The 274,784-nt window shown below is 41.1% G+C and overlaps 39 protein-coding genes, 1 long non-coding RNA gene and 1 other non-coding gene across 93 annotated transcripts in view; 17 read left to right on the plus strand and 24 right to left on the minus strand.

Annotated features, from left to right (window-relative positions):
* Positions 1-1,652: 1,652 nt before the first annotated feature.
* On the plus strand, positions 1,653-13,122 carry LOC132260837 (protein sickie). Of its 10 annotated transcripts, XM_059759196.1 has the most exons (10): positions 1,653-2,027; positions 2,372-2,522; positions 2,603-2,897; positions 3,380-3,782; positions 3,899-3,925; positions 5,621-5,850; positions 6,609-6,769; positions 9,744-10,085; positions 10,251-12,305; positions 12,442-13,122. In XM_059759196.1, exons 2-10 carry the CDS (start codon positions 2,424-2,426, stop codon positions 12,559-12,561), a joined length of 3,732 nt encoding a protein of 1,243 aa, XP_059615179.1. In that variant the 5' UTR covers positions 1,653-2,027; positions 2,372-2,423; the 3' UTR covers positions 12,562-13,122. The 10 variants fall into 10 exon arrangements, with proteins under 10 accessions (XP_059615179.1, XP_059615180.1, XP_059615182.1 ...); XM_059759197.1 differs by lacking the exons at positions 1,653-2,027; positions 2,372-2,522; positions 2,603-2,897; ... (2 more) ...; positions 5,621-5,850; positions 6,609-6,769 and adding exons at positions 7,108-8,064; positions 8,905-9,668; XM_059759199.1 differs by lacking the exons at positions 1,653-2,027; positions 2,372-2,522; positions 2,603-2,897; ... (2 more) ...; positions 5,621-5,850; positions 6,609-6,769 and adding exons at positions 7,108-8,060; positions 8,905-9,668.
* Positions 13,123-13,218: 96 nt separating this feature from the next.
* On the plus strand, positions 13,219-18,207 carry LOC132260838 (probable 2-oxoglutarate dehydrogenase E1 component DHKTD1 homolog, mitochondrial). The gene is made up of 11 exons (XM_059759207.1): positions 13,219-13,599; positions 14,307-14,526; positions 14,716-14,839; positions 15,179-15,347; positions 15,412-15,631; positions 15,690-15,851; positions 15,911-16,478; positions 16,536-16,803; positions 16,859-17,273; positions 17,331-17,843; positions 17,908-18,207. Exons 2-11 carry the CDS (start codon positions 14,397-14,399, stop codon positions 18,099-18,101), a joined length of 2,763 nt encoding a protein of 920 aa, XP_059615190.1. The 5' UTR covers positions 13,219-13,599; positions 14,307-14,396; the 3' UTR covers positions 18,102-18,207.
* Positions 18,208-18,247: 40 nt separating this feature from the next.
* LOC132260840 (uncharacterized) lies at positions 18,248-20,455 on the plus strand. The gene is made up of 6 exons (XM_059759209.1): positions 18,248-18,357; positions 18,818-19,085; positions 19,146-19,846; positions 19,905-20,052; positions 20,110-20,185; positions 20,326-20,455. Exons 2-6 carry the CDS (start codon positions 18,827-18,829, stop codon positions 20,372-20,374), a joined length of 1,233 nt encoding a protein of 410 aa, XP_059615192.1. The 5' UTR covers positions 18,248-18,357; positions 18,818-18,826; the 3' UTR covers positions 20,375-20,455.
* Positions 20,456-20,615: 160 nt separating this feature from the next.
* LOC132260839 (uncharacterized) lies at positions 20,616-22,855 on the plus strand. The gene is made up of 6 exons (XM_059759208.1): positions 20,616-20,748; positions 21,288-21,544; positions 21,605-22,332; positions 22,394-22,541; positions 22,601-22,676; positions 22,734-22,855. The coding sequence occupies exons 2-6, from the start codon at positions 21,295-21,297 to the stop codon at positions 22,771-22,773; spliced, it is 1,242 nt and encodes a 413-aa protein (XP_059615191.1). The 5' UTR covers positions 20,616-20,748; positions 21,288-21,294; the 3' UTR covers positions 22,774-22,855.
* Positions 22,853-24,344, minus strand: LOC132260842 (small ribosomal subunit protein mS29). Its single transcript, XM_059759210.1, has 2 exons — positions 24,073-24,344; positions 22,853-24,003 (listed from the first exon to the last, which is right to left on the minus strand). Exon 2 carries the CDS (start codon positions 23,999-24,001, stop codon positions 22,853-22,855), a length of 1,149 nt encoding a protein of 382 aa, XP_059615193.1. The 5' UTR covers positions 24,002-24,003; positions 24,073-24,344.
* A 903-nt stretch (positions 24,345-25,247) lies between these two features.
* Positions 25,248-42,804, plus strand: LOC132259431 (Ca(2+)/calmodulin-responsive adenylate cyclase). Of its 3 annotated transcripts, XM_059757065.1 has the most exons (11): positions 25,248-25,602; positions 32,218-32,454; positions 32,572-32,751; positions 33,591-34,450; positions 34,689-35,028; positions 35,476-35,553; positions 36,668-36,934; positions 37,008-37,205; positions 37,976-40,506; positions 40,584-40,831; positions 40,886-42,804. In XM_059757065.1, exons 2-11 carry the CDS (start codon positions 32,254-32,256, stop codon positions 41,170-41,172), a joined length of 5,190 nt encoding a protein of 1,729 aa, XP_059613048.1. In that variant the 5' UTR covers positions 25,248-25,602; positions 32,218-32,253; the 3' UTR covers positions 41,173-42,804. The 3 variants fall into 3 exon arrangements, with proteins under 3 accessions (XP_059613048.1, XP_059613049.1, XP_059613050.1); XM_059757066.1 differs by lacking the exon at positions 35,476-35,553 and having other exon boundaries at positions 25,249-25,602; XM_059757067.1 differs by lacking the exon at positions 35,476-35,553 and having other exon boundaries at positions 25,249-25,602; positions 36,764-36,934.
* A 2,974-nt stretch (positions 42,805-45,778) lies between these two features.
* LOC132259471 (nuclear envelope integral membrane protein-like) lies at positions 45,779-47,454 on the minus strand. The gene is made up of 3 exons (XM_059757115.1): positions 47,280-47,454; positions 46,629-47,221; positions 45,779-46,566 (listed from the first exon to the last, which is right to left on the minus strand). Exons 1-3 carry the CDS (start codon positions 47,347-47,349, stop codon positions 45,877-45,879), a joined length of 1,353 nt encoding a protein of 450 aa, XP_059613098.1. The 5' UTR covers positions 47,350-47,454; the 3' UTR covers positions 45,779-45,876.
* A 99-nt stretch (positions 47,455-47,553) lies between these two features.
* On the plus strand, positions 47,554-54,342 carry LOC132259470 (tyrosine-protein phosphatase non-receptor type 14). Its single transcript, XM_059757114.1, has 8 exons — positions 47,554-48,298; positions 50,174-51,513; positions 51,575-52,891; positions 52,963-53,181; positions 53,262-53,438; positions 53,509-53,668; positions 53,877-54,040; positions 54,097-54,342. The coding sequence occupies exons 1-8, from the start codon at positions 48,208-48,210 to the stop codon at positions 54,223-54,225; spliced, it is 3,597 nt and encodes a 1,198-aa protein (XP_059613097.1). The 5' UTR covers positions 47,554-48,207; the 3' UTR covers positions 54,226-54,342.
* Positions 54,343-54,378: 36 nt separating this feature from the next.
* LOC132259472 (cyclin-K) lies at positions 54,379-55,760 on the minus strand. The gene has a single exon (XM_059757116.1). The coding sequence runs from the start codon at positions 55,567-55,569 to the stop codon at positions 54,409-54,411; it is 1,161 nt and encodes a 386-aa protein (XP_059613099.1). The 5' UTR covers positions 55,570-55,760; the 3' UTR covers positions 54,379-54,408.
* Positions 55,761-56,032: 272 nt separating this feature from the next.
* Positions 56,033-61,395, plus strand: LOC132260912 (uncharacterized). Its single transcript, XM_059759307.1, has 6 exons — positions 56,033-56,235; positions 56,368-56,685; positions 58,155-58,746; positions 58,806-58,968; positions 59,044-59,325; positions 59,390-61,395. Exons 1-6 carry the CDS (start codon positions 56,209-56,211, stop codon positions 59,415-59,417), a joined length of 1,410 nt encoding a protein of 469 aa, XP_059615290.1. The 5' UTR covers positions 56,033-56,208; the 3' UTR covers positions 59,418-61,395.
* A 165-nt stretch (positions 61,396-61,560) lies between these two features.
* Positions 61,561-64,094, plus strand: LOC132259228 (uncharacterized). The gene is made up of 3 exons (XM_059756784.1): positions 61,561-61,675; positions 61,946-63,046; positions 63,455-64,094. The coding sequence occupies exons 2-3, from the start codon at positions 61,961-61,963 to the stop codon at positions 64,040-64,042; spliced, it is 1,674 nt and encodes a 557-aa protein (XP_059612767.1). The 5' UTR covers positions 61,561-61,675; positions 61,946-61,960; the 3' UTR covers positions 64,043-64,094.
* LOC132260916 (uncharacterized) lies at positions 64,089-66,092 on the minus strand. The gene is made up of 3 exons (XM_059759310.1): positions 65,850-66,092; positions 65,649-65,766; positions 64,089-65,588 (listed from the first exon to the last, which is right to left on the minus strand). Exons 1-3 carry the CDS (start codon positions 65,988-65,990, stop codon positions 64,933-64,935), a joined length of 915 nt encoding a protein of 304 aa, XP_059615293.1. The 5' UTR covers positions 65,991-66,092; the 3' UTR covers positions 64,089-64,932.
* Positions 66,093-66,107: 15 nt separating this feature from the next.
* Positions 66,108-67,523, minus strand: LOC132260915 (zinc finger protein 287-like). The gene is made up of 2 exons (XM_059759309.1): positions 67,291-67,523; positions 66,108-67,217 (listed from the first exon to the last, which is right to left on the minus strand). Exons 1-2 carry the CDS (start codon positions 67,423-67,425, stop codon positions 66,210-66,212), a joined length of 1,143 nt encoding a protein of 380 aa, XP_059615292.1. The 5' UTR covers positions 67,426-67,523; the 3' UTR covers positions 66,108-66,209.
* Positions 67,446-74,682, minus strand: LOC132259229 (zinc finger protein 729-like). The gene is made up of 10 exons (XM_059756785.1): positions 74,504-74,682; positions 73,493-74,440; positions 73,025-73,204; positions 71,433-72,925; positions 70,420-70,441; positions 70,274-70,345; positions 69,078-70,204; positions 68,736-68,931; positions 67,674-68,677; positions 67,446-67,572 (listed from the first exon to the last, which is right to left on the minus strand). The coding sequence occupies exons 1-10, from the start codon at positions 74,678-74,680 to the stop codon at positions 67,554-67,556; spliced, it is 5,238 nt and encodes a 1,745-aa protein (XP_059612768.1). The 5' UTR covers positions 74,681-74,682; the 3' UTR covers positions 67,446-67,553.
* Positions 68,982-70,489, minus strand: LOC132260914 (zinc finger protein OZF-like). The gene is made up of 2 exons (XM_059759308.1): positions 70,274-70,489; positions 68,982-70,204 (listed from the first exon to the last, which is right to left on the minus strand). Exons 1-2 carry the CDS (start codon positions 70,409-70,411, stop codon positions 69,074-69,076), a joined length of 1,269 nt encoding a protein of 422 aa, XP_059615291.1. The 5' UTR covers positions 70,412-70,489; the 3' UTR covers positions 68,982-69,073.
* A 327-nt stretch (positions 74,683-75,009) lies between the features above and the next one.
* LOC132260439 (TBC1 domain family member 25) lies at positions 75,010-78,651 on the minus strand. The gene is made up of 2 exons (XM_059758541.1): positions 78,456-78,651; positions 75,010-78,366 (listed from the first exon to the last, which is right to left on the minus strand). Exons 1-2 carry the CDS (start codon positions 78,504-78,506, stop codon positions 75,469-75,471), a joined length of 2,949 nt encoding a protein of 982 aa, XP_059614524.1. The 5' UTR covers positions 78,507-78,651; the 3' UTR covers positions 75,010-75,468.
* Positions 78,652-78,995: 344 nt separating this feature from the next.
* On the minus strand, positions 78,996-80,283 carry LOC132260696 (uncharacterized). Its single transcript, XR_009468374.1, has 4 exons — positions 79,977-80,283; positions 79,798-79,897; positions 79,661-79,728; positions 78,996-79,290 (listed from the first exon to the last, which is right to left on the minus strand). It is a non-coding gene; the product is annotated as an uncharacterized LOC132260696 (long non-coding RNA).
* Positions 80,284-80,294: 11 nt separating this feature from the next.
* Positions 80,295-95,644, plus strand: LOC132260693 (inositol hexakisphosphate and diphosphoinositol-pentakisphosphate kinase). Of its 20 annotated transcripts, none has more exons than XM_059758987.1 (16): positions 83,222-83,670; positions 85,094-85,507; positions 85,783-86,121; positions 86,202-86,292; positions 86,360-86,807; positions 86,882-87,438; positions 87,497-87,677; positions 87,731-87,937; positions 88,000-89,041; positions 89,287-89,560; positions 90,118-90,165; positions 91,752-92,864; positions 93,711-93,911; positions 94,417-94,558; positions 94,623-94,842; positions 94,903-95,644. In XM_059758987.1, exons 2-16 carry the CDS (start codon positions 85,364-85,366, stop codon positions 95,584-95,586), a joined length of 5,691 nt encoding a protein of 1,896 aa, XP_059614970.1. In that variant the 5' UTR covers positions 83,222-83,670; positions 85,094-85,363; the 3' UTR covers positions 95,587-95,644. The 20 variants fall into 20 exon arrangements, with proteins under 20 accessions (XP_059614974.1, XP_059614975.1, XP_059614970.1 ...); XM_059758980.1 differs by having other exon boundaries at positions 83,223-83,721; positions 93,702-93,911; XM_059758978.1 differs by having other exon boundaries at positions 83,223-83,670; positions 93,702-93,911.
* A 78-nt stretch (positions 95,645-95,722) lies between these two features.
* LOC132260695 (ras-related protein Rab-14) lies at positions 95,723-98,964 on the minus strand. Its single transcript, XM_059758999.1, has 4 exons — positions 98,819-98,964; positions 97,489-97,602; positions 97,061-97,424; positions 95,723-96,582 (listed from the first exon to the last, which is right to left on the minus strand). Exons 2-4 carry the CDS (start codon positions 97,592-97,594, stop codon positions 96,405-96,407), a joined length of 648 nt encoding a protein of 215 aa, XP_059614982.1. The 5' UTR covers positions 97,595-97,602; positions 98,819-98,964; the 3' UTR covers positions 95,723-96,404.
* Positions 98,965-99,035: 71 nt separating this feature from the next.
* LOC132260930 (growth hormone-inducible transmembrane protein-like) lies at positions 99,036-100,541 on the minus strand. Its single transcript, XM_059759335.1, has 5 exons — positions 100,422-100,541; positions 99,982-100,359; positions 99,780-99,921; positions 99,248-99,717; positions 99,036-99,186 (listed from the first exon to the last, which is right to left on the minus strand). Exons 2-5 carry the CDS (start codon positions 100,293-100,295, stop codon positions 99,102-99,104), a joined length of 1,011 nt encoding a protein of 336 aa, XP_059615318.1. The 5' UTR covers positions 100,296-100,359; positions 100,422-100,541; the 3' UTR covers positions 99,036-99,101.
* A 71-nt stretch (positions 100,542-100,612) lies between these two features.
* Positions 100,613-101,518, minus strand: LOC132260932 (protein TIPIN homolog). Its single transcript, XM_059759339.1, has one exon. It carries the CDS (start codon positions 101,397-101,399, stop codon positions 100,614-100,616), a length of 786 nt encoding a protein of 261 aa, XP_059615322.1. The 5' UTR covers positions 101,400-101,518; the 3' UTR covers position 100,613.
* Positions 101,519-101,677: 159 nt separating this feature from the next.
* LOC132260931 (protein Star) lies at positions 101,678-105,961 on the plus strand. 2 transcript variants are annotated; one of them, XM_059759338.1, is made up of 5 exons: positions 101,678-101,740; positions 102,244-102,471; positions 103,610-104,046; positions 104,765-104,938; positions 105,015-105,961. In XM_059759338.1, the coding sequence occupies exons 2-5, from the start codon at positions 102,267-102,269 to the stop codon at positions 105,201-105,203; spliced, it is 1,005 nt and encodes a 334-aa protein (XP_059615321.1). In that variant the 5' UTR covers positions 101,678-101,740; positions 102,244-102,266; the 3' UTR covers positions 105,204-105,961. The 2 variants fall into 2 exon arrangements, with proteins under 2 accessions (XP_059615321.1, XP_059615319.1); XM_059759336.1 differs by lacking the exon at positions 101,678-101,740 and adding an exon at positions 101,780-101,885.
* Positions 105,962-107,789: 1,828 nt separating this feature from the next.
* LOC132260929 (receptor-type tyrosine-protein phosphatase N2) lies at positions 107,790-118,250 on the plus strand. 2 transcript variants are annotated; one of them, XM_059759333.1, is made up of 9 exons: positions 107,790-108,061; positions 109,902-110,032; positions 112,445-112,498; positions 112,557-112,902; positions 113,239-113,449; positions 113,530-113,875; positions 113,944-114,884; positions 114,944-115,584; positions 115,788-118,250. In XM_059759333.1, exons 2-9 carry the CDS (start codon positions 109,927-109,929, stop codon positions 116,098-116,100), a joined length of 2,958 nt encoding a protein of 985 aa, XP_059615316.1. In that variant the 5' UTR covers positions 107,790-108,061; positions 109,902-109,926; the 3' UTR covers positions 116,101-118,250. The 2 variants fall into 2 exon arrangements, with proteins under 2 accessions (XP_059615316.1, XP_059615317.1); XM_059759334.1 differs by having other exon boundaries at positions 113,950-114,884.
* Positions 118,251-135,839: 17,589 nt separating this feature from the next.
* Positions 135,840-141,094, plus strand: LOC132259674 (TNF receptor-associated factor 4). Its single transcript, XM_059757405.1, has 4 exons — positions 135,840-136,238; positions 138,957-139,061; positions 139,128-139,289; positions 139,380-141,094. The coding sequence occupies exons 1-4, from the start codon at positions 136,023-136,025 to the stop codon at positions 140,307-140,309; spliced, it is 1,413 nt and encodes a 470-aa protein (XP_059613388.1). The 5' UTR covers positions 135,840-136,022; the 3' UTR covers positions 140,310-141,094.
* Positions 141,095-141,114: 20 nt separating this feature from the next.
* LOC132259675 (probable DNA replication complex GINS protein PSF2) lies at positions 141,115-141,953 on the minus strand. Its single transcript, XM_059757406.1, has 3 exons — positions 141,623-141,953; positions 141,289-141,559; positions 141,115-141,224 (listed from the first exon to the last, which is right to left on the minus strand). The coding sequence occupies exons 1-3, from the start codon at positions 141,865-141,867 to the stop codon at positions 141,141-141,143; spliced, it is 600 nt and encodes a 199-aa protein (XP_059613389.1). The 5' UTR covers positions 141,868-141,953; the 3' UTR covers positions 141,115-141,140.
* Positions 141,954-142,851: 898 nt separating this feature from the next.
* Positions 142,852-147,155, minus strand: LOC132259673 (peroxisomal acyl-coenzyme A oxidase 3). The gene is made up of 5 exons (XM_059757404.1): positions 146,628-147,155; positions 144,853-145,192; positions 144,027-144,788; positions 143,495-143,963; positions 142,852-143,399 (listed from the first exon to the last, which is right to left on the minus strand). The coding sequence occupies exons 2-5, from the start codon at positions 145,153-145,155 to the stop codon at positions 142,852-142,854; spliced, it is 2,082 nt and encodes a 693-aa protein (XP_059613387.1). The 5' UTR covers positions 145,156-145,192; positions 146,628-147,155.
* A 938-nt stretch (positions 147,156-148,093) lies between these two features.
* On the minus strand, positions 148,094-163,558 carry LOC132260935 (paxillin). Of its 15 annotated transcripts, none has more exons than XM_059759344.1 (9): positions 161,156-161,343; positions 159,824-160,167; positions 155,704-155,819; positions 154,632-154,927; positions 153,568-153,665; positions 153,380-153,504; positions 151,489-151,899; positions 151,184-151,414; positions 148,094-149,019 (listed from the first exon to the last, which is right to left on the minus strand). In XM_059759344.1, exons 2-9 carry the CDS (start codon positions 159,909-159,911, stop codon positions 148,753-148,755), a joined length of 1,632 nt encoding a protein of 543 aa, XP_059615327.1. In that variant the 5' UTR covers positions 159,912-160,167; positions 161,156-161,343; the 3' UTR covers positions 148,094-148,752. The 15 variants fall into 15 exon arrangements, with proteins under 15 accessions (XP_059615327.1, XP_059615326.1, XP_059615330.1 ...); XM_059759343.1 differs by having other exon boundaries at positions 161,152-161,343; XM_059759347.1 differs by having other exon boundaries at positions 161,269-161,282.
* On the minus strand, positions 155,514-155,585 carry Trnap-cgg (transfer RNA proline (anticodon CGG)). The gene has a single exon. It is a non-coding gene; the product is annotated as a tRNA-Pro (tRNA).
* Positions 163,559-163,584: 26 nt separating the features above from the next.
* LOC132260938 (adenylate kinase isoenzyme 6 homolog) lies at positions 163,585-164,298 on the plus strand. The gene is made up of 2 exons (XM_059759360.1): positions 163,585-163,857; positions 163,922-164,298. Exons 1-2 carry the CDS (start codon positions 163,609-163,611, stop codon positions 164,264-164,266), a joined length of 594 nt encoding a protein of 197 aa, XP_059615343.1. The 5' UTR covers positions 163,585-163,608; the 3' UTR covers positions 164,267-164,298.
* On the plus strand, positions 164,273-166,239 carry LOC132260934 (2',5'-phosphodiesterase 12). The gene is made up of 3 exons (XM_059759342.1): positions 164,273-164,649; positions 164,706-165,915; positions 165,975-166,239. The coding sequence occupies exons 1-3, from the start codon at positions 164,302-164,304 to the stop codon at positions 166,235-166,237; spliced, it is 1,821 nt and encodes a 606-aa protein (XP_059615325.1). The 5' UTR covers positions 164,273-164,301; the 3' UTR covers positions 166,238-166,239.
* Positions 166,240-167,043: 804 nt separating this feature from the next.
* LOC132260937 (carbohydrate sulfotransferase 5) lies at positions 167,044-173,531 on the minus strand. Its single transcript, XM_059759359.1, has 4 exons — positions 173,189-173,531; positions 171,284-172,053; positions 167,226-167,607; positions 167,044-167,163 (listed from the first exon to the last, which is right to left on the minus strand). Exons 2-4 carry the CDS (start codon positions 172,018-172,020, stop codon positions 167,044-167,046), a joined length of 1,239 nt encoding a protein of 412 aa, XP_059615342.1. The 5' UTR covers positions 172,021-172,053; positions 173,189-173,531.
* A 1,896-nt stretch (positions 173,532-175,427) lies between these two features.
* LOC132259355 (uncharacterized) lies at positions 175,428-200,954 on the plus strand. 3 transcript variants are annotated; one of them, XM_059756951.1, is made up of 6 exons: positions 175,428-175,735; positions 184,476-184,597; positions 187,054-187,314; positions 189,815-189,991; positions 198,131-198,565; positions 199,148-200,954. In XM_059756951.1, the coding sequence occupies exons 4-6, from the start codon at positions 189,815-189,817 to the stop codon at positions 199,676-199,678; spliced, it is 1,143 nt and encodes a 380-aa protein (XP_059612934.1). In that variant the 5' UTR covers positions 175,428-175,735; positions 184,476-184,597; positions 187,054-187,314; the 3' UTR covers positions 199,679-200,954. The 3 variants fall into 3 exon arrangements, with proteins under 3 accessions (XP_059612934.1, XP_059612932.1, XP_059612933.1); XM_059756950.1 differs by lacking the exon at positions 175,428-175,735 and adding an exon at positions 184,389-184,402; XM_059756949.1 differs by lacking the exons at positions 184,476-184,597; positions 187,054-187,314.
* Positions 200,955-203,628: 2,674 nt separating this feature from the next.
* Positions 203,629-217,155, minus strand: LOC132259460 (trissin receptor). 3 transcript variants are annotated; one of them, XM_059757102.1, is made up of 9 exons: positions 216,830-217,155; positions 211,664-211,965; positions 211,455-211,599; positions 210,376-210,535; positions 208,967-209,164; positions 206,574-206,774; positions 205,139-205,368; positions 204,435-204,636; positions 203,629-204,063 (listed from the first exon to the last, which is right to left on the minus strand). In XM_059757102.1, exons 2-9 carry the CDS (start codon positions 211,905-211,907, stop codon positions 204,007-204,009), a joined length of 1,437 nt encoding a protein of 478 aa, XP_059613085.1. In that variant the 5' UTR covers positions 211,908-211,965; positions 216,830-217,155; the 3' UTR covers positions 203,629-204,006. The 3 variants fall into 3 exon arrangements, with proteins under 3 accessions (XP_059613085.1, XP_059613087.1, XP_059613086.1); XM_059757104.1 differs by having other exon boundaries at positions 203,629-204,097; XM_059757103.1 differs by lacking the exon at positions 216,830-217,155 and having other exon boundaries at positions 211,664-212,989.
* Positions 217,156-227,233: 10,078 nt separating this feature from the next.
* Positions 227,234-232,514, minus strand: LOC132259434 (uncharacterized). Of its 2 annotated transcripts, none has more exons than XM_059757070.1 (5): positions 232,363-232,514; positions 229,851-230,763; positions 228,376-229,096; positions 228,140-228,312; positions 227,234-227,736 (listed from the first exon to the last, which is right to left on the minus strand). In XM_059757070.1, exons 2-5 carry the CDS (start codon positions 230,715-230,717, stop codon positions 227,299-227,301), a joined length of 2,199 nt encoding a protein of 732 aa, XP_059613053.1. In that variant the 5' UTR covers positions 230,718-230,763; positions 232,363-232,514; the 3' UTR covers positions 227,234-227,298. The 2 variants fall into 2 exon arrangements, with proteins under 2 accessions (XP_059613053.1, XP_059613054.1); XM_059757071.1 differs by lacking the exon at positions 232,363-232,514 and adding an exon at positions 230,868-231,054.
* A 1,418-nt stretch (positions 232,515-233,932) lies between these two features.
* Positions 233,933-235,626, minus strand: LOC132259230 (calcium and integrin-binding family member 2). Its single transcript, XM_059756787.1, has 3 exons — positions 235,576-235,626; positions 235,217-235,517; positions 233,933-235,156 (listed from the first exon to the last, which is right to left on the minus strand). Exons 1-3 carry the CDS (start codon positions 235,624-235,626, stop codon positions 234,939-234,941), a joined length of 570 nt encoding a protein of 189 aa, XP_059612770.1. The 3' UTR covers positions 233,933-234,938.
* A 235-nt stretch (positions 235,627-235,861) lies between these two features.
* Positions 235,862-251,598, minus strand: LOC132259774 (inositol-pentakisphosphate 2-kinase). 2 transcript variants are annotated; one of them, XM_059757533.1, is made up of 6 exons: positions 251,388-251,598; positions 237,730-238,200; positions 237,531-237,662; positions 237,388-237,446; positions 237,133-237,291; positions 235,862-236,426 (listed from the first exon to the last, which is right to left on the minus strand). In XM_059757533.1, exons 2-6 carry the CDS (start codon positions 238,180-238,182, stop codon positions 235,928-235,930), a joined length of 1,302 nt encoding a protein of 433 aa, XP_059613516.1. In that variant the 5' UTR covers positions 238,183-238,200; positions 251,388-251,598; the 3' UTR covers positions 235,862-235,927. The 2 variants fall into 2 exon arrangements, with proteins under 2 accessions (XP_059613516.1, XP_059613515.1); XM_059757532.1 differs by lacking the exon at positions 251,388-251,598 and adding an exon at positions 249,130-249,246.
* Positions 239,303-248,514, minus strand: LOC132259777 (protein BTG2-like). The gene is made up of 2 exons (XM_059757535.1): positions 246,790-248,514; positions 239,303-242,409 (listed from the first exon to the last, which is right to left on the minus strand). Exons 1-2 carry the CDS (start codon positions 247,462-247,464, stop codon positions 242,383-242,385), a joined length of 702 nt encoding a protein of 233 aa, XP_059613518.1. The 5' UTR covers positions 247,465-248,514; the 3' UTR covers positions 239,303-242,382.
* LOC132259780 (G-protein coupled receptor 143-like) lies at positions 249,423-251,396 on the minus strand. The gene is made up of 3 exons (XM_059757539.1): positions 250,581-251,396; positions 250,244-250,514; positions 249,423-249,978 (listed from the first exon to the last, which is right to left on the minus strand). Exons 1-3 carry the CDS (start codon positions 250,858-250,860, stop codon positions 249,423-249,425), a joined length of 1,107 nt encoding a protein of 368 aa, XP_059613522.1. The 5' UTR covers positions 250,861-251,396.
* Positions 251,599-251,609: 11 nt separating the features above from the next.
* Positions 251,610-254,024, plus strand: LOC132259778 (uncharacterized). Its single transcript, XM_059757536.1, has 2 exons — positions 251,610-252,123; positions 252,185-254,024. The coding sequence occupies exons 1-2, from the start codon at positions 251,961-251,963 to the stop codon at positions 252,658-252,660; spliced, it is 639 nt and encodes a 212-aa protein (XP_059613519.1). The 5' UTR covers positions 251,610-251,960; the 3' UTR covers positions 252,661-254,024.
* Positions 254,025-254,099: 75 nt separating this feature from the next.
* On the plus strand, positions 254,100-257,637 carry LOC132259779 (peptidyl-prolyl cis-trans isomerase). The gene is made up of 3 exons (XM_059757538.1): positions 254,100-254,243; positions 254,700-254,864; positions 256,602-257,637. The coding sequence occupies exons 2-3, from the start codon at positions 254,700-254,702 to the stop codon at positions 257,028-257,030; spliced, it is 594 nt and encodes a 197-aa protein (XP_059613521.1). The 5' UTR covers positions 254,100-254,243; the 3' UTR covers positions 257,031-257,637.
* Positions 257,192-274,784, minus strand: part of LOC132259776 (uncharacterized) — a 29,174-nt gene continuing 11,581 nt past the window's right edge. The window contains exons 3-6 of the mRNA XM_059757534.1: positions 272,543-272,615; positions 262,730-263,186; positions 261,138-261,741; positions 257,192-261,044 (exon numbers count right to left, since the gene is read on the minus strand). Of these exons, the coding sequence (XP_059613517.1) occupies positions 260,769-261,044; positions 261,138-261,741; positions 262,730-263,186; positions 272,543-272,546 (1,341 nt within the window). The 5' untranslated portion in view covers positions 272,547-272,615 and the 3' untranslated portion in view covers positions 257,192-260,768. The remainder of the gene's footprint in view (positions 261,045-261,137; positions 261,742-262,729; positions 263,187-272,542; positions 272,616-274,784) is intronic.

The following is a 274,784-nucleotide window of genomic DNA, read 5'->3' on the forward strand; positions in this document are numbered from 1 at the left end:
GTCCACGAATTCATTTATCTTCTTGTGCGCTCGGAGCATATCGTCGTCATAGTACGAAGTAATAAAAGTAAATGGATTTTCTCTGTATTATACTCCTCTTCTCTGCCGCACAATCATCTCGCAAGGATCGTTTAAGGACACACTCGGAGCCATGCAGCGGCACCCATTATTTCCGTCACACGACGAATGGGTTTTCTGGAAGAGGGATTGTCTCCTTTGCCCACTATTGCCATAGGGGGTTGGATTTTGGGGAGCGACCGATGTGCAGTGAGATGGGGAGAGATTTAAGTGAGGAAATGCTGAACACATACTTAAAGGGGTGCGCACGGATGTTTATGGAAGCAGAAACGGTCGCAAAATCATTCCTCTGCACTTTAGCCAGAGAATATTGTCCAGCAGATTGTTCAGCAATCTCATGATCCTTCTCTGTGTGGCACATCGTTCATTTTCTCTAATAAAGAGTCACACTGAAGCTGCATGAAAGTATCAATCAAAATATGCAATATATTTTACCGCTACCAGTCATTTATCACACGCTCTACTCGACGAGATTGATTTCGAAAGCATAACGAGAAGAATTACCAACAAGGAAATGAGTAACGCTCTTGATAATGGCCAATAATTTTTCACGCTGCACAAATGAAGCACTATGCAGCAAGTTTTGTGATAACTCTCCACTCAGCATAATATTGATGATATTGTGTCATAATGAATGGCAATTATTTATCTGAAGAGTGTTTTTAAAGTGATTAATCTACTCAATGGAATAAAATTACACAATTTTTTTCGTCTGGTCAAACAGGAATCAATCTCCGAAAACACAATCTATGATTTCGCTCTAATCTGTATTGTTCGAATACAATTACATTGAGCTTGTTAGAAAGATAATCAAAATACTTGATTGACTATATTGTGTGGTTTGGGAAAAGGTGTATTAAATTGCATTTACACTGCGGTCAAAATCAAAATTATTGATCATTTTGCAGACACTTTGAGTTTGAATTCCAGCAAAAAGCCGAAAATTCGTGCCCCTTCTTCGAATTGTATTCTCCAAGAAGCAAAAGGGAGCAATATGTTTAACTTTTCCCTTCGATATTGAGAAAGCGTATAGCGAGCAAACAAGGAATTGATAGCTTATATGAGGGTGTGCAGGGCGAGATGGTAAATTCAATTTAATCAATGTCTTTTAAGTTAAAATTTCATTAAATCACACCACCATGAAAACTGGCTGAGGTGTGAGAAAATTTGTCTTCTCTCCCGGCGTACGGAAAAAAATTTATTCATGGGCACGAATCCGACTCACGAGAAGACCATTGCTGTGTGTAAATGCACATTAGAACGATTGTGGGGGGATGCAGGGTGAGTCGCCCTTCGGCGCGAAGACTGCGCGAGGGTTGCCGAGAGGGGGCGCGCTTAGACTGGGTGTTGCTACCCCAAAGACCGCAGAGACGGGGCTGTCTCGCTCGCGCCTTGGGGTTGACATCGGGCGGGCTCGTGTGCCTAACTGCCATGGAGGGGAGATACGGTGGTCCCTGTCTGGCCCGGTGGCGGCGATGGCCTTCTCGCGGAGTGACTCACTCGACGAAGTCGCTCTGTCAGCCGAGAGGAACACAACCCCTCAGCCAAGCGAGTATTGAATTTCCTCTGTGCTTCTCTGTCGAAAATCAAAAGTGTTTTGTCCACAAGGATGTCGTGAAGGAAAAGTGTCCAATTTGTTGTTAAATCCACCATATATTCCTTATTTTAGCATTATTCAATTGTTACGCCAGTCGCGTATCTGCGGGAGAGGTGTTTTTTCGGGGTGGATAGACGATATTGTAGTTATTTGATAGAATATTGAAAATATACACCCTAATTTATATATAGATATACACCGCTATATAAATATACCAAAAGTGTAATTTTCTCATTGTTGTGTCGCTTTTTGAGTAAGAAAAAAGAGTAAAACGGAGTGAAAAACTTATAAATCTGGGATTATAAATCAAAAGGCAGAGTTGCAGTTTGAGCAGAGCCGAAAAAATCCAAGTGTGAGTCAATATTGGAAAGGGTATTTTTGCTGAGTTGAGTGAAAAGCATTGGAAAAGTCTCTTTTTTTCTCTGTCTGACAGTCCTCACTGTATTTCCACTCCCATGCTTTGTATTAATTTTCTCTCTCTCCTATTTTTTTTCAACACCGTGTCAGTAGGAATAAATGTGCAATTTTTCACAAAACGCGAATACTGGATGGAAAAGTGGGTGGGAGAGACAGACACCTTTTTTCCCATTCGCATTTCGATAAGAGTGCATTTTTCAGTGGGACAATGTTGATAGTAATCACACTCGTTTGCCCATTTTCTCCAAATTTTCATGAATTCCCATTTAACTTTCACAGATCTCGATGTGGTAGACACGAAAATGCTGAAAATATAGAGACAGGCGCGGAAATGGAAATGAACGGTACGAGTGCCGGAAGTAAGGGACTGAGAAATGGAAGAGAGCACTGGAATAAAATTCCGGAACCGAATAATGGAATCTGCAGTGAGGTAAGTGACACACCTGAAAACTTTTATGCCAAAACCGCCCTTCGTGCTCTATTGCGATTTGTTCACAACCCCCAAAATAGGTTCCACTGAGTCCAACTGCATCGCGAAAGGAGAAGTGCTCGCCGAGCCACTCTCGGCGGAGCCACTCGTCGTCCAAGGGTGGCTCCAGTCGCACGAAGGTGCCGCAGAGCTTTGGCTACATCAAGCGCACCAACGGAACGGTGATGGCCAATAATATCGGGCCGGAAGCTCACCAGCAGTTGCTGATGGGGGCGCAGAACGTCAACAGAACGGCCCACGTCTCTGCAGTGCCCCGCAGTGGCAAGATGAAGGTGTCCGGAGGCACTCAGACCTGCTCCACGGATCTCCAATCAAGTGAGCTGACTTATACACTTAATACTGGGCGGGGATCACTAGAATCACGGTATACGTTTGTCGTTCCTAAGATAAATCTCCACCAAAATTGGCAAAGGATCAATAAGTCCGGATAAAAAGCGTAAAGTATAATAACAAAATGTGATATTGAGTACAGGAAAATCTGCCATGGCCGTAATCATATTTTTTACGGATGTGGTTCATTTTCTAGGCACACATTACGCCCGCTCAATCACAGGTCTGATGAGAAGTTACTCTACGTGGAAATTGTGCCGTAATAAAGACAAACACACGGCCTTTCCTTGTCCTTGTTTATGAGCATACAGAAGAGCGCCTGTGTCCTCATTCAAGTCTGATTGGTTTTGTAAGACAGCAGGGGGACGTCTCTATCAATTATTGAATTTAAAGTTGAAAGCCAAACTCTTGGGGGTGTTTATCGATAAACTTCTGAGTAACTCGTGCCCTCTTCTATCCTTCCGCAGAGGCTCATCAAAATTCTCAACACCGGAGTTTCTCTCTCACCGGTCCGGGGGCGGCTCAATTGAGTCAATCGATTCGGGAGCGATTATCGACTGGATCGCACAGCTTGCCGAAGCCTGGAACAGATCTGCACATCTTCCATCACCGCATGTCCAATCGCGCGTCGGGAAAGCTGAACGACGGGAGCCTCTCGGACACACAGACCTACGCTGAGGTGAAGCCTGATTATGGAACCTACGCCATGTGGCTGAAGCACAGCAGCACGGCCGCGAGTAGGCTGTCCGAGGGAGACTCACTGGAGAGTCTCCAAATCGCACAGGCGGTGGGAGTAAGGAACCACAAGCTCCAGCTGCAGAGGGACCCGTTCGGCAACAGTCCCAGACTGAACCGTAGCAATAGTATAAGGTGAGTGATTTCTCGTGGGATTTGCCACGCCATCAAATGGCTACTGGGCGAAGTTAGGGTGGTTGCGTCATCAAGGAGAAAGAGAGTAAAAGAACATAAATTGTATCTCCTTAAAGCTATCTTAGGGAGAGGACATATCCGAGGTACATTTTCCCATCCAAGCACATGCATTTTAACAAGAAGCTTATATGCTTTTTCTTGCAAAAAGTGTCATAATGTGAAGCACACTGACTCCTCAGCCATTACACTATAGAAATTCATATGTCACGGCATAACATTGCAGGGGTGATTCATTATGTAGTGTAATTTGCAATTCCTTAGCACTTTCTTCTTATTCCTTTTGGTTACTTGTTTTATATCAATGATGAACCCCTTGCGAGCATTACACTCCTCATTGATGTATATTTTTTACACAAAGCTCATCTTTCTTTATTGTATTTGTGCTGCTATAAATTTCCTCTACTCTACAGCGGTGTTACCGACTTTTTCCATGCAAAATCGCGACGCGAAAGACACTCGCGGTGTTTGCAATTTTTCATGTTACATCGATTAATGACATTTTTTTTATATTTGAACACACGAGTCATTTCAGTGTAAGAACTAATGCCTTCACCTGAGCTAAATATAGCACCTTTTTGAGTTTGTATGACAAACTATTGATTTCCAATGTCAGTGTAATCGACAAAATGTATCTTGACATATTTAACAAAGTTCTCAAACAGCTTCACAAGTGAGAAATGAAAATCTCGTGCTGAAGTTTCCGCTGACAGGGAGGGTAAATATAATTTCTTCATCAATATTCTGGAAAAGTTTCAAAGTGTATTTGAAAAGCCGCGCGCATTCGCCAAGTGTGTGCTGAAGGCTTTCACCAAACGCGCATTGTGCCAAAGTCGAAGGTGCTCTAATGAAATTTCCACATTGTCCCTCATATATTTTGGCCCCAGACGAGAAAATACCACAAGCGAGCAGTGACTGTTTAATTTGCACTGTCAACTATTAATCTCCGTTGTCATGAATTTTTAAGAAAACACCCCATGAGCAAACCACAAGAGGAAACTTTAAGTGCACCTGCAAGTTGTTGACTGCCATTCTTATGCAACCCCGTGATATCACTTTAAAAGAATTTCTAATTAGGTTTTTCAACAACCTCAAGTTTTCCCTTGTTTCTCGGTCGGAATGACTTGCTCAACATACTGAAGATTCTGGAGATATTGCACAAGTTTCACAATAAATCAGTCCTTCTCTCCGTGCTGGGATTGCTATAAATGCAAATGATGGTGTGGAGACTATCGATTATATTTTTCAGCTGTCATTTCGAATTTGCTATAGCCGATATCTCTTTTGATTGAACTTAATACTTCGGTTTCTGACAGGCACAGCGATAATCCTAAATGCTGAATAATTAGTCATTTAAGCATAAAACTTTTTGCTCGAATCATATTGCGTTCTTTTTGCCCGGGAAATATATACTATTAGCCAAGTTTGCACTTGAAAACTTTAGTCAGCTTGTCAATGGCTCTTTTCTTATTGCTCTCCCACCACAAAATCTACACACATTATGGACTTGTGAAAATAATATATTGGCGTGTTCTTATGCTGAAATGCTGATGGCAAGACAGAGAGCAAGCGATTGTGAAGATAATGGCGATGGAACTGGCTGGCAAACACCCTGTAATGTGCACATGTGGAGGATTTCCTTTATGTTTAGCGAGAATAGCAAATATCAATTCTAGAGCGAAGACAGTGGAGCAAGAAACACAATAGGAAATTGAATTCTCACCGATGAATCGTGAAGCGGAGGGAATAATTGATCAACTATGTGCCTCTCCGTTCTGTAGGTCAACCAAATCGGAGAAGATGTACCCGTCTCTGCTGAGCCGCGGCGTCGATATGGAAATTGAGCCGTACTATTGCCTGCCCGTTGGGACCCAGATGCAACTGGCATCTGGGAGTGTTCCGTGGAGCCAGCCGACGTCACCCACGCCGCCGAATCGCAGCTTCACGGGTCCACTGTCACCCACCCACAACATTGGGCAACGATTGCCGTATCAGAAGAAAAATGACGAAGGTACAGTGCCTTGATAATGTCTTCTATCTGCCATACTTAATAATTTATGAGGGCTTCGACGGGCTCAAGTGGTGTGTGTGGGATTGGGCTGAGATTGTGCTTTCGATGCACGGTGAAAGACTGGCCGGAGAATGCGCACCGAGATGGAACATGATGGAAAAATGTGCCTTGTGTGGAGATCAAAGAGGAAAAAGTTGTCTTCTTAGAATGGCATGGCATTATGGTTGGAATGCTCACTGGAAACTTTCAGAGGAGTCTTGAAATTTACGGAGAAGACAGTTCTGTTTGGGTTCAGTACTCAGAGAAAAGAGATTCTTATGTGATATTAATTCATTATTATGAAGAATATTCCTGAAATTCCTGAGTGTATTCTTATTAAAAGCACCATTAAGCAAGTAAAAGCGAGAATGGAATATGACGCACGTCTGAATAGCATCAATTAGCGCGTAAAATAATTCAATTAGCCTGCTGATATAAGCAAACAGCACGAATTTAAGCATGTTTGTTGTTTCTTCAAGTCAGCTTTATCAAGTTGCGCCTAGAATTGCCTTTCTCTTCCAGCCTTTTAAATTCACACTGCCCTTATCTCCACTCTGAGGGACACATTTTCCAATGGCCATATTTTCCACGCCGCGCGGCGCAGCCCGTGGGAATGCCGTTGAGCCTATAAATGGGTGGAGTGGTTGGGAAAGTCTCTCTCTCTATTCAGTTAAAGTTCTCTAATCATGTGTCTTCTCTTCTTCACGCACACCACGCAGTTCATGGGAGTGCAGCGTCCCTTCTATCTGGAGGCTCTTCGCTGTACGGCACAGGATCGGAGGAGAGGCAGGGCCAGGTTCATGAAGTGCGTCGCCTGAAGCGGGAACTTATTGAGGCGCGCGAGCAAGTTATGAGTCTCTCCAGTCAACTGTCCACAAATGTAAGTGCAGTGATTGTCTTGTGCATGTTCCCAACTCGTGTGCTGTGTCATACGAAATGCAATTGCGAGGCGGGCAGTCTCTTGCTCAATAGCATTTCTTTTGGGATTTTATGCTGGCGGCTCGGAGGCAAAGTCAAAGTCGTCATGCCAACATCGCTGTGGAGTATAAGAGTATGCGAGACTGCCCCGAATGGAGTTGAGTTGGTTGGCGCTGGCCTCCGGGTCTCTCCCATATGTTTGCTTACAAATTGTACAGCCTTTACGTCACCATCGCCAAGAGAGTCGTTAGTATTTGTTACACGACAACCAATTTTTTCTTCTGCCTTCCAACTCCATATTCACATTATATCCACTACTTTATACCATTTCTTTCTCTCCACCACACATCTCCATTTGCTACTTGGGCTCGCTGGCGCGCGTATAGTATTTTAATTCAATTGAGACGAGTTGATCTGTGTCTGTCTCAGCGGAGAATATCAGTTGAGAACAACAGTCCGTGATTAGTGGGCTGCATCTCCAGCAGTGCGCAACTACTCCGTGGCATTTCCCACAGTTTTCTCGCAGTATTGCTGTGCTGTATTCGCCACTTGTGAGGAGAGGCAGTGAAAAATCACAAATGAGGACACCAGAGTGATTAGAAGCGCGCAGCCACTTGTGATTAGTCTTTCTGGGATCTAGAGTTTCAGTGGATGCCTTTCTGGCATCATGTGCAACATCTGTAACCAGAGACATTGGACAGAATGAGAAGTGTTATGTAAATTCGTGTGTAAATGTTAATCATATGCTCAAGTTGACTTTGGCTGTTTTTCTCTGTGTGTTTTTTCGCTTGTGACATCGAAGAAAAAACAGTCAAAAATTGTACACAACAAGGCGAAAGAAGTTTTTCGATTTGGATGTTTCTTCTTCCGTCATGGAAAATAGATCGAGTTGAGATGAGGAGGCAAAAAAGTGCCTGAATTAAAGTGAATTGAAGGCGCAAGGCATTCACTCGTCAGAAAGAGCACACAGACTATAAATACGAAATTGAAGACGTTAATTAAGATCAAGTGCTTAGGATATCTTCGTCTTTTTTCCCCTCCTCCAATGCGGATACACATTAAAAACCTATTTAGAAAAATGTTGGAATATAGAAAAAGAATAAGACGGTTTATTTGTGGAATGATGATGAATGCATTAATTGCTCCATCGAGTGTGTAGCACTCAGATTGAGTGTATGTGAGAAAAGGAGTTATTATTCTGACTATTATTAATGCCCATTCTGGAGAAAAGTTGCAACAAAATCGCTCTCTGTGTCTGTTAGTGGAATATTTCTTTATTTATCGCCCTAAGAAGTCAATCATGAAACCCCGAATGGCCCCTCTAATGTACTTTCTATTCCTAATTCTCATTTATGACATTCACTCTCTGTTCAATATTAAATTACATTGCCCGAAGAGATGCCTCATGTTGGCGGAAGAGAGTTTAGTGATAGTGAAAAGAGGCAAAATCGAGGGATTTGTGTCATTCTGTCCATCACTTTTGCGCTAAATTGAAAACAAACAGTCAAATGATAATGACTGTTCTCGAATAAAAAAGTTCCATTACGACTCTAAAGAGAAATCTACGATGCTCAAGGGGAATAGGAAATGTTTTTTGCCACAGTAACAAGTGATTGCACATCGTCACGGCGTTCAGCAATTGTTCTATCGAAAAATGAGAGGGAAAATGTATTTTAGATAACAGGGAAGTACTGTGCAATAGAGGAAATGATGAATTTGACAGGAATGCTGAAAAAATTCACTTAAACATTCCGCAAAGTCTCCTCTCTCTTTTTCCGAGTGCAATTCACATGCGTTTCAATATGCTCTCATACACTTAAATTTTAATAACTGTCATTATTTTAACGGCTGACGATTGTGAAATAAAATAGGGTAATTTTACCTAAATTATTTATTCAGTTTTAAAATTCAACAACAACGCTGCGTAATAAATATACACCCATTTGAATTAATTGATTTTATAAATCTTGCAATGAGCACTGAGTGAAGACGTACACTTTGCAGAATCGGGGGAATTAAGGGAATAGCTAAAACGTGTGTCACTGTCGGATACAGAGAGCGATATGGCATTTAGTGAGGAATTTCTGATTATGGCAGTTACTGAATGGGAGGAGGAGCAAGAGTGGTGAGGCACGATGTCTCGGGACAGTGTACATCACCGGCATCAAGTGCACAGCAACGGCCTGGCCACAATTCGTCCGCGAGGCCACTATCGCAGTTCGGCCTATATTCGCGCCGAGGATAGCACTGCTGGTGGTGAGGATGACATTTTTTTCTCACTGCGTCACGCCAGCAGCGATTCGCGCTTCTACTGGCCAAATGATGTCAATGACAACGTGCAGAAGTCAGCACACAATGGAGCCATTTACGATACTCCCTGCCTCAGTGAGGGCAAGCGCGCAAAGAGATCCAACACTCTGCGCTCCTTCCGGAAGCCCAAGTCCGTGCAGGCACTTCACTCCATTCACGTCACCGTGCCGGACTGCGGGAGCATTCTGGAGCTGGACGAGAGTGGGAACGCCTCTCTTCCGCCAAATGGTCGGCTGAAGGATGGCGGAAGCTCCGCTCCGCGATATGGCACAATCAGGATGAGGACGAAGAGTGAGAGTCAGGAGAATGGCAGCGGATCTGTGGATTGGGAGCGAAAGTACTCAACGTTGGGAAACGTGCGAAGAACTCGCGGCACCACCCATGAAGTCAATAGCAGTTGCCACAGTTTGAACTACTTCGATCCGCTGGATTGCAAGATTGGCTGCCAAACCACCCTGAGAAGTAAACCCCAAATCCCTTGGTATGAGCTGGCCATCCGGCAGAACAATCGTCGTCTAAGCTGCCCGCCTCTCGACGAATTAAACGAGAAGGTTTCCAAATAGCCCCTGAATAGACCCTCTAATGCAACATTCACCCACTTAACGGCCACTATCTCTCCATTTCAGGCTCATGTGGTGTCGGCCTTTGAGCAGAGTCTCTCGAATATGACTCAACGCTTCAATCAACTGAGTGCCAGCGCGGAGAGGAAGGACAGTGAGTTGACGGATCTTCGGCAGACAATTGAACTGCTGCGGAAGCAATCGATCCAGGCGGGTCTCACGTCCGCCCACATGCAGAGTATGGGGGTGCAGGCGAGCTGCCAGCCAGCGAAATCCGAGCACAAGTCCGCAAACAGCACCTCCACCGGCACAGATATGCAGAGGCACCACAGCTCGGATTCCATGTGCTCTCTGAATTCCATCAGCTCGGGCTGCTCCACACAGGACAAAAAGAAGAAGAAGGGATGGGTAAGATGCACTTTCCATTGTCCTTTAGAGCTCAATATAAATTCCTACAAAAGTTCCACTCATTGCCATGAGATTGAAATTCCTTGAAACCCCGGTTTTCAATAGTAATTCAGATGGTAAGTTCACAGTGCCAATTTTAATGCCTACTTCCTGTGTCTTCCACAGCTGAGGAGCTCCTTTACCAAAGCATTTTCACGCAACGCCAAAATCTCGAAGACGAATCGTCAGGTGAATAACAATGTTCCTTCGGTGGCGGAAATGGGCTTGCCACCACCCTCGCCCAACACGAGTGTCCAGGAGAAGGTCGTCACTCCGGCGTCGCCCACGAAGAGCCCCGTGAAGCAACCAGTGACTGTGATTGAGAACGCCAAGCCCATCGATGCGATTGTGGAGCTCGAGGGCAATCTGATTGTGGAGGACCTGAAGAAGCAGCTGCGTGAGAAGGATCTCGTGCTGACGGACATTCGATTGGAGGCGCTCAGCTCAGCTTCCCAACTTGAGAGCCTGAAGGACACTGTGATGAAAATGCGCGCAGAAATGATAAACTTGAAGCAGAATAATGAGAGACTCCAGAAACTCGTAACCAGTCGCTCTCTAGCTGGAAGCTCGGGGAGTTTGGGCGCTCCGCTGAGCCCTAATGGCAGTCTGAATGAACCGAGACGATACAGCTTGGTGGACACCTCCTCGAGACCACCGATGGAATTACCAAACACCTTTGAGGAAACGGAGGAGGAGAACATCCCACCGGCGCCAGCTCCGGATCCGCCACAAAGCATCAGTCCAACATCACACATTGACCTCACGCCTCCGCCCCAAGTTGAATCCGTTCCTCCAGAGTCCATGAACACTGCTGTTGTGGATGACATTGACCACCTCGATGGGAAGAAGATCTCCATCGCGGTGTATCTCGGCCAACCGGACTCATTCCAGAAGTATTCGGAAGAGATCATGGATTGCGACTACTATTACGCCAATGTGGCTCCAACAGACAGCCTCAGCCCAAATGGAGAGAATGGAGACAATGCTAATTTCAATGAATTCACGATTGCCTTCACGTACATCTCTGGCAAAACCACCTGGCAGAATTTGGACTACATCGTGCGGAAGACCTTCAAAGACTATCTCTCCAAAATCGATCCAGGGACAAGCTTAGGCCTCAACACCGACTCTATCACGTCCTATCATTTGGGGGAGGCCAAGAGGGGTCCGGAGATGGGCTTTCCAGAACTTCTCCCCTGTGGCTACATCATCGGCAATGTGAAGACCCTCTACATCTGCCTTCAGGGAGTGGGAAGTCTCGCCTTCGACAGTCTCATCCCGCGCAGCATCGTCCACCGCTATATCAGCCTCTTGACCGAACATCGGCGGCTGATCTTGTGTGGCCCCAGCGGGACCGGCAAGTCCTACTTGGCACGCAAACTGGCGGAATTCCTCGTCGCACGCTCAGGCAGAGGAAATCCCACAGAGGCCATTGCCACATTCAACGTGGACCACAAGTCGTCTAAGGAGCTGCAGCAGTATTTGGTTCACGTGGCAGAACAGGCCTCGATGGTGAACTGCGTCTCTGAACTGCCGTCAGTGATCATCCTGGACAACTTGCACCACGCATCCGCACTGGGTGATGTGTTCTCGTGCCTTCTGAGTGCGGGACCGGCGTCGAAGCTGCCCTGCATCATTGGGACCATGTCGCAAGCCACGTGCAACACGACAAACCTCCAGCTACATCACAACTTCCGATGGGTGCTAACGGCCAATCACATGGAGCCCGTGAAGGGCTTCCTGGCCCGCTTCCTGCGACGGAAGCTCTTCGTGCTGGAACTCATGGCGCACACGCCTCAGCCTCAGCTGTCCAGCGTGCTGGCCTGGCTGCCCACCGTGTGGCAGCACATCAATCGCTTCCTCGAGACCCACAACTCCAGCGACGTGACCATCGGGCCGCGCCTCTTCCTCTCGTGTCCGCTGGACATGAACGACTCGCAAGTGTGGTTCACGGATGTGTGGAACTACCACCTGGCGCCATATCTAGTCAATGCCGTGCGCGAGGGCGTGCAGCTGTACGGGCGCCGCGGCGGAATCTGGGTCGACCCGTCCACTTACATCCGTGACACGTATCCCTGGCCAGTGGGTCCCACCACAGTGCCATCCCTGCGGCAGATCAACGCCGAGGACGTGGGCCTCGAGGCGGGACCGACGGGCAGCAGTGAGCAACAAGATCCACTGGTGAGTTCCCTGTCTTCCTCTCATCGTCTCCGAACTTGGGATTTCATATCGCATCTTAACGATATTATTAATCAATGAAGCGCTTTTTAACGGTGAGAGGCAATTAATTTCTAACCCCAAATCATCATCTTTCCAGCTGAACATGCTAATGAGGCTTCAAGAGGCTGCCAACTACACCAATAACCAGGATCAAGAATCGGATTGCGCCAGTCTCGACTCGAATATCACGCAAGACAGCTTTGCAGGAGGCGATTAAGTCACTGAGTTTAGGATTACTAAAAGTCTAATTTAAGGAGAGCGTCGATATTTTTCACATATTGCATTGACTTTTAAATTTATTTGTGTTGTTATTTGGGATTTTGATCGATTTCACTGGAGACCCTAAGCTAGACAATTCTCATAGTTGAATTTTTGAGAAGAATCAAATTTCGTGTTTAATACGATAAATCTCATTTCCTTTGTGTTCATATATCACTAAAAAGAAAACTACATACACACAATACCATTTCGACTCATCATTGTACTTCCATTAAAATTAAAAGGCAACTTACCACTAAATAATAGTATTTACATCAAATCTAAAACATAACGTGAGAATCATTCTTAAGATTTACACTCACTGCATAACTACAATATATAGAAACAATAATACCTTTAAAAAAAACCACATGGTAAACATAAAAGATGGAAACGAATTCGCATAAATTTTATACTTTCATAAAACAAAAAAAAGCTTGAAAAAGAACAAGATGGTAAAATAAATTGAATAACTTATACTCTTCATCAACATGAATAAACGTGTATATAATGAAAACTACATATTTGGTTTTATTGAAAAATTAATTGTGTTTTCATGGTGTTCCTTTTCGTGCGCGTTGGGCAATTAATGTTCAAGGAATTCCACTCTTTCTCACCGAATTTGCCAGCAATTTTGGGCTCTGTTAGCGAATTCCTCAGATCCGCAGTAATTAATTCCAACTTGCCCGATGAGACTTCCGCGTACAGAGACTATTATGGTTCAATTAGAGATCAAGTATCATTTTCAGTGATTTATCTCACGCTTTTTGCCTCACTCCAATTTCCCATTTGGATCTTCGGCCCACGCTGAAAAATACTTGCGACAGACTCAGTGGGAAGATTTTTGAACAAATTGCCTCAATGAGACTGTCGACAAGAAATTATCGTTCAATCTTCCACAACTGTGTTCTGCCGCAGTTGTGTGCGTTTAGTTTAGTCAGCTGTTTTGTGTGCGTTCAGCTCTAAACATATTTTCAACCCATTTTTGCCACTAAAGGTATTTTCTCATCAAAACTGAGAGTGAAAAATGTCACTGAAAGAGTGTAGGTGTGCACAAAGTGTGAAAAATACCGATAGAATGAATAGGAATTAGCGAATTTTAATTCAAGTGTTTTCCACATCGTTCAACTCACTCGACGACATTTTTCACCGAATAAGATTTTTCACTCACACAAGCGAAAGAACATGTTCCCGTAGAGTTAGAATCAAGGGTGAAGATTAATCGCATAATGCTCGAACTCTCCTTCTCGCTCTCTCTCTCTCTCTTTCTCTATAATTTCTCTGATGCCACAAAAGTCTGGTGGAAGACCTCAAATCAATAGTATTTTGAGGCAATTTTCTGCTAAGCGCCAAGTTTAGGAATCATCAAACCAGTTTCAAAATGTATAATTTATCGGTTTCGACATTCCTCCCACTGAACTAATGGCAATGGCGAGATTGCTTCGATAAGCCGTTGATTGTGTACAGAACACAAACATCAGCCACTCTAAAGTGGTTTGATAGTCACAAATTCAACGTCTTCTGTATGAGTTTATCTATATTCACACACAATCTCCTGACTTGAGATTTGAAATCATGCCTCGAAATCACTTTCAATTTCGCACGCGATTCTCAATCCAACAACTGAAAGTCGACAGATTCACTGAGCAATTAAATTTGCAATCGCACACTTGTGCATTTATGCCTCCACATGCTCCCTGATAGCACTATCAGCGGCTCCCCGGGCGAGATAAGGGAGCCAGTCGGTGGTTGGCAGTCCGCTTGGCAGGGAGCTTTTCCAGATCAACGCAGAGGATGCAGAGAGGAATTACGGTGGCGTGGAAGGGGCGACCCCAGGGCGGAATCTCCCGCCTCTGTCGCAGATGGTATCAGAGCGAGGGGGGCGTGCACGGCTACAGGAGAAAGGAGAGGAAATCCTTCTCGGGTAAGTGCCATTATGCAACTCCCAATGTAGTGCCACTGGAGCCCCTTATCACCGCTCATTCTCGTGGTGATGAATTATTTCAATTGGAGCTGTGCGTCAGATAAGCCCCCTCCTCGAGTGATAATGTGGCTTCGGGCGAATACTCCTCGTATCAGAAGCTCATTAATGGATGATGATGTTTGTCTCCAGTTCCCGATGAGGTGCTCCACGCGAGGAACCGCCACAGCAATGTTTACCGATGGGTTGAGGCGTATCGCAGTCACGGTCACAATGTGGCCCAAGTTAATCCTGTGGATTTCTCCAATCGACTTCAGTAAGTCACATCATTTGTTTGCTCATCAAGAAGAAACTTTTGACGAGGGTTTATTCAAATTTCTCGCCATCGCGGCAAACGCAGTTGAGAAGACTCAAATCTAGGGCACAATTTATTAACTGGTTTTCATAAAATTTGCATAACGAGATGCGTTTATGCGCGTGCACAACTTAGTGCGACACCGCGAAAAACACTTTCAATTGTAATTAAAAAATTATATCATGCTAATGCACATCAATTTGTCACTTTAATATTCTCGTTTATGTTGCTTTTGCACCGCAATGCTAAATTTAACACATGAATTATCGGTGATTAACGCACACAATTTCCATTGCAAAGAACAATTCCAGAATTAGAATTCAGCCGATATGGTCTGAGTGAGGCGCAAAAGGTTGAAACTCAGGGCATCATCAGCGGTCTCAATGGATCAGCGACTGTGAAAGAGCTGGAAAATGCACTGAAGAAGATTTACTGCGGCACAGTCAGTGCGGAAATAAATCACATTGGGGTAAGAACGAATGGCAGCTTGGGAAAGTGTAGGGAAATTCAGTGGCAATAATACATATTTACAGTGCGAGCAGAAGAAAGAATGGCTTAAGGAGAATTTTGAGCGGATTCGCTGCAAAAGTCTGCCCAATAGTGAAAAGAGGGAAATCGCTGAACTCATGATTAAGTCTCAAGCCTGGGATAATTTCCTCGCCACCAAGTTTCCCACGGTGAAGAGATACGGAGGAGAGGGAGCAGAAACAATGATGGCCTTCTTCCGGCAGATACTCAAGTTATCCGCTCAAGGTAGGATTCAAGAGTCATCAATCCATTCTTCGAAATTCATATCTTTGTCTTTTCCCAGAGGATATTAAGACAATTGTACTCGGGATGCCACATCGAGGAAGACTGAATCTCCTCACTACTATGCTCAAGACGCGGCCAGCCAAGGTATTCCGGAAGTTCAAGGGGCAGCCAGAGTTTCCTGCGGAAGCCAAAGCAATGTGTGATATCGCTAGTCACTTCCGTAAATTGACATGCTCTTTCTGAGGTGAACCCTCGTCTTTATCGTCTCTTCATCTGCAGATGTTACTGAGGACCTCAGTGTGGACGGGAAGACGATCCACTTCTGCATGCTGCACAATCCCTCTCACTTGGAAGCTGTGAATCCCGTGTCGATGGGAAAAACCAGATCCCAGCAACAGTCACTCAAGGATGGAGCCTTTGGAGAGGATGAGGCCAAGGATTTCTCCTCAGCTGCACTCAACATTCAGCTGCACGGCGATGCAGCTTTTCCCGGTCAGGGTGTCAATCAGGAGTGCCTCTTCATGACAGGAACTCCGCACTTTGATATCGGCGGAACCATTCACATGGTCGTGAACAACCAGGTGGGATTTACAACACCTGGCGACCGAGGGCGATCAAGTAACTACTGCACAGACCTGGCCAAGTCCATCGACGCCCCGGTTTTTCACGTGAATGTGGACGATCCCGAAGCCCTTGCCTTGATCACTGAATTGGCCTTCGAGTACCAGCGTGAATTCCGATCTGATGTGTTCATCGATCTCAACTGCTTCCGACGATGGGGTCACAACGAAGTGGACGATCCCACCTTCACCAATCCAGCATTGTACCAAATCATCCACAACAGAAAGTGAGAAAGCCCTTTAATTAATTCTCAATCTTTTGTTCATCAATGTTCTGTTTTCAGGTCTGTTCCAGATAAGTACACAGATTTCCTGGTCTCGGAGAATGAAATGACTCAGGAGGAGGTGAACAAGATTGCAAAGGACCACACAAATTTCCTCGCTAGTGAACTCAGCAATCTAGATTCTTATGAGCCTGAGAAGTGGTACTTCAGGAAGCAATGGTCAGGAATGAAACAAGCTGGCAGTGAAGTCACCGTTTGGGACACTGGACTGGATTACTCTCTTCTTGGATTCATCGGTGTGAAAAGCGTGACATATCCTGAGAATTTCGTGAGTTTTCTTCACTCAAGTGTTTGCAAGCAATCTATTCCCTACTCTTTTCCAGGCAATTCATCAACACCTGGAGAAAACTCATGTGGCAGGCAGGATTAAGAAGATCAAAGAGGGTCGCATCGACTGGGCAACCGCTGAGGCGATGGCACTGGGAAGCCTCATGTACCAGGGTCACAATATCCGTCTCAGTGGCGAAGATGTTGGCCGAGGAACCTTCTCTCATCGCCATGCAATGCTCGTAGATCAGAAAACGAACGAGATTCACATTCCTCTGAACTCCATGGAAGGTGGATTGGGCGGGAAGCTTGAGATAGCCAACAGTATCCTGTCGGAAGAAGCTGTTCTCGGATTTGAATACGGAATGGCCATCGATAATCCCTACAACCTGATCATCTGGGAAGCTCAGTTCGGAGACTTCTTCAACGGTGCTCAAATACTCTTCGACACCTTCATCTGCAGTGGAGAAAGTGAGTATTTCATCTTCGTGTTTAGAAAACTGTTTCACTTCTATATTTCTTCATCAGCCAAATGGATGATCTCCAATGGCCTGGTTGTTCTCTTGCCGCATGGCTTTGATGGGGCAGCTTCTGAGCACAGCTCTTGCCGGCTGGAGAGATTCCTGCAGATGACTGACTCGAGTGAGTCGCAGCCTGATGGCGATGATGTCAACTTCCAGATCATCAATCCCACAACTCCCGCCCAGTATTTCCATGCGCTGCGGCGCCAGATTGTGCGGGACTTCCGGAAACCCCTGATAATGGTAGCACCAAAAGTTCTCCTGCGTCTCTCAGACGCCACTTCAGCTCCTGAAGACTTCAAGCCAGGCACACACTTCTTGCCTGTGATTGGAGACTCAACTGTAAACCCCTCAGACGTGAAGAAAGTCATCCTTTGCACGGGAAAACACTATTACAACCTCAAGGCAGAGCGCAAAAACCGAGGTTTGGGAGATGTGGCCATAGTTAGAGTGGAATCTCTCTGCCCTTTCCCAGTGCATGAACTCAACAACGAACTGGACAAGTACAAGAGTGCTAAAAGTGAGGATATTTTCGTTTCAGCTAAAAGAAATCTACTTCTAAACATCACATTTCTGTTCTTTAGCTTTCATCTGGTCCCAGGAGGAGCACAGGAACATGGGAGCGTGGACTTTCGTGAAGCCACGCTTTGAGAACTTGTTGGCGAGAAGGATAAAGTATTCTGGCAGATATGTTGGAGGAACAGTTGCAGTGGGTGTCAGTTCCTGGCATCAACAGGAAACTCAATTTATCCTTACTGATCCTTTTGACATGAAATGATGTAGCATTTTGCAAAGAAAAATTATTTTGAGGGTATTCGGTTATTTTACGTTGAAATTACCGCCAAGATTTGACTACTCTACCAGCAGCGCTAAAATTTCATCTGCGACAAAGATTGGCACTAATGTCTATGTTTTTCCCCTTCGCACGAACCTTCTCCTGACATTTCTGTTCCAATTCCACGAGACCTATCTTTGTATCCACAGCAGTTGTCAGTGGAAAATTCTTCCTCATATTTCAGGCAAATTTACTGAAGGTAAGCCATGATTTTGATATTAAAATAATCCTCGCGATGTGCATTTGCGTATAGTAGTGCATTTTTACGGAGAAGTCCCCGAAATATCCCCCAAATCACTGTTTCTCTGCGGCTTGGTTTCGGGACGCCATTGTGTTGTGACAGTTCCGTCGACAAATTTTGAGCGCACTTTTCCCAAAATGTTTATTCTTTATAAATTTGGGCATAATTTCCATTCATTTTCACTACAATATGACTTATAGATGTTTACTTTGGGAATTGCACTCAAAATTTCATTGCTGACTTGCTAAAAGCGAAGATTTTTTACATATTTCCTCTGAGGATTGTTTGTCACCTTCTCCCGGACGAGTCAGATAGAAAACTTCGCTTCTGTTCCGAAGATATTCAGTAGGAAGTCTCTTTGAGATTCCGGAGTGAAACTTTTTATGAATGCTGAGACAAATATGATTTCGTCTTACAGGTCGCAAGGATGTCTGGAATTTGCTGTGTGTCAACTTGCCGGAGGAGATTGGAGAGAAACCGGAAGAATGTTAAGTCATTTCCCTTCCCAAATGATTCGAAGCGAAGGAAGATATGGATTGCGGCGGTTCAGAACGTCCAGAAAAATTGGACTTTTTCAACATTCAACAGAATCTGCAATGAACACTTCAAGTCAAGTGATTTCTACGCAAACGAGAAAACCAAGGAAATCACTCTGAAGACGACAGCTGTTCCATCGATATTCCTCAGTAGGTTCTTTGATCTCGGAATAGTTCCGTAGAATTCATATAATTTCTTTCTTTCTTCAGAAGACGCATCCGTAGTCGTGAAATCCATAAGCACACGATTGAATCCATTCCCATCAATTCCTATCAAAAGCGAAAACGATGTGAATTACAATGATGATGATAATATGATTGAAAACCCGGAAGATGTGAATACGACTGTTATCGAAGAGTACCTAATCGAAGAAGATCCTTTGACCGGCAATGCAGAGTTTAAATACTCTGCGAGCACGAGCAAATTCTATGGACAGGAAGAAGCCAGCGATTCCGATGACGGGGAAGTCATAGAAATGCTCCAAAGCCCTGATGATTCTTTGACGTCGAAGCTCTCCAAGCTGATCTCCGAGGAGAACATGTCGAATGCATGTGCCGCGAAGTTGCTCAGAATTCTTAAGCAGCACGGACACGCTGAACTCCCAAAGAAGTCCGAGGAACTTGTGGAAGCTCAGGATCCGGAAAATGAAGAGATTGAACACATGAACAAAGTGTTGGATTACGTCACGGCGGAAGCCAGAGACATCGAGGCTAAGATGCAATTCAAGCTGAACTTCCTCTCCAAATGCCTGAACCGCATTGAGTGCAAGGTTCAAGCAATGACAAGTCAACCAATAGATTCTGGACCGTCCACTGATCTCTATGCAACTGCATACATGAATCTGTTTCCCATCGAGAATATCGATAAACTGATGCAGGTTGAAGAAAAAATCGGCGAGGATGAAGACTTGGTAAGCATTTCTACTTGTGATAAATCTGCATTTCGGTAATAATCTTGCATATTTACAGGAAGTGAAAATTAGATCCTTGATTCATTCACATCCGCGCAGTTGGCTTAAGCACATGTTCGCCGATGACCTGATGGATGAATTTACTCTAAATGGATCAGGGAACAAAGGCAACTTCATGGAACTTAAGATTATAAACTGTATTGAAAGTGAGTTTGACTGAATTAATGTTTCATGTCTATTTACTCATAATTTCCGACTTTCAGAGTATGTTTCTCGCGGCGACATTTTACATCAGAAGCGTCAGAGTAAAGATCGCTTTAATAAGACAAAATCACGACAGTAAGTAAATTCTGCAGTTGATTTAAATGAGAGTCGAATTTGATTATAATTTGCAACTGGGCAAAAACCGAAAAAGCTATAACTTTTAGTTTGATTTACACACAACCATGCTGAACAAGAACAATTCTTATTTATTGCAGGAAAAAGAAAGACAAAGACGCATTACAGACAGCAGAAGATGGGCAATGAGAGGATTGGTGGATTGGACGCATTCATAGCAAAGCAAAATATATAGGATTTTCACTGTACAATAAACTCAATGTAAATGAATGAATGGTTTTTATTGTGGTTCCGAATGAATTAATTCATTCGGATTAATTTGCACCGATATCGAATGTGATACGAATCATCCGCTAATCCTTTTCCCGCCAAAAAATTACAGCGCACGAGCGGCAGAGATTCACACTATAATATCTATGTTCTCGAAATTCTCTATGAATTTCATGTGACATTCTGTTCCGATTCCACGGCAAGCGTAGACTTCTCTTTAGCTTCGTCCGTTAATAAACACTAAGGTTGTCAGTGGAAAATTCTTCCTCATATTTCAGGCAAATTTACTGAAGGTAAGCCACGATTTTGATATTAAAATAATCTTCGCGATGTGCATTTGTGTATTGTAGTGCATTTTTATGGAGAAGTCCCCGGAATATCCCCCAAATCACTGTTTCTCTGCGGCTTGGTTTCGGGACGCCATTGTGTTGTGACAGTTCCGTCGACGAATTTTGAGCGCACTTTTCCCCAAATGTTTATTCTTCATAAATTTGGACTTAATTTTCATGCATTTTCACTGCAATATGATTTATAGATGTTTACTTTGGGAATTGCACTCAAATTTTCATCGCTGACTCGCTGAGAACCGTGAAAACGACGATTTTGGCACATCGCTAGCGAGGATTGTTTGTTTGTCTTTCCCGGACAATTAGACAGAAGAAATCTCCTTTTTTTCATTTCGTTCCAAAGATTTTCACACGACTGAAGTAAACGAAAGTTCGCTGACTTTTGAGAATTTTGGGAGACATTCATTTTTAAATCGTCCGACACGAAATGGAAATCTCGAAATTTGCCGTGCCATTGAAATGCTCTTCTCTTGGTTTTTCCACAGATTCGGAATGTCGGGTTTGTGCTGCGTTACATCCTGTCCGAAGCGATTGGATAAGAACCGGAAGACGTTCCCCTTCCCGAGCGAGACAAAGCGGAAGAAGCAGTGGGTTCAGGCTATTCAGCATGTGCACAAGAACTGGATTCCCTTGGCCTTTAACAGAATCTGCAGTGAACATTTCAAGCCAAATGATTTTTACTTGAACCAGAACGCAAAGGAGTATGTTTTGAAACAAACAGCTGTTCCTTCGATATTCCAAAGTACATTCTGCCGCCTTACAACAGTCTTGTGGAGATTCTAAATTTCGCTTTTGTTTCCAGAAGAAGCTCCTGCTCCCGCGCCGTCTATGAAAACCCGACAGGCGTCCTTTACAGCAATTCCCATAAAGAACGAGAATGATTTCAGCTATGAAGAGGAAGATATAGAGCAGGCGGACGATGCGAATACGACTGTAATCGAAGAGTATCTAATCGAAGAAGATCCTTTGACCGGCAATGCAGAAGAGTACAAATACTCTGCGAGCACGAGCAAATTCTACGGACAGGAAGAAGCCAGCGATTCCGATGACGGAGAAGTCATAGAAATGCTCCAAAGCCCTGAGGATTCTTCCCTGACATTGAAGCTTTCTAAGTTGATCTCGGAGGAGAACATATCGAGCTCATGTGCCGAGAAGCTGCTCAGCATACTCAAGCAGCACGGACACGCTGAACTCCCAAAGAAGTCTGAGGAACTTGTGGAAACCCTTGAGCCGGATATCGCGGACACCGCCGACATTGCGGACAACGAAGAGATTGATCATATGAACAAAGTATTGGATTACGTGACGGAGGAAGCCAAAAATATCGAGGCTAAGATGCAATTCAAGCTGAACTTCCTCTCCAAATGCCTGAACCGGATCGAGTGCAAACTGCAGGCAATCTCTGCAAGGAGGATGGATAGTAACTCATCAAGTGACTTGCTCGCAAGTACATTCATAAACTTGTTTCCGATCGAGAATATCGAGAAATTAATGCAGATCGAGGATAAAATAGGCGAAGATGATGAATTGGTAAACAGTGCTTAAGGAAAGGAGAAAATCGTCATTTTCTTATCACTCTTGTCTATCTTAGGAGGCGAACATCAGATCTATGATTAAATCTCATCCCCAAAATTGGCTGAAACACATGTTTGCCGATGACCTGATGGAGGAATTCACTCTAAATGGATCCAAGAATAAGGGCAATTTCCTTGAGCTGAAAATTATTCGATGCATTGAAAGTGAGTTTGAACGAATAGATTTAGCAGGTGATTTTGCTTATCATTTTTTCGTCCTTCAGAGTATGTTTCTCGCGGCGATATTTTGCACCAGAAGCGGCAATGCAAGGATCGCTACAATAAGACTGTGCAGAGAATGTAAGTCACTTCACAGACTAAAGTTGATTGTGCAATAAATCCTTGTATCTTTTGCAGGAAAAGGAAAACTCAGCAAGCTTCGGATGATGGGCAGTGAGATGTAATGATTGACGGATTCAAGACACACTGAATAAGAATTCTTTTCACTATTATATTCTAGTATTTAACTGTTGAACTCACAAAGATGAGCACAATTGCATTAAGTCGTAGGGATTTTTCGCGCTCAGGGCCTTTAACTCCTCGTCGAATCCCTGTTTTTGGTTCTGGATCCACCGTCTGTTGACATAGTACTCTATGCAGCTGTAGTACTCCTTCTCTGTGTAGTCGTTCACTCGAACGGGCACAAATGGATCGAGCATTTCGAATCCCGCTCTGCCCAGAAGATTGAGAGGCATCTCGTTGTTCGTGTGACCGCGCGCATAGGCTATTTGGTCAAGAATTAGGATGCACACGCCGTTCTGCCAATCGCAATTGACCATGTCTAGGAATGGCTTAACAATGGTGATCTTCTCAGGTGGGATTCTAACTTTGTATCGCGCCAATAGAGTAGTTTTCTCCACCAAAAATGCATTGAATCCATCAATGGCCACCATCGTCTTGCACTTTCCCTCAGTGGAGAGGATTTTCAGCTCACTCAGGAGTGCTGCGATTGTCCCCGAGGCGAATTTCATACGGTTTATTCCGTGCTCCACAAGTTCCAGCAGCGTGGCCCCCTTTGGTGTCGTTTCTCTCTGACTCCACACGTGATCCTTGCTGGTGACGAATTCCGGCCGTGAAAGTATAGGAAGATTCTGCGTCTTGAAGTGAATGAGCCAGGCCGCGGAGTCCAGGGGCAAGTCAAAAAAGCCCTCCGGTTCATTGAGAGTCACCAATTCGCGGGGCTTCTTCAACCAATTTGGCACCCACGGCACGTGAACGAGCACAAAATCATTCTCAATGCCAAAGTGCAGCAAATGCGCCAGTGTCAGTGACTTCCCCACACCATTCTTCCCGTACAGCACGTATCGATTGACTGGCTTGCTGAAGTTTGTTCTCTTGATGTAATCCATGATTTCCAGAGCAGGCTGACGCACCATCAGGGTGGTTTCTGCAAAGGTTTTCATTTGCTTTTCGTATGTTTTTGTGAGTCCTCCGAATGTGAACAATCGCTTCCTCACTTCCGGCGTTATGGTGTAGAATTTGCCCTCCTGCAAAGCAGACTGCCGTGATGGTTGTACCTCACTTGTGCGGAACTCCTCAAATGCGGCATTCTGTTCCGGTAAGGAAGAGAAACTCCTTCCCAAGTGCCGAAATCTCGCAATCGGAGAAACAGTGCCACGAAACATGTCTGAAAACACAGAATAAGTCTACACATTGCCACCATACATTGAAATACTGCGGTTTTGCGAGAATTTACCTGGGAATACGAGGAAAACACCCAAATAATCAAATATTCTCCACCTGGCCAGACGTCAACTAAATTAAGGTTATGTCACTAGCGACCGCCACAATTTTGTCGCCGCTTTTTACACACTAATATTTAACTTGATTTACAGAAATCCGCACGAATATTCGTCTGTCCTTAATTCGACACGCAAATATCAATCAATTGACCATCTGATTCCCTAAAGTTAACTATAATCAGTCCAATAACTCAACAGAATCATTTAAATTTAGGGAGGGAAGTCTTTTATAGACAATCTGGAAATTATTCTCGATTCCACCCGATTTACCAAATGTGTTTTCTAATTTACATATCAAGATAACAAATCCAATTGTCTTTTCCTAATTTCTTTGAAAATATACGATTATTTAAGAAGTTTTGCCCAAAAAACACTCGCCCAAACGCAAACCAAACATAAACAGACGGTTGTTTGTGATTCTGCCAAGCGCTCCCCTCAGTGTGGGGGCATTTCACTTTTCGTTGGGGAGCGCCCCTGGCGATAGGGGGCAGAATGTCAGGTTTCCCCACAGCCACGCGGAGCGCTGTCGACAGTGTGATGCTATTTCAGCGACGGCGGTTTTTAATAAAAAATCCCAGCTCTTGCGAATGATTGAGAGAAATAATATATAGTTCATGGCTCTTTGTTGTAGATGAGGTGAATTGTCATTCTCTATTGATAAGAAGGCGCAGAAAATATTAGCAAGAATAGTTTTTGGGTGCAGAGCGAGCATAAAACATCAAATGTAGTGTTAAATATTTCCAATTATTTCTATAGTGGTGACCGCAGAATCTGTGTAGCCGTAACGCAATCGGTGTTCCTCGTGGACTATCGCGGGCTCGCGAGAGTGGAAGGGCGTCTCTCTGCTCTATTTTATTCGCTCCCTCAGTGGAAAAGTTGCACTCAAAAACACCTCATCTCCGGTCAATCGCTGTGATTATCGTTCTGTAATCGCTTGAGAAGTTGTAATGGTCCTTGTCAAGATTGAATGGTGAGAATTTCCAGCAAATATGTGAACTGAAAGTGCTTCTGTGGGCCAGTCTTTGATATCCTCGTCACTCTGTCTCGCTCCCACTGTCGCCCTTTTAGTCGCTGCGCCTCCCGAAAACGACAACAAGAAGTGAAGTCGATCGGGTAACTTGGCGAGAAAGGAACTCTTCGTGGCCCTCCGGATGCCCAGAATGGCGAGAGGCGTCAAGTGAAATTGTGCTGGACAAGTGCAGCCATCCCAAAACTGACGTGAACTCACGGAAAACTTGTTTTTACGTGCTGAGAAAGACAGTTTTGTGGGCGAGACTGCGATTATTTCGCCTGCTTTTCCTCGCCCTCCGAGTTTCGCCCCTGCATTTCCGAGTGATTTGCCTGCTCGTCTGTGTGCTATGTGAAGTGGAAAATCCGGCAGTGGGGCAGCTTTTCCAGTGAAGTTTTGGGGTTCTGTTAGTGTTTTCGAGCCACACCATCAGCCATGATTCGCCTGTTCCAGCACTAATCATCCGGAATTCACGGTGAGTCCCCAAAACTAACACTCGCTGGGGAGGAGGAAATGTATTTACCCTCTCTGCCCACTATTGCTATCTTATCAACACATTCGGAGTGATTGTAAAACGCAATTTAATTGATGTTTCCCGATGCTCCTCCACACAATCTCAGAAATTATTGTCCCATCACTCAAGTCGCGGGCAAAAAAGTGAGTTTCCAGATTGCCGTGCGCTTTCCATGTCCGCCAATCAATTAGAATTCATACATTTTTTCCCCAAAGGCCGTAACTCTGTTTTTCCTGCTAGTTTTTGCTGTATTTTATTTGAGGAATGTTTTTTGGGGGTTTTCCGCTTCTTTAACTCCACTCAGAAACTGGAACGCAATAAATCAGGGAATTCTAGTTCACACTAGAATTAAACCTTAGTACGTGCGAAGCTCTTTTAAGTCAAACAACACTAACAGCTCTCAAGTGTTTTATGCATCTAAAATAGAGAATTTCTGTGAAATTATCACCTGAAAATCGCATTTGAGTTAGAGCAATGTCGATGAAAAGGATGTGAACATTCATCACGATTTATTTATTTACAGAATCGAAGTTTTTCTGGTTTTTCTCATTTTACTGTTACTACGACACAAAATCCCAAACTAAACGTGTCTTTAAGCGTATTGGCGTATCTTTTTACCAGAGGATATAATTTTGCGTAACAATTCTATGTGACTCAAAAAAGCGTTGTGAAAACCAGATTAGTTGATTTCCTTGAAATCCATAAATTTTAATCTATTTTTATTAATCCATTTGGTAAGGAATAATTGCCGTTTTAATAGATCTTAAACGTTTTGATTTATCCATAGGAATTCAATTGCAGGCTGATATATTTTTATTGGCCTCTCAATAGTCACTTTGATGGTTTATTCGTTTGTTGACACGTGCAATAACTCTAAGTTGAGTTTGTACAAGTTACAAAATCCCATAAAAGTTTTGCGGCATCTCTAAAAATGCGGATAAATTGTATTATGTGGCAGATTTATGAATGAGAGTGAAAAAAAATTATTCTTCAGATATAACATTTATGCTTATGTTTTGCGCTTTGCCAAAGCAATTAGGTTTTTGTGAGACTTTTCCTAACCAAACTGTGAAATGGTTCAGTGGCAAAAATTGAAAATTGGCTCTGCGACAAGTATGATAATGTTCTGCTGAGCAAACTACAAATCAAAGCGAATTCTATCGAATTTGGGGGGCACCAAATAAAAAAACAATCCGAATATTTTAACGCAAATTTATTATCATTTCCCAACGGACGACCAGTGAATTCTAAGAGAGTATTTTCTTCTGGAGAAAACATTTATTCACGAGTATGCAATGAAATATTAAACTCTTTTCATCTCGAATCCACAGTCGTACGCACAATTTGTTTGACTTCTTTCACAGTTCCATTCTTATTTCCGTCGTTCTTTCACGCTATTCTTTTCACTGCGTCTTGTTCAGTTGTAGGAGAAATTATGTAAACATTTAACACTTTGTTAATGAAGATTGTGTCTAATTTAGATTCTCCGTGTGCAATCGTACACGTTGTAAGTCGTCTTAAAAACATTCTTCATAATATTTTCATCATATTTCTTTTTCCTTTCGCCACCACGAGTCTCGGAAAGGAACAAATGTTTTCCACGTCGAAAATAATTAAATTTTATACTGTGGGTGGAAAAATGCTGAAGATTCGTACAAATGATAGGTGAAAGAGAGAGAAGTAGAGAAAATTACATTATAATTCCTGGTGTTGATGGGGAAGAAAGAAGGCAAAAAAGAATTTCTCATGTTTAATGCTAATAATTTGAGCAAATTCTCTGTCTCGTGCCTCTACACCATAATAACATATTTCTCATATACACAATTGACTTAAAATATGATTGTATATTCAATACATTTTCTGTACAACATTTTTTTTTGACACTGAGCAATTTGTATGCGTATAATAATTTTGAGGTCAACAAAGTGATGTAAAAGTGATTATTATAGGTGAAAAGAATGCTAAATGGGAATTGAGAAATCAATTTCAATTTCTTTCATCCCTAATGTGACACATACAGGCGATTTTACAAGCAATTTGTGGAATGTATTATGCAAAATAAGAAGGTTGTTGAAGGTGCTCAGGACACTTGTTCCACTGAAAAGGACCTTTTCTAGTATGGAATATCGATGTTAGACTTCAATTTAAATTATCTCCTTGTAAGATCTTTGGAATTTTACTTCATTTCTTCTCCATGGCCTGAAATATAAAAGAAGGCAAATAATGTGTATTCCATGAAAGAGAACTCAATAAGTTGTTTGCTCAACAAATACAATATTTCTTATTATATTTATCAGAAATTGATAGGAAAAAAATGAAAGACACAATATGGCAATCGTATTATTCAATAGAATGTTGTGACCTTAGACAAAAGTATTAAATTTCTTTCTGGAATGAATAAAAGAAAATCAATTAGAGGAAATTCTATTCGTCTGATTTATCACCCAACATCGAATTGATGTTTCTTGTACTCAAATGGTTGATTCAATCAATTGATCACGCTCAGTGTCTTCTTACTTCGCTTGGGATGAAATATGAAACTGTGCTGGGAAAAGTCAATGTGACAAAGGAAATTAATTGATGTGAAATCAATAGTTTTTAAAGAATCATCTGTGAGTTGTGACAAAGAATTCAATAGAAATAACTCCTCGAAGTTATTGGCATGAGATGTGAGCCAAGTGAACTCTCTGGAGAGGATTTTTTCTGGTCATTGAGATGGAACGAGATGAAAGAGAATAGTTATTACTTTTAAAATTGCATGGTGGAGAGAAAGAGTGCAAAAAGAGTCATGTTTTATGAATAAATTCATAAACTTCTTATACTCAGTGTTGTATCTCAGAAACTACAAGAGAGGCACTATTATATAGCGAAGTCTATCATATGCTGTGAGCAAAACCATTATTATTAGAGCGCAAAATTGATTGTCACACAGATTCCCTTTTTAAATCACTGGCGTACAGCCTGTCTATCGGTCGATATGTACATAAAGTGTGGCTGTATTTTGAGTGGCGATATATTATGTGCTCTGTGGGGAAAAAATATAGCACACTGATATAATTTCACTTGGTAAAGTCATCCAACATACCTTGTGTAGTCGTGTCACGTTTAGATTTACGTGTTAACCAAGTACATAATGCAGGATTACATTCAACACTTGTCTCAGGCAATCCGCATTCATTATCTCCATTCTTGTATGCAATCCATGGCTTTTTATGACCATTCCTTGAAAAGTAATTCACTTTTTCAACTCCTGCTGCATCGCAAATTGCACAGGAAGTGAAGTTAAGACTGTTACTGATGAGGGAGAAAAAAGCGAAAACAGTGATCGTCATGTGTGGTGTTGTTTGGGGTAATTTGTCAGTACAGTGACCTAGTTTGCGATGGAAGAGACATTAAGCAATATTTATTATAAATTCCAGGCTTGTGAATAATACAAGAATCCACCCTATCAATCAATCACACTCTCTTGAGTACATAAAATATCCACGCTGTAGGTTCAAGATTGATTAATAATAAATAGCCTCGGAAAGATAAATTTATAAGGCACAAACGCTGCTCTTCTCAATGTTTAACCATCAGTAAACTTCTGAGAAAAGTATCCCTGCGCCATGAATGATGGAGCATTGAAGAATTTTACAGCGATTTTATCAACACGTGTTTCTTTATATTCGCATCTTCAAATGCGGTTATTCACACAGTCTGGATCTAATATGTGAAAATTCGATTAAACAACAAGGCGATATATTTTGGGTCACACAATACGGTTTTGCTTATTTCACCAAGTGAATTAAAGAGGCGCGTGCAAATATTGTTGCTTTCTTTAGCGTGCAAAAAAATTGAGAGTGACAGGAAGAATGGTTAAGGATGTAGCTCTTGTTATCCCTCCTGAAAGGCATTTTCATTTTCATGCGAAGAAAACAGAGGAGACGCAGAAAAAACAGAGAACAGGGAGACTTTCTAATTCAATTTCAGATACACAGCCCGTGGAGTAGATAGCATTTCCAAGAATTAGGGCTACACTGAATTTTATGTGACTTGTTAATAAATAAAAAGCCATCTGAGGCTTCTGAGTGATGTGGGATTAATGAATATACCTTTTCGCTGCTCCAAAAGGTCAACACTGTCAGTGAAACCCATTTCTTTTGTGCCTCAAGTCATTTTTCATCCCCGAAAGTAGCTTCCACTTGACCAAATTAGATCAAGTTTAATTCCAAATTGATGCACACAATTTAACACAAATTGAATATAAACACACTAGATAAAGACAATTGAGCTTTTCCCACGAAACGTGCCGTTTCACCGGAATACCTGGATAAGAATTTTATAGCTGGAGAAATAAAATATCCGAGGGATTTGTTCACTCAATTGCACTTCCTATGTAACAATGAAGACAGCTGAAGTGCTTTTTGATTGCACTCTGGTGTGAAATGCCACATTATTATTGATGATGAGATTTTTGATGACCAGCGAGAGTGCTAATGTTATTGATTTAATTCAAATGTGAGCATGAAAGTGGCTCCATTGTTTACCTGGGTTTACCTTTACTAATTCCATAGTGTTTGCATTTAGAGAAATAAAATCCAACATAGGCACATGCTCAGAATTATAATTAGACGGTGCCGTAATGTATTGGTGTCGACGTTTCGACGGTGAAGATATACAACTGACTCATAAAAACAATGTGATTTTTTTACAGCACACATTGAATACATATTCCGGCAAAAAAAACGGGCAACATTTTACAAGTTGTGCCGTTTTTATCTCTGGGAATATTCCAAACTTTTCCGCTCTGGGCAAATCCTCGTTGTCTTTATCAAAGATAGACGATAAGCTAGTGATTTAATTGGAAGTCTCAATTATCATTAGTGATGATTTGCAAGAAAATCACTAGGAGCTCGTAGTTTGTAATCAATGATCTTAATTGATTTTAGATTCTGATAACTGAAGTCTGTTATTTCATAAGTGGGTTGGAACTTATTATGGTATATTTCATTAGACACTGCTTTGTCAAGTTTTAAGTGGCAGATGGTATATGCTATTATATCGATGAAACTTTGCTCCTTGCTCTGGTTTGTGGTTTCCCAGTGGGAAACTCTTGCGAGCTATTCGATGATTTATTCAACTCTAGATTGTCTCGAAGTGTAACGAAATTGAAACCACTTATTTCATTTCTGCAGTGAACTGTTTCTTTTTTGTCAAAGTGTAGCAAAAGCATCGATCATGAAAATGCTCTCCATTGAGTGATTTTCAATCAATACACAGGGCTGCGATGGTGTATTCTTGAACCAAGGTTGAGAGCAAAGTGAAACTCATGTCTGATATATTTTATGCCGTACTAATTGTGGTTAATAAGTGCCAAAAATAAATTTTCGAGCGATACATAGCATCTTTTGCACAGTCCATGTATGAAAGCGTGGGGAGGCTCAAACAGGGAATTTGTATCCGAAACGACAAGAGATGAATTGAGTTTTAAAAGCATCCATTTCGGGATATTTAATGATCAATAAAGAACGGGTGACTGTAGTGGCCGGATATTGTCGCTTGGGCAACATTTGTGGAGTGTAATTATTGAAAACATGTCTCACAATGCAAATAACGTGTTTAAAATATAATAAATAAAGAGTGTTCTATAGAGAGCTTCACAATCTTTTGGAATGTTAAGTATTTTTGTCCTTTTCAGAGGTCAGTAATTGGCAAAAGTAATATTTAAAGGTGTAATGCTTAAACAAATTCAATGTCACACAACAAAATGTGAGGTTTCTGGAAGAGAATAAGTGAAGTCAATCTGAATTTTGAGAATTCAGTGCCAGGAAATTAGTTAAAATTGAAAATTCATGAAGGCTAATAAAATGAACAAGCATTTAGTATTCTGAAAACGATGTGAACCAATATTTGGGTTGAAAAACATTCCGAGTTACACACACACACTGTAAAAAGGAGGGAGAAGTTGGAAAATAGGTACACTTTTACAGCTTTTTCCACTCTATGTAATCAAGATAAATTAATTGAAGTTTGCGTTTTGTCTATTTACAGTACAAGTTCTACAATCTAAACGTGAGGGATATAAAATTGAATGGGAACACTATATATGTGTTTTAATTATTCGGAAGAGTGAAAGATTTTCCTTCGACTGAGAAATAATTCCTATTATGCCGAAGAAAAAGTGTTAAAAAAAATTTTCGCTTTGATATCTTCCCTCTCATAATGTTAGGTTCAAGTTCGTATTTAATTGAAAGTCTACACATTCTGTAGATGTACACAAAGCATGGCTATCTATATGCATAATATGCCTCAATGATCGTCAATTTTCTCAGTTTACTTTTGTGATCCCCACAGTTGATTTGCGTTTGAACTCAGCTGTTGAGAGAGTGTGCCTGTGTTGATTGAGAGGCGATTTATTCACACTGTGATGTCTTCAGTCTCGCTGAGGATGTTGATTAGCTAATTCTCTGGTTTGTCTACCTCTCTCGATGGGGAGAATTATTTTTACGCCTCAGTTGAGAGTGATAGACTGTCTGTTGTTGAAATGGATGAAATTGCTCTTGAGATTCCCACTAATTGCAATCGCCTTTGCAGATCTTTGCTGACTGACTGACTGCAGAGGACCTGAAAATGGATCACGCGGTTAAGGCGGCCCGCGGGCGGCCGTGGAACAAGCTGCGCTTCGAGAATGACGAACTCGAATGCCTCTACCAGCGATACACTCTCAAATTGCAGAGATTCTCTGTGATGGGGGTGGTGGCCCTTGTGGTGATGCTGTGCGGTGTGATGGCAGCTCTGAGTCTGGGGTACACTCAAACGCCAACCGTTCATGTGAGTTTCATATAATGAGTTCTCATATTTGCAAGATGTATTGTGCGAGTTCAGTATTGATTTTATTGCAATTCCATTGAATATTTGATATGTCATATTTGATATTATATTTTGCAGAATGTTTTCAACTCGCTGCTATGCTTGGTGTTCTCTATTGTGCTAGCATTACTGCAATTTCGCATTATTCGCGACTCACATCTTCCATATCTCTGCTACTCTCTCCTGTTCTTCACGGCGGCGTTCTGCTTTATCTCCATGCCAACAGTGGGAAACATTTTTCCAGTGGACACAAAAGAGGTGAGTTAATGATGAAGTTGTACAAGTTTCCGTCAAATGATATTGAGCGAAGCAACAGAGATGATAGTTTCACAGTGACACTATTATGCTTAGAAGATATTGCCAATATGATTCATTAAAATACATCCGAAAATAAACACTGCACTAATCGTAATTCCATCATAAACACGGTCTTTCAACGTTTGGTAATAAAATAGAGCACTTGAGAAGTTATTTCCATTCCGGTATTTAAGAGTATAAAATAAAATTTGTTGATTGGATTTAATAATGCATTCTCTGTTTTCACGACTTCCACGAGTTCAATGAAAGGGCCTCTGTCTGTGCCGAAGCAGAGCGCCAACACATGGAATAATTGTTTAATAGATTTCAATTAGATTCTTGCTTCAACAACACAGAGTTGTAATAATTGTCCTCATTGTAAGCGATACATCATGTGGGAATGTGAATAAATATGCGGAGAATGCAATGAAAAAATAAGTAATATCGATTGATATTAAAAGTGTATTGTTTCTTGGGCAATTTGCGAGTTATTTTTGAATTTTCAACATGTGAAAAATATTCTATTGTGAAAACAAACCGTATATTGATGGAAAGCTCCCATAAATCGCTATCATTTTATCAGATTGATAACGATATTAGGGTGCTGCAGAATTGGATTGTACGAGGTTTTGGGCATATTAGCAGGAATTAATTGCATTGACATTTACAATCTTAAGTGGGATTTCATAGAAATTGCGTCTTACGAGGATAACTAGAGGGGTGGAATATTCATCTCTGGTGTGTTCAATTTGCTAGGGGATTAGAATGAAAATTAAATACGTGACTGTATGGCTTGGCAGGTAATGGCAGAGGGCGTGTGGCAAATAGTGTTTGTCACCTTCTTGGCGTACGCTATGATGCCCCTGCAGATTTGGGAAGCGGTGATATTTGGCATTATCCTGCCGACAATCCATGTCGGTTTGACGGGCTATAAAATCTACACGGGCACATTCCAATATATGGAATACAATCACCTGGCGGCCAATATTGTCATGTTTATTGGCGTGAATGTGACGGGCCTGGTGGTGAATGTGATGATGGAGAGAGCCCAGAGGAGGGCATTTCTCGACACGCGCAACTGCATTGCTGCCCGCCTCGAGATGGAGGATGAGAATGAAAAGCTGGAGCGCCTGTTGCTGTCTGTGCTGCCACAGCACGTGGCGATGGAGATGAAGAATGACATACTGTCGCCGGTGGAGGGACAATTCCACAAGATCTACATACAGAAGCACGAGAATGTGAGCATCCTGTTTGCCGATATCGTGGGCTTCACTGTGCTGGCGTCTCAGTGCAGCGCACAGGAGCTAGTGAGGCTGCTGAATGAGCTATTTGGGCGCTTTGATCAGCTGGCCAATGACAACCACTGTCTGAGGATTAAGATACTCGGTGATTGCTACTACTGCGTGTCTGGATTGCCCGAGCCAAGGACGGATCATGCGAGGTGCGCCGTGGAGATGGGACTGGACATGATTGATGCCATTGCGTCGGTCGTGGAGGCGACAGATGTGATTCTCAACATGCGTGTTGGAATACACTCTGGCCGGGTGCTTTGCGGCGTTCTGGGTTTGCGGAAGTGGCAATTCGATGTGTGGTCCAATGATGTCACCCTGGCCAATCACATGGAATCCGGTGGGGAGCCCGGACGCGTTCATGTCACACGGTAAAGTATCCCATTTATTTGCATTCGCACAACACTGTCCGCATCACTTGCAGGCTGCACTTGTGATGTAAGCGAGGAAAGAGAGTCTGATAGGAGTTCACAGGTGCTTCTGTAATTGTGGGACAGAGTTTACGTGTGTGTTTGGTGTGCATGGAGTGGGCGCATTCTAAAAATACTAATCACAGTATTAATTTGTCTTTTCCACACATTGTCCGGCGCGCACGTTGTGCAAAAATAGAGAGACACTGGATGCGCTCGGTGGTGAATACGAAGTGGAAGCGGGTCATGGAGGCACACGAGACTCGTATTTGCGTGACAACGCCGTCGATACGTACTTTATTGTGCCGCCACCGCATCGTCGGAAGCCGCTGATGCTGAATACGCTGGGCGTCCGATCGGCTCTTGGTGCAGCGAATCGACGAAAGTTGTCCTTCCGCAACGTATCAAATGTTGTCGTCCAATTGCTTCACACCATCAAGTATTCAGTTCCTGTTCCATTCTCACACATGGCCACGGGCGCCTATCCGGCCACCAGCGCCAATTCCACGGGAAATTTCAATGACAAGGGATCACGAAAGGTAATTCCAACTGACGCTCTAACAGTTCACTCAAAAGTTCAACACACATACATCTATTGCATTCTTTCACGGAATCTCGCGAGAGTTTTCTGAAACGAATTCTTTGATATATTTAATCATATGGTTTTATTGGTATGTTAGTTTGATGACTGGTGTTTTTATCGTTGATTTTTTATTTCTAGGATACGGTAAGAGAGACTTTGTTGTTAGAAAATTATTTTCCTCAAAATTGAGACGAAGAGAAAGAGATGAAATTGTGTAATTGAGAAAAAATCGTTGTGCTTTTCTGTGGTAAGGTGAAAGTGATTTTGCTTTTTGTGTCTCTTTTTTCTCCTAATTTTTATTTACGCTCTTCAGTGTCTCATTTTGGTCACTCAGAAACCGCAATAAGACACATAGTTTTTCTTGGAATTCACTTTTTCTTTCACTATTCAAAATTACAATCAGGTGTTACAGTTGCAGAGAGCGCTTCATGCGCCCTTGGATTCAGAGGGATCTGACCAGCTGAATGATTTGTTGAAAAAAGTGAGAATTGTTTTTGCTTTTCTTTTATTTCCACCTGACACACCACAAAAATGCTGAAAAAGGATGAGGACCGCTTTTATCCTGCGTGTTGTTTGTCTACCTCTCTATCGAGTGTGATGCACAATTTAAGCCTCTGTTTTCTATACAGTTTTCCGCCTTTGCTATAAACATTTTTGCACATGATTTTCACCTCTCAACTCAATTGCGAGTGCGACTCCAGCAGAAAAGCACCACAAATCATAATACCAGCACCTGTTACACTCCCAATCTCCACGCAGTATCCTAAAATAATAACTAGGGTGGTGATAAATTGAGTGGAAAAGGTTTCAGAGTCCAACTGTTTTTCAATATCCAAAATAAGAAGATGTTGAAGCTCTGAAAATAGTCTGACGATGGGATTAATAATGCGTCTTTGATTCTGATTTGATAAATAAAAATTATATTTCTTGCGCTGCGAATGAGACAGACTGTGCGAAGAATTTACAAAAGGGCAAAATTGCAATTGAAATAAAACAGGGAGCATTGTATTAATGACGGGGATGTGGAATTTAGAAGGTCTTAAGTATCGCAACACCTTATTAGTGTGCTCTCCTTCAAGATTGCAATCCCAGCTTGAAATTACACAGGAATGCTTAATGAAGGCGAGAGGGTAATGTTGTAAATTAAATTGGAGTACAAGAGAAGGACTTTCGCATGGAGAGAGAGAATAAATGAGCCATTTACCTTCTTTATTTTGCTCTCTATCATTCCACCGATGGCTGTGTTGCTGATACACGGCGCAGCAATGAAGAGGGTAAATGAGCCAAAGTAGATCTCCACACTATGAGAACTCTTCGCGCAGTGTGCAAAAAAGGGTCACAGTGGGATGAAGAATCACCTGCATTCGCCGGGCAGTGTTGAATTACATATTTATTTAAGTGAAAATGTCTTCAATTGCTTTTTTTCTTTGCCATTCTCTTTCTTTTGGGCATGTGCACTTTTTTCACATCGCGTATCATTTACCTTTTTATGCTTCTTCTCACAAGTTTTTTTTCAGTTGTGTGTGTGTGTCAGTGTTTTGTCTAATTATTTGTGTCTTTTTTTTCTTTTCTTTTCCCGTGGAATCCCGTTACAGAATAAAGTTACCGAGAAGTTTAAACGGCCCTTTAAAAAGCGCCACTCAAGTGTTTATCACCAGCCAACAAATCGTGTAAACAAATATTTATCACAGGCCATTGAGGCACGCAGCGTGGATCGAGACAAGTCGGTTCATGTGAAACGAATCACCTTGCAATTTCGCGACAAGGACAAAGAGCGCCAATATCGGCAGGATCTCGACTTGGGGTTCACCACAGCGATGGGCTGTAGTATTTTGCTATTGATTCTCAGCGCAGCACTTCAGGTAAGTCTGCACTATATATAGCGTTGCGGTTGTGATGTGAGAGAAATTCCTTGCCATTTATCCTCCAATACAGGTGTCAGCCCTTCCACGAACTCTCATCCTGCTGCTGCTCTTTCTCACCGCCTTCATCTGGATTAGTGCCATTCTCATGCTCCTGCTGGCCGTCAGACTGAAGTGGATTTACTGGGATTTGTCACAGAGTTTCGCTCTTCGATTGGCAATCACCGTCTTCACCATCATCCTCCTGTACTCCGTGGGTCAAGTCAATGTGGTAAGAGAGCATCTCAAGTTACCTCAAAGCCCGTAACTTCATTGGCCCTTCTCTTGGCAGACTATTAAATATTGAGTTGTTTCACTGTCTCAATATGCCAACAGGATTCCCGCAATTCTCGGCATTTCGAGGAAAATGAAACCACTTTACTTTATTCATCTTGTTTGAGTAAGATTTAATAAGCCATCAACGCAATTCTGGCCTATGCGAATGAAGACATTCAAGGGTGAGGGAAAGTGTTTAAAATTCCTCTCAAGAAACTTTAACAAACCACCAAAAGACGCACTGGAGAAAGTTTTCATCAAAATTACTCGTTCAGAATCTAATTAATTAACTCTGTTTGAGATTGGGAAGTTGAATTGCTTTCTGATAAATCAATAAGTTTCTGTCAACATGAAATTGGTAATTTGATTGGCGATTTGTGCTGATTTTCAGATGATTCAATTCATCAACTAGAGTGATGTTTATTTATTCCACATATCCGTTTCATTATTCCTGAATTTGTGTGTCACACACTTGCAATGTTGTCTGGGGAGTTTGGAGCTGTGCACTCCACTCATCGACCTTAGAAAGTGGTAAATTTGTATGATGAAAACATTTCTGGTTGTTGAGTAATGTCTCAGGGGAGCGAAAAGTGTGTGCGAGAACACATAATGCGATGTAGTGAGGAAGAGGAGATAAATTCAGAAGATGCATGATGAATGGACTGTAATGTAATGATGCTGTGAATTATGTACAAGATGGCAATCTATCATCTCTCTCTCTTTCAGTTCACCTGCGTCGATGAAACGCCGTGCCAGCCGAACGTGACAACGGCACGACCACATCACGCTTTCATGTCGGATGGTGGATCAATGGAGCTGGACAAAGTCATCCACAGTCACAGGAAGTGTGTGCTGCCGCAGTACATTTCGCTGTCGGCGGCATTTGCTTTCCTCTCTGTGTCTGTCTTTCTGCGATTGCCCATCCTGATAAAGAGCACCGTGGTGATTCTCATGACAATTGTCTACGCTCTGTTCATCGAAGTCTCGCATCCGCACGTTTTCGAATGCTACGATGATCGCTTGTTGACTGGCATTCCGCTACACACTATTTCACTGGCGCGAATAGTCATCTTCATGGTGACGATACTGGCTCACGGCAGGCAGGTGGAGTGGACGGCCAGGCTGGACTTTATCTGGCAGCTGCAGGCGTCGCAGGAGAAAAAGGAGATGGCAGTGCTGCAGCAGTCCAACAAGAGAATCCTCTACAACTTGCTGCCGGCTCATGTGGCGTCTCACTTCCTGGACAATCAGTTCAGGAACAACATGTCCACCATGGGTCAAGAGCTGTACCACCAGAGCTACGCCAAGGTTGGCGTGATATTCTGCAGCGTGCCCAATTTCCATGAGTTCTACACTGAGCTGGATGGTTCGAATCAGGGTGTGGAGTGCTTGCGGTTGCTGAATGAGATCATAGCGGACTTCGATGAGTTGCTGTGCCAGGAACGCTTCCATGCCATCGACAAGATCAAGACGGTGGGCAGCACTTACATGGCAGCTGTTGGCTTGATTCCCGACTACAAGATGGTCTCCACGGATCCCAATTCCACGAGGCGTCACATGACTGCTCTGCTGGAGTTCGTCAAGGCGATGCGAGTGACACTCCAGAATATCAATGAGAACTCCTATAACAACTTCATGCTGCGCGTGGGAGTGAATGTGGGACCTGTGGTGGCGGGTGTGATTGGCGCCAGGAAGCCGCAGTACGACATTTGGGGCAACACGGTGAATGTGTCGAGTCGGATGGACTCGACGGGCATACCAGGGTTTACACAGGTGACACAGGAGGTTGTCGACAGTCTACAGGGATCACATTTTGAGTTTAAGTGCCGTGGACAGATCAAGGTAAAGGGGAAGGGTGACATGATCACGTACTTCCTGTGCGAGCAATCTCACACGAATATGCTGAATGGTGAGCGGGAGTTCCGGAGCACAATGCCCGGCGCCCGATCGAATGTGCATCAGCAGCAGGTGAACGGAATGAGTCAAGGGAGTCACTCGAATGCAGGGAATCACCACGAATACTATCAGAAGCGGTCGGACTTGAATGTGGAGAAGAACTACCATCCGAATGTGATAAGTGAGAATTATGTGAAGAAGGAGGCGTATAATTTTGTAGAGAGTCCAAATTTGCTACAGCATTCGGAGTACAAGCAGAATTTCAATATGCACAACTATGAGAAGCCACGCGAACAGCCATATCATCACAATTTCAACATCACAGAGAATCCGAACATTAACAATTACGAGTATACAAATTGCGCCCGGGAGAACTTCACCATTCGCGATGGATTCAACAATCAGATTGGCAAGGAGAACTTCAACAATCATCACCACGGGTATCATCAGGTGGGACAGTATCAGAATGGCATGAGGAAGGATCATCTGAATGTGAAGAATCACCTCAACAACATGAACTACTCTTCGTCGCGTGAGAGTGATTTGTTGCTGCAACAGGCGCCGGTGGCGAAAGTGGTTCCGAGGCAGCATCAGGTGCACAGCACGCCAAAGTATGAGCCACCGCGGTACGCTAGTCCGGCAAATCTCATCAATCACCACCATCACATCCAGCAGATGCCGCCGCCGCAGCCTCACGTGGCTTCGCTGGGCTACATGAAACCCCTGCCCAAGTCACCGCCCGAAACGGAGGACAACCGTGAGATGTCGTCCACGGATGACTTGAGTTCGAGGCCGCACTCGCCGAGTGTATCGTCCTCGGATGAGAGCTACTCCAAGACGACGGAGAATGAGGGAGAGGAGGAGAACTCACCGCACCAGGCGCAATTCGCCAAGGCCCTGAACCCTCTGCAGTGGCTCTATCCCTGTGATATTCAGGCTGATCCCACGAGCAGCCCCAAACTCAGTCCCATCGACTTGAGCCAGCTCAAGGACTTCGAGGTGAGCTCCACCACGGAGAGTCAGGCGGCGTCCACGGCGCACAACAAGGGGGAGTCGTGCAACTCGTTTGAGTATCACGTGGACACATGGGGGAAGAACAAGAGCCCCTTCGAGCGTGAGATTCAGCGGCTGCTGCAGGAGTCGTCGGCGAAGGCGAACAATTTGAACAATGGGCGAAACGTGATGCCCATAAATTACTCGAGCAGTCGCCAAAATCACCAGCAATCCGACAAGTCCAAGTACGAACTCGAGGGAGTCGATCCCAAGTCTAATCACAGCTTATTGTTCAGCAAGCATCCAGTCGGACTGGAGGCCATCAAGGAGATTACCCGGAACAAGAATCCGTCGGAATCGAGCCAAATGTGAGTGCCAATATTTTTGTGCTATAAATTGAATTCCGACTGATTCTGTTTCTCTTTCTTCCTCTCTCTTTTGGCAGGCAAACATCCGACACGGAATCGTGTGAGATTTTGCACGACAACCCTCGCCAAAGCAAAGCTGCGATGAGTGCGGCCGAGAAGGAAAAGATGAATGGGTCAGAGGAGAATCTGGACGATGATGGGGAGATGATCTATCACGACGACGAGAACTATGGTGCAGCGAATCATCAGTCAATGGACTCTAATCACTGTGAAATGGAGAGTCAATCTGAGTGGAGCGACGAGGAGTGTCGAGAGGAAGCTACAGGTTTGTGCTTCATCTGCAATTGTGGGCCTTTTGAGTGAATTTAGTGGTTTTCAGGTGGAGCAGAGAGTGCTGGATACATCACAGATGAGCCGGGATTGGAGAACGTGTCCCTGCTCAACGAGGCTGGACTCACGGACGCCGAGGGCGCTCTGTCGGACGTGAACTCACTGTACAACGCTCCTGATGTGGATGACACATCCATCTCCAGTCGCGCCAGCTCTCGACTCTTGAGTCTGGACTCACTCAGTGGGCTGTACGACTGTGAGCTGGATGCCAAGCACGAAATGGCCATTGTGAGTGCATCACACAAGATTACAAGTAAGTTTGGACCGCAGGTTTGAATGTCACATCGCGCAATATATGGTGAGTTGGACTCCTTTTGAGTCCCGATCCTGAAATTGAAAATCACAATCTCGTAAAAAAAATGACTAATGAAATTTATAACTTATTCTAGTGTCTAAACAAAGTAATGAAACGTGACAAGTATTTATGAAAGAGAAAGAGTTTGTAGAATCGTGTATTGCTATTTTTTTTCTTTACATTTACAAATTATACACCCTTTTTTATTCTTGCGAGGAGTTCCTCTGAAGTGTATCTTTATTTTTTCGATTAGTTCTGACTGATAAGCGAGTAAATGCGTCTAATTGTAGCTCAGCAGGAGTGAAAATTATATCGGTAGCATGAGAGAATCTATTATTAGAGTGGTAATACCAGTATAAGAAGCAAGCAGAATTGTTAATATGGCTAAATTAATAAATTGAGAGTAATAGTGCGGTTCTGTTTATATTATATTCTCTGTTCGCTTTAAAAGCGACTTAAGTAGCATGTAATGGAGGAATATTTATAAACATTTGCTGGTTTTTGCATAGCGAGTGAGAAATGAAAGGGAAACCAAGCGATGGCATTAGGAGTAGAATTGGCGAAAGGTAGTGTTTTTTTTAATCTTCAATTTAGTGCTAACTTCTTTTAATCTGGTGCTATTTTTTACACCTCTTTTTACTTTGTTTTTTACACCCTAGAAAGATAGGGGCGTGCAATTTCTCCCCCTTCCTATTATGGAATGCGGAGGGATAAATTGAAAGCGTGACGGGCTGATGAAAAGGGGAGAAGAATTGAGTGGAAAGCAAGTTGAAATACGACACACAAGAGTATTTTCTTACTCAAGCAACAAAAAGCTCTGAATACTTGTTATAAATCTCAAAATGTCGACATTCTGTGTGGCGGGATATGAAAATATATACTGAAAAAGAGATATTTTATATGGTAAATATTGAATTTTGAAAATGTGACACTCCGCTAAGGAGAACCTTTTTCAGTGTTCTGTACATAAAAGATGAAAATTCCGACCGCAGGACGGAATGATGCTCAACAGGAGGAATACACTCACGTAGAAGTATATCAATTGTAGAGTCTATTGAGAATTCAATTCCCTCAAGGTGAGACAGTGTGTCCTGTTCCGCGTGTCCTTCTTACAAATTCAGCATTTCACCGGATGCGCGGTACAGGACAAACTGTAGCGCGAATTTTTGTGCTCTTCCCTTTTTTCCTTTGCTGTTGTGCAGAAAGAGAGAGAGAGAGAGAGAGAGGAAATCAATGTACTCGAGGCATTATGTGAAAACCACTGGAAAATTGCTTTAAACTCGAATTTTAGCCCCTTTGTATGGGACTCAGAGCACCATTATTTAGCTTTTCTTCGCTGACAAAATATTATATGAACTATCCTGTAAGATGGCTAAATCTTCCATTTGCACCAATGTTAGAAACTGTATTAATTTTAATCTCATTTGATATACAAGTGAAGTACCGAAGTAGAGTAATTTGTACTTATTTTTTTGTGTATTTGAGAGAATAATTTAAATTGGACAAAGAAGCGATGAACGAGAGAATGGTATAAAATAAGTGCATCTATAATCATTTTTTGTCAATTGTTACCTCATGAAGAAATATACAGAAATACATTAACACATCCAAGAGCCGCGCGCCTTCGTTCTCACACGCCCGACCCCCAAAACGCAGATGAGCAGCGCGGAAGTGGCGAAAATAGGCTCCTCATGACAAGAGTGGATATTTATAACTGAAGTAGTTTTGCTCCAAAGTTGATTGAGAGGTTCAAGATCGCTTCGAATTACACGTGTGAGTTGCTAGAATCCTTCACACCTTGTTTGTCGTATTTGCATGCAGCGTCTCTCGCCTGTCGGTTATTTATATCGCATCACACTCATTTGGACCTGTCTTTGATCTCTCACCGATTTGTCTTGCTCGCCATCTCAGGAGATTTTCGGTGAGTTGCCATCATATTATCCACCAGTCAATGCCAAAGGTGAGTGTTTATTGAAGCGCTAAAGCCAAAAGACTTGAAGTATTTGTCCTGAATAAACGCTGTTCAACAGGAAATTAACTTATTCTTGAGCTTATTAATAAAGTTTACAAAACATTTACCAGCTCGGCTTAGCCTGAAAGATTTCGTAAAATATATATATATATTTTTTTTTACAAAATTGTCCCTTTTGAATAAAAAACATTATCAAATAAGCTGAATTTGACTATTTCCAAAAATTTATTGTGCAATCTGGTTCTTTATCTGGTGATTGAGATAAATTTTTGCTCAAAAATGATTTTAACTCTCTGATTTGAAAGTGTTTTCTGCGAAAAGTGCAATCAGGAGCTTTACTTCGCCATTGCAAATTATTGTTCGCAAGGAGGGAAGGGATTTGAGAATTCGCAAGGGTCCGCCTCTTGATGTATACGAAAGAGTTGCGCGAATTCAAATCCAACCCCGAAATCTTTCATTTGACCAATAAATTCAGCTGCTGTGCATTTCAATTAGCACAACTGCGAGCCCCACTCGATTTCAGGGACTTGCCTCATTGGCCGATTGCGAATTCTGAGCGGACGAGAAGGATTTTGATTGAATGCTGCGGTGATTTTGGTGGTAATTTTTATTAGATCCATTTCTTTTTTATTCCACAAACTCCACAAACAACACGCACGACAGAGTTGAACAGATAATATTCTGATATTAGGAACAATACAAGACTGACGTCGCCGAGTTCACACAATATACACCAAATAGACCATGTATAAATATGTAGATCCATCTTTTATAGAAAAATTCGTACTTTAGTTACTTGCCGTTGAGCCCGTTGAACACAATGATTTCTTAGAAGGGTAAAGGACGGACGCCCGGGAATAGGTCGGCCAACAGGAGGTCCAAGTGGCTAAATCTGGACGAATATGTTGGCTCGTAGGAAAAAGGATTCGGTACTGGATACCAGGGATTGAAGTATGTCTTCATGTTTGGGTTGTTCCGCAGAACTTGCGGCGGAATCATCCCTATGGGATCTGGCATCAGCCAGTTGGGCGGCTGTCGTCTGCCCTTCTGCTTTTTCTGGACAGCACGGCTGTGCAGGAACGTGTTGTGTCGATCGTCGCAGACTCTGCAGCTGAAGTTGCTGAGGCAATTCCAGACGGGATGGCGCCCTCTGAGACAATTCTCGCACAGTCGGTTCTCCTTCGTCATCTGCCAGCGAGTGTCCACGGTGCTGTCCCGGAAAACGTCACATTTCACCATGCGATGGTCCATCTTGCAAACGTAGCACTCGGACCTGCGCTCGCCCTTGTGTAGGTATTTGTGATTGTCCGCGATTTGACAACGCCAGAAGAGGAACTTGATGACATCATTAATGTCCAAATTCTCGTTGTTACACAACTCCCTATGCCACAATGTCCTCGTGTTGTCATCCAGGAGTGGCATGAGCCACTCGATAACTTCAGAACTGTGCTTTTCATCGCTCAGAGTCTTGATATAGATAGCCACGGAGAAGGCTCGATAGATCCTCTTCTTAACTTCACTGAGAGGTTTCTTGTACACGACTTTAGTTCCCATCATATTGTTTATCATATCAATGACGTCGCTGCCCTGCAGATTTCCCATGTGCTTGTATTCTTCATCAGGATCCAAAGACGGCGAATAAGACGCTTCGCTGTTGGAGACACAAGCTTCCTCATTGTCTGGAAAAACATACTGTTTCTTCAAGTTGCTCAGGAGCTTCTTGAGCGTCAACATCGCTTCCTGTTGAGCCAACAGCGATGTCTTAGTAGGCTTGCTCTCCACCTGCAATTGTTCTACGATTCTCGATGGGCCCGCCTTAGGCTCAGGCTCCTTAGAACAAGTGGACTCTTGCAACTCGTCCGCTTCGCACTTCTGCCACGATTGAGAGGACTTCTCACTTTCGTCCTGAGATGAAAGCTGCAACACTTCAAAGTCCTTCGTCAGCTTGTCAGTGTCGTCAGAACTGGTGGAGTCGGATAAAGATTTTATGCACTCCACGGCATCTTCAAATGTCTCCTGAGGATCACTGTCATCCTTCTGCTTTGACGGTCCCGGATTCTGCAGCAATCCCGAGCTCGTCGATGGTGAACTCTTACTCTCGGGACTTTGGCGCTGAACCTCATCACTTGGGTGGCTTAAACCCAATCTGAAAATACAGTAAAGCAACAAAGATTATTCATAAGGCCATGAAAACAAAGGCTGCAGTATTTATTGTCGTCAAATTTCTCACCTTGTAGGCAATTTCTTGTCTGGTCCCATACATAATATCTGCTCCTTGAGCTTTTCTCGCTTTTCCACATTTTTCACCTTCTGCAACACTCGTTTCATAATTTTGTACTACTCAGGCAGTAGACGGGAAGTTTGTACACAAATTGCAGCTGCAGTGCTCTCCGAGGTACGCTTTTTCTTTGTGCAGTTTCTCACACAATGAACAGGGGATGAGAATGTGTGCTTTCCTTTGGTGCTTTTTGCAAAAATGGCTTCTCTTCGAGAGGGTGGCGCCCTCCGGAGAATTCTCCATCCCCTTTGGAACTTCTTCGAAGGCCTTTCAAATACTGTGGAATGCAACGGCCGAAGGCACGTGATTATTTTTTTTGCAAAATATTATTGTTCGCTTTAATAATTTATTTCACTGTTCAATTTATTACAAACATTATTATTCATGTAAAGTTTAACACTCTTTAATCTCTCATTTCCGTGCATTTTCACATGATCAATTATCATGAAAATGCCTATTGGCTCCTCTCGTTCGGAAGCTTCCATTATTACTTACTGCACTGGAATTAATTCCTCGAGACCTGTTCCATCGGTTCGTTCCATTCGGCACATTGGGAATCTCCTCACCCTCTGAGTCATCTTCGCTGATCTCATTGTTATCATTATCAGAATTCTCGTCCTCTGAAATGTCTGCCTGAGTTGTGTCGTATTCGAGTGTTTCACTGTCCAGGATATGCGAGGAGCCCTCCATGAAGGACGCGAAACGCGATGGATCCCTCAGGCGTAGCATCGTGTTCCACTGCTTGCACTCGGGACTGCTGCAGTATCGACGAAGCTCCTCAAGGGCCCGCGTGGTCTCACGGACGCCCTCCTCATTGTACTCCTCAGTCGTGAGCAGACGGCGCTTCTTCGGGAACTTGCGCTGGTAGTATGAGCGACTCCGATCCATCCAACTCTTGGGGAAATAGTAGATGAGAACAAGGAGCATGTTGATGGCCAGCACCAGCTCCGTGTAGTGACTGCATTGGTACACGATGCATATGGCGAGCATCTGGAGGCCCCACTTGATGAGGTCCTTGCTCCTCTGATCCTTCGGCGGACCGTAGCGATAGCAGATGACGAAGCTCAGGAAGCCCATAATCATCACGTACCACAAGGCGTATGTTTGGTAAGAAACGAGTATCATCTGCAATAGTAACACAGTATTAACCATCAGTTATCCACCAGTTTCAGCCCAAGCTCTCTCACCTGAATGTTATCCCAGAGAAGTTGTCCGAAATAGAGGCCCAGACCCCATCCGCCGATCATCATTCCGTACATTAGCGGCTTCCTGGGCAGGAGTTTGCTGACAAAGTACACCAGAAGCAGAAAGGACGCGCAGATGCCCAGTGAGACGCCACAGAGGTAGTAAAATAGAGAATTCTCACTCAGTCGAGAGGCTGAGAACAGCAGGAACGCTCCCAAGCACAGCAAAGAGACTTTGTAGAGATCAAATCGAATGAGATGCAGATGGACTTTGTACGATTCCGACGACTCCACGCCCACACACGTTTGATTGAAGGGATGAAGCTCGAGATTGCGCTTCCTAGAGAAGCCAAAGTTGAAGGAGAAGATAGACTTTTGACTCTCTCGATGACTCTGAACTTCTTCCGGCGTCGATCCAACATACTGAACGAAATCCTCTGTCGTAATATCTAGAAGGAAATTCACTGTGTGGAAAAGATGAGGAGCATACTTGGGTCGTCCTCTGTAGCAGAATATATTCATCCGGGGAGACGTAAATCCCAGACTATTGGGTGCCGAAGAAACCTCAAGCGCGCTTCCGGGTTCCAGGTAGTTCACTAAGCAAACAAATCATACTGTAATATCTCCCGTAGATGCCTAAGCGAATAGTATTACCATTGTGCGCATTTTTTCCGTCACAAAGGAGAAAAAAGGCTAGTAATTTTATCACTAAAAGAGCCCACATTGTTTATTTCGGGGGTGAAAAACTCAGGTATTTTTCTGGAACCATCAAAATTGTTTGGGTCGCGCTGACACTTTTATTGCATATCTCCTCTGCGATAGTGGCGCCACGGAATATGCGATGATTTGTTCCACACTGAAATGCTTTTACTCTCCCTGATATCGCTCAAAAATTCACTAATATATTGCCCTATTTGCATGTTTTCTGTGTAAACAATGATAAGAAATTGTTGGGGATCACACAAGAGTCTTACGGATTTGGTAAAGTTCATAAATCTTCTTGTTTGCTTTTCTTGTTTACGCTACTGAATTCCAATCTTTATTTGATTGTCATTCTGCACACACACAGAAATCTCACTCTTTGCTGTCTCCTTTATGTGGTTAATGTGGATTATGTGTAATTTCGTAATAAATAACAATAAATGATAAGAGAACATACCGATCGTTACTATTCAAATGACTCATAGAAAATCCCATAGTCATGATCTCTGCCACGCGAGGAATTCCTGGCGCTGCTGTCACAATGTCAGTGCGAGGAAAAACTTTCAGCAGTGCAGCTGAGTAATTCGAGAAATTTGCACAAACCCGAGAATATCCTCGGAAAATTGTTCAAAATTAGTGCACAAAGTGTAGTTTAGGGAAAATGCAAACGTAATTTGATTGTGTTCATTGGACTATGCGCGGGATATTAGTCTTTTGATGCGTGCATAAAAGTGGTTGTTTTATATTTGTGTTCTCTGTCAGAGGAATTTCTTTGACGCGGAAAAAAGTGCCCACTCGAGTGATAAAATTCACTCTCTCTAATCATAAGGAAAAACCTGAGCGGTATACAGTGTGCGAGAAAGTGCGTGGAGGCCCAAAGATGCCATTCAAGCTGAAGCTGAAGAAGCGCTCTCGCCAGTACAACGTCACATCAAAGAATCTATTTGTTATTTCTGTGGAACACTTGTTAGGTGAGTTGCGGAGTGTTTGGATGGGGCATATCGCCACTTCCGGACACACAGTTCGGCGTCTGGGAAGTGGAGTGGGGACTGTGAGGTGCTTCCAATCAAAATTGGGGCCCGCGAACAGAAAAAACAAACTCCACAATGAATTTGTTGAGTGAGATAAAAAGCGAAGGCGACTTTGTATTCACGTCATAGCCAACTGAGAGAAAAAGTCCACTGTAAACGCCGATCGTCGCTAAGTTTCTGTGATTCTTCACGAAACCACTGTAAAATCTGTGGCTCGTGGATGCCCTCTGAGAGCTGAGACAGCTAAAATCTTCGTGGAAAGGTGTTTTGAATTGATGCTCAATTTATATGGAAATCCGAAGAGCTTATGTCCATCAAGAACTTGATCTATGGGAAATACTCGTCGCAGAGACAATAGCTGTGATCACGGCGCAGAGGATCAGAGCCAGAAGAGCAATAAAGCGGCGGCCTGCACATTTTTCGTTCTGCGTGCTTGACTCTGTGTCTCAATGAATGATTTCATGCTGCAAATATTTTTTCACTTTTTAATAATATCGCTTATTTATTGAGGTATTGAAGCAATAGCGTAGTGAAAAATTCTTTCCGCCGCTGCGTCATCAACTATAGTGGCTTTAGTTTGGTGCACACATGGGAATTCGAGACATTCCGGCCGATTCATAATTCCCCCATTTACACAACTCACCTCAATCGCATCAGCGATTATTATTTCTACACACTGTTGTTGATTCGCAATGCGACAGATCTGAATAGTCACAATACATTTCCTACTATTCCTGCCGTATTTGCCAATGGGCGGGACATTCAACTGGGCGGAGTTTTAATTGGATATTTGTACCTCATGCACTTTTAGAATCCACAAAAAATTTTAACTCATAATTTCACATTATTTCCATAAAGACCTCGTTTCAAAGCACAGCCGAAAAAATTCATGTTTTGGGCAACAATACGAGAGTGAGAAGGTGAATTTCTGCAAGCAAGAAAATATCCAAAAGTATACAGTGCAATAATACAAGTTGACTTTCGCAAAGAGATAAATATTTTTGCTCAACATTCTTCCACGTACGAAACCTTTTCCATCTAATCTTACATCAAATCTCCATAATCACTTTCAACTCTATCAACAGCGCTATGTGAAACGGTGGAAATGTGATTTGGGTCTCGGAACAATTTGAGCAGGAGAGTTTATCAGTGGGTGAAGATAAATAGCACGAAGTGTGTGCAATAGCTCAAGAATTCCAGATATTTTGCCTCTCGTCTTATCATCTTATCAATGCTATCACACATTGAGAATTGTGTGATTCGTAGGAACGGCGCTGGAGGTGGGAAAAGTGTACTTCTTTTTGCCTTTTGGCAAATTAGGGTGAATGTGTGAGTGTTTTCTTGCTGTTCAATACGAAATTTGAGATCCAGAGCAAATTCTTAGTTCGAACAATAAACAGAGGAGAGAATAGAGGCACTCGATAAGACATTAAATCCATATCATTTGTCATAAAGTGCAAATTATTCTCTGTAAACAATATTAAATTGATGACACACATCACACGCTCTTTTTTTCATCACTTTTATTTCTTTTCTCTGTCCCCCAAACTTAAAAATTGCTATACAATTGTTTCACTGTTTTTCTAAATGGTTGAAAATGGAATTTGAGTTCACGATTGAAAGACTTGTAATAAGTTGCGGAGGGAATTGTCTCAGAAAACTTCCCATCAATATTCCCTGGTCGTGCGACAAGAGAGCGTTTGGCTTTTCATGTGCCCTCATGCCATGCCCGAAGCGTTGAATCAGAGAAATTTATATGCGGTGGAATTGAATTTCGAGTGTGAATGACCGGCTGACGCTGCTTGTCCTTTACAGACTCCTCGAGCTTGGTGGACTGCACGTTGGACTCGGAGAGCACGGGAAAGGAGTGCTTGGCGAATGTGTGCCAACGATTATCGATAAATCAGCCCGAATTCTTCGGGCTGAGGTACATCATGAAGGAAAATACAACGGAATCGCGGTGGATAGACATGGAGCGACCGCTGAATCGTCAACTGGAGAAGTATGCGGCGTCACAGAGACTTTCTCTGCGAGTCATGTACTACGTGGAGTGCGGAGTGTCGATGATCCGGGACGAGGTGACGCGATACTACTACTTTCTGCAAGTGAAGAGTGACGTGGTGGAGGGACGGATCCTGTGTGATCCTCAACAAGCGGTTATTCTGGCCATCTACGCGCGTCAGGCTGAATCGGACATCCACCAGAAGGATAAGCACACCATTGACTATCTGAAGACCATGTTGCCATTCCCGAAGCGCCTGATTGAGGAGGGATTATCTGAGAAGCTCACCGAAGAGGTGCTGCAGCAGAACTCAGAACTCAACAATCTCACACAGTCGGGCGCTGAGGAGCTCTACATCCTCACGTGCCAGCAGCTGGAGGGATATGGACAGGAGAGGTTTCCCGCCAAGGACGATGCCGGGAGTGAGGTGTTCCTCGTGTTATCTGTCTGGGGAATAACGGTGTGTGCTGCCAATCAAACAAAGGTTTATCGGTGGCGAGACATCACGAATGTGGTGAATCTCAAGAGAAATTTCAACATTGAGTGCACAGTGCCGGAGAACAGTGTAGGCTTCACGATGCCAGACGGTGAAATGGGACGATATTTTTGGCGCCTTTGCGTCCTTCAGCATCTCTTCTATGCGTCTAATGAGAAGAATATGGTGTCGAGTGGGCAAAGTGTCCCAACCGCGAGCAGTGTGAGTCTCTTTCAGTCGTCCAGGGCGGAGAGTGTGATGGACAGTAGGGAGAATTTGCTAATTGAGCAGGCGACCAATAACTGGCGTGCCTCGGATCAGCAACTGAGTGGCGGCAGCAAGTGGCAGTCGTCGGATTTTGTTGTGAACAATGTGCCACTGACAACGTCTCAGCAGACAATTGACTCCAGCTGGGCCACATCCACGCAGATGCCATCGACACAGAACAGCAACTGGGGCTTGGCACCATTCGCCGGCTCTAATGCCTCACTCAGCAATCGCGCGCACAGCTCATCGTGCCTCGATCTCACTAACAACAACACCAACGGACTCAGCGGGGCTCCGCCGGAGCGGCAGGATGACAAACTGGCGGCCTATAGGCAACTCCTGCCCACATATCGCCAAGCGCCGGACTACGAGACAGCTATTCAACAGAAGTATCGTCCCAGTTCCAGTGAGGTAAGATGTCAGCCTGATAAATTCACAAGAACTTGTAAAGCAGTGCTCATTTCCCTTCCAGGTGCGTCTCAACAGCAGTGTTATTCAAGTGCCTTCGGGACTTCTAGCTGACGGGCATGTGAGTGGTGCTGGACCACTGTACAGTGGCAGTCAGCCTGATGTTCATCGAGCCGCCCTTACAGCGGACATGATCTTTGGTGCTCAACTGCAGCAACACTATCCTGATGTAACACAAACCACAAATCCGATGTATGGCGGAGGAGCACACATGGTGGACTCGAGTGGCGTCTATGGGATGGACAGCATGACTCAGCGATTCCGCATGATGAAGTTGAACAAGCCACCACCGCCATATCCGGCCAATAGACTGAGCTCCACCTCCACACCCGATCTCGCTGTGGCATCGCATCGCGCCCTAATGGGCTATCGAGGGGCTTATGTATCAGGATCAAGTCCTGATCTTGTGTCATCGAGGACATTCCTAAGCAATCCTTATAACCAGGCCACGTACCTAAAGTCCAATGCGGCTGTAATCAATCCTGGATACTATCACATGACTGGTGGGGGAACAGTTCGATTGAGACACTCACAAAGTTACTTACCACACGGCACTTATGAGAATCTGAATTATCTGGAGGCCAATGGGGCGGCCAAACCTCCGCCTCCGCCTACAATTCAGTCCAACAATATCTTCTACTGTCTGCAGCAACACGAAATGGAGCAGTTGCTGAAGCAGCAGAACGGCACGAAGCAGATCCTGCACAATCCACCGACACTGGCGCATCAGATGAACGGCGGTGGATCCGTGGAGCCAATCTATGAGAATGTGCCGCTGCCGTGGCACAAAGAAGTGACTCCACAGCGCGAGAGAGCGTCCAGTGTGACATCTGGTGTGAAGCCAGTGGACAATCCGCCCCCAATTGACGCAATACTCAATAATGTGGTTGAATCTCACAAGATGCTCAGCAAAACAACGTCAAACCCCATCTCGAGTGCCTCGGTTTACACCAGCAATCCTCATCAGGATCACGTGCAGGAGAGCAACAAGAGGGAGAGTGTTGAATCATCTCCCAAGGCGTCACTCAATCGATCACACTCTACAAATCTTCTGGATTCGTCACAAAGTTCAAACTACACGGTGGCCACGACGGATTCGGGCATCAGTGCTGGGAGTAAGGAGAAGCGCAAGAAGCGATGGGGCATTCTCAGTCGCAGCAAGAACTCCCTGGACAAACAGAAGAGCGCCACACTGGGCAGAGAGAAGAGCAAGAGCAAGAACACTCTGTCGAAAGATGAGGAGGACAACATAAAGCATCGTTGGTCTACGGGATTGCCACGTCTTCAGCCGCTGTCGGCGAACATCAGCAAAGAGAAGTTGGTGAGTGGGAAGACGGGATTGGCTCGATCTTCATTTTCTCATCATTGTTTAACGTCTTTTTGCTGTTATAGTGCCAAATTCTTGAGGATAAACTGAATGACGAGGAGTTGTTCATTGAGTTTGAGCGTATCCCAAAGCGGAAGGACAATGCCAAGTATGATTGTGCGCTGCATGATGAGAACAAGATGAAGAATTTGGATCCCAATTTTTTGCCTCATGACGACAATAGGGTTCGTCTGGTGCCATCAATGAACAATCGAATGGGTTACGTGAACGCGTCTCACGTTACGGTGAGTTGGAAAGGGAGATTGAAGCATCCGAAGCGTGTGAATTTCACAAATATAATAATTGTATGACGATCTCTTTCAAGGCCACCGTGGGCTCGAAACAGCGCTTCTACATTGTGGCGCAGAGCCCCTTCGACAACACCACGGCGAACATCTTTTGGAAGTGCGTGTGGGAGGCCGATGTCTATCTGCTGGTTCAGCTTTCAGCAGAAATTCAATACGTGCCGTCGTGTTCGGAAAAATGCCTCGAATATGGACAGGTGAGAGTCGCGTTATTGCCATTTGTGGGTGATCAGAGTTGATGAGAGAGAGAGTCTTGTTGTTTTGCAGTACCAAGTGTGGCGAGAATTCTCACAAGAGACTGATCGGTGTATCACCAGCAAATTGAGAATATATCACACGCAGAACAAGAGATATCGCTCCGTGTGGCACATTTACTACTCAGATTGGAATGAACTCAATACGCCCAAGTCGGTGGGACACTTTTTAGGTAAGACCGGAGTTATTTACATTGCAAATTTGTTGGCCATTGAGTCAATAACAGGCCAATTATTGTTATTTCAAGAGATATTGGAGTTCATAAACCGTCTCGCTTATCTTTATGATCGTCTGTCTGGCATTTTTCTTGACAATAAACTAACAAATTAAGTGAGAGGTCAAGAAAACTCTTACTTACAAATTTTTGGGATGTTTTACAGATTTCCTGGAAGAACTGAACTCAGTTCGGATGGCATCCGTAAATGAGATTCCTCCTGGTCACAATACAAATCCACCAGTGCTGATTCACTGTTCAGAAGGCGGAGGACGTTCAGGTGTGACTTTAGCCGCAGATTTGCTCCTCTTCACTCTTGATCACAATCAAGTAAGCGTTTAAGCTTCCTCGAGAGATGCAATATCATTAACTGTTTGCCTCTGCAGGACCTCGATATTCCTCGCGTTGTTGGACAGATGCGACATCAGAGGGACAACATTGTGCCTTCACTCACACAATATAAATTCATCTACGCCGTCCTCATTCACTACCTGAAGCGGACACGACTCATATGATCTTCCAAAGGAGCCTCCGTGGCATCTACCGAATTTAGCACGTGGCTTGGAGATTTATTGGTATTTGTGATATCCGTGGATAGACTCCGGGCAGCTGTTTTCCGTGTGCCTTAAAAATATACAGAGCGAGCGATAAAATGAAATAAGCGAAAGTGCTTTTCCAGAAGGCCCTTTATTGATGTGCTACGTGGGTGGCGGGTAGTAGGACTGCCGGCCGTGCGCTCCCTGGTAGTAATTGGAGGCGTGCGCCGAGGGATGCACCAGTGGCGGGATTGAGGAGTAGTGCTGAGGCGCCGTTGACGACTGCGGATACAGCGAAGGCGGGTAAGTGGACGCGGCCGGGGGCAGAGCCCCGGGCAGCGCGGGTGCTGCTGTGCCGTAGGGCGGCGGATGGGAGTACATGGAGGAGTAACCGGTCGGGTAGTTGTAGTGCACATTGTCCGTAGAGATTATCTTGGGAATCGGTGCCCCGGCGTCCAGTTTGTCATCACCAGTCTTTCCCAGGCTGGAGTCTGCCTTAGTGGCCGGCGATGCGATGTGAGCTCGCTTCATAGGTGGACTGGCTTTGCTGGGTGGCAATTGGGGTGGACTGTCAGGTGTGGAGGCGCTGTTGGCCTGCTGATAGAGATCCAACACTTGATGGCATATATCCTCTAGGATCTCCATTGTGACGTCCGCCACGAACATGTCCCACCATCGCAGATGATTGGGTTGCTTTCCCGTCCAGTCGGTTACGGTGAACTTGCTAAGTTTGCTGGCCAGGTGAATCAGAGCCACGGCAATGATTTCGGGCTCCCACTGGAGGCACACAGTTGTACTGAGGGAGTCATTGACAAAGTTCCACGCCATCTGCACCATCTTCTGCAGCTTCGTACTGTCTCCCTTGAAGCACTTGGCGTACTTCACCAGAAACCCGTACGGATGGTCCACTTGCAGGTCGAACTTGATGGTCTGCAGCAGAATTCTCTCGAGTGTCATAACCTCCTCCTTGGGATCGTCACCGAAGGAGAGGAACTTCTGGTCCGACAGCAGCGTCTTGGCTGTCTTAATGATGTCCTTACACTTCTTGGGCGTCTCCTCCACCTTCCCGGCAAGCAGCAAGCAGCAACTCGCGGTGACGTAGCGCGGAAATGTCCGGAAGGAGTGAAACATGTAGAACCGGTGGAAATATACAATCCCTGTGGCCATGGTGTTGTGCCCCAGTCCCATAGCTGTGCCACACTCCATGATAAAACGCGCCCCCTCCTTCCGGTACCGTCGCTCCGTTTCGAAGTCGATCCCATCCTTCACTGAAGGCGTGCTCTTCAAGTCCTTCTTCTCGTAGTACCAGCACGGCATTTTCATGGCTTTCGCGCAACTGTGCCCACTTTATCACTACAAAACACTGTCTCTCAACACAATATATCTACAATTTTGAATGTTTTTCACGCATTGCTCACAATGTTTTCCTTTTCCAGAGCAGTCAAAAAACATGCATCATTTCCATTGTCATTCACAGTGTTTTCTGTGGCGCTGCAATCGCTAAGCTGTGTTTCAGGAGTTCAATGTGCTTGTGGCCAAAGCATTTTTATGAAATTCAAGATTATGAGATTTATTGAAGGAAACATTAAATAATTGAAATTGTAATTTATCTCAATAATTCTGAGAATCAGTACAATAAGTAAGATTAATTCTCCGTAATTTCCTAGCAATATATTTCAACTAAACATCAATGAAACATGAAACATGAAACATGAAACAAATCTCAGAGAGGGGAAATCATTATCCTCATCAAGATAATTCCCCCTCTCTGTCAGGATACATGTCAGGATAAGATTGTTGTGTGGTAGTTTGCCTAAAATCAGGGGATTTTTTCTAAGGTTTTTTTTCCTACGAAGCTCAGCTTTTTGTACCGGAAGTTTGAATATAAGATTTAGGGGGCATCAAGACAACACATTGAGCCCTCGAAAAACCAAGAACAAAATCGTCATTTATGGTGAATGAATGTGGACCAAATCGTTTAATTTCGAGGTAAGGTGCAAGAATTGCGCACAAAAATCAATAAATGGGGGAACAAAAATGGGTGAAGCGGCCTCACAGGGATTATTTATGGATGAGGCCAAATCACTCGGCTGGTGTGAGAAAATTTTCCGCTCTCCGCAGGTGATAGTGATATGCTTCCTGTCGCTCATCCCCTGGCCAGGGCCCAGTGTCTTCAAGATTCAATGTTCCCGCGAGAGCGCCCGTGTCGTCCGGAAGATCGTGCAGTCCAAGTGGCTGCCGATCCTGGACAAGTACCAGGTGAAGATGCCTCTGGAGTGTCCATTTCATCCACTACGAGACATCTTCGGGCCCCAGAATGCCGTCAAGAAGCAGAACCGACCGAGCCAGTGGACTTGCGGCTTCTGCGGTAAGAGCTTTTACGAGGAGAAATTCTTGGATCTGCACTTCGACAATCGCCACAAGAGCAACATAAATATGGTGAGCAGTTATTGCATTACGCATTGTATAGTGGGGGAGGGGAGTGGCGAGCTGATTCCCGGGACGTGACTACTCATCCCTCAGGCCCTTTGTCCCGGGTGATTTCCTTGACGACGCAAGTGATGTGAACCAATTCAATTTACAGCACCGGAAATTTGTGCAGTAAGAGTTAGAGGATGCCAGGGATGCGTTGATATTAAATTACACGGCACAATGATTGGCGGCTGGGAAGTAGAAATATATATGCAGTGTTTGAGGATATATGTGTTCAATCAGTACACTTTGGTATTTGTTTCATTGAACTCGTGAACTGTGAAATTTCGGGTGCTAATTTTAACTTGAGCCTTTACAACGGCAATCTACATATTGATTCAGGACTTCAAGACTCAATCATGTTCAATCAGTGACGACACGAGATCGATAGCACTCAATAGTTTTGTTTGGACATTCCTTCACAGCTTCGCCATAGATACATCGTTAGATGTTAATTGCTGTCCTATGTAAATAGTTACAAAACTCTCATCGATCTTATCAATGTTTTAGCTTGTACGGCTTGAACACATCACAAAATTCAACCATATGGCCATGAGTACATGTGAGACAATTTGTGATGATTGAGAGCACAAAGTTAAATACTTGAATATATTATTTTGACGAACACCATTAGCGCCGAGAAATCACGTAACTTTGGAAGAGTTGTAGTATTTTATTGCAATTTCCAAGAACCCGATATTATTGAAACCTTATTATTGAACAATCTGAAGATCAATATAATTAGGCCCTCAGCAAAAACATTCCTACGAGAAAATCCTCGGGGAAATCTCTTACAATCCTCTTGTTATTAACCAATGCAGCCATGCTCAACCAAAAAAGCGCAAACTCATATTCCATAACCAATTGTTCCTGAAATCCCTTGTGTAATAAATACCGGTGTAATTATTCATTCATGCAGGAATTCTATTTTTAATTTAAAGTTGATAGAGTCCTTGTGATCCTACGCAACAAATTTCACAACTTACCTGGGAATTCCGGGAAAGCCAGGAGCTCGAAGCATTGGTGCGCAATTTATGACTTGCATTTCGTCATTCGCAGTCCTTTCGTTGCAAGGAGTGGACGTGATATTCTGAAGCTTCTACTGTATCATAATTTTTTCATCATTGCCATTGCACATTAGCAGGATAATTGGCAGAGTTTTCAAGCTATTGTGCAAAATTTCCCTAATAATTTTAAAACTGCGAATCTTTATTTACTGTAATTTCTTAGCTTCCAGTATATTCTTTATTATCAATTAAAAAACCATCAGTGCTGTGATAGAGTTGCCCAGATTTTCTACCTCAATTTTTACACGAAGTGATAAGTTGTTTCTAAGGTCTCTTGGTGTGGGACAAAGGTGAAGTTCAAGATTAATCCCCTTAGCTGTCTACATAGCATATGAAAATTTAATTTGAACATTAATCTTGAACCTCCAGGCGGAAGACGCTGTCTGCTTGGCGGACTATTGCGACATTATGCGTTGTGAGGTGCTCCTCAGTCACGATTCAACGCTGTCGTTCGGGGACGCCGGCACCGTATCCACGGACATTGAAGTGTGGAACGAAGCGACAGCCTACAGGACTGCCATCACACCGTCCGGACCGAGAGATCTGGCCAGGGTGCCTCAGAGATCCAAATTTTTCCCACCCCTGTCAGTGTTCATCCCGGGAGTGAAGGAGTCCAGCGGCAGTGGAGCAGGAAGGGTGGTTAGACGGAAGAGAACTTGCAGAGAGCCGCAGGACAGGAGCGAAGACGATGGTGAATCCAGCGAGACTCTCGGTGCAGCTGATGAGGATGATGAGTCGGACGATGGGAACAACACTTCAGCTTGTGATAAGAATCTCGTGGATTCTGCTCTCCCGGCGATAGATAAGAAGCAGCAAAAGTTGTCCGAGTTGCAACGGCTGAAAGCCAATTGCAAGTCTGAGGATCTGGATCTGCTGAAGAAAAAGTGCGAGGTGCTGATTCGCGATTGTATCGCTGGTCTCCTGGTGAACTTGTCGCAGCAGGACTTTAAGGAGATGGAAGGTGAGTTGATTAAAGGAAAATCCAATGTATGCGAATTTAAGGATGTCTTTTCATTGCAGAGGAACTCAACCGCGCAGTTTGCTGGTACCTAACGTGTGAGAGATACTGGGAGGACAGTCCGACAGAACCTAAGCCCTTCCCTTGGGGTTTGGTGTTTGTCCTCGTGATGGTGCTCTCGTTGGGAGTGTGCTTCTGCTACTACATCATTTGGGTTCTTTTTGAGTTAGTCTAGCTGGACGCCTAGCACAGTGTTTCCATATTCATATGTTTATTCATTAATTTTTTTGACCTTAACAGCTCCGATGACCTGACCATGGCAAGTGCCCAGGCGACAGCGCGATCCAGTCCCCTGCATGCGCGACACCATCTGGCGTCTCAGCCTTCACAGCAAATCCTGTATTCTCATGCGGGCGGGCTTGTTGGCAACATGGCAGATGCGAGCTTGGCGGTTGGCACAAACAGTGGTGGCTTCTCAGAAGAGATCTATTCCGCTGCAACGGAGATAGGCGATCTGGGACAGAATGAGCACTACATCTACGTGACGTATCCGCCAGAGTTGAAGCGTCGACTGCTCGAAAGGTACAACTGATGTGTAGCTCTCTGCATGATCTCTCATATAGCTAATAGACTTGAACCATTCTAGCTGCTACAATCGAACAACACGCTTGTGAGAGTCGATAAGTGGTGGGAGTAGGTTTGTTTGTAGGGCGCCTAGGATAACAGTCAACACTTTCTTATTAACTTTGATAACAACAAATTATGTAGTCAATGATATAGCCAAAGTATTCATAACCATTTTACCTAAAACGTTTCTTACAAACAGTTAGTATATTCCAAAATTGTAGTTGGCATTAGTTTTGAAATCCTGATATAGTTATTAAAAAAAAATCTCTTTTATAGGAAACCAACAAAAATTTAAGCAATTAGACAAAAAGTGCAATTTTAGTAAATTGTAAATTTTGATTTCTTGCATTTTTTTAAACTCATACTTTTCATTATGGGCAAAAACTCAAATCTTTTTTTTTTATCTATGGCTCGAACTTAAGACCTTGGTTCTGACCTAGAAATACCATCAGACTTACCCAGTTATTTTACATGAAGTATTTCGACTTTAACTATGCTCTGAAAAGGTAATTTTGAAACATTTTATATGAGATACTTGGGTTACAGAGTGCAGACATGGCCTAGAATTCTGGTGATTTTTGCCAAACATATTTTTTGTTTTTGGTAAAAATCATCTGAGGTCAAGTTGCCACTCACCTCGTGAAAGAACCAATGTAACTGAATTCCAGTTTATAAATTGAATTCTTTTTTTTTTTGCTAAGAGGGCTCCTTGGGAGGATCTGGGAATTTCGATATGTACTTATGGCAAGCGGTACATCTTGAAGTCCTCAGATTCTTCTAGTGTAATTATCTGTATATAATTAACATGAGTAAGGACTATTAAATAATACAAAAGGTACAGCTGTTGTTCGTCTCGTTCGTCTCGTGCGTCTCGTTCGTCTCGTTCGTATCAGTGTTGTGAAATTTAGAGAATTACAGGCGTTGATTAATACCATCTGATAATGAGATCAACGTGTATTTTTGTATCAAAAGTACTTTCCGATACTTTATCAGAGAAATAATGTATACAAAGCGAGACTAGGAAAAAGAACTTGCGCTTTTTAATGTACATATTGTATATAAAAGGAACAGGCGCAAGTTCTCTATCAAATTTGCTCTGTGTACATTTCGTATTATTCAAAAATAATCAACAATTATGGTGTACTCCAAAAAACTTCTCAACCATTGATTTGTACATCAATAGACAGTTTCAGAAACTACAAAAGCACTTTCTTAAAATCTCAGTTTTGAAATGACATAAGAACCTTAAAATGGTTTTCAAAAAGATTTTAGAGTGCCTAAAGATCAAAACACTTGACCATGCGAAAATATTAAGAGTTAGTATTGGTTCTGAGTCACTGCGTTAATTAATCTTTGCGTTGTTGATGTATTACCTTTTCTAAACTATTTAAAGCAGTACAACAGCAAAACATTGTTTGATTAACACATTACCATACTAATCTCATGTAATCGGCAAAAGATTGACATTCACGGAGACACAAAAAACCTCCACAGCACTATTGTTGTGGCGGTTGAAATTATAGCCCGAATTGTGACAATTACATTCAAGATTACATTGGTTCATTACATTTTTTCGTCTATTTTCTTCATTAATTCTATTCTAAGTTTTTCGAATAGCCTGTGTATGCAAATTTTGCCTCTTTTTTATAATTTCTTATTAGTATTTTGCCGTTGAAAATATGTTATTTAGCGTTTATTTCTTAGGTGAATATTGTTGACAATTTTGCATTAGAATAATAAGATGATTTAGAAACTGTTTTCACGAACTATTTTAATATTAGAATATGTTCTTTTCTCCTGGACGTGACAATTGCAGGGAGTGAACACGTTTGGTTTTTTACAAAACCAAGAGATTGTCAAAGAATCAATTTTTAGGCCGGTTGATTAGTTGACACTTAAGGAATTGTGAAGAGACACACTTGTTCATACCTATGTAATAATGATAAAAACTACTATATTCTACTAAGAAATCAATTGAATCAAAGAGGCTTGGAATCCATAGGGAATACACATGAAAATAAAAACCCTAGAAGAAATCCACAAAAAATTGCGTTTCATTACATTTTGTCCTTATTAAAAAATATATTTACCCCTTGTGAGGAGCCAAGTCGTTAGCATTATGAAAATTCCGAAATCGTTTGCGAACTTTCACGACGCTACAATTCACGGCCCAATCACCAGAGGCGCTCTTGGCGGTTGCATGACATTTTTCAATATTTGGAAAGTGTACGGCAAATTTGTTTAGACTTACATTCTCTGTGAAATCCTACGATTGGACGTATTTTTACGTTCTGTTCTACTTTAGGTAAGCAGATGATGAAGTAATTCGTAGATTGGTGTTGTTGGGAGCGATGGCTTCTTCGAATTTATAGAGAAAATTTGGTTTCTCAAACACATGTCATGATTCAATCTTGGCTTCAAGAGTGTTTTGTTTTGATACAGAATTTATCAGATTTTTGTTGATTTCGGCTTTTCTGGGCTGGTGCAGGGTGTTACTAATATGGGAGAGATGTAGTGATGTATTTCCGGACAGGAGGTCATGTCCAGATAACTCATATTGAATAAATGTTTCCAGCTACATCTAATAGTAATGTCATCTAAGAGGAAGCAGATTCACGGCAGAAATCCCAGCCGAGGAGACAAGGATGGCAGCCAGCAGCCTGTACGCATTGGTGGAAGGATTAAGAAGGCCAAGACAATCTTTGACCCTTCAGACAGTCTATACCCGAGGAAGCGTCGCATGAATATTCTCCAGGCTGCCGGGCAGTCGAAAAAGCCTGGATTGACGCCGGGAAGGAAGAGGAAGGACTCACACAATAGCAGCAAGATGCTGATAAGTAATGGCGATGACTCTGGCACGCTGCCTGAACGAAAGCCGCTCTCCTTCTATCAAGGATGGTGTCTGATTTGCCTGAAGAATCACCCGAAGCTCATCACGTGCAAGACCTGTTCCTACAAAGCGCACTTTGAGTGCCTGGACAAGCGTCCGGGAATGACATTTGAGGACCTCGAGCACAATTGGCACTGTCCACAATGCAAGATGTGCGTTGTTTGCCAAAAGACCGCGGATTTCGGGGTGCTGACACAGTGCATGCTGTGCTTTGACTTCTACCACAATACATGCCATCGTCCCAGGATAATTACAAAGGGCAACCAGCGGAGGAAGTGGAACTGCCGCAATTGCGGTGGAGAAGCACTTTCTGAGTCTTCCGAGAGTGGTGTGGAGGAGTCCGTGTCATCTGGCGAGGCGTCTCCCGCCCAAAGTAACTCCCCGACGCAGGAAGAGGCAAAGTACACGCCAGAAGATGCGAAAACAGCCAATATATCGGATGGGCAAGAGAACACATCGAGCACATCGATTGACGAGGAGAAACCCGAAACGAAGGCTAAAAGTGAGAACCTGGAGAACGTTCCAAACATTGTCATACCATTTGCTGGCGAGCCTGTACCTGACGCGGCCACTTGGAGCGCCTCTGAGGTGTACGGCTACTTCTCGCACCACTTTCCCAACGAGGCTGAAGTGTTCCGTGAGCAGGAGATCGATGGCGCTTCCCTGGTGCTCATGAAGCGAGACGACGTGGTGTCTGGCCTAAAACTGAAGCTCGGCCCAGCCATCCGCATCTACCGGCACGTGCTGATGCTACAGAAGCGAAGCTCAGATCCGCGACTCTCCTGGTTTTAACTGATAGTGGTGTGTGAAGGAGGTCAGCTGCCTTGCAGAAACCACCGCTTTTCGTCGCTTTTATTTCAAAAATAATTGTATTTTTTCGTACTCTATTATTGTGTATGTTGGAAAATCAGACATGTTTTTTCTACAGAATTTCAAGTCTGCTGAATATAGACTTTATATTTCTCGGCAATTGATTTATTCTGAAATTATATGCAAAATAAAATATCTTTCTATTTTCATCTGTCCAATCTACCCTAAAAATTTAACACTCTCTTTTGATGCTCTTAGATTTAGGATTTAATAATTTCGCCCGCGTCATGAACGATCGGCCATGATGATCTTGGTGATACCTGCGCCCTCTACAAAATATCCCAGCTCCGTGTCGGAATCCGCAAGTCTATTCTTGATTTCTAGTCTTGTTACAAAATGTATTCGCGAAAGCGTCGTATGAGCTATTTTAGGACCTGCCAGCAGCTGAAGAAAATCATGCTTGAAGAGGAACTTTCAGAATCCTCCAACAGCAGTGCGGACGAAAGTTTGAACGAGTATTTCACGTGTGAGGAAACTAAGAATTCTTGTTCAGCGCAGGAAGAAGATAAGGAGGCGTCACCAGACGACGAGGAAGCAAGCAAGACCTTGGAAGCGCAGCAGAACGCAACGGACACGTCGATCGACGAGGATCATTCTGAGATGAATGAAGAAGACGAGAAACCGGATGTCTCGTGCATTGTTACGCCATTTGCCGATAAACCTGCTCCTGATGTGTCAACGTGGTCAATTTTTGAAGTGTACAACTACTTCTTGAATTACTTTCCCAACCAAGCAGCGGTGTTCTATGAGCAAGAGATCGATGGCGCTTCTCTGATGTTCTTGGAGCGCAGCGATGTGTTGACCAAAATGCAATTGAAGTTCGGTCCGGCCGTCAAGATCTGGGAACACGTGATAATACTACAGAAGACAAGTTCGAAGCCGTACAAGGATTCATACCTCTTCAAATCCTAGCCAACAATGGAGCCAGAGATTTGCAGAAACCATTTCTATACACATCATTGCTCCAAATCGCTTTTATTCTCACATTATTGTGTAATTCCGGAAATCACTTTTTCACAAAAATTTCAGCGCTACTTAGACGTTGAATGGAATTTTCATATATTTCCCATCATTTGGAATTTGGATTATTCTGAAATTAAACGTTGAAATAAATGGATATTCTAATAAGAAATCTGCCATTTTCAAGTACCTCCAATAAACTCTAGAGAAAAATAACAAAGGGAGAACTAAATCAATAATCTTCAACCTTATCATTATATCCTATACGACGTGTAGAGTATTTGTGAGGGGGAAATTATGAATAGCATTTGATTGGGACTTAACTAGATGACATGTCTTTGGTTGAAAAGCACAATTTCATCGCTTCTTGGGATCGAATTTTACATTTGAATTCACAAACTATTCACATCGACTATTAATTTTACCCAAATATATATCATATACCTATTTTATATGCTATTTAAGGATTAAAATGTGATTAAATACCTTTCAAGGGTTATTCTGATCCTTAAAAATCCTACGTCAATTCTCTTTGTGTTCTATCGCTAGCGTCTTTCGGTGTTTTATCAAATGATGTACACGCCAACGGAATATCTAACTTTCCTAATACTTGCAACAAATACATATAAATAATACTAGATGTAAGAGAGAAATCATAAAATTTCGCCGGTGGTTTTTGTACTGCAATTAGGAGAATGTTATGAAGTGTGTCCTTAACAACAAAAAAAAACGAAAGAAAATGCATTTTCTGATAAATTATCACAAACGAAATTCGTGGTGGAGATTTCCTATGCGTCATAGAAACTTAAGAGTAGCGCGTGGCAATGATATCGCATTCGAGATTAGGCTTTAGTGTTACTCTGTCGATTCGAGTTGTCTGCATTCTCGCGCAGGAGATTCTCCTCATCATCGCTGCTCATGAGGATGGACTCCTCCTTGGCCGAGTACTTTGGTGGCGGCGGGATGGCCGGACTGGGATAGAAGTAGGAGTCCAGCGCCACGATGAAGTCCTCCTCCAGCTTCTTCGTCACTCCCGGAGTGTCTTCCTCCGTGTCGTCGTCCTCCTCCTCGACATCCTCGTAGATGAATACGTTGCGGATGGTGTTGCCGTACTGGATCCACACAATGGCGAATACCAGCATGATAGGGATCATCCATAGCCACGTAGGGATGCAGAATTGTGTGGAGATGTGCTTCCGCACTGGGTAAATCGGCATTGTCTGGATGCGAGTCTCGGTAAGCTTGTACGGGTGGATGCCATCGTAGTCATGGGGACGGAGGGCGGAGTCGAACACCAGCCAGTCGTCGTCAGACGGAGGAATGTCGAGGTCTGGCTGCAGGAACATCAGGCCGCCGCTGTGATCCCGCTCCGACGGAGCGCCCATGTACACCAGCCATCCGTGGATGTACGGCGAGCGGGATTGCAGTTCGAACATTTTGGCGCAACCCATTTGGCACGCCTCCTTCTTCGTCTTCTCATAGTAGGCCTCCGTGCAAGCTGAAAGAGGCAAGTGATGTCGTCAGACCTCCAATCAGAATCCCTTCATTGATCACTCACATGACTTGCAGAGATCCTGCGTGGTGTTCAGATCAGTGACTTTATTGAGATTCCCGGCGCTGGATAGAAACTCAATGTTGAAGTAGCGACATCCCCGCTGGCAATCCAGCTTGAGATTCTGCAGGAAAACAGGTGAAATTGATAGAGTTGTTGCCGTGGAACCCAAAGTGTCCCTGAGATATCGATTTTTCCCCCAATTACCGTGGACAGTTTCAGTGTCGCCTCACCGCACAGTTCCTCACAGCGAATGTTTGTGTGCTGATTAGCATCACTTTTTGCCGAGAACACATGAGAAATTTGAAAGAAAAGCCAGAATTCCAGATAAAACAACAAGGACACCATTTTGCCACTGACAGATTCCACTTCTCACACTAGAGGCGCTGCCCACGCTATGATGATATTTCTGGACGCGCGGTGTTTAGAATTTTTATTCGTTATGCTTTTTCATCCTGAAGATCCTTTTTTATTATTTCTAAGTGTTTTCAATATTGTGTTTTGATAAAACACTTTGTGACATGAACCTTTGCATTTCGACCAACAATATTTAGAGTTTATTTCATTTCACAAGTCACAAGGATATGTTCTTTTGCTCCTGTGCACATTCCTGTGGGCGTTCAGGTGGTGTTCCCGCCGAAATTGCTTTGAGCAAACTTCGCATGCGAATGGCTTTTCGCCTGTGTGCACTCTCTCATGGACCTTCATTGAATGGTAGCTCTTAAACTCCAGATCACAGAATCCGCACTTCTTGTTCAATCCTTTCTTTTTCATCCTCACTTCTGGATGCAAATCCATGTGTTTGTGGTATTCAATCTTGTTTTTGAATGAAATGTTGCAAATTGTACACTTTCTCGCTAGCTTTCTCGTGCCGTTACTTCGCTTCCACAATTCTTTGTGCACTTCATTCACGTGCCTTCGCAAATTTGACACCGAGGTGAATGATCTGTCGCAAGTATTGCATGGGATTTTGGTTCTCTTTTCTGAATGAACTTCCAAATGTTGCTCCAACCTGTAGCGCGTGGCCAATTCTTTGCCGCAAAAAAGACACTCGTAGGGCTTGATTTTCAAATGAATTATGTTTATGTGCTGCATTAGATTGGCTTTGGACGTATAGGATTTCCCGCAAGTTGAGCATAGGAATCTTTCATTGCCCTCACTGATGGTTCCACTCTGCTCCTTTTTCCGAACTCTGACCACTTCTGCCTTATCAGAAAACACTTCTCCCGGCTCCAGGACAGCCTCAGAACTGCCCAAGAAGTCCACATAGTCTATAGGATCGCCATCGATGCCAACAGATTCGGGCTGAGTTCGTTTTTCTACAAGTATCTCAATCACCTCAATATTCTCCTTATCCTCTGGTTCTTCCTTACTAATTGTACTTTCCACCACTGCTCTTGCCAATATATCATTTTCGGCATCTTCCACATACTCAATCTCCTCGATTTCCTGACATTTGGCGATTTCCAAATCTTCCAAGTATTTTGCGTATGCATTCTTACAGGTGATTTTGAAGTGCCACAGATCATCCAGTCTCTCATTACAAGATTTACAAATTAAACTCAACCAGTCAACCTAATTGGAAGAAAAGCAGAGAGAATAAAAAAGTTTGATATCAAAACAATCGTCAAAACATTGTTCATCATACCACAGAATTGGTGACTTCTTCCATTCTCTGACGAACTTGAGTGAGTTTGATTTCATCCGCGCATGCATCTGAGAGGGATGTAATATTCTGGCATATCTGACACCGAACCTTAAAGCTAATTTCAACTGAAGACATTATTTCGCCAATCTTTATTTCACCTTTCCGAAAATGTGTGAGCCATGTTTGACGTTTCTTAGTTACTTCAGTTTACAATAGGGAGCGCAGCTGCAGCATAAGAGGAGAATCCGAAAACCGCGGGTTTTTCAATTCTTGAGACGATCTCTATTATAAGATAGAAATAGCATTTTCTTCTAAGAATTAAATTTACTTTCCATATTGTGTTTTCATGAGATCTTTTGAAAAGGGCAAATTGAATAACTCACGTCGTTGGTTGATTATGAGATGCCTCAGAACACTTAATATTGTGGTTTTTCCACATTTTCCTCTCGTAGAATCTCTTGGGGCAGTTGGAACACTGAAAAGGAGTTTCTCCTGTATGAATTCTCGTATGAATCTTGCGACTGCCTTCCTGTGTGAACACTTTTTCGCAATATTTGCACGGGTACTTCTTTTGCCCAGTGTGAACACGCTCGTGAGTCTTTAAATGTTGATCCTGCCTGAAGGTCTTTGAGCAAATTTCGCATTTATACGGTTTCTCGCCTGTGTGAATCCTTTCGTGGATCTTTAGCATTGCATAAGCTTTGAATTGCTTAGAGCAGAACTTGCACTTGAGATCCAATCCTGACCTACGAATTCTCACTCCAGGATGGCTGCTCATGTGTTCCTGATACTCCTCCTTGTTCTCGAAGGCGATGCAGCAATACTTGCATCGTGGCTTTGGCGGTTTCCTCTTCAGTGGATCGTTATGCACCTCAGTGATGTGGCGCTTTAGATTTGTGGGCTTAGAGAATGTTTTACTGCATAAATCGCACGGAAATCTGGGTCGATCCTTGACATGAACAGACTCATGTTGTTCCATTCGATAGCGCGTTGCGAATCTCTTTCCGCAAACATTGCACAAGTAAGGAGTGATTTTCAGATGAACCGTATTCATGTGCTGCTTCAAGTTGCTCTTCAGATAGGTTTTGTCGCATAGCGAACACGTGACATGCACTGGATTCCATTTGTTTTTTCTACGCTTCTCCTTCTCCATCAGAACTAATTGCTCTTCTTTCTCCTTGGAACTCTCTTCTATGTTCAATGTAGGAAGCGTTGTGACTTGGAATAAAGCGGGCACTTCACAATCCTCCTTGACTTCCTCAAATCCGTCCAAACTGTCCAAATATTTCCTGTACGCATTCTTGCAGAGAATCTTGAAGTCCCAGAGATCATCGAGTCTCTCTTTGCAATAAGTGCAGATGAATCTCAGCCAGTTGATGTTCTGATACTGAAATGTAATTAATTTGCTCATACTGAATTGTTTGACTACATCAATCATTTTTCACCTCCTTATTTGTGACTGATTGCAGTTTATCTCGGAGATATTTAAACTCCTCATTCGACAGGTCCAGCAGAGACTGTGCATTTTCACAAATTTGGCACATTTTACTAGCTATTGCACTCATTTTTCGCAGAAAACTAGAAATTCCAGGAAATTTACTCCACGCTATTTGTTTACCTTTGCAGTTATCAATAAATCCGCTACGCGTCGCTGATTGGAGCAAAGCGGCGGAACGGTAAAATGCGCCGGGTTGATGAATGAATTAATTGGCTTTTATTCAGAAGATTCAAAAAACCACACATCAAATAAATAATAGATATTGTCATAGAATCAATGTTGATCTTACGTCGATCCTGAGCATTTCACGCAGTGATTCTTGAACAGCTTCCTGTCGCTGAATCTCTTTCGGCAGTTTGAGCATTCGTAAGGCGTCTCTCCGGTGTGAAGTCTTATGTGTACCTTGCGATTGCTGGCCTGGGAGAATACCTTATCGCAGAAATTACATGGGAACTTCCTTGCTCTGGTGTGAATGTTCATGTGTCGCGTCAAATGGGCGTTCTGCTTGAAGGTTTTCGAGCAAATCTTACACGTAAATGGCCTCTCATCCACATGAATGCTCTCGTGCTGCGCCAGGATGTCAATGCTGCTGAACTCTCTTCTGCAATAGCGGCATCGGAACCTATCGAGATCCGTGTGAGTCTTGAGGTGCTCGTAGTACTCATATCTGCCCTCTGTGATTGTGCTGCACTGTTGACAGATCCAGAATCTCTCCTCCTGTTTTAGCTCTGCGTGCACCAACTTCAAGTGCTTGTTGAGGGTGTGCTTCGTGCTGAAGGTCTCTTTGCAGAATTCACAAGGCACTCGAGGTCTGTTCTCATTGTGCGTCTGCTCGTGAACAATCAAGCTCTGGCGATTCACGCATTTCCTGCCACAGAAGTTGCATAGGAAGTTTCGCGTCTTCTTGTGCACAACAACAACGTGCTGCCTTATGTTCTGCTTCGCGATGAACTGCTTGTCACAAATAGCACATGTGTACGGTCCGGGCAAACTTAGCTTCTGTCTGCTTTCCTTGTGTATCTTCCCCACCTTGTTCTCTGGCCTTTTCCTCTTCTTTTTGGGTCTTTCCGGTGCCTTTTCGCTGCTCTTCGGCTTCTTGCGCTTCCGCTGTAAATCCATATCGATGGTGGTCTCTTCTGCAAGCATGACCATTTCAAATGATTGGAAGTACTTCTTCTCTTCTTCCTCTTCGTCCATTTTCTCAGTGGGGAAGATCTTGCGATCTTTTTCGCTGTCTTCGTAATCATCCTTCACATCGTAAGAAGACATATCATAGTCATCCGGCATTTCCTGAGCCTCTTGGATATCCAGATACTTCCTGTACGCATTCTTGCAGAGGATTTTGAACTCCCACAAATCATCGAGTCTCTTCTTGCAATCCGTGCACAGTGATTGCAACCAATTGCTATGTTGATTCTAAATAAAGCACAATATTATACAACATACAAGCACACATTCTACAAATATGCTATTTCAAAAATTTACCCCAGAATTGGTCAATGATTCCAGCTTGTCTTGAAGATGTCTCAATTCTTCTTCATTGGGTTTCCAAAGTTTCTGTGATTTCTCACATATTTGGCACTTTTCCAACAAATCGGTTCCCTTAGAAGTCATATTAATCATAAATTCACCTTCTCAGACGGATATTTCAGGCTAAAAGAGGAGGTTTTGTGTTTTCCTAAAAAGCAACCCACTTTACAGATGACTTGTTTACTTTTCTAAGACCGGAGCAATCCGCAAGAGGCGCTTCGATCGAAATGGTGAAAGATTTAAATGAAACCATGAAACCGTTGATAGTGTTTAATTGTAGCATTTTATGAATTCCAAAGTTTATTTTTATTATACCATTCTTTAGAAATGTACGACATAAGATTGACAAATTCAGCTTTTATAAATGTTTATGCTCTAAACTAGGTCAAATTGTAAAATATAGGAAAGGAAATTCGATGAAAAAATGGAGCACTTTTATGCTTAAATAAAATTTTGACTAGCTTTGAGTTTGATTCTAAACCTAAACACAATACCTACTGTAGTTCTAACTCTCTAGGACTCTGTCTTGATAAGAGATACTTCCTTTAAGCTTAGCTCTTACCTAACATTTACTGATATTTCGACAAAAGTATAATATATACTGTCTTTTGCGAGATACATCTTATAAGACATTGTACTATCAATCTAATCTTATTCATATTTTGATTCTACATACATGAATGCAATACTCTCTTGATCATTTAAACAATTTTGTGATTCTAAAATTTGCAAAATAATCTGATTTATTCGATTTCTGAGCCTCTGTGTTTTGCATTGGCAATTTTCCTCTTGTGTGTGTAGAATAAAAGAGTCTCTATTGTGCGAACTAAATCATTGCACTTAGTTTTCATGATATATTTTTATAATTATTCTATTCTAGAATATGTAAGTTTTTCATACCGTACTTGAGATTAAAAAATCCATAAAAGAACTGTTTGAGTTTATATAAAATCTTGAGGCTCTGGTTTTCACTATAAAACCATTGAGTGAAAAGGATAAAAAGTAGCAACTCAAAAGGCAGGGATTCATCAGCGTGGCTGTCTATACTTTCAATCCCAGATTGACTAATTTGTCAATCGCAGCGGACGATAGAACCACTTACAGTCATGTGGACTCCCCAGTGTGGAGTCTCATGTGCACCTTGAGGCTCCGTCTCTCCGCGAAGGCCTTCTCGCAGACGACGCATTTGTAGGGCTTCTCGCCCGTGTGCACTCTCTTGTGCGTCTTGAGATGGGCACTCTGGCGGAAGGCCATTCCGCAGGTGTCACACTTATAGGGCTTCTCGCCCGTGTGCACCCTCATGTGTGTCTCCAGGACGAACTTGAAGGAGAAACACTTCTTGCAGATGTCGCACTCGAAGGGCTTCTCGCCCGTATGCGTGCGAAGGTGGTTTTGATGGATGGCCGCCGTGTTGGAGATCTTGCCGCAGAAGGAGCAGATGCAGATGACCTTCTTGGCCTTGGAGCCGTCACTCTTCAACCGCTTCTTGATCTTGTCCGTGCGCTCCTCGGGCGGGATATGGCGCAGCTTGTGCAGCTTCAGGTACATCTCCGTCTTGAAGCGCTTCCCGCACACGTCGCACTGGAACTTGATCTTCGAATGGACGTTGTAGTGGGACTTCAGAGTGGTGATCTGGGCGAATCCCTTGCCACAGATTGTGCACAGGTGATTGCGCAATTTCTCGTGGATGTCCTCAATGTGGCGCCGGAGGTTCTGCTTCGTGGAATACATCTGATTGCAGTGCGGACAGACGTTCTTCTTGGAGTTGGTGTGGATCATGCGATGCTTGGTGAGGAAGTAGTGATTCTTGAAGGATTTGTCGCACTGATTGCACTGGTATGAGTCTTTTCCCTTGGCTTTCTTGATCTTCTCATGGATGTCCTCAATGTGGCGCCGCAGGTTCTGCTTCGTTGAATACTCCTGGCCACATATGGGACAGATGTTCTTCTTCTGGGTCGTGTGCACGCCCTGGTGCTTTGTGAGATAGTAGTGATTCTTGAATGTCAACTCACACTGTGTGCACTGGTATTCTTTGTCGTCTCTCGGCTTCTCCACCTTCTCATGAATGTCCTCAATGTGGCGCTTTAGATTCTGTTTTGTCGAGAATTCATGGTTACAAATAGAGCAGATGGTGTCCTTAGCTTCTTGATGGGTGGCCTTATGCTTTGTGTAATAGTAGTGATTCTGGAAAGTCTCATCGCACTCACTGCACTGATAACTCCTGTCCACTGACTTTCTATTCTTCCTTCTTGTTCGCCTCTCCTCGCCATCCTCGTCCTTCACCTCGGGATTCCTGTCCTCCACCTTCACTTGCAGGAAATCCATGCAATTCTCGTCAAAATCATTATCAGACTCGTCATCAGTGTCGTCGCGACAGAAGATCTCATCCACTGGATATTCAGTCTTCACGAATACATCTTCAATGTGAAAAACATCGCTGCCCGGAGAGGATCTGTCCCCCTTTCTGTTCTCATCCGAGTCCTCAAGCAATTCCTTGCACAGTTTCTCATACGTGTCTTCACACTTGCGCTTGAACTCGTAGAATTCATCTACTTTATCTCTGCAGTCATAACACACATATTTGAAGGTATTGCTGCTGTCTTCCTCCTGAAAAACAGACACAAATCAGCAGTAGTATCCCTCCTGACTCGGCACACCCAGTCTATTTTCCCAGGAAACCCGTTTGTTTACACAGGAAGTGCATACCTTGAAGGTGGCAATCTTCTGGAGTTTCTCATAGATGTGAGTGTGTCTTTCGGTGAGAATATCCAGCAGATCATCTTGTGTCTCACATATTCGACAAATATGTAGTTCCGATGCTGGTTTGCCACGCTTTTCATCCACAGGAATACTGAGAGAGAAGTCTTTTTCACTCATTTTCCCAGACCATCAACAAAAATTTGTGACCAAGTTAAACGTCAAAAATAGCTTCTCATTTTTCCGGAAAACGCATTTGCGCAACCAATCGCAAGGAGCGCTGTACTCACTGTGCGGTTTTTCTCCCGCCAGAAAATTTTTGTATTCTCAATAAATCTTTTATTTCATTTCTTTTCCTTTTCGTTATTGAAAGTGGTTTCAGATGTTCCTCTCCTATGTGAAATCTCAAGAGTCCCTTCGTCTTGACAGACTGTTTGCACTGAGAGCGTGTGTAGGCGCCGTGAATGTTTATGTATCTAAATAGTTCGCCGCATTCTTCACATTTTTTTCACTTTTAAAGTTCTTGAGAAGAATTCGCTTTTTTCTCAGATGCAGGATCTTCATACAAGTTCGAGCTGTGGAGGTTGTGGGATTGCTTGGAGTTGTGGTGCCTTTGGTATTTTCGAGTCGCAGTGGCGGAACACATTGCACCAAAACGTTCGCTCTTTGAACCTTAAGCTGCTTTAGATGCTGTTCAGTATTGAAATCTCTCTCGCGATGGCCCATTTCATGGATTCTACAATTCAGCCTCGATTTGTATTCTTCAGCGCAGTACTTGCACTTGAAAAGGGAAGCATCGTGGAGTCTTAAATGTTCCAAATATGTGAACATGCGGTCAAATATTTGGCCACAAAAAGGACACTTCCTGTTCTTTTGTGTCTTTTGCACTGGCTTTTTTTGAGATTCAGGACGATGCGTTCTCATGAGATGGTTAGCCAGAGATCTTTGATCCTTGAACTTCTCTTTGCACTGTGAACACTTGATCTTGGTTTCTTCCACGGTCTTCAGAATCAATTTCTCGTTTTTGGGCTTTGGCGATGTCTTCGGTCGGTAAATTTCTTTCCAACTTGTGTCTTCAGGAACGTCAACTGCGGATTCTTCCATAAATTGTTCTATCTTAATTGCATCAATGTCAACCTCTATAAACTCTGGCTCAGCGATAACATTGGACTCCTCTCTTTGACCAGGATCTGGTTGAAGTACTTCTTCCAGATAGTCATCAATAGCCTTCTCGGGTTTCTTATCTGCATTTTTAGGCTCTCTGAGCCTTTCAACACTGATTCTCCCGGTGATCGCAAAGTTCATGAGTCTCAGGCGCATTATACGGATTTTACTCCTGAATGCATAGTATCCTTGTAGGGCATTCTCACACCTGTAGCAAATATACTTGAAGATCTCATCGAAGTTCTTAGCATCCGTACTTTGCTGGAATTGTGGAAAAATATTGTGAAAAGGTGAAAAAATGTACGTTATGAAACATGCCCATACTCTTGGACCCTCGATCTGCTGCAGTTTCACGAGTAGGTGATAATTTACGGTCTCCGTCAAGTCCACTAGCGCATCCTTTTCCTCACAGATTCGGCATATTTGTGGATTTATCTCTCTTTTCAGTATTACTTTCGGTGTTTTAGTTTTAGCAGGAGCAGCAGCCTTTTCCTTTGACATCTTGGTTGAGCAAACTGAAGTTGGCCGCATGAGGCGCTCCAGCGGGAGTTTTGAAATCACAAGTGATTTTGTAATCTTTTCCATGAAATTATTAATTTTGAAGATACATATGTAAATATTCGCTCAATTTGGAGCATTTCATGACTGCAATAATGAAATAATTCATTCACAGTTACCAAATTGTTCAGAATATTCAAGAAATCATTGTCGAAATTGCACTTGACTTGAACGCGAGAAACTTTCAAATTGCCTCAATTTCCAAATTTATATTGCAAAATTTCCTTCAAACATTCAAAAGACAACTATTTGGATCGAAAGACAAGCCATGTTTATTAATGAAAATTAATAAATTGCTTACAAGGTGCGAGTGCACTATTGCGTACGCATTACATCGGATGACCAACAATCTTCTTAGGAAGTAAAAGTCTTTGCATTCTCGCCAGATTTTATTCTCGCTCGCGATCAAGATCAGTTTATAATAAGATCAAAGCATGCGATCTGGGATATAATAGTTTGGGAATAAACCTATCTGAAATCACATCTACCGGAATGATCCTAAATCGCGGTGGAGATTTCGAAATGCTCTGCGTGAATCACACGGAAATATTACTTCACATTAAATAAATCTCTCAAATAGCCACATTTTCCTTTCATACTAATCAAAATGCTGCAATTAGGAACGATAAGTTATGTAAAAAAGCTCTGGATATCATATAAAAAATGCAAAATACTCTCTACTGTATGAATATCATTCGAAATCCCCATCGAGAACCTATCGCAGTGGCATCCTAAAGTCTATTGGAATGCTTCCTGGCCGTGCCGATGGGCCCCGCAGTCGTTCGGCTGGCCCCTGAGGAGCTCTGAGATCGCAGGTAGTCCGCGTACATCCGGCGCGCGTGATTCAGTGTTCGCGTGACGTTGTGCTTCCGGACCATCTTGTCGAAGTGCATGGCCATCTCATTGTAGTCCATTCCGCTCTTTATCACAAAATCTCTGCTCTGCAGGAGCAGCGACAGCGCCAGGAAGATGAGGAAGGGATTGCCGCCGCCAAACTCACTTGGCGGCGGCAGATCGCCAGGAATCTTTGGTGGTGGGGCTGAGTTACTCGCCTCAGACGCCTCTTCACACGAATTGGTCATCGTGACGGCGGCGGTGATTCTCTGATCCACATCTAGTGTACTTCTGGGTGGCTCCAGTAGCTTTCGCGACTCATTCCAGCTGTCCGATCGGTCAGAGTCTGACTCCTCGCCGTACACAACCGAATTCCTGCTGCTGGGCTTTGAGTCATTTCGCCGAATCAACAGGCGAATTGGAGTGATGGATTTACCGCCGTTCGTCTCATCGACAATTTCCCCATCATATTCTAGATCAGTCTGCTCATCGGGCGTGGTGAGATTCACTCCCGCCACTCGACGCTCCTCCTCTGTCCCAGAATTCAGCTGGTGTAGAGGATTCTCCCAGACGAAGACATCCGTCGTGCCACTCGTCACCTTTGCCGGCGTCTCTTCTCCCGATCCCACCTCTTTCTGGTGCCCATTGAAGAGACTCTCGCACACCTCAATTGAGTTGTGCTCCAACTTTGTGTACGCAATTCCTGGCGACTTGTTCTTATCCCCACTGTTCACAGAATCCCCACTTCCTGGTGTGTCACAATCCAGCAGCGAGTTAAAGTGCTTCTTCTGAAAGTCTGGCCCAAAGAGCTGCCTATCCAGATTCTCCAATTCCAACCGCAATTCCCTCGTCATGGACGTGGTCATGGGGAAGTACTCTTGCGAATCATCTGGACTGTCATCAAAGGGATTGGTTGATCTCTCTTCCGCCTTTCCTTTTTCCGCCTGCTTGTTCATTGCGGCAAAATTGAGGAATTCATTGAAGTTCTTCACAAGTTTCTGGCCCTGATCATTCGTCTGAACACTGTCGAAGGAAGCTAGAATGCCCTTTTTGCTAGCCGCTAGACGCTCTTTCAGTTCCCTAAAGTGCCCTCCTGACGATTTCTTCCCTGTCACATGACGATTCAGAGAACCACCCTTAACTAGAGGTTGTCTCCGTGGAGCTTCGTCAGGCGTTGAGGGCCGCTGGGGCTCCATTTCAGCACTGTCCGCGCAAATCTCCACAGGCTTTTCCTCCAGAATCTCCTCCTGTTTTGTCGAACACTCAGGGAACCTAAACTTTGTCTCGTCCAGACTCTGAGGACTCTTACTGTTGTTCATATCAGGACTGAGACACGCCAAGGTCTCGTCAAGGCTATGATTCAGGCGCTTAGTGGTGCCCAGCGGAGCTGGACTCGTTGGGTAGCTGATGTGATGACTCTGTAGTGATGCGGCTGAGTTTTGCCGACGCAATGCGCAGATTTTTGTATAAGGATTTTCCCTGGGTGTTCTGAGGATTGATGACATGTTCGGCGCCACAATCTCCGGAGTCACCTCGAACTCCCTCTCGTGCAGCTTTAACTCTTGCTCAGGCGGGTCCGAAGGAAGAGAACTCCACAGCACCTCCAGCATCCGCAAGCTGTCTTCAAAGGCAAACTCCCGCTTCATCTCGAGCAAAAGCCAACGGTAGCAGAAGAGAAGGTCGTCCGCCTGCTGTGCTTTGAGATACTCATAGAATTCCGGATCGTAGTGCTGGAGAGAGATGGTTAAGTGGGTGAATTTCTGTGTCATGGCCAGTCCATCGAGCATGAAGTTCCCGCAGAGACGCCTCATGACGGCACAAAAGCAAATGTAAGCCTGAGCCTCATCGCCGCCCATCGTGACCAGGAGAGGCGAAGCGATGTCCGACATGCCCTGACAATAGCTTACAGATGGATGATTGAGAGCGAACGTGGTGAGAATATTGAAGAGAGCAGCAATATTTTGATTATCATCACTGCCTGCGTAGAAGGGATGCAACCTGTCGGTGCGAAGGACATCCTTCCTCACCATGCTGGTCACATAGGCCAACTCCCCGGCAACGTTCCCCCGCTGGACAGCTATTCTCCACGTCTCGCGGAGCTTGAAGTACTCCGTGGACTTCCTCTTGATGTAGTCCATTCTCTCTCTTCCAGTCATCCCGTCCGGATAGACGTTCAGAATGTGCTTCCACACTACTCTTCTCAAGCTCGGGTCAATGCCACCCATGTAAATCACCTGTCGCAGGTTGAACGGTTGCACAATCTGACCCACAGAGTCCAGCATCCCACGGAACTCTGCGTCTGTTAATGGGTGTCTCGGGGGCTGCAAAATTGTCTGCTCATCTATGAAATTGAAAGCCCGCTGAACCATGGAGAAAGTCCTCTCCATTTGATTCATGAGGATTCCAGGGAGACGATTCTGCACATTCTGAACGTATCGCTGTCCGGCGCCCAACATGTTCTCCTTGGGGGCGCTCATGTTGCTCGAATTGCTCGTGGAATCCCAATCTGGCGCCTCGGAGAACGGCTTGATATCCACACGGAGGTTGAGACATGGTTCCGAGGCGTTAGCTATTGAGTAATTGTGCGCTCTGAGGAAGGCAGCGTCCAGATCCCAGTCCGACAGCACCGACAGGTAGATTTCCTGGCCATTAGGATCGATCGCCTTGTAGCTTATCGTGAAGTCTGTCTTGAGGTCGAACGCCTTCGCTAGGAGACTGTACAGCACCTCAAGGGAAGTTATTTGTGGATCCACCGAGAACTTCCGCCACTCGGGCGGCAGATTCATCTCATACTTCTGCGAAGAGAGGGAAAGTGTGTGAATTGGAGTGGAAAATGTGGTGAAAGCAAGGAAATTTTTGGGAAATAACATCCCAGACATCTCACCTTTACTCGCACCCGCACAGCCTCGCGACTATATCCAAGCACGCCCGCCATGCCGACTCACTTTGAACAAGTCTTCCAACTCACTCACGCTGCTTGACTAGATTGAAAAGCATTTTCAGACAATGAAAAAGCTAAGAAAAGCAATTTGCACGTCTTTTTTCTCCCAGAAAATGACACACACTGACACTCCGGAAGTCTGCCGCGTGGTGGCGCTGCGGCAGCTCAGTGGTCGGAGTGTTGCTTGTCAAAATCGCCGCAGCTCCGCCCTATGGCGAAAATCCGTGGAATATCCAATGGATAACCATGGACGATTTCCATGCTATCCGCGTAACAGCATCCATGGAAAATTCCTCGGAACTCCGTGGATCAACAAGGAAAATCCTTGGAATTCAGCATGGAAGATTCCATGCTGAATTCCATAGGAATTTAGCAAGGATGATTTTCCATGGATTATTTCCCACATTGCTTCCAAATTTTCCATGGTGACTTTTCCCATATATGGAAGATTTCCATTGCGATTCCATTGACCAATCCAAGGACGATTACAAGGAATACCATGGAGGAAATTCCAATGTGTGAAATTTCTCCCAGAAATTCCCGGCGCTCCGCCCCAAAATATCCAAAAAAAGACTCATTTATATTTGGATTTGTATTTATTAAATATAACCAATCAATCTTACAAATGTGATTCTGATTGTGATTACGCGTTGCCTTGGTGGCTGCTATGCCGCTTCCCAGGGACTGCTACTTTTCTAGACGACTGCTACCGCGGTCGCCGGAAGTCGAGATGCTCTTTGATGTCTTCTCGCACCGGTCCGGATATGTTTGAAAAAAGCTGGAAAATAAAATACACTAATTACTGATCGTATATTTGCATGGTATTCCCTCCATGGTATTCCTTGTAATCGTCCTTGGATTGGCCAATGGAATTGCAATGGAAATCTTCCATATATGGGAAAAGTCACCATGGAAAATTTGGAAGCAATGTGGGAAATAATCCATGGAAAATCATCCTTGCTAAATTCCTATGGAATTCAGCATGGAATCTTCCATGCTGAATTCCAAGGGTTTTCCTTGCTGATCCACGGAGTTCCGAGGGATTCACCATGGATGAAATTCCAGCATGGAAATCTTCCATGGTTATTTATAGGATGTTCCATGGATTTTCGCCATAAGAATTCGAGAACATGAAGAACATTTTTTACCTTGTCATGAGTCACACTCTGTCGGATAAGTAGATCCTCCGGTAACCGCTTTTCCGCATCCTATTTTCCTGTAAAAAAGACATGTTCAGTATAGAAAACAGGATATATCTCTTATGTTTCGGTAATTCCATACTTACATTGATTGTTTCTCCTACTTTGACGTTGTCCGGAAACCTCGAGTCTTCTCTGACTGTGGGGTCCCTGTGCCGTCTCCATCGCATACATTCAGCACTTTTCCTGAAAATATCACCAAACTTAGAGTGTTTACCATTAAAACTTAACGTTTTAGTACTGAAAAGTACAGAAAAATACTTACGCGTTCTTTCCTATGAGAAGAATTTCACAAGACTGACGTAATCGCGTGGGGACGCGCAAAGAGCGAATTATTCCGTGGAAAACCCATGGATATTCCGCGGATTTATCACCATGGAAAATATTCCATTCTAATATCCATGGATGGCCAAAAGGAATATATATGGAATTATTCCATGGTATCTTGCTTGGAATAAAGTGGAATTTATCCATGGAGGATAGCTTGGAATTCCGAGGATTTTATTCCTATTATAGGAAGAAAAGTGGAAGATATTCCATGGACGATTTCGGATCGTGGAATCCGTTCTCCATAGGGCGAATTATTTGTTACGGCCATCATTGTGTGCAGTGAAAACTCTGCGAGGCCACAGAAAATCGCCAAAAAGCCTGTAAATCTGTGTGGAAATTTAGTGTAAAGTGTGACAACTCCGTATTGGGAGTGCATGCTTTAGGTGTTGAGTAAAGTTTGGTCAGTTTGGTGTGCGGTAGTGGATAAAATGATGATGAGAAAAAATCAATGGCGTGCGACCGAGTTTGCAGGAGAGTTCATCAACGCTAAATATACATTTAAAATTTCTCTGCCAAGTGATAATATCGAGTACTCATGTACCAAAAATACGCGGTACACATCTATCTGGTAATTGGTACAGGAGCTTTTTGGTGGAGTGAGTGAGAGTGTGAGACAGGTGGGCTAGTTTCGACGCCTCCCGTATTCTGCGTCATCCGGAAGTTTGCAATTTTATCGATCCGCCACACAACTGCATTGAGAATGTCGTATACTGAGCTCGAGACGGGCTATCAAGGCCTTCAGCAAGCCAACAATCGGCCAGGGTTTTATGTCGGTGAGGTGAGTCTACAGAGAAGATCGATTTGTTGAAGAAGAATCTAATGTTTGCATGTTTTGTTATGATTTTGCAGGTAAGAAGACGACCGGAAAAAGTTTTACAAAATTGCAGGAATTAAATGCCAGACACTCTTCGCTAATCCGAGAACGTGCTAAAATGTTCCACTAAGATGTGGTTTACAGTGGACAACTGAGATAAGATTACAAACACACACCATTTCGCCTGAGTAAACAAGATTGTTTATAAGAGTATCAATTTAGTGATAAGACCTAAGACCATTGCAAAGTGTGTAAATATTGTTCTGGGCTGTTGTAATAGATTTTCAACTCAAGAATACCTTAAAAGTCTAAAAGTCCTAAATTTTGATGAAATACACTGCATCTTAGCTATGATGTGTGACGCAAAAGGCAGCAATGGCAATGACCTCAATTCCATATTTATTTGCAAACCAAAGGCTAATGATTTATAGAATGGATGACCTGAGAAATATTCCAGCCAGAGTTGAGTAGTTTGCAGGTTATTATCTAGAAATTCAAGGATAAACTTGTTATCAAATCTTTATTGCCAACTTGATAAGTCATGTTCGTCTTGAAAGTGTGGTCATAGTTCATAAATCATTGAAGATTACGAGAATATAATGTGAAATTGTAATGTGAAATTGTAATGTGAATATGAAGTCCAGATATTATTGCAATGAGTATAACAATCTTGTAGTCATTTTATCAATTTGATTCATTTACAATCTATCACTTTAATTAACAAATGGTGACGTCCATAAAGAAATTCACTCTATCTCGGTTCTTCCATGCTATAACTTTTATCGCTCTAATTTAGTAATTTAAAGTGCAAATTGTACACCACCTCGCATATGTGAGCTTTGTGATTTTATTATTTAATTTCGCAGTCCATTGAGCTTTAAAAACATTCTCACCCATCCCGCGGTCGCTCTGCTTTTTCCTAGTGCGCCTACCTGAGACAGAAAAACCCGTTCTAGCATTTCCGCGAGGGGAAAAATGCTCACAGAGGCGGTTTGTTGGCTCAGTTGAAAGAGCGACAAAGTGTGTGTGATACATTTAAAAGCCATCTCTATATATATTTTCTTTTTGCGTGAGAATATTATTTTTAAACCAATATGAGAAAGTCTCATTGGATAAATAATCGTGCCTCCGCGAGGGAAGCACCAGACTAGTTGGTGTGGAGTGCTTGGAAAGGTGGAAAAGTGCGTCGAAACATTAGTTAAATTGGTATCTCTTGAGAATTCGTCTTTGAATATTGATGGCATCTCATTATGGATTCAACAGTGAAAATGAGGGAAAATAGCCTGTGGTGGCACGAGATGTATTTTGGTGAGCTGGAAGTAAGTGTTGATAGTCAGTTTTTCTCTAGATGGGATGTCAGTTGAGTCAGCAAATGCCCAAATGTGCTAATTGACGCATTCTGTCAGTGCATTTTTTTTATCTTCATTAAAATCCGCTTCAAAATATCTCACAAGGCAGCTTTGTTGGCAAAATTAAGAGAGTGCTTCGCGATTTAAATTAGTGTAAATTGGTCGACTAAATATTCACGTTATCATAGAATAGTATCAATGAGAGCCAGAGAGACGCGCAATATTCAGGGCCTTATGCTAAAACACCTGCGCGATATTTAGAGACCTCTCATTTTGAATATTAATTATTTCAAATCGCTGTACGAGAATTTTACTATTTGGCCGCATTTTCTATGCTGCATTTTGCCACTATTTCAATGTTTTATCAGGTTAGTTGGTTTAATGCGCTTAGAGGTGCAATTTCAGGAAAGGAAACATTCATTGTTTATTGGGGTTTGATAAAAATTTAAATATTTTCTCATGGAGAGAAGCAAACAAGTTTTAATATCACTCTTTGACAACATGTTAAGCAAATATGGATAAAGAGTTTCTGTGCTATGTGGCAAATATTTGCTGTAATATTTTAATTAAAGATAACACTTGTTTATTGTTGCAATTTCATATTACAATGCAAGAGTCAAAAATGGAAATGATCTAATTCCAATAAGTCGTAATGAGTGTTTGCATAATGGAAAGGATAATTTAATGAGTTCAAATGAACTTGCCTGACGATTCAAAAGGGTTTTATTTCAACGATTTTCCGCATTAATGACTCTCAAATCAATAAGAGTCACACTTCTAAAATGTTTATTTGAATTTTCCTGTCAGTGCGGCGGAAAATCCGAAGAGGGTCATTTAGTATTTTCCTTCGCGTTTGATGGGTGTAGAGTGAGATGAGCAGAATGTGGTTGTATCTCTTCAGGCAGAAGTGCGATGAAAATTCCATCGTAGAGTATCGTAAGACGATCGGACTCTTGTATACAAAATTATTGTGTATGCCTCAACATTTTTGCTCACAATAAAATGCTGAGTCTCGCAGCGACACCAGCATAGATTTATATCCCACCGAAAGAGAGACTTTTATTTAGTCAGTATTGAGCTTTGTTGTCACTAAGAAGTCTTTCTGGTACTTCTTCGGGCTTACATTTTCCGTGTTTTCTTCGCATCTGCTGGCGCGTGTGTTGTAGATTTACATTCACGACAAAGTCGATGCTTTTTCCCTATCTTTGTGCCTTGTTTTTTTGGTAGTTTGAGTGACAAAAATTATCAAATGAGTAGATAAGTCGCATTCGTTTTGTGGTTGAAAGAGTGGAATGGCACTGGAAAAATTCGATAATTTCAGCACACACGAATATGCTGAAGTATCGTGTTTTTATCGTGATAAAGAGTGAAGAAAAGTAAATGTGAAGGGGAGACGAGAGCGAGAGAGAGAGAAAGAACAGGACAGTGAGGTTGATTGTGTAATAAATGTTTAGAGTAGTAAAAAAGTTAGTCAAATATTGATGAGTTTTTGCCCTCGAACAGTACAATTCTCAATGGTGGGCACGTAAATTGATTTTTCGGTGAAAATTTTCCTTATTCCTCGCGTCACTCGTTGGTCGGATTAACTCGCGGGTGGCGGCTAAAGAGTGTGATGAAACAAGAGGGAATTTTTGTGACTTCTTCTTTCGTATAAAGATCAAGTACATGAGTGAAATATATTAAAATACATGACCTATATTTCAACGGCTTGGGAGTCACACACAATGTTCACTAGAGCGAATTGTATTCGTCAATATAGATCCATTTGAGTTGAAATTTATTACGATGAAAGCCTCTGAGGATATTAGCCGAAAGTGCACTTTAGAGAAGCACAAAAGCCGTGGATATTTTCAGTGATACACAAAGTTATCGAGAGATTTCACGCAACGTCCACAGCGGAATGCCGTGATTTTTTTTATTCTTCTAACTCAATCGCGTGAGGACAAATTGAAGTGCTGGATTTTTTGCATCTCCTTCAAATCAATCAATTTAATTTGAATTAATTGGTCACTTGAAAGATAGAGTTCAGGAATTAAAGCGTCTTAAGTGGAACATTGCACACGCTAGAGTGCGATATGCGAATGGTGATTTCATTGTAAAGTGAAAATGCATTTTTCTGATTTCCATTTAATGCGATAACACAATCGCTGCTAATTTTATTCTCTTTCGCGAGTGACGAATGAAAAAAAGCGACTCATGAGTAATTTTATCGAGTAAATATTGGGAAATCTGAGGTCAATATTTGACGAGGCAGTGCTTCAGTGTATTTTCTTGCGAATAAGAGGTCGAAATGTGCAATTTTTCAATACAATTACCTCCACGCGCAACGGGAAAACCGTGGGATAAGAACGTGCTGAGAATCTCCGTAATTTTCAAGATGAATAGAAAATTGTGGTGGTTAAGAGTATTAGCGGGTGAAGGTTAGATTTCTTCAGCACGTATCTAATAAGGTATATAAAGGTGGAGGCGACAGAAAGAGAGATATCACACGTAACCTTATCATCACATTATCAATCCATTGTCAACAAAATCGTTTCTCTGTGTCTAATTGACGCATTCTCTCGCTATACCTTCCAGTTAGCTCGCGTCTGTCATTGGCAAATGATCGTTGCTTCGAGAAGTAAATATTGTTATAGAGAAGATCACGTATAAATAGACCTAAAACTATTCTCTAGTACTTGGAGAGTTTCATCATCATTGCGTGTTTTGTGGGCCTCTTGAAACCCTATGAAAGACGCTTTATTTGCATTCAAGAGGCCAAAGAAGAGGGAAGAAGGATTATCGAAAAATCAATTGAGTCGTCGCGTTCAGCATTAATAAAAATCAGTCTGAGAGTTTTCTTTCTGCTTCTCTCTTTCAATGGATCATAAATTCTCAATTGGCTTCTAGTGAAAAATTAATCGCAAAAGTATGTTTTGAGAGGAAGGCAAACAAATATTATCGAGCATAGTTTTCATCGCGAGACGGAAAACAGAACAATCAACTACATTTTTGTTGATCTGGAGTGTGTAAAAAGTTGAAATGGAAACATTCCAGTAATTGAAGAGTGCTTTTATAATGATGTGTGAGAAAATATGAAAATTTGCAGATGATTTGCGATTTTTCATGTGACTTTTGGGTGGAAAATTGTGACGAGAACATTAAGTGGAGAGTTCGGCGATGGAGTGGTCGTGGTTGAAAGATTGGTGGAGATTGAAGAGACTGAGACGGAGGCAGAAATGTCACGATGGATATCTGAGTAATGACAATGATGACGATGAAGAAAACTACAATGAATTCTGCTACTGTGACGAATGCATGAATGTAAATTGTCTTGTTTCTCTATTTCTTCTTTCCAAGTCTCGTGACAAAATTGTATCATTAAATTTCATTTCTCGTCCATTACTTTATTAGCTTTGATGGCAATCTTTGAGTAATAAGTCATCATGTGAATTGAATTTTCTCAATTTATCTTCATTCGTGCGTTTTCCCGTATGATCTCTATCGATCTTGCGTGATCTCTAGTCACTCCCGATCACAAGATCGAACTAATTCCATTAGTGTGATAAGTAATAATTGTGCTCTTCCCTCTTTGCTAGGGTGATATTGATCTCTGCGATGGCACGGAGATTGATTCTGATGGGAGTGTGTCATCATGTTCCGGGAAGCAAGTGGTCGTTGGCGTTTGCGCCATGGCGAAGAAGTCACAGTCGAAGCCAATGAAGGAGATTCTAACGCGTCTCCAGGAGTTTGAGTACATCAAGATCGTGGTGTTTCCTGAAGAAGTGATCCTCAAAGATCCTGTGGAGAAGTGGCCAGTCTGTGATTGCCTGATATCCTTCCACTCGAAGGGCTTCCCTCTGGAGAAGGCTGTCAACTATGCTCAGCTGAGAAAGCCGTACGTGATCAATAATCTTCACACGCAGTATGATATTCAGGTATTAGATCAATCACATGGCAATCAATCAATTTTGATCATGAGAATAATTAAGATTTCCTTTGATCTTCTCTAAAATAGGATCGTCGGAAAGTTTATTCAATCTTGGAGAGTGAAGGCATCGAGATTCCTCGATATGCTGTACTTGATCGTGATTCTCCTGATCCAAAACGTAAATGACTGTCAATTCACTAGAATTTCTCTGAAGATCTCACGAGATTTCTTTCACTGACAAATAGATCACGAACTTTTAGAGAGCGAGGATCATGTGGAGGTCAATGGGGTGATCTTCAACAAGCCTTTTGTGGAGAAGCCCGTCTCAGCTGAAGATCACAACATCTATATTTACTATCCAACATCTGCTGGAGGCGGTAGTCAGCGGCTTTTTCGCAAGATTGGCAGCAGGAGCAGTGTTTACTCGCCAGAGTCTCGGGTGAGGAAGACGGGGTCTTTCATCTATGAGGACTTTATGCCAACGGATGGGACGGATGTGAAGGTGTACACAGTGGGACCGGATTATGCTCATGCGGAGGCGAGAAAAAGCCCGGCTCTCGATGGGAAGGTTGAGCGTGATCGAGAAGGGAAGGAGATTCGATATCCTGTGATACTGAGCAATGGAGAAAAGTTGATATCGCGCAAAGTCTGTCTTGCTTTCAAGCAGACCGTCTGTGGTTTCGATTTACTAAGGTGAGTCCATATGACTTTGACATGCATGTACTTCATTTTAATGATTTACCCGCAATTTCTCTGGAACATCACAGGGCCAATGGAAAGTCTTACGTTTGCGACGTGAATGGTTTCAGCTTTGTTAAGAATTCAAACAAGTATTACGATGATTGTGCTAAAATACTCGGCAATATGATACTGAGGGAGTTGACGCCAACCCTCCACATTCCCTGGTCTGTGCCATTTCAATTGGACGATCCGCCAATTGTGCCCACGACTTTCGGCAAAATGATGGAGCTGAGGTGTGTCGTGGCTGTAATAAGGCACGGTGATAGGACACCAAAGCAGAAGATGAAGGTGGAAGTGCGACACCCCAAGTTTTTTGAGATCTTCGAGAAGTACGATGGCTACAAGCACGGTCATGTGAAATTGAAACGTCCGAAGCAACTGCAGGAGATCTTGGACATTGCGCGATACCTTCTCACGGAGATCCAGACAAAATCGGCTGAGTCTGAGGTGGAGGAGAAACAGGGTAAACTGGAGCAACTGAAGTCCGTCCTGGAGATGTATGGCCACTTTTCAGGGATTAATCGAAAGGTGCAAATGAAGTATCAGCCAAAAGGACGTCCTCGTGGCTCGAGTTCCGACGATGGTGAGTTCTTTCCTTCTGTCCCGGATTTCCATTTGACGGAAGAGTCTTTAATTTCAAGGCATGTCACTAGCAGATGCGCCAAAGGAGCCTTCTCTTGTGCTCATACTCAAGTGGGGCGGCGAGCTGACACCGGCGGGTCGGGTGCAGGCCGAGGAACTAGGCAGAATCTTTCGGTGCATGTATCCTGGAGGGCAGGGAAGGCATGACTATTCGGGAACACAGGGTTTAGGACTACTGAGGTGAATCCATGGGAAATGGAGTGGTTGTGGCGGGTGGCATTACAAATTTCTAGTATTTCCAGATTGCATTCCACCTTTCGGCACGATTTGAAGATCTACGCCAGCGATGAGGGCCGAGTGCAGATGACGGCGGCGGCGTTTGCCAAAGGTCTTCTCGCACTCGAGGGTGAATTGACACCCATTCTGGTACAAATGGTGAAGAGTGCTAACACAAATGGACTCTTGGACAATGACTGTGATTCTAGCAAATATCAAAATATGTAAGGTTGCTTCATTGCATGTAAAGCTGTTTGTTCTTCAATTGGAATATGTGTAATTTCAGGGCCAAGAATCGCCTTCATGAGTTGATGCAGATTGATAGAGATTTTACTCAAGCTGATCGCGAGGCTATCAATCCTGGAAACAGTGTGAGCATAAATCAAGCGTTGGATTTTGTGAGGAATCCGGTGAAATGCTGCACGCATGTTTGTAGTTTGATTCAGTCTTTGATGGCGGTGATTGCTGTGAAGAGAGATGATCCCAAAACAAGAGACGCAATTCTGTATCATGGGGAAACTTGGGAACTCATGGGCAGACGCTGGGGGAAGATTGAGAAGGATTTCTCTACGAAAACTAAGACATTTGACATCTCGAAGATCCCAGATATCTATGATTGTATCAAGTATGATTTGCAACACAATCAGCACACACTCCAGTTTGAGCAAGCTGAGGAATTGTACATCAATGCTAAGTATCTGGCAGACATTGTCATACCTCAGGAGTACGGATTGACAGTGCAGGAGAAGATTGCCATTGGTCAGGGCATTTGCACGCCTTTGCTAAAGAAGATCAAGTCGGATCTGCAGAGGAATATCGAAGAAGCGGGCGATGAGAGTGTCAATCGACTCAATCCGCGCTATAGCCATGGAGTGTCTAGTCCAGGAAGGCACGTGAGGACTCGCTTGTACTTCACCAGTGAGAGTCACGTTCATTCCCTCCTTACGGTGCTGCGTTATGGCGGATTGCTCAACACGCTGTCGGATGAACAGTGGCGAAGAGCCATGGAGTATGTCTCGATGGTTTCTGAGCTGAATTATATGTCTCAAATTGTGATCATGTTGTATGAGGATCCAACAAAGGATCCCTGCTCAGAAGAGCGTTTTCATGTGGAGCTTCACTTCTCGCCTGGTGTGAATTGCTGTGTCCAGAAGAATTTGCCACCTGGCCCGGGATTTCGGCCGCACAGTCGCAACGATTCTGTGACTTCGAAGAGCACCAGTGGAGAAGAGGACTCCATGACAACAAGGATTGACGAGGAGGGAGATGTTGGGAATGAGGAGGAGAGCGCCCAAAACACTCCACAGAATGCCGATGCTACAGATTCGGTGAGTTATTCATTGAAGCGATGAAGGTTTGTCAAAAATGCAATAATTCTCAATTAGCAATTATAATTGCTGGCATATTTGTGGGAATATAAATAGAGTCTAAAATTTTTGGAAAATGTCCAAATGCCTCTGAATAATTTTAATTGTTTACACGGCATGTGGAGGATATTAATGGATTATTTGAGCACGAAAGTGACGAAAATAGCTTTAGGTATTAAATTGAAAATTTAATAATGTCTTTGCAGAGCGCCAAAGGATCGAAAGGTGAGAATTCACCGTCGGAAATTGCTCCTCTTCATCAGTTCAACTCGCCAAAAATCAAGTCATCTGAGCCAATTCCCATTGGATCATGTCACACGGTTTCTGGTCACGAAGCGATGGATTTGGCAAAGAGATTGAGTAAGGAATTGGCTTCACAGCAGCAATTACAGGGAGGATCTCTGGGTGCAACGAGATCTATGAGTCCAGACACTGAGCCAAGATCTCGATCCTACGAAACAACACAGTCCAAGGCTAAAGGTAGGGTTTTCGTAGAATTGACTCTAACTTTCATCTCTTTGATATCTGTCGCAACGATGAGGAAACTTAACTCAATCATCCTCAGTCGGGGGTTTCCCTTAACGGAAATAACATGATTTCCTTGCTTGATGATTTCACTATTATTTATCTAGAAATTACTGACATAATGGTCTTTTTCTTATATCGTGGAAGAAGAAAAAAGGATAAAGATAAAAAGAGAAATATTGACATTTTGCCAGAGAGATGTAATGGATAGATAATGAACTATTATGGATTAATGAGTTGCATGTATGTATATCATTTGTAACTTGACAGTGCTCTTTCACAAATCATTCCTTTAAGTTTTCTCTTAATCGTTTTACTTTTTGATATTCGCTAGTTGAGAAGTAGAGCTACCTTTACTGTACTTGTTAGATTTCTATCTCATTTACTTGGGTGTGTAGAAAACATCTCACCTAATGCATTGGGGAGTCACAAACCATTAGATTTCTTTTCTAAAACAGTAAAGAGGGACGGTGAATCCCTTCATGATCATTAATGTTGAAATTCCCTCTTAGCCGAGCACTATCCACGATACCAAAGTCTCCAAGCGGTTAATGACGAAGGTAAATCGTGACAAATCATCCATTCGATGGTGCATTTTCTTGTTAATTTGACATTTTGCTGATATTTTGCTCAATACTGTCAGGAAAACGAAGAATCATTGAAGAATACTTTATTATTTATTTTAAAATGCTGGAGGCTGAAAGTTGTGGCATGAATCTTATAATACAATCATTACTCAGATACTTAGGCGTGTTGTTGCGACCTTTTCTCTGAGTGGCGATTGTAAATTTTTCACTTTTCAAATATTGAAAATTATTCTTTCGCTATTTGCAAATTTTCTCTCAATATTTAGAAAATATTTTGCTTAATACTTTTCTCACTCAATCAAATCCATTGTCTTATGTATCATCCTATCACAATTGGCAGACTTTTTATCTTTTCAACTGTGTCTTTTAGTTAGAGACATTTTTTCTCAGTATTTTATTTATCTAGAACTCTGTACTCAGTATTATTTTTTCTTCTTCTTTCTCTAAATATCTATTGTCTTTACAACTAAACTAAAGAATCCACTAATTTAAGGATGTTTTTTTCTGAATTGTTTTTTGAGGGAAAGTGAAGAGGGAGAGAGTGAGAAGACGACTAATGACAAAAGAACATTGAAAAATCAATTTGAAATTGCACATCTGGCCGACTTTTGAACCGTGTCTTTGACCCAACAGATCAAAATTGGGGGAGTTGGAGAGCGCCTCCACCCAACAATCATCCTCATTAGATGGTTGAGAAGGCACAAAGTGATACATTTTCCTGTATCGAGAATAAAGGCACGAAAGCCTTTATTTGTGTCTGTGTTTTCTTGAACAACTAATGAGATTTCCTTGAGTTCTTTCCCACAAATCTTCTGTGAGATACTTTCTCAAAGTCTCAGACAACAAGACAAAATGATTTAAATAAAAAGGAGAACAGACAGTTTCAAGTGTAAGATTTCCCAAAAAAGAAAGATGACGTTCGGGAAAATAAAACCCACTAACTGCATGTCATGGATACTAATAAGAGACGTGTTGTTGTGTCAATTAATTCATGATAAAAGGAATTTGCTGAGTTGATGATTTGATGCTTCTGTAACAAAGCGTTGGTTGGTTTGGCGAAAATTGAAAGATACAAAAGTGGAAAAAAATAATGAATTATTTATAGTTGAGAAATCACTCAAAATGGTTGTCTATACTTTAATTTTCTAATATTTCTCTTTATTTTTCTTTTAAAAAATTTCTTTCATGTTCCAAAAAAATCACCACCCAAATTACTCGTGGTAATTCTGTTAATTGATTAATGCCACATGAAAATAATATGATTGGATTAAAAAAAAAACATAACGTTTAAAAAATATCATCATTCACCGCTTGATATTTTGATATCCTTGTTCTATCTCTGTGGATTGATCCTATATTGTCTATATTGTGGTGTTTTTATCTTTTTGATTTTGTACAATACTTTTTATCAAAATTACTAATGTTTTTTGTGCCATCTGCAAACAATTTAAAACTTATGATTTTCTGAAAATCCCATTTATCAATCTCGTGTGATCCAATATAACCTGTGTACTTCCGATCTTTTTGGTTTTTGAATTGACCCTCTGTTGTCTGTATAGAAGACATGCTAGATGCCATGCTCGGTGCTGCTTTGCCTCCTGTGTCTCCTGTGCATGGTAGAGAGCGGAGGAAGAAGTCGTCAGTATCGACTCCGCTGTACGATATCAATTCGGCCACTAACGAGCTGCCCCTGTCGGCAATCAGTTTCAAATCCAATCCCGCGAGTCCGGACGTGGCGGGCGCGTGTGACAACGAGCCCTGCCTGTACAGCGTCCGGCCGCTCAGCGGCAGTCGGATTTCGCTGATGGCGACCAATGAGCGCCCGCTGTCCTGCACGTGTCTCCTGCGTCTGTCGGTCACGGATGGTGTGGAGTCGTCGCCGGAGGCCGAGGGCGGTGCGCACCGGCGGAGCACGCTCCACAATCCCGTGGCGTCGATGCTGGAGCTCGATGGGGGCAGTGAGGTGGGCGCTGCGGTGGCGGCGGTTGATACTGACGAGGCGTGCGAGGAGGAGAAGAGGCGTGCAAATTCAGCACCGGCCACTCTGTGCCTGTGCATGCGTGATACAGCGGCTAGCAGTGCTATTGTTAACTTACCACGCATCTTGGTTGATTCACCAACACACGAGAGACACAGCACAGCTGAGAAACTTTATCATGAATTACATATGACCAATAATGACGGTGATCCCGTGTCGAGTCATCTAACAAAGTCCATATCAGATGGTCTCATTAACACCACACTAATTGCGTACGATGATAGCAACATTGTCGATGAGACAGCGACACAGTGTGTTGATGTGATGCGAAAGAGGTGCAATGATACTAATGCCAAGTCCCATCATGGTGTCATAACAAATGTGTCCACCTCTCTTTCAACCACACCAACATGTTCCCATGCTCATGCATCAACCAAAACCCAACAACACAATTCAGATATCACGGCGACAACGACAGCCGCCTCATCCGTTCAGACATCATCATCGACAAACACCGTGAGGCGTCAACGACACAGCATTGCCGGCCAGATGAGCTATTTCAAAATGTTCGGTTTTGGCGGATTTAGCAAGAAAATGGCCAGCACCAATAGTCTATTTAGCACAGCGGTGATCAGTGGCAGCTCGTCGGCGCCCAATTTGAGGGACATGATACCCAGCACGGCGTCACCATCAGGTAAATTTGTTTTGCATTCTCTAGCTTAGGTGAAAAACATCCCTGTTGTTTTTTTCCCTTTTTCTTTATGTATCTGTTGTTTTCTCCAGTTCATGCTGGCTCAGTGTAGCGATCCTCGTCTGAACTCTTAATTCACTAACAGTAGAAATGATGTGTTTAGGTTGTTTGCTCGATTGGTCTTTTTTCTGCAAGGTGTAGAGATTTCTGAAGGAAGCGGTACGGAGGTTGTTTAAATTCACAGATCAATGGGATTAGATTTCGTACTTCGAAAGAGGAATAGTGGTCAGAAAATGAATATGAGACACCAAAATTTTTGCTTATTATAGGATAGATTTCCATTAGAACTGGGCAATTTGACTTAAGGTTTTACCTGTGACTGCGTGTATTCCAAAATATGTAAACATCCTTGCCCAATATTTTTGTATCATCGATCTTTGCTAAAATATGTTCTAACCAGAATATTGCTTACAGGTGCTTATAAATTATTAATTATTTCATTATTCCATAAAATCACATATTCACAGTCACATTATTTTCAATAGAATATTGGCTCTAATTTTAGCTTGAACCAATAATGTTAATGCTTAGGATAATTTCGGTATGATGGAGAATCGCAATTAAAGTACACGCAAGATAATCTTGTAGTTTATTTCCCTAACAACTAACAATAATTATTGTCTTATTTTGGTGGCTAGTCACTTTCTTCCTAAATCAATGCATGTTACTAGAAAATTAACGTTTAGGTATCGCTGTTTTTGAACTAATTCTGTATGTGTATAATAATTTCTAATGATTAGCAAAGAAATAGTCGAAAGAGAATATTCACTATGTTCACAGTACTTGAAGGAATTGGAGGTGTTCCGTCCATCAGACCTCTCGAGACGCTCCATAATGCGCTCTCGCTCAGGCAGCTGGACTCCTTCCTTGAGACGATGACGGCGGCTCCGATGTTTAAGACTCCAGCATCCTCACCGCCCAAATATCCGTCGACGCCGCTGCCTACGCCTGTGCAGACGCCACAGAACTCCATCCCGGAGAAGTTTATAAGTAAGTAAGGTGGCGATGCAAGCATGAATAGGTTGTTCTTCATGAAATAAGAAGACAGACTTCTTCTGGTTCTTTTCTCTGAAACATAATATATACCTTCTGTACTAGAATTGAATTTATAGATAAATTGAATGAGAATTGTATTTATTATTTTGGTTTTTTTTCTATCTCTCTAAGTTTAATCTTATTTTCTCTGTATTCATATACTCTACCATCTTTGATGATGATTTATATTGAGCCACAGCGTAACCTGAAAGATGAGATATGATGAAATAAATCTGTTGCTGACGGACATCTGTTGGTCTCTTTATTTTAAACAATTTGATTACTCTCTATCTGCGCTACATTTCAGTCTAACCAAGTGTAGTTTTTGGCGATTTGTCTCCCAATAATCACCTAATGTGACCTGTATTGAAATTAACGCTATCCTTTCTACCGTCTTTCAGCAGACTTTCCTGTATTCTCTTGAATTAATGGTGTTTCTCATTGCACGGGATTGTGCTAGATTGGAGCGGTCAGTCCAGCATGACGAGCAGCCTGAGCGCCTTGTCCAGTGGAGGTCCTCCAAGTCCCAACATATCCGAGTCCTTCTCCAGAGGAGGATATTCTAGTACGGATATGTCGGCGAGCATCAACAGCACAGATGAGTAAGTGTATTCAGCTTGTAAGAAATTTGCGAAGGCAACACTGATAGCATCATTTTTCCATCAGATTGGGAATACTGGGCGCCACTGCTGAACTGTGTCAGATGTTCCCAACTCTCGACGCCGATCTCTGCGCTGTGAGTCATCAATTGACTCTAGAAAGCCTTCCATTGAGCTGCACGGATATCTCTCAGGGCGCCAGTGGCGAATTGACGCCCATCAGTACCGGATCGGACTTTGATTTTAACACCAATGACGCCACTAAGGGTTCTTCCACGAATGAAATAGTTGAGTTGCTTGAGGGAAATTGCAGAATCTTACCATTTATGCGATGTTATTTGTCACAGGGCACTGAGGATTCTGATGAGGAGACCACAGTGTCAGCCACTGCAGATGTTTCTTTCCCCACTGATGGATTCCTCTCAATGGACAACCTGAAGAGCTTCAATGTGGCCAATGAGCCCTTTAAGAAGTCTCTGGAGACCTATCAAACCTCCGTGATGAATATCAAGAGGAAGCTGAGCGAGAAGTGCTCGTCAGAGGACGGCATGTATCTAACAGGCGCCATGCCAAAGCCCTGCGGGCGAAGTCCGCGCATCCAGAAGCAAATCAGTGCGTACGAGAGGGAGTCTCGTAAGATGATTGCCAGAGAACCACTTCCAGGTGAAAATCAGCCTCACTATTGCATCTCTGCGGACGATATCAATCGCTCCGTGGCCGAGAGCGAAGTTCCGAGGCAGAAGAAGATCAACAAAGAAGCCAAAACCAAGTCATGTGCTAACCTGAAGATTTTTTCCAATGCTCCGGGCGCTCTTGTGGTGAAGGAGAAGTTCATAGCGCCACCAAAGAGGGTGGCCAACAGCTTCCACGGCAAGACGCAATTCTCCCAGAACAGTGATCTCTTTCGCAGAACCATCAGCCAAGGCGTGGTGGCAAATGCGCCCGCTGACGCACCCGCTAATCGCTTTACCACTACTATTGTTCCTGAAGCATGCCAAGAGAGTCAGGCGAGGGCTACCAAAGAGGATTAAGCTTCTATTCCAATGTTGACAATTCAATAAATAAATTGCTGTTAATGAGAAAAAGAAACAGATTTTTTCGGAAGACATCTTTTGCCATTGCAAGAAAAGAAAATATTTTGGAATGTCTTAAAATACTTTTTATTTTTAATGTCAAAGAGCACCAATTATTGGTACATTTTCACTGCATTTTTTTTCCTTATAAATTGTTTTTCCATCTTTTTCAACACTAGGACAAATTTTTACGGATTTCTCAGATGATGAAACGGTAATTTGATTATTCTCTTCTTTTTGTTTTAATTAATTTCAAATATTTAGGGCTCCTCTTAATACACTTTTTCCTATTCAATCCTTACGAAAAAGAAAAAACAATGAGGACACACATTTTCTAACATTACATATACACATTTCATATTTGCCTCCTCAATGAGAGTCTTTCACTTCTTTCTCTGACATGTTTACGTGGTTTTGTTTCTGTGTTTCTTTCCATTGGATAACAAGAGACTCCCAAAAGGTGCTCATGAACTATTTTTTGCACTTCTAATTTTCTCTTCTATAGATAAAATGTTATCGATTATTTTATTTACAAAAATTCTCTATTAATGAACCTCATCAGAAATTCCCTCTTCCTCATCTCTCTAAACCCAGAGAGATGGATAAGAGGCAAAGACGTTCACAATGAGGAAAGATATTGTAGCTCTAAGATACAATCAAACGCGCAGATTTTTTTTGGTGATTCTCTTCATGTTAATCTGTAGATATATTGAGGAAAACTGGACATTGAAGGGGATACGATTTGGGAAACTAAGGAAAATGTACATACAACTGAATTAGCAGGCGCAATTATCCTTCTGCGCTTGAGTATCGTTATTGAGGGTGGTTCGGCTCGGCTGGGACGGTTTGTGCTGCACACCCGACTCCGAAGCGTTCAGATCCAGACGACCGTCCTGAATATTCTGGTAAATCCTCTTGGCTGTCTCCAGAAAAGCCTCCTCCACGTTCTGGCCACTGCAAAATATACAGATACTTCGTGAAAAACTACGATAAAAATCTTCTTTCCCATGCATTCAATGGTTAGTGACCTCATTTTGCATTTCAAATAAATTTGCTCATGCAAAAGTAAATGCACGACAATTTCTCGATTAAAATCCCCCAATATTCCATGCAAAAATACATTTTTCATCCATTGTTTTCTCACAACCACAATAAGTGTTATCGCAAGTATTTCCACTGCTCTAGCGTTTATCGGTTTCTTTCATTTGCATTTTGCCTTGTATTTCTAAGTTTTGATTAGAGGAGTGGATTTTTTTTGAGAAAATCTCCACTGCTTGGCCAGTCAATATTTGCACTCTTTCCCTTTTCTTTCTGACTTTTATGACCTCTTAACATTGGTTTTCGTGAGTAAATATGAGATAGTGATACTGGAACAAATTATCTATGATATTCAGCTGATAGATTAATCAATTTTTCCCAAATCAAATCTTACGTCATTGCACTCGCTTCCACGAACATCAAGCCATTCTCATCGGCAAACTGTTTGGCCTCCTCATAGGTGACTTCCCGTGTGCTCTCGAGATCGGATTTGTTGCCAATGAGGAAGATCACAGTGCTGGGGTTTGTCAGGTTTCGCGTGTCTGTCAGCCAACTGCTCAAATGATTGTAGGTCGATCGCCTCGTGATGTCGTACACCATCAGAGCACCAGCGGCTCCGCGATAGTACGATCTGGTCACAGCACGAAATCGCTCCTGGCCAGCCGTGTCCCAGATCTGAAGCTTAATCTTCTGACCCGCCACCTCAATTATCCTCGTGCCGAACTCTACACCTATTGTGTGCGGGCAATTGGCCATGACTGCAAGGAAAAAACGACGAAGAATCACTAAAAATGCTCTTTTTTCCCTCAAACAGTCACTTACACTTCTTCTCTGTAAACTGATGAAGAATGCAACTCTTGCCCACTCCCATATCACCAATTATGATGTACTTGAAGATGTAGTTATAATTGTACGGACCCGCCGACATTCTGGATACTGAAAACAGCGGAGAAAAGTCTCAAATTAGAAAACATCTTATGTGAATACACCCCACATTGAGATAAGTACAGTAATTATCCATCCCAATGTACAAATAAAACTTGTTGAGAGTCTCCATGGTTGCTCTTCCGCCAAAAAACACTACTGAATGTGATGAGAGCCGCCTAAGAACTGACTACAAGACAATTTCGTCAACGTGGAGGCAATGGAGAAGCAGTACTTGGAAAATTAATATCACAAGTATAATCGCAAAGTGAGAATTTTAATTAAGCTGCGCCTATTTAGTCTCCAACACACATATTAATGGGAAACAATGTAATCACTTGCATTTGATAAGAAGTTTAGCATACAAAATTTCGTTAAAGAATGAAAGAGAGAGAAGAGAATTTGGCTGATTGTTCTCGACACACTCAGCACAATAATTTCTGCTTAACAGCTGCGAGAGGAAAAAATATTAAACACTTGTTAACAATTCTCGCAGAAGAATTCATCGCATACATATTTAATAACTCAATATTGACAGAATGTATTTTTAAGCACATTTTCCCATCAAGCAATTTTCGCGCATTCCATGCATAGGTTCTCAGTCTCCTCTTGTCTTCTACACCACTCAGCTTTTAACTACGATCGAGTTAGTTCATCATTGCTGTACGACATTAATAAGTCAGAGTTTGTGCCACTGAACTGCGGCAAACATTGGCAATGAAAACTTTTCCTTCGTGTAATTATTGATTTTATAAATCACTAACATATCGCATGACTCCATTCTGGCAAATCATCCACCCCCTTTCCGGGCTCTCGAGCCAAATCGTCGCCCGCAGTCATCCGGATGCTGCATTCGCGTTTGGAGTGTGCCAGAGAGAGTTCTTCAGACACTTCAAAAGATACAATCAAGTGAAAATCGCAGGAAAATTCCTCGCAATGCATCTCTTTGTTGCAGATCCATTAGGAAAACCAAAGCAATTAGGAAAGTGTTTGCTCAAGTATTAGTCATCAATTCTTGAGGTCTTTTGCTGCAAATACTCCACATGGTCTTGCCTTCTGGGCAATCTTCACTGATTCATGACTAATTGGCAGACACGCTGAACAAGCATAAATCGAATAAAATTGATTATTTAGGCAGGAGGAAGTGGGAAAAATTTTCTATGGCGAAACTTGGAAGTGACGCAAATTCTAGGTGGAAAATTTCAGAAAATCTCACACATTTTCTCACCTCTATCCTCTTCCTTGGTGTCTTAGGAATTTAATATCAATTCTAATACTGTTTTAGTGCACTTTAGTGGTCGAAAAAACACTTTTCCAGCTTCTCTTTGCAAGAGAAAAATTCCCTAGAAGCAAAACAAAATACAAATATGGCCGACTGACTTTGTCATCGCGATTCCGGAGAGGTCCGGAATTGGGTTTTTGAATTCTAGGAATAAAACGATTCATTCATTTTAATTTATTTATTATTAGAGAATTCACAGACAATTTATTTTCAAAATTTATTCCTCTGCCTACTTTCTACGGCTTCCACCTCCCGCCAGCAAAGTGGCAATTCGAATGAAGATGTTCAATGTGTCCATGTAAATTGACATCGCGCTGAAAGGAAAGTGTAACATTAGACAATATTACTTGGAAAACAGAATAAAGAATTATATACCAATTAACGGGATCGAATTTCTGCATCGCATACATGGGATGTGTTTCGGCGCGTCGGATAATCCTCTGGGTGTCATAGAGTAGGAATCCACTGAAGAGCAGCAGTCCGCCGTAGAGGGACATGGAGGCCAGACCAGCGCCCAGAGCTGTTGTTGGAGGTAGCCACATGGAAGCCAGTGTGGAGGCAAATACCACCCCCAGACCAATGGCCAGAGGACCGCCCATGTAGAGGAATTTATCGCTTGGTGCACAGACTGCGACTGTGGAGAGTCCTCCAACCACTCCAGCGGAGTACAGAGCGGCTCTAGTCAAAATGGGGCCCCCAAGGAAGCAGAGGGGAGCAATGACAGCCCCTAGAATAGCACAGTGAGCCATCCAGGCAAACTGCTTCGGCCCAATGCCTTCACTATACGGAATAGACTGGGCAATCGAACCAGAACCAACAACAGCACCCATCATCAGTACAATCGCCTGTAAAGGAAATAAAACTAATTAGAATCCTACTGGCTCGCAACTACACCGATGCAACTCACCAGAAAACCATTGCGACTGACAATATTGAGGACAGCTGGAGAGCGAAAAGCTGCAAGAGCCGTGAGTGCTGTGATGGCCAGGGAGCCGCCGAAGTACATGTAAGTATTGTGAATCCTCTCTTTGACGTACTGAGGCCAGAGCCTAGGAGTCAAGCAGAAGTCTATTAGTATGAAATATGAAACATATCTGAAAATATCTCACATTGAATTGTTGAGAGCGCTAGTGCCTTTTCCCAGACCCAATCCGTAGAAGCAGAGTGCTCCGAGTCCGAGAGCAGATCCTCCAACAAGAGCTCCCTTTCCCATGCTGAAGGCATTGGGTCCGGCAGGCGCCATCAATCTCTCCTTGAGGCTGGGCCGCGTGCGAGCTCCCATCCTACTCGAGAAACCCTCCCGAGCTTGCTCCCGGGCATCGCGGCCGAATTGTCGGATGATCAGGGAGTGCTGCCTGATGGGGGCAGCATTAAAAGCCGACTTGGATACGCAGGAACCAGACAAAACCAGTCGGGAAAGCATCTTTCAGACGCAATTTCTTTCTGGGCAGGTTTCGAGAAATTTCACAATTGTGACGCAATTTGCACTGAGTAAAAAACAAAAGAATTTCACAATACCTATACGAATTCTCAAGCAATGCGATTATACCTTTTGTCAGGAGGTTGTTTTATCCTTCGTAGGTCAATAAAAACTGGCGATTTTGAGGAATTTTCCCAAAGAAACACAACTCCACTTGTGATTGTTTTGACAGCGTGAAGCCCTATAGGTAATTGTCTCAATCATGGAACCGAAGCGGAAAATTCTGTGCGAAGTCTACTTTTGCACAACTTAGAAGATATTTTATTCAGATATATCAGCAATATTTTCAGCAGACTGGGTTGCCTGTTTGGCTCGGAGACGCTCCAAGGCAGCTCTTCGGTTCTCTGCAATCTTCGCCTTTGCCTCTTCGGTCATCTTTGACGCTGGAGGCGGCGTTGGGGGAATTTCAGCAACTCCCAGAGATGAATCTGCTTCCAGATCTTCTCTGAATGTGTAATCCATATACGAACTGGAGGAAGCTTGTGCAGAATTCTTGTTGGAGACATTTCTTTGCATTTCCATTTGTTCAGAGAGTAAAGCGTCGAAGTCATCGACAGCATCCACAGGGTCTTCATTCATTCTCTCCTCTGGCTGATCATCAGTTCCCACTATTGGCGTTAGCATGCCTAACTTATACAATCTGAGGTGATTCTGGACGTCCTTCTTTCTGCATAACTCCTCCAAGCGTGTGAGAAAGTCTTCAAACAACATTGCAGGGAAAACTCGATGACCCCAGTGCTCCAGTTTCCGCATGATGAGTGTGACATCCTCAGCCTCATGGCCCTTTCCCTTGAACTTCACATCGCGGAAGTAGTCCTCAATTGTGTGCAGACCGCGCTCGCCCTTCAGCTTGGCCGTGGTAAGGATGACCCGTGGTTTCCGGATGACTATCTTGGGTGCCACTTTCACACCGTCCTTCGCAGGTTCCGTGGGTACTTTCGGGAGTCCTCCGTCATTTCCACTATCTCCAGTCTCTTGGTCACTTCCTTCACCCTCCAGATCATAGTTATCCTCCGTGAAGATGGGATTTTCCGCGGATTCGTACATTTTGTTTTGATTCGCGATACCACCGTCCACCACAATTCCCGCGTCTTCAGATGGAAGTAAGGTTAGCCCAAGACGTGCTGTCAGTTCGTTATTTCTTCGTTAAGTGGGAGCATCAACTTTCGTGCAGTGGCAGATGGCTTCAGAAGTTCCGGAATAGTTGATATTGTCGTGTGGGCCAGTTTATTTTCTATTTATTTCCACTACTACTCACGATTTTTACGTAGATTTAAGTTTAATAGTTACAATAAGTAATATACTATCGAGTGTGTGTATTCCCGTGACAGCGGAAGTGTGGAAAAGTGCAGAAATACGAGAGAGAAAAAAGGCCCATAGTGCAAATGGTAATTTGGTAGCATTTCACTGGCATCAGCACTAAGAAGGTCTTCTAGATGTCCTAAAAGTGTCCAGGCAGACACTGTCTCTAGAATAGGGACACGTACTCGGTCCCAGTTACAGGAATCATCGGGAAATGCACTTATTGTAGAGGTAATTTCCGAAGGGAATGGGGAACTTTGTCTCTTCGTCATGCGAGGGTTTTTCCATGTCAGACAGCCAAAGTGAGTGGAAAGGAAGCTTTTCGGCCAGAAAATCCACTGAAACGAAAATTTGTTTATTTACTCTAGTTCATGGAGTGTTGACGAGGAGGCAATTTGCATGGGAAGCGTCCGAGGGATTGGTTTACGTGGATTTTTTGTGGGTCGATGAGTTTTTATTGTCCTCCGAAATGCTCGCTGAACACCTGCCCGTAATCCAAACTGTCTGGAGTGATTCAGAGGCTTCGGCCGTGTGTTTACAGCAGACACAACTTGTAAGCTAACGCGTCCGTTTCTCTTCCTTTCCACAGATTGCCACTGCAGGAAGCCCAGAATGACCGCGAAATCACTGAACTTATCCGGGAACCAGAACGGAGGCAAGATGACGCCCAGCGCATCCTGCGGACCAGGAAAGGTGTCCATGAAGGCGGGCCGAGCCGTGGGCCCGTCGCCCCTGAGGCAACTCCTGCCCATCGCTCTCTGTCTGATCTCCTTCGCCACTGTCCTCAGCATCCTCATCATCTACATGGACACCACTGGTGAGCAAAATACCCACTAATTGGCGGCTTGATTGGCACACAAAGTGGAGCAATAGCGAACGGAGCTCAAATGAGACCGGAAGTCCCCACAAATTGTTGCGGTTGGAAGAAACTTGGGTCTTTTGCCATTTTAGCTCTTTTTATCCATCGTTTCTGCACTCTGTGTGTTATTTTCTTCCAAAATATTCCCTGATCGGGAATTTTTGTATTTGCTCATGCTGGCGCACAGTTGGGGGGATAAAATGGGCTTTTGTGTAAAATTCAATTAAATTTTTATGTGGCTACAGTGAAAAAAATATTCAATGAAGAAATAGAGATAATATTGCGCACATTCTACAGCATTTTATGCGATATAAAAGCTGCAAAACAGATTAAATTGAAAATTGGGCTTAAATGAGCATAAATTGCTTCATCCTTGCTTGTCTATTCTCTACTTCAGGTCTCCTAATCTTAAGATGAGACAGAGTATTTAATATGCATTCAGTTAATGCAATTTTACAGCAATTTCGCCTGAACACTGTGAATAATTTCCCTTTTCCTTTCCCAAGTGATTTTCATGTTTCGTTTAAAGCCGCTCTCTGCAGCCTTTATGAATAGGGAGATTCCACTTTGCGATAAATCCGCTTTTTGAGAAAGCTATCAAGAGCTCTTTTTTGTTTACACTTGCGTGGGCAGGAAATTATTATTTAAATTGTATCACCGCTTGCAATCGGGCGACGCTAAGCGTGAGGCAAAATGCCAAACATTATTGCACATTAAGAATTAAAATGAGAGTTGATTGCTGAAAATTCGAGAGACAAAAGGTAAATAAGTGTGATGCTTCATTGAATGGGAGTCTAATTAAAATTTAAGTGAGTCTTTAATCTCAATTTGCATCAGTGGAAATTGTGAGTGTTTTTTGACATTGAGATCGCCGTTTTTGTCCACATGTATGAAATCGTACTTAGAATTTAGAGACGCACAGAGTGGAGAAGCATTGTCCCTCATTCGCGTTTCAACGCCACTTAATTGCACTATAGGAGTGCGAAGGAGGCTCTTGTCGCTATAAATTAATCTGAGTGCGATGGGCAAACAAAGAGAAGTGACTCAGTGTGTGAGAATTGCGGAATATCAATGGTGTGTCTTCTTTCTCTTGCAGAAATTCGTCATCAACAGTTTCGCCTCAACATGTCACGGGACTACGATTTGCTGGGAGTGTCCCAAGACAATCCACTTCTCGTCACTTACTTTCGCGAGGTGCAGATGCGGAAGTCCGAGCACATCCCACCCTTTGTTCTCAACTCTGAACCCGGTGAGGAGCTCAATTTTACCGGCAGACACGAGCTGGCCGCTGAACTGGCCAGCGCTGTGGCTCATCTAAACGGCGAGAGGCGCAATGGCACGTTTCTGCAATCGCTGCCTGGCAGCAGCGATGTGGCCCTATCCGGACCGTGGCTGGCAAGCACTCTGGGATGGGGAGGCGTCATCGTGGAGCCTGATCCGCGCAAATATTTCACCTTTCTGAAACAAAACTACCACAGGCGCAGCATAAAGGTGGTCCACGCGTGCCTGTCACCAAATGAATACCCAAAGGAGGTGAGTAGAAAACTGTGGAATGCAAACAGAATCTATTTGCACTCGCTATATTGTGAATTGAGTCCCGAGAAAGCGTTCAAGTCACGATTTGAGGAAGAACTTTCATGAATTTTATAAGAATAATCGATTTTCACAATATCAAGAAGTTTCTATCATTCCTCAGCAGGAAGTTTGAATTAAAATTAATGTATATTTTATAGTGTGAATCGATAGAGCATTTACTTTGTACTGCTATGAATGAGAATCCTTGAGAAATTCAATTTCTTTTCCATTTTGCTCCTGGCGTTTGACTCCTTAAATAAACTTCTTTGAAAATTTCTACTATTTGCTAGTTTTCCATCCATTTGAGTCATTTGATTCGGAAAAAATGCGAAATGAGATGCATGAAAAGCATTGCATATGCAGAGCAGAAAGAAGCCAATTGGCACATCAAAGGAACTAAACACCTTTGATTTTTTTGCGCATTTATATTTCAAAGTCGATTTTATGAGAGTGTGAAGAAGGACGAGGTGTGAAGTTGGGTATTCGATGAGTTCTTGATAATATTGGCTAATAATAGCGCTGCAAAGATAATCACTAGGATGGAAATTTCATTTGGCGAATCCACCTGTGAGGCATAAATCAATTTTGAGTGCTTGTGTGAATGTGCAAAGGAGGCGCAAGAGAGGCGTGAATGATGTGGACACTAATTGATTTTGTTGAAAACTCTCCTCCACAGATAACTCTGCACCACGAGGAGGAGAGCGAAGTCCAAATAAATAGTATAATGGACGAGGAGACTGAATGGTTTCATCCGCGAGTGAAGTGTTTTCCCGTGTACACGATGCTGCTGGCGATGAATACAACAAATATTGATCTGCTGAGTGTCGGATGTCATGACCAAGAATTCCTGGTATGCTCCACATTATAATATAATATCTCTCATATCGCATGTTATTCCCATCATGTCGTCTTTTTCTCTTGTGCAGATTCTCCAAACGATACCGTTCGAGAGGGTGAGGATTGATATAATATCCGTGCACTTCATGTCACGTCTCGAAGAAGAGAACATCCCCGCCTATTCGCAGAATATTACAAAGTTTCTCTTTGGGAAAAACTATAGACTCATGCATAATCTCAAGAACAACCTTATTTACCAATACAATCGTCACAATTGATTGGCCTTTCTTTCCAATGTGGCCTTTCACCTTGCGTAAGTTATCTAAAGTCTCTTTTCTTCTGTCCAACGATCAAAAATTTGTATTATTACTTTTTAAAAGAGTTAAGAGAAAAGTAAGATCAGTAATGCATGAATACATACAAGTTTACAGCACAAAAATGACAAAGATTTAGTAGCTTAGCGTGAATGTTCAAGTCCATGTCTTGTGTATGTTTTTTCTTCTTCTGGGAAGAAATAAGAGAGAATATAATCAAGTTAGATTATGGAAACAAGAAGAAAAAATCTCAGGTTAATTTAGTTTTGCTCCCGAAAGGTAAATTTTTCCTGCCTGCCCTTCGATATTTAGAGACTATAACAGATATAATTTTCACATATTTGTATACCAAATATTACTCGAATTTTTTTGTATTTTTAACCATAGGAAAAATCCCGAGAATAGTATAATAATAGTTTCTTGTTTGAGAAGAACATGAGAATGAGGAGGACTGCAGAGTATCCCTCAAATATTGTATTTTACAGTCGGAATTGAGAGGTTTACGACAGAGTTTCATTGTTCAAATGAGAATGAGTAAGTTTTTTTAGATAAGAGAAATTGGAAGAGAATGAGATATTGCCTCTATTTTAACTACATAAGATAAATAAAAGAACAACACTTCTTACTCTCACAAATATTAGTAGATTACTTTCTTCAATAATAGCATTTAATAGATTAATCGCTGGCCTTAAAATTTGTATTTAAAAAAGCAAAATTGTAGCCTTAAGAGAAGAGAACAATGTTAGTCACTTAAATTGTTTACACATTCCTATTCGCTGCCTTTCTTTTTGCAAATTAATAAAAAAAAAACTAAATAAATCACAAATTAAAGAACAAAATCAAAATATACGTTTTTGCGTGCAGTGTTAAATTTTATCACATTTGCTATAATTTTTATTTATTTAGCACTTTTTCCAAGTATTAAAGTGTTTTTTTGTCATGCACTTTTGCCTTTAGATATTTTTACAAGTATTCTTTTGTAGTTGTTAAGACCAGGCTAATTTTATGACAATTTATTAGTCGAGAGGATATTTTTCAATCAAAGAATTTATTCAGTTTGATTTATTTAAGGCTTTTTATAGTATTTTTCCCCAATTTTTTTTTACTTTAACTTTTACGATCCACATTTTTTATAATATTTTTCTGTAGAAGGAGTAAAAAATTACACTTGTACATAAATAGAAGGCTTTTTCTCTCTTCGGGATGAATTTTCATGAATTATGCAAAATTTCATGGGCGTTCAGCTTGTTTTCTCATCTGCAAACACAAACTGGAGGAGATTCGTAAATTTTTCAGCAGTGAAAACACAGGTATTTTGTTTATCCTACAAATACGAATCTAGCCGCTGTGTAAATTACAATTAGGCGTTCAATTTGATAATTGGGAAAATTTACTTGTAGTATTGCAAAATGGGTGATTTTCCTCCGGTCTACAGGAATTATTTCGCTATATTTGTAATGCCAAAGGGAAAAAGCACTGAAATGCTTTCTAATGTCATTTGCAAAATAATCAAATTAAATTGTAATGAATCCTCGGTTGAGGAAATAATTAAATTTCTTTCCCAATGACTCCTCGTCCTCTCAACCTTGCTGGGGATTTTTCTTCCGCTGAAGCAGACCTCGAGCCCACAGGTAAATGTGATGGGAGCAATATTGAGCTTGTGGTTGTGGAAAATTTCAATTTCATCCCATCTCAACTCCACCAACCGGACGGATGGAATTAAATTCCGCCCTGAGATGATCGAAAAAGAATCATCTCGTGAAGAGGCACAGCGCCTCAGCATGAAAACATGAGGTGAAGTGGGTGTGATGACGAGTGAGATGGGGAGAAGCTTTTGGGGATTATGGTGCAATTGAGGGTCAATTTAGTGACGTGATTTATTTGCCGCGTAAACAGAGGCCAGAGTGAGGCGACCGGGAAAATTACCAATAGTTTCACCCCAGCATATTGCTCACGAAATGAGGGTGAAGCTGTGGGGCAAAAGGCCAAAATTGCCAGTCAATTTACTATCATCTCCCTCAGGTTAAAGGGCACAAACATGGGGATTATATCCGGCAATATGTTAGTGTAGTTTACATTGAATATGCTAATGTCCTTGATGAATAAAATGTAGACGCTTGCTCATATCGGAATCCCTGCGATGAAAGATGATCATTAAATATTGGTGAATTGCAATGCTCTCAGGGCATTCTAGAGCACGCTCTCATGTGCAATGTCAACGCCGTTTTCAGCACCGACTAATGGCATTACTTCTCCGTCCAATTAATTCCTGAAATGTATCACCATTTCTTTCAGCCAGGAGACACACATGCGGGAAAAACATGGAGTCTCTCATGCAACTTGTTAGAGCTTCCACACACAGGGCTTTTTGTCCTTCGTGGGCGCTCTCGCTCTCTCGTCTGTGCCCTCCTGGCTCGCAGTCTCCTGCGGAAAAGTGGCGCATGCTCCCCAGCGAAATGCGTCTGTGTGACCAACATCCAGCAGGTCTGAGGGAAGTTATCGATTTAGGAGATTGTGTCACCCACGCTCTGCGACTCTCGCCTCAGTTCTTCTGTGGTGTTCAGTGCAAAAGGTTCTCCGGGTGGAGCACGCACGCCCACCTCCAAGCAAGGCAGGAGGGACACTTTGGGTACAATTTTGCAGGCAGAACCCTCACCAGAAGGTAGCTCAGTGCAGTAGCTCGAGGCCACTCTGGACGTCTGGTAATCAAGTCTCAGTGACGCGAGTGCCGATCATTTGCCGTAGACCATCCTGGAAGAACAGCACTCCCGCGAAGGGTCTAGCAGGAAGATGGATTAAAATGCCTCGGGAGCCGTTTTCAAGTGAGTCTCCCCATTCAATTTTGAGCCCCCGCGCGTTCCAAACCCCAATCAATATGGTAGGGTGGTTTTTCCTCCGAAAACGCACAAATTGCGTCTCACTGAGCGCATATTTTCCCACCCACATTCACTATCTAATCAATCCCTCATGATAAAATGTCTCCTCTCACTTGTTGGACAACTTTTCGTGTGTATTCTGGTGTATCTCCCACGGAAAAATCAATAGATATGCGAATTTTCACATCGCGTCCATTCACTCTTTCACCTCGTGAACAGACATTTCACGGGAATATCACTGATGAATGTTTCATGAGAGCTTTTTCTAGCCATTGAAAAATCCCCTCGACCAGCATTATCCTGACGCCGATGAAAAGGGTATGGCCTTTCGAGGCGACAGATTGATTTGTGCTTCGCATCACTCGAGTGGCGACACAATACGCTTTTTCTTGCTTTCTGCGAAAAATGATAAATGCGACAGGATAATTGCACCTTTTACTGCGCGATGCATTTTTCCTATTATAGTGAAAAATCTATTCAAATAATTCCTAATGCAAAATTGTACATGAACAATATTAGAGTGATTTATTATCGCTACACAGTGTTCAGGCTATTAAATACAAATTGCCGCTGATTTAATAACAACTTTGATATAAAAATAAAATTAATTGTTTGGAATAACGTGAAGAGTTGAGAAATTAAAGCTGAAAGTCTCTCAGCGAGAGGAGGAAAACAATTCGCAGCTGTCCCGGGAAAATGAATACCTCTTTAGGCAATGAATAATAATCATACAGTCATGAGGGTTATATTTTTAGTCAAACAGAGGGTGCATTACTTTAAAAAGAAAACACATTTGAATCAAGGCGTGCAAGTGTGTGTTTTTGTATCCTTCTCAACCTTTTCATAAAACTGTTCCCTAGATATGAATAATAATATGAATATTCTCGGTGTTTGCTGAACGAAAAAATATTAAGAGCGCTGAAGGAAGAATAAAATATGTAATAATATATATGTAGCGAACAAATTTGTTGAACTTCTTCTTATGGATTTGAGCGATTGTCTCTAATGTTTATTTTCGCTTCAACTGTAATTCCAAGGAACTGTGAATTTTTAAACAATCCATCTAAAAACCATGGTTCTGCGTGTTGAACAAACTCATCGTATATTACAGAATCTATTTTAGAATCTGTCAATAGAACACTTGAATTTACGGGAATAATTCATACGCTGCTATTTACATCCCTCTTCTATGGATATTCGAAAGCGAAATGAGTTTCTTATACCCTCGTCATACATAGAAATCCGTGAGAGGCACTTTTCGAGCGATTTTAATAATGAGGTGTGTGTGCGATTAATTAAATGTGTGGAAAAAGAATGTCGTGGCGACAGAAATTATTTTGACACTGGAAAAGATGGTAATTCTCCACACATTCCTGGCTTCGAAGGGGCAAAAAATGGGAAAAGCGGTGAAATTCAGCGCGCAATGACGTCAATAAGAGGTTGCCTTCTCTCACAGTTGGGCCACAGAACTCTCTCTCTCTCTGTGTGGGTAATTCCTCTATGATAGAACGTGTGGGTGGCCAGAGGAAATTCATTGTTCACCCCACATTCTCTCAGCCTCATCCCCGGCGGGCCTCTCTGTCTCCCCTTACAAAATATGTGTGGCGTGGCTTTTTTCACTGGTCTAAAAATACCTCATTAACATACACCATCATAAATATCCTGTGCCGCATCGATGCCCAGGAAATGAGCTTTCAATGGGGCTCGCGATGCTTTCAATGATCAATTTGTGAATGAAATTTTCCGTGTGCGAGTCAATTGGATTTATTGCTGATTGCCTTTGCAGGTGACGGCTCACGAGATCACACAACATGAAGATGGTAAAGTACGGAAGGAAGAAATGGACAATCCTCTGGACGGGCGTCATTTTTGCCATCCACCTCAATTTCTACTGTGCTGTGGCTGATGGAAATATAGGTGAGTGCTCGCCCAGTCCCACCGTCTCTGCCTTCCACCCCTCAAGCGGAGGAGCATAAACTCAATTCAGACTCGCAATAATGCGGGCTCTGAATTCACAATTGCCTCCGTTTGACTTCTTCCACGCGAGAACGAGTGAAAGACATCGCAGAATCTAATCAATAATTACATTTCCGCCCACCCACATCCACTGAGACTGTGATATTGCCAAACAGCTGAAATCTATTGAGTTTGACTCCCCTTGCCAGAGCTTCAGATAACACGCCGACGTGGCTGAAAATATTTGTCCAACTAAATTAATCACCAAGCTTTTTTCCCCCAGAAAAATACTCCTCTCGAATAATGTGAGATGATGTTGTTGCCTTAAGCTCTCACAGACATCCTCGGTAATTTGTCTCGAGACAAGCCGCACACTTTCGCTCTTGTATCCTGGTGACAAGGGAAAAATATGAATTGCCCTTCAATCTCACTTCTTAGCCCCTTTAATCTCTCCCCCGTGAAAGCGTTCGCCCCAAAGGAAGCTCTAGAAATTAAAATAGCCTATATTGTTTCTTCGAATTACGCAGAATTGAAGGGAAATTGCGAAAACTTTTAGCGTACTTTTCAAGATATTCTATCGTAAATTCTCGGAAGTCTGTCAATTGTCGAGTTGTGAATTTATGTAATAACCCAAGAGGAAAGTCACGTTATGAAGGACAATAAATTCGACGTGATTGAGCGGGAAAAGTTTTCAGAGAATAAAGAATATTAAAAGGAAATTATTAAAGACCGTTTGTTCTACTACAAACTGGATGATTTAAAATAATTTCCACCGTAACCATCGCACTTTGTAAGTATAGTCACTAATTGAGGCAATATATTACAATTATCCTATGCACTGCACATTAATAGAGTATCGGGAGCTCTTTTTGTGCACTAATGAAGCTCGTTTTACGTCGAGAATAATTCATGGGTAGAGGAATCGTCAATAGTGAGACAAAACTACCCCTGGTTGAGAACATTAACTCCCACATGGAAGTTAATGAGACATTATATCCTTCTCATAATCAGTTATGATAAAAGCTTATGGAAATAAGAGCGAATGACGTCAGAAGATGAATATTTCGCTCATGATAACAAATTGATTTCGTAATGTTTACATAATTAACTTCTGTGTGAGCGTGAATTTGCAGAAGGCATGTCATGAACACGCCTGGAGAGGTGAGATATGGAAAATTTTGCGCAAATAAAGTGAGAAACTATCGCAATATTTGCTGTAAACGGTCCAATTGACTGCAATAAAACCATTGAAATGCAAATATTATGAGATGTTTAAAATTTATCTGACGTGATTGGAATATTTATTTGATTGTGAGGTGCAAAAAATGTTTCAAAATTTGAAGTTCAACTCTTTGTGGGTTCGTCTAATAAAAATATTTTTTTTTATATGATTCAATAACGTGAATATAATTGTGCTCAAATGCTTAGAGGTATCTGAAATCCATGCAAATTGACTCATTTGACAAAGAGGCAAGTTACCATATTTGTTTATCATAATAAACAAGTCGTGAAATTTAACAATCTCATACAGAGTGTCTTTTTCGAGGGAAAATCCATCTCATATGTTAAATTCCATTTGATAAATCCACTGACAGTGCAATTAAAGTTGAAATTCAAATGATTTCCTGAGAAATACCGATGGCAGAAGAAAGAACTGGAGTAATAAAAGAGACTCGCCGAGACGAACAGTGTAGGTGAAGAAACATTTTAATAGTTTTAATAATGTGAATATCAAAATGCTGGGAATAAATTCCTCGATACGCAGTTGGAATATTAATGGTGATCTCCGATTTAAATGGAAGGCTCAAAATTCTCTTTTCATGCCCATAAATGTTTGCAGAAAAGTTATTGTCAGACATTATGGTTTCATTCATCCCTCGAGAGATCAATTAAGTGGCAAAAGGGAGCAAACAACAAAAATTCACACTCCTGCAACTCCCTGAAAATGAGCAATTTTCATCCGAAGGGATGAACTTAATTATTTATGATGTCTTTTAATCCCTCGCTTTCCGTCTTGCGCTTTCACAGATATTTATCAAAAAGCTCAAATCCATTTATCTACTTCAGCAGAGAAAAGCTCCAACATTTGGCATCTAATTGGAATTCCTATTTAAAATATATTCCCTCCGCGCATATTTCAAAATAGAATTTGATATCTTTCTAAACTTTTGAGTAAATTCTCTCGTGATTATATAACGCATGTGGGATGTTGAGCTTTTGTGAGGCAGAATTTGTCGAGATTAAATGAAGAAATGTTTCTTCAAAGAGGATTTCTGCCAATTCGCAATGATTCATTACTCGCGATGTGGAAAATTAAATCTCATGAATAGCTGCGTTATGATCTTGATTGTGACTGTGATACTATTTTTTCAGGCTGTCTATTTGCTGAGTCTCTCTGCGAGGAGCAACTGGAGTGGTGTTACGATGGTAAGTCTAGTCAATTCCTTATTTTCATCATTCCCTGCAACACTTTTGTGCCATTCAGATTTCGCTTTCGGAGTCTGCCTCCCCAAGTATGGAGTGCAACCTGAACAACTGACCCGACAGCCGCTCACGGAGGAGCAATCCGGGCTCCTGGCCACGATGCTGGAGGAGCTCGAGGGCGCCGGCTTGACGTGGGATCACCCATTCGTACAGTGTCGCATTCAAGGAGCTCTGTACGCCCTCCGCAATGACGCCCCGATGCCCCACAATCTCTGCGCCGGACTCACGCCCGATCCTCAGATTCTCGACCCTCAGAGTCCCCTGGCATTTGTTCGATTCTCCCCGCCCTCGGAAACCTTCGCCGACGAGGTGTACTTCCCTCCACCCAAGAAAAACATCCAACCCAGGTGAGTTATTTCCGGCGAGCGTGTTGCTAATCGATAGACGTAATTATCTGTCGAGAACTATGATTGAATGCAGTCATGGATGTACCGTAGAAAAGCCGTGCTCGCAAGGAGAGGCTTTTTGGTCAACAACTAAGCTACAAGTAGTAATTATGATAGAGACTATGCAACAGGCAAATCGTCAAAACGTGGGCGTGTTAAGGCTTCTTTCATTAATTAATCATTCAATTTTATGGAAAATTGATGAGATATACACAATGTCTCCTAGAAAATCACAAGTTCGGTTCACAATTACATATTTATCAACTTAGTAATCATTGTTTAATGTAATTTTCTCAGAAATCAATTGGATAATCCGTCATTTGAGTCGCCAAGCGTACGAGAGAAGTCCAATGCGGCAATTGATCCGAGAGTTGTGGATGAGCTGAGTGAGGAAATCCTCAAGGAGTTGCTGGCAGAAGAACAGGAGAGAATCGAGACAGCACGCACTCGACATCATGCCCAAAATCATGAAAATCCCCTCGAGAATATCAACAGATCCCATTTCAAGGTTTCACGCGTACAATAATTTCACATTATCTTGTTAAACACCATCATGCTCATCACTCTTCTTTTCCCATATCATGCCAGGAAAATGACGATATTTTAAAGGAGGAGCTGCTAAATGAGCCGGAGCAGCGTGAAAGGGTGAATTACCACTATGGGATACCAACAACATCATTCAGAGAAGTGGCTATGAATAGAAATATCCCGGAAGTTTACTTCTACGACACAGAAGATGAGGAGAGCAATGAGTTGCCCCCCGAAGTACTTTACTCTGGTCTACATCAGATGCCAATTGGAAAATATATGGGCAGCGTTCGTCGCAAGGGTGAACCAGAGGAGAATCGTAAAAACTATCCCGGGAGAGAGTCTCGCGTCTACACTGAGGGAGGTGTTGTTTATTTACCAGAAAAAGGCAATCAGGAGCAGTATGGTTAGTTGTTAAGTTTAGAATTTACTGGGAGAAAGATTGAATTACTTTTCACTTAATGGATGTTTCAGTTGCAGATGGGGAGGATAAACAGCAAACGAGAGATCTCTTGGCAAACATGCTGGGATTCACGCGACATGAGCGTCTGGATGTGAAGAAACCCGGACCACCTGCGGCTCCGCCACCGTCCAGCCAGAGTCCTCATGAAGCACCCAAGCTACCAGTCGCCCAAGGCAACAAGGAAGTGCTACCGGCTCACTTTATGGTGGATGAGAGTCCGAAAATCAAGAAAGTCCTGCACGATGGCAATGATGACGATCACGCACCACACTCAGTGGACATGGAATATGCCCATGTGATCTTCAAGACCCCCATCGACAACTGGCGCGATGGATCTCGCATCGTGACAGCCCTGTCAGAGATGTTACACATGCAAAACTACTTCACTCACCCACGAGTTGACCGGCACGAGGTGTCCTTCCGTGTGGAGGCGAATCCCGAGAAGAAGACCGCCGCAGACATTGCCAGAGCCATCAATGATAGTCGCGTGAGGAACAATCTGTCCAGGCGACTGGGAGTTGTGGTGATTCGCGCGGGTGTTGGCGACAAGACCAAGGAAGATCCCAACGGTGGTGTGACCAGCTCAAAGGTCGTGGCCAAGGAAGAAGGACCCGATGTGACTCACGTGATGGCATACATGTTTGCCGGAGCGGGAGCTGCAGCGGTGATTGTGATTGTCATCACACTCTTCCTGATTAAGCGTCATGACAGGAAGCGTGACAAACTTAGTGGGATCAACTCGGGATTGCCGCCAGACAGCTGCAGCAAGGATTATCAGGAGCTCTGCAGAGCACGAATGGCCGGCAAAGGCAATGACGGTGGCAATGGAGGGCGTATAACTTCGCTCTCCAAGGAGAATGAGGGCCGCCCACCGTCTTCCAGGAGCAGCACATCGTCCTGGAGTGAGGAACCGGTGACGAACATGGATATCTCAACTGGACATATGGTTTTGGTAGGTTAGACATTGAAGAGTGACTAAATTAAGTGGTATAATTTGCAATTCTCTCCCAGTCTTACATGGAGGATCACTTGCGGAACAAGGGACGCTTGCAGAGAGAGTGGGAGGCCCTGTGTCGGTATGAGGCCGAACCAAATGCCCGAGAAGCTGCCCTGCAGAAGCAGTGCACACTTTTCAATCGTACCGGAGCGCCGCTTCCCTTCGATCACTCTCGCGTTGTCCTCAATCACCTATCAAATGCTGACGGCCTGGACTACATCAACGCCTCCACGATCACCGATCACGATCCCAGAGCTCCGGCCTACGTGGCCGCACAGGGCCCCATTCAGGCCACCATCTCGCACTTCTGGCAGATGATTTGGGAGCAGGGCGCCGTGGTGATCGTGGCTCTGTGCCGCCTCCAGGAGAACGGAGAGGCGGCGTGTGCTCGCTACTGGCCAGAGGAGGGGGCTCAGGTGTATCACATCTACGAGGTGCATCTCGTGAGTGAGCACATCTGGTGCGATGACTACCTCGTGCGCTCCTTCTATCTTAAGAACCTGCAGACAGGTGAGACGCGCACGGTGACCCAATTCCACTTCCTCTCCTGGCCACTGACCGGCATTCCCACATCGGCCAAGGCGCTCCTCGAATTCCGGCGAAAGGTGAATAAATCCTACCGCGGACGCTCATGCCCAATCGTCGTGCACAGCAGGTGAGACTCTTTCTTCGCATTGCTTTCCAGTCGGTTGGATCAAAAAGTGGAGGAAAACACTTAACCAGATAAAACACACAGGCAATTGCGTATTCCTGCATTTGTTGATCGAACCGCCGAGCGCAATTATCAATGCATTTCTCGAAAAATGCTGCAAACGTGAGATGCATTTAAATTAAATTACCTCAATGCTTTATCCGCAGCAACGGCGCTGGTCGGACCGGAGCATACATTTTGCTCGACTTGGTCCTGGCGCGAATGAACAAGGGTGCACGCGAGATTGACATTGCAGCCACGCTTGAGCACCTGCGTGACCAGCGCGCCGGCCTCGTGGCGACACGGCAGCAGTTTGAATTTGTCCTGATGGCGGTGGCGGAGGAGGTGCATGCAATCCTCAAGGCTCTTCCAACAGCAAATGCACAAGACAAGAGGGACATTGACAAAGATGTGTTGAAGGAGCATCCAGACACTGAGGAGAAGCCCAAGGAGGCGGAGAAGAAAGCTGAAAAGAAATAGATCAATCTTAGTGATTTTGCATGCTGAAGAATGTTGAAGAAAAAGGGGTGTTTAGTGAATTTCCCTTAAGAGATGTCTCGCTGGCAGGGAGTTAGCGATCTACCAGCCAGAGAACTTTCCCCTGGCCAGATGCATGGGACACCTCTCGAGGGGATCATCTCACATTGGGGGTTTTACACACTACTTTCCTTTCGTTTCTTTCCGTGTTGTGCGATGAAGAAAAGACATTCTTCGCCTTTTGTTCCAAAAACCCTTTTTTTCACACAAACTGTTCGAGCAACATCAACATATTCAATTGAATCTTTCAAATATCGACTATGCCTCAGGGTTTTTTGTATCTTCAGCTCCATTTCTCGCCCCTCAGCATTAAAGTCTCTGTTACTTTGTAATGTTATATCAATTGGTTCCTCCTGAGAGGAAATGCTTTGTCTTCTTCTCAGTTCAATGAATGAAAGATGTGATAACATGCGATTGTGAATCAGGGATTGTCATTCCAAGAAGAAAGGAATTTTGCTTCTCTCTTTACTTTTTTAGTGAGTATTTTTCCTCCAAAAAAGGAATATATATAAAAGTATATTTTCATATGTTACAAGAGAATATTTCCAAAAAGAGATTGAAAAAAAGAGATCACTAAATATCAACATATTGCAAGTTATATTATCCAAATGAAAGAAAGATAGATCAAAGAGTAGCTGAGAGTATATAAACTTGTTAAGAAAAGAGAAGATTTAAAGTCTATTTATTTTTCTGTCTGCAGAATATCATAGATTTTTACCAAAGATACTTGAATCAAAGATTATCATATACAAAGAGGAAAACATTGAAAGGAAGCTTTAACAGACAATCAGAGGATCTAACACCAGCCTGTTACAGGTCATCTGATTCCTTTGTTGTGCTCACACACCTAAACCTTCTTACTTTTAGCATATCACATAGTCTACAAACTTACGTTTCAAGGTTTCTCACCTCAAAATCCAAAGATAACACAGTAGTACACAAATAGTTGGGAATATAAGTGCAAAAATTATGACTTCACTCATGTTTTACGTTCAAAATTTGTGAAGAAGAAAACCTGAGACATGAAAAAAATTTAAAAACGAACAGACTGAATGTAATTATGAGAAAATACAGTCTATTGTAAAATTGATTTATAAATTTTTCCGTCTTACAAAAATGTTGATAAACAATCAGAATTTTTATGAGAGGAGAGAGAGAGGCTTACAATTCATACTTTTCCCAAAAAAATGAGATAAGAAAGGAGAATAAACGAATGAAGAATTTTTCTCTATATTTTTTGTGTTTTCTATGCACTCCCATGAGTTTTCTCACCAAACAGTCATGAACACTTAGAGGAAATATTGATGAAAAAATGAATCTGTAATGACCTAAATCTCTTCTTTAAATTGAAGCACTATTTGAGAAAAAAAAAGTAAAAAAAAAACAGAAATAAAAAGTATTGAATTTTTGGATTCCGTATACATTGTAAAAGATATGAAGAAATAGATTGAGGAAAGCTATATGTATATTAAACTATACCTAATCTACTTTAAAAAGTAAGAATATATGACTGTAATATCTATATTTTTGTGTATAAATGTGCAAGGAAGGAAAAAAACCTAATGGAAACAACTACTAAAGTTAATCTCTTGGAAAAAACAACTAACTTATTGAAAATATTACGCATACACACATATTAAAAGTTATTAAAAAAAAATATATGAATTATCCAGAAGAAAGATGAGAATTTAAGAGGTAAAGGAAGAGGAAGAAAATCAATTAATAAATATTAAACTCTGCAAACTAATTCAATGTTGTAATTTATGTTGTGGCAAAATTAAATTTTAACTGCAAAGCATAGAAGTCAACATTATTGATTTTGATGATGATTCCAAAAGATCGAGGAGAGAGAGAGTTTTGGTTTTTCATTGTTCCAATATTCATTCTAGTTTACTTTCATATCCACAGAAATGCGAAATGCTCTAGGCAGAGTAATAAGAAAGATTCCAATTATTAGTGTGGATAACATATTGAGGTGCATTTTTAGAGATTCATCCCAAAGAATACATTTTTGGACTTTCAACTTGAACTACAGTATGACGAATATGTAAAACAATATATAGAGGACATATAATACAATAGAATTACTACAAGACTTCTTTAATTTTAACCCCGCAAGACATAAATTTTTGTTCTCTGGCCTCTGCGAGACATTTCCACACACGAGCCAAACATCTGCCACCCGATACTCATGGGTGTGCATCCAAATTGATTTCGAGATGCACCACGAGAGAGGCAGAGAAAAGGTGACCCGAAGTGGAGGGCAGATGTTTCAAGAGTATATAGCTAATAAGCAGAAAAAAACTATATTTTTGACCACAAGCTGCACATCTGCATTCTAGCACACAGTCACGAAATTACAACTTCCCATCTTCGGCAATCGTCCCAACTTCATCTCGCCAGAAGTCTTCCTTGTCCTGGTAACAAAATTTATGTTGAAAACTTTAAAATTTCGAGACAATTCCAATTCGGACGAATCTTTTCTTCTCTACTGTGGTAAAAGAATAAAGCAGGGTTTGGAATATTGATTGTTTCTCACAAAAGCCAATGAAATTCAATGAGTTGTTCTGAATTGGACCAGCAAGGAATACATTAGGAGACCTATAATTTACATTCCTCAGCTGGTATGAGAGTATTTTACATTTAACAATATTCAAGAGGAACAAGAAGTCCCATCGTATTCTTCAGACAATCCTAAAATGTTGAATTTATGCATGCGTGCTTGCCTCATCTCAATGAGGAAGCTTCATCAGAGACCCAGAAATTTTTATTAGATTTTCAAATTCCATCACTTCAACGTCATGCACTTAATCTCAAGACTCTATCTTGAATAAAAATTCTGTTTTTGTATATTTTTCCACTGAAAAAATTTGCAATCTCATTAAAATCAGCCGTGCTAAGTTCTCCCCAAATTTGACTTCCTTTGCGAACACATTGCAGTGTAAATTCTATCTGGCGTACAATAAATTCCGGGTGTAAATTCCGCTCTTTCACGAAGGATGGAATTTATGCAATTTCTGTGCGTTGGCATTGAGTGGATTTTCGATAAGAGCCATGTGAGGAAGCCTCAATTGCACTTCTATATGCGTGGATTTGGATTTAACTCCCTGTGAAACTCCAACTCAATAAGCAATTGTCTGCAGCTCGAGAGATTGTCTCTATTTCTGTTTACCTCAACCAGTGATTGCGGAGGTCATTTACATTCCACACCAACTTGAGGCATTTCCGAAACACAGAATTGTTCTGGAGACACTCAAGGGGAGAGAGAGGAAGCATGTGACAAAGGCTTTGGTAAAAAATTGTGTTGGAAGTGCAAATTTGATGACTTTTCGATGTGAAATGCAAGTAATATCAGAGTGACTGGGTATTTAACATAGGCAGCGTCGACAGTTTTGCATATTAAAACTGTACCTTATATTTGACCGTCACACGTTCACCGGAAAAATGTAAGGAATTCGTATTGTTCTTCATTACATTTCCCATCGCAAGAATTCTCTCTCTTCTGTGTGTTTTTTTCAGATATGCGCAAATAATACCGTGAATTTAATGCATTTATGTGTGAGAAATTCACTCTATTTTCACTCCATCTACCCTGAAGTACCGCCACACAGAGCGCGTCTCTTTTAATTACTCTGTGATACGCGTCCCATGAATGGTGGAAAGAATTTCATCGTAAAATAGAACATGATCTCTACCCATTGCCTTGTCTTCTTCGCCTCCGGCGCACGTATCTTATCGCAAGCAGCGGAGAAATGTGGCCCCTTCGGGTGGAAATTTGTAAAGATATAATTATCTCGATGATCTCCCACTGAGTGATATTTTGGCCTGGAGAATAAATAAAAGTGATTATATTTATTCATGCACGACTGAATTGGAAATTAAGTGAGTAAACCCAATGCTGAGGGATTCATATTGTCCGTGTGCCGTCAAGTAAAGAGCTACTCTCGGTTCCGGTGTGATAAATCGACATCCACATCGAGCAATGGGATATTTTATGGAGGAGAAGAAATGATGGAAAAAAGTACAAACAACACTATATCCAATAAACATTTTTCGTTTCGCTTCGTAGTTCCTCCAGTGGTGGGCCTCTCTTTCGCGCTCTTGGGCCGCCCGATGGCGCGTCCAGAGACCAACGATCTCTAATAAGCTAAGGGATCGCCGGCGCGCGCAAAAAATGCCATGTTCCATCTCGGTGGGCACAACAGACGGCCACACGTTTCAAATCAATCCTCCCCTGAACATTATGAAAGAATTTGAAAGTCTAATGCATCATTTTTTGCCGCCGCCCAACCAACAATTACAGTCCTTTGCGTCTCATTACGAGGCACTCGCACTCTGATTGCCTCAATTAGACAGTCTCCAGATGATTTCCGTCTCATTCTTTGCGGCAGGTGAAACAAAGAGTAGTGATTATGAGATTAAGAGATTGCCTCACATTTCAATATCATAACTTATCCCATTCAGTTTCACTTTTGCTCGCTGCAGTGTAATTTTGAGGTATTAATATTCGGATGATTGAGAACAAACAAGGCATGTTGGATGAGCCATGCTGTAACAATTGAAATTACTTATGCATCTTCATGAGTAATTACATACTGTGCCCCAAGTACATCGTTTGAGACTAACTTCCCTCCCTTGCGCGTGTTCCATTCCAAACAATCTTATCTCTTTTGAATTTAATGTGCCCGGTGATCGTGATCTTGTGCAGTGATTCACGGAGTAGAAATGTTTTTTAACATTATATTTCCAGTGAACCCATGAAATTCAAAACAATTTTTTACGGTAAAATAACCCCCTCGAAAGTCTTTGAGAATGGTGTGAAAACATGAGAATAAATGAATACACTAAATTGACTCTAAAGACCTCATTAAAATTCATGACAAAATATTTGTGTATAGTTTATTCTTTCATTTCGCCAAAAGTTAATTGAATGAGATCCATTCTCTATTAGGTCAAAGTTTCCCATTATACAAAATGTTTACCTCCAACTCTTATTCCCAACACGTAATCTTGTTTGAAATTATAATCCGAAAGAGTGCAGAGGTTAATAAAATTTTATCGATGAGACGATATTCAAATGTTCTCGTGTGATCTGGAAAGGAAGTCGAGATCTTAAGGTCAAATGCTCAAAGTCAAAATCATCGACAGAATGCATGTGCGTATGTGAACCATGCTTTTCTCCACAACACTGTAGACTGGCATAATTATTCAAGTCATTAGACGATTTGATTTGCATTCAATAAATTCCTCTGAGTGGCTGCAAAAGTAAATTTGCTGTGAAGCTTCGCGAATAATTGTGTGAAGCACGTGAAAAGTACATTAAATGGTAATGCAAAAAATATACAGCACATGTCGATAATTGAATTTTTCGCTACAGCAAAAGCAAGATGAACAAAAATTGAGAGTGATTAGTATTTGTATTGATAAGTCCCTCACTTTCCATTTTCATTCGCGTGCCCAATGGCCCAAATACTTCTGGCCAGAGAGATGGTAAGAGAAGCATAAAAATTTTCATTGTCTGAAAGAGTGTAAAAAACAACAAAAAAAAATGCCAGGCAAGGGAGGTCAATTTGCAGATGAATTTTGCAAAACTGAACAATGGAGGGAAAGAATTGCATGCAATTTACTTATGATCAGCAATGAATATTAATTTACGCACAGCAGTAAAATCACTTATACAGCTTTTACGAATTACTTTGGCACGGTATGTGTGTTTAAATGTCGAAAGTGGAGCACTAAAGTGTAATTTTCGCTGCAATTTCATTCAAACTTGAGCCCCCCATTGAGAAAATTGAGTGGAATTCCTCGAAGAATGCGATCAAGTCAAATCTTGATAAAAAAGCAGATGTGTCTTTATTATATTTCTACCAAAACATATGATAATTTTAACACTTAATCTCCCTCTCTATATGGTAAGCTTAATATCTAGATCATTTGGTGTCAGTTCTTCTGAGTTTTTCTCCAGACACGCTTTGTGAGCTTCTGCTTTGACTTTCGGTGAGAGATTCAGAGTGCAAAACATTCTCAATTCTGCCATCCCACTATCTTCAGAAGCCTGATAATCTCTGGCAATATGATGGAAGATGTTGTTCTCATCAACATCTCGCAAGTTAAACAGTCTTATTAGTGCATCGTCACTCAGCATAGGGCCAAAGGTTACAAAAAAATCCGCACTGGGGGTATGAAATGGCGTCTTTCCGTTCACATCCTGGCGCAAAAATATTTCTTCAAGATCATTCTCAGGAATGCAAACCTTGTACTCCCATATATGATAGGTATTGCATAGACAGTGGAAGTAGTTTTGACCATTTGTATTGGTCATTTTGAGAAGGTCAGTTAACTCTTCACTGGTCAATTTCGGAATAATGTATTCCATGAAGAAATTGTTGTTTCTTTTGGCGGCGATATGGAACAAATTATCTCCATTGTCATCAACTATCATCAGCCAATTCACCAGACAATTTCTCCGTCCCCCGAAAGCCTCCATGAAATATGAACGATTTTCCAGTTCATTGAAAAACTCCTCCACGAACGCCTGATCCAAGTCAATGTATTCTGAGTTGCAAGCGAAAAGATGAAGAAGATTTGGTTGAATTTCTTCCACTTCTTTCACAATTTCTTCAATTAGTTTTTCTATCATGGATTCGTAGAAATGTTCGTCAATAACATTATTTCTTTTTGAGGAGAAGAGCATGTAATGCAGGTTAATATTTTTGCAATAGGCTTTGATGTTAATGTGATCCCTTCGAAAAGGTACAATACATTGAAACAAATCCTCTTTTTGTGAATTCTTGTACAAATATTCCAAGTAATTGAGAGGAAAGTTCACTTCTTCCTCAGTCTGATAATATTCTATGGCTGACTTCCCATTGAAGCTGGGACTTGCGGCCAATTCGAATATCACTTGCATTGGAAGATGATCCAAAAAAATTGACATGGCCATAGTATTCTTACTCCAACAGTAGAAAAGTAGAGATTTGCCGTCGAACTTTTCATACACCCAGTTATTATCCATAAATATTCTAATGCATTTCCTCGCAAATATCTCGTAATCTTTTAGTTTAAAATCTCGCAGCTTATCAATATGTCTCGAATCAAAGCAAATACTAATGTCTGATAATTTTTCGAAAAAATGCAAAAGAATCTGCCTTTTATGAAAGAATGTAAGAAGATCTTCCAACATATTGTCGGGTTGCTCCAAATAGAGAATCAAATAGTTCATTAGAACGACATCCTGTTTCTCAAAATTGTCGATTTTTTCATATTTCCGCTGAATTTTTATTTTAACCTCAGACTCGATTGTTGTTTTTCTGTTTTCAAACACAGCGAAATGAATTTCCTTGCTATAATTTGTGTTTTCCTTGAAATATGCGCTTATGTTTGATAGATTAATTTCCACATCTTTTCTGTATTGTGCACCAAAGTCAGTATATATTCTATCAAAAGACTCACTTTCACTCAAGATATTTCTTCTGATAAGAAGATTTTGGAATCGTGTGTGAAAATAGAGAATGTCACTGAAGCTTTTCGACTCGAGTTTCATTAGAACTGAGTTTGTCAATGTCGGACCGAAGCGTTCATCCAAGAACATCTCAAGGAAGTCTATATGATCTCCGGTTAGTTTATTCCATGAGTCAAATTGATAACTCAGAAAGTCCAAGAATTCTTCTCTTGAAGTCTTATGTTCGATATATTCAATCACAATTCCAAACTCGTGTGGACTTGAGTTCTGTCGGTTAAAGAAGATTCTTTTGAACACACTCCTAAGCTTTTGTGGTGTTCCAACATCATGAAATTCTAGGCTCTTCTTTTGCATTTTATCCAAAAGTGAAAGGTATGCAAATTGAGCGATCTGCTCTTGCCACTTTTCAGTGATAAATCTTATCAGTGCATGATTTTGTTTGGTAATTTCCTTAACAATAGCTTCTCCAACAAAATACTCAGCAAAGGTCCGATGAATGAATTTAAGTTCACCTCTTGCTGATACTGTAACGAAGCCACGAGAGATAATTTCCGTCACGTCATACTCAACCTCATCATGAGGAATCTTTTCTCCTGGTTGTAGTATTGCAATAGCCAGGAATGAGTAAACTTCTTTGATTTTTTTCATTTCCAGACTTCTCCTACTCGTCACGACGTTCAAAGTAGGCTCAAGCCTCTCTTTGGCATAGTAGCTATTGAAAGAAATCTCAAATATCTCATTGTAGATCTTGAAAATGTTCAACTTGCTTAGTTTAAGCACAAAATCAGGAAACTTTTTAAAGATATCAATGATCATCCGCAGTAGAATTGGCGTTCCAAGAAATTTATCATCAAATACATCGCTTGATAAGATGTGTTTATCAATTTGTATAAGAGTTTCCTCGATTTCATCTTCCGGATATTGCATCTCAATGTATCTGCGGATGAATATGTTGCGCTGAAACGCTTGAAACAGATCCATTTGCATTATAGAAATATTTTCTACAGACTCCAAATTCGCCAAACAATGACTTCGAGTAGTGACAACGGTTCTGATGTTCAATTCATTAAGTTTCGTTATCAATTTTACTACGATATCACTATAATGTGGATAGATTTCGTCAAATCCATCGAAGAAGATGAAAATAGGAACGCTTTTCTGTTGTTTCATGTAGATCTTGAGCAGAGTTTTACAAACTTCTTGATTTGGCTGACCGAATGTGAGAAGATTTAATACGCAGTTTTCAATGTCAATTGCTTTGGTGGATTTCAATTCATGGAAAATTTTTGTCAATTCGGTAAGGAAAAGTACTCTGACCCAATAGTGGGGATTTTCTTTTTTTAACGCCGTCGCTAATCTCACAACAGTTGAAGTTTTCCCCACTCCAGGATCTGCATCTATGATAATATTGCGCATATACAAGATTTTCAGCAGATCCGCATCATGTAATGCTTCCTTTGATTGAGTATTGTCAGTGTTATCATAAAAATATCTCATAATATAGAATTTTGCTTCTACTGCTAGTTTTTCACCAAAATTTATGCAGTCTTTCGTGATCAATTCCTCCATTAAGTCATTAATAAAATTCACGTAATTCTCATCTATTGTTGTAATAATTGAATTAATCAGAAACAGTTGCACTGATTCGCCTTGTAAATTGATTCTCTTCCTGAAAAATATCTTCCTTGTGTCCTCGTCAAACTCTTCAAAGGCGGGCTTCTTTATGCTTATCGCTTGCTCACCGACTTTTCCTTTTCCACCAATTACAATTACATTCTCGTATTGCAGCATTTCTTTCCAGTTCTTCGCAGAATCAACATAGATAAGAATTTTCGATTTGGGTAATCTGAAGTAAGTCTCATAAGACTTCTTTAACATTGATAAGCGTAGAAGAAAAACCTTCACTTCACTGGATTTCAGAGCATCGTAAACTTTGAGCACTGATAATATATCATTTCCCTCGAATTCGATTATTTTCTTCTCATCCAATTCGTGACGAAATTTCTCCAGAATCGACTTATCGAAATTCACAGGAAATTGGAGTGATTGAAAAAATGATTCTGTCATACTTCTCAATTCAACTTCTTGCATTGCAGTCTCGATTATTCCTATAAAATTTTTTCTGGTGATGAATTTCCTCTTGTTATTTATAGGTTTGATGAAATCAATCACATTTTGCCTCAGAAATTTCGGTAGAAGATCAGACTTATTGTTATGAAAAATCAATTTCACAAATTTATCACTCAGTCCTTCGAGTTTTTCATAGCTTGGCACATTTGATAAGACCACAATTCGTTCCAGTAAGTACGAGGGATCCAAAACATAAAGGTCCTTTTCATTTTTCGTTTTTCTTACACAGTTAATGATTTCTTGCATTTGACTTTTAAAAGCCTCGCCAAATTTTACAATCTCTGATCCATTTTCAATGAATTTTTTGAACACATCTTTAAACTCTGAACACTTTTCCACAATGGTTTCAACATTATCCGTCTTTAGAGAATTATTTGTCACAATCACGTATCGCTGAATGTGATTCTCATACTTTTCAAGACTCTTCTGAATCTTCGCCGACATTAAGGCTTCGACAAATTGCCTCAAATTGTACTTCTTCCAGAACTTCTTCGATCCGCCTTCTTTTGTCGGCGAGAAAAAATTGTTCAGAAACACTTGATTTTTTGTTGCACTGTGTTTAGCTTGCAAGAAAAAGGCAAATTTCTTGCCATTTACTTCACAGTCAATTATGGTGTCGTCTAGTTTATCGATTTCTTTCACTTCAAACCCAAATGAGAAATTCTCACACCTCAAATAGTAAGTTTGGAGACACAAATAGAACAAGATCTCTTCTTGAAACTTAAATCCATGGTCAGCAGTTTCTCCAGAAGCGTGTTCCTCTTCATTATTTCTCGGCATTTTGCTTATTGTTTACTTGAAAGAGTGAGAAAGAAAATCAAAGTGAGAACGACTGTCTCAAAACAATGTCTATACATTTTCTATACAATAAAGACAATAGATTACCTTTTATTCACAGACGATCAGCTATTGGCCTCATCGATTCAAATATTCAACTACAAATGACTTTCCCGGCCAAATTCTCGCTTGCTGCAGCTTTTTTGCGAAAAAGCTTTATCAGCAACTTGCTTAGGTTTATGAGCTCTCATATATCTGATAAAAGGTTATCTCCTTTTCTGGAATTCACACCGTCTTTATCGCTATACAATTTAAATTTCATTGAGAAAGTCGGCTCACTTTCTGAGTTATCTCGCACTTCCTCATATCTCAAAGGGGAAATGAAGTAACACTGTAATGTAACAGCTGAGGAAATATCGCTCTGTCCACTTTCGGTGAACTCTCGATGGTTTATCGACCAATTATCACACTACACAACTGATGCGAGACAGGAAATAAGAGGCAGTAAAATAAGACGATCAGAATGCAAGTCGCATATAAAGTGCATATCTATCACTTCCTCTCGAGATATTCCCTCAATTAGTCCCAGCAGACATTGAAGTCAACAAAATTCTTACAGTTCGTAGTTGGAAGTATCGCAAAAGTTCGAAATGATGAATAAACTGAATACGCTGATCACCAGACCTCATTCTGGCCTACGTGACATCTTCATTGATTACCTCAAAGCCTTGGAGATGCCCATCGAAGACTTTCAAAATGCATTTAAGCAAGGGAACATATTAGGATACGAAGTGACTAAAAGCATTCTCAATTGGAACACGACGAATAAGAAGATCTATACTTTTGCCATTATTTACTACATAATCATGGTCTTTTACATCGGAGCGGTGGTGAGAGGAATTTTGAACATGGTGAAACTCAGCCAGCAATCCAAATCCTCCTCTGCGTTTGGAGAGAAGCAGAGATGCTCTTCCTCAGTAATCTACAAAACTCGAATGGGATGTCAAGTGCTCCAAACCTTCCTCTACATTCTTCTTCTGGCCGGAATGATCACTTTCAATGGAAATCTCATGCTTCCCTGCATCATCATGCAATTTCTCGCACTCACATGGGAATTATTGAGGCAAATTTATATCGTTATTTACGCCAGAAAAAATTTCAAATTCTCGTCATGGATCAGTCAAATTATTTCCTTGTTCGTCATCATCTTCGCATTCAGCCTCAAGAACTTCTTCGACATGACTAGCGTGTACATCCAGAATCATCAATGGCTTTAGGAAACCCACTAGCAATTGATCTACTTTCAAATGCCAAATGTTTGTAAATACAATGGATTTACTCAAGAGAAATTCTCTGGACAAACTTATAAGCTACTCAATAAAACAACCAAGCATTCTTCTAATGGCATAAATACCACTGAGTCTTCGTGATTTATTTGCACTTTCATTGATGGACTCATAAATTGAATTGTTGCGTCAAATTTCAGCAAAAACGCGATGCCAGAAATATCATAAAATTCACTCTGATATTCATGAATACCAAATTTACAAAACCATTCATAACTCGTGAATGATTTGAAAGAGATTAAAAAAGAGAAAATGTGTGATATTTTCCATTTTGATATCTCTTTGATCAGTTTACAAGGTGATATGTTCTATATCCATTTTTAATGTTAATAACATTATAAAAGTTTTCGCCCAAAACACCGTCAAACGCGTAAGAATTAATTGTTTGCGTCTCGCATTGTGGATTTATAGAGGAAAATAAAGTTTTTTCTTCTTTCCTCCTCTTCAACTACAATAATAAATTATCAGGCCGCGAAAGTATAAATATTAACCATGATCTTCTAATATTCAATACCTCGAGAGTCGCAAAAGGGATGTTCTTTCATTTCATTAACAATGCGCGACACATTGAATGGGATTCTTTGGTGGTATTCACAGAAATTGGAGTACTTCTTCCTCGTCTGGAGACTGTCGAACAAGCATATTTTTTCCACAATTGATGATCGCTTGATTATGGTGGAACATGAGATGGCAGCCGTCGGTTTTTCATTCACTTTCCAATTCCACCGTGCTGCTGGATGGAAACATCTGCCAATTTCAGATGAGGCGACAGAGACTGCATAAAAAAATCTTTGGAGCTCGAGATGTAATTTTGTGCCTCTTTCAAAGGTCGGCCCTTCATGAAAACCATCTGTTTCATTCACAAACCATCCCATGGCACGCATTCTTTGCGTCCGAAGTACCTCTCCGAGGGCCAAGGTTTGATACGATAGCCATGCGGGAAATTATGACAACAACTGTCCACTGATGCGATCAGAAATGCTTATCCCTGCATGTGTCCATAAATTCCTAGACAGTCCTTTTGCAGTGGCTCGACTTAAATAGCCTAAATGGTGTTAAAGTTTAAAGAGGCCTTTCGGCTCATAAATATTTTGCCATGTGTGTAAATAGCTTTTTCGCATGAACAGACCAACACACATTCTGATAAAATTCTCGCACTGTTTTTCAACTCACTCAAATAAGGGCACTTTAAATTGTGCCCTCATTGATATTGGGCTCTTGAATTATTCAGTGCGAGGCGCGATTTTTCACGGCAATTACGGGCCTATTGAAAAACGGGAAAAAACACGCAACGAAGGGAATTCTCGTTAATAGAAGAGGATTAAATTGTCGATGGATTTTGTGGAAATGCGCGTGACGCGTGTTAGAGACCATCTCGGTGAGTTCGAAGGGTACGTCTCGGGGTGAAGGCGCATGTAAACAAATAGAAGAGGCGGAAGATCCAGCTGGTATTTCATTTTCTGAAAATGATCCCCGACATGATCCACTTTAGACCCTATATCGGAGCATCAGCTTAATCTGTCTTTCCTCATTTTCAGCCTTCCTATTCAACCCTCATCCGTTCAGCGCTCGGGGAATTTTTCTGTCCAAAACCATATGTTCATTAATATTAACACAAAATGCATTAACATCCCACATCTTGTCGACAAAGAAGATATGCACAAGGGAACAAAAATGCTGCTGAACCGCTGGTAAATTGTGTGAAGAGGCCTCTCTTATACGGCATGTGATGAGGAGAGGCAAAAAAGAAAGAGGAAATTGTGGATATAGAAAAATGGCTAAAGAGAGTCGATGACTCTGCTTCGACACTCATTGAGCGCACTCTACCTTTGCAACTTGGCCAATCATTTGTGGTCCTCCAACCGACGTTTCACATCGCCAACAATTTCCAGCATATGGAAACTTGCCCGGTCAACTTTTCGATGCAGAGCGAGCGAGAGAGAGAGGAATTAATTGTATCTTCACGGAGTTGCGCCAAGAATCAGCTGAAAACCGGGATAAATTGCGTGACACTTTGTCGAAGAGTGGAGAGAAAGGTTGATAACTCATCACGAATTGAGACACGTATGGAGTTTGAACAGAGAAACCTCCAATACTTTCAGGTTATTTATGTGATTGCAGTTATGGGAATTAATTTGAAAATCAATTGAAAGAGTTTTTTGCTCGCACTCAATGGCGCCATTAGAAGACATGCCTTTTCGCAATAGATAAACAATGGATGTATAAATTTTGAAAATAATTTTTCGAAAATAACCATAAAATACATGGGTGTATTTCAGAAATTCCATTCCCCAAAAATAAACCACGAAGAAGTGAAAGAGTATCATCTTCATAGTAAAGATCTGCTTAAGATTTTTATTGCCGTCTCCGGAGTATCAGTTCTTAGAAAATTCCTGGCATTTCACTGTGGGAGATGTGGAGCAATAGGAGCGCATTTTTGTTAATTTGATTCCCATTAGGCTCCCACGTCAGATTGGAGATTTCTCACGAAGAACGAAACAATCAGAGAATAAATATTCATGGAAGTCATCATATTTGGTAATTGATTGAATTGTGGCTCAATCCCGAAGACACCAGAGGCAGTAAGTTATTGAGGGGTGTCACATGGCATTCACATAAATTTTCAAAAGTGATCAACCCCCTCGAGAGAGTTATTAATATTTTTTAGAGACACGAAAACCACAATGAGAGGATGTTGGATTGAGGGGGAATCGCAGTACAATAGAGACAGTCTCAACTGGGCATTTGTAGTTAAACCCTAAATATATGTATAGAAAGATAGAGACACTTTTGCATTACTTATGCAAATTTGTACTTTATGACGCCCAGTGAGCGTTGGAAGGAAAAGTAGCAGACAAAGTGCATTAATTACATCGGGAGAATTGAACTTAACGCCCGATAGCACAGTTTTATCTCTCGCCAGCACTCGGGAGAGACAGGAAATATCATTTTACAGTGAAACACAATTGGGGTTTGTTGGCAGTGCTGAGCCCAGGGAAGCGTGGTTAAAATTCACACCTGCCGATTTTTCGATGCAAGAGAGAAAGAGACCCTCCAGAAATTCCAGGCCGTGTGTGTGGCTGTGCAAAGGCGAAAATGATAAAAATATTTCTCTCGCCCAGTTATAGTGTATATAGGGAGAGAGGAAAGCTGATGAAAGAAGGGACGAAGAGCCGCTTTTGGAAGTATGGAGAGGCAAGAAGTTGCCAAGTCCGGTACGGAGGAAATCGTTGCGAGTGGTTGACATTGCAAGGTCAACAAGAGAAGCGGAGAACTTTTCAATATACCGGACATCGTTTTCCTCCACACGATCTCACGCGGGAATTCTTGGAAGATTATATATCATGATTCTCTTTGTGCTGCTCAAATACTTCAACTCTGCACGAGTTCTGATATCTCTGAAGGAGTCCATATCTTCGGATTGTTTTCTTTGCACCCAAAGATAAACAGAGGCGCCCTTTTGGAGATGATTTCTGCCCACGTAGATTTCTCAGGATTCACAGTTAGTGCATCTAAACTGAGATTTTTGAGAGGCATTAAAGGACCCTGCAATTAAATGCAAATCACAGTTAGTATGTGCCTCTCATAAGACGCGTCGACAATCATTTTAAATGGAGGAGCGATATAAATTGCCCGAGACGATCGCGCAGAAGTGAAACATGGTGAAAGAGACGTGAAAAAAGAGTACAAGATCACTGGAAAGAAGGTTAGAAGTTGCTTAAGAGTAATTTTCCGAAAATCGAGGAGAGACAGCGTAGAAAAAAGAAATTATAATGATTTACCACACATTTTCTTCAAGCGTATCGTCAGAGAACCGAAAAATATGTCAAAGACATTCTCCGAAGTGAGACATCTCTGAATATACGGGAAAAAGCCAACTTCTTTCACATTCCACATGAAGACCAATGCAAGATCGTGGATCTTCAATTACACTTCAAATATTGGAATTTCAATAGAGCAAACACGATTTTTCTATTATAACCATTTCACCCATCTCGCCGTGCAACGTCTTCGAACAGTGCTTTTTTAGGGTCTTTCTTTCTCAGGCAAAATTCAGCCGTATGATCATCATCATCATCACTTCACTGACTCCACACTCCATGTCTCTATTCTAATTCCCTCATTATCACAATTGAGAAATTGTGATGAATTTCCCATATTCACACCTCGACTGTAGCGCGAGGAAAAAAGTTATTATTTATACGCACCTATTAGAATCAACTCCATATATGATCATAAGATTAATCAATGTGATCGTCACGAAGACCAAATGGATGATAATCAAATTCATTTTCCAACCATTCTCTCACCGTCTTGCCATAAATTTGTCGGTGTTTTCGGGCCCGCACACAAGAGATATTCGCGTAGGTGTCATCTATACGGTATTTCGTAAGCCACAAAACATTAGGTCACTTTCATTTAGTGGCTTTCCACCGCGCCAAGCCATCATGGCTTGGAAGGCATTCGATAACTTGCGCTCCAACAGCGACCATTTGTCTTTTTTCTGGCGCTTGTTCAACATGGAAGATTGAAGGTAATTTTTTTAAATCAATTATACCAGCCTCTGATTGCATCACAATCAAATAATTAATGATCGACCATTGAAAAATCGGTGAGCATGTGTGAAATATGGAAATTAAGGTGCACAAGAAAATCAATATAATGCTTTTTCAATATCAACTGACTTTCAATGCAAGATCAATTACTGAAATTGGGCAGAAATAAACTTTTGCATGTATTATTTCATAAGATCGCAAGATCACACGATCACTCTTGGTCAGGTAGAAAATTGAGAGTGATTTCACGGTAAGGCGATTGCGACAGGAGCTCTAATCATGCAAACAAACAATATTTATGGAAATTTATTGTTGCTAATGATTTGTTTAATTCATAATTTATTAATGTCACCTCAAAATAAACATAATTTGCAAAAATTTACAAATAACCGTTGATCAATAAACATTTCGATCAATCTGTATTATTATCTCGCATTTCCATCCAATTTCGTGCTGATCAGTGTTCATTTTGCATCGATCTTGTGTGAGAACTCTGCCAATCAGATCATCCCAATGATCTCCACACTGTGGATTTGGTGGATGCCTAATCGTCACATTTGGTAGTGCGGTAATTAAATGGCTCTGAAAAATTATTCCAATATGGAAATTATGCAAAAGGCGATCGTGTGTGATCGCATGAATTGGGCAAAGTTAGAATATTGGTGAAATATATCGAGTCACTGTCCAGAAAGGCTGAAACAAACTTTGTCGTATAAAACACACCTGCCGTAATTTACATGTTTTCGAAAGAGGAAAAAGAAGGCAAAAATGTAACTTATGTACCACTTATTATTTACTGGTTTTCGCAGCAAAATTGCCATAATTGAAAAGAGGGGTGTTCCGACAATAAAAATGTATATGCAGAAAACCTCAACTATCCGACCGTTGGCCATTCAACATCGATCTTCGCTTCGGCAAAATTTATATTCTGGAATATGACTGCCAACCTATGGAAGGAATTCCAAACAAAAAGACAAAAGAATCTTGCCCCACGGAGAGATATTCCCCTCGAGATGCGGATGCTTTTCATGTGAGAAACACAAAATGGACAGGTAAGAACACAATCAGGATGACTCAGTCACGATCACTTCTTGTCGAAACATGTTCATACCTGCTGAAATCACGAATGCCATTCCTAACTGCAGCCAAAGAGCGCGGTTAAGGTGTGAGTTGGATGTTGGATTAGTGTGAGTCCATGCGATCACCCTTTCTCATGTGACTCTGCGATGGCGCGATTAAGTAATGCAGAACGATCAATGACTCCTCTCCACTGATTGCCTGGGTGACAAACTTTTCTGACTCCGTCATCAGCGTCTCAGAAGATTACCCAAATTAATTCATGCTCCCAACTCACGGGTAATTTCTAGGGCGAGAGAGTGACTATGAAAGTTGCTTCTTTATGCATTCGATGCTTTTCGGTTGCCTAATTGCCCGTAGTATGAAATTGAGGAGAGGCAAGACAGAACGAAATATTAATTAGAAAGATATCATGGTGATTTTAGGCGATCGTGAACGCTTCAGGAAATTCGGGCGTTCTACAAAGCACGGAGAAATTCAAGTAATTTGCGTGGCATCTTAGGATGTCGTGTACATCATCTATCTGAGATCAATGGGGCTAATCATGCGGCTGGAAATGTGATACTGGATCGCATTACTACATTTATTGGTTTTTGCACGAGATTCACGATATGACTGCCCCCTGAGTATCACCGACACTGTACAATTCTCTCTCTCACCATTGTGGCCTTCTTCGACCTTGCTTTTCTCCTTCTCTTACCCACATTGTTTCATTCACTCCACCAGCGAGATCGCGAGCGGTGCGAGTGGAATGGCACCAAGAGGCACAACCACGAGAAAGCCAAGACATTTCCTCCAGCAGAATGCAAAATTCTTTTGTTGCCTGCCTTTTTGTGCACATAGGCGAAAGACGAAGAAATATAGAGCCGGTTCTTGAGCTTGTCTCAAAATGTGCATTATGTACACAACATATATAGCTATATTGCATATTCACATTCTCTCTCCCTCTTTCTCCGTATTATTCTTAAATCAGCAAGACAAAAAAATCCGTTAATGTATACTGTTAGCCAAATGAGTGAAAAGATAGAGAAACATGGTATAAATCTTTGCAGTGTTTTTTCTCTGCCTTCAAATCTATAGCGACTGCTGGTACTCGATAAAAATTGCTCTGCAGCGAAGAGCAAATTAACACAGTCTTGAAGCTACTTGAGATCTCAATTTGATGGCCAGAAACACACTCACTGAGAGAAGACGCGTTATTTGACTTATTGAGATCTTTCCGGAGCTCCTCAACTCTCTGGCTTTTTTTGTCGTCCAATGATCTCTTGCAGAGGCTGAACATCATCTCCTCCAGAGGAAGACTTACAAAGTAGAAATTGCCAAGTGAGTAAATAAGTGTTGAGTGTATGTGCAATGGATGGGCTTTTGTGCCACAATTCGATACATAGCATTCAATAATATCGTGTTTCACACAACATCTGTCTTTCCGTCCATCCTTCAATTTGAATCTACCCCATGCATTCTCTGCCAAGCCGCCGCACAAAAGCCCTATTCCCGCATTCCATCCAGAAAAATTACAAACTTCCTCCCGAAAACGTCCAGAAACATCTCACCCATTGTTTCGTCCTCCAAATTCTTATCTCAACTCCAAATTTCTCTATCTACATGAAACGTTTTAATGCTTGAATTCACACTATCTCAGATAAATTTGGAGTTTCACTGGTTATTCTGAGAAGGAAAAAAAACAGCATTTCCTGCCAAGATCAACAGAGATATTCCCAAGTCCTTTTGTAAGAGAGACATTTTTTTAATCTCATAGAAAATCGTGAATCACACTAAAATCATCATTTCTCTTTGGTCTCTCACACGGAGAATACAAATTCAATTCTTCAGCAAAATACAAATAAAATTGTTGCGAACAGAGACCAACTGGGAGGCAGATGTTCAAGAGGTTGGCCAAAGGTGATGTAATGACGACCAGAGACTTCGTGAGTCTAAATTAAATATCAACTGACTAAATCTTCTACAAGTTCGAAAGTGAGACTAATTCGCAATCTTTTACAGGAAATTCAGCACTTGAAGAGTGGCTCTAATTGCCTCAGCAAGAGTCCTGTAGGCAACACGTGTTCCAGGAGGAACGGAAGGACACATGACCAAGTCAAGAGGATGGAGAGGACCTGAAAAAAATAACAGCCCAGAGGCAAACACTCCCAATTCGTCACTGCTGGCGAGCTGTTGGAACACAAGCTACTTTTTCCCCTCTTCAAACGAGTTAACCACTGCCGCCTCGATACTGGAAACCTCTCTCGAGCCCACAGTCACGGGAAGAAAATCAGTTGCTTCTGAAACATTCGCCAGTGAAGACGCACCGAGAGAACTCGAGAGCTTCTTAGAAACCGACACTTGACAAGGGGACACAATTTAGTGAGTCCATTCGCGTGAGTGTGCAAGGAATTCCAGTGAGTCTTGCGATAAAGTGAACAGCGTGAGGTTTTACGAGAAGAAGGGAAGATACGCATCTTCCGCGGAACACTGAGATTATCATACACAGAGTAAATAAATCAAGTGGAGAGAAAAATGGTACGAAGTCTCTCACAGTGGACAAAAACACTGAGTTTCCCAGCACGAATTTCACCAAATAGAAATTCCAAAGAGTGCAACGTGAACGTTCATCCAATTACCCTACCACCACCTACACCGCCACGTAAATCGCAGAACAATCATCAGCAGCAATCATCCCAGGAGTCTCCATCGCCACAGCCAAATGTACCAATAACAGAAATTAGTCAAATTGTAAGTTCATGGGAGAGTCTGCACGATATTTTCCTCCTCATAAAACTTCTTCAATTGAATTTGCATAAGGCAACGAAATTGCAAAAATATTAGTCACAATCAGGTTTTCATGGGAGGTTTTTGGCCCACGAATAGATTCGCAACTGCGGCTGATCCGCGCCAGGTGAACGCGAAATCCACCTTTTCAGCTCTGCGAAAGACGCGCGCGCTGCCTTGCAAAAATATAAGGCAAAATTGTCCACTTGCCTACATCTCTTTTATATAATTATTGCCAGTGCAAGTCAAGTTTCTTGTATTTCTTCTTGCACACCCATTATCTTGGCGGTGTATGCAAGAAAATTACAGATATTCCCACGGATTTATCGACCAGCCAATGGGTGTGTATCGTGTGTATAGGTGACTTAATCTCAACATCACTGGGGCCAAATCAAATACAAGTTTCTATTTAAGATTGGCCGTTCTTTTCTGCCCCTTTCGACATGCCTTCAATTCACAAACACTTTTGGCACTGCTCCGATAGATGTGCTCTTTCACTCTACCATGCCAATACAAGATTCCACGGAGAAAAAGACCGATGTGTAGCATTTCACGAGCTGTTTTGAAATTGTCCAACAGCATAATTGGACACTATATCGAAAACTTCCACTCCACAACTGTATCAGCAAATGTTGTGTTGAAAACTATAATCTCAACGAAATGATAGTGAAAGGGGAATTGAAATATACATTCGACAATTTTTCATCTCTTCCGTGGTCACACAGTTCAGTTTGAAAAAGCGACCAATAAAAGAAACAGACAAGCACACAAGAATATTTCAATTGCCGGATATGATTCTCTTTTTTTTTGCTCTTTGTGTGTGCGCCTCTCTTTAATTCTCCGGACAATTAATGAGGGAAACATGACTGAAAAATTCTTTCGATGGGCACTTCCAGTGAGACATTGCGTGGATAACTGAAGATCCGTGAGAGATTCCTTTCATTTTCGCCAAACATTTTATATATGGTCTGCTGTCCCGATGCTTGTGAGACTACCCATAAAAGATCACTATAAAATGCTGAATCAAGAATTTGCAGTCGTGAAATCAATAACTTGTAAATTATGAGCTAGACATGATGTGGGAAAACTTGTTGCTGCCAAGTTTAATTATCTCTACACAAATAGCCTAATTATTTTCTTTTTCGCATTCCGTCGAAGGCTATTAAACACTTTAATCGGCTACGCAGAAAAAAACGATCGCATATAAGAAGCCTACAAATTGACCGAAAGTCACAGAGAACAAGCTCAACATGTTGAGTGGAAAAGTGAAAATTTTGGGGTCTCTAGAGGTCAATTTTCCTCTGAAACACCCTTGAAAAACACTCCGCTGGATCTTCTCACAATTATCTCAGCACTTTTAATCACTTCTCCATGCATTTGATTGGACAGCACACCAAAGTGATGCCCATTCCTCACAGCATTACATGGCTATTTATCAAATTTTATTGCACTTTTGCTTTAGAGAAAATATATATAGATTAATTGAGGATTAATTTAGGAGAAGAATGTGTATTCCGTTCTCTTCTTTGTTCCACGATCCCACTCTCATCGAACGAGAGAGAGAAGAAAAAACGCCAATACTGTGTGAAAAGATGATTGAGAAGGAAGTTGAGAATTTCACGGAATGCCTGAGACTCTCAACATCATTGATTCAAAGTGATAGATCACGAAAAGTATACTTTCAAATTTAATTACCACAGCAAAAGAGCGGCTTGTATTCAATGTTTGACGATTTTCACAGAATTTGAACCAAAAATCAACAATAGACCAATATTTATATAACAATTTTGATCATCAATCCTGCGGAAAACACATCGAATTGTGAGAAAATGGGATTGCATGGTAAATATTGGAAGTTTTTTTATCACAGCTTAGCAAAACACGTGATAGAGGAAAGAATAACTATCTCGCACGCTCCGCAAAATTGTCCCAGAATTCACAAAACAGCACGATTTCAGGGGAGAAAATTGAGAAAGTAAATACAAAGGGAGCAATATTTTTAGGGGTGAAAAATTAGTGGAAACGTTGAGTAATATTTTGATAGTGAAACCTATAAACCCAGTCCAATCGATAAAATGGATACGTAATAGTGGTTCTATTAGAAAGAAAAGAATTTTGGGTCAAAAGTACATTGATTGCTCAATTACGAAAATGATGGAAACCGTTTTGTTCCCGTTTTTCAAATTGGAGGTTCTTCAAATGCGATAAAATCAACAATGCGCCGCTCACATTAGTGGTCGAAAAATCAATTTGTATAGACGAAAGTGTTCCAGCTTGAAAAAAAATACATTTTCATCACCACAAAGCTCAATTATTCAAAATTGGAGATAATGTTAAGTACAGTGGGCAAACAAGCGAGGATCAGATTGTCGGGAAACTTCAATGATCCTCGTCGAATGATCGAATTTTTTTTATCTGTAAATACACAAAAATATTTCCAGAATGGAAGATTTCTTTCATTTCATTCGTCACACTGAAAACTCGCTCGTTGTCATCAAACAAACATCCCAACTATTGTGACTCACTGTGTGATCTCTCAATAAAGGGCGATTAGGTAAATTGTGCCGTTTGCATGGCCATTCAATTGAAGAGTTGAACTCTAAAGTGTCCAGCAAAGTCACCCCGGGAGTGATTCACAGTCACAGAGTGTGACTAAACCGGCAACCTTTGACACTCTTTCAGATCTATCCCGATCCAGATTCGGAGAAGGCAATCATGGGCTCCCTGGTGTTCTGCATTCACCACAAGCAGGGCTGCAAGTGGTCAGACGAGCTAAGGAAGTTGAAGGTGAGACAGCCTTATCAAGCTGAGAGCGAAAGAAGGGCGTCAGACTGATTGACTGTGCACTTTCAGGCCCATCTCAACACTTGCAAGCACGACGCCGCGAGGTGCCCAAATAAGTGTGGCTCCCAAATTCCCCGTATCATGATGGCAGATCACCTGGCCTTCACCTGCATCCAGCGGCGAGCTGTGTGTGAGTTCTGCAACATCGAATTCACGGGACAGGGTCTCGAGGTGGGTGTCGCACCTTTTTTTTGCGCAACCATTTTCTCTTTTTGAGCACGTTTTTATGTGGATTCACATATAATTGCTTTCGCTATCTAGGAACACACGGGCACTTGCAGCCAGGAGCCCATCTATTGCGAGGCCAAATGCGGCGTGCGCGTTCTCCGCGGGCGTATGTCCATCCACCGAGTCAAGGACTGTGCCAAGAGGATGCGACGCTGTGTCCACTGCAACCGGGAGTTCTCAGCAGACACCCTGTCGGCTCACGGAGCTTCCTGCCCACGCAGTCCCGTGCCGTGCCCTCAGCGCTGCGACATTGGCCCCATTCCGCGTGCCGAGATCGACAATCACCTGCGCGAGGAGTGCAAGGCCCTCACAATTCCCTGCACCTTCCGCGACGCCGGGTGTTCCTTCAAAGGCCCCCGACATCTGCTCGAGACGCACATCGAGAGCAGCATCGGCTCCCACCTGTCGCTGATGGTGTCTCTCGCGAGTCGCCAGGAAAAGCAGATCCAGCAACTGAAGGGCACCGTGGCGAAGCTCAGTACAAACTACACAGGGACACTGCTCTGGAAGGTCTCCGACTGGGCTGCCAAGATGGTTGAGGCGAAGAGCAAGGACGGATTGGAGCTCATCTCTCCGCCGTTCTACACCAGCCAGTACGGATATAAGCTACAGGCGTCGATGTTCCTTAACGGAAACGGCCCAGGCGAAGGCACTCACGTGTCCGTGTACATCAAGGTGCTCCCCGGAGAGTACGACGCCCTCCTCAAGTGGCCCTTCGGCCACTCCATCACATTCACACTGTTCGAGCAGGGCAACGCTGGCAGTCAGGGCGGTGTAGCCGAGTCTTTCGTGCCTGATCCCACCTGGGAGAACTTCCAGCGTCCCTCCACCGAGCCAGACACCCTGGGATTTGGCTTTCCACGCTTCATCTCGCACGAGCTCCTCACCAGACGACCGTTCGTCAAGGATGACACCATCTTTCTACGTGTTAAGGTGGATCCCAGCAAAATTGTGGCGGTTTAGGAGTCATCCAGCATCAATTGAGTGTAAATACTGTGTATTTCTACTTCGGATATTTCGTCTACTTACGATTTTAGACTTAAGGACGGCATTTATTAGTACGTAGGAGAAAATTACGGGGAGTTGGAGAGTGTTGATAAGCAGATTTATGGATGAGATGCAGAGAATTTATTATTTAAATTCCAAGTATAATTTCTTTGTTATATTTAGAGACATAAAAAGACTAGTAAAACTAATTTAAACCTACCAAGAGTAACATAATAGTAATTACGACAATTTCGCAAGCTCGCTTCTCACTTTATCCTAGACATCTGCTGTCTGCACAACCTCCGATTCAGCCCATTAACCCATTGTATAGATAGACCAGTAAGACGATTAATTGTGTCCATAAGTCGCAAATTATGGTACATTAATTACCGAAAAGGCCTTAGCGATCAACAGTAACACCAAATTTCTCTCTAATATTTTTATTCTCAATTTTTGTGTGACTTTTTAATCGTTTATCTTCGCTGGAAATAAACCAAAGCGGTTTGGCGGGCTTTGTCACGCATTGGCCCTCAATTCTCATGCAAAGCCCACAAAATCAGTTCGACAACGAGTCATTAATTTAAGTGTGTGTAAATAACATTGCAAGACGAGCTACTAAAACGCAAGATAATCTTACGATCTTCGATCTTTATCTGTCTCAACTCTAGCGCTACTTTTGTGTGACTCTCCGCGTGGGAGAGTGGTTTTATTTGTATTCATCTCAGAGAAATGAAAATAAAGAATGATGAATTTGTACATTATCTATCTATGCACTTACTTGGCGAGCAGACCAGTCTGGGATTGCGTTCAAGAGTGTGTGCTGGAGTGCATGTTGTGAGATGTTGAGGAATTTCTCGTGCGACTGGCATTGTAGGCGGCTTGCTCTGCTCCCTAGAAATGCGAGAGAATCTCAGGAATTTCACAGTCTCCGCAGTAGGTTTGTCACAGTTCTTACCTGCTTTAGGCGTGCCAGAAAGTCAAGAGCGTGAGGGAACAAGGGAGTCCAAGTGTGGATCTCTAGGCTTGTCAGGTTGTTCAGCTTAATCTTCTGTTCCTCACCACGAATGAAGCTGTCCATGAAAGAGCGAAATTTCGAACTCCTGACATCATAAATATCCTTGATAAGTGTCCGGATCTCTGACGATGCAGGAATATCCTCAGCAGCCACCGAAAGAAGCAGTTTCGTTACCGGCATGTAGTGACTATTTGGCATCTTCACAAAACCACTGCAAAAGAGATGCAAACATGTAAGGAAATTTAAAAGAACAATTACTAAGGCTTTCTCATACGTTTGTCGCTTCTCTTCCTCCTTCAATTCCTCCAAGTCGTCTATGTTCATCCAGTCAGGGGCCACAAAACGGCATCTCTGCCGCTTCCTGAGGTGAACACCTAACCACAAAGGAACGTGCACCGGCAATCCAGCGCGAAAAGGGCCCACACTGCCAGATATCAAGTAGATTGCATCACAGGTAAAGTTGGGGATGACTCCCACAATTGTGTTTTCAGCCAGAAACTCTATTTCGCTGGGCTCCATTTCGAAGGAAATAGGGAAAACAACAAGAGACCAAAGCAATAAACCGAATTGTGACTTTTCCGCCAAAAGTACTGAATCCTCAAACTACATACAGCGCCAGTGGTAAAATTTGAAGGCAGTGAACCCGGCTGAACGCATTCCATCCCCTAACCAAGAATTAGAAATGCAGTATTTAGAAACATTTAAGTCATTTTAGCTTCTGAACATGCTGAAAAAATATATTGTGCAGTGATTGAGACGACAGAATATATCATTGAAAATTATTTTATTGTATTTTGGTAATTGTGATGGATCCTCTTAATTCACAGCCAACGCCAGTGGCAAAAATTATAAGTCATATTGTTTTGTTTGTTCGACTGACAATTGTGTGTGAGCAAAATATTTTGTGAAAAGTTTATTTTTCTGTAGAGAATATCTTGAAAACAGCAATAAATCATGTAAGAATTCATTCCTGAAACTGTGTAGAGCATTACTTACGAGAAATTGTTCACTTTGTAGCTATGGATTGGATAAAAGTGGAGGATATTGAAATTGACGACACTGTGGCTCAGGACAGTAATTCCGGAAGTGATCCTCTGGCCACTGTAAATTCTACCACAAATGGCGATGTTGACGATGCCGATGATGCAGGCGAGGCGTCAGAAGCGGTGACAGCTCAGGAGGGATCATCCTCAAAGCGACCGGAGAAGCGGAGGAACAGCATGAGCACAAATGAGTTATACACGAACATCAAGAATCGCCGGAAGGTGGTGAAACGCATAGCATCTGGACTGAGACAAGAACTGAACATATTGGAGAAACGGCGGAAGGACATTCATAATGAGTTCATGCAACTGAAGGCCTTAAATGAGTACTACAAGAAGCTGGAGAGAAGCGTGCTGCAGATCAGACAGCATAAGAAGGCCAAATGAAATTCCAGACCTCATGTAAGATTTCTATTGACAAAAACCACGGGAGAATACAAAAGATTCCACAAAGAGGAGATTACAGCTTGGATTTTTGAAAGGGGAGGACGTCCCACCACCAGTTGGCACGCTCCAAGGCACCGGGATTCGTCATAAATTCATTCTGGAGATTCTGGTAGAGAAGTCCGTCGGACTTGGCGATGACAGAGTTGAGGACGTAGTCGGGGGGCGCGAGGGAGTCCGCCACCGTCACGGCGTCTGCCTTGAGGGCGCGACAACTGCTGAGTAACTGCGTGCGAATGGCCTCGGCGAAGTGGGCACCAGAAGCGAAACTGCCCTGATAGAAAGCCACCATGTGACGATCGATCACCCAGAGGCCGTATACTTGGTGGATGCATTCTAGAGTGGGCTTCACGCTCGCGGGCACGTCCGACTTGCGGCAGCGCAGTCGGAAACTGCTAATGGCGTAGAACTCAGCGTAGATGATGGAGAGATCTTTTGCCTTGTACACTTGTGTATTGTTCTTTGCCTCGAACGAGCACGCCCCGTTCGCCTTGGCCTTTCGCACGTCCTCAGCGATGGACTGCATGAGCCAGCACATGAGCCACTCCAGACAGTGGTTGATGACTGGGAAGAAAAAGATTGACTTTAGCACTTTCTGGTATAGAATTACAAATATTTGCATGCTGCCTCGGCACGTTTTCAGCACCAAAAACACTTACATTGCCACGAAGTGACTTCAAAGCGTTGCACGAGGCTCTCGAAATTACTCTGGAGGATCTCTTCGCGGCGCTGAATAAAATTCACAGTGCCCAGAGGGCTCTCGACACCCTCCGTCCACTGACGAAGTAGCCAATTAGAGGCTTGCTGTCCCAGCACGTTGTTGTCACCCTCGTACGTGAGACAGGCGTCGTGGTTGTTCCGCAATTCACCCAGATTCGCCGCCTTGAGGTATCCATGGCCCCCGCAAGCCTCTCTCGCCTCTTGTATGGCGTCCCTGGCCGTCCAGGTGCACATGGGCTTCGAGGCGGACACAAGAGCGTGGATCTCGCCAACGCTCTGCGACAGCAGATCGATGCCGTTGGAGTTAGCCTCGGATTTCTCAATGGTCCTGAGGTAGATTTCCGTGAGGGAGTAAACGGACGTCTTAAGTACGCAGGCGGCGGCCAAGAAAGGGAAGATCCGCCATTGCTGGAAGTGAGAGATGTGATCCTAAGTCTAGTAGGCTATTGAAAGATATTATCATTCACTCACGTGCAGCTGATACTCGATGATTGGCTGCTCTGGTCCGTTCTTGTCCGGTCCAAATTGCTTCCGGATGGCGGCGTAGCGCACAGCAATGACGACAGAATGAGACAAAGTGTTCGTAGCCTCTTGCATGATGCCCAATCGGCCAGCGGAGAAGCCCTCGAGTGCCGCTCCTAGAATCTTGCTTGGCTCACTGAACACACTCTCGTGTTCTCCCTCGGGAGTCACGCCAGCCGTGCGGTTCAGAAGATTCTCTCTTGGCACGCGATATTGCGTGAACATCACGAATCCATTATCAATGCCATTCAGCCCGATCTTTTCGCCCATGTCGCCCACAAGCACGCCTGGATAAGGCTGCAGTGTTAAGGGATTCCGGATGGGCACCAGCAATCCGTGCAGACCATGACTCTGTCCGTCGGGCGTGATAAGATTCGCAAACACAATGGCGGTTGTGGCCGTTTTGCCCAGATTGCCGGCCCAGCACTTGGCAGCCTCGAAGTCTGGCGTGTTGATGATGAACTCCTTCTTCTCCGGGTCATACGTGGCGGTGGTGCGGACGCGTTTCGTGTTACTCCCGTGAGAGACCTCCGTGATGGCCAGGCATGTGACTATCTCACGAGACCAGGCGGCGTTGTAGAACCAAGAGTGCTGCTCAGTTCCCATAGCGCGCAGGGCGTTCTGGAACAGACCCACGCCGACTGCGATCTTGACGGATAAACTGGGACAGATCGCATGAAGGGCCTCATTGACGCTCATCAGGTAGCGATACTGCGAGACAAGGGGGAATTATTGGTAGTGTTGGAGGGAAATTGTAGTGTATTCAGTGACTCACTCTGGGCAGATATCCCATGGCGTAAACCTCTGGAGGGACAATGTCCAGCTTCGCGATGAGCATCATCTGCTTCGCTGCGATCTTCTTCTGCTCATCCGCACTCGGAGTTGTCTTGCTCTTGGCGAACAGAGGCTCAGACTCCAGCATCTTCCAGACCTTGTATTTGAGCCTCAGTGAGTGGATATTCTCAAGGACTGCCTTGAGTTGCCGCCAGTCGAAGGCACTCTGCTTCCGATGGTTGTCCAGCGGACCCGGAAGCCAGTCCGGAATGAAGCTCAGCTCACTGGATGGCGGTTCTGACATCGTGCAAAAGTGATCACGGGCGACTTTCCTGAAGATACTACACAGCGGAAAAAATGAAGAAAGTGTTCTGTTAGTCACTGAGGTACTAAATCGAAAACTCCCAAAAATTCATGAGCCTCTAATTAACGCTTCGTTAAGCACGAAGTGGTTCTCAAAGTTCATCAGCAGGAATATTAATTCAACCTCTAAAAGTAAAGTAATTTATTGAAGCCAAACAAATACCAAAGGATCAAATCATGTGGGATTTTTCGTATGTTCATGACCCTCCAAAAAAGACCAACTAATGTTCTTTTGTAGCAGTAACTTCACATTGCCAAGTTTTAAACAAAAATCTCTCATTAACACCTTTATCTATGCAATTTAACTGTATTATCATAAACTTATTTTTCTGACAAATGGTGCTATTGAGTAGCCATAGAAAAAAGATTAACTCTAGTGTTCGGAATGGTTTCCCAGAAAATGTTTATCGCGCTTTTTCTGTGTAATGAGAAAACCCCAGTTTTTTTTTATTACGATACTAAACTTTCCAGTGATTTAATCTGCAATTTTTGCTCATTTGTCACCAAAAGTGACCAGAAATTGGTCATTTTTCAGGTCAATTACGTAAAAAGCAATAAAGTGAAGTCTCATTTTGGGAATGAGAATATTTCAGTGGATCTCCAACGGTATTCTTGTAAAGCTCTTCATCCTGTTTACTACGCGTCTGTGACTCTGGAGAAGCCAGAAAAGTGTGAATGGAAGATGATTCCTCTCTGGCAATTGCCAGTCAATTGCTGAGCCACTGGTTGAATGACACACACACTCATTGATAAAAAAAATCGCCGTTTTTCAGTCGCCTCACAATTGAATAATCCACACTGTGGGCTTCTCCAGAGAGGCCTTCACGTTGTGTCGCGATAAATTGAATTAGACAGTGTGCAGTTCTATTATATTGTGCCCACCAGACGGAATTTTTATGCTGTACAATAGTTGTGATATTACAGCCATGTGGGTGCGATTTGAGGCGCGCAGAACGTGAGGAACGGAACGGAGAAAATGCCAACACATCAAGCTCTTCACAGCTCAATTGATTCTCTGATAAAAGGGAATTTTTCTCTCCTCTGCAGAAAAATTGTGCTCCACATTTCGCAAAGGCGTTCTCGAATCGTGCCTCTCGAGAGAATTTACACAATTCTTACGCGCTCTTGTAAATATTTGCATAGAAGTATTTCGTGTAGTTTGTTCCACAATGTGATCATATGAGCAGAGGTGGGGAAGATTACACAGTTTATGGAGTTATGGCCGAAGTTTATTTTTGGAAGCTTAGAGAGAACCTGCTCCTGTCCGCTTTGTGTTTCACTCCGCATTCTCTACGCCTCGACACATGTCCCGACAATTGTCTACGCAGTCGAGAAGCCAACACTGGGCCGAGGCGAAAAAATTCCACCCGGAGAGCGCCAAATGTGAGCAGAGCGAAATTGCAAGAGACTCACCGCGCTTCTGGACTGCGAAGGCTCACTCGTGAAAAAGACTGTGAGCACGGTGACTAATAGACGCTAACCAGGAATTGTGCTAGATGGGAGGAAGTTGATGGAAATGTCCTTGACGGAGTGGCTATGGTTACGCAAAGTCGCCCCACTGGTCGATTTTCAATCGGCTGATGGCCAGAGCGCGAGTGAATCCTGAGACTATCGCCAGTCACATTGCAAGGGATGAAATCACTTGGCGAGATCACTATAAATACACGATGCTCTGAGATGTTGGGCCTCTTCTGCACTTCCCTCTCGCTCGCACTCGCGCACTGCTGAGCAGACGATGCTTGGCACTTCCCACGTGAGGCACAACCGCGAAGAGACTGAACGCACACGCCAGCATCGAGCAATACTCAGAAGCCGGCCGGCTCCGCATCCAACTCCCGCTGAGAGCAAGAGAGCGAGAGAGAGCAGGAAGGACAGAAGAGGCTGGCAAGTGCCGGATGGACGGTATATTCTGTGTTGTTGAACACTATAAATGGCTAAATACACACAGAATAGATTTCATCACTTGGATTTCATTGGGAGAATCTCTCGGGTCATTTAAATTTGATTTATGTGAAGAAACATTCGCTTCTTACCCGAATTCTCTTACTCGTGCGCCCCTCGGGATGAGCAGGTGAGAGCCAAACACGCTACAACTCAATAGGGAGAGAATGGGAGAAAATTCATGAAGAAGCCGGAGAGACAAAAAGTTGCGCATACTGAATCCACAAGTATGATAAAAAGAGGTTTCAGAGAGCAGGAGCAAGAGACACGCTCTTCCGTCTGTTGCCGCCTCTTTCGCTCCGTGGGGAAATCCTCGCGGGAGATGAGCTTGTGGCGCGCCTCGCATGAGCAACAGTTGTTCTTTGCGCACCAACACTCGCATGATCCCAGAGCCGGACGTGCGGACGCCTGGCGAAAGCTCGACGGCAGCTTTTGGCGTCTGGCGGCGCCGAAATCACGCAGAGATAAAGCCTCCTCGACACGAGCAGAGATTTAATGGCAATTGTGGCCACTTGTGGCTTTATCTCATAGTGAAGAGTTTTGAGGAGGATTTTTTATGATCTCTCGAGCCGATATTTTACATAATAACCTTGCAGAGACTGGTTTTCTAAGATATCTCACTAATTCTCTATAATTTATAATAATTTGATCTATCATTTGTGTGAATTTGCATTGTTTCAGTTAAGCAAATATATTTGCCGTAGAACTTTCGAATATGCTCGAAGATGAATTGTAAATTTGCTTGCTCGACAATTTAGAAAGCAAATATTGACGGTGTGAAAGAAAATTCCTCCTCCAGGCGATATTGAGAGTTTCTCTCCTCGATTTTAAACGCTGATTCACTGCTTATTGATTCTCTTCACCTCCTTCTCTAATGCAATTAAAGTCCCTTCATATCGATGGCTTGCCTTCGGTTGCGGTCTCAAGAAAATGGTCTGTTCTTGTGTCATAGAGGCATAAATTTATTGATTTTCTTCTCTATATTCACTGTCAAATAACGAGTTAAGTTGTTATGAGGATATCTCCTAACTACAGTAATTCTTTGTCGCATATATATAAAATTAAAATAATATACAATAATTAACAAATATCAAAAATAATAAAATGGTGAGACGACAGAATCAAGAGTTACACAGTGTAAGTAGAATTGGCACAAATAATCTTTCTCTTTTTCATTAGATAAATAGAAGACTTGCTGATTTATATTAACACATTAAACTTTTTTACGCATTTTATATACTTTTTTTTATGTATCTCACCTAAATTGATACCTTTGAGAAGACTATAAAGCAATTTATCGTGTTATTCTTTGAGGATTACCCTTGAGTTATGTATTATTTCATTGTATGAGGAATTATTAGAAAAAAACTTCTACGTACTTTCTTTTTCACCATTCATTAAAAAATCTACTTTATATCCATTATTATAGATAATAATTGATTAATTGTTCGTGGAGACTTTGTCTTGTGGGGAGGGAGAGCGGATTTTCTTTAATCATGCGGTCGCTGCTGACTGTAAACGGAACTCAGTTTTCTCTTGTGACTCATCCTCTTCCTCTTGCCGGGCCGGCCGATCCCTTTCTTCCTCAGAAGAACGCCTAGCCGAAGAGCTTGTCGAAGCACGGATGGCAATAGGGTTTGTCGTTCTGCTCTTTGAAAGTGCCCTTGTTGAGCTGCTTCAGGCAAAAGGCGCACACAAAGTGTTCCGGATGGAATTTCCTGAACATGGCCGTAATACAGCGTCCTGTAATGGGCTTTGAGCATCCAGCACACAGAGATCCACGCTTGGCATGGTAGTGCGTCTCACAGTACGGCAAGCCCTCGTGATCGAAGAAGGAGCCGCCCTGGAACGGCTGCCGGCAATCCTGCAAGAGTCACAGCAAGAAAATCGCAATAAATCATCACAGAACGCAATTGCAATAAATCTCTAATATGTAATTTCCCAACTAAGCACCGTCGATTGAGCCAAATTATTAATAATTATCACCTCAGATGCCGCAATGACAGAATTTTGGCTCTAAATTCAAATTTGTTTACCCACCAAAAATTTATTGGAATGCCAAATTTGTGCAATATTCCGAAAAAGAATTGATCATTAATTGCGTATATGTGAATTAATGATTCTCACGTCATTTGAAATAATAAATATCCCGCAAGCACATGTCAGGATGTTTATAATAAAATTATATTCACTGTAATTTTGCGAAGAAATCTGATTTTTCCTCTCAAATCACCTCATTATTATTATTATTATGAATCAAATTGTCTTCACGGTGACACTGAAAGCCTTGGCAAAATAGAGTTCACAAGAAAGTATCGCGTTAAATAGTCCAATTAATCTCTGTCATCATTCGAAATACCACGCAAAAGGGACTTTCTATCTTGGCAGTGATTTGGAGGGAAGATCTGATATTTTACTATACTTAAACTTTGCAAAATTCACGAGGTCACTTTGCAAGCAACGGAATTTTCAATTTGACGGGATTAATATGCAAAAATTATTCACATCACCCACGTTGTCATATTAATGTTTACATTATTGAAAATTTATATATATTTCAAACAGCCAAATCGCTTCGTTCATGACAGGGTAGAAAAAGAGTGTTTCTATGTGCCTCATGTGCCAGGAATAGCTTTTCTCATTGGACACATTTTCGGTTTGATAAATAAATTGAATGTCACCCAATATATTATATGAATGTTAGACATGAAATGCTCCTTTGGATTGAGATATTCACTCAACATGCGGGGAAGAGTCTAAAATCCGAATTGTAGGGAAAAGTGGGGCTGCTTGGCGAGCAACTTCTCTGCAAAATTGTGTGTTGATAAACACGATGTTCACTGTATTTGCGTGTTTTGGGATATTTTGCGTCCTTCAGAGGCTGAGGACGAGGTGTACAAACATGATAAAATCGATTTTTTCCACATCCGCGACAGTGAGCAAGATCACGCTATTCTTATCTGTACGACAAAATATTGCGCGTCGCGAAAATAAATGTATCGAGTAATTTGGACGATTGCTGAAATGTTGATATTTGCTGATTGAGAAATTTTTATTTCATTTCACAAGAAATCATCATTCGTCAATGGCCATGCAATGGCATGACAAGCTGTCGCTCTGCGTTTACCCTCCGCACCCTCACACGCACTGGCATCATCTTTCGCGTCGCGCGAGTGGGAATAAGGCCAATTTATGCGTCTCCTCACTCCCCATATTGGAACCTAATTTACTGCCTCACGATGGAGACAGCGTGAAAAGAAGACGGGCGTAAACACAACACATAAAAATGATGCCCCAGCGTGAAAATAGACACAAATGCCGTGAAAAATATCACGAAGAGGTCAGCTTGTGGTTAATTTTGGAAAATCACGTCACGGAAATCCGCAATTAAGGCCCCATCACGTGGCGACTATTATGCAAGGAGCGATTTATTGTGGTCAATGGGTGAGACTGTGCACGAGAACAGCACTCTCCCCCAAGGTTGAGGGAAAGCGATCTGTCTTGGGCGCACTTCTCACCCTTTTCGCTCTTCTTTGTGTTTTGTTTTTGGCTATTTTTATTTTTCTTTTATTTTTTTTCTCTTCTTCTTCTCTTTATTACAAATTTATTTCTCTGTGTCAAATATAAAGTCTTCTAGGGGGCAAGATTTCTACATTTAGCGTGATTTTCCAAAAGTAAGGATGCTCTCTCCCATTAAGTGGGAGAAAAATGAGAGGTGTTAGTAGAAATGTTTTTCGGGATATGATTATTTTCTTTCATATATATAAAGATACAGCTGAAAGAGAAATGTTGTGGATATCTTGAGCATATTCATCATATTCCTCTTCCGATATGGAAGAATCATTGGGACGGGAGAATTCCGTTCAATTCTCCTCGCACTCCACACACGGAGGGCACACGGGCTTTCCCTCCATCGAGTAGAATGACTTGCCCTGAACGGGCTTTTTGCAGTCCTGCGAATAGAAATCATCATTATCCAATCCTCGCGTGGGCGCGAGAAGTGCCCACACCACCCCATTAATACTTACGCGGCAAACAAAGCAAGACGGATGCCACTGTGCATTGAGGGCCGAAATGTAGTTCTCCATGATGGCACGATTGCAGCCGCTGCACTTCGGGGCAAACATGTCGAAGTAGTCATTTCGGCAGTACGGCTTCCCGTCCCGCTCATGGAAGCCCTCCTCGCCGAACTGCTGTCCACACTGGGCGCAGAAGAAGTGCTCCGTGTGCCAGGTCTTCTCCAGGGCCGTCACACATTTCTGCAGAGAAGAGAGATCAATCGTCACACCCCAGACTCCATCACTCCTCGTCCATCTGCTGTTGATCTTCTTACATCGAGAATGGCTCCATTGCAGTAGGCACAGCGTGGACTGAAGAGATTGTGATAGTCCGGCTCGCAATAGGGATGGCCATCGCGCTCGAAGAAGTTCCTCGTGCCCAACTCCTGATTGCAGTGATTGCACGTGAAGTGCTCAGGATGCCATGTCTTGCCCAGGGCCGTGATCACCTGGCCCACAATCGGCTTGTCGCACCCAGAGCAGCAGCCCTTCTGTGTCGTTGTCACACCCTGGCGATTCATGTTGGCCTGGAGGTTTCCTAGCATAGAATCCAACTGGTCACGGGGTTGAGTGGTGGTGGTCGTAGTAGTTGTCGTCACCTCCTTATACTGCTGAATATGCGAAACGCCCTTGTTCGGCTTGGCGTAATCCGTGACCTGCTGGTGACGATGACTGTTAGGATTCACCTGAAATGAGTTCAAGAAGACAAGTATAGCCATCTCCTGACCCAAATAAATCCTCCATTCTAGTGTTTCTCCCAAAGCCTCGCCCTATCTGTTGGAAAGTGTGCAAAATCGAGCACTTCTCGGTCTATATTTATAATTTCTCTGCGATGCCTTTTGCTCGGCGAGATGAAAATCCAAGATGTGAAATAATGAAATTATATTCTCCGTCCCAATTTAGCTCTTACGACTCAGTTCAGTCAAAAGGAAACCCTGTCAAACCCTTGGAAATCCCACCCCAAGTCCGGAAAATCCACCGCGGGAAATATTGAGAGTAAAAATTTTCAGATGCTAACCCAATGAGTGATGGACTACGACTGTGAGAACATCTCTTCACACACACCAAACATCGGCCGAGATTTAGTGGCCCCAGCGTTCGGCCAGCGCATAGGATCAGCGTGCGCAGATTCCCCTCAATTTGATTTAAAACGTCCGTTACGAGGTGTGCGTTATGGAGCCAAGAAAGGACACGCGCGTCTCTCATCCAACATTGCGCAGATGACGCGCTTCATCTTCCACACCGCAAAACTCTCTTCTCGCCCTCTCCACAACACCAAATGTCTTGTCCAATTATTTATGTCTCTCTTCCACAATTTTCCCACCATCGCGGGAGTGTGTAGACCGATTTATTGGAATAAATTACCCAAACCGCTCTATGGGGATCATCTTCACAGATTTCCCGCAAAATTTGCATGCAATGTTGTCTGACTGAGGACGCCAATTTAATTTTGCACATCAACACACATAAATCAAGGGCAGTGCGAGAGACAGAGAAGGAGTGGTCAAATTGAAGGGTAATCCGGCAAAATCACAAATTTTAAAAATAGAGGGTCTTTCATCAAGAACCATACATCTTCTGATCATTTAAGCAACTTTTTTAGAGGTTTTTCGGGGAGATAAATTAGAAAAATTATAAATAAATTGGTCAATGTTTATCCAGAAAGTCAGACTAAAAATAGTTTATGGCCACTTTACTCAAATTAACTTCCTCCACCCTGGCACAAAACGGGCTTCTCATTTGCAGTCACTGTAGTCAGCAAGACAATTCAAATCAGCTGATTTAGAGAGAGCTTTGTGTTGTAATTATTATTGAAAGTCTTACAACTCATTCATCGCCTATGTCTTGTCATTTGGTATAAATAGGTGTTTTCTCTTCTGAGAAAATATTAAAAATACACTTCTTTGCGCCAACTCGCTAAATCACAGAGAAATGCCCATTAATTCATCACTTTTTATCACATAGTCGAGGCACTTTTCGTCCATTTGATTGCTTTTAAATAAGAATTTATCAGACTGTGTTGTTCAAATCATTCAACCAGTGAGGTGAAACCCACTTTGTGAGCTCCTCGAACTGATTTCTCAGATACCTGTTCAACATAATCATCATCATTGCTCAGAATTCACAGTATAAACAATCTATTTATCAATATTTCTGTCAGCTCACCTTGAAATCAGACAGCGAAGCCATAAGATCATCCAACTCCTTCGTGGCTGTCGAGGCATGAAAAGATGGAGTTGAGCTTGAGTAGGATTTCTCCTCTTTCGTCACCGTTTCCATGACATCTTGACCTGAGAGACACGAAGAAAATTTCATTAGTCACCATCCTGACATTTCAATTGAAACAATCTTACCTCCAGGAGGAGATTGAGACCGCATACGTTCCGTCTTGGTCTCTCTCACGGTGATCGTAACATGCTTTCCAGCTTTTCCGGGCTCCGGAGTGGACGTTCTGAAATTAATACCGAGTTCATTAGATAAGAGACCATATTTCTTCTCCCAGGATGATTTAACACAACTATATCGTCACTTTACGATCAATTAATAGAGAATTATGTGTTCTAATAACCGTGGCCCAGAATACAAGCGACACAAGAGGTGTTTTATTCTAAATACAACTCCATAAAATAAATCTTTACGTGTTTTCATGTCTCATTCAACTAATTTAAATCCTTATTTCATTTATTATTAGCAAATAATAAATTACAAATTGCTCGCTGAAATATCACAAAGAAACATCGAATGTATGTTCTGAAAATATACAACATGTTTTCATTAAGCTTGAAATATTGTGATATTTTGAAAAAAGCTTTCTGTCCCCATAATTTTAGTGCATCAATTAATTTTGCCAAACATTTATGATCGCCAAAGTGCTAAAAGCAAAAGATAACAACGTTCAGCGAACTCATCAGTGCAACATTCCTCCAAAAATTAACACTGATCGAAAAATTTATTGTACAAATTGTTTGTAGACACATTTCATTAGCGATTTATCATTTATTCTAGGCTCTGACTATTCTCTTCTCGACTTTTCTCAGAAAATACAATATGTTCCTCCGCAAAACGCTGACTTTCTCTCATTCATCCAATAACAAAACATATGAGTTATCGTAAAATCGAAATAAAATAAATAAACTGCTGTATTTTCACACCCAAGAAATCCTCAATCGCCAATCATGCGCTCTCACAATGACCGTTGATTGAGGATTGTTTAAAATTGACTTCACATCGCTGAAAAATCTCTCAATTCGCCAATGATCTTCTCACCAGCCAAAATGCATAAAGCTTAAAATTTAGATGAGAGCAAATATTTTGAGAGAAAATTCTGATCATTGTGGTGGAATTTTCACAGTTTGAAATCATCGAATTTTTCAGCGATTCCGTCATCGTTCAGAAAGTTCGCGCCTGAGTTTCTCACCCATTGGGCACAGCATATGTCGCTCCGCTGGTATTGGCACTGCTCAGCTCATCCAGCAAGCTGTCCACGGAGGGCCTCACAGTGGAGTCATTGGCATAGCGACTGGACGCGTAGCCATTCTCGCCCTTCCTGTCCAAACTCCGGCCATACCGCTGGGAGCTCAAGTCCTCCAACAGAGAGTCCAGCTCGGAGAGGTTGCCCGTGTTGGAGCCCACATTCCGCGGCAGCGACCCCGATCCACGCACGGCCCCATTCACGCCCGAGGCGGAGTGTTGGCTCTGCACATGGTACGTTGGCTGGGGAAGGAGAAGAAGAAAAATCATCACTCATATATCACACTTTTTGTCGATATACTGACGAATATGACTCGGATATTAATAGAAGATCAGTTTATTTACTTTGTATCTTATAAGAACGTGAAATTTCATAACTTGGGAAACCCTTCAGTGCTCCCCCACACTCTTCCGCCCTCCACTTGTCTTCTATTTCAGGAAGACACCAACAACAACACCACCACCGTCCCGAATATCAAGTCGGATGTCTTGGGCGAGAAGCAACACCGCGAGATTCGTGATATATTTTTGATCACTATTATTTCATTTATGAACGAATAATGTACACGCTTCTCTCCTTCAATCCTCGAGCATGTTTCACCATCGTCTTTTTTTATTTTTTCTCTCTCTAGCAGTTTTGTTGGATGTGCGCCAAGTGAATATCGTGCCGAGTGCAATTTCCCATCTCACCCGCTCCTCAAGCCATTGTCTCACTGCGTCCAGTGCATTTTCTTCGCACTTTTTTCGCCAATATCGCAGAGAAAAAATTAATAAATCGGCCCATCATTCGCAATATGGCAAAAGGATTGAGGAAAAAAAAGAGAAAAAAGGGCTCGTCCGGGAATTGAACCCGGGACCTCTCGCACCCGAAGCGAGAATCATACCCCTAGACCAACGAGCCATGTGTTTCTCACACAGGCAGAGTTGCCACACTCGCTTTCTGCGCTCGCTCGATGACTCACTCGCTCTTCCAACACACGCAACCAGTGGCCAAATATCCAATTTCTCTCCGTGCTTACCGACTGCGGGGACTGCTTGGCGCGCAGACTCCCGTATCCTCCAGATGAGTTGGCATTGTAGTGATGCTGAGACGCTCCTCCCGGCACGGAGTTCTGGAGATCGGCGAGCAGCGCGTCTGAAATGGGCACAGGAAAAATAACCATAAATATCTCATCCACTGTCCATAAACGCCAACCAATTCGCCAAAAGACCCCGCCACAGAACTCAGAGAAGAGGCATTTTTACCCAGATACACATTGATATTCTCAGCCACGGATTCGTAGCTAAGATTTTCAGATTGTCTCTCACTCCTCTCCATTTATGTTCATCCACAATCACGCCTTTTCAGTTTATATCATGAAAAGAATTCTATATACAAATTAAATCCCACTCAATTGGCAATATTCAGTCGATAAACCCCACAAAGTATTCGATGATGTAAAAAAATTCAGTGACAAGGTAACAAGGTCTTATTTCCATTTCACAGCACTTTAGCACGAAATTGTTAGACTCTATCGAGTGTGTGACACCTCGATCTTTCACTTAAACACTGCCTAAGCAATTCAAGTTATGCAGTGGTGGTAAATGAGCTCCTTATCGTATAAGAGAGCCACTTTATCTACTTGTGATAAAGACGAGTAATCATATTTAGACGGGTGACGAATAGTAAAATACAGAAAACATGGAAAACTCAACATAAATCTGTGAAAGACACGATGATTAATTTATTAACCCTTGCTTGCATATAGAACTGTTTGTCGTAAATACTTTTTCGAAGGAAAAACATGATTTTTCACATTTTGTCTTTACAGGTTAATAACATCGAATTCCGTGTGTTTTTTTTTCTTTCATACTAAACACGTTTGAAGAGTTGGAACAGTTCAGGGTTAGTAAGGAAGCAACTAAAAGTTGTAAAACTGATGGAGATGTGCTCTTCGACGAACCAATTAAATACTTTTCGCAATGAATTGCAAGATAAGAATCTCTCGCAGACATTTCTAATTGAAGTGACCTTTGTGAGAGACAAAAATTTGCATTTCCATCAATTTATTCGTGAATTTATTACCCAAAAGACATTCCCAAAGATTGACGTTATTTCCCACCCTCAATATATTGTGGTTAATTCCATATAAATTGAGTCACTTTAAACCCAGCATGACACTTACTGATCTTCTGCTCGTAGCGAATTAAATCCACTTTAGGCGAATTCAGTGTTCGATAAATTGTCGTCATTTTTCAATCAACTGCACAAATGTATCTCTCTCCTTTGGGGAAAAACAGAGGATCGCTGTCGCTTTAGTGATCACTTCTTGGCGTTCCCACAGAGATCGCAATTGACTCTTTCTTTATCGCACACGCACGTCAAGGCATTGGAAAGAGACTCATGTAAAATCACCTTACAATTTACACAAATACACATTTGAGGCTTATTTCCATTTTTATCGCACAATATTTTCACAGTCCTACACATTGGCGTGACGCAAGAAGAAATATATTTATAGTAAACAGTGGTTTAAGTTCAATCTCATCATCAAAAGTTGAATTCACGAAATAAAAAAATACTCGCCAAGCAGATAAAACTATTCTCATTTTACATTCACATTAGAGAAATTGCGCGAAAGACGAGATTAATTAAAACTGTGACACTGTAGGTTGGGTTTAGCATAAAAAAACCAGGCAAATTACACAACAAGGTCCACTTGAGAGGTGTCTTAAGTAAATCCAAAAATACACCTATACTAATTAGTGCGTGGAAAACTAATTCGAACTCATCGGGAAAAAATGCGCACTTGAAAAGGATTGAAATTCACGATGCTGTCACAAATATGAATGATCAATTGCGATCTAACGTGGAACGATAGTAAATCATTTGGATGGCGATAAAATACACAAATGATCGGTGAAGATCACACTAAAAACGTCACAGAATCATACTCACAGAAGTGATCTTTAGACTTTTCGCACAAGTACAGGGACACCAATAGAGAGTGAGAGAGACTGTGTACAAGAACGGATGGATAAGGCGGAAAGTGCGATTTCTCAAGCTATTTTTCACTTTGGTATAAACAAGAAATAGAGGAGAGATTTTGTGTGTCAACAACACAAAACACTGTCGCGATTTGAACAAGTGGAGGAGCGATTGAGCGCCATGAGAGATCAACTTGAGTGAGATCACTTTTGGCAATGGCGACGCCTGGTCACTCTCTGCCTCTGTGATCTCTGCCTCCTCAATACCACGTCTCTGTGGCTGTATTTGAGAAGGTGGGAAGACAAATGCCACATGATCGCGGTATTGGTTGATATTTTCCAACAGAGAAAACATTTTCCATTGCACTTCAGCCTCGAAAATACCCAAAGATAAGCATTACCCAATTTCCAGAGAGCACAAAACATACATTTTCTCCCACAATTTCTTCATGAAGATCGTCCGGCAAGTGATCGTGATCACTCGCGATCGCCGGAAAATCAATTGGCAAAATTCCTTTGACCAAAATGGCAGAAGGAACAACAAGCGAATGGAGAGATTTACATTTGAGTTCAACTGGTTAATTGATTGTTGAATTATTTTACAGATAACACCCACTTATGGCCATGAGGATCACTGTGGCACTGTGCGTTATTTCATTTCTCCCTCTATATACAGCCCAAGCACATGTTAATTACATAGAGAGAGAGAGAGAGAGAGAGAGAGAGAAAGAGAGGCAATCAATGGATATAAGCGTATATAAAGAAGGCTGAATGAATGAAAAATCTGAGATAATCCAACGCAAGCGAGAAGCATAAGCTGCATACGCCACAGATCCGAGACATCAACCTCTGCTTTCGTGGGCGTAAAACATGCAAATTTCATTCGTCTTGATTTTCTGCACTATTATTCCTTGCAAGAAATGCAATCTGTCATACTGTCACTCTCCTCAGCGACACCCACAGACGCCGGATAGAACCCACGTGTTCTGGCGTGTGATGTTCTCCTTAGCAAATGACCCAAATCATGCAACAAAAGTGAATACGAACATTTCGATGCGTGGCGCGACACTTTTAACCCATTGATTATTGCATGCCTCTTCTCTGAACAACATACCGACAAAGTCTGCGGCAAAAACATTTCAACTGAAGATCAAGCGTCAAATATTTACATTCTGTGGAAATTATGCTGAATTGCAAAACAAATGAGAAATTAGAGGTGAAGACGTGATTATAACTTCAGTGAAAACACGTGAGAAACTCTCTGAAATAACATGGAATTCGATAGAGTCGTGAGATGGTATTTTTCACAGGTTTCTGTTTAGGGCCACATTCACATAAAATTCTAATGACCGCCTGTGTAAAATTTAACGATTCATAGAATTTCATGTATTTATTTAAATATTTTAGTATGAAATTTAAATACATCATAAAGTTTCGAGCTTCGCATTTCACTGTAGGCTCGATGTAAGGTAAACAGGAGCAAGAAAAATAAATCTTTTACTCAGATATTGCTATCTACAAGCCCAATAATTACCTCTCCATTTAACATTACTGTTCTATCTAAATATAATTCAAACAATCACTCATTTCCTCTTAGCATTAATGAAAGAAATCCCTCTCAAAATGACTCTCATTCGAAGCGTCATTGATTGGAGAAAAGGTTAAGCAAATATTTACCAAACTCATCATTAAATTCTACGGAGATACAATTTCCCTCAGGCCAAGGGCTCACGAGTGAAGTAACTCAATATATTTACTCTGTTTTTTAACCATAAATTTAGAAATCTCACTTTCAGTACTCGCACATAAATTGAATTAGACATGCAGTTCCTTTTTCCCTCACACTCATCCTCCACTTTTGCCATGGAAATTAATTATGGTTATGAATTGAGGCTCGGTTGTGTGCGGCATAATTAAAGTAATTACATTCTGTTTCAGTGTTTTCATTAAATTCGATGCAGTTTCATTGAAGATGCTTGTCGAGAGAAAATGAGTGGAACATCTCAAAAAAGGCGATGGAAATTCACTGTGCGCGCGCTCTTCACAAAATGTGCATTTGTGTGCCCAATAAACACTCGAGATTGTAACAAATATTTGCATTTTAATCTCCACAAATTATGTCCACTCGAAATACAAGAAATTTATCTCTCTTGAGGCTTTCTCAAAACTTACATCCAGGAAGAATTCCTCCTTCTTTCACGGTGCACCGATAAGGTTGACGAGCACCTGGATCAATTTTACCATACATTGAGCGATCCATTATGTTTAACACTGATCTGCGCTTCTTCTTCTTCTCTCAAAAACAACTTAATCCATATTTTGCACAATTCTAGTCACTGGTCAGAAAAAGTGTTCTCTTTTTCCACAGTCTTTTCACTTCACTGACACCTCGTGAGTTCACTCCCAGACATTATTAATCTTTCATCATTATTTATTTACTATTTCATTTTTAAGAAATCTCCCTTACAAACTATACATCCATCATTGAGGCGACTATGAAGACAGATAGCTGACAACTGTTGGTGAAATTTATTTATTTATAGAAAATTATACGTGTGTCTGTGACGAATGTCTAATATTGTGTGAAAAAGGAGAGGAAATAGAGAGAAATTAATGCTATTTCTAACCATTATTCTCATTTCCTTGTCTCATATCATTTGTGGGCTTGTCTCAACAAACAATTCTAACACAATTGCGTCATCAGGTTGCATCTTTCAGCTTGATTGAGATTGGGAACCGGCAACAAAATCACTGTTTTGTATAAACATGCGAAAATCCCATGATTTTGATCTATTCGGAAGTACGAAACTGTAGTAAAAAAAAGTATCGAAATCTGTTCAATTAATACACAGGACGCACATTCTCACTTTCATTACAAATGGAGATTAGATGAAAATCTGTGGTTTTCCTCCTCTCTAAATATTTGCATTCTCATCATCTTGATGGAGAATTCAATGCTAAAAATAGTCTCATTTTTATAGTATAAAAAAATCCTGTGTATTTTATATCTTTGACTCCCGTAGTGGTATTTTTAAATGGAACTCTTTTTCGCCTTCTCATTCACCACAAAATTTATGAATCATTTTGATAAAATTAAAAATACTACAACAGAAAAAACCTATTTCTGTAAACACCTTTTCGCATTGCGTGAAGGAAATATTACATGAACAGATCATCTCATCTTTTTCTGCTCATAAAGAATATCAAGAATTTTCATTTAACCTTTGCATTAAAGCCACATCGAAATCCTCACTGATAGCAAAACAATCTTCAATCTATAAATAAGTGGCTTAAAATAAAGCACACAATTGATAAGGGAAGAAATATCAAACAGAAAGTGTGAGACTCTCTCGCGTTAGCAAGTGATCACAAATTAAGTAGCAACAACTTGTGAATTAATAATTCAAAATTTGAATTTATTTATTCACACTCCATCCAACACTTCGTCAATAAACACAAATTTTATTGCCTCAATTAGTGTGTCACTCAATAAATCCCACCCACAATTCGCTGATCACTTTGCAAGATGATTTCCTCCAGAAAACTTGTGACACTGCAAGAGGAGTTTGTAAACAAAGACTCGGGCTCTGCCCTGCGCCGGGAAACAACACACGCACTCGCCGCAAGAGAGAGGAGGCAAAGAGAGTGTCTCTTATGTGGAAACATCAACCATTCTTGACACTGTATAAATATCCACTGACTAAGTGATCCACACGCGGATCCGGATTATGTGACGGATTCACTCTATGCCAGCCACAGTAACGGGTGGGGAGGCCCATAGAGTGAATTGAGTAAACACGAGACGACATCGCACCAGTCTACGCCATTTCTCGGCTGCGACCGTCGATAAAAAGCGAAGAAGAGAGGAAAATATATCAGTATTTTATAGTTGGTGGAAAAGAGTGGCGTCCAAATGGTAATGACTTGTGGAAATACAACGATATTATGTAAGAAAGAGAGAGCGTCCAATCTTCCCACAGAGTTCTAAACACCCAGAGCCTCATCACCTCCGCCCTCCCATCATCAAGTAATCCAATTTATCGCAAGGCATTTCTCTCCCCCATTTTTTCAGCCATCAAGCAATTTAGGTGTGCCTCCGAAAACGCACTCACCAAATAATGGGAAGACTTTCCTCTAATCAGCTGTTCTGTGCTCTGCGGAAGCACCGAATGGAGGATCCATTCCCGAGCCCATTTGGCTCGCACAATGTGTATTTCTGTCCTCATTTCGCCCTCCCTTCGATTTCAATTTTAACATCGAAAAAGCGGGTCAAACTCACTTCTTTCCCATCCAGCAGAATTGCGCTGTTATCTTAAAGCTAAATGAGCATAAAAAGTACAAAGGTGACTCATCACTTCATGTTTGAATAAGCCACTCAAAGATTCACCGACAGATCAGTGCAAAAATTACAGACACATATTTAGCACTGAATTCTCGCATAAACCATGATATGTAAATGGCTAGCCGGTAAAAGCATAGAAATTCACCCATGATAAACGATGCAAAATGATTTTGGAGGCCGACGAGAGGCATTTCAAGCAATATTTCTAGCTCTGAAACTCACTAAACATGCTTCAGACTTAGAATTTTCACTGACAACATCCAGAAGCGCCACAAAGTCCGACCTTTGCTCTTTTTGGAGGTCGCTGCAGTAAAATTGGCGTAAAAATTGAATTTCACGGGAAAGTCAGAAAGCCTCTAATGCTAATGATTCTAATAATCGTCTGGGCGTGGATTTGGAAGAGACCACGAAGTTGACTGCGTGGAATTTCCGCTCAGCGGTGGCGAATTGAAAATTAATGCAGAAAGCAATATCATCAATTTCACATTATAGGCAATGTGTAAGCGATTTTGACCTCGCTGAGGAGTCGATGGGCGAGTTTAGTGGGCACTAGGAGTGCAATTTCTCTCTTTCTCTCTCTCTGGCCAGTTGAGGGCATCACTCGATTGTCCGGAGAGTGTCTATTTGACTACTTTCAGTTTCATGTTTCTCGCTCATGATACGCGCGGGGTTTCCTTAAAAGGCGAGTAAATAGCATGTTAGGCCATATGGGGAGGGCGACAGCTTTCGAATGGATGTCGGGTATTTTGAGCCATGAGAGATCAAGAAGTCAGGGCCCCACAGAGTCCATTGATTCCCAGCAAAATCAATGAGGTTGATCTCTTGCCAAAAAGTCGCCGAAAGTGTGTGAAGATCTTCAACCTCAAGGGTAAGTATGGGCACGCACACACGCCCAGCAGTATTGTCTCGCTACTTAGCGTATAAATAAGATCACCATCATCTCGACTTTACTCGTAAATGCATCACCGTTCTTTTCCGAGAAAACATCAACAACGATCAACAAAAGCATGTGAGGTTATGTACCTCTTACTGTTCCCATTTTTTGCGGACTCCCAAGCCACCGCTTATCAGCATCCCTCTTATCAAGTGGAATGTAAACAAACAAAAATCCCTCTCTGTCTGCTGAAACAATAAATACGGAAATAACAGGGAAAATCAAGTGTTTACTCACCCAAATCATCCATCACCAGTTTGAGTTTGCGGATATTCCTTTGGCGCGACAATGCTATGGATTTTTTGACTCTCTACAGGAAAATATCACACCTGGCAGGCTCCTCTTAAGCCCCACAGTCGAGAATCACAAGGAAAATCCCTTCTTCTGGAGAAATCAGGGATAAAACATCACCAATCTTGACACAAAAGAAGGCAAATTTTCTCCTCCTCTAATCTCTCGAAATTCCCAGCTTTTCAGCAATATTTTACTTCCTGCAGGAAGTTCAGACTCAAAAGCATTCACAGAAACCACAAGACAACATCACAGGCCAGTGAATTTTCCAGAAAAGCGGAAAATTCCGTGGGTTTGCCACAAAACAAATACTCCGGAAACAACTTGCAAAAAGTGCTTATCAGTGTCGCCACTGGCGCTGGCAACGACAAGTGGGCAATTGCATCGCAAATGGTTTTTTGTTTTGAAAACAGTGAAAACATCAAGCAGCGCGTGTTTTTGTTTTGCCCAGGAAAAATGAAGAATCAGCCGAATATTCTCATAACAGGAACGCCAGGAGTTGGGAAGTCACGCATAGCAAAGCAAGTGGGTGAGAAATTGCAAATGAAGTGGCATGATGTGTCGCAAATCGCGAAAGATCACAAATTCCTCGAGGGATTCGACAAGGTCTTGGATTGTCCCATTCTGGATGAAGATGCAGTAAGACTTTTTGGCAATGTGCTCTGGGAGTTATAATCTTGCATCAAGGGTATTTAATTTTCAGGTCTTGGACCATTTGGAGCCGATAATGCAGAAGGGAGGCAACGTCGTTGAGTATCATGCTTGTGAAATATTCCCGGAAAGGTGGTTTCATCTGGTATTTGTGATTCGCTGTAACAATACTCTGCTCTACGATCGATTGTCCAAAAGGAAGTACAGTGACAAGAAACTCCATTCTAATATTGAGTGTGAAATCTTCAACACAATCCTCGAGGAAGCTCAGGAAGCGTACAAAGAAGAGATTGTTCATGAATTGACCAACGAAACTGAAGAGCACTTTTCACAAAACATCTCGAAGATAGAGGAGCTTGTGAAGTCGTGGCAGGATAACTATGAGAAGGACGAATAAAGAAATCCGGAAAATTTGATGTTTCATTTCTCAAAATGTTGAGGTTATGCTTCGGTTGTGGAAACAAGTTGCACGTGTCGAAAATATTCTGGAGAAGCTTTACTCGTGGAAAATTGTGGAAATTTGGACGGAAAATGGACAGAGTATATTTTAGGCATGCAGACAATGACGGTTCCGTGGATATATCCTTCAGGTATACCAATGCAGAACACAATATTGACCGTGTTTTCAATTTCCGGAGGAATGTCAATGAACTGGTGCAGGGCTTCACTGACAGAACCCGGACAAATATCGAGAAGGAGTTCAATAAGCATAATAAGAAGAAGCAGAAGAAAAAATCCAGTGAAACTGCACAGGAAGCGGTCCAAGTAACGCCTCCGGAGGTGAGACTCTCACAACAAATTCAATATTTTGACTGATGTGATTCCCTGACTTTCAGATCATCGTGCAGCTCACTGGACATGGAGAAGATCTCTCAGGGAAGACTTTTCAAGAAATCCTAGTCACAGAGACACTGAGAAATAGCTTAGAGCTCTCAATTCACGACCAGAAACTCCCCGTTGCTGTGAATTATCCTTTTGTGGACTTAATCACACTTCCCGCTTCAATTCTGGCGGGATTCTTCGTATATCCTAGCAAAATAGAACTCTCATTTGCCTCAGAGAATGACTGTACTTTCACCTGGTACAGAGGGATGCTGCCCAAGAATAAGATACTCAACAACATAGAGTTTCAGGAAGTAGGCAAAGGATTTGCTTACTTTGCAAAGCTCGAAGACGTGGATCATTACTTGAAAGTCGTGTGTATTCCTCGAAGGGATGGAATTGAAGGTCCCAGTGTGGAGTGCTTGTCCAAATGCACTGTCCAGGCCAGTCCAGGAGAGTGCCCGTTCGAGCTGCGACACAAATTCACGAGTCAACGCCTCTCTGGGGAACAGTTCAGAGTGGCTTCTTACAATCTTCTCGCCGATTGCTATGCAGATAGTGATTTCAGTCGCCAGGAACTCTTCCCTTACTGCCCTCCATACGCTCTCCACATCGACTACCGGAAGCAGCTGTTCATCAAAGAGCTCCTGGGTTACAATTGTGATATTATCTGCCTTCAGGAGGTCGATGCGAGGATATACGATATGGATCTCGACAGATCCCTCCGTGTGTGGGATTTCGACGGGCATTTTACGAGGAAGGGCGACACAGTTGAAGGCCTGGCTATTTTCTACAATAGGAAACGCTTCCGCATGTTAAAGAAGTTTGCAATAACTTACGGCGAGCAGTTAAAGAAGATGGACATTTTTGCGGAAATATACGAGAAAATCCGAGGCAATGAAGAACTCGCCACGAGAGTAGTGGAGAGATCCACAACCCTGCAAGTGGTGGTCTTGGAGTCTCTGGACAATCCAGGAGAGGCGATTATCGTAGCCAATACGCATCTCTACTTCCATCCGAATGCTGATCACATGAGACTTTTGCAATTCGGACTGGCGATGATCTTCATAGAGAAACACGTCTTACCTGAGGTAGAGAGGGATCTTCCTGGAGTTAGAAAATCCTTGATCTTTGCAGGCGACTTCAACAGTGTGCCGGAATGTGGAATTTATAAGCTTATGACTGAGAATTTCGTTCCCAGCGACTTCATTGACTTTCAATCGAGTAAGTTTTCGATACTAAATTGATTGTAAAAATTGTACCAACGTCTGGATTTTTTTCAGAGCCTGATCAAGAGATTAAGGATGTCGAATTGAGACAGTCTCTGCCGATGTCTTCTGCCTGTGGTTGTCCGGAATTTACCAACTTCACAGTTGGCTTTAAGGCCTGTCTCGATTACATTTTCTATCAGACGAACAATCTCAACGTAGTGCAGGTTATTCCATTCCCTAGTACGCAGGAACTCGAGGCTCACATCGCCATCCCGTCCGTGGTCTTTCCTTCCGATCACATCGCCCTGGTGGCTGATTTGAGTTGGAGGAAGTAGTGAAACAAGGGAGTTTCTCTTGCATGTCTTTTGCGGTTTATTATTAAAATAACAATCTTATAGACACTAATTTGGAGGAGAATTGTGACTAAATAAATTGTCATATAAGATCCTGTATAGCCTACACTCTCTCGATATAAGTTCTACAATGCGAACTGAAAGGGTAGAAACGGTGATTAGCTTCAGGTCGACTGTGAATTGGTTGAGAGGAAAAATAAAATCCCTTAAACACCCGAGAAGGCACCACAATATACTGTCTGTTAAGCCTATCCTAACTATCTAGTTACAAAGTTTCAAGTTACGTCAAAATGAAAACCTCGTGTCAATATTGCAATTTTGAGTATACATAAATAAAACGAATAAAATAGGATAGATTGTAGTTACTACAATTAAATAAATAGAGCATTCCTTAATACATAGTTAGGTGTACTTATAGAATACAATTAAATAAAATTAGGGTAAATCGAAGAAAAAATCTGTAAAATACAAAACACAGCGCATTCAGTGATTTTCCGAAGGAAAAAAAATAATCAAAACTTTTGTAACTAATTGACAAATTGATTCTGCCTTTGAGATTGTGATGTTGTTTGTTTTGTCAATCCATAAGGGCAACACTAGGTAAATTCACTATTTCAATTGGTTTTACATGACTCACTCGCCGCACTTAAAAGTAATCGCGAACAGTTACAAATGCAGTCCCTAAACGACAACTCAATAATGCATTATAAATTGTGACTCGCTTCTTCTACACGACGAAAACATTGCTGGAATTCTGGGTGAGATTTCGCGCCTCATATTGCCAGGGTTCACGTGATAGAATATGGAAGAATAGGATCGAATTTGTTACTCAGAATCGTGACATTTGTGGCCTTCTTGTAGCCCCACAATTCCATTGCTTTTGTACATCCGTTCTGGATTGTGTCAATCTGCAAGCAAAGACATTCAGTTAATCCAATTAGAGAACATTGGAAGAGCTCTGTCGACAAACCTCCTCGTAGGAGAGGTCCTTGATCCAGTGGAAGGGTGCTGACTTAGAGTCACGATACGTGGAGCTTACGCCGCCAATGTCCAACTTCGTGTGTGACTCGAGGAACTCCTCCACCTCGGGATCCATGGGCAGTCCGTAGAAGTCTAGCAGCTCCTTCGTAGTCTCGTGCGGTCGCAGTGAGAGGTCCTCATAGCGCACCACACGGAATCGGTCGGGGTGCTTCTTGAGCAGCAGCTGAGCCGCATAGAAGTCCGCCACCATGTCGCGGCACATCGTGGGCGGATGATCACAGTCTGGCCGGCCAGGACACCATTCGCGGTGCTTCCGCGATTGTAGAGTCCCACGCGGATCGCGGATTAGCAGAACGATGCGCACATTTAATCTGGAGAAAAGGAAATTGTTCAATTGAATTGAATTGCAAACTCTGTCTTCATCATTGATACATAATGACAGTGCGATCTTTCTGAGCGCCGTCAGTGTAGCGAAAAGCTGAGTGATAAGGAAATGTATGAAAAGTTTGGAGAGCTCTTCATCGTTATCAGTAACCACTTAAATATTAGAATATTTTTATCACCAAGAATTATATTTGTTATCCAATGTCTTCAGTGTAGAGAAAGCTGGGTGGTATTTTCCATCTTTTTACGTTAACATAAAATTAAGTTTTTATTAAAATAGTTCAAAAATGGTCCCGAATAACGCAAATTTTCTTTTTATTTGAATTCATCATAGCATTAAAACCTTTTTTTCCAATAGAAGCACTTTTTGACACACTTTACAAGTAAAGTTTTTGCACAGAATGATTTAATACTTGTGCAGCGGATGGAAAATTGGGTCAATTGTAATTGCTTTATGTAAAATGCCGCTTTATTATTGCACAATAACCCCGAATGGAAAATTCCTACGGGCTTTGTATTTAAAAAGAATTAAAAGAAAAGTGATAGGCAAATGAAAATAATTATTTCAATTCATTTATTATTTATCTATTTAGTATTGCACCTGAAAGAACAACTTGTAAACATAGGTTGAAAAAGAAAATATTTGTTGTTTATTTTAGGGAATATTAAACATTGAGCAATTATGATAGGCAATAACAGCTTATGTAGGCAGTGACTAATAGGCACTCATTATCGCTGAATCACATATTCATTGTATCTTTGGAAATTCAGAGGGTAATTTCTAAGAGGTGATAACACTGATATGCCTTTCCGCTACGATTAATAAAGATTCCATTCAGCCAGGGAAATATCTGATTACGAGAAAAACTCATGGCGCTCAATATCAGATATAAAGTCCATTGATTTCTTTTCGAGGTTGATTGATGACATAATTTCGGCAATTTTGCCGCATTGACGAAGACAATTGTGTCTTTTGTCGACACGAAAATAGCCACACACGAGACAATAGCAGATGCATTAAAGCAATTGATTTTCTCACACATTATGCATCTTTCTTCTATGCTTTAAGAGTCATTAAAAATATTTACGGCGTATTAGAAAAATGAATAAAACTCCTCATTATACCCAGTCATTGTGGATGATGAGAGGCGTGCTTCCGTTCCGACACTGTTGCAGATGAATTGTATGTTTTTATGTATATAATGTCGTTGCGGTGAAAACGTGGAAAAGTTGACAAAACAATCATTTTCCAAAATAATATTCTTTCGCCTCGCGAGCATGTAATTTTAATTAAAACACATGTCCAAATATTTAAGTAATGATATCATAACAAGAGGCAATTACTAGTTATTAGGGAGCATTCCTTGTTATCAAGTGTGCTTTTGTACAGAAATAATTATACCACAAGATAATTAACGTCTCTCGCCCACCAATTTGAGCTTCCCAATATCAATTGGCAACACACTTGAGTCGTATCACAGCACAATCTCATCTTTATTTGACACTGGACGCCATATCAACCGACCTCACCGCAATTTAATCAATCAACTTTGACTGGATATTGCTTACAGGATGATTCTATATAATGTCACTATGATGGCAGAATTGTTAGCTTAAACACAACACTGCAAATAGTTTGTTTATTGCACAAAAGCGAATTATTTGTCCATCAAGCGAAGAATTTATCTCTCTCTGTCACCAATTACTGTAAACATAATTAAGTATACTCTGTGAAATCCTATTGCTAATCACATTTATCATCAGCTGAGCAAATGAATATCGTATGAAGCAAAATTTGGTAATTAGATATTGCAAATTGACTACTTTTACTTTATTCCAACGAGTGAGATTGCAAATGATTGAGAGAAATTCATGTAATTTCCCAAAATAAATCTTTAGCTGTAAATCAAAAAGTATAATTACTTTCTCCCATTGAATGGAAAATGAGACGAAATTGTATGGTTGAAAATTGTATAACAATTGCAATGATATAATTTCCACAAATTGCACTTAACACTTCACGCTACCGTTGGCGGTTTAACAAAGGAATCAAACCGTAAATTTTATGGTCACTATCATAATGGAAACATGTGTTAAATATCCCATTATTTTGCAGGAAATATGCAAAGCATCGCTGATATTTATTGTGTGGGAAATCCATTGAAAACTTTTAGAATGAAATTTTCACGAGTAAAAAAACACTCACACGGGAAATGTGCAATATTTAAGCATCACTGAATCGTTCTCCAGCATTTCGCTGCATACAAATTTCCTCGGGTCAATGAAAATCACCTTAATTATGTATTCAACTGGTGTAAGCGCAGAGATATCGATTTTTCAATTTAACTCCTTTTGCCAAGCATAGGAAAAGCGGACGGGTTCCACTCTAGTTTCGCTTTTTTTCCGGTAAATTTACCTGCAGAGAGGCTTTTGTCTCCCTGAATTGCATTTCCCACCCATCAATCCTTTCGTGGCGAGAAAGTATATTGCCGAAAAGGATTGAATATTTAATATAAAAGTGAATGTGGTTTTTAAGGCGGCGAAAGGTGAATTATTTAGCGAGTCATTTTCTCAAGAATCATGAAATGAACCTCTCCAATATTTATTGATTTGGGCCCAAATACATTTTGATGGAAAATTCGTGGCCTCGCGACATGAATAAAGTATAGGAAACTGGCAAACAATGGCAATATGTGCTGCATATAGCAACTCTTATCACTTGTGCCAACTTTTTCTATTCCCCCATGAAACTACCAGCAAATTCGCGTGGAGTCTAAGTTGATAAAACAATTAGGCAAGAAGAAAATTCAAGGCTTCACACTTAATTAATTGCCTCATAAATTTTCTGGATAAGTCTTGTAGAGATTTGTTTCTCCCTCTTTGTCTCTCTCTTTCTCTGTGCAAATAATCTTCTATCCATTGAATTTTCCACTAACATGGACATGCATACTAAAAGAAAACTCACACGCAAATCGTTCCATGTGCGCCAATGTTTAAGGCAATAACTATCTATGCCACAAGAATCACGATTGAATGGGGAAGAAACGGGTTCTCCATACTCGTGTGCCACATTTTAGAGCTACATTCTCTCTGCAATTTCTCATTTTTCTCACTCAATTCCCTCGCTTCCTCTTCACATGTGCCCCACTGAGATTATTGCAATTATTTACACTGAATTATGGATCACTGCAAGAAATCGCACTTTCCATCATTCAATAAAAAGCCATAAGTTCAACAGTGTGATGTTTATCGCACTGTCGCGATATCTCTGTTGGAAATCCGAAAATAACCATGCAGCAGAGGTTGTTATCAATATTGCAGAGAATGGCATATTTCCTTCCTTCTGATAAAACAATGCATTTTCTGTGCTTCGCTGTGGGCAACTAATTTTTGCTCTCGGAAATGATTCCCTCGCGATTTTGTATTTTAATTTGCACGAAACATTTGCTCAAGAAATTGCCTTGGAAATGCAATTGCCAAGTTGAGTTTTCTTTTGAGGACAAGCGACAGAGAAATTGCAGTAATTTCTTCAGCAGAGTTGGTAGAATTCTAGTTGCGAAACTGATACAGAATCAGTCTGTTTATCAAGATATGTACTTAACTCGGATGGCAAGGGTGAAAATAGAGCGCTCAGGTGGGAAGAGTTGAAATGGAAAATCTCACCTGGAGTCTTCGAGCAATTGACCGGCAATCGCAAGACGCAGACGAACGACTTTCATGCTCTGCAGCGGAAACAGGCGACAGAGAGGCGTGAGGAAGTCTGGGCGCCAGCAGAAGTTCGGATAGAGGAGGCACAGTCGCCACAGGCGTGTGTTGTGCTTGAACAGGTACGAGTGTGCCTGTCCATAGTCGAGGTAGTCCTGCATTCCCGCCCCGCTGTAGTCGCAATGGAGCAGGCTCTTCAGGTTAGCGATGGCCTGCGCCGCGAGTGGATCGTCGCGAATTTGGATGATGTCAAAGTTGAGCAGAGGCTCGTAGTGGTAGTAATTGCCGGGCATGGCGTTCAGGATGTCGCCCAGGAAGGTGGATCCCGAGCGCCACGTCGTGATCACGATGCTCCGGATGGGTTTTCCGCCCGTCTCGGGCGTGAGATCAGCCAATTGCCTCGCCGGCTGCCGGAATCGGCCCGCCGGGTAGTCAAAGAGCATCATTTCCTCCGCTATCCGCTCGCGCTGGCTCACGATCACGTCCTGGATGCGAATGCTGGCGTTCTGCGTGGTGTAGGCTCCGGTCAGGTGGTCGCCGGCCATCGAGGGCGGCTCCCGGTGGTGGTGATAGTAGGCTCGCGGTCGGTAGAAGTCCACGGAGTAGTTGTTAGTGCGGTGACTGGCGAACAGGAGCAAGAAGATGCAGATGCCACTGATGGTGACGAGACCGAGTAGATTCACTCGTCGTGACATTTTTCGCACACGTCCTCATTCACTGGAAACCAACTGAAACGCACAAGACGAAACCACGCCTTAGAAACAAGGATCTTTTTTCTCAATGAAATTACGTGAAATAAAAACATTTTATCTTTTGTAGGTCACGAAGGAATTTCTCCCATTTAGTGCAATGAATAGCTTGTGTGGTCTTTTTCACACCTAAACTCAACTAATGCTAGTAATTTACAATAATGAAGCGTGCGGGCATAAAAGCAGATTGATTACTCCCAAGACTACTGATAACCACTGTCACTCAGAGCGTGAATTAATGACAACTGACTTACAATTTCGGTGTAACAATCATTTTATTGAACTCGCAATTGGTTTATAGGGACTGAGATCGCAGTTGGATTAAGAAATAAGCTCTGATACACGATTTAAGGATCTGCTTCGACATTCTTGAAAATATCATAGAATTTAGAGAGAGAAAATACTTCGCAGCAGCATAAATAATTTTCTTTCCTTTTCACTAAAAAAAAATACCGTCTTCGGTTGGAAATCATGCTTCACCACAGTATTAAAAAAAAACAAGCAACATCGCGTTTGGAATTCTTCTGCAGAAATTACCAAAGCCTCTCTTCACGCTCGTCAAACAGATGAAAAATAAAACGAAAACGTCCCGTTACGTCTTCCAAACATTCTTCGCTCTCCGAAATCGCCTTTCGCGGGCCTGAGATCACTTCTTGAGAGCAAGTACGACTCCCACTTTGGAACAGGTTCATCCTCGAGTTCACATCTCTGCATTTTTCTCGTCTTCGCACTTCTGTCACGCGAAATTTCGCCTTCCTTGGGCGTCTTTTCGGATGGCAAATATACTGATGGATGACACAAGCTATTGAATGCAAAAAATAGGCGCTATTGAAGGGGGAAACGTCGATTTAGCGTGAGACTTTGGCGTGAATCAAGGTGAAAGACGAGTCGAATGTGGCTTCGAGTCTCACATTTCAGCCTTTTGCAATGACTCTATGCTGTACACACATGAGATATTTAATATTTGCTGAAGTTATGCAGATTTGTGGCTTATCGTGCCACCCGCAGGGAAATATTTAAATTGCCAAGGAAGTCCTTTTAAATTGCTATTTAAACAGGGTCTCACGTGCTATTCCTCGAGAGGTCATAAAGTTTTTTGCCACTAGCTTCTCACCTGTATCACCTCGCAGGCATCTGATGACTTCTGCTGACTAATTAATACATCTCAACACTTAATTAGTGACTTTTTTCATTGTATTTAGGCTAGTTATTCGTATTTCTCTCCATCAAATGCAGCTTTTTTCCGTGTTCGCTGCTCCGCCCTTTTGTGCCCCCTTTTTGCCACATCCACACCACTAATTCACTGCCACTCGTCAGGCTGGCACGGTGTTCGGAGAGCACTTTGAATCCGCGAGAACGTGTCCAAAACACCTCTACTTCATCCTCCAGGTGAGGTAGCAGGAGGCTATTTGCGAAGAATAACACAAAACACTTGTGCACCGAATGACATTTTCCATGGAAGTGTGCTCTGGAATGCTTTCGAGCGCTCTCGACTTCCAATGGATCCCTGCACACACGCCATTCGGACATTCCCATGTAGGGTCATAGGACTATTTGCAGATATCTATAGATTTGTCAGATTATTCTTTGCAGAAAAACGAGGAAAATACTCTTTTTAATTGTATTTATTCGAGAAGAAGTAAAATATTCATTTTATAAAAATACTTCTGAATACTTAAAGACTAATTATGCTGTGTTTAATGAAGAGAAATTTCCAGATCGCTGAGTTGTTGCGATAGTTGCGTTATAGGGCTCAGTCGAGATGTTAGAGGATTGCGACTTTGCTGTCCATTATTCATGGAAATTGGCCAATAGGTGTCTCTGTAGTCAGGACGAATGTTTGATTGTTCTCTGATGATGATGCTTCATCCAACATAAAATGAATCACAAAAGTGATTATTTAAATTATGAATTTCACCATCAAGAATTCCATTCATCAAAGCAAATAATCAATTCCAGAAACTTCTGAAAAACACTAAAACAAGTGATAAATTAGTGCAAATATACTTTGGTAGCGGATGTTTATTTTTAACAAATTCTGCTGAAGATTGCATCCTATCAATTCCCTGAAGAGCATTACCATACCACAAGATAAGGTCTCCCACTGGCTTTCCCAAGAAAATTCCAAAGTCAATCCACCGCACAATGGAAAAGTCCATTAATTTAGCATGATTAATCATCTCGTGTGTGTTCGATTGAGAGAAACCTGAGGATGGGTTTATTCATCTTTTCGCCTCCAACGGCGCCAATTAACCTCTCGCTGCATTGGATGCTGTTGATCTCGGAGGATGAGATTTGATTCAATTTGCATTTAACTTTCTCCCCCGTGCGCACACACTTTAATTGTGTCGGACAATGAGATGTCGAGCGATACAATGCACTTTTAATTACTTCCCCGAAAGACACACAAAGTGGAAATTGCTGGGGCTTTGTTCCAACCCAAAACAGGCACTTTCGCTTTCCTCCAACTCGTGTGCATCCGAAGGAATTTGCAAACAATACACGTGGTTGGTTCAGGTGCCGCCGGAATTACTATACTTCACTCTTTCCACACTTTTCTCCCACTCTCGAGCACGCTCTTCAGTACAAATGGTCCAGCTTAGTGCACTTGTTGTTGTAAATTGCTGTTTTGTCGTGAGGCAGTGAAGCACACTGAGACCACCAAAAGGCTCCAGCATTTTCATGTGGGTTTGCCTTTCTCACATCTTTTCTCTCAATTAATTTGATCTATGTTTGCGTGAGTGGGGAAAAGCTGGGGACAATGAATCAGCTGAGAAATGAGGTGAACAAACGAGATCTTCTAAGTGTACCTCCTCTTGCTCAATCGCCATTCATCAATTCCATTCCCAAACACCTCATTGTCTCTCGCTGTGAGTTAATGGCGGGAAAATTGCCAATATCAAATCGTCATAAAATGATCACAACTTCATATTAACATTGCCGTTGTGTCACTACTCTTGGACGGACTGGCAGAGTGGGGTTGTTGTCGAAAGAACTGAGGGACAGAGTTGCAAAATTGCCGGTCATTCTAGTCAATTTTCCGAATGAATCACACCGGCGCTTTCATGTCCTTGCCGGGATGGGTTGGGCGGGCGGCTAAAGAGGGCTAATTAGGTGCTGGTGATCAGGAGGGGGTCTCCTTTTGGCCTCTGGCGTCCACAAACAAATCATACTCGCGCCCTCTCTTCCCACTCTCGTTCCTCGGCGTCTCTCTTTTTACACTGTTCCCGCATGAATGAGCGAGTGGAAGGCTTCCGTAGAGTGGGAGCTCGATCATCGCGTTTGTGGTTTAGCGTGCACTCTCGACTCCATGCCTCACACACTGCCTTTTAGTTTTGTTGAAGACTCTCGACGGCTCAGACGTACTTGCAGTCGCCCTGTAGCGGTGTGGCTTTCTTCACGCAATTATCGAGTGTGTTGTTCGCGGTGCAAAAGACTGAGGATTATCCAGTGTCTCAATTAATTGCTGAACGACAACTCTCTAGAGGAAGGAGATTCCTAGCAAAAGACATCAAGAAACGTGAAAGAACGCTGACAAAAAAGTTATGATTTGTGTGTGATTCAATTAAGTGAGTTCCATAAGAGAAATTTTCATTAGCATCGTTGTTTTTTGGACGAGGAATAATTGTGTTCTCTCCCAACTTGGCGGCTCGAACACAGGGTGAGTTACTCCACATCTCTCCTCCTCGGTCATTGAGGCATTTCATGAGATTAATGCGCCCACTTCTGGAGGCGCACTCCAGACAAAAAAGAGCCCCCAAGTCCATGGCGCACAAGATGAGAAAGATCATGCCGAGAGTGAAAGATCACACAAGAATCATTTCAACTGAGGAATTTGTAACAATTTAGATGATAATGAACCCAAGTTCGTCGACAATTCACCATGTCTTTTTAATTGGAAATCATTGAGAAAAATGTGGTGACCAAGACGGTTTTTCCACACCAAGTTTCGCTGCACTTTCAAGAGGATCTCCGCGTGGCGGTGTCTTTCCGAGAATCATTACATCATCGATTGTCGTCACTTTTCTGCTAGTTTATTAATTCAATTGTTAATTATTTACCCACAAATACTTGCATAATTACTTGTTTTGCTCCTCTTAACGATATTTTTTCTCCTCTACACTTGTGGCAAATTCCCGTCAAGTCACCCACGTAATCCGTGCTCACAACGTCTATTTACCTGTTCTTCGCGCGCTGTGAGGTAAAATTGACGCGTTTTTGCTCCTCCCGATATCAATCGCGCATTTATAATTGCTGAGAAAGACTTGAACAACTTTATTTTTAAACTATTGGGAATTTTTGAGAGGATTTCACAGAGGGATTTACAAAAAAAACAAGTTTGTGCTTCTGTGGATTTGCCTATGGATTATTGCGTCAATGAATATGTAATCTATATAGGATTATGTGTTGTTTTAAACGTGACGCTCGCGATGCCCAGAGAGAGTGACTTTGTCGCAAATTATCTCATAAAGAGCACAACCTGAAAAGCTGCAAATTGTGAACCAGTTTAAAACTTTATATGATATTTAAAGCCAGCTGAAAAGCCAGAGTGTGTAATCATCTCTTACTTTTTCCCCAATGCATGCATCCCATAATTATAAATGAAAAGCAGAGCAGTCTGCAAAGTCTATTTGCACACATTCACCAATAAAAATGCTGCTCCAATGAATACAGAAGCTATTTTTTTCCCAGAATTGTGCAAATATGAGATATATTTTTGCGATTACACATGAAAAAACGAGATGGAAATTAAATGGCTTATGGGAATTGGAAATGAGGAAGTAATTTTTCAAATACTCTGGCCGAGATGGTGAAAAAAAATTCAGCAGATGCAAGAGATTGCGCCAGAGCCCATTGATTTAATTGCATATTGCTAAGTGAAATGTTACTTGGTGATAATTGCCACTTAGAGTTGAGGTGTAGAGAAGATTTGCTTCTGACTTAATGAGTTCGAATGATGGAGAAAGAATTGAACATGCATTTAGTGCAATTTAGTGCTAATTTGCAATGCTTCTCCGCCACTTTTTGTGGCCTCTTTGGTTGGCCAAATGGAGAAAATTGTGTGACTCTGCTGGAGTGTTTTCTCATACAGCATACATATTTCTAAAACCCAGATGAGGAATCCGGGTTGTTTTTTCTGCCCCAGCGTGGACTTTTTCCATGCGATGACATGGATAAAAAGCCATGGTCCCAAATGTGCAGATGTTTCCCACAGTCTGAACACAGCGAGATCCTCATGCAGAAGGGCAGTTTTGCTTAAATATTTACCCAATATATGGTTTTCCCTCAGCTACGAAAATTGATCCCGTCGCATATACATATATGGTCTATTTTATATCAAAGAAGCAGTGTCTACTGGTAAATTGAAGAGTGTGTATTGTGTATTTAGATAACCTCAGTGCGACAGACGAAAATAAACAGCGATAATCAAGCGAGAGGAAAAAAGTGAAACTTGTATCAAAGATCAAATAACAGAAAAATTCTTCAAGTGTTATTCCATAAGTTTGACCGAGCAAACATTGAATTTAAATTTGCTGAGTATCACATGAATTTGTAATAAAATATAAATAGACGTGGCGACGAATAATGCCGATGAATTCATAATTGTGATTTCTGCAAAAGTATGGGCAAAAAATTGCAGGAATGTGACTATTCAAACCAAATCTTAAAGCACAAAACTGATAGAATTTCCTTCAAGAGCGCTTCTTCGTCGACAAGGGTGACTCTTTAGCATGCGAAAAATTTTGTTTACGCAAATAAATTAATTCACATTTCATTTTCCTGCGTTGGTTATATGGACCAAAACTCGTGGCAGTGTTTGGAAAGCCGAGTCTTGCCAAAGTTCAGCCAATGTTTGCTTTTCTCCTCTCCGTGGACTCACAAAAGCTTGTCAAGAATTCATAAATTCTCTGAAATGTTTTTAGTCATTCATTATTCATGGCACTTGTGGAGAATATTTGCAATTTTATTGTTATTTAATGTGTCTGTTGCATTCTTTTTCACACAGAGTCACTCAAAATGCCTCTCTTGTTAGGCTATTTGGACAAAAGTGTGCCCTTTGCGTCATCCTCTTCTAAATTGCAATTTATTCTTGCATTGTGCTAAAAATATTTATTCACCTTTCCATTGAAGTGATCTTGAGGCTCAATTTTACCTTAGAGTGGATTTTTTGCTCTTTAATGTGTAATTCCATATAATTGCTTTCCTTGCAGAAAAGGGCACTTTTATGCACTGTAAAGATACTTGGAAAAAAGCTCTCAATGCTTTCCAGCACATTATAATACTTTTTTGCCTTTTCGTTACACTTTTATTGTAATAAAAACTCGACACGATACTTAATTGATGGAACACTTGTGAATTATGTCAAAGTGAATTCTTTATCCAATTCCCAAGTCCGATTCGTACATTTGCCAGCACTAATTAAGATATTTCCCTTTTGTCTGGAGGGTTTTACGCGAATGTGAAGCACAATAGACGATGTAAAAAAATCCACTGATGTATTTTTCATCCGCAAGAGACGAGTTGTGGTAGAAAAAATTAATTGGCCATATTGCCAGAGGACACATTTCCTCGGGAATTGAGAGACAGCAGAGATGAACATGGTTGGAGAAATCCACTAAAAGTCATATGTATGATCATGTAAGTGGAATAACCTCCACCTTGTGTTCAACATGTGGTAATGTCTCTGGAGTGACAATTTTCTACGGACAATTAACATGTAAAATTGTCTCCCTCATCCCAAAATTCACTGCATGAGGAATTTCAAGTGCTGGTCATCCGGAAATAACAACCGTAAGACGATTTACACAGTCAATTTCTTCAGATTATTATTCAGAAGCAATTATTTATTTAACACAACTTCCCACGATACTTCCAAAAATGTTTGTTTGCAATGAGATTACGGGGCGCCTCGCAAGGAGGGATGATTGCACTTTACAGCTTCCACAGCAAATAAATCTCAAAAGTTTGTCATGGGAATTTGTGGCTTTCGCCAGCGATACACAAAGTTTCGTTATAACATCTTCGAAATTAAGCTTGAACTTGCCAAGAAAATACATTACACATGATAAATTGCTCGGTAAGTTACTCAAGACTGATCACTTTACACTTACAATATAGATTTTCCCAAAATGTACAGAAATCAATTCCACTTAAACGTCCAATTCTCTTTAGGAAGATGAAAAGTATAAACACGGTGCACGTTTCCGAGATGTGGGTGTGTTTTAAAGTGTCACTTGGTTGTTGCAGAGCGATTTAAATCATCCTTGGCACTCGACGGTCAGAAAAAGTAGTGAGAAAATTCGGCAGGATAGTATATTTGGCTCAGAGACTCGTGCAATAAATTTGCGGCAAGCCGTGTAAATGTGTCGGTTCCTGGAGAGCACCGACGAAGCCGTCATTGTGGCTTTTCCACCCTTCGTAGGGTGAAACCACGGACCACTCCCATCTTCTGGGGTTAGTTGCTATTCTGCGCGGCTCCGAAGTCATGAGTTTCGACTTATCGCTCGAGTCAATGTCCCGCGCTCAAAAGCTGGGAGAGTCCCTCCTCGGCTCCGGTCAATTAAGCCTAATTAAAAAGAACATCGACCGGAAAGTGCAGAGACTTGCGTAAGATTTTGAGGGGGCTTGGAAGTGCATAGAGGCGCGGGCCCTCGTGACACGTGTCGCGTGTAGGACGAGGGAGAGACCTTGTTTGGCAATTTTTTATCACACAGTGAAGAGAAACCACATCTATTCCTCTAGGCCGTAAATTAATGCGGCTCCCTTTCTCCTGAATAAGTCACATTCTGGTCACAGTGTTGAATTTTCTCAATGAGCCCACACACAAAATCTGAATGCGCGCCATATGGCTATACCTTTCCTAATATCGAATCCATTCACCGTTTTGATGGATTCACCCACACTCGCCGGTGGAGCCCAATTTCATTCATTTTTCTGACCACACAGCAACCCACACGTCGGAGAGACACTTTTCTTACACCTTCGGGCATACCCTAAATTACAGCATGGTATTTAAATGCTGCTCAATCTTGTGCCGTTCACACCATCTCGATAGGTGACACGGCGAAGAAACTGGATCTACGGCATTTTTTCCCTACCACCGCGGAGTCTCTTGAACCGTCAAATATTGTGAAATATATCACATCGACTTGATCCATGTAATTATCACAGATTCCTCCGCAATCATTCTGAGAATCCCGGGAATTTGATCATCACAGAAAAGAATCCCTCCGAAAGGGTCTGAGTGGGAAATCTCTCTGCATTGTTATGTAACTCCATGTGGAGGAATAAGCAAATAATTCTGATTGATGAAGCAGTGCCTTTTGTTAGATAGAATCAAAGGAAAGAATTTCTCCCAAACATTCGATATCTCTTCAATTGGATTCCCGTCTGTCGCTGTAAATTGAGATAACAATTAAATTCCTTCCATGTGTGTCGCTTGTTTAGTCTATGGATATGTCGTTTAATGCTATGCTATACACCTCTCAAATCAATTACTTATCATAAAATTATCGTTTCGCTCTTTACACTCTGAAGAAAAATGACTTCAGGCCCTTTTAGGCGACGAATTTCCACTCAGTGTGAGATTTATAGTGGGACGAAGTGACTCGGACGACATTTCAGGAGACAAGACGGCTTTCTTTCATCCTGGCTCTTAATGAAAAGGATAAGATACGCTACTCAAATCCTTATTGTTCTCCTCTTCTCGTCTATTGTCCTAATTAAAAGTAGATTTATTGTGTATTCCAAGTGTGAGATTAGAAGTGTAAGTGGCCTAACTTAAGTAGTAAAACATGCATAAAAAATAAATTTGTCACCGAACTGAAAGTCTGTTAATAGCTGCATATTTAATTTAATGCCACAACACGTGGGCTGACCTAAACCACCCTGTAGATTGATTTATTCTGCCGATTTCACTAAACTTTAATTGCCAAATCACATCGATTAATACACCAATCTCTCGTCTAAGACTAATCGAATTTTCCTATCTTCACATTCTAAATTTCTATGGCCCTTTTAATTGATTCTCCAATTTCCGAAATTAAATTAGATAATGTTAATCACCAATCTATATTCCAAGAATATCTCTCGCCAAGTTCGGATTTACCTCATGTCTTTCTCATTAGCACCTGCTCATCAGATGGGCGCTCGAGGAATGTTTTGGGCGTTTCTGTGTAACTCCTCGGATGTCTTGTAATCCAGCCTGAGAAAGCCGGCTTACTCAAACATCGATTGAACTGTTGGAAAGTCTCCCTCGCAGTTCAAGCGCACTTTTTCCTCCAAGACACTTCTAATTGATGTGCTTCCTGTGCCGAGAATAATTATGACAAATTGATTGATCAATTGACGCTCGTGCAAATTAAATTCCAATTCATGTAATTATTCAATTATCATAGATCTGTTGCATCGAGTCTCGTGAAAGTTTTCTACTTTATGGGCTCTGGGAGGTGTTTTTTGCTTGACCATCGGTGGTCTTTTGTTGTCCGGGGCACGCCAGAGTGAAAAGAGGAAAAGGCCAGAGTCATTGAGGTAATGAGATCAACAGAATTGTGCAGATAGTGATTCTTCTTGCTCACGAATGATCAAGCCTGAGAAAAAGATGCAAAGCGTGTGAATTTTAATATTATTTATTCCCTCCTCAAAGTCACATATAAAGTAATACAGCACAGAGAGAGAGAGAGACAATTCGCCATTGTTGAGGTATTCTTGCCATTGCCATGCAAGGGTGTCTAACTGAGATTCATAAATATCATTAATTTTGTGTATATTGTTCAACTAGTAAATGTGGCACACAGTCACAGGGGAAAAAACGATAGCATTTGAGTGTCACTTCGGAGAAAGAGTTGTGTACTTCTCGCTCTCTTCGTGCAATTATGCTGTTTATCTTTGAAATTGAACTCAATGTTGCAAAAGACGATTACTTCTCGCTGGAAAAACACTTGCAGCATCTCGCGTAGAATTTATTATGTGGAATTTCGAGGCACTGGAGAATTGTTTTTGCGCAATGCAATGCATTTTGTAATGGTGTCTTCCCTCATACAACATTTGCGCTTAATCTTATTCGCGAGGATTTTCTCATCTTTCCCGCCAAAGACAATTTCTCAGGTTCTAGATGCTTCTGTTGTCGACAGTTAGACAAGAGTTTCGCGTTGTTATCGGTGTCATTGAAGCTCTTCATGTCTCATTTAATGAGAAAGAATTTGATAGCATTAATATTGTTGGTATTTTTCTGCGAGGCACAGTTATATTAATGTACAAATGCACATATAAAATGTAATTTGAAAACCATTTTATTAAAAAGGATTTTTACACTCCACTTTCCATGTATTTTAAAAATAGAGACGAATTTAATTAAAATCCCAACTGTGTGTAAGAGTTTGTCTATAAAGTTTTCCATTTGTATGTGTGCACTTATTTCTGAAACGTGCTGAAAAAGAGAACGATAGCAATGGTGAGGTGAATTAAATGGAAACTCGAAATACGTACAGTTCTTGCTAAGCACTCGTAAAATGGACCATTTCCATATATAATCTAATGAATTGGAGCAAAAATCAAATTACAGAGTCCATCGAATTTTAATTGATTTAATTTTACTATAGTTTAGATTTAATTTATAAACAAGGGACTATTCGCAAACACCCAATTTTGAATATGTTATAATAGAAAATTTACGTGCCAAATAAACAACACTGTTTACATGTTTTTGAATTTCATCATGTAATTAACAAATCAATCTTTCAAAATTAGCCCTGAAAATTGTTCACCTCTGGATCAAATTTGCATTACGCTCTCGCTCTATTCTTTACGTCTTTTCGTGATTTTCTTATGAGAACCCAGAGAAAAAACGTTTGTCATGAGGTAATTCAGCGAATCCCTGACTTTTTCCGTGAGGATGAAGAACAGATTATTGATGGAAGAGGGAGGAAGGTCTCAATTACACATTCTTGTGGTCACACCGAATCCATCCGCCGTGGATAAGCGAAAAACGGGCCTGAGAAGAAGGATTCAATTTCTCATTCTCACGCTTTATTACATGCTCCACTGAGCAGCGGGTTACACTGGAAATGTCGATTTAAAATTGACCTCTGAGGAATGCCAAAGACGCGTACTGGGCATTGCACGGAGGAATTCACAAGTAACGACAGTCGAAAAGTGAAAGACTTCCTCTATCCTCCTGGACAGTGACAGACCGTCTGTGAATACTAAAGAGGCCAGAGATGCAGCCAGGCAACCTGTGAGGTTTAAATTGGCTTCAGACATTTGCATTCTCGCGCGCAACTTCCGTTGTCACCTGAATCTTCGTATTCAGAGGTGTCTCTGATGGACAATGTGGAGGTTGGGTAAAAAGGTGTCTTCATATATAGGTATATTATCAATTCCCCGGGGAACTTGTTATTCAAGAGACAGAAGACACCTTTCCACTCGCCTTTCCACATATTCGGAGTCAGGAAAGGTAACCCTATGCGACTGAATGAGTGATTCTCAAGGAGCTCTGAGAATTTTTCCTTCCGTGTCGCACACGTGCGCCTTTTTAGCCACCCTCGCAATTGGAACCCCATAAAGATCTATGGTGTAAAAAGATGTACTTGTAGTCTCTGGTGGAATATAGAAGTGTTAAATTAAATGGGTCCCAGCGAGAGGAGTGAAATTGGAGGTGATATACGGGAGTTTTTAGGGTAAAACAAAGAAGGAGGAAAACAGCAACAGTGACAAATTTCACGTTCGTATGCGGCTTATATTGATAGTGGGTGGGTTTTGTTAGAACAAGCCAGAGAGCACAATGCGTCGAGTTGAAAATATCGCGTGTGACAGATGGGAGATAAAATTGTATTATATACGGCCATAAATTTCCCAATGGATTTTTATTGGGTTTAAAATCTGCATTTTGTAGTTGACACATAAAAGGCGTATTGAGTGCTTGATTGCTTACTGGCTGATGTCAGCCAGTTGCAACCAATTCTCAATTGAACACTTTAAGATCTGCAAAAACACGTGAAGAAAGTGTTTTGCATAAATACAGATTACCTCTCAAAATTTGCATTTGGGGCAAATTCACTCTCTGGATGATTGTAATAAAAGTACCCTTTCGTGGATTACCGCACAGATAATTTCAGCTTATCTCTGTAATTTATGGGCAAATTTAATCATCTTTTACAGTCACTTTGATTGCGACATTTCATTACATCAATTTGTAATTGCGAATAAAAGTTTTACGACAACATATGGATGCAGAACATCTTCTATCCATGTGTGAGAAGTGCAGCTCTGAAGTGGATGTGGGTGACGTTACAGGGCGTGCTGAAAGTGTATCTGGTTGAACAAGGGGGTAAAATCACCATGCGTAACGTAATAATGTGATATTGCCATTTGTTGACTGGGAAAATACTCCCTCTTTGCAGGAAGTGCCGCATATCTCTCATCAATATCGATTGTTTGCCTCTCCATCGCGGAAGCCCAAACAGTGGATCTGAATCTACCTGCATCCATGTGTGGCGGAGAATTGGCCTAGAAGATGCGTGGTGTGCGTGGGATTGAGGGGCCTGGTGTCAATTGAGAAGACATATCCGGTGCTTTGTTGAAAATTGCGTGATCACACACGATTACAATGGAACTCTATGGAATTAACACTAAAGTTCCGCAATGAAAGACACTTGTGAGACTCTGAAATGTTGTCACTATCGAGTCTCCGAGGCTGGGAAGACTCTCCAATGTTGGAGCATCCCACCAGCGAAGAAAGATGAGAACAACTGCTCCATTTATCCAATTCCCATTATCATTCATGTTGAATTATCTTCTAAGCACTTAACTTCTGTGTGCTGCTTTTTTGTCGATGAGGCCCACATTCTCTCTCAGTCTATGAAGCCACATTTGTAATTTCACTCCACGACGAGAGAGTGGAAATTCTAGGGAGCAAATGGCATTTTCAACATATGTAGACTCTTAACATCTCAGTTGACTCCCCTTTCATTTGTGATTCTACAGAAACGGTCTGGAATTAGAACTATTGTGAGATTCCTGGAATGATTTAGGACTGGCATAATAACTCTCATCACAGCAATTATTCACACAATCTGCTTCTTGATAATGTTAAATAAAGACGCTGTGGCCCAGAAGAGAAATTTTGGCGCTAAAATTCCTTCGTCGCGTGGCACCGCTGCAGACGAATCTTCACAATGCAACCACCTAATTAGACCAACAGCACAGTGTTAACCATTCATTAGGCAACTCCATAAAGTGAACTTCTCTTTCACCGTAAATCAATTAGCACACACATCAAAATTATTGAAGTTTCATCTGCACACAAAAGAAAGTCTTAGATAACAAGTGAAGAATTTAGAAGAAGACAAAATGAATATTCCATATCCAAGTCCACTTTAAGTCATCCACATGGCAAGTTTGAGGGAACATTATGTGCATAAAAGTGCAATTTTAGATAAGGAAACTATTTATAAATTCCATCACCACTGCTTCCTCTGCAGTCGCAACTTTGCGACCGTCTCAGCATCCAGTCCAAGTGTTGTTTGGCGTAGTCACATGCTCACGAGAGCAAGTTATTAGTGTAAACTTGTGATGTAGCTCAACATTACTGTAACTTGTTACTCGTGACATGTGGAATTTACATATTCACCTTCTCAAAATTGAACTTAATGTGACAGTGAATCAAGTAGGAATGGGATTATTGCCATTCCTTCTCAATTGTGTGATTTACGAGTGAAATACTCCGGATGCAGTTGAGTGTCGCCGTAGTATATTCACAAATCCTATTTCTCAGCATGTCTCTTTGTTGGGCTGAGGAGGTGTTAAATCCGAGGGTTTTTGCGCCTCTCCGTCCACACGAGTCCTTGTATGGAATGCCGGGGCACTCAAATATACCTGCCAAACAAGAGAATTCTCTTCACTTTGACCTTTTTTCTTCCGTCTGTATCGGATATTGATACCCAAAATCACTTTGTTCTCCGCCAGCCTCTTTCGTGACAAATCGCGCTCCTCTCTATCCATCTTCATACTGGCTCAAAGAGGTTCTCTTTTTGTTACTACAGACCCTTCCACAAGTGAATGGACAGTCTTTCTGGAGGTCAGGAAGTTCATTGGATTTCATTGTTGATGAGGAACACAAGTTAACAATAAATTTGTCTAGCATTTTCTATACAAAAAAAAGGAAAGAGAAATTTCGTGGCGACTTTTTGTGAGAAAAATAGGAGTTTATTGTATTTTGATTTGCACAATGATGAAACAGTTTTTATTGCATTCCAATTTCCAATTGATTGTTTTTCATTTATCTTACATGCGAATATAGGAAAAGAAGAAATCAATAGTCAAACGATTACCGGCTAATGGCAAAATCACAGTAGGTTATCAAGATCTCAATATTATTTCTACAATATTCGATCCGTTTCCGATAGTAGGCACTGTACATTTTTTGGAGGAAAAAGAAACTGTATTTTGGGGAAATTGGACCACGGATGGCTGAAAATGAGAGAGCGAGCTCCACCTTAGGCTAGTATGCGGGTGAAGAAGGGCTAAACAATATTGTCTGAGCTGTTTGACGAATGGATACAAGCTTGTGTACAATATGAGGTTGTCGTCATGGTCTTTCTTGATCAACCAAGCATATCTCCGTGATTCTCTATTCTACATTAAAGTGATTTTCTCATTTTATTCGCAGTCTTCCCTCACTCCCGCATTGTCTCTGAGATTTTGCCTGTCTCTCGACTTGTCTAACATGAGCAGTCACACAAGGAAATCATGACGCTCTCCTTGAAACACTCTGCAAATCTCAGCAAATCTGCCGTGTGTGTTCAATTGAAACATCTCTGTTCCCCTAAAAAAGAATCACGGTTTATTTTTGTTGCCTCGCCATCGATGAAAAAACGCTCGTCTCACTTGAATTACTCCCTTGACTGCATATGAATACGATGTGAATTGATCGAAGATATATGTCTGTATTTATCAAATGTGAGATTTCGCAAAATCCAGCACTGGGAAAAAGGGCTTTTCCGCTCGTGAGGAGATATGGAAAAAAAATATTTAAAGAAATGCTGAATTCTCTACACAAAGGCTTGATGCCAGAAATAGAAAGGATTCTTCCAATTGAATTAATGTGGACACTAAAAAATGAAACCAACTCGGCGTGCAGGCAATAATTTGATGAGTTGGTGGTTTTCATTCCATCTTTCGACGCTTCGGGTCGAAAAGAGCCACTTCTGAAGGGAAATTATTCAGCATTTAATAGAGGAAGTGAGTTCCACTTTTTATCAATTTCTATATTTATTTCGTGATTATATAATTTTGTCAAATGAGACTGGATAGCTTGGCCATTGAATCCATTGGAATGTTTCGTTTTATCCATGCTGTGATACAAAAAAAAAAACATGCAAATCAGAGAGATTTCAGATGAGTTTTCATGCTTGAGCATTCCACAGATTTGTCAAAGGCACTCATAATTTCCAACACTGAAGCTCTGTTTTTGTCATGAAATTGAATTATTAAATAAAAACAGAAAAATGTGTACGAAATATATTACATAAATACACGGACACCCAATTGAAATGCGACGTAGGGTTGGAAAGAGGATAAAGGGATGAATTAACTACGTTTGTCATTCGCTCTGATTTTCCTCTTTGCCACATTTTTGCTTTGCCAGAATATTTTTCGGACAGTTCCAACGAAAGCGACCTTGCGCACCTTCACATTGTGCTTATGCAAAATCGATGAATTAATATTTTGCACGAATTTGAAATTCATGCAGATGAGATAAAATATTACACTGAAAGATAGTCGTAATTAATTTTTTCGGACAGTTTTGTGTGAACTCTTTCTTTCACTCACACGAGAATTTTTTCCCATCGGTGAAAAGAGCGACATTTTCCGTTTTCTGCCCATGTATAAAATTTATCTACTCTCCTTCCTTCTTTCTCTTTTATTTTAATGTCCACCTCGGTTCCCTGTCGTGTGTGTGTTGCGTCGTAGGGAAAAAATCCACATAAGCGGCGACGAAGAAGAGTGGGAAAAATTGCCAAGATATAAAAATAAATTATACACTTGAAGATCACCTTCGATATCCGGTGTCGGGTGAATGAATCAGTTGGGCGCAAGGTGATGCTTTCACGAGGATTCCTGTACACTTGGGAGGAACGACTTTGAGGAATGCACAACAACTCGGAATTAAGCATTCAAATTGACATCATAATTTAAATGAGATTAAGGCACTATTTAAATCACGGCCTAATCGATTTCCGTGCGGGTATTTATCACCTCATTTACAAATTTGTCGAGAGCCTCACAATATCAGATGAGATATTTCCAACACTCCTAATACTCATCATCGCTGATTTTCAGTTCAGTCTAATTAGGCTTCTTCAAATCTAGTTCATGCAGAGCAAGTTCTCGTTAGCCGCTGAAAATGACACTGATCTCATAAGCGCTTATGTAAGAGCTATCAAGCGCCATGGAGAAGAGACGAATTCGATTGAGGGCTGAGCGGTGAATGTACTGCTTCAGTACAGCGCGCTCTTCCCTTGCGAGCCTGACAGTTTTACTCCAGAGTTGTAAAAGTACCACGACAGGGATTACCTCGGAGTGTTTGGGTGGAATGTGGAGAGCAATCTGGAGCTGGATGTAGAGAATACTCGAGAGGAAATAGGAGAGATGGGCTGCTCTCGATAAGACTCACTCTTGGAATGTGGAGAGTGTCATCGACGAAGGCTTTCCAATCTCACTTTCAGCCTCTCTGCGCACACACAATTATCCTAAATTGATGTCAATTGCTGCGTTCATTTTCGTGGGACATCCAAAAACTCCACTGGAGGCAAATGACCAGACAATAAATCTCTCTCGAGTGTTTAGTAATATATCGATTTTGTCCGTAATCGAACACGATGTGTGCTTTGGACTCTTTGCTCACGCCATGCACGCAACTTTCTGGGGCAATCGACATTTTAGATGATTACGCATAATTAAAATGTCTTTTTTCCTCTGTTTCTGTTTCGTTCCACTCAATCTGGAATGTCATCTCTTGCGTCTCAATGGTGTGTCTCAAATGTTCACAGCGCGAGATTGTGGAGAAAATTCTCAGACTCACGAGACAATTTTCTCAAGAGAGATATAACAAAACGAGATCTATTATTCTGTAAGTCAAGTGGCTTCTTTTCCGCGCAAAACTCGTGCATATTTTACTGAGAAAAAGTGCCATCCTAAAGAATGCTCTTGAGACAATTTTGGGTTTTGTTGGGGCGCGTCTCCGTAAATGCCTATAAAAAATTCACATTGTGATGTTTTGAGGGCGAAAGGGGATTGTGGTCGTCAAATTAACTGCTACAAATCTAACACAAATTCGCTCTTTTTGCAACTTTATCTGTATCACGACCTATTTCCAAGTATACGACTCAATATAATTTAATGACTCTTGCAGAAGGAGTGCACTCATGAAACTGATCTCATTGTACATCTCCCCGTGAAGATTCATATATCAATTTATATAATTATCGCAGTGAGAAGTAATCCTCATGGAGAAGAATTTCTGCATCAAGTCCACAGAGAGTAATGCAATTTGTGTGAAATGCCAGCATTGTTCGCGATATTCTTGTGTGATCCACATTTGAAATTGATAAAATAAAATGGGCGGCGTGAATGTCTCATGCTCCATTAAATCAATACAGAATGCAATGTTTTCAATTTATAAGAAATGATGATTCAGATATTTGTGAGACGGTTCATTGACACTCAATCTGTTTCGCAGATGCTGAAGCACGTTCAAATATCGCCTCTTCGCAACCGATCGGACTCCCTGTCACTGCGCTCCAACACGTCATGCTCGTCTTCGCTGTGCGGCAGTCCAGAGCCCAGCGATGACCTGCCCGCGAGAAGTCCATCGAGGGCCTCGAGCTACTCCAGCCTCAGCGACACAGTCCCACAGGTAAGTCCGCCACTTCCGCTCACCTTCTGGGATGATGGTGACTTTTTTCCCAATCTCTCCGCCGCTTATCTTATCACGCTGCTTGTTTTTCTCCTCGTGTGACCAGGGCCAACAGAAAAGCGCCCGAGGAGATGAGAGTGTCATAAACAAGACCCCTCTGAGGTTCTTAATTTCCCCGCATTCATATACCGATGGAGGCAATGAAATATTCACCATACTCCGCTGCTCAACAATATATTGAGATAGTCTTACATAATGAAATTGCTTCCTCCAAACTCTCAAATCCCAGACTCACAATGAAAAATCTCTGTGAATTGCGTTTTCAATGGAATTCCCTCGTTTTCCTCCTCTCGAGACTCTCCTTGATTATGCTCACAAAAAATGCGACTGGAAGATATTACGAGACATCTGGTTTATTGGATGGCGCAGAGAATCTTTCATCGAATTAATTTTTCTTGGCTTCTGTTCTTCATTTCATTCTCCGCCGTATTCATCTCTGCACACCCACAATTTTGAGCGGAAATTTTTAATAGCTTCCATATGCCCTTCTCTTCACGCTGCGTGCGATACCATCGGAGCCTTCGAGAGGCATCTCAATGGTCCTCCGGGAAGATTTCACTCTGTTATGCTGTTGCCGGTTTATCTTTCTCCCAGGCAAATAACAAATACATCTCCAGCCCCGTCTGAAGGGCGTTCAAGTTCCACGATTTCCTCCATTTGCCACGCTATAGTTATCAAATTTGAAATCGACGGAGCAAAATATTTGCTGAGCGCGCTATTCATCTTATCGCTAAAGGGTCAAAACAGTTAGGAAAGGCAGCAGTTCTTTACACTTCACATCATTTTAAAATTAAATCATTCCCACTTGCGAGCCTCTCTGTGGATTTGCTGAAGGGAGAGAAATTTCTCAGTGTTGGTGAGAGAAAAGAAATATAGAAAATCCTCAACAGGAAGTGCCAATAGGTGCATCCCGAGCGTCGACTCAAGAGCATCGACTCTGCATGCCTGCGACGTGATAATGTCAAGAAATTCAATTGAAACTGGTTATTGTGGCGAATTAATTAGCGATCTATCATTTAACGGACAATTGAGGCGATTACTGAACCTATGACGGCATCCCATGATGAAACATCAACATTGTCTACGCTCGTCGCCGCTCATCAATGTTTATTTCATTTGACCATTTCCTTTTGGATTTTCTTTTGCTAATTTCGATGCCGATGATGGTCTTAATGGCATGAGGACGGGATGGGCCGGCGAAGGCGAACGCTGGCACAATGGGATCTTTTGAGTAAAATTGTAGATGGGAAGGAACAGAATGAGAGCCATTTGGTCACAGTTGAGTGTGATTCAAGGAAGGAGAAATTCGATATCCCTGGCGTGAGGAAAAAACAACACATTATAAGGGAGAGAAAAGTTGTTCAGCAAAAGTCTTACCGCCTTCTATGCTTTCTGAGAAATGCGCATTCTTGGGGCGCTTCTTGTGCCATGTGTCTGAAAAGACAAAAAAAACAGGAAGCACGTGTTCATTGTTCGATAGAATCCAGAGCTACACTAGCTCTTCCTGCGAGGACGAGAGAGAATTTTTAGTTAAATTACTTCCCGAAATTATCCCCCAGTCCACGATTGACACGTCTGAGTAATCTCGTGATTTTTACAGCTTTTCCGCCATCATGCCAGATAGATGATACTCAGGTGGAGGGAATATTAAATTTCATTGCCGAAGGAACATGCTGGGCGGCCAGTGCTCAGTATTCACTGAAAAATTGAAGAGAACTGGAATCCTGGGGCCCTCGTCACTTTTATATCGCCCGTGACATAAAGTGCTTTCAGCAGTTTTCGCCGTCTCGACTCACGTTGAATGTCACATTAGAGTTGCAAATGTTGTTTGTTATGGTTCGTGCTGTTTATAATTTTCCCACTGAAATTTTATCTCCACTCCCTTGCTCCTCTTAAGCTCTTTTTGCACCATTTTCGCACACTTTAGGATTACTTCCGGAGGGAGCCTTTTCTGAAAATGTTGCCTTCGACTTGATGTTTGCTCCCTGGAGTTCAGTGATGTTGCAATGCTAGGCTAGAAATGGTTAGGATACATGATTGGATTAGAAGGACATCTAATATTGTCTAGAGTCTCTTCGTGGCCTTATTTTACGCTTAACACTAAGACCAAATATAAAGGAGAATTTGGCGGGAAAGCTGAGTAAATCGATTTGAAATGCCGGGAAAATTGAATAGAAGATTGAATTCTAAAGCTCAGAAATTATATTATCCGTAGATCCACATTCACTTGCAATATGTGAGAAACCACCCCATCTTAAATCCCATCATTCGCCTTATAAACACATCCAATGAGTATTTTTAAATTTCTCCTCTTTTCTCTCTTCCCAATTTTCCACACCGGAAAACAATTTAATGTAGTGGGAGCGATTGAATATAATTGTTTCGCCTAGTTTTTGCTCTCCACCCAAATCTCCGACATTTCTATGGATTGTTTTTTATTATGCCTATATTTTCAACTATAAATAATTCCATTTTCCTCTTGCATCTCTCCCGTTTTTCTGTTTATGTTGGCAATCAGTCACGTTCCACAACACACGGAGTGCACTAATGTTGCGTGGGTCTTTTTGTCGCGGGCCCTTTTTTTGCCGACCCCATCCAATAATCATAGTAATTGTTGCCAGTGCTAAAATCAACGTTGAAGTTGACGAGGAAAAAGTCTAAATGGTAGAGGAAGGAAAAGCACATTATATCTGTTGAAATTATGGACAATATGGGCTCGCAGTGCCTTTTGTTATGTGAGGAAACACATGTGAAATTGTTCATGTGTGTCGCATTTGAAACTAGAGATTATATGCAGATATATTACGACTCTTAATAATATCTAAAGTACAGAAGATATGGCCAGGAATTTCTAAGGTATAATTTGCAAGAGTTGTTTCGTAAAGTCCTCTTAAGCCTGAGTATCTAATTAGGACTTTACTTTTGATTTCCCCAAGTACATAGGATTTCATTATCACGCCTTTTCTCAGTGGTTTATTAAGTCACTTGATAAGGGGGTGAAGGATGGCCTAAGCCAGCAGAGGTTTCTTCAAATTAATATCAATTCCGAATCTCATTTGTTACTCGCAACTCCCCAGTCGCCATGCAACATTTTCGGTTCCTGGCGTAATCAGGCAGGAACTCATTCATTCATACTATGTCTTGTCCTCCACTCTCGGCGGAGGCATAAAGCGGATGTGGCTGGTGTGTTGAATGTCTTTCCAGAGACAGATATTGTTCTTTGCCGCCACTTTCGCTATTTATGGACACTCGCCTCTGCCTCTTCCGCCGCCAGGGGTGGCAGGAAAACTCCACTCCTGGCGGAGGCTTTGTCACTTTTCGGTTTCTCGAGGGACATTCGAGTGAATGGGGTGAAAGAGAGTGAAAGTGAAAGTGAAAGACATAGGATGAAAAATATCTCAGAGCGTCTTACATAAGCATTTGCGAGACGCTGAAAAATACAAGCAATATATTTTTTGAATAAAATATGGGACATTGTCGTGACATTGCTTTCAGAGATGAAATGTATTCAGCCTCTCGGCGAAATGCTGCAGAGACATTCGATGTGATAAAAACTTTTCTGGGAAAATCATTGGCTAGACTAAACAAATCGATTGTCTCGATTATATATATTTGAGTGATTTTGGAGAAATGATTCAATTTCATTGGATTGACCTTTCAGGTCGATGTTGCGCAGTTTTCTTACAGTATAGCTATAGGAAAACACTGTGTCTATTTGAAGTCTTTATTAATATTGAATTGTGCGAACGCTTGGTTGAGACACTTCATCCCGCCCTCCAGCATGAATATGCGAGTGAATAAGATGACAAACAAGTGATTATGATTCAGAAGCTTGCTCGTCATGTCGATGAAGGACGCACTAGGGCGAGTTCAAGTGCCCTGACCTCTTTTGAAATGTTCCAAGAATTCCAATTTGCCAATTTCCCGGATATCGAGATATGCGTGGCGGTGAAAAAAGCTTGAATGACTTCAGTGGCGTTGAAAATTGAGATGAAAGATTGCAGAGAAGTATCACGTATTGAGCTTGTTTTTCCTCCCAGCACATATTTCTCATGTGCCGAATGGGAAGCGATGTGGAGAAAATAGAGGAAGACAGAACCACAAAGGGGATGCGATAAATTTCCTCAATTAAGCAATGCGACATATTTAAGAATCCATCTTCTAGTTTGTGCTCAACGGGATGATCCACCAGTCGGAGCTCAATTGGAGATGATTTTCTCATTCGTCTCAACTGATTGATTGGTTAATGCTGTTTCCGCTGGAGAGATTTATTTCCTTCTTGAGCTCTGGAGAGAAAAAAAATGTTTATTTATAAATTCTGACTATGTTTTGGGGACGAGTGTGAGCACGTACTCATGGAGCAGGAAATAATGTAATTTACATCAATTGAAGCACGAGCATGAATGAAATCCACCCACGACGAAATGACGAAATGATTCTCTCGAGATGCTACTCCGGTGATGGGGGGAAATGCGTGGCCCTGAGAGAAAAAGAGAAAAGTGCTTCAATATCCGGTCGTTGTTCTTTGATCTTCCCTCTTTTCCTTCCCTACCTCAATATGTTTATATTTCTTTCTCTCGAGCGGCGAAATTAATGATCATGAAAAGATGCTTCTCGTCTTATGATTATTTCAACAAGAAACCAAGTGCTGATCTAATTATTGACGGACATTCCGTTTTGAGGACCATTGATTCACAAATATACTTTTCTTGAGAAATTTTCATGCAAATTTCCGCACAATTTCCTGTCGATTTGCTGTCGGGCGTTTTGAAAGTACCTTCGCCATGGCAACTCCACATATGTATGTGTGTTAAGAGGATGAAGGGATATGCATTTAGGATATCATCTTATACCTGGGATAAACCCTTTTTCAGTCACTCTCTCGAGTGAGTGAGAAAGTATCACATGTGCACGAAATCCGGCCCGGATGCAGTCTCCTCAGCTCCATTATGAATAATTCCATCTTCTATTTTCCCTTCAATTTGAGAAACATATCGCATGCTAAGCTGCGACTCATATTCCACGGCATACAAGACAATTCACTTATACCTGCATGATTTTTTCATCCAATAAACACCAAACGGCTGCCGAGAAACCGTCTCTATGCCACCCACAATTCCAACTTCCATCACTTTTGATATTCTGAGAAAGTCCTCTCGAGCATGCTAAAAGAAGTTTTTCCACATGTTTGCGAAGAATTCTGTGAATTCACACGCAAATCCATGCTTTTTCCGATACTTCGCTGTAAATCTTTTTGTGGGAAAATCTCTAAGGGCGGCCCAGAGGGCGCCAAGTGCAAAGTTGAATTTTACAAGTAAACATTCAACAATAAAACACCCCCTACAACCGTTTGATGGGGTGCTATTGTGGCTTTAACGAAGGGTTTGGCTACCACTTGAAATTTTCCATTTCGCGTTTTTACCACGAAACGTCTCAAGTTGATGACGGTTAGATGCCAAAAATAAACCAGATATAATACATATTACACGCCAAATACAGAAACGCACGTTCTTATTGTTGAGGCTAATTAGTGGAAAATATGTTGGGATTTTCTGGGATGCTGGATACATTTGTTTATGCTTCCATGAATTTTGACTGTATCCAAAGTGGATGATAAAAGATCTCCAACTCATTACCCTGTTCCGGTCCACGTGAAATCTTATCGGATATTTTGCATAATTAACTGCCTAATGTACAGATAATCGGGTAATCTCAATTTGAGAAAGTGAGATAGTGTCTGTTAATTATGCAATTATCAGGCTGATTCTCTCTGCTTACGTTCAACTTGTTGAATAATAATTAATATGTTAATCAATATAAGGGATAATGTGTTGACTTTTTAAAATCAAATCGATCTTAAAGTAGCTTTTCAAACATACACAGCAGCGGCATTTAGCGTTGAAATTTTGAATCCTCTTATCTTTTTCAACTGTGCAAAACAAGCATAATTCCAATATTGTATATGGTCTAAAGTAGCTGAATCTCTTCCCAATTTATTTGTACGGATCACATATTTTTGCATGTTTTTGTGAGTTTTTTTCTGATGCCTAACATGGCTCTTGACACTCCCTGCAAACGAGGGTTTCCATAAGAAAGCTGAGAGTTTTGGGAAAGAGTGAGAAATCGAAGCGGGATTGAGTTTCAATCTGCAGACTGTTTCTCCGTGGCTCCCCAATATTATTACACATAATATTTGAGATGATGGATTTCTGGGTATGATTTTCCATTTGCAATGTAATAACATTAGGAGAAATGGTGTTGATGTTCATACAAATTTTCTTCACTCTTTCTCGTCTCGTCTCTTGTGACAAAGGAGTCGGAGAAATGAAATATTCAAGAAAGTTGACTTTTTTCAACTTTTCTTGGCTTTATTTTACAAAAAATATGATGAGCAAGTGATGTTTTCGGAGGTGGCAAGCCCAAAAAATACAATCAAGAGTGCTATTTTCTTGTCTAACAATCCTCTTTGGCTTCTTCTTCCGCAATTTCCTGTCATTTCTTTGAACTACACTCTTATGTGCTAAGGGACAATCCTATTCACTGTCGGAGAAAGTATAATTCCTGATTCCCGCTTGCCGGCAGTCATTTCGCTGCTATGTAAATTTCCACAATTGTTGGGAGTAAATATTTGTACAGCATTTTCTTGATTTGAAAGTATGTGTACATTTTTCAGGAAATTAAGGAGCTTCTTGGACAGAGAAAATTTCACTAATTAAAAGCGAACATTTTTATTTACACCATAAAGTTTTCAATATAAAGTTGGAATGTGGAGAAAATTTGTCAACTACTTTCTGAGGATGTTCCTTAATTAAAGGAAGTGTGTTTAATTCTGAAAAAGTGCAAATGCCTAAAGTGATAAATCAAGTTTCCAATTTCTTCTTCACTGGAGCTCATTACTTTACATTCAACGGCACTTTTTGGCACGGTTTCGAGAGGCAATATTTCGAATGTCGAAGAAATTGTCTGAAGAATTAATTCTGATAAATTATAGGGTATCCTCGGAACCGTCATTAGTATTTTCTTTTTCTTGCAAATCATTTTACTTTCCCTCTCAAAATTTTACTGCTTTTGAGCATTTTTCACAATTATGAGCAAAATATTCAGTTTCACAACTCCGTGAATTCTATAAATCATTTTACTGCCCATTTAGACTCTCTCCTTGTTTCGGCTAATCTCGAATTCAGGGCAGAAATACGCGTCCTTAATCGTCGGTCGTTTACTTAATGAAAATTATATCTGTCCGTAATTAATGTGACACAAATTGCTATTAAAACTCGAGTGGTGGATAAGGAATTTATCCCAATTTGCGAGGCTTTGAAGGATTTAAAGGGCAGTTCAACTTTAATCGGGGAATTTCTCAAGAGATGCATCTTTAAGTGTAGAAATTTCAAGGATTCGGATTTCATTGAGAATTCCACTAAATTGTGGTTTCAAGTTCTGATGGATCAATAACACCTGAGATGTCTTCGTTCTCCCCTAATTTTCCCCATTGATGAGTAATTTCCAAAATGTTATGCCAATTTAGCCGAAAACCACGGTCTTAATTAAATTGCCTTGAGAATTGTATGTCGAGTGATTTAGGAGTTTGAATGGTTTCATTGTGATGAAAAGTTTATTATGGAATGTTTGGGTGAAATTCGCTAGAGGCATTCTGACCAGATTCTCGCCTATTGCGCTCCTCGAAATGCGATGACAATTTTCATAAACTTTTATGGGCGGCCCTTTGTGTCGATGGTAGATTGTAGGGAAATTTTGAGGCAAATGCGCCAATTCCGAGACTGAAAATATGCCTGTTTACCCAGTTTTTGCACTTTAAAGCAACCCGTTTGCTCTTCCTGTCGCGAGAGTTGGGGAAGGAAGCCCTGAAGTTGATCAGCAACTTGTCAATATCTAGTCTTCGATGGGTCTGTTTTTTTCCCTACGACTTGTGCGAGAGGAAATGAATTAAATTGCACGTGTTCGGGAGATGTAATGGGGAAGAACCATATAGCGATAAGATTGAGAGTGTGAATAAATAGGAATTTGATTTATTTTCGCAATTTCCTCTCACCAGCCTTTCTCTTCTTCCACTTTTTGCAGACGACGATTAAGATATTCACCACATGCCTGAAGATCGACATTGAATACAAGACGCTGGGCATTCAGTGGGACTCCACGAGTCGCGAGATCGTGGCGCAAGTCTTGAGGCGCTGCAAGATTCGTCATAAGGACCCCAGACTCTTCTACCTGTCCATGGAGGTCACAGTGCGCCGAGCTGGCGTGAAGACGCTCCTGGTGTTGGATGATGAGGCACGTCCGGCGATCTTACAGGCGTGCCACCCCAAAGGTGACTCACGATTCTGCCTACAGCTCAAGGCGGGCGGCCTCGTGCGCGTCCACACTTCAGCCCTGCAGCCACTGTCACAGTACAAGAGCCTCCTCATATCTGAGGAGACCACGTCGGACGAAGTTCTGGGATTGCTCCTCACCACGTACAATTCTGCTGAACCAGTTGAGCAATTCTCCCTCTACGAGGTAAGATTATTGCCATTCCTTCACTCCCTATTTTTCATCATAAGTCTCTCTCCGCACGACAATTGCAAATGCTGGACCAGATTCTTCAATATCTTGCGTGATTGATTTGGAAATTGATTTTGAAGAAACCTTCACTTCTCTTTTTTAGAGAATGTAACTCAAACAACTGACAATATTCTGTCGAAGCGAAAGCGATAAAAATTGATAGTGCTTTATATTGCTTCGTATAAAATATTTTATAAAGAAATATATAATTTTATTGATGACATTTCCAACACTTAGCTTAAAGGCACTGCACAATTTCCCATGGCTGTATAAGCATAATCTATCAATAAGCTTTGTCAACATGCAATAGTGTAAATCAATATTGAAATCGACAATTAAGACATTAAATTGGACTTTCAATTGCTCAGGGGGTTTTATTGTTGAGAAAGCTTCAAGGGTGATAAATTTAATCATCTCATGTCGGAATTGAATTCACAAATTGGTGCATAAACCTCTAAACTATCTAATTAATTCTGGTGTTTCCAATGCTCATTTTGCTATTTCGTTCGTTTATACATGTTATCTTGTAATTTACAGGTGTGTCCGAGTCAGGAGTATCAGCGAAAACTGCATCCGGACGATTTACCACTGCGTGCTCAGGTGCAGCGACAACAGCGCGGGGAAACATGCCATTTCCTGGTGCGTCGCAACCCCAATTACCCTCGTCGGCGGCAGATTTTGCCTCCGATCCAGGAGAGCAATCCATCTCTGGCCGCAGATCAAACAACGCCAGCCAAGGCGGAAGAGACAAAGGCCGAGGGGTTGACCGTTAAAAGCAACGATGATGTTGGCAAAGGTATTTGCAAAATGTGCAAGAACAGCTTCAAATCGTGCGAGTATTGCAACAAAAGCTCCCCGAGGGATAAAGCGGCCAACAGTGTTTCATCCCACCCTTCACCATCATTAACATACCATCCGGTGTACAACATCAGGGAAATTAGGACTGTTTGTCACTCATTTTCATCTCTCGGTATGGACAAAAAGCTGCTGGACATCAACATGAAACCGCCTGGACAGCGGCGAGGACAGACAAAGAGCCGACCTTATGGAAATTTTGTGTATATCTGAATCAGTTTATCTCGAATATTGTTCATTTAGCGATGATTACGAACTCACTTTAATCCACCTACACACATGTTACAATTTACCCTCAAACGCGAGAGAGTATTTTTATACATAATTGTATTCATTTAAAATTCACAAGGCATTTCTATTTAAGGGATGTTTCAGGGCAAATTTGGCACCAAACATGGCTCGGAAACATCGTTTGCCAAGGAGGAACAAGAGAAGACCAAAATACTAGTCACATTCATATCAAATATAAATGTATTTCATCTAGCTATCGAGGCATAATATAAAAGTAATGGCAAGATTAATGTATAAAGTTTCGCATATGGCCTAACTTAGTGAAATCACACCGAGAGTTTGCCTTTTTCCGCCAAATTAACCACGCAATTGCGAACAAATTGGTCGGATAAATTGATTTATTTCATCACCTTTTGCAGAGCTCTCAAGAGGTCTATAAATCCAAGAGAAGCACATTAAAATAATCTTTTTGTCGTACATTTACGAATTGTCGTGGGTGTCCCCTTGAGAATGGCATTTGACAAGAGATTTTTTGATGTTTTGGAATATTTTCGCATGTATTGAATTCCTCGAACGCATTTGCTTTGATGTTTGTTATTTTTACAAGCTTTGCAACAATTTTCCTCTTAATTCATAAATCTTATAAGAATTCATGGAAATTAAAAAGTTAATAAACTCAAGAAAACTTTCTAAATACTTTTACAACTTCATACGGTTATGAAACGTCATTCAATTTATTTTCCCTGGCGGAAAGCTAAAAAAAAGAAGGAATATTGATTTGTCAGGAAAAGCTTCAAAGCCTTGTTCCAAACTCTTTCCCGAGTCGGAAGTTTTACATGTAAAGTCCTTCTGAGTAATGCGAAAATGGCGCTTGAGGAATTCGAAAAGAAAATTCTAATAAAGAATTAATTACTCTTCCCCTCTCGATGTTTTTGTTATTAGAACGTCTTTCTAGAAAATTATACCACAGCGAGTATGGTAATTTATAACAAATATCTTGTATATCTTGTAACATTAAAATTATCTCAACCTTATAATCTCAATTGAAGCATTTTATAGAATACATAAAACAAATAGGCTCTTAGTTCTTTGTAAGAAAATATAGCACTTCTAAAGACAACAGTGTTGGCCAAAGAAATGACAAAAACAAGTAATAATAAAGTGTAAGCAAAGAAGTAACATAGAAATATGTATATTTTATAGTATCGAAATAAAAGCAGCGTCTAGAATCTAGAAGAGTGAAATTGAAAATTATTTCTGGGGTTTCACTCCACAGGGATTTCCTCTCCACCTTCTCAATTTGCTGGATAATTTTAGATGCCTTGCCGAAAAAAGCTCCTCCGGGTTTTAACGAGTTTTCCCAGTTCCCGGAGAATGGGATATGGAATTTCTGAATTGGTTTTTGATGTGAATTTTTCGTGGGTCGCGACACTTTAAGTGATTTGAGTGACTGTGAATAAATAGCCGAGAGAAAAACATCAAAACTTCGGAAATAAAAATGTCTTCACAGTTGGGTGAAAACATGAGGAGGAGAGTGTGCGGAAAAATGAATATTCGGCTAAAATGTTTTTACAGGCCATCACAAGGATATTTGGCTATTTTCAGTTGCAGCCACAGTTTGTTTGTATAGCCAATTTCTCTCTCGGAGCCTCAATCTGCTTATTGTGCGACTTTCTGGACTGTAGAAACTCCTGAATGTACATTTATACAATAGGAAAATGTTGTTCTTTGCTTTATGGCCAATATTGGATTTTATACGCATCCATGATAGCCAAAAAAAATTCAATTTGACATCAGAAGATCAAGGAATCAATCAGTGTGAAAATCATTTGACCGTTTTTGTGATTCATTTGCTAACCACATCAAATTGGAGGTGGAAAATTGTATGGGGCATCAAAATGTTATCAAAGATTATCTTCACTTTTTATTTGACCTGAATTTTCATCACTTTCCTGTATAATTGAAAGTAAACTTTGATAATGATAAAAGGTGCCCAGAGCGTATTATCCAATAAATTTCATTATAGCGACGAGATACTGAACACTTTAACGAAAATAAATACCGCTCTTTGCCTTTATGCAAATTATTTTCCGGTGTTGAACAAACTTTGCAATGTTTGGCATTTTATGCTTGCAGCAGATGTGGCATGCAAGGTATTTCGAAAATACCTGTGCTCAAATCAGGACTCAAATACAATATCAAGACGTGCTTAATTTATCAATGATTTGTGACTGCCATTGGAGAGTTTGCTCTCATTTGATATTCTCCCTTTTGAGAACATGCAAATTGGCTAAAGGTACACATATTTCCCTGTTTTCGACAGTCAGTAAAAAAAATGTAAGAGACAATTTTAATAAGGCTTCATTTTCCGTGAGATTCAAAGAAGAGAAGAATTATTTTGGATGTTGAAGCGTGTAATTATCGGTAATTGCAATATTGATGGTGACTTCTTAATGAGCTCCAATGCTGCAATTATTTTTAAAAGGATAAGAACCTCCTACACGACCTTCTAACATTTTTATCTAATTTCCCGACTCTTAATTGTCTCCACTGTCAAGACTTTCGCCGAGGGGAAACTTTGCATGTTTTAATGATGTTTCACTGCTGACAACCACTCATTTAGTCTACTTGCCGGCGCATGTGGTTTCTCGCCGCGGGAGCGATTTGAACATTTCACGTCTGCGAGCATTTGTGAAATCTCTCTCAAGGAAAGTAATTAGAGCAATTCCGAGGTTTTCACTCAAAATTGCAGTGATATTGTGGCAAATGTCACTTAAGATAATCCTCTTATGCGCTCACATGTATTGAATTGATTGACTTTATACACAAATGATCCGATTTATGACTCTCTCTTGCCATTTCTCGGTTGCAAAACATTTCCGCAGAGTATATTTGATGTGACAGCAGAAGCACCTCAGTGTATAATACCCATTTGCATTTTCGGTATAATTGAACACATCAGTAAATGTGGCTGCAGAATTAAACATCGAATTTATATGCGTCTCGGCGCTGGTAACATCGACGTTGTATGGTATCAAATTGCTGGCGGTAATGCAATTAATGTAGAATCATATTCTATTGCAAAAGTTTGCAAATCTGCGGTTGCTACTGTAACCAAATTATTATTAACATTTTCAACAAAACACACTCAGTTCCCACTCACTATGTTTAATTTCAATCTTGAAATTAGAGCACCACTCGATTCTGAAACTTCCACACCTCGCCAATATTTACACATTAAGAGATTTCGACAAGAACTTTCACTTTGTGGCCACTTGATACACTCCACCAGACCCTAAAGCCTCCATTTCTGGACTTAAAAAGTCTAACAAAAGAACGTCTGCGGATGAAAGCAAGGAAGTTGAGCTTTTGTGTATCTTTTCACTCCCTCACCCTCGAGTTGGAATGAAGATGTACAAACTTTCGACATCACTTGACCAGTCTTTATCTCGCACCATTGAGCTTAATGTTCAAAAATTCACGTGAAGTCAGCACACGAGCTCGCAAAAGCTCATAAAAGGTCATAAAGATGGCTCAAATTGTTTTCCATCACTTGTTGAGGGTAAATGAGAACATCCAGAGGGTGAGAAGGAATAATTGTTTCACTTTATTTAATTGCCGCGGTCTTTCTTGTTGATTCAGCCTTCAATTCCATCTCAAATGGTAATTTTTTGCAATTCTACCACGATAATTATCGCTGGCCTAACTTTTGCCACTCAAAAGCCATCAATTATGTGCCTCGTGAATTTTTTCTCGGCACTTGGAGGACTTCTTGTTGGGACGCGTGTTGAATTCAGACGAAAAATTTTCATAATTCATGAATACAATTAAAATATTATCTTGCAATTTTCATTACGTTTTCCTCTTGTGCCACTCATTGTAATTCACAAGGCGACGGGGAGGAGAAGTTAAACGCTCTGTTGAATTTCCAGAAAAGCTCTCATTTATTAACGAACGGTGATATTTTGTACTATTGTACTACTTAAAGAATATTCATTGTTCCTCGACTTTCGATGGATAATTTGAACTGTCTATCATCTTCACAATTAGAACAGATTGTAATAATGGTAAGAATGTTCTTCCTGTAATTTGTTACAATTCATCAAAGGTGAGACATTTTCATTACAAATTCTCTTCATATGATATAATTGCTCCACATGGAGACCGATAATGGACAATATAGCCTTTTCAATGGACAATAGCCTTTTCTTACTTTGACATAATAGAAAAATACATTTTCTACACCTCGCCATTTTGCATGATGGTTGTAAGAGTGTGTTCATCACGGCGTACACGTGACTTCACTCTGGTCATCTCAGTTCGTGACAAATTGAAGTGTTGCAGTTCGCATCATGTTGGATTATTGCCTACATGGGTTGAATCAGTCGGTAAAGAATGGGTCTATACGATGTAAAATGTTATATTAATTGTTCGTCAATTGAATGTATACCATCTCTTATTGATTTTCTATCCGACAAGGGATTGATTTGCATGCGAAAAAACCACAAAGCAAAGAAATTCAGGGAGAAGTGAAGCGTTGCAGGGAGAATTTATGTGGTTTAAAGCAGACAAGTAGATAGCGGAAGGGGAAATGGAGAAATTTATGGTGTGCAAAATTGAAAAAGAGGGTATACGTAAGAGAAAAGCAAAGATAGGAGAGCAGAAATTCAAATAGAAAAAGATTTTGCTTTATTTCTACTGTGGAGAGATTCTCTACGATTGTTTCATTCGACTGTACCTGAAGTGGTAGGCGTTGTCGCATCGACGGTCGTTGGTTCTTCTTGAATGAGCACAGCAGCAATTCTCGCATTCCCTTCCGGAAGTTGCGACTTAGGAATGCATACAGGATTGGATTGACGCCTGAATTAAAGTATGTCACCAAAAAAGTGAGTGGAGTGAAGAGAGCGTTGAAATTCGATGCTCCTTTGTAGTCATTCGACCTGAATTGAGTGATGAGAAAATTGTGAGGGAAATAAGCTCACTTCTTAAAATGATTGACTATATTGTCAATGTGATCGTTTATGGAAAAAAGACTGTGTTTCGTCGCAAAAGAATGTTGTCATGACTTCATTAAAACTTTGTTAACAGGGCTTCCGAACAATAAAAGTATAGATGAACCTTCTATCATTGTATTAAAGCTCAATAATACGAATACCAGGAATTGAGTAGAAACGAAAGAATTTTTGATGATAAGAAGTCTTGAAATAGTAGAACTGAAGTAATTTGAATTCCACTACAGTTTCCTTATCCAGAATTCTCTAAGTGTTAACGGTTTAAGCATGCATGCACACTTTATAATGAAGAATATCGATTAAAACTTTCGAACTTATTCTCTTATGCACATTGCATTTCACGGTATTTATTAAAAATGATTCTCAATGCAGAGAGAACAGAGAGGGAATGCTGAATAGTTTAGTAAAATAAATGTAGAGGTTGTCTTACCAATATTGCCACATCTTCCGGGCATGAAATGGCAAGTTACATAGGGCGAATGTCAGCACAACTACCATCAGCATCCGGATGACTCCGCGTCGTGCCCTCAGAACATTGCTCGAGGAATGTGAGACTTGCGTTAATTGAGTGCCGACGTGATGCATGTGCTGATGTCGAGGATTCCGGAAGCTCTGTGTTCTCCACGTTGTGCTTTTCTCGCCCGACATTGACACTTTTGTCTATTGAGAGGAAGGAAATTTAAATGAGACACGAATTTAATCGTATTTCTCGGGGCTTAACTCCACCCCCATAATGAATGGCATAAAGAATAAGACCAAAAGCATCCAAAGAGGAACACAAATAACAATTTGGAGGCGCGCCCTTTGGGAGCCACAAAATTCTTTTAAATCACTTTTCGAGCTTTAAATAACAGACCCTGGATTCATTCTAATTCACAAAGAGGTACTTAATTCTCATTTAATCTCCATATCGTCAATCATCCAAAATGCGTTTGCAAATATTTCTAGACAAATTTATGAAGAAAAATCCCTCCAACCAGGAAAACTCTCGCACACGGAGTGCGTAGAAGGAAATTATACGGTAATTTGAAAAGGAAATCAATTTGATGGAGTTCATAGACCCACGTCACAGCCAATTTTTTCCATTAAAGTTTTCCCTCGTGAATTAAATTATTTTTTGATTGTAAAATCGAAGCTTTCGCTGGGAGGCGTTTTTGACGAATTTCCAAGAGATTTTTACTGAAAGAAAATATGAGGGTTATTTCCATTTGCCATTGAAGGAGAAGAGAGCATTTTCGTGATAAATTATATCATGTAGAGCCGCATAAATTGAGTGAATAAATTGAGGATAAAATATTTTCCCCGACCTCTAAGATCCCAAACGAATAGTCACTTTTGTGGGGATTGGTAGGGAAATCACCTTGTCCCATTTCATATGGTATACATAATCTAATCGCTGTGTGAGTCTCACAACAACTGCGCATTTATTCCCAATTGCAATCACATCACAGATTGTTTTGTCATTTTCCCACGAGGGAGGGAATATGTATGTCTTAAGCAAGGCTGTTTACGATACGTAATATCCTTGAACTTATTGTGAAGATGCTTTAAAATAAATATTTTTTTTGTAATATGCTTCTTTTATATACAATCATAAATACACTTTTATATGGTCAGTGAATTGAAAACAAGCATTTGTGTAGCATCAAATCCCTTTATGCTTCCGGCAAATGTTTTTGAAATATATATGCTAATAAAACATCAGAAAATTCCCCTAAGGATATTGGATTTGACTTTTCACACGAGTGATATGTTTTTGTAAACATTTTAATATTTTCCCCAAATTTATGAGTTAATAAAAATAAATCCGAAATTGTGTTTGAGCAGCTTTTGAATATTGACTGAATATAAATTTCAAGACTCACCTGACTTTCGACGATATCAAACTGTCTTCGATGATTTCTTGGCCTCCGGCACGATGCATTCATCGTGTTGAGATGCTGAGGACTTTCATATCCCAACTGCGTGGTATCACTATTATACTGCGGTGTATTCTTCATCATAATATTCCTCTCGAGCCCTTGAGAGCTCTTCCATAGCGTTATTGCGATTCGACTATACAGGATCTGCGTCACACGAAGAAATATTTTAGCTACACTTCAACACGAGAATTACTGTGGGTGGCTCGAGGATGGAAAAGGAATCAACTATACAGAATAGGAAAAGTTGAATTGGCTAAGAAGAGTGTACACAGCGTCTCATGTTCACTAAACATGCTTCTTTTCGTTAAAGGGATTTACTGAATCAAAATTTACTCGTGAACACGCGATGTTGAGTGACTTATTGCCCACCAGAAAATGCCGGTATTATTTAGGTATAGCAATTAAGAGGGCAATAACATAAATTGGAGAAACACCAGACTGAAAAATACTGGCGAGAAATACTGTGTTTTGATTGCTGCTGAAATTGCAAATTAAAAGCATACCGAAACATAATGAATATTGGAAAATCATTAGACGTTCATTCAAAGTTCTTGACTAGCGACGATCAGTCGTAATTGATTTTTAATGAATGGTATTCAAATTTATTTGATAATAGATTTTTAATTACAAGTTGAAATGTAAAAAAAAACAAATTTACTGGAACAATTTTAATCTCTATGAATTCTTTATTCCATTTTTGATGAGTCCATATTTCACAGCACAAACGGAAACATTTCTATAGAATTTCACAAACGATAAATGTCACGGTTGGTTCAGAACATTTCGCCAATTTCACTCATGAATCCTGGCACTGCTTCATATATCCTTCAAATAAATTTACACAAGAGTTTCTTGGTTACTCAATCTTATTGAGTGCTGGTAATAAGAGGAAAATCCTCAAGTTTGAAAACTTTCCCGACATGTCATATTAAGTTGATGTGTGACGATTTTCCCTGCAGCGTTATAAAATCACTTGAGGGTGCTTCTAATCCGTCGGAAAGCTCCTGCTATGCAAATATCCCACCTTGAGGAGTGACATGAGAATGAATTGATTCAAGTTATCTTTGTTTACAGCAGAAAAGTATATTTAAATTTTATTGTGGGGGTTGATAGACACACCAAAACAGACTTATTTTTAACTATTTGGTACAAATTCATAAACAAGACAAATTGACGTATTTTGTGTGGTTTGATTTATGATTTTGTTATACTTAATGACCGCAACTAATGTGAAATATTGTGGTTTGACTATCATCATTTACACATCATCTTATTGAATGACGGTTTTCTGATTAATAAATAACCATTGATGGCTAATACATTGGCATGAAAATGATTTCTATAAATCTTTCGCGTTGTTTCAGGGATTTTGGAGGAAAATAAATTTTCTGTCACAACGTGGAAGATTTACTGTATAATGTACATATAATACAAAATCTTTTACACTCTTTCACGCAGAAATGTCACCTGTAAAGTGAGACGAAACGGCAAAGACGCCCTACAATAGATAACAATTTATCGGCATCAAAAGCCTCAAATGATGAACATCCCATTTGCGAAATCCACCAACATGGGAAGCATAATAAAATCTAGGAAAGCGTGAGATAATTCTGAGATGATGATAGTTCCGCCACGTCGTAAAATTGACCGTAAATTTTAGTATTTTGTTAAAATCACCATCCATTCTTCGGCCTATCGCCAATTTAGTGACGCAGAATTGTCGTGCAAAGCTGAGAGTGTGAAATATCCATTATGGGGCAAAAGTGTTAGGGCGTATTTGTCGTAAATTTTGAAGGTTACCGTGGGAAAGCAGTGATAGGAAATTACTTTTACATCATCAATCATAAATAAAGCCTGGTCCTTCGCAACTCTAACTCTTTTCGCTTCCTAATATTAAATTGCTGTAAATCCATCTGAGAGTTACAATAAATGGTGAATTTCCTCACTACATACTTAATACCATTTCCTTTAAAATTTGCCATTTGGTTCCTTTGGCTTGATTAGAGGAAGGAAAACAGGAGATCACTGATGTCTCGTGGGAAACATTTCCCCCATCGTCATTTCATTTCGAATGAGATATCAGCCTGGCACGTGCAACCATACATGGAATGTCTTTCAATTCCATTTCAGAGGAAGGATAGAGAGGCGTAGATTGATGTCTCAAAGTGTTCATTTGAATGAAAGCTCGTGAAACTGTGATTAGATCGAAGCAGGGTGATTTTTAGGGGTTCGTCTTTTCCATCCATGCAAAACCACCCGAAGAATAAATCGAAAAATACCCAAAAAAAGAGAAAGTCTCGAGTAAAAGGTAGATCAATCATGCGATGAAAACTCACCGTCATCACAAGGAGAGGTATGACGTAGAGTAGGCCAAAATTGATTAAATCAAACAATTTGGAGTCGTAGCGCTTTCTGTACATGATGCAGATTGTCTCAGTCGTGCCATCACCCAAATCATTTGTGATGGTTCGCACGAAGATGAATTTGGGGATTGAATAGACGGCCGATGTTATCCAGACGCCCCCAATCACCAGCTAATAGAAACAAATAAATTCACCATTAGTACAAATTTACTGAATAATCACTGTCTCTAACAATAAAGAAGCCATATTGTCTTTAGAAGCTCTCCCACAAGCTCACCCTTCATTGATTTATTTGGGTCGCATATACAAAATCCGTTCATGGACTTTGCCCTCCTATGAAAATAAACTTTCGGAAAGTTTCGACGATTCAATTAGCACTACAGATTAAATTAGCACGCATCAGAAAGAGAATTGGATATATGTTTTACTAAATTAGGCAAATTGTAGGAAAATCCGAACAATTAAATTTGCCACAGAGAAACATACGTAAAAGGATTAATTTAAGAACGTTATTAAAATGTTTTCAAATTTGAGGACTACACATGTGAGTCTGCACGGAAAGTTTAATTGAAATTATTACTTCTTGCACACATTAAGTAATCTCATAATAACATTCGGAAATTGTGTATAAAGTCGAGATTTCCATGATGTGTGAAAACACTGAATTAAGCACACTGTTATAAATTTTCAAGAGCATGAAAACTTAAATCTTAATGCCGTTATCCTCTGAGTAAATTTACATGAATTTATATGGGGACACGTTTGCTGTAAGCAAAACTTGCAGTTTATAATTTGGTCGAATTTGCAACATTTTAGAAATTTAATTATGTGTGGAGAGCATAATCATGAAAGTCATCGTTTAAATCACTATCTCATGTCTGCTATGAGGTAAGATAACATAGTATTTGAATTATGCGCGTACTGCACTTAATTAAGGAGGCTTGAAGAATGCAAAATGTAAGAATACTTTATTTGAGGGTTTTCTTTTGTGGGCAAAATTTAATTAAGAACATGAAACGGAGAGGAATGCATGCAAATAGTTGATTTCATGCATTCGGTTTACAGCAAGGAATTTTCATATGAGAATTTTTTGTTCAATACCTTTCGAGGCCGACACTTAATGCAAAACATTTGGTTATTCTAAACATTCTGATCATAAATATATGCATTTCTGTATATATTTCTCTAACAAATAAATTCTCATCTACTAATGCATTGAATTAAAAATTAAATACAGTATTTATGAATGCCTTCAAGATACAGTCAATATTAACAGCTCATAACTTCCTATTGAATATGAATCCCAGGGTCAGAAGTGGAAGTAACTTTCCATTAACATTGCTAAAAGATCACAACAAAGCTCATCAGTTGAACCAACTTACCCGAAGCCTTGTGGACGTTAGAATCTGTTTGCATGTAATTGGGTGGATAATGGCGAAATAGCGCTCCATGCAGATTACCACAAGGATGAAAATGCTGGCGGTGTAGCTCAACGAGTGGGTGAATTGATACATTTTGCACAGGAAGTCTCCGAATACCCAGCTGTCGAGATATAACACCGACGAGATTAGATGGGATGAAATGGATTCGCTATGCAGCTTTTCAGTTTATACACACAGCATATACAGTCCAGACTTATAATTTCGGAATTATATTAAATGAAATTCATCACTTCATTTCTGCGGTTAGTCACTTGAAACGCCAAAGGGTTGAATTTTAAATTGTATAAATGAAAATTAAATCTGTGTGAAATTTCGCAGTTTGGTCTGCCGCAGCTTTAGGGATTTTATAGGATTTCTGACAGCGCACAATATAATGTAATTCAGCATCGGAAACAGGATATAAATTAGTCACAAGATGCTGCAATCAGCAAAGTTCAATTTTACTTTGAATAATGTTCTTCTCCAGAGCAACATTATGCAGGAGAAATTGCAAATATTTCTATTGTATAGAATTCAATACATTTTCAATATGTCAATTCAATGAAAAACTCAATTGAGAAATTTTTCTCATGGTTGAATTGAAGATAATTTTCCGATATGCGCCATATAAATTTATTCAAAAGAAATTAACACTCGAGGAGTCGAAGATATAAAAGTCAATTTTTACGTAGTCAAATTAATTAAAATTGTTAAAATTGCTGTAATATAGAATATGATTTTCTAGAAATTGCGTGAATTAAAGGAGTGGAATAATTATTTCTCAAATTTATAGGGGTAGAATGAATAGCACTTTGAAGTCAAAGTTCGGTATTAATTTGCGTTACTTGTTATTGACCTATAATTTTAATTTCGGTTTTAAGAAATTTGTGAGTAATTTATAGCAATTCTTTACACAAATTGCTTCATATTCTATAACGTTAAAATATTGGAAATGGATTTATGGTGACAGTGATATTTTTTAAAATCTGTATTCTGATTGAAATTCTGTTTGAAAAGTTTGTGTGCTAGTTAGAACTTACCTGGGGATGAGATAAATTGACAAATTCTGCATGACACAGAAGACGCCAACACAGAAATCTGCGACAGCCAGATTGGCAAGGAAGAAATTTGTGATTGAGCGAAGACGTCTCGACATTGTTACGACAAGGATAACAAGGAGATTTCCTGGAAAAGAGGCAAAAACTTTCTCAGTCATCGTTTTTTTTTTCGTCAAAAATGTGCCACTTACCACAGAAGCAACAGCAGAAAACCATGAGATAGAGGGTGAACATGACGATTCTCACGTCTGTTCTATCAAAGATGAACTCATTGCTCGGCGCTGAAATCTGCACAACACCATCGAAACCCGCGAGCGATGTATTAATACTGGATCTGTTACTCTCACTGCCATTGCCGAATGCCACGAGGAATGTGTCTCTCACTAGTGTCAGATTTTCACCCACATTCACCGAATTATTCCACGAATTCTTCATATTCTGCACACCTCCCACAGATTGGGCTCAAGAAGATGGGTACAAATCGCGGAAAGTACTGTGAAATGATACAATTGCATTGATAATTAATGATTTCACATTTTACTACCAAATCCACAAAAACATCTCTCTCAAATCGCGCACAAATAATGTCGAAAAGTGAAAATCCAGGTCATTTGTCAGGATTATGACATCATGCAATATACGTAAACGATTCCGTGATAATTAAAAATGACTTTTACAGATTTTTAATTTAAAAAAAATGTAAGTGGTGCCTATCAATACGTCAATAGCTGTTGTGATTTTATTTCAAACGAGTACTGGTGAAGGTACAAAAATAGATCTGAATCATTTCACAGATCGGAAAGATTTCTACTTCTAGGAAAATCAAAGTCTGTAAGATTCTTTCATCCCATAAAAGAGTCTTTTTAAAGCTTTCATGAGCTTACGGAAATCGAAATGGTAACGAATGCTGACGCATTTGAACAGCCTTAGTGCGATGCCTTTCCCTCTCAGAAATATAAACAATATCCCTCTTGTTTCAATATTTGGTCAAGGATTGAGAGCATTGAGAGTCAATGCTCGTTCTCAGTCTTTCTCCATCAATGTGCCCACTTCTTAGCTTTACTGACCAAAATATATTCACAAAGTTCACAAAACAGTTCTTCTCGTCCAAGTATACGTGTTCACTGATCTCACAATATTTACCAAAGAACTCTTTTAGACATATGTAGGTATGTGGGAAAGGAACAAACCTAGTGAATTACAAACTCAACCTAATTTTCTATACATATTTCATTCCCGTAAACAATCATCAAAACACATTTCTCGAATATAAAATTTCTCTTTACATTTGAGATAATAAAATTTGTGAATTTATTTGTGAACATTCAGCAGAAGATTTCAATGATTCGACTGAAATAATCCGACCCCATAAATCCGACTGAGAAGGATGTGTTGAGCATCATTGCTAGACAATGCTAATAAATTTCAATGGAAATGTTTGGGCATATCGCCTACTTCATTTTATGCTCAATTGAAGGGAACATTTACACACGTGGAATTTTCGAAATTATTTCTTTATCCAAATCTGGAGAGAAGAACAATTTGAATAATTGAGAAAAAAATCCACTGGATGGAACAGGTCGTCAAATGCCTAAGTACATTTCAATTCTTCACTGAATTATATGTGAATGTATTATTTATGAGAGTTAAAAAGGTTATGAATGTACGTAATATAACATAGCTGGAAAATTGTATTTTTAATTTGAATGAAGAATTTGTTCCGGAATTCTACTTGTGGCTGTTTTTCAGGCTGTTTTCATCAATTCAATTTGCATATTTCCCCGTTAAAAGTATTTCATAGAAAGATAAATAGCCGTCTAATGGGTGAAAATATGCTAAAAATTCCAAATAATCGACATTTTTCTGACAATTATTTTGACTAGACGAAAAAATAAAGGCGATCAAAGGGAAACTTCAAGAGTGCTGGGGAAGCGGTGAGTGAAATTGAGTTATCATCTAATAATGTTGACTTGAACGACTCGAACCTTTATAATTGAATTTTCAGAATAATTCCATTTTCTCCAACTGATGGAATCTTTTCAAAATCAATTTTATACAGCCTACAATTGAAGAAGTGTTTGAAATAGGCTTTAATATATCTATTTTAATTGATGTTTTTGAAAGTGTTCAACAGTGATGAATTATTCTCTGAATTGACACTCTGACAGAAAATCAGCAGCATATAATGTAATATAACGTATTATATTTATTTCAATTTCATTGTTGTCTCAGGCAATTGAATAAATGAGTTGGAGTAATAAATCAAGTGAATGCCAAGGAGAGTCCTTAATAATAAATATATTTACCAAGAAGGACATTACTCTTCAGGCACGTGTAAAAGGAGCATGTAATTTTCAACACAATTTCATGTGATAAACGAATCTCAAAATAGATGGACAACTCTTTCTTTGCAATTACCGCCCAATTTACACATCACAAGTCCCTGTCAATCTCATTCCTCTTGTCCTTCCCAAGTAAGAAAGAACGATAAATTTATGAGAATTTAATTACAATAGAATCACTTATTCAGTATTTGTCTGCCGGATGTAAAGGAAAAGAATAGATTTTTCAAAAGCACTTTATCTCAAGCAATTGCCGTGAATTTTCCTTAAATGATAATAATTGAAAAAGCCTGGTTAGAATAAATTCAGGATAATTTGGTAAATAATCATTAAGAGTTTCTTGCCATGTCATAAACTCCGCCTCGGGCATTTTCTGCCTCCCAAGTGGTTGGACTAAATGGAATTTGTACTGTTCAGAGTGACACAATTCACAAAAAGGGGCTCCTGAGAAAATAAGCAATCCCAAAGAGAATAAATGCTGGGCCTTTGAATATCTTCGCCCACCGCTAAGTGTCTGACGGGCGGCGAAAAATGCGACGGAAAGCTTTCTCCAGAAGTAATCTCCAGTGGACAAATAATGATTCCCCGTCACCAGAGAGATTAAGTTCACTGCCATTGTCCTTAGACAACCGCCGGGGATAATCATAAGCTCTTTGTCTACACAGACTCTTTGTGCATGGCGAATCATCAAATCACTTTTATTATTAAATGTTTTATGGAGCTTTGGCCCACACTTCCACTACATATTCTTCTGAGTTTTATTAGTTCCAAAATATCACAAGTGTGTAGACTGCATACACTTGCCTTTTATTGAGCCAAGTCAAATACCGAATTTAATATTGCAACTTCTCAGACTTCTTGCTTCACTAAAGAATGTGCTCTAAAACTCTTAGCATTAAATCCTGTTTGACATTCGACTTTGAACATTCCAAACATAGCCACAAACTTTAAGTCAAACCCGTATCTTGTTCATGCAAACAATGTTGCCAAAGTACACAAGAATTAAAGGTGCCATTTTTTAGACACACTCATATAAGCATTCATTAATCATGCACACTAAATACGAGACGGACAGAACCGCAGATTTATCCAAGATTTATTTGGAATTAACACAAATGCGAACATGGGTTTTTGGCCTCTGTCAAATATTTGTGTTTGATCTTAAGACAATATTTAATTAAGGCGTGTTTTTCATGAATGTAAAGTGTAATTGGTAAAGAATTCCTGGAATTTACTTAGTCTTATAGGTGAAATTTAATTTATGTTTTTGTAATTAAAGGACTTCTAGCGTGTCTCAGTCGAATAATTGAAGATTTAATCTATATATTTCACAGTCTCAAAATATAAATCCTAATTCTTAATTATCTAGAATTGTTGACAAAGAAGCATGCGATAAGAAATGCTAGACTGTTATGTAAAATATACAATTCAGTGCATTTCTTCATTAATTTCAAGTTGTCTTTAAAACTCATCAAAATTTCAATCAAAAATTTAAATTGCTGGGGTCTTCTTCAATTTACAGACACCTGTGTGGAGGTAAAACTTTTATTTACTCTATAAAATCCTGAACCTGTCTCAAACAACATTCGGAAGGAAGTAGCGCATAAAACTTTGAAGAGTAATGCCATCAAAGATGTTGCTTCGCATGCTTCGAGAATTTTTGGGGTTTCGTCCGTTTCGTTCAATGCCTCATGAGAAGTGCTTTCTTGTTGAATAAACTTTAGGTACAGTTAAATCGCCCCTCTTGAGAGGCATTATTCAGAAGTGATCACCTTTCCAATGACAATGTGTCTCACTGTCAGTTAGTTACTTGCTTTTTTGTCTCCCTCCAAAATTCTCCCTTTAGTCTAATGGCACAATAGAAGAGAAACTTTTACCATTTTTCTTTTTTCACATCTCAGCAGAAGAAGAGCGGAAAATTCATCAGAAAGATTAAAGAGAACAAAAAGCGACATGTGCAAAGAATAAATAAATAGGAGACGCTTTTATTATCCTAATTCTCTTTTGAATTGAATTTTCCCTTTTTTATTGTTGAAAGCAACAAATTCAATTTAGACGCCACCAAAAGATCTCAAAAGCACTCAATTGCGATATTATGAATTTTGCTAATATAATGAAGCGAATGCAGCAATTTTCGCGAGATAACCCAGAAATTTCATCTTCTGGGCATTTTGCCATACAAATTTGTATTTCAACATTACAATAAAGCCTCACTCAAGATGCCACAATGCTTATGACGTGCTTGAAATCTGTGTCTGCGCCGCTAGATTTCACTAAAATAAACTCAATTCAAAATTATCTATTTGTTATATTGAAACCATAACTCGCTGATGCACAATTCAAACAGTCTGGCAACCTTCGTTCTCTGTTGATCTTCATCAATCATTGGGCGCTTCCACTTCTGGCTTGGCAAAACTTGTTGCAATTTCCCCACGCACAACACAATTTTTCCCATTCATTATTCCAGTACAAATGCATGATGTCAACTAAGTCAACATTATCACGGAAATTTACGATTGAGTGGTTCTTTGATTTGAAGACATTTATTTATTGAAACTCCGCCAAAAATAGTCTCAATCTGCATAAACGGAAGACGATGATTTTAGCAACAGTGCTAATTTTGTGGAATATTTGAAGATTAATATTTCATTTGAACACAAAAGTGCAATTTCTCCTTATTACGATTATAATATAATATATATACCTGTATAGATTTATCACGGTATATATTCAAAATATTTGTTGAGATTCTCTTTTCTGATTGTGAGTTTGAGTCTTAATTTTCAAAAGCTTCCCTCCTAAAACTTCATTGAAATCTAAGAGAGTGGATTTATCTTTATTCACTCTTATTTGATAAATTGCCTTCAGTCTGTAATATTTTGTTATCTCTGATATTATCCGGCGACCCTGTGATTCACGAGATGAGAGAGAGAGAAATTTTCGCGAAAGGTGGAAATGTTAACAAATGCGAGAAGAATTGCTGAAAAATATCTGAATTGTGAGTACACTTGAGACCTTTTTGGGATCTGTTTTCCTGCGATTTCTTTCACTTTCAGCCTCTTCACAGGTGGCACAGGTATATCACTATAAATTTACATAAATCCCATTAACGCTGGCAATTCTCACAGACAAATATCACTAGATAAATCTTCACTCCACGATTCATCATCTGCCTTTCCCACCGTCACTTTGCTCCCCATTCACGAACGAATATCGCACAATTATTTACAGATAAAGCAGATTTGGAGTCTGTTGACAAGGGATCCCTATCCTGGGAATTTTCTTGGCCATTTATTCACTAAAGAGGACTCTATGTAAAGCACTTTACACACTTGACTATACTGTGAAGTCCTCTTGGAGCTCTCGATGCTTCCACATCAGTTGACGATCGCCGAGCAACTGATGTGAGAACGTGAATGACTCAAGAGGGAAAACTCTTCACTGGCGCTTTCCCCAATTTCCATTCGAATCGTGCGCAATTCGTGTAGTTTGGACACAGGAAAATTCGTATCACAATGCACGATTTTTTTTTGCTTGTGGCAATATCAAACAGCAAAAACAATTAGTTCCATGTTCCATCTCTTATAGTCTATGCAAAAGGCACATTTCATTACACATCGATACGTGTTCCATTGATTTGTGAATTGACAGAGGAAATGAAAATTCTTTCTCCGGCAAGCGAGAAATTTGTTGGCAGTTCTGTGAAGTTCTGTGGGCGGCATAGTTTGATGATTCCAACGAATTTTTTCTGTATATTTGTGTATCGTAACAAACTTGTTCATTTGATTTTTTGCGCAAACAGACAACCTAATTAAATCTCTAAGTGGTGAATAATTGAATACTTTTATCTGCCAATTCCACCCGCAGTTCAATGCAAAATTCAAAAGCAAAACCAATTGCAACTTTCACCAAGTTCTGTAACTCTATAAATTGATTTGTTCGCATCAATATTTAAACTACACAAGACAGACAACTCATACTGCCCAGAAACGATTTGAAAAGCTATTTTTATGTATCTTCTCTGTGTTTGACAGGAGATGCAGAAGCGTCAATATTTTTAAGAAACAGCAAATAAAGATTCAAGATAATCGTTCTGAAGTCTTCTCCCTTATTTTCTCGAAAGTTTCACCAGTAATTTCGTCACTTTTATCACTTCCCTACTGTAATTCTTGCTTGCAAAGCCTGTCGATATGATCTATAACATAATAATAGGTATCTTGACGAGTTAGGATTCCACTGGGGCGCTTAGAAAGTTTTTATGGCTTTCCCTAGCCAATAACTACCATGACTTTTACTTTGGTCAACAATAGTCGCCGCATCACAAATCAATTGGAACGGTGAGTACACAAAATTTGAACTTCAACCCTTAAGCTTGTCATTAAATGAGGATTAGGAGAAAAGACGATGACATGACAAAGGAAGGTGAAAAGACATTGAAACATCAACAAGAATTCCGACAAATTGAAATTGATTGAACTTTCAAGAACTTACCCGAGCGGAATTCTCTTGTGGCGCTCTCATGTGAAAGTTTAAATCATTCATAAATGGCGTTCGGGTAAAAATAAGCATTTCCCGAGAATACGTGGCGGAAAGGTAAAAGGTATAAGCGACACTTTAGCATCAAGCAGGTAGTTGAGGCCTCTTCCGAGCGTTTTATCCTCTTTGACGAGAGGAAACCCTTTCACATGCTTTAACACACTATGCCGATGCCAGAAGCTTTTAAAGCGAAAATTGGACTAAATGAATATGGCTGGCAATTTTCACATTAATCAACAGTAATCATGGCAGTACAGAAAATTGCGAGTGAATCTCACAAAATCTGGTGTCTCCATGATGTCGCTTCAGGAATGTGACTTTCTATTCTATTACCCCATCTCTCATGGCTGCAATTAATCAGGGAGGACGCATAATCAAAAGTTTCGTCGCGTAAAGCCCAAATTATTCTATTGAGACAACCCCGAGAAATGAAATGGTGAAAAGCTGACAAATGAGTCTTCTATGTCGCGTATCATCCTCACCAACCGCGAAACCGCCAGCTTTTATAGAGAAGTGGGATTTTATAGGCTAGTGCCAGAGGGAATAACAGATGAAAGAACAGGCTTCTGATAGATTGCGCGGAAGCTTTTCAACTCGCATGTTCGGTCCAATTCCATGAGAGTGAGACAAATGAAAAGCCTTACTTATAAGTGGATGAGTTCGTGTTGTCATGAAAACGTACAACTAAAACACCCTCAACATAACACTTGACTGACAAGAAGGATAACTTAGAGGAGAGAAGAACTCCTGAAAAGACATGTAAGTGTTCTAGGTCGGCTCCCAAATTCCCGTATTCATAGCAAACTCGCCATCCCCTATCGTGCGGAAAGCATTGGCACAGAAACTTGTGAAAGTCTCCAGGGAATGTTAATCCTAGACATAAGGCAAAATCAACCTTGTTAAAAGATTGACCTCTGTGAAAATAGAATCAAACGGGGAATGAGGCCATTCTGGAGAAAGGACCTAATTGAGGTGGAGCGAATGACGAAGGCAAAACAAATAGGAATCAATGTGGTTTCAATTTGCACACCCATGTTCATGTGTGGTATTATATAGTGAGAAACCAAAATCGAACTTTTCAATTTGCCGCGCCACATCGTCCAGTGTTGCTGAATAATGCAAATTGCTTGATTGAATATGCTGCTGTGTTGGATTTCTTCCGAAACATTTTCGCTCTTCGTCCTCCCTCATCTCATTTCCGCCCAATTTCATCCGTATGTCAATTTTTCAGGGAAACAGCAGGAATGGGAAATGAAGAGGAACTGCGAAAAATTACATTGTTACTGTGAAATGTGGAGAATTGTGTGAAAATTGCCAGACAGTCTAGAAACGGGCTTAAAGAAGAAATAACTTCCTGCTCATCATTCGGAATGAATCATAAATTGTTCCATAAATTGTAGTAAAAAGTATTGCCGGGTATAATTGGTATTCTCGTCATATAGTTCGGTTTGAGGGGTGCAGAGCAATTTTATCACCAAAAATCATAGAGAATTGTCTCTAAAATATACCAAAGTCAGCACAATTACTTGTTTACCCGAATTTTCTCATGTATTTTTCCATGTAAGGCATCGTAAGTGGGATATGAGGAAGGCAAGCACGCCAAATACTGTGACTATTTTATGTTATCACGTCCCACATTTCTCAGTTGCTTGTGCTAGGGAAATTGAACTTGTGGTTTTCACAACTTTGCAAATCCTCTCTTGCTGTTTTTCAACGCCACCTTTCCTGTTCCCTTTGCCTTTTTTTCACCATTCATTCTGTTTTCTTCTGAATGCCGAAACTCTGGCCACAAAACCACTGACCTTCAGTCCTCGACAATGTACATTTCATGAGCTCCACCCTTGATGGCTTTTGTCTATCAAATCCGGAAATCTGTATTCTTTTTATTTTGACGGCTAGTTGACAATTTTATTTCCTGTCCTTCTATTTATTCTCTACCCATCATCCCACTTCCTTGGCGCGTTGCCTTTGGAGGAAAAACAAACATTATCTTAATGATGTTATCACTTTGCTCGTGTTTCGGGAATGGTATGAACATGGTCATATGACGCTGAACAGAAAATAAAAAAAACCACAATAAATCATTAAGATGAAGAAAAAGGAAAAAATACTAACTCTCAACATTTCGCAAAGTGAAAATTATGTGCGTTTTCAAGTCATATTTTTCCCGGAAAATTTGCACATAATGCTTTTAAGCAGAATGTATCATTTTTATTGCACAGCAATGTTCCTTGTGCATAAATTCACTGTCATTACATTTACACGTTCTCGGCTTCATGGCAAAGTTTTAAAGGAATATTTCCTACTCTTTAAGATTTACTTTTGCCAGATTCACTCATGATACATATTAAAATTATTCAAATTTCTACAATCTCCGCTTATTTGCTTGAGTTTTTCAATTCATACACGGAATGAAGTGAATAGCCAGAATGAAAATCTGTTTTCAATATGCATATTATACATATTGCATGTTATATGCCACGTGGGTTAATTTGATACGTTCGTAATTTGATGCGAAAAATTTTCTTCACTGACAAATAATAATATTTTCTCGATATGAAAATATGTCTTGTGTGTATAGTGGAACTTTCATGTCAAATATTACAGAATATACAAAATGAACAGAAAAATAATAATAATACATTGGTATAGCTAGAAGAGGTAAAATCATAGGCTAAAGAATCGCAAAATCGCATTAAATTCAGAATTATATTTGACTCAGTGCATAAGATTGCGCAACATATTGATGAGATACAGCTTATGGAGAGCATATCATGAGTTTGTAGGTAATAGAAATTATTTAGCTTTTTCTGACGAAATTGAAATTAAATTTTAAAGTTGGCTAATCACATTGAAGGCTATGTGAAGGAGGGAAAGTGTTGTGGAAACTTTGAGAAATAAATCACCGCAGTTACTCAAGCTGAGATGTTGGGACAATGAGTTCCAGGTTGTATGAAGTCTTTATAGCTCAAGACTTGTTTCATAAAATGGAATTTCTCTTCTTTCTTTTTACTTCAATTCTTCATCTGAAAACTGAACTAGAAAAGTTTCCTAGCGGGAAACTTTATTGTGTAATAAAAGAGACGGGGAAAATAATATACGTAACAATTGAGCAAAATATTCAAGGAATTGCTCGTTAATTTGCCTGAATCATGAGTTTTTAAAGATTGCGAAGTTTGGTCTTTAAAACTATTTTCTCATTTTGTCGTCTGTGACAATTTCTATCTCAATTTGTTACAGAACCACTGATTTATAACCATATAACAACCAATATATGTAGATGACATGTTATAAGTTTCTGAGAAGAGATTAACAGTTTAATTGTCATGTTAGGATGCCAATGATTCTGATGAACTATGCGCCAGATGTTAATAATTTGGTGAATATCCTTGTATTATTGTGTACACACTTCAAACAATTCACTGCAACTTCGTATACTTGAGAAATGCATAAAGAAACTCACGTACATTTTAACTTTTTAATAGGAGTTTCTAAAATTCAGCTTTAAATATTATTTGAAATTTGCGAAATGCGGTATAGGCTATTACATACCACCACAGGAATGTCGTGGAGAATTTCGAGACTTACTATAAACTTCATGGAATTTCACTAAAGAATGTGGTTTCGTGACTTATATTGTCTTTATCAACTGAAGGATAATCTACGACGTATTAAATTAAATTGGATGTATGTTCCAATATATTGGAATATATATTGGATTTGGAAGAAAATCATGAAATTCGAAATAACTGACTTTTCTGTTCATAGAAAACAATATCATTATTTGAGTGTTAAGACGTTTTTCTTGCATCTACTTTCGCCGTGAAGATGTTTTGTTCTCATGATTGAAGCACACTCAAGCATTTTCTGTATAAATTGGAAACAATCCGTGGATAATTTCCACAAATACTCATCCTCAGGCCGAGCATATATTGAAGGATGTTATGTCTGGGAGGGACTAGGGTATTAAAATAGGCCATTTTTGGGGGTAACGTTGAGATAAACGATGGGAAGAGTCGCACATGTGCACCCACTTTTCAGGGCTTTACATCGACATAAGCATAAGGATTTGCTGAAGGTTCTCTGGCAATATTCCGAGTTCGGAGGTTCAATTATTAGTTTCATCTGCACGAAAAGTTTATTTGATGTGACTTTGATGCAAAATACGACGCTTAAGAAGCTTTTTGGCATTGAAGATATTCATACGATATGGGAAAATTCTTCTATTTTGCAAATACCATCACAACATAGAGCAACATGAGAAGCGGCACAGGGCAAAAGTTAGTTGAGTCCCTTTTCCCACATTGATGGTTCTTTGCATCGCATTAGGCAAATGCTTCGGTTCCCATATTCAATTTCAAAGAAGCATTCTGGACACTCGTGCAGCACTTGAGTCATTGAGATTCACATTTCCTGGAGATGGAATTCATCATCCAACTTACTTACGCAAATCGAGCCGAGGATTTTCACTTGAAGATGATTAATTACCGAGCTCACCTGACAAGCAGCACTGGCGCTCAATTACTGAAACTTTTATGCTGCTCAACGATCCTCCAAATTTGTTTAGCAAACAATTTATCCATCCAGGAAATTAAGTTCAAAGTGAGAAGCGTAATTTTTTTTATAAGATATTGAAGTATACAGCTATTAGACGTACAATTTATAGACTGTTTACAGCTCTTTTTAATCTGTTGCGGTTTCGCCTCAACTTGAGCACAACATTCTTTTCGCGGTTTGATTTTATTTATTAATTCTCGGTACAGAATTAGATTGTCTAATTTTGTGCTTTTTATATGGGATGGGTTCACTTAAATCAGCCAACATCCTTCTCAATGAACTGCTCAGTGTTTGATCATTTCAGATCTATTGGCTCGCGCACGTGCCACTGCGGACGTCAAAGCATCAGTACAAGAAATGCCAATGAAGGTTCTTAGCTGAATTTTCTCGTGCCTCGACTCGGCCTTGCTATTGATTTTGTGAAATTGTCTCCAGGCGAAAGGCATGTGGCCAATTAGCACTCACTTCCACGTACTGAAAATACATATGTACTCTCAAAATCGTAATGGCAATTAAAGCGTATTGCGAGAATTCAACGACGAAAGCTATATGAAATCCATTAATTATACACCAACTATATACATGTGTGTAATTTAACGTTCGCAGGCTATTATTAAAATTGATAGATGCACTTTGGCAAAATGAAAATGATTCCATATGGCGCACAGATTGTGTGAGTTACGAGATTTTTAGCACTTATCGTTTGATTGCTGTAATGAAAGTAAAGCTCAATTTGTCGCTGACTGAAGGACTTAAATTGGGACATAATCACAAAAGCTCACTGTGACAACAGGAACATTATTTTTTCCCTTTCATCGCATCTGCCGATTAATTAACAAAAATACAATACAATCTGAAACTCTTTGAAACATATCATGAAACATATGATGACCTTCTTTTCCAGGAAACTTTAAGCATCTATAAATGCTGATTATGATGTCAATTTCCCTTCATTTGTGCAATGTTATTCAATGCAATGTGAACAGAAAAGAGCATTCAAGAATATTTCAAATTGCAACTGGTTGTCGAATTTTCACATTTATCTTCCAAAACGACGATGTTAAAATTGAAATCCACAAAAGTGTTTTATGAAAGGGTGAATTTCAGGAGTGAAGAAGATTTCAAAAATTCATGGAATAACTCGCAAAATGCTGCATTCATTGTTACTTTTGTATCTATCGAAGAATAGGAATTCGGCATTCTGACAGTGAGTTGAGTAATAAATCCCAGAGCAAGCATTGCACATAGACTTCAGATTGAGACTTGGGGCATTCTATAGAAGTGCTTACTTTTGGAATTCTTTTTCATCTAAATGGCCATCTTTTCACAAAACAGAGATTTCCTTCCTCACACTTTTCATGAAATCTTCTTTTAAGTAACGTACAAATGTAGAAAGAACGAGAAATTCATTTTGAAATACATACATTCGTGTGTGTCTATAGACATCAAGGCAGATATGGAGTGAAAAAAGTGAAATAGTTTCGCACAAGATGTGTGCATAGAAGAAATTTGTATGTAGTAACAAAAATCACACCATAGAATGGCAGAAGTTATATTTACCTTTCTTACATCTGCATTTAAGTCTTATACATAGCGTTTTATTTCACAGTTCTTTAACTTTCAGGAGCTTTTTGAAGTATTCTTTCAAGCCAAAGCTTTTGTGTTTCAATTGTATCCCTTATTTACATACTACGTATTACAAAAGTTTTGGGTCTCAGTCTTGCTTGTCTTGCTTGCATATGAGATTTTTCTGCATATCATTTATATCTTCGCATCAGAAGACTGTGCTCTGAACATACGTAGTCTGAAAAGTTGATAAAAGAGTTACAAATTTAATAAAAACTATACTTTTCAGACGAGAATCTGCTGCAGCTTTTTTTTACTACAATTTATACTATCATGATTGTGGCACAATTAAACTATTAATTAAGTTATGCTGCCAATAAAGGCAGCCGTTGAAGCGTGAAGGAGACACAAAAGCGATAATCGATAATTAATTTCTAATTAATTTTCAGGACGGGGAATTTTAGTGATTTCATATTGGTAAATATCTGGCCCTAATTTATTATGGCTTTGCCATGCTGTTTTCAATTTGTGTGCGGCGCAGATAATTTATCATGGCAATAATTCAAAATATCGTCATCTTCAAATGCGATCATTTTTGCCCACATTTCATTTTATGTAGTTCAGAGTTGAAATATAACAATATTATTACAAATTTCTATTGAAAATTTAATAATCCACAAATGATTGATTTATTTGTTATTATTTTCTATGTCAATATTTTTTATCTAGGTAAGGAGAAACAATTGTATTTGTCTGTGAGATATTCAATCTGTTTTGCCAATTACTCCAGAGGCCTTTGACATATCAATTGCGACACATTTTCCAGGAAATACTTGGAAAGAGACGCGTGGGTGATAGATTCACGATAACTCAAATGGAAGAAATGCCATTTAAGGTAATCATCGTTTGGTCGTGCGATTGCGTCTATTGATGGTCTTTTCTCTCTTTTCCTCATGAGAATTTTACTCCCACGTTGATGTGAACTTTTAAATGCTACCTAAGGAAAAACAACTTTAATTTTCTCATACGGAACAAAAAACAATTCGTGGAAAATGGGGAAACTTTAAAGGCACTGGCAGTGAAAATGTTGAAATGAAGTGGTCGTAAATTTGGGAATTTCATTGGCCTAATAATCCTCATCCCGAGTGTGTGAGCTTTTATATTTGGTAGACCCACATGTTCTGGTCGTTTGCTGATATTTTTAACCTTAAACAACATCGCTTAAATAGTTATTTATGCGAGGGACGCACTGTGGATAGGCAATGGTGGGGAAAAGAAGTAATATTTGGGGAGTTTCCGTCTAAACTTGGAAGAGAAAATGGGGAAACTTTGTAGTTTATTGAATTATGAGCACGATGAGCAAACTTTTACGGGAAACTCTAAAAGACTTTACTAATTAACACACTTATTCTCAACTCATTAAATACTCACGTCATAGGTTAAAGATTTATTTGCTTATTCTCCAATGGAGTATAAAGGAAATTACTATCTGCATTGTGTTGCTCATCTCTTGCGTCGAAGAGAGAAAAGTGAGCAAAAAATATCAATATAGAATTCAGAGGCGTACAGCAAGAAAACATCTTTAGAACAATTGGCTTATGTTGGAAAGCTTTTCGGCTGCTAATTACTTTGCACATGGAATTTCAAGAAGCTCTCATCTAAAATGCTGCTTCATCGCCCATTCACCACTCTTAAAGAGTCTCCGAAGCTCATTTTGGCACAGTAATTAATCACTGGAAATAATGTGCAAAATGTTGTTGAAATAAGATAAACGATGTTGTTTCGCATAAAAAAATTTTGTCAATTGCATTCAATAAATATCTATTAAATCATGTAATTTAATTCAAATGTGCATGTGGCCAATTGATATATTCAATGAGAGTAATGAATTGGAAATTTCATGTTCAATTTAATTTTTTATTACAAATAAAATAATCAAATGAAAAACACATAATAATGTAGAGCCAATGTGATTTATCAATGAAGCTTTTCCGAGTGTCGATAGTTTTCAATGGCCAAAATTTCCCCTATTTTAGCAGAGACACAGTATTGAAAAGTTTTCTAGCAGTCGAGAGGGGAATGTGAAAAATTTTATTTTATACCCCCAATGAAAGAGATCCATGGAATAATTACTGATTCAGAAAGAATATTTATTTATTTTAGTTCGTAAAACAACCATCCATGCGTAAAAATCGTTATACAGACTGAACAAATCGTAATGAAAAGCTTTAAATTACAATTTAGCTTGAAAAATGTTATAATTCATGCAAGCAATTAATGTCTCTTCTGCGCATTTCAAATCGTAGAATATGCATTATGTTATTCTCCTTTATCCATAATATTGCACTGGAATTTTATCCTTAAGCTCTATTCTTCGACTTCTTCGAGCGCAAGAAGCGCAATCATTAATTATGATCAACAAACAAACTTCTCTTTTATTAATTTACGTGTTCCCAGTAAAGCTCCTTGAATGCGCTTTATTGAAAGTTCCATGCAGTTTTTCCATTGTCTCGTTAAACTGAAAAAAATTAATACAAAACTCTTTCATCGCAGGAGGTAATTCCACATAAACTGCAATTATTAACAGTGAGAGGCGTCTATTGTCGGGTGCATAAAAGTTAATTGAATCTGAATGACACCCTCAATTGGCTATTTGATTAATGGTGTGATGAAAATGGGACGGAAAGGGTGGCAATCATTGGGAAAGCGAGAATGTTTAATTTGTAACCCAATCAAGTGGTAAAAATATCAATATTGGCGCAATAGCATTTTATTTCCATCTAAATGAAATATGTTTATGTACAGAGACTATTCTAAACGTCTCACTATACAAAGCTCTCGTATTTGCGACAGTGATACACTGTCGATGAATTCAGCACTAATGGGGCTTCCTCTGGCGAATTCTCGCCCCCATCGCGATGGTTCCTCTGGCCCAGACTCTCGTTCAGCTTCCGGCTGAGAAATGATATATCACGCTCAAAATCTCCGGCACTGCTTGTGTTGTGGAGACCAGAAAAAATGGGCACCACATTCTTCCGCAAGATTTCAACGCCCAAACTTGATTCGTTGATGAGATGGGAGAGTGTGTGTAGGATGTTCTTCACAGTCCGTCGCTGAGCCAGGGTTTCGGCTCTTGATGGAAATTTGGTGTAGAAGCGCGAGTGAAAAACGCGACCGAGGAAATTAATAATGGCAGGATTCGATAAATGGTAATGGCACTTCTTGCTCCCTACCATATTTAGAATAACGCTCGTCATTTGCTCCTAAATGAGGATGAGAAAAGCGTAATAGGCATTTAGATATCTGAGATTAGGGAGTAGATGGTTCGATTGACAAGCAGAGTTGGCGGACAAAGAGTATAGATAACGCATAAATTAAGTGAAAACTCTTGGAAAAAACCTACAAATGAAAGATATCACAGAGTAATGGGAAAAATGAATAATTGAAAGTCCTAAAATCAACAAGTTACTTTTAAACTGTTGTTGGTGTTTTTATAAAGTTTTCAGGCTGTGAAGAATTGAGATACTATTTGCATTTCGAGACGTAAAAACGTAGACTGTGACAAAACTTCACTCATAAATTCTCACTCAATTGTCTGTCTACCCGGAAGGAGGAGCATCTCGACCGCCAACTCTGAAGGGAAACTTATTAAATTTCGGTGCTTACGTGTAAAAAGATGGAAACAGCTGGTCCACGACTTTCGATGGCTCTGCGAACTCTCCCAATTGATTCATGGGCCATGAGAGAGTAGATAGATGCGGCTTCTAGGCGAGATAAATTATTCAGACACGCCGTGCAGAGGAGCAGAGTTTGGCAGCATTTTGTCCAGCAAGCGAGATCTGGAAGATTAATGAGGGTAAAGATATGAAAAGTCATTAGACAGAAGTGTGAAGTGCACTAACCAGTAATATTCTCAACCAGGAACTCCAGACATTCTTGCAGATCTCTCAATTTGTGGGTGTCTCCATGCCAAGGAGCAGTAATCTGTGCCAAGACGGACACAGCTTCTCTGAGTTCAGGCTCAGTGCGCTTAACGTCGCGATGACCGATGACTTCCGCTACGATTTCCACTCCCCCTGACTGTTCCAATTGCCGAATAGTGACTTCCGTCGAGCAAACACTGGCCAAAGCTCTGAGAGCCAAAGCCCGGATAGATGGGAAAGCGGACTCCACGACGACCAGCAGCAGCACTCGGACAGTGTCGCAAGCCTCGAAGGCAGGATTTAGAGAGGAAAATCCTCTGTACTCATAGTTGGACAGCATGGAAACCGTCCAGAGATTCGCCCTCAAAATCAGATCATTCCTGCTATCTTCAATGCTCGCCACGATGATCCTTAGCAGTCCCTCGAACACCTTCCTCACAGTGATGAGGACGCATCTCTTCAGCAATTGAATATCCTCGAGCAGAGATTCCAATTCGAAATCATCGATATTTGGCAAGGCTCCTCGCAGATCCGCCACCATGTCACGGTTATTCACGAGGCAATCGCTTAAGTCCTTCACCTCATGTGACACCTTCCGCTCCAGGTAATCAACGAAGGCGGTAACGTTGTCTGCCAGTAATCCCATGGCGTGTGGCAAACTCTCACCTTCACTCCCGGCGCCATTGAGGAGCGTCTCCACCTGCAAAGGGATCAATAAACTCAGTCTCAGCCTTAACTACATTGAGCAAGTGTTCGATTGAAGGAAAAGTTACCCCCAAACTTCGTGTCTGTGCAATTAACTTCAAATTGTGGTCGATATAAGATGCTTGTAAATTCACAAGTTGTAGTTAGAGTTCTCAGAAATGATGCTTCCAATGAAAGGTGTATTAAATTAAAGAGGGCAAGTTTTTATCACGCCCACTGAAGAAGTTCTTGTCAGAGCAAAAAACCTGCGAAATCATTTATCACAATTTTTTGGCTTGCACCTTTTCACGACAATTTCGTATTCATCAATAAAAGTGATTTGTGTACAATTTTGTGTACAAAAAAATGCCTATCATGAATTTATCCCCGACATTTGCGTGAGCAAAAACGTGCAATGCGAAATCTATTGATTTCAAATTCAAAGTGCTCTCCTGACAAAATTCAGCACAAAAAAGGAAAAATTACCTCTGAAATTTTTTTCATACAGCTGGAGAATTTGACAAACGCAAATTACCAGCAATCAAGCCACCAATTCACTTTTCAAGAGTCTTCATTCACTTTGCTTAATTGCACAATTTCACCGATGAATTTACATATATTATTACAAAATGTAATTTGACCCAGACAAAATAATGTCAACATGCGCTGTTTGCATTATAGAATATCGCTAATTAAGCATTCGACTTTAAGAATTAATCTGATTGCAAATTTAATGAAAATGACTAAGCTCTTTTGAGTTCATTTCTCACCTGAATGAAAGTCTTCTCCAGATCCACGGATTTGGCTTGCAAATGCCTAATAAGTCGAGCCGCGAGTGTGGCATTCATCTTCATGGCTTTCGTGACTTCTGCTGCAATGGACTTGCTCTGGAGTGTGGAGAGAACCTCGTGGCAGTACTCCGTGCGGAGGTTCTCCACCCAGTGCTCCACAGATAGGGAGTGTCCCATGAGCAGGGCGCTCTCCTGACTCACATTCATCTCAGGCGGACGCTGGCGAGCGTCGGTGGGGCTGCTATGTGGCGTGGAAGTGCTTCCAGGTGGGAAATTCCTCGGTGATTGACTAGGAGCACTGTGGAGCATATCATCGCCAGGGGATCTGGTGACAGGCGAGAGATATCCGATGAGATTGCGACTGGGTGTCTTCTGAACGATTCTCCCCCTAACGAGGCTACAATTCTTCCTCGTCTTGATGCTGTCACCCTCATCCTCTGACGTTGAGAAGGAGATGCGCCTCATGGGTGGCATTCTGACAGAGCAGTCGACATTCCGCCGAATCACTGTCGGCGGGGTTTTCTTATCACTCTCCGTGGAGGAGGGCGTCCTCGAAAGGTTGATGTGCTCGTTAATCTGCGAATTTACGTCCTTCTTCGGCGTCAACTTGCTCCGTGGGGAATTCTCAGGTGACTCCAGGCAGTTCCTAGTCGATGTGTCGGCATCTGAGAAGCCCGAATCTTGGCTCTTGTGGCTCTGAGGGCTTCCGTGGCGTTCATCCGATGTGTTTGGCGACAAATTGGCGCGCTGCTGATGCGTCAGCATATCATAAATTGACGGTGGCTCACTCGTCCACCACACCTTGCTCTGTGTTCTGTGAAAGCGATTCTTCCCCATATTCTCCATGGCACCCGGAAAACGCGTGTCTGCCCAGAGGTGTTCACTTCACCTGCTGTAAATTTAAAGAGAAAAAAAAACATGATCTTGAGTAAAATACAGCAATTTCTTACATATTCTGCACGAGTGGCAGTGGCAATATTTTCTGTCTCAACTCACAGTGCCACACGAGTCTGGAATTTAAATCAAAAATAGAAGACACACTCCAAAATTCCCCATCACAAATGCCCGGGAATGTTTTGCAAGCCACAATTTCCATACGAGATGAGAATCGAGAAATATTATTCACTCTCGTGGAATTTAACGAGTCATAAGAAGACAAAATTACTCTCAACGCTGCGTGATCAATGAGCATCTGAAAGTGACTAATCAGCCGCTTACTTCCCAGTGAAATTTCACTATAGGACAACTCATTGATTAGCTTCTCGTGCATTTGCAATATGGCTAACAATTGCCCATTCATGTCCCATAAAAGTGCATTGCGTTCGAGAGCTGATTTCTCTATCTGGGAGCCTTTTAAGCTCGCCACGATGCTTCTGCACGTGTTCGCAGAGTCACTTTGAGAGAATCTCATTTGTATTTAATTGTTAAGAGTCATTCAGAAGCTAAGAATTCCAGGAAAACAATAACTCAAGCGACAAAGACGTGTATAAACAAATTATTTATTAGATTTCACTGCGCCTTTGCGAAATGATTAGTCACGAAAAAGCAACTAAAATACTTTCAAAAATGCAGATTGTAGTGACGCCGGTAATTAAATTGACCAGAAAACAGCGTGAATTAGTGAATACATCTTAACCAATAAAATATTTTGACAAGAAATCGCCGCTCATTAGATAAGTGTCTCTCGAGTAATGACTGTCGTAAAAAACATCAAAAAGTTCATTAACCGAGAAACCGTGTGAACCGATCTATTTCCAAAATAAATTGCCGCACAGTCATCAAAAGAAATACAATAATTCACTTCTGCGCAAGATTATATTTCAAATTCATTTCCCTTCCACGAATCATTGACTCACGAGGTGATATCAGAGGCGCTCTTTCAGCTCAAAATTATCATCTCTTCATTGATAGAGAATTAGAATGTAAAACACACGGAGAAAACGACAACATCACTCTGATGGAATCTCGGACACGCTGAGTTAAATAAATTATTATAATTCGACAGTCACAAACATTTTCTGATTGAGACACTCGGCCTAATCCCAGGTGGAAGGTTCTGCTATGAAGCAGGTGAGACATCTCACAAGACACCGACATCGGAATCCGGGTAATTCCGCAAGAAAGAGCGGATTAATCAGAAGAAAGGGTTTAAATTAGCAAAAGATGAAGGTGTCTTTTCTCACATTCTGAACTCACGAGGACAATAGTAGGGAATTTGTTGGATAATTAAATGGAGAGGGTCTGTGTGAATAAGACACTCTAATCAGGACTGAAAATTCTCCAGAAAGACATCAATCTTCCGGAAAGCAGTGAGGAAGGCAAAGCGGTGAGCAAAAAACACTCCCACGAGAAGGGCTTTTCACGTAGATTATGCTTCACATGCGAGAGGGCATAAAAATTGTGGCACGCGTCGATGGTTCCATTCACTGATCACCGGCGAATTGAGCACATCTGGCCACAGATTGGACACTGAAACAACACCAAAACTCACCAATTCGACTTTGAGTTGAGCAGTTTCAATTCTCCAGCATTTCACGGATAATCCACTGTGGCAAGAGGCACTGCGAAAAATTCACACGCGGAAAAAAAGCCACTAAAATAATAAAGGTATATCTTCTGTGCTTCTGCGCGCGCTTCTCACCAAGAACTGCTCGAGCGACACAGAAATCGAACCGGGGAAGCGCGAGTCACTCGTCACAGAACCCCTCCCAATATTTCACAAACCACTCGCCTCAAACTCATATCGCTCCTCACCTTTACGGCTGTATGTGTAATGCAGCCGTTAAAAATGTGCAGAGAAACTCCCTTATCATGCGCCGAACAGGGGACAGATGTGCTGGCGAAGGAACATCAGCCAACATTCTTCACATCTGTTTTCAGCTGCTCCTTTCTCTCGTGCTCATAATTATATTTTTTGAAAAGTCCAACTGCATCGCTTTTCCCAACGCCCATTTTTCACCAGCCATTCCCTCAAGTGCCGCTCATTTCCGCCAAATGGGAGACACATTTGCTGTTTTTGAGTCCCTTGAATCATGACTCTGAGTTAATTTGATGGCAAATATTTGGTTTGCAAAATATGTAATGGTTTCTGATTAAGTTGTTTGATTTCAATGCGTGGTATTTGCCTGGTTTCATTTCAGATGTGCTTCTTGTTAGTTCAAATTTGTATATCTTGGGAATGTTCTTCTGATAAAACATTAGTTATTTTAGTTACTAACCCACACAATGATGACCCAATAGTGGATGAAATTGAGTATAAAATTATCAAGTGAACATAATTGTGTCTTAGATTTTATTTAAATGAGAGAAAATACGATGAAAATCTGTTGGGCTGTTTGTACATTCGCACTTTTATACTCATCACAGAACCTCACATTACTAATTAGAGTCACGCTCAGCTCCGCAGACTTTTGATAGCCCTCCATCGTGATAAGGAGTTTTCGTGTTGGCAGTTCCATTAGGAAAATTCTCTCCTAATGTTCTGAATACACTGGAATACCTTAAGTGAATTTCATTGTTCTTGAAGAAGGAGACAAACTCTCAACGATTTCGGCTATAACGATCGCAAAACCATGGTTTTATCACTGTTTGGCTGTGATATTTCCTCCTTGGCATTTCCTTATCTTCACTATGACTTATACTTGGATTTCTTAAAAATTGGAGCAGACGAATTCTTAATCATCCATTCAAAAGTGATAACATCATGGAGACAGTCTTTAAAACCATCACTAAACGACTTAAAATTTGACTGAATTTTATATGTTTGGCCTAGTTATAATCGTCACCTCATTACAATTCCACAATTCAATCCGTTGACCGATAAAGAAATCATATTATGCAATCAAATGTAGCGTGTCGATGGCGAAGAGTGTAAACACACTGGAGATAATGCAAGAATCAGTGTGAATATGCTGGCGTTTCCATAAAAATTCCCAAATGGGTCGCAATTGTCCGATAAATCCGCAAAAATTGCTATGGCTTTACCGCAACAAAAGACCCATTGGGGAGCATTGAGTGAAGATTTCAGCAGGGCATAAAGAGAGATTTCGAACAATTTCACGTATATATTTATTCTATACTTTTGATGCCTCTCATAATTTCTGATAGCCATTAAGATTTATCAATAATTCCAGGAGAAGGGAAAAGCAAACCGTTTAAGACCTCATTTTTCGTCCTTGATTTCATCACTTTGCTGTTCCCTTGTTGGGCAACATGGCACTAACTGCCGCCACGATATGTTATCGGACGAAGACACACTCTGAGAGCTTCCCGAATGTGATCGATATTGGGAGGAAAAATTGGCCACATCTTTTATCCATGGGAAATGCATGCCAGTGATTCCGTTCTCTGTGTTAAATTATTCACACATCTCTGCAGGTAACCTTCCGGACGGCATCACTCGAGCAGTCGTCAGTGATTCATGTTCCATTCGACCGCTCAATGATAAACACAAGTGGCGATTGGATTCCATAGAAAGATCTAAATATTTCTCACAAATGCGCGTACTTTTTTGTCTCGAGTGTACATAAAAATAGAAAACAAGATTGCTTTGGGATGCACCGTTGAAGCCAGACGCGTGTTAAATGTCTCGCAAGCACAAAACCCATTCGAAGACCCTTTTTTGCCTTCTCGCCTCGCTCTGATGTCCCAGAGGAAATTGAGGAATCTGATAAAAGCGAGGTGCGGGCTTATGGTAAATTCCTCCAAGACGTTTCACAACTAAACCTCCACCCATTTCGCATAACTTATGTAATATCTGTCGCACTTTCTGGGCGGGAAGGGTTGCTGGTGGCACTATAAAAGAATATTTCAGGAGTAGACTCTACTGAACTCACTGAACTCAGCGGACTTGTGGAAATCACGAGGGGACAGTGATTGAATAGGTAGAAAATTGTACATCTGCTCGTGCAATTCAACAAGGGAGGGAAAATTGTAACAACACCACTAGTTCGCCTCTGTCTCTAGCTCGTAGAAACTCAACTGACTTTGGTAACAGAAGCATAGCCAATATTTCAACCACTCGCGGAAAACTGTTCTCACTTGTTGCTGGCGCTCTTTAAATGCTCTTTAAATGCGAATGTGGAAAGTTGTGAGAAAATCTGGCGCTCGCAGGATGACATGCTCAAATTCCAGCTCAGACAGTTTCCCATCACCATCAACATCGGCTTCCTCTATTACCTTATCAGCGATCTGCTGATGCTCCTCGGGAGTCAATTCATTTCGCGTGAGTGCCTTCAGCACACCTTTCAGGTCTGACTGTCCAATAAAGCCATCCTTGTCGAAGTCTGAAAGATAAATTTAACTATATTGATTCATCCAAACCCTGAAATTATGTTGTTTCTCACCGTATATCTTGAAGGCGTAGAATATCTTAATATCTCGTGGCGCTTGTTCGCTGAACACTGATAAGAGATCCAGAAAATCCTCAAAAGTGAGATTTCCTTGGCCATCTCTCGAGAATGCCTCACAAATGTTCTTCCTGAAGGGATTCTCCCTCAATTCTGGCAACTTTTCAATATATTCTCGTGGAATTTTCACCGTTGACGCCTCTCCTTCAGTCATTTGTTTCGGCACGAGATCCGGACGAATGTCCCTAAAGCGTTTATGCACTCTCAATATCTCCTTTCTGGTGAAGAAGGTGCAATCCTGGAAAGATAAACCAAAAGATGGGATAATTGCTGAACATATTCACATACTCACTCACTTGGTAGTCATTGAGTTGCTGGTCAGTGAAGATGGCCACTTTGTTGCCCATCTTTTCTGGCCAAAGGATTGTACAGAAATGACTCTCCGATCATTTCGTAAGCTGACGCACCCTTTAGTCGCTATAGCGACTCATCCACACCTCGTAATCGATTGGAGTCGCATCAGGAAAACGAGGGAGTGCCCATAAAACAGCGAGACAAGGAGTCATTTCTCGTCTACGCCTTTCCCCATCGAATTTTCCTCGCAACATGAAAGAGGACACTTGAGCTCTCACAACAACTCCCAAAAGTTCTTCCAAAAACCTCTTTATTCGTCCTTCTCTAGTAGATAATACTTGTTTAAAACTATTTTTAGCCGCTAGCAACAAAATCGCTGTGCGCGTTGTACGACATCCTTGTCTGTTTAACATACTTGAATGGATGGGAATCGGCTTTGGGATCCAAATCCATCACTGTCATGGACACTATGAACTTCCCGCCAGCCACATGGATTGTGTGCTTCTCCTCTGTGTCTCCGGCAGCGACTTTTTGGAATGTCATCATCAGGGAGCAATCGAGGGCGGTGGCACCGAGAAAGTACTTCTCCACTCCATCCAGAGACGACAGCCAATCCTCTGAGGGGTTGTCGCAAGTCTTTGCCAGAATTCTGTCAATATTCGCAAAGGAGTGTTCCTCATCAGTTGACTTTTCCATGGCGATTGAGAGATTATCCCTCGCGAAGAGTTGAGCAGTGAGGATTTGCTGAAGAACGCTTCCGGCTGGAAGCTGATGATCTGCATTTGGCACATCTTCACCTGTGTAGTCTTTGAGTATGGCTTCCAAGAGGAGTTGTAAGAAATTATCTAAATTCCTAGAAGATAAAGAGAAAGGCTCTTATCGCATTTCGAATGCCTCAAATTTTTCTCATTGCTTTAATAGTGAATTTATTTGAATTTTCCCCACAACATTAGAAATGTTCTGATAGCTTATCAGCGAAAAATATCTGTACTGGGGTCAATGAATGCATTTTTTACAATTCTATACACAGCACAATAAATCAACACACAACAATAGAAATTTCTAGTGTCGAGCTTTTTGATTTGAACTGAAATTTCACCAAAAGACTTCCACTCTTGACTTTGCTATAAATGAAAGCAATATTATTATACTTCCTCCCTATCAACAAAACCTCTTCCCTGAAGTCTTCAAGAACAAACTTTGCATGTGAAGTCATTGCCATGCGCTTTCAAGTGCTTCCTGTTTCAATAGTTTGCTCAATTCACACAAAAGCAGCAAAAGAGAGATTCACAAAGTGCCTCGCCTGCTTCACGTCACGAGGCGCTAAATCTTGAGAGCCCCACGAAAAAAAGGCCTGATAAAGAGGTGGACAAAGAAAGTGCAACTGTAGCGTCTTTATCGTTCTTTGTCTCGTGGCAAGCAGAAGGTTGCCCATGCCAAAGTTCTCTCGCGCGCTGCTCGCGATCAGTCACCATAAAGCGCTATCGAGTGAGACAACTGCTGACCTCAATTGATTTGCACGAAAGCAAAAAAGCGCGTGATATTGCCAAGAGACTTACTGTAAGAAGTCACCCTGATGCATGGTTTCTTCGAGAGCATCTCGGAATCCAGCGTCCATCGCATCGCCATAGATCAGCTGTCCGGCTCTCCACATGCGAAAGTTATTCTGTGGCGTCTCCACGAGTCCACGTAGAGCCCTCAGCATACGATCGCGATCGCTGGTTGAGCAGAGAGAGAGAGATAGAGAGAGTGAGGCGAAATTAGAAGCACGTCGAGAGACACGTGAGAGAGTGAAAAAGATCGATCTCAATTACCCAGAGAATAAGTCAATTGGACAGTAATTACTGACACGTTTTATCGTCTTTTTAACGAGCTGCAATTAAACAGAATTTGCGTGGAATCATTAAATGTGATCTCTCATAGTTTTTCCTTGCCTTTGCAAAATTTTACAACTCACTTTCAGATACTGCATGGCACAGAAGCGGCACAATTTCGAATTGCACTCGGGAAAGAGAGCATTCAGGGTGGATTCGGGATGGATCCATCCCTGCTTCGGTTTGATCTCGACACAAAAGGTGTCTCCAGTTACCTGGAATTTGAGAGATAGAGAGAGCCTTGATATCCAGGTAGATTCACGCGAAGGGAGGATAATCAACCTGTACAGCAGGAGGGAGAAGATCCCGTCGAAGAACCGCAAGATCAGGGTACAGAATTCCTGCTCGACATCTGATCTCTTTGTCACACCTTGCAGATGGCCTGAATTGATTGAGCCACTTGTTGAGCGAGTCGTAGTTGGGAATCCTCAGCAAGACCAGCTTCGGCTCGATTGTTAAGCATTCAGAGAAGAGAGACGACACAATCCTCGCATATTCCGTCACCATGATCACATGCTCGATCGCCGTGGATCTCTCATTGTCTTTGGGCGGTGACTTCCGCAGCCGCAGCACTTGCTTGAGGTCCGGAATGGCTAGCACAAGATTGGCATTCCCTTCAGCTCGATACACAAGACGATCCTTGTCCACACTCACAATCGTCCCGTGATCCTTGGACACAATCGTGAGGATCACCGTTTTGGCGGGTCTTCTGGCTCTCCTCTTGGACCGCCCCATGACATCCTCCCGCGATCACTACAACGAGAAGAAATATTACTTTTGCTGTGAGATCGCGAAAGATCACCAAATGCACTGATCGCGATAGCGAGTGACCTCATAACGCGCATCAGCCCGCGAGAAGCACGATTATTTGCATGGGAAAGCCAAATATTGGCGTCTGTGCACGAAGATTGTGCGCTCAGTGCTCCCGCGATCGCCGATCCACTGTGACATCGTCGTTGGCAACAGGCGAGATGAAATCATTTACACGCAATTGTATTTAGCCATGTGACTGGCAGTTGCCCGACATTGGCAATATTCTGATGAACTCACATGAACCCAACCCCGCGCGATCTCAATACAAACGCCACAACTTCATTATGCTTCATATTTTTTTATTCTTTTCTTCATATTCTTTACAAATATTCTTTTTTATCGTATTTTTTATATAATGACTTACAATCGAAATAAAATCCGTTTGAATTTTTGTAATACTCCACTTTTATATAGTGGAGTTTCATTTTTTTTTGTATATATAAGAGAAAAAAGGAAATTGTGAAATATATAAGATTAAAAATTATAATTTATATGTATATCTTGTTAAAATTATCTCGATTTATCCTCGATTCTTCATCCACATTTTTTGTATCATCTTTCTTAAATATGTACAATCATTACATGTTTTACGACTTAAATCACTACTATAAAAAATCATTAAAAAGCAAAAATTATTTCAAAGTTAATTAGCAAAATTAATTTGTACGGGAAGGTTTTTTTCTCAATTCATTTTGTAATATATAGGTATATATATATATATTATTCTGTGGTCATCACTGATAGTGATTTGGTGTTTTATTTACTCACAACTTGGGGAAAAAGGGGCAATAAGGAATTACATTCAAAAGAATTAGAAAAAAATAGGAAAAAATTACTCAAAAATATTAAAACCACATTGAAAAATGAAAAGTCTACACCCGGAAAATTCAATTTTGATTTAAATTCTGCCTCTTAAATAGTTAAATTCCATGTTTTTTTTTTAAAGTTATGTTTAAAGATTAATTTCATTTTTTTTTTCTTTCTCTACTATTATATTTTTCTTTTATCTTCATTTATATTTCAAGAGCTCTTCCGTTTATCATTAGCCACGTCAATATAAATCCTTAGTCCTTGTTTTTTTTTTATCTTTTTGTAAGAGTCATTTCAGCATTTATGATTTATCCTCACTTCCTTTGCAATCCATCTAATTCCACGCTTCTTCATGCCTTTTCTCATGTAATGAATAATTTTCTTTTCCTTCCACATTTCCTCCAAAATACATATTCAATATAAAATATCCTTTCATCTTTTTTTTAGTGGGTATCTTCTTTTAATATTACATTACGTATATAAATAAAAAGAAATAAAAAAAAAGATTACACAAGTCTTTGATCAGTTCTTTTCATGTCAAAATACTACTTTTTTCTCCTTTGTGTTTTTCTCTCACAGATGAAACTATCAAATTTTAAGTCCTTCCTCGTTCCACTTTAGTTTCTCTTCGTCTTTCTCACAATTTTCGCCCTACATCCAAAAGCAAAAAAAATAAAAGATCACAGTGGTGTTTCACCTCTCCTCCTCATATTCGTTTACAGCATCCTTTTGTACATTCTTTTTGTAACATCTTATGTTTAAAACGTTAAGGTTCTCATGTGTTTTTTTCGCTTTGGGATTCTTCTTAAGTAGTTTATGTGTCTCTCCGCTATTTTCTCATGTTGCGAATGTGATAGTATTTTATTTTTATTACCTACAAAAAAAATTCAATTATCAGATATTCGTTAATGATTTCTGAACAGTGAAGCAAATGAAAATGACTTCTTGTCTATTATTTTTCTGAATGATTTTTTGTGAGTTAAGCTCAAATATTTCTCAAATTTGACAGTGTGTTGCGTTATTTTAGTAAAAATTGTAAAAGATTTCTCAGTGTTTTCTCATCATAAGATTAGGAATGGGTATTTTTTTTCTTTTTGTAATAATCCTGATAATTTTCGTCAATTTATAAAGTTTTGTCCTCATCAATAATTCAATTTGTCACCTCGAAAAAACCTATAATTTATCAATATAATTTCATAATCAATAAAAATTTGATATTATCACATTCCGTTTCCACTAAACTTCCTAGTAATTGTTTGTTTAATCTTCTCTTATTGTTGTTCCATTAGAAAAATTCTAATTTTATCCTCTTTTGTAAAATAATTTCTATTATGTTCATATAAACTAGAAAAAGCGTTTTACATATTCTCTCATTTCTCTTAAAATCTTGTTTGTTGTATTGTTAACACACTTGTTTGTTACAATTTTTTCCTCACTTCTCACAAATTACAGGTTAAAATGGCAGGTAAAGCGAATATTCGTCACTCTATTCTCTTTTCTTCACTAGAACTTGTGCAATAAACACTGAATTTTTGTAGGTCTTCGTATCATTCCTAATTCGGTTTTCTTTTATTTCATTTATACATGTAATATAATATTATATCTCTGTTTTACAAGCACTGACGTACATGCTGATTTCCGTCTTTTGTGGGTTCGTTTGTTTTTGTAGAAAAAAAAATTATCAAGGTTCTTCTTCTTCTAAAGAAAAGTCAGTTCTCTAAAGAAAAATTTTAGGAACTTTGTTGCTAACCAGGAGATGTTCTTCCCAGGGGCGTAAAACAAGCACAAAACCACACACAGCCGCCCCTTCGCTAAAATCCACCTCCCTTTTCCTCATACAATCAAAGGACATTCTGTCAGGTATCTGAGTTCCACTACGTAAGGAAAGAAAGATATAATTAAGAAACGAAATTTAATGTAAATTATGGATTGTGTCACAGGGTAGGAGTGAAAAAGTGAAAGCTTTTTATTATTCTGTTAGCGACTAAACGTGAATTTGCTGAGATACACATTGATTAAAACATTATTGGGACTATCACAATTTTATCATTTCTCTCTCCATCACGTTGCAGGTCTTGAGAGAAATTCTGCAACGAATTTCTCCTGCGATATGCTTTAGTGGTGGAGATAGAAAGGTAAATAAATCACAGAGAATTTCAGCAAATAATTTTGTCTCGGTGAAAATTGCATTGTAAACTATATATATATATATGTAGTCATTTTACGTAGAAAAATATTCACTGACAGAAAGGGCAAAAGCCATTGAGTGGGAAAAGTAGCTATTTCCATCGTGAAACACATTCTGCTCTTAAACACACTCCGCAGCGTAAAACCGGGAAGTATCTGTAAAAGCTCACATGAGTTTCGTCAGAATGTTTTTCCACTCAAACGCGTTCGTGCTCATTCTGCTTCTCACGGATACAAATTGTAGAGAATCCATTATAAAAAAAAGAACTTGAGATCAATCTTATCAATAGAATAGTAGAATGAGTGTTGGAAAATATTGAATCAATTATTCATTCACCTCAACGCCTTCCCACCCTCGATATTGAATACCAATAACAATTTGATCAAGTGTATCATTTCCTCGTGACTTAAAGAATTTTTGTACCCTCTTCTTTTCTTACAAATTAAACATTTGTGCCTGGCTTTTAAGTGTACTTTTCAGGTATATGTATGTATAAATCTATCGACGAACAGAAAATATCAATAAAATAAATGCGTGACTGAAGAAAAAAAATATAAAGATTCGATTCTATACAAATTTATTATCAGGTCTATGCTAAAGGAGTTTTTAGTTAAATTTGGACTCATATCTCTTAATATACACAGATTCATTTACCCTCCTGGCCTTAATCCTCAACTCTCGCTCTACAAAATAATATATTTTGCGCCTGGTGCAACACATAACAGTCTCCAATGCACATCTTAATGCAAAAAGACGTCATACAAATTAACATTTTATATCAAATACATATTTTAGAATGTGTGTTCTCTCTCTTCTTCTTCTCTGCACAATTCGCAATTATTCACTTTCAATTGTATGATGGTAGTTTGTCTCCCCCTCTCATTTTTTTTCCTTCTCCTCACTTAGAAAATAGAAATATATTCATTACAATCGCACTTTTTTCCATTCCCTCATTCTCATCGCTTAACTTATAGCAAAAACATCTATCATCATTCTCTTAAATCTTAATGCAATGGGATCAATGATGATTTATCTCTCGTTCTCACAATAATATTTGTGTCTTTTCATCATTTTCACTTGTTTACGCTGGACGGTGGGTCATCATATAATGTAATTTGCATCAATTATCGACGTATTGAAATCAGTTGATCCTGCAAAAGAGATTATAATGTTGTACATAGTGAAAAGTGCTACTGTTTACAAGAAAATTTCTCTCTCTCTCTTCTCTCCCTCTTTCTGTCTCTCCTTCCGACCTTTCTTCACCCCACATTTTTCCTGTGTTGTCTCTCTAAATCGGTTTCTCAGACAGCCCATGAAATACGATATTTACCACCCAGACGCAGAAAAAGACTAAAAATTCCACCGGATTTAGGCCTTATGCTCCTGAATCCCCCAGAAAAATCTACACCACACAGAGAACTGTAAAAAAAAAACGTGCCATTTTCTCAACCATGCTCACATACTTGGCAAGTGGTGGTCAATTTTATGGTGTAGTTTTTCCTCTCTAAATGTTGTGGAGCAATTTGTGAAAAATTGCGTCGCAATTTTGCTGCCTTATTCGCCTCGACAGCCATGTAATAATTCCCTCTGTCGTCTTCTCATGCGCCTCTCAAAGAGTGTGTGTTTGTGTGAATTAAATACTTTTTGCCTTTTCGCCCATAGCCGGTTATTTCTCGAAAAATCTTTTTTTTTCTCCCTCTCTCTCTCCGCTCTTTGCATCTCTCCCCGCATCGACACACTCATATTTATAAAGTCAAGTCAAGAAAAAGACGAAAAAGCAAAGGCAAGTCTAAATACAAGAGAGACCCAAAACATACTATAAAGTCTAACGAAACCACTCTCAACGTCGCATATTGATATAAATTCGTGATGCGGGTTCTCTCCCATGTTTTTCAACCTCAGAAGCCCCTCGCAGCCCCTTGCAGCTCTTTCTCTTTCTGTATTTTGCCACTATGTGTGTGCTGTTACTCTCATATCTTCTCAATATGGCTTTGATGAGGAGTGTCGCGATGGTAAGAGTGAGATAGGGAACGGAGAGAAAAAAAGCCAGAGACCAGCAGAAGGTTATTCATTGAGGAAACTCTTATACTGCATCGCTTTGTGGAAAATTTCTGGACCTCCTCCGGAGGAATTGTCGCTTCAGTTTCCGGGCGCATTGCTTTTAGCGGCGCAAAAGGAAGTGAATGCTATTTCCATGTACCAGAAGTCTAGAATTAGCCTCTCACACCATAAACCCACTGGTTTTGCATTAGCAAATGAAGTAAACAAAGTTATTTGCTTACGCATTGAATCAACAACGTGTCCTGTTCACGCTGCAATCGATAAATTTAGTCACTTAACCCATTGTCACACATTGAGCTATTTATAAAAAAAGAAATTCATCTTTCACAATACAATTTCAGTTCAGCATTTCAACATCAAAAAGATATATTTTGAGATCATTTTATTTACATTCACTTTGGAGGACAATTGAATTGATAATTTCGCGACACTTTTCCCCCCTCCAAAACGCACAATGTTGCCCGAAATACACCAAAAGTGGACAAAAAAAAATTGGTCATTGTGTGCTTTTGGTGAAAACCATGTCGAAACCACATTTATGGGTTCCGTCAAATGAATAACCCCCTGAAAACCACAACTTCTCCAATTTAAAATAATATTTGATAATTCACCTCTCGTCATTTGTATGCCTTTTGTTTGTCCCATGTCAATTTTCTCCTGCTCTCTCCGCCCTTCCGCCCCGCCAGAGAGCCCCCATTGAGGCGCTCCTCGTCGCTTTTTAGTGCCTCTGCAGCCAGAAGAGAAATGTGAAAAGGCACAGCCGCACAGCACTATAAAAAAAACTGCCAAGATAATGCCCATGTACGCGATACTGTTGGACTTATTTTTGTGCTATTAGAAAAAACTTGTTATTGAACATAAGCATAAATTTATCTCTTGTGTCTCACACTAAGAGCACCAATACCCCATGTATGTCTTATATAAATATGATCAATTAAAGTCAAATCAAATTGATAGAAAAAGCTCACGCTGGGTAATGAAAAATTTCTCTCAAAACCAATTTATTTTGCACAAAAAGTCCCCCTTTTTTTCCTCATGACGCGAAATTCATTTATGAATATACACGCTAAATGGTGTGACGATGACAAAAAAGAAGCAGCCTCTTTGTATTTATTTATTATTATAACAATAATAAAAATTGGTGCTACTTTCGAATTCGTCACGTTTTTTTTTTCATACTTCTCCAGCTTTTTTTCACGCAAAAAAAATTGAATCATCAAGCTCTCAACTACACTATTTGATGTATCATACCATTGTTGTTGGGAGAGTATTTGCATATTTTACTATGTTTTCCCACTTTTGCACATACGACTCCATCTCCACAACTTGTGGATCTCCCTCTTCACAATCAACTCATTCGCTTCTTTTGGCTTTTTTTTCATATATGAATAAAATCGTACTATACAGCCCCACGATTGAAATGTCGACTATTTGTCAGCGAGATGATGCAAAACAGCAAAATAAGACGACAACTCTTTACCCAACTTGTGAGAATTTTTCCAGAATGGGCAGTTAATAGAAACAAGTCGGGAAAATATTTCAAATTGTCACACATGGAATAGTTGAAATACGCAATAATTCGCATGTTTACGTTCAGTGAGACGAAATACAAGCTATAGACAGAGTCTGATGTTGATTATATTGGAATGCCTAATTTTATGTATCAACACAACAACAAATCTCAGCCATACCGTTCCGAAATTTAATATTCATAAGTTTTTTTTTCCTTACTCGACACGTTTGGCAAAGTTTGTTGTTGATTTCGAGACGTTCTTTGCCTTAGCACAGCTTACTCATCACCAGTGATTTTTCCCCAACAGGAATTCAAGTTGAAGAAACTCACCATGAAATATTTTGACCAACAAAACAACATGATTGAATTTGAAATTCACCAAAAATGGATAGTTTTTCGCACATTTACACATCATGTTGAACGTAATCCTCCCCTCACTCAATCCACAATGACATCACTAGTGAAATATCGTGATGCGTTGTTTCGAGGGAAAAAAAAACACACTCTATAAAATGGATTAAACATGTGTAGAGAAACACTACAAATTGAAATAATCTCTTCCATTCTATCGATTAAACTTCATTACAGCCTAATCCCATTAGGTAAAGTCAACGTCTGAGACGAAATACGATTGGATTATAAGTTCGTCTGTGAGTTTTAAATAACACAAAAAAAATGTGAAGAAGATCCATGAATAATTTTTCTATATTCCTCAAACGGCACGTTGAATTGATAATTGGAGGCACGCTGAAACATTCACATAACATATCAAATTACAGAGAAATTCCTCTCTCCTCTCTGCCATTGGCAATAAAATTACTCACTTGGTACTATCATAATCTACCCACCCCAGTTCCTCCTTATCGCGTTTGTTTTTCATTGAATTCTGTACTGAGGAGATTATATTGAGCGCTAAAAACATCCACACGAGTTGTCTACGCAGGAAACACGACGAGTTCTCAAACATTCTCTCCTTCGGGCGCTCCATTGTATACATTTTATGCCCACACAAAAAAGTATACCATCAAGGTAATTTAGAGACACGATAAATTAGGAGAAAATGCTAAACATGGAGAGAGAGAAAGATATGAAGTGTTCTCTGTGAAGAGATCACACAAGAAACGACCCAGAAATTATATCATTTCAAGTTTGAAGTGAACAAATTCACTTGTCTCATATCGTAGCTCTTTGATCTTGACAGAGTCTTCGAGCTAAGAACGCAGTTCAGGGCTGAAATGGAGATACGATAGCTGCTGATGGAGCCAACGAACATACATGATGGCTTCCCAATCTAGACTTTACGCCATGCAGAGAAACATGTACAAACTGTTGCTACAGCAATTACACAGCAAGCAACAAAATTATTGATGAATCAACCCTCAATGACGCTGAGAATAACCCTCATTAGACTGGTCGAAGCCAGTTTTGGCCATTTTGGACATGCCACTCCTCAGGTACGCACCCCTGAATGCCCAACACCTTTCTCCCCGCCGTGTGTGACTCAGACTCACTGCAAATAGCGCCGGAATGTTAATATTCCGTGAACAAGAAACAAGAGGCATTCCGGTTGAGAGACTCTGGACACAGTTTCACCCTTTTGTCTCTCCCAGACGCGGAATATTCATGAGGATATAATGCGAGAGAAATGCCCGAAAATTCATGTGACTATAATTGCGCAGTGTGGGCCAAAATTCCGACACCCGTCGCGGGAGAAGTCTTCCAGAAAGGAGCCCAGAAAGTGTATCTCCATATTCCCGGAATATCATTGTGCTCCGCTCCGTGTGCCAGAGACAGGGGAAAACGCTCTGCTCCTCTCCGTCACGTACAGACATTTGCATGAGCGGGAGAGATGACGTCTGACGTCATGGGCAAGACGGCTAAGGGTCAGAGTTGGAGAGAGAGAGCGAGAGAGAGAGAGAGAAGAGATAAGGTGGGGGCATCTGCGACATCGACTTACATTGTAGTTATTGATTCCTCCATCCCAGTGATTGAGGTACGAACGATTGGCTGCGGTTCGATGCATCTGCTGATGCTGATGACGCTGAATGTGCGAGTATCGATTGACGTTTGGTGGGGCCAGGATGGGGCTCAGCGGTGGACTGTTGGAGCCCGTGCCCGAGCTAAAGCTGCTATTCTGGCTGCGCGGCGACCGCGAGTAGGGCTCATCCAGATACCCCAGCACGGTCATATGGGACCACTCGCGTCGTCTCTCCATGCTAAACTCATCACTGGACATGGACAGGTCGGACGAGGGACTGGACCTGGCATCGAGGGCGGCCTCGTACAGCACGCAGATGGAGCCATTCTCCCCGATCCGATAGCTCACGCCGTCCGGATCGATCCACATAGTCAACTCCTGCGGCAGCATTGTCTTCAGCATGCGCGGATGGAGGCCCACGGCCAGGGCGGCCTGCTCGATGATGGGGTCCATCTTCCCATTGATCCGTATGCACCGGAAGCCACTGCCCTTCGTCGGAACCTCGGGATACCAGTGGCTGCGGTATCGCACCAGCAGCAGATCCTCAAGAGACCCCTTGAAGCTCTCCAACTGAGTCTCCGGCAGTGGATTGCTCTGCTTCACCCGTAGCAAATTCATGAGGAATTGGGCAGCCGAATGCACTTCAACTCTCATCTTGGCTCTTGTCTTTGTCCTCTTCACACACTTTTTTGTGATTTTCTCTGCCTCGCCTACTTTGCCTCAGCACCATTTAATCTCACACTGGTTGCCGTGGATGCCTCTCGCTCTATCACACGACACTCGGCGACTGTCTCGCTCTCGCCCGAGTGGCTCTTTTTGGTCTCTTTGTAGTTGTTGGCTGATGTGGCGACTCCAATGGTTTCTCCTTTCGCCTTCTCCTCTGCCTCGGCCCAGGGAATGCTCGCCCCCACGAATCCTGCCCAATCTCACGCCTCAGCCTCCTCCTCCTGCTCCTGGATCACAGACACTCGGCCCCGGTGGCGCACTCCCTTGGTCGCGAGCTGAGGAAAAGCCTCCACGGGCAGATGGTCGGGACGCAGCGATGGAAACAAAGAACTTCCCAACACAAAACAACACTCTTTCGAATAATTGGGTTGCGGCTCTCCTATCCACCCAGCGACTCCTGGTCTCAGTACCCTGTCTTCAGTCCCTCGTCCAGACGCACTATAGATGCCTTGATCCCTCCTGAAGTCCTCCTTTTCCCCGGAAACAGCAGCCTCTGCTCCAAACTCCAATTAGATACTCTACAACTTTCTCGGATCCCTTTTCACGCGCAAGCAACACTCACGTTAGACCAACAGTGACACGTACGTACACGTTAATGCGTGAGAAAGGGTTTGTGGTAATTGAAACAGTGAATAGTTGGTAAATTGAAGCGGAAATTGTCCTAAATTGCAACACTTTTCAAGATGGCTACACAACACTGCGGACGACTCATCACAAATGCCTACTCTCTGACTCTCTTCGCACCGTTCTGACTCGCTCCTCTCGGCCACTTCTGCAGCTGCTTCGCTCTCATCGCACCACTGCGCCGTGGTGGGGGAAGCAGCTGTCACGGTGCCATAATCCGTGACAATGGAAGCCCGCGACCCACTTCCAGCCGCGTCAGACGCGAGCAATTCCACGGAATCCTCCAATGAAGTCTCGCCGCCATTCGTGCTTGGTTTTTAAAAAATCATGGCATGATTAGCTTTAAACAGAGATCTGTCGAGATAATAAAAAAAGGACCTAAAAATCGCTGACTTTTATGGAAAAAAATACATAAAAAATAATTGTCACGTTTAAAATGCTCCGAAATTTCTCACGTGGACAATTTGCCTAGAATTTTGCTTCGAAAACAAAACATTTTCTTATCCGGACACACTTAAGTTTTCCATTTCCTCAACTTGAAAATTTGCAAATTGCTTCGATGAGGTCCTTATCGTGCAAATATAGCAAATGAGATAAGAAATTTCTGCAGAAGTATCGATATTTCCGCTGGAAATCCACCTCACACACGAAGCTTTCTGCATTAGGATTGTGCCATAAACACTTGAGCTAAACAAAAATCCAAAAAGATTATTTTCTAAATTTTCCTCATTGTTTATGAAGGTTTTGAATGGCCAGAACAACTCAGCACAACATTTCTGACCCTCGAGCATTTCCAAAGCTTTTCTAGCATGCAATAAACCACATGAAAATAACACCAAAACATTTGTTATAAATCTATGAATACGTTGTCTTTCTTTATATTGTTGTACAAATGATTTCTCATACAAAAGTACAGCTAAAATACAAAAACATTAGGATTTAACTTCAAGAGGGCAATTGAATACACACCTTCTCTTCTAAGAAGATTATTGATACACTTATCGCTGAACTCACATTTCAAACTGCGTCAGCAAAACCAATTTCCATGACTTTTCTATTGATCCACAGAAAATTGATCACGGCAGTTCAGCCAGACCACTCAACAACTCTATCAGAGTGATAATTAATAAATATTTCGAATACACACTCGAGAATTTTGTGAAAAAACACGCGTGGCGAGGAAGCAATGTGTCACTGTGACACTTTTCGCGCTCACAGCTTGAACGCAACTGAAGGAAAATCGTGGAGATTCGCGCGGAATATCAAAAGCAGGAGCAGTTATCTGCCTTCCGATGTGACGACGGATTTTCCAGTCTTGTCGAGCATTCCGGCTCAGTCTTCACGAGCCAACTGCGGGATTTCTCGAGGAGTGGCGAGGATTCCTGGTGAGATTCAGTCAGAAGATCCGGCTGCTCCGGCTCTGGAGGCGGCTGAGTCCATCTTCTGTACACGAAGGCGTTGAGGAAGGCCTGGAGAGGATTCATAGCTGCCATGGCATACCAAATGGCGACCATAATGTTCTCTGGAATTGATCCCCAAACTGTCCAGAGGATGAAGCCGCCGATGAGATTGGGAAGCCAGCAGATGTAGAAGATGACGTTGATGAAGCAGAACTTCCACTTGAATCTCGACATCACTTCCCTCTCGTGTGAAGTCACACGCGTATATCTGCTCATGAACGTCTCGCTGATCATCTTGCTGCAGTTTTGGTAGATAATCGGATTTCCGATCATCACAATCAGGATGGGAAGGTAAGTGGCACAGTAGTTGGGCAGGACTCTTACCAGTGCAGTCCACAGTTCCTTCACATTTTGGCAACTGGAAGAGAAGAGAGCAAATAAATGTCTATCTCTCTAATCCATTGACGATGGCATGACAAACAAAAACCAACATTAAACTTGAGCCGCTGGTCTCATTTGTCCCAATTATCACTCTCTCAATGCGTATTTACAAACAACCATGCGATCTCTGAGAGCAGTGAATATTCCCTTATCTTCCCCTAAATCTCTCCAAACGTTCAGTATTTCTTTCTGGACTTTCCTCAGAATTTATCTACAGTGAAGAAAAAACGCTATTTACTTACTCGGCATTTGGATAGTAAAGCACAGAGAGTCCGACACTGGTAAGCAGAGCCCCGAAGGTCCAGACAATCACATGGTAGCGTCTTATTGAGAAATGATCGCCTCTGAGATGACATCGGACGTTGATGGCATAGCTGAAGGTCCAGAGCCAGGTGCAGGTGTAAAAATACTGCGTCCACGCGGAAGTCACCGCACAGAAGATGACACTGGCATCGTCGTCCTTCATCATCATGGGCTGAAAGTATCGCCACATGGCAGAACGGACGAAAACTCCTAAAAATAGAATACTGAAATTAATAAATTACCCAGAGAAAGTGCCAAAGGAGATTAGATACTCACCGAGAGAAGCGCAAAAATCCGCAATCGCCAGCCACAAGATAACTCTGTGACCATTGGAGTTCATTGAATTTCCAGACTCCGCCAATCGTCTTCCGTTCGACAAAATCCCTTGTTTGCCGCGCACAAATATTTGGTAATGGGCCCCCATAATACCAAGAAACGAGCTCACCATACACACAAAAAGATAGCTATTGGTGTTGAAGGCCCCCATCAGCAGGGTCGGCCCATCCGGAGGAGTCCTGTGATGGCAGCAGAACGTCTGAATCGTGGGATCGGACATGTTGGAGTCTGTTCCACTTGGTGGTCAGTGCCAAAGTGATCCCAGAGGCCAAAATAGGGAGCTGAGAGTCCGAGTTACACCAGCATCTCGCTATCTCTAACGAGGAAAATGCTCTTGGAAGAAAAAGCCTGACACTATTTGTTCTATGTCGATGCCTTATCTCTCCAGAGCTTAGAGAGCGAGAGAGAGCTTCTCTGCAGGCGCCTTGAGTGGCAAGTGTGGGGAGGTTTACAGTAAACACTGGGTCACTGGAATGTCCACAACCGGCCAGTTTATCGGAGATTTATCGCAATCACAAATTACAAAGCAACTTGCACCAGAAGCCATACAAATTTTGATGAGTTTCAGATCCATTTGCAGACGTCTGAAAGCGTGACATTCTAATCGAGTCCATGAAATATGCTTCTCTGATTATCTCGCAATAAATTACTAATGCTAATACCATATTTTGTGGCCGGATTTTCTCACAGGAAATGATCTTTCGAGGCAGGAAAATTACACCGTTTGTTTATGTTTGGAAGACTTACTCGGTGGGTGTCTTCGCTGTTCAGGAATGCCTGAGGTTACTTTGGTCTCGTGAGAATTTCCTAGAATCCGAGTCACAGAGAAGTGTCCAAGCAAATATCAATAACACTGAGTGAATCACGAAAAGATTGCACATCCACTGAATTTCAAACAATTACTCATAAACACAAAAGAAGGCATTTCCGCTCCTCACCATCAGCTTTAATTTGTCTCCACTGGCGCGCTTGTCGGCTCGTTTCTCACACAGCGCGGCGCCACTGGTAGTTATTGTGAGAAAAAGAGAGAGAGAGTGACAAATTTTCACACAAAATATCCACAAATTCTCGCTCCAGAGGCAGTTTTGGTGGTCAAAAAGTGCTGAATATCACTCAATCGCTTCCTGCCACTGCTGAGCTAGTTGGGGAATTGATCGTGAGTGTCTGGGAGTGGTTTTCTGTGACGAACGCACATAACCTCTGCAGGAGGACAAGGAGAATCCTCTGGGGTCCAACATATGGTGGAATTTTGGTGAAAATTCCACAGTGAGACTTGGATATTCATCTGATACGTGATCTGTTGACACTAACGGAGAGAAGATGCCTGCAAGTGGCCCTGTGTACCAGCCCACGACTGTGTCTTACGAGCCAAGGCCAGGAGGCTTGCTCGCCCAGACGACTTCCGTGTCGCCACTGCGGATGCTGAAGAAGCCTCTTCCGCAGGCTCTGCTGCTCTTTGTAGCGCTCCTATTTGTGGCGGCGGGTGAGTGTGGGGGTTTCCTGGGACATTTCAGCAGAAGTTGATGTGTTTATTGGATTCGTAGGCGTGACAATGATTGCGAACGGAGCCGCAGACTTCGAGGACACAGAAGAGCACAAAGAGGAGCTCGGAATGGACACTGCAGACACCACTGAGGGGGTGGATATTGGCGTGGTGGTCGGAGGTGTCTTCATGACCATCTTTGGCTTCTTCCTGTTGGGCCTGTACGTGAAGGTGGCGGACTGGCGACGCGGTTGCATCTGCCCGTGTCACCTGTCGAAGAAGCAGGGTCTCGCCAGGCAGTTCCAGGGCTCTGGCGGTGGCCAGATCCTCGCCCTCAACCCCTCCACCGATCCTCTGGTGTCTCACACCCAATACGCTCCCGTGTCGGAGCTCCCAGCGCGCCTGGACGACGAGGAGCGACGCAATCTCATGCCGGACACGAAGGAGTGCGTGAGCAGCGCCGAGGAGTCCGACCGGATGCTCGACCCTGATCCACGCATCGTCCTCCGTCCCACCGGCCACGTGGAAGAAGCATAACTAATAGTGAAACTGAAGGCCCTGCTCGGGCGCCTGGGGCGTCGGAGGCGCAGCGAAAAGTTCTAGGTGGCGCCCAGGTGAGCTGCCCTGTGAGATTGATCATGACACGCAAAGACACCACATTTTATTTATTGATTCCTCATTTTATCGTTTGTCTAACATTTTTAGGGGTGAATTTCGCGGTGCCACCGCGGAAAATCACTCTCAGGCTGGGTGGCTTGATGACTCATTGTTTACAATCGTGCGAGGGTAATTAATAGGAGCTAATGAGGCACATTGTGAGGCAAATGGGGACAGATTAGAATTAAATGCGAGGCTATATTGAGCATGACGCCACTCTTATTGTCTACCCTTTCATGAGTGTAAAGAATGCATCGAGACATCGTGCTGTATCATCACTACTAATGAAAAACTGCGGAATTTAACCCAAACAATCCAATTTTCATGCAAATTTTATCACTTGAGAGACTGTTTGATGAATTTGTTCCCCTCTTCACGTGGAACCTCATTGTTATCTGAACGTCCTGTGTTCTCTCGACATCCAAAGACAAGCAAAAAATACAACTTTAGTGGCAAATAATCTCATAATATTTATTTGAAAGCAAACTTCAGAAGCAATTAGGTTTCACATTATTGCAATCTCTGGTTTTCTTCTGCCACTGTGTGAAAGGAGAGGAATGACACCTCCTGAACTAATACAAATAGAGATATATTTCTATATTTACTCCAATTGAACTAATATTTTTCTATCCAAAACTTGTGAGGAGAGTAGACGAGACGGCATAAGAACACATGAAATTGAAAAGTATTAAAAGAAATATGGAAATGGCATTTAAATAACACATAAAAAAGTGAAAATAATCTCTATTGAGTAGAAAATAAATCGCAATTTAGTATAATTCCTAATGAAAAAGAAAGTACTTTAGAAGTAATTTAAAAGTGAAATAACACCAGTTGCAATTGAAACTTATAGCATTAAGCATGAGAGGAGGAGAAATATTAATGGAATACACACATTTTAAATGTAATCTTTGACGAAGAAGCTTGAATCTATAAAAGAATAACATTTTTATAGGTAGACAAGCTAAATATCACATTTTATGCAGACTAATACATTTTGCGCCTAGTTTACTGGTAAATACTGATCTTGGTGAAGAAAATTCCCGTCCATAATTTAATTTTACACTTATTTAATTGTTTTTTGTATTGGTGAAGAAGATATGAAATGTTTTTCGTGGCGGCACAGCCGCCAATCCCGCAGGAATTTATCACAATTTTGAATCATTTTGTGGATAACTTATTGTTTTTAAGGTTGTATCATTGTACTTACAAATATATTTAGTCAATAAAATTCTTTTCAAAAGTATGAGTCTTTGATTTGGCGCCCTTCGGCAGGCGGGATTCGGAATGCGATGTTCGAAAACGTGGTTCTCCGGAGTGTTTTGTGTGGAGGCATTTGCTTGATTACATAAATTCCCGTGAATTTTGACTATTTCGTGATAATAGAGGCAATATTCTTCGCTCTCGCATTTACACAGACTGACTTTGAGTAGGTAAAGTGGTATTCTCTCGAAAAGCCAAAGGTAAGTGAGTTTATCAGGTGAAATTTGAAGAAATAATTATCCCACTGTGTTTCAGACTTGGTCTTGTATTAAATCACGCTGTTTTTTTGTCAATTGCGTTGGAACATAGCTGGATGAAGTAATCAATAGCACTTTAACGTTCAATTAGTGATATTTTTAGGGTAATTCTGTAGTTTTCCCTGAATTTCTTGTGAAATTTCCCGGCATTTATATTTTGGGATATTTTTTCGGAATGTGGGAAATTCATTCAAGTTTGATCAATACAAAATCAGCTTAAAATAGGTCTCTGTCATGCAAAATATCAATGAAAATTCCTCAAATTCATTCAGAACACCTTTCAGTGTGAAAATCCTTCTTATGCGGCTTCCAAAGTGTGAAAATGCGTGAAAGTTGCCGCAAAATGACTCAACTTCCGCTCTCCGAAACTTCATTGGCGGTGTCCGTTTTTCCCTACAGATGGCCGCGGTGCTTCAGTCTTCTCTCGCCATTGGACGGAATTTCAAGTGTTCTGCTGTGTCGCTGCAATTAATACGTGAATTCGCCAGCAAAAAGATGGGTTTGCCGCGTGTTTACTTCGACATGTCTGCCGACAACTCAACCATTGGGCGCATTGTGATGGAAGTGAGTCAATTTGATAAGCTTTGCAGGTTTTCTGGGGGCGAAAAGTGGGCCGCGACCATGTGGAAGGTCACGCCATTTGCCGGCCATGGGTGGCGAAAAGCCGGCTGGGGTCCGGTTTGGGAGCGCAGCTGGGCGTCTTGGGGCTGGGCAGCGGGGCAGGGGTGCGAGCAGGTGGGATTGGCGGGGAGTGTGTGGGTTTTGAGGGGGCGCTGGGCGGAGGGCGTCCACTGGCCGGTGGCGCTGCTGTCGCTGAGCGTTGAGTCAGAGGAGGGCGAGTTCATTGTCGCCGTGATTTTCCCGGACAGGGTGGGTGCAATAAATCGCCACGGAATCGATGATTGGGGGGCTTGGCGTGGAATAGATAATTTCAGGGGGTGGCAAGGCCACAGGTAGACGCTGAATTGGGACGCCAAGGCCAGCGGTGTCTCGCTGGGGCGCCGGGTGGCGGCAGAAGGGCCGCATTTGATTGGGCTCTCTCGTGTCATGCCTGGTGGAGGCATCGGAAAATTCCAGAACACCGGGTGACACGAGGTTAATGTCATTAATGATGGTGGCGCTGCGGTCAAGAAGGAGGAAGTGTGGCGCGCGCGCGCGTGGTTTTGGCCAATGAATTGGCATTGTCTGGTGGAGAATGCCTAATTTTTCCTTCATTTCCTCGCCGGTTTTTCACACAATGAACAATGTTGCATTAATTTCCAACACTCTCGGACAATGTGCGGCGGCTGGACGAGAAGAAGGGCGCTTATGGGAGATGACTTGCTGAGGTGGCAGAAGGCAAAACACCTCAGCCGGCTAATAACTTATGCCTTGTATTCTCACTTAATCAGTTCCGGAAAGTCTCTAAACGATTGTCTAATTGCTTTTGTCTATTTTTAGCCATCAAATTACATGTTTAGCACCCAAGATAGTAAAGCAAATTGAGACGAATTCCACACCAATAATAGAGTTGCGTGAATTTGCAGAAAGAAGTGCGACTGCACACGTTGAATTATGTAATTTCAGCGGCAAGTCTCCACAAAAGCGGGGGATGGCGTAGTCGAGCCACTCCACCAACTATTGATGAATTATTGAGCACAAGCCAAAAAAATCTAGGCCAGTATCATGAGATATTCATCCGTGCTATCGTGTCGATGATTGTCCATTTAGCATCGTTGTGGAAATGACACGATATAGTCGTTGTGAAACTTATGGTATCTCTCAGTGGATTCCTCAAGTGAGAATGCATTTGATTCACTCACGAAATTATTGATTTTCTGCTTTTAATTGCTTTCTGCTTTCCCAGAATCAAGGTGGAATTGAACGTGATGGAGCTGAGCTTTGCTCGGTTCTTTTTTTTTCATATAAGACTGGGGAAATGTTGATGATGAAGGCATGATGAGGAAGAGGAGTGTGAATTGTATTCTATGCAAAGCGTCAAACTACTTATTCACATCAATTTAGTGCAATGAGAAAATTGCGCTTTCATATAGCATCGCCATATGAAGCGAGGCTTCTCTGCAATTCGCAGAAACTTTCCATGATAGGGAGAATTTTGGTAACCTTGTTTATTTGTATAGATAAGAGCCTTAACTAATCTTTGGGTGAACTTTTGAAATTTCATATCGAGGGAAAAATGATTGTTGAACAATTGCTGATAGATTATGCAAGATTGATAAGAATTGCTGCAAATTTCTCCCTTATCTGCCGATTATGCAATGCATAATATGTTTTCATTCTCTATCTCGTCCTGTCTTGCAGTTGCGTTCGGACGTCGTGCCGAAATCAGCCGAAAACTTCCGTGCTCTGTGCACTGGTGAGAAGGGATTCGGCTACAAAGGATCCACCTTCCATCGTGTCATTCCCAACTTCATGTGCCAAGGTGGTGACTTCACCAACCACAACGGCACTGGTGGCAAGTCCATCTATGGCTCCAAGTTCGAGGATGAGAACTTCACGCTGAAGCATCTTGGGCCCGGAACTCTGTCCATGGCCAATGCTGGGCCCAACACCAATGGCTCCCAGTTCTTCATCACCACGGTGAAGACATCCTGGCTGGACAATCGCCATGTGGTGTTCGGCACGGTGGTGGAGGGCATGGACGTGGTGAAGAAGATTGAGGGCTTCGGCAGTCAATCCGGCAAGACATCCAAACAGATCGTTGTGGCTGACTGTGGACAACTTTCATAAGGGAGCGGGGGAGAGAGAGAGTGTTGATCGCTCGCATTTGATTTCTAATATTCCTCCACCCTATCAAGAAAAAAAAAAAGATGCAAGAATGATGAAATAAAACTCACAGTCATTTTCTCACACATTTGCCCTGAACCTCACTCAGAAGAAATTGTTTTGTAAAATTGATTTTGGAACGAAAACAAAGGAGAAGAAGAAAGAATGTAAGGAAGGAAAAGGGGAGCATTTGCGATGTTCTGTTTTTGTAGGATGGAAGAGGAGGATAATGTAACAGTGCTAAAAGGAAGTCCGAATATCGTGCGATTAACTATAATTAATTTTGTGGATTGATTAAGCATTTGTAAGACATTGAGAAAATCCCAATTAACGCTTTTCGTATTCCATATACAAATGTTTTGAACTCAATAAAAACTGATTTTTTCTTTTCCAAAAATCACACTTTCCTCCATTGCCTAATGTTGTAACCCATTTACCAATTCACTCGTATATTAGCAGTTCTTTTTTGGTGACAAAAAAAATCTATTGATATCTTTGGTATCTTTATATACAATACTGGATGGAAAAATGAGTTTTTAAGTTTTTAAGAATTAAAGAAAATTTAATTGAAGTGCACTCTTTAACATGGCCCTATCAGCGTCTCTTCTCGCTTTTATTACTTTTTGCGATCAATAAATTGTCGGGAGACAGCAAAATATAATTGTTACTTTCTCAGGAGACCATAAGCTTATGATTTATTGAATGTTCAGAGTGTAAAAGCAATTAGAACAAGGGGGAGATGATAGCTGCAAGTGATGTACTCTCGAAAATGAAGTATAAAATCAAGTAATAAATCAGCAGAGTGAAAAAAGAAAGTCGCACTGTATTTAACAATTTTTCTTTATTGCGTAAATTGTTTTCTCTTGTCAATACATAGATTTCTTTTAACACAATTATTTTTTTTGTCCATTAATATAGATTAATTTTGTTAATTTTCTCACTACGCTATCATTTTCTTCTGAAATAGACTGGTTTTTTTTACTTCTTGTATTTCACCATTAGCTTTGTTTATGTACACTTAATGAGAATCATTTTATAAAATATCTTGAAATTCAACACTGATAAAAGAGATTTAAAGTTATATTACTTTAAATACATTTTTTTTCTTTCAATATAATTTCTTTCCTTTAAAAATATAAAACTCTCAACAGACAACAAGTACATTTACCTCTTGTGGAGCATGTTTCCCCAATTTCTCGCTCAATTCACACTGTTTGCGTCCTCCAAATGCCCCATTCTTTCAGCGAAAATATTTATTTACAAAGTACTTTTATTTACTTAGTGTCACACTCACGATAGAAGGTTTTCATTTTGAAGTGAAAGTCTCTTAACATACAATTCCAATAACCTTAATCACAATTAGGAAAGAAATGGTGCTTCCAATGGGAAAATGATAATCTTCCAATGCACAAAATGGATTTTATATAATATATTGTCCTTGGTTGAGGTTTATATTTTGGGAGAAAATACAAACCCGTTTAATCGTCTAGTTCTTGGTGACTCGCTATAAAATGTGAGCTGTGCATTTTGTCTCAAATGGAATGAAAATAATAATGAGGCAGAGAGCGGAAATGACAGAAAATGAGAAGTATGTAGCACATAGAATTACGAAGAAGAATGGACAAAATTATGTGGCAAAATTTCGTCTCGAATTCTCGCTAATGTTTAAAGGTATTTCTTGTGACAGTCATTGTGTCTCTCCACACATTTGGAATAATTTAATGCTTTTCTTATATAAATTTATATCTTCTACACTTTAATTTTCATCTCTACTTATTAAGGGTTGTTCTTGTTAACTATTTTATGTGAGAAAATAGGGTTTGACACTCAGCACAAGGGAATTATTCTACACTCGAAATATCTGTGAATTTCTCATGAGTTTGCTTCCAAATTTTTCCTTTCTCAACATTGAATTATATTGGGGATTTTTTCACTATCATTTCTGCCCATCTACAGCTTGTTTTTCTCCTCATGGGTTATATCTATTTATTTAACTGTTACAACAACAAGAGTAAATTGTGTGTTTTTCACCATGAACTCCTTCAACTATGCTCGGAATTATGACTTTATATTGCAGATTTATCTGGCGGGATTTACTAAGATTCTCGGAATGTTTGTGTTTTTCTCACTAACCACTTTTATGGTCTCTCTTCGATGGCTCAAGAGGAGGAAAAGTGTATGTTAATATTCAATGTACACCCTTAACCAGAGCTTTTCCCTCCCCTTGGCCACTCTTTGGGCTCAAATGCATTAAGCTTGACTTCTAGTTATCTAATCACAATGTTACTGATGACGAGAAATGTAATTAATCTGGGCACATTTCTCGTTCTTTTATTTATTTATTTTTTTTTTCTATGAAAAAATATGGATTAGACATCAACTATCCATAAAAGTTCAATATATTGTAGCTTTTCTTCCTTTACTGTTAACATTCACTTTGAAATTGATTAAAATTCTCAAAATCTTTGGTGATTTTTCTCGCAAAAATTCATGGAGTTTCTCATCTAGGTTTCATGAAAACAATACCGGATAGTCTTCAACGATGGGATCAGTTTCACACTTTTATAGTCTCTCGTAATTATTTGCACTGATAGTCGTAATTTTTGGCGGGTTTCTTTTCTGCGTGTGTGTGTGTTTCCTTTTCAGGTGTGTGTGTTTGTATTTGGTGAAAAAGTCCTTGTCAAAATTAAGTGCATTCTCGTGGACGTGACGAAAAAGGAGGATAAATCTCTTGAAAACCTACAAACTAATTTAGAAATTTTACGCAATTTGAAATGTTCACAAAAATGTACATTTTCTCTACAATCTGTTATTATTTTTTTTCTTGTATATAAATGTTGAGATATATTTTTTGTATTGTTCTGCAGAAGGAAGATTAAGTAATATGAATATGAGAAAATTAGTCATATTTCTGTTTACAGATTTTTTTTTTGCTTTTCCTCTGAATTTGCACGCGATTACAACACACACCCACAATAATGTTAAGATTATCTTTTCTCATTTCGTTCTTAATGACAATAAACAACAAGAATGTAATGTAAAATTGTTCCGAGGAATATTGGCACAAAGTTGGACATTGAATTTAAAATACAATACATTACAGTGCCGTGAGGAATTTCACAATCACCACACATGAAGTTGTATGTTTATTGCAAATGCAAAAATAGTAGAACAACAGAGTGTTCGATATTCAAACGTGCATTGGAAACTAAGAAGCCAAATAGACTTCTGCCACTAAATTTGAGTTTCTGGAAAAATGCTATTTTGTCCAAAGATCTGCAACTTCACTGGATATCGAACGTCTGCTGGACACCTATTTGTGTGCTTGCATCAAAAGCAAATGCGCACCCCTGTGAAATGATAAGGGAATCTAAGAACAATTGTTTCTAAAATTATCCATTTGAAAAATCAATCAACCGCAAATGTGGTTGATGCTCATGAAGACGCTAAAGACCTTTTCAGAACTGTATTTGAACTAGAGTCCTATATTAATGAGGGTCGCCCTGCAAGGGTGATCAAATACTCGCAACTAATTTGCGCCTTCACCAATTTAGAAGAACCCCAAGCACTGTTTACACTAAATATTAGCTCATCTGAGCGGATAAGGTCGGAGGGTGGGTGCAAAATAACTCGCAGCACTGTTGGCCAAATGGGGGTTTTCAAATGAGGACTTCAGTGATGAAACTAAAAGCTCAAGTCTAGTTATTTGACAAACAGATCCTTGAGCGTGCTACAGAGCGAGGAGTCGCAGGAGTCCTTGGAGTCATCCTCGTCGCCCTTGCTGAACCACATCGAGGGCGACTTGGAGCCGGCGGGTTTCTTCCCTCGCGCGTTCTCCTTCGGGATGGCGCCCTTGCTGGAGCTGGAGGAACTGCCGGAGCCGCGCCTGAGGAAGCCCTCGATGGCACTGCCGATCATGTGGGCGTCCACGAAGGGACTCTTGCTGTCCCACTTGAGCCGGCCGCCGGACTCCTTCGTCTCCTTGGGCTTGCGCGCGTCCTTACTCTCGCGGTCGCGGAAGCGCTCCAGCACGTCCCGCGAGAAGGAGACGCTCGGGCTGGACTTGGGGGCCTTCTTGGTGGCCATGGGCTGGTGGCGCTTCGCGAACCATCCCGTTAGCACTGAGCTCTTCTCATCGGCGCTCGCAATAAATTGCTTGCAATTGTTCAGCACGGAGACGTCGAAACTGTTGGAGCGGCTGGATCTCATGCTGCTTCGGCGATGTTCCGGCGAGGAAGACTTCTTAGCCGGAGGCGCAGGTGTTGACGGGGTCTCTTCGCACTTGTTAATCTCCGTGGCGGAGGATGTGAGCGAGGACAGGAGCCCCACCAGATCTGTATTTGTGCACACGATGCCGGCCTTGATCTTCCGGCCGATGGCGGCTGGTGAGAGTGCTGGGGACACGATGCAGGGCATCTCGGAGGCTCGCCGGTGGGACTGGATGGGCGGCAATTGGGTGCCCACGAAGTCCGAGTAGCGGCGATTAGTGTAGCGCATTGGGGATGTGGTCTCGCCCTCATCCAGCGTCTGCACTTCGCACACCTTCTCGCTGCTCGTGTTCCACAGCCTCATGCGCGCCTTTCGTGCCTGCACGATGTCGTCCATGATGTCCAGCTGCAGATTGTGGACGCTGCCCCGATGATCCGTCGACGGAGGTCCCGCCAAGCTCTCTCGCCTGGGGCCACTGGCTGCATTCAGAGCTCTGGAAGGAGAATTATTAATTATACTTCCCACTCACATTCTGGGGGAAAAGTCTCTGTGGTAGAATTTCAAGAGACTCTCGAGACTAATTGAATTGACTTAGTTTGGTTTAATCTTTGGGTGTTGATTTTGACTTTCTTCTGCACAAAATTGTTATATCCAGATAGATTTTGTGAGCAGAAATCTTCCACATTGGAAGTGAATAAATTATGAAATCATTAGGCAAATAACTCGAGATAAAAGCCGTTGGTTTTCGTGAATATTCATATAGTTAAAATGGGATGTTCAAGAAAGGATTCGCTAAGATATTTTATTCACAAGCTTCTTTCCAGAGAAGTGAAGGATTATAAAGGTGAATGATTATATATCATTTGCTTGGAAAGACTTTAATTTTCCAAGCAGAAACTGCTCAGAACTCATGAAATAGGAAAAAAATACATCACATATGCATTCGGAAGAAAAGAAATAAGTTTCATTTCTGTTACTTTTCACCTTCAAAGGGAAGGTGAATGGTTTTTGTAGCTAATGTACTCTTCTCACCAACTTAGAAAATACTCCAAATGCAAGTTCAAAGAGCTTTTCATCTTCTAATTCACCTTTGGCGTTTTGCTTGGCCAGTTGATCTGGTTTACCTCACTTTGACTTTAAAGTGGATGAGTGCTTGAAAATAATAAAGTTCAACCCGGCATTTCGGCAAAGTTTGCATTTCTCGTAAATTGGCATACACATGTTCAGTGGCGAAATCTGATTGAGATTAATTGCGGTGTGTTTTCCGCCAGTTCAGAACTTCTCAGTTGCAGAGCAGCAGATCTCGAGACACGCTCTTGTGTGTGCGAGAAGAACAAGTGGAGGCAGTAATTGACACCATTATGAATCCGCCTTCTCAATTAGCGCACAATTGGAGGCGCTCAGAAGCTTGTGATATGGCCTGCGAGGGGTCCCGGAGGTGGGGAGGAAGTCACCTGTTGCTGCCAGTGGGGAAGGCCGCGATGGACTCCCGCCGGTTGCGGCCGAAGAGTGCGGGTGGCACTTTGGAGATGGTGACGACGGAGTGGCGGCGGCCGCCCGGGGTGGGCGCCGGCGCCTGTGACAGGGTGGCCAGGAAGGCGGCCTCGCGCGGGCTGGGGCCAGAGCCCTCGCCGCCGCGCTCCGACAGCCGCCTCACCTGGCTGGCCGTAATGCCGGTGGTGCACTGGGGCGTGGGCAGGGAGTGCTTGCGTGTGTCCCGCGGATCCCGCCACGGCGACAGCAAGTACGGGTTCACGGGAGAGTCGATGTCGAGGCTGTTGCGTGGCGAGGACCTGTTGCTGGGCGGCTCATCCTCCTCCCCGGCGCCTGACTCCTCCACCACAATCAGCGGCTCCTGGTTCGACGCACTGAACTGTGGCGTGAACGATGAACGACGCATTCTGTAGGGATCTGCAAAAGCAATGGAAATTCACCATTATTCAAACACCTTCCAATTTCCACCTTCCCAATATCAGTTATATTAAGACTTTGGCTAGAGTAGAGAAAGAAGATGTGATGTAACCGAGTCATATATCTTTGATCCCTCTTTTACTGTCTTGGAATTTGCGCGGAGGAGTTTCAAATCCGCCTGTTAATTTTTCTCCCCAGCGGTTGTAAACTCCATCGTGAAAATATTTATGCGATAATTTCCCAAAATCTGTAAGACATTTATTCTTTGGGGTGTTGCCATTAAAAATCGCGCGTCACCCACGCAAAGAAATGGGGGAAAATCCCAGTGAAAATCCCTCATCGAAGGTGTGAAAAGTGCTCCGAGATAGATTGAATCAATTATTGGGTGAGCAATATTGCGAGAATCATCAGCAAAAATCACAATTGGAGATTGTGTGAATTTGAAATTACACCCATCAGATGGCGACAACGAGGAGTGGTGGCACGTGGGCTGCGAAAGATTGATAGAGCTTTTAGGATCCCGTGAAAGGGACGCCAACGAGCTTGCCTTCACTTTGCCCGCAGACACTCCTCGATATGGAGCGATGGAATGAAAATTTAATCACAATATATCAGGGGCGCACGGAGGTGGAGAGGAGAAGTGAATGACATGGTAAAGATGCCCAGTTTTTATCGCACACACCCATTCTTCTGGTCCGCCGGAGCATGTCAATGGAGACGCCGGGTATATTGGTTTTCATCTCTCATAAGTCCGCCTTCGCTCCCATTTTTCTTCACTTTGCAGTTTGATTTTAATCAATTTTCCACCTCCCTTCGCTGTTTATTGTAATTCAGGCTAGATAACTCCTTTTCATCACTCCTCAACTTCTCTATTTTCGTCCCATTTTCTTCGTTTTTTTCTCCCTTCTTCATCGCCACAAGAGGAAAAAAAGGTGGAATGAGAGATGCTGAGCCTCGGCGGACCAAGGATGAGGGAGAGAAGGACATTACAAGACCCTTGGTGAATTCGTCAGAAAATTGAGAATTCCAAGAAGGGACTGTGGAGGTGTAATTAAATGAAGTTTTAGAAGTGACACTTCATCTTCCATTCAAGCGTTTCATTCGAATTTATGCTCATTTTCTATGCCAGAGGCGACCATTTATAGCCACAATTTTATTTGAATTTACACAGAGGAATTTCTATGGGCCAATCGATAAAATGTATTAAATTTCAATTATACACATAGAAGGTTAATATTGCAATTTTCGACACATTCGTGAAATGTCAGGCGAACAATAATTATTTCATTTACGAATATGAGCTATAATCATGCGACCTTTCGCAATTTCAAAAACTTACACTGTTTTGCAAATCAATTGGCCACGCATGAGCTCTCAAAGGTGAAAAATATTATTTATTCAGAGAGAAAAATGCTTTCTAAATAATAACGCTTATTAAGATGACAAATTCATGCTTTCTTTTGAAAATTGACCTTTATTCGCTCATAAAGCAAGTTGTGAAGGAAGCAATATCGTTTTCCTCCACAAGAGACTTTATTCAAACTATTCTGTTTATAGTTTTACCCGCTTCGCCATATCAATTTCAATGGTTTTCCAATTGAACAGTCAGTTGATTCAGAAATTATTCTATAAATAAGTAATGACGCTATTTCGCAGAAAAGTACACGAAGAAGATCCGCTGGTTATTAACATCTGCAATTTTATCCTCTTATTGTTGATTGAAATTGAAGAGCTTTTATTTGTTTCATTGCACAGTCTTTTCAAATAATGACAGAATATAAAATAATAGCATCAAAAGTGAAGAACTTTCGCATTTTGCTTCCTTCTCTCTGTCCAGTGAAAATGTATCGCAAAGGAACTTTTATCTAATTAAAAAGATGCTTTAGTGTTTGTAGTTAGTGAGAACAATGAACTCATTTGAATTAATTTGCCTCGGCTCACTTTGCGACGCAACGCCAGAAAAGTCTCTGAGACGGAAAAATAATATGATAGATTTCGCTTGGCAATGAGAGTCGGTAATAATTTCGGGAGAAAATTACATGTGACAATAGGGAATTCCATGTCGCTTTATGACAAAGAAGGGAGCCCTAAACGTATCTCACATACGCCACCAAAAATCCTCAGGGGATGATATATCTCTAGCATCGTCGAGCATTGCTAACATCTAATAATAGAGAATAGCACTAATTATTTTCCCTTTCATTTATTCATTTACTTATTGATCTACGACTAGATTCTTGGGAGACGCGATGGATAATATTAAATTCTGCTCGGGTGATAAATTAAATTTTTACGTCATTCCCTCTTCATTCGCCGTGCTGGACCTTTTGTGCTGCGACTGGGGAATTGAGGAGGAGAGCGACCCCAAAGAAATTGCGTTATACATTATTGCTTGAAGATAAGTAAATAACAGTGAGCAAAAAATCGATATGGCCGCCACAAACATCAATTACAAGACATGAATTTTGCAACAACTGTATTCACTCTCGAGATTTGAAGATATACACTCAATGAAAGTAAGACCAACAAATTAATGAGGAATGAGGCATCTTTTAAGCCTTTCAATCTTCCCTTTCCCCTTAGTCTTTCTCTTATCCTTGATTAGCACTCTTCGACAGCGATGAAGAGAACAAGACTTTTCAACAACTTACAAAATAAGCAGAGGTGAAGAGCTTGAAAATCTCTTGGAGATGTTTCACATGAAAAATTTCTCGGAAAATTTTCTTGCAAAGTCAATAGCATTTGATGCAGAAAATGATGGTGAAGTCTTGAATGTATAATTTTGCTTTAGAGTAGAATTTTCCAACTGTTTTCCCTGTGCCAATACTTTTTCTCCAGGTATCTTGTTGATGGGAGAAAGTTTTTGGACTGCAAACATTGTTTGGGCTATTGCCCCGTTTTCTCCTTGGATAAACAACATTGATGAAAGTTTACCTTTATACACCATGATATTGGCAGGATGAAATTGCTTTGATTTATTTTTGAATAAATCACCTTAAGCGAGATTTAAGCAGAGGATAAATCTCGATACGATTACCAATTTCCTTGTTGAAAATATTTAATTTGCAAGGAAATGATTTGTGCGGCCTAATGGAATAAATACACAATTCATGGGCATTCAATCTTATCCCTGTCTTCCTCTTCCCCATGCCACAAACCCTGTCGAGTGGCCTAACGTCCGACATGGGAGGCTTCCAGAGGATGAGCCACACATGTTGTACGTGAGATGAAGTCACAGTGTTCATGAATTTTTTCCCTACCCTCGTGTGCACAAAAACAGATATCTGCACGTTGGGTCAATTAATGAGGCGTGAAAAAATACTCTCCTGCGACTCTGATGGTGAACCATGTGAGGGAAGGCCGGCACACCCGCAAATCAATGACACACAATCACCCATTTCTCACTCGGTGTCCGCTCGAGATGAAAGGCAAGGAGATGAAGATGAATAAGATACCACAGAGTGAAAGCAGAGCCTGTGCGGGGGAGTGAAAGTGGAGACACTGAGGTTGAAGGGTGAGGGGAAAAAATCGGCGGGAAGGGCACGTAATGGGGTAGAAGGACTAATCCATTAAATTACTTCTTCAACTCCCGACCATGAAAAATTGCTCCTCACCAACTGTGCGGGTGGCTTTTTTCCCCTTGAGTGGCAATTAATTGCTTCAGCGATGCGTCTTTCTATTCTGTGTGCCACACAAGTTTCCAGGGATTCGGACTAGGATGGGTGAAATTATAAATTCAATTAACAGCACGACGATCTTGCCTTCTTCTTTGCCACTGAAGAATTTTTGCTCCAAGAATGCTCGCGCTTCTTTTGAGTGTATAAAACAAAAAAATTCAGGTGTTGCTTAATCTGTTTTTATATACAGAAATTACCCATACTTAGCATAATCAAACCAATGATCTTCCTGGTTTAATGCCTGATTTGTGTCATTTAGTCCTTACAATGACAATTTACTTCTTCCTATGTTGATACTGTTTGGCGAAAACAGTGAGACAGAGTAGAAAAACAGGGATGTTTAACTTGTATTTGCTCATGTGCCCCTTTTTCTTTGGTTTTGTTCTCCTTCATTTAAGGTTTGTGTCACGATCCAACGACCATGAATCAATAGAAAACTTTCTGCCGCTTTTCTCCCACTGCCGATGCCCCGAAAGTCAAGCAATCATATAAATTGTCTCTCCTCCGCAAGGACCATCGAGATGTGAAACCACGTAGGAATACACTTTTGGGGATATTTGCGCTATGATAAATATACCCGCGTTTGCGGGACTAAGAATAGAGCTTCTCCGTAAAAAAGACGCACATAGATTTGTATTGCTATACATTTTGCGTCGAAGGGTGAGAAAAAACATCGATGGGATCGCTTTCTTCGGGCCCCACCAAATGATTTCTGAGCGAGAGAAGATTTGTGGAATTGTTTCATAAATTTTTTATATGACCCTCAATGTGAGGCAATTTCGAATGAAATCTCAAAATTTCACCCTTGAACACAGAAATTCGTAAAAACATAAAATATTTTCCCACTGATTTTATTCCTATTACGCCAATTTTTGTTTTTCAATATAAAAGCGATGGAAAAAGCTGTCGAGCGTCAGCAAAAATTCATCAGCTCCAGGGGAATTAGTGAGTTATCCGAATGAAGCAGCAAAAACCACCGGAAATTAATTACAACATCGAATGTGAGCGGGGTTGGCTGTATCTTTATCAAATAATTGGCTATGGGGATGACAAAAAAGTATTGTTTAATTGAAGAATACCACGCAATTCATTTTGTAGCAATCAATAAATTGTGGCGACATTTCTCATAAATATCCAAAGTTTAACTTCTTTCGGAGAAAGAATATTTTTCAAGTCACTGAGCCGGAAATTCGATGGTGAGCTTTTATTATGGCAAAACTCAGAGTAAACGTTTAAATTTACGTGTAACACAGTGAAAAAATAGTCTCTTTAACAATTCAGCTTTAACTACGCTCTTGGCAGCCTTGGAAAGGAATTATCATTAAAATTGCGGAGCAATGATAATGGTAAACTTTCCAATTATTTTATTTATTAGGTGAAGTCCCTTGTGGTTTTTTTTATTGTGGGGATTTTATTTAATCGCCCGAGAGACGAGTTTCACCTGCAATTGAGCGCAGTTCTCAGCCAATCACTGAGAAATTCGTTGTGTGAGGAACAGCAGAAGAGACTGAAGAATTAAATTAAATCTCCACCATCTAAATTAAAATCCTCTGTGCACCCTCTGAAGGTCGGGGTGTATTTTTATTTTGGCGCCCAAATGGGTATTTAGGGGTTGAGAATCTGGAAAAATCAATAGATGGGGAGGAAAATAAGCAATGATTTGCTCATTTGGAAGCAACAATTTCACCCTCAAATGCGGCGTTGGTATAAATTTATCCCCAACACGGGATTTATATTGTAATTTTTCCTCAGGTGAGCTCTGCCAACAGAAAAGCTTTGTCGGGGGGAGAAAACCGACATCACTTGTGACGCGCGGCTAAATTAAATGAAGAAAGGATATGTGACTAGAATTTAATGATTTGGTGCTGCCCCTGAATTTTACGCACAGTTTATTGTGGAATTGATTACATGAAGGCGCCAGGTGATGTAAATTATATTCGCTCGTTATGTAAGTCGGGAGGGGGTGAAAAATTGAGACGGAAATTGTATGGATTCTCCACACCTGTTGGGCACTCACAGAATGGGTGTCACATTTCAGTTGAATTTTCACTCACTTTGGAATTCACCTGCACGTTTTTAGCCATCTTCTATGCAGCATTTTTTTCCACCCTCGCCAGACGCTTTTGTAGTGAGTGAGAGCCTTATTGGCTAAAGCCCTGGATGGAGACGTTTCTCCACGACGTGTGCTCCATCATGTGAAATTTCACGTTTTGCCAGACGAGGTGCAGAAGTTTGTGCAAAATTGTATTACTGCACAGTGCAAATGAGGTATTTATTGAAAATTTTCGTAGTCAGGCGTGTTGAGAGAAGTTTTATGGGCATTTAGCCAAATGCAGAAATACACGACGTTGCCAAATTGACGCCACAAGAGCATCGGTGAGCTGTGCGACGAATATTGGATGGAATATTGCATATTTTGTGTGCTTTTAAAGCTGTACACACACGCACGTCTACTTTCATCTTAAGAGACGCCACCTGCGAGCTTTTCATAATGCAAGACTCTTCCAGTGTCATTCACATCGTAGTTGACATGTTGAATCTGAATGGAAGGCGTGTTCATAAGTTGCTTTATATTGCTAAAGAAAATCAGAGTATATTTCTTTGCAAGAGAATTAAGTTCGTTGATTCTCGCGATAGTTTGCAAGAAAGTTGATGAAGACTTTACAACTTGTTCGTGAAACTTTATATTTATAGTTCATCTGAAGGCTTTTCATTACTTCTTATTATTCCAATTTAAGTTTGATTCATGAAATGCTTCAATCGTAGCAAGTATTGAATGGCCAGCTATTTCTATGGAATCCAGAGGAAAGAAAATTCCTTGAACATCATTAAAACATTTTGCAATTTTTCCAGGTAAACATACATTTCGGAGAATTACTCTGTGTATATGCATTCTATGAAAATCAATACCTATTGACATTACTCGGAAAAACTAATTCTTTTTTTTTCCACCCTAATCCCCTCTCAATGAACCAATCTCAAGGCGAATGACTGAGCAAAGCGTGAGAATGAAGTGTATCAGTGAGGAAAGTCATTGAATCTGATACCATCTGTCGTCCTGAGGTCTCCCAGTCAGGGTTAGTTAATCATTTTCAATCATTCTCGCCTCACTTTCAAGCAATCTCAAAGGAGAATCAAGAGCATCAGCTTTACCCAGGCAAGGGCTCTCGAAAAACCTTCATGAAGAGTGTTCTGCTCTTCAGGGGAGAATGTTGATGGGAACAATGGAGAGAGAGCATGGCAATCCTCCATGTCTCATTTCAAGGGCGAGAATGAGAAAGCTTTTTACATGTTCCCCTTTCCCTGGGTGGAATTCTGTAATACACCTTTTATGGGCAATAATTAACATAGCATTTCATGTGATTTACATACACATGAAGGGAGGGATTATGTGAATTTGTATTGAATGGAATTTACATTGACAAAATGGGCAAAAGCGACAAGGGATAATCGGGGGAAATTTCACGGTTTTATGTCCCGCTTAATCGGTTTAAATTACCATTTTACTGTAAAAATACACTTTCCCATAAAATCTCATTACTTTCGCCAGGGTTTCTTTCTCCGTCAAAATTGCATAAAACATGACTAATCCGATGCTCTATCACTTTAATGAAAACCAAATGATTCTCTAGGGGAGAAAACTAATTTTCTCCTTCTATCTGTGAAATGATGGTGACACGAATGCGCTGAAATCAATTCAGCCACATTTCCATTAATGCTCGTGAATAAAATGTGACAACTGGAAAAGCACCTTGCATGCTTTAAGAATAAGCCAACAACTTCTGGGAAGATAGACATGAACTGAGACAATTTTCTAGAACACAAGTCAAATTCTCGGAATTTGTGGATTATTGCAAAATCCTCTTACTCAATATACCAATTAATTGAAGCCTCGTGCTAAGTAAAGGAAAATTAGGGTGATTGCTCTGATATTCTGGACTTGTTTATGTATAAATTGACAGACACGTTGCAAGTGGGAATGTTCATGCTCGTCTGCTCTCTGACACTATCAATGCTATATGTCGCCACTTCAGAAGCCACCATCTCTGGGAATGTCGTCGATGAAATATTATTTGCTATTTTATGTCACCGCAGATGAGTTGTATCGTCGTCCGTCCTGATAAACGATTCAAAAACCACCACAGGGACTTCCACATAAAGCCGCTCCGATGGGGCTGATAAAATTCACCCATGGCCAGTGATTTATTGGACGAGCCACCTCAAAAACCACAACAGCAGAGAATTGCGCGCCACATTCACGACCAGAGGCTAGATATTAATATTGAGTTTGCGGATTATGCTCATGGACGATGAATAAGAAGAAAAAAACCCTCCCCGCGTGCTGATGAATTTCTCAAAGTGCGTCGAAGAATGTCTTTCGACGGAGAAAGATTTTCATTTCCATTTTATATTGCTGCTATATGGTATTAAATGATTATGTGTTTTGCATAAATTTTCACACATATTATCTCACAATCCACTGCGAAAAGCTCCATCATTTTCCAACCCCCACACACTCTGTGTACAACTGCAAAATTTTCCCATACATTTTTCATGCTTTAGCCAACGTTGAATATACGCGTTATAATTTGGCACACTCCCTAGGGAAACAATTTATGGATTTTTCGGTTCTTTTGCTAACTCCCAGCGATTTGAATTTACAACAAAATTCCATGAAGATTTACGTTGAATTTTTAGCATCTGTTAAGGCATTTCAAGTATTTTGGGATGTTTTAGGGCAACGCAAAAACACAAGCTCCAGCAAATTTCCTCTGGAAAATATTATGCTACCATTTCAATATTCTCAGAGTATTCCATTACAATAAGTGCTTTCTTCCAAACTGTTTTGTTGCTTTAAATTTAAGATACCCGTATTGATATTCAGCATGTAAACTGCATGTAAAGCAGACTGGATTTCTCTCGAGAGAGGCTCTTATATGGAGGGTTGTGAAAATTGTTCACGTGAATTCAAATGATTCCCACATCTGTTCCAATCATTTCAAGGCTCACTCATTCGGGAAGACTCAAAGAACTCGAATTGAAAGAGCGAAAATAAATGGTTTTGGGTGAAAATTTTACGTGAGATACAGAATAAAATTGGGAAAAAGTCATAAAGGTGGAAAGCCATGGGAACTGTGAAGGAATTCCTGATAAATCTGTAATGAAAGGTGTGTACTAGGGGTGAAATTTACAGCTCGTGTAAAATCCCACTGAAGCCCTTTTCCACGTGCTGCTTGTCTCTAGAAAGCGGCCCATTATATACCCAGCATGGAAACTCACGAGCTTCTCAATCCTCTGTGATTCGAATTAAAATCAAATCCACCCATTCTACAGAAATCGTTGTCAATGTGATTTTTCCCACTTTCCTTCGAAATTACACTGTATCGCAGTATGAACACCAAATAATCCAGTCTACCCTGGAATGTATCAATCAATGTTCACCACTGTGTAAAATTCACTTTGGGAATCCGTCAAACCCGACACAGTAAACTTCTGTTTTGTTTTCCTACAAGTTTCCTACATAAACGTTATTTTATCCGCATCCAACCACAAAATGCAACACTTCGCGTGCACATCCAAAACTTTGCTCATAGTCGCACACACACTGTGTTTGCAAATGCTGATAAATGTTGGGCACAAAAGCATGCCATGGAGGCACATAAAAATTCATTTACTTACCCATTTTGTAATTTTCTCCTACGCAATTTGTCTCCTTTCACCCTCCTGGGTGACAATGGGAAGGGTGTTTTCCCTGTGCAAAGACAAGGAGAAAATTTAATGTTTCAATGAATCACTTAACATGTTTTTTCTCTTATCGCGTGTATTGCATGAAATGCATATCAATAAAATTTAAATATTACAATACATGACACCTTTCAGGTGACAACACCTGATATACCAAGAGAATGTCCCACACATCAAATTTATTTTCATTTCCAGCGCATAAATTTACGTAATGTTAAGAGGGGAATTTCGGATGTTTATTCTGTCATCATTGACGCTCCGATGGAAAGATCAAATAGTGTAGAGAGGGTATAATTGAAGGTGGAAATTGTTAAAGTTTGCTACTCAACTTGTGGAATACTTGATGAGAATTTTAAGCCATTTCACTCAGAATTTGCATAAATTGTAGCAATAATGAAATCAATTTATCTATTCTCAGGTCAAGCGTATTATGAGCTTCGTAAAATTCCAATCATATTTCAATGAAATTATGAATCAAAAATTCATAACGTAGTTTGAATTTCACTCTTAACTTTCTACTTCGAAAGTATTTTAATCATTTTCTCAACGAATTGCTGACTCGAGATTTTAATAGAGTTGTACAAATATGTTCCCCCGGCAAATTAATTCATTCATTTCAAGCTTAAACAACGTCATATAAATCAATAATAAATGACAACAAACATAAGATCCCTTTGGGCTTTATTTGAGTTTGTCGTGCGAAAATTTAGTTTGTGTGGCTTTTGTATAATTCTTCGTGATACAGCAGATAAATTTCAGGGTAGAATCACCCCAATTAATTTGCAAGTTTGAAGCCTTTAATGGCAAATCCCCAGTGAGAATTGGCAAACTAAAAGGTACACGAGCAATGTCTGAATCGTGACTGTCGATCGATTGCGGGAATGGGAGGAAATAACTCAAGATATTAGTGAGTATTTTATCACTGTTACAGTTGGTATATCCTCGTATCTACAGCTCAAGTCGTCGAGGAATATACTTCCATGTACTGTAAAGTTGAGGGCGGAGTAAGTGTAAGATGATGAAGAGTCACATGGATTAAATTCCTTCAGTGCGGTTGAAATCATGCCAATGAAAGCCGCCACACTGTGAGCTTCTCATATTTAGAGGGAAAACACACTTGTGGGAAGTGTACTTGTGTGTACGAAATGAAGTCGTTCGAGTTGAGATTACTTTTGCTGTTTCATCCACTCAAATTCAAGTAAATTTCTCAAAATACAAACACCACCATTGCCGTCAGTTTGTGAATTTTCCGACAATTTAAAAGTTTCCCATAAACTCTCACGAGTCACTTAATCCCAGGCACATTCGCGATTCGCATTCCCCATCTCACACTTCGCACCACAATTCCTCTGGACTGTTCCCGCGGTTCCCGCTGAAAGATAAACATTTAAAAATGATTCTCACAAGCAGAGACCTAATTTGTGCGCAATTCTCCGAGCGGTGTTTCTCTTAGGCAAATCTTATCCTCATTATGAAATTGGGAGAGGAGTCGGTTTGACATTTTCTTAGCATTATTAAATGTTCACGTCTCTGGCTTATTGTCTTTATCGTCATTTTATCATATTATGACGCCCTCTCGAAGGATTCACCCCGCCAAGACAACCAACATAAACCTTGTGACATTTCCTACAATATAAACTTAACATTCCACGTCAGGATTTCCCTAGATACACAATCAGGACGTCTAAAATTCCACCGCCATCCAGCTTCATTGACAGCACAAAAAGTCTGCAGCTTTCCACGCTCCATATCCCAGAGGCCAAAAGAAAGTTTTCCCCTATTGGCATGAGTTGTGCTCCGGCTAATTGACTTAATAAATTTTATTCTCAGGCATATACAAGTTCAATCAGATCTTTGAAAGTCATTACAGTTGATAAAAGCATGTAAATTGCAGAGAGAAACTAATAATATGAGAAAAGTTTGCGTATAAATCTCTCCCTGGTTGAAACGTTTCCCTCAACTTCAGTGCATTTGGCGAGAAATTCCCTCTGTTATTATTTTCAGTCATAATCACATTTAACTGGGTGCCTTTGCAAGTCAAATTTTCACTCAACTCCTCAACTTTGTTTGGCACAAGGACAAATAATTGAATTTTGTGATTAAATCAATGGAATTTCTGTGCAGAAAATCCATACTGCGACGAGATTTTATCGTAAAATTTGAGATTGAGATATAA

The sequence above is a fragment of the Phlebotomus argentipes genome, unplaced genomic scaffold, assembly GCF_947086385.1.
Source record: "Phlebotomus argentipes unplaced genomic scaffold, Phlebotomus argentipes genome assembly scaffold_18, whole genome shotgun sequence".
Classification (NCBI taxonomy): domain Eukaryota; kingdom Metazoa; phylum Arthropoda; class Insecta; order Diptera; family Psychodidae; genus Phlebotomus; species Phlebotomus argentipes.

Excerpts from the sequence above, each read along its gene's own strand:
- LOC132260837 (XM_059759196.1), top strand. The coding sequence starts at position 2,424 with ATGGAAATGAACGGTACGAGTGCCGGAAGTAAGGGACTGAGAAATGGA. Across the intron at positions 2,898-3,379 it reads CTCCACGGATCTCCAATCAA|AGGCTCATCAAAATTCTCAA; the intron begins GTGAGCTGACTT and ends ATCCTTCCGCAG. Across the intron at positions 12,306-12,441 it reads GTGAGCAACAAGATCCACTG|CTGAACATGCTAATGAGGCT; the intron begins GTGAGTTCCCTG and ends TCATCTTTCCAG.
- LOC132260838 (XM_059759207.1), top strand. The coding sequence starts at position 14,397 with ATGCAGAGAGGAATTACGGTGGCGTGGAAGGGGCGACCCCAGGGCGGA. Across the intron at positions 15,632-15,689 it reads ACTCAAGTTATCCGCTCAAG|AGGATATTAAGACAATTGTA; the intron begins GTAGGATTCAAG and ends GTCTTTTCCCAG. Across the intron at positions 16,479-16,535 it reads CAAATCATCCACAACAGAAA|GTCTGTTCCAGATAAGTACA; the intron begins GTGAGAAAGCCC and ends TTCTGTTTTCAG.
- LOC132260840 (XM_059759209.1), top strand. The coding sequence starts at position 18,827 with ATGTCTGGAATTTGCTGTGTGTCAACTTGCCGGAGGAGATTGGAGAGA. Across the intron at positions 19,086-19,145 it reads TGTTCCATCGATATTCCTCA|AAGACGCATCCGTAGTCGTG; the intron begins GTAGGTTCTTTG and ends TTCTTTCTTCAG. Across the intron at positions 19,847-19,904 it reads TCGGCGAGGATGAAGACTTG|GAAGTGAAAATTAGATCCTT; the intron begins GTAAGCATTTCT and ends GCATATTTACAG.
- LOC132260839 (XM_059759208.1), top strand. The coding sequence starts at position 21,295 with ATGTCGGGTTTGTGCTGCGTTACATCCTGTCCGAAGCGATTGGATAAG. Across the intron at positions 22,542-22,600 it reads AATTATTCGATGCATTGAAA|AGTATGTTTCTCGCGGCGAT; the intron begins GTGAGTTTGAAC and ends TTCGTCCTTCAG. Across the intron at positions 22,677-22,733 it reads AATAAGACTGTGCAGAGAAT|GAAAAGGAAAACTCAGCAAG; the intron begins GTAAGTCACTTC and ends TATCTTTTGCAG.
- LOC132260842 (XM_059759210.1), bottom strand. The coding sequence starts at position 24,001 with ATGTTTCGTGGCACTGTTTCTCCGATTGCGAGATTTCGGCACTTGGGA.
- LOC132259431 (XM_059757065.1), top strand. The coding sequence starts at position 32,254 with ATGGATCACGCGGTTAAGGCGGCCCGCGGGCGGCCGTGGAACAAGCTG. Across the intron at positions 36,935-37,007 it reads TTCTCAGCGCAGCACTTCAG|GTGTCAGCCCTTCCACGAAC; the intron begins GTAAGTCTGCAC and ends CCTCCAATACAG. Across the intron at positions 40,832-40,885 it reads GTGTCGAGAGGAAGCTACAG|GTGGAGCAGAGAGTGCTGGA; the intron begins GTTTGTGCTTCA and ends AGTGGTTTTCAG.
- LOC132259471 (XM_059757115.1), bottom strand. The coding sequence starts at position 47,349 with ATGTGGGCTCTTTTAGTGATAAAATTACTAGCCTTTTTTCTCCTTTGT. Across the intron at positions 47,222-47,279 it reads CGGAAAAAATGCGCACAATG|TGAACTACCTGGAACCCGGA; the intron begins GTAATACTATTC and ends TTGTTTGCTTAG. Across the intron at positions 46,567-46,628 it reads TTCTCTGGGATAACATTCAG|ATGATACTCGTTTCTTACCA; the intron begins GTGAGAGAGCTT and ends TTACTATTGCAG.
- LOC132259470 (XM_059757114.1), top strand. The coding sequence starts at position 48,208 with ATGCCATTCAAGCTGAAGCTGAAGAAGCGCTCTCGCCAGTACAACGTC. Across the intron at positions 51,514-51,574 it reads ATCGTCCCAGTTCCAGTGAG|GTGCGTCTCAACAGCAGTGT; the intron begins GTAAGATGTCAG and ends TTTCCCTTCCAG. Across the intron at positions 53,669-53,876 it reads GTCGGTGGGACACTTTTTAG|ATTTCCTGGAAGAACTGAAC; the intron begins GTAAGACCGGAG and ends GATGTTTTACAG.
- LOC132259472 (XM_059757116.1), bottom strand. The coding sequence starts at position 55,569 with ATGAAAATGCCGTGCTGGTACTACGAGAAGAAGGACTTGAAGAGCACG.
- LOC132260912 (XM_059759307.1), top strand. The coding sequence starts at position 56,209 with ATGTGGACCAAATCGTTTAATTTCGAG. Across the intron at positions 58,747-58,805 it reads GGACTTTAAGGAGATGGAAG|AGGAACTCAACCGCGCAGTT; the intron begins GTGAGTTGATTA and ends TTTTCATTGCAG. Across the intron at positions 58,969-59,043 it reads ATCATTTGGGTTCTTTTTGA|CTCCGATGACCTGACCATGG; the intron begins GTTAGTCTAGCT and ends TGACCTTAACAG.
- LOC132259228 (XM_059756784.1), top strand. The coding sequence starts at position 61,961 with ATGTCATCTAAGAGGAAGCAGATTCACGGCAGAAATCCCAGCCGAGGA. Across the intron at positions 63,047-63,454 it reads CAGATCCGCGACTCTCCTGG|TCTTGTTACAAAATGTATTC; the intron begins TTTTAACTGATA and ends CTTGATTTCTAG.
- LOC132260916 (XM_059759310.1), bottom strand. The coding sequence starts at position 65,990 with ATGGTGTCCTTGTTGTTTTATCTGGAATTCTGGCTTTTCTTTCAAATT. Across the intron at positions 65,767-65,849 it reads CGACACTGAAACTGTCCACG|AATCTCAAGCTGGATTGCCA; the intron begins GTAATTGGGGGA and ends GTTTTCCTGCAG. Across the intron at positions 65,589-65,648 it reads GCAGGATCTCTGCAAGTCAT|CTTGCACGGAGGCCTACTAT; the intron begins GTGAGTGATCAA and ends TGCCTCTTTCAG.
- LOC132260915 (XM_059759309.1), bottom strand. The coding sequence starts at position 67,425 with ATGTCTTCAGTTGAAATTAGCTTTAAGGTTCGGTGTCAGATATGCCAG. Across the intron at positions 67,218-67,290 it reads AAGAAGTCACCAATTCTGTG|GTTGACTGGTTGAGTTTAAT; the intron begins GTATGATGAACA and ends TCTTCCAATTAG.
- LOC132260914 (XM_059759308.1), bottom strand. The coding sequence starts at position 70,411 with ATGATTAATATGACTTCTAAGGGAACCGATTTGTTGGAAAAGTGCCAA. Across the intron at positions 70,205-70,273 it reads AATCATTGACCAATTCTGGG|AATCAACATAGCAATTGGTT; the intron begins GTAAATTTTTGA and ends TGCTTTATTTAG.
- LOC132259229 (XM_059756785.1), bottom strand. The coding sequence starts at position 74,680 with ATGTCAAAGGAAAAGGCTGCTGCTCCTGCTAAAACTAAAACACCGAAA. Across the intron at positions 70,442-71,432 it reads ATGAGACTCCACACTGGGGA|CCTGAAATATCCGTCTGAGA; the intron begins GTCCACATGACT and ends CTCCTCTTTTAG. Across the intron at positions 68,678-68,735 it reads AATCAGTCACAAATAAGGAG|TATCAGAACATCAACTGGCT; the intron begins GTGAAAAATGAT and ends ATTACATTTCAG.
- LOC132260439 (XM_059758541.1), bottom strand. The coding sequence starts at position 78,506 with ATGGCGGGCGTGCTTGGATATAGTCGCGAGGCTGTGCGGGTGCGAGTA. Across the intron at positions 78,367-78,455 it reads CTGTGCGGGTGCGAGTAAAG|AAGTATGAGATGAATCTGCC; the intron begins GTGAGATGTCTG and ends CTCTCTTCGCAG.
- LOC132260693 (XM_059758980.1), top strand. The coding sequence starts at position 85,364 with ATGGAGTGGTCGTGGTTGAAAGATTGGTGGAGATTGAAGAGACTGAGA. Across the intron at positions 87,439-87,496 it reads TGGCTCGAGTTCCGACGATG|GCATGTCACTAGCAGATGCG; the intron begins GTGAGTTCTTTC and ends TTTAATTTCAAG. Across the intron at positions 92,865-93,701 it reads CAGCACGGCGTCACCATCAG|TACTTGAAGGAATTGGAGGT; the intron begins GTAAATTTGTTT and ends CTATGTTCACAG.
- LOC132260695 (XM_059758999.1), bottom strand. The coding sequence starts at position 97,594 with ATGTCGGCGGGTCCGTACAATTATAACTACATCTTCAAGTACATCATA. Across the intron at positions 97,425-97,488 it reads TCAGTTTACAGAGAAGAAGT|TCATGGCCAATTGCCCGCAC; the intron begins GTAAGTGACTGT and ends TTTTCCTTGCAG. Across the intron at positions 96,583-97,060 it reads GTGGAAGCGAGTGCAATGAC|TGGCCAGAACGTGGAGGAGG; the intron begins GTAAGATTTGAT and ends TATATTTTGCAG.
- LOC132260930 (XM_059759335.1), bottom strand. The coding sequence starts at position 100,295 with ATGCTTTCCCGACTGGTTTTGTCTGGTTCCTGCGTATCCAAGTCGGCT. Across the intron at positions 99,718-99,779 it reads TCAGTCGCAATGGTTTTCTG|GCGATTGTACTGATGATGGG; the intron begins GTGAGTTGCATC and ends TTTCCTTTACAG. Across the intron at positions 99,187-99,247 it reads AAATTCGATCCCGTTAATTG|CGCGATGTCAATTTACATGG; the intron begins GTATATAATTCT and ends CTTTCCTTTCAG.
- LOC132260932 (XM_059759339.1), bottom strand. The coding sequence starts at position 101,399 with ATGTACGAATCCGCGGAAAATCCCATCTTCACGGAGGATAACTATGAT.
- LOC132260931 (XM_059759338.1), top strand. The coding sequence starts at position 102,267 with ATGACCGCGAAATCACTGAACTTATCCGGGAACCAGAACGGAGGCAAG. Across the intron at positions 102,472-103,609 it reads CATCTACATGGACACCACTG|AAATTCGTCATCAACAGTTT; the intron begins GTGAGCAAAATA and ends TTTCTCTTGCAG. Across the intron at positions 104,047-104,764 it reads CAAATGAATACCCAAAGGAG|ATAACTCTGCACCACGAGGA; the intron begins GTGAGTAGAAAA and ends TCTCCTCCACAG.
- LOC132260929 (XM_059759333.1), top strand. The coding sequence starts at position 109,927 with ATGAAGATGGTAAAGTACGGAAGGAAGAAATGGACAATCCTCTGGACG. Across the intron at positions 110,033-112,444 it reads TGTGGCTGATGGAAATATAG|GCTGTCTATTTGCTGAGTCT; the intron begins GTGAGTGCTCGC and ends CTATTTTTTCAG. Across the intron at positions 113,450-113,529 it reads TCAACAGATCCCATTTCAAG|GAAAATGACGATATTTTAAA; the intron begins GTTTCACGCGTA and ends ATATCATGCCAG.
- LOC132259674 (XM_059757405.1), top strand. The coding sequence starts at position 136,023 with ATGGTACGAAGTCTCTCACAGTGGACAAAAACACTGAGTTTCCCAGCA. Across the intron at positions 136,239-138,956 it reads TAACAGAAATTAGTCAAATT|ATCTATCCCGATCCAGATTC; the intron begins GTAAGTTCATGG and ends ACACTCTTTCAG. Across the intron at positions 139,290-139,379 it reads TCACGGGACAGGGTCTCGAG|GAACACACGGGCACTTGCAG; the intron begins GTGGGTGTCGCA and ends TTCGCTATCTAG.
- LOC132259675 (XM_059757406.1), bottom strand. The coding sequence starts at position 141,867 with ATGGAGCCCAGCGAAATAGAGTTTCTGGCTGAAAACACAATTGTGGGA. Across the intron at positions 141,560-141,622 it reads GAGGAAGAGAAGCGACAAAC|TGGTTTTGTGAAGATGCCAA; the intron begins GTATGAGAAAGC and ends TCTCTTTTGCAG. Across the intron at positions 141,225-141,288 it reads TTCTGGCACGCCTAAAGCAG|GGAGCAGAGCAAGCCGCCTA; the intron begins GTAAGAACTGTG and ends TCGCATTTCTAG.
- LOC132259673 (XM_059757404.1), bottom strand. The coding sequence starts at position 145,155 with ATGTCAGAACCGCCATCCAGTGAGCTGAGCTTCATTCCGGACTGGCTT. Across the intron at positions 143,964-144,026 it reads TCATCGAGTATCAGCTGCAC|CAATGGCGGATCTTCCCTTT; the intron begins GTGAGTGAATGA and ends TCTCACTTCCAG. Across the intron at positions 143,400-143,494 it reads TGAAGTCACTTCGTGGCAAT|TCATCAACCACTGTCTGGAG; the intron begins GTAAGTGTTTTT and ends TTTTCTTCCCAG.
- LOC132260935 (XM_059759344.1), bottom strand. The coding sequence starts at position 159,911 with ATGGATCGCTCAATGTATGGTAAAATTGATCCAGGTGCTCGTCAACCT. Across the intron at positions 155,820-159,823 it reads AGGAGGAATTCTTCCTGGAT|ACGCGCTGCTCGCCGATCTC; the intron begins GTAAGTTTTGAG and ends TGCCCATTTCAG. Across the intron at positions 153,505-153,567 it reads GTCTCAATCTCCTCCTGGAG|GTCAAGATGTCATGGAAACG; the intron begins GTAAGATTGTTT and ends CGTGTCTCTCAG.
- LOC132260938 (XM_059759360.1), top strand. The coding sequence starts at position 163,609 with ATGGTTTTTTGTTTTGAAAACAGTGAAAACATCAAGCAGCGCGTGTTT. Across the intron at positions 163,858-163,921 it reads CCATTCTGGATGAAGATGCA|GTCTTGGACCATTTGGAGCC; the intron begins GTAAGACTTTTT and ends TTTAATTTTCAG.
- LOC132260934 (XM_059759342.1), top strand. The coding sequence starts at position 164,302 with ATGTTGAGGTTATGCTTCGGTTGTGGAAACAAGTTGCACGTGTCGAAA. Across the intron at positions 164,650-164,705 it reads TCCAAGTAACGCCTCCGGAG|ATCATCGTGCAGCTCACTGG; the intron begins GTGAGACTCTCA and ends CCTGACTTTCAG. Across the intron at positions 165,916-165,974 it reads CTTCATTGACTTTCAATCGA|AGCCTGATCAAGAGATTAAG; the intron begins GTAAGTTTTCGA and ends GATTTTTTTCAG.
- LOC132260937 (XM_059759359.1), bottom strand. The coding sequence starts at position 172,020 with ATGTCACGACGAGTGAATCTACTCGGTCTCGTCACCATCAGTGGCATC. Across the intron at positions 167,608-171,283 it reads CAATTGCTCGAAGACTCCAG|ATTAAATGTGCGCATCGTTC; the intron begins GTGAGATTTTCC and ends CCTTTTCTCCAG. Across the intron at positions 167,164-167,225 it reads AGGACCTCTCCTACGAGGAG|ATTGACACAATCCAGAACGG; the intron begins GTTTGTCGACAG and ends CTTTGCTTGCAG.
- LOC132259355 (XM_059756951.1), top strand. The coding sequence starts at position 189,815 with ATGCTGAAGCACGTTCAAATATCGCCTCTTCGCAACCGATCGGACTCC. Across the intron at positions 189,992-198,130 it reads TCAGCGACACAGTCCCACAG|ACGACGATTAAGATATTCAC; the intron begins GTAAGTCCGCCA and ends CACTTTTTGCAG. Across the intron at positions 198,566-199,147 it reads AGCAATTCTCCCTCTACGAG|GTGTGTCCGAGTCAGGAGTA; the intron begins GTAAGATTATTG and ends TGTAATTTACAG.
- LOC132259460 (XM_059757102.1), bottom strand. The coding sequence starts at position 211,907 with ATGAAGAATTCGTGGAATAATTCGGTGAATGTGGGTGAAAATCTGACA. Across the intron at positions 209,165-210,375 it reads TAACGTCCACAAGGCTTCGG|CTGGTGATTGGGGGCGTCTG; the intron begins GTAAGTTGGTTC and ends TGTTTCTATTAG. Across the intron at positions 204,064-204,434 it reads GACAACGCCTACCACTTCAG|GCAATAATCCAACATGATGC; the intron begins GTACAGTCGAAT and ends CAACCCATGTAG.
- LOC132259434 (XM_059757070.1), bottom strand. The coding sequence starts at position 230,717 with ATGGAGAATATGGGGAAGAATCGCTTTCACAGAACACAGAGCAAGGTG. Across the intron at positions 229,097-229,850 it reads TGGAGAAGACTTTCATTCAG|GTGGAGACGCTCCTCAATGG; the intron begins GTGAGAAATGAA and ends ATCCCTTTGCAG. Across the intron at positions 228,313-228,375 it reads CCTGGTTGAGAATATTACTG|ATCTCGCTTGCTGGACAAAA; the intron begins GTTAGTGCACTT and ends TTAATCTTCCAG.
- LOC132259230 (XM_059756787.1), bottom strand. The coding sequence starts at position 235,626 with ATGGGCAACAAAGTGGCCATCTTCACTGACCAGCAACTCAATGACTAC. Across the intron at positions 235,518-235,575 it reads AGCAACTCAATGACTACCAA|GATTGCACCTTCTTCACCAG; the intron begins GTGAGTGAGTAT and ends TTATCTTTCCAG. Across the intron at positions 235,157-235,216 it reads CTACGCCTTCAAGATATACG|ACTTCGACAAGGATGGCTTT; the intron begins GTGAGAAACAAC and ends TTTATCTTTCAG.
- LOC132259774 (XM_059757533.1), bottom strand. The coding sequence starts at position 238,182 with ATGGGGCGGTCCAAGAGGAGAGCCAGAAGACCCGCCAAAACGGTGATC. Across the intron at positions 237,292-237,387 it reads CCAATTGACTTATTCTCTGG|CGATCGCGATCGTATGCTGA; the intron begins GTAATTGAGATC and ends CTGCTCAACCAG. Across the intron at positions 236,427-237,132 it reads CATCAGGGTGACTTCTTACA|GAATTTAGATAATTTCTTAC; the intron begins GTAAGTCTCTTG and ends TTTATCTTCTAG.
- LOC132259777 (XM_059757535.1), bottom strand. The coding sequence starts at position 247,464 with ATGAGAGTTGAAGTGCATTCGGCTGCCCAATTCCTCATGAATTTGCTA. Across the intron at positions 242,410-246,789 it reads GAGGAATCAATAACTACAAT|GATCAACTGATTTCAATACG; the intron begins GTAAGTCGATGT and ends TCTCTTTTGCAG.
- LOC132259780 (XM_059757539.1), bottom strand. The coding sequence starts at position 250,860 with ATGTCCGATCCCACGATTCAGACGTTCTGCTGCCATCACAGGACTCCT. Across the intron at positions 250,515-250,580 it reads GGATTTTTGCGCTTCTCTCG|GAGTTTTCGTCCGTTCTGCC; the intron begins GTGAGTATCTAA and ends TTCTATTTTTAG. Across the intron at positions 249,979-250,243 it reads CTTTACTATCCAAATGCCGA|TTGCCAAAATGTGAAGGAAC; the intron begins GTAAGTAAATAG and ends CTTCTCTTCCAG.
- LOC132259778 (XM_059757536.1), top strand. The coding sequence starts at position 251,961 with ATGCCTGCAAGTGGCCCTGTGTACCAGCCCACGACTGTGTCTTACGAG. Across the intron at positions 252,124-252,184 it reads GCTCCTATTTGTGGCGGCGG|GCGTGACAATGATTGCGAAC; the intron begins GTGAGTGTGGGG and ends TTGGATTCGTAG.
- LOC132259779 (XM_059757538.1), top strand. The coding sequence starts at position 254,700 with ATGGCCGCGGTGCTTCAGTCTTCTCTCGCCATTGGACGGAATTTCAAG. Across the intron at positions 254,865-256,601 it reads TTGGGCGCATTGTGATGGAA|TTGCGTTCGGACGTCGTGCC; the intron begins GTGAGTCAATTT and ends CCTGTCTTGCAG.